The sequence below is a fragment of the Macaca mulatta genome, chromosome 15, assembly GCF_049350105.2.
Source record: "Macaca mulatta isolate MMU2019108-1 chromosome 15, T2T-MMU8v2.0, whole genome shotgun sequence".
Lineage (NCBI taxonomy): Eukaryota > Metazoa > Chordata > Mammalia > Primates > Cercopithecidae > Macaca > Macaca mulatta.
In genome coordinates this window covers 46,870,872-47,159,229 of record NC_133420.1, presented here as the reverse complement: position 1 = coordinate 47,159,229, position 288,358 = coordinate 46,870,872, and the positions used below count along the sequence as shown (strand labels likewise).

The following is a 288,358-nucleotide window of genomic DNA, read 5'->3' as shown; positions in this document are numbered from 1 at the left end:
ATTTTTTAAAAATAAAAGGACATATATGTGATTATTTGAGCATAGAGAAACAAAAGATTACACACTAGTTGGTTAATATAAATTATAGTTAGGAAGAGTTTGGTGGAAAATGAAAAAATTAAAATGCCGTTTGATAACATATCCATAATTAGACCAAATGGATAAGAATAGCATTCATATGGAAGAAGAGGTAGTCCTGTGCAGAAAGTCAGAAATTCATAGAAAAAGAAAGAAACATATCCCTTAAACATATGAAAATATGCTCGACATCACTCATAGTAAGAAAAAAGTGAGCAAAAATACAATCAGCCTTCCATATCCTCAGGTTCCACATGAGCAGATTCAACCAACCATGGATCAAAAACATTCAAGAAATAAAACAATACAAAATAGTGATATGACATTAAAAATAATACAAATTTACAACAATATAGTATAACAACTATTTACATAGATTTTACATTGCATTCGGTATTATAATTAATCTAGAGATTATTTAAAGTATACAGAGATGATTTAAAGCATTAGGTATTATAATTAATCTAGAGATGATTTAAAGTATACAGGGGGTTGTGCACAGGTTATATGCAAATACTATGCCATTTATATAAGATACTTGAGCAACTGAGGATTTTGGTATCCACAGGTGCCCTGGAGTCAATCCCCTGCATATACTGTGGGATGACTGTACGCTGAATTACAATTTCAGATTAGCAAAAAATCTAAAAGTTTGACAATACCTTTGGTGACAAGATATTGAAAAACAAGCACTCTTATTCATTTGATTATGAGAGTACAAAATGCAAATACTATTTTGAAGGGGACTTTGGCAATTTCTCACAAAACTACATATGCATTCACTAGCAATCCCTTATCTGGGAATTCATCCTAAAGAGATATCTTCATGCTTTGCTCAAGGTTATTCAGTGCGACACTATTTGTCTGGAATCAATGCATACACCCATCAAGAGGGGACTGATTAACCTCTAAGATAGCCACACACCACACACCGGATAACTATGCTGCCACAATGTTGAAAGATACACAAGAAACTATTAAAAATGGATACTTGGCCAGGTGTGGTGGCTCACGCCTATAATCCCAGCACTTTGGGAGGCTGAGGCGGGCAGATCACGAGGTCAGGAGATCGAGACCATCCTGGCTAATATGGTGAAACCCCGTCTCTACTAAAGAATACAAAAAATTAGCTGGGAGTGGTGGCGGGTGCCTGTGGTCCCTGCTACTCGGGAGGCTGAGGCAGGAGAATGGCATGAACCCAGGAGGTGGAGATTGCAGTGAGCGCAGATAGCGCCACTGCACTCCAGCCTGGGCAACAGAGCGAGACTCTGTCTCAAAAAAAAAGGATACCTGTGGGAGTAGGGATCAAGAAGATAGGGATGAAAGTAAGACTTCTCCAACTACACCTTTTTATATAGTTTCAAATTTTGAACCATGTAAATGATTTACACATGTTCAAAAATTAAATACAAAGAAAAAAATCACTGTGCTTGTGCTCAAAGAGGAACAGGTGAACCTGTCAAATTGGCTACATCATCACATAAATAATTATTTCCAAAACTTTTAAGCATAGTATGCTGACTGCATATTCTTAGAGAAGTTTATTGAAAGAACAAAAATATAGATTTGTTGTAGTAACAGTATTTCTATTTTAATTTTAAACCCATTTGATGTATATTGTAGTAGAAAACAAGTAAGTAAATATACTGCTATTAAGAACAAAGACATCAGCCGAGCATGGTGGCTCACACCTATAATCCCAGCACTTTGGAAGGCCAAGGCAGGCGGATCACTTGATGTCAGGAGTTCAAGACCAGCCTGGCCAACATGATGCAACCCTGACTCTACTAAAAGAAAATACAAAAATTAACCAGGCCTAGTGGCACGCACCTGTAGTCCCAGCTACTCAGGAGGCTGAGGCAGGAGAATCACTTGAAAACAGGAGGTGGAGGCTGCAATGAGCTGACACTGCACCACTGTACTCCAGCCTGGATGACAGAGCAAGACTCAAAAAAAGAAAAGATATATAGTATAAGAACAACAGAGACAAGTAAACAAAGACAATAGCCAATAATGAAAACTTGATTTGGAAATATCAACATGACCTCATGATTTTTAAAAAACATATATTTTCTAGATCTACACACTAAAATATCCTGGAAGCAGATGATACAGTAAAATCAAGGAGTATACTTAACACCCAAATATTTGTTTCTAAATATTATTCTATCTAAAAAGAGCTAGGGTTCCTTGGAATGACTAATACCAGGTGTGGAATAGGTAAAACACAGGGGCCAGAAAGCAAAGACATTCTCAAAGGCCAGTGGGGCATGTCAGTCACACATAGAGCTAGTTTGAAGGGGCTCACATTGGCCACTTTGGGACAGTATGGGTGACATAATACACAACAACAGTAACTGAACTAATACATAGAATAAAATCCATGTTTGGATAATGGTGTCAGAGAGAGAAGAAGGAAAAGAGAGAGAGAAGAGGGAAGTGAGAGAGACACAGTCTCTTTTTTTTAAGAGGAGTCCCAGCTAATAACTGTAAAAGGGGTGATAGAATTAGAAAATCACCGTTTTCAACTCTTAGTGTAATAACACTCGTGTTAGCATCAATGAATGCTAAAATCCATTAGATGAAAGATTATTGGAAAACAGGATATTGGCCTGGCACCAAATACCATCCCACACATTGTGTCTTAATTGCAATAGAAAACATGTACCTTTATAATGGAGATATCTAACATTCACAACCTTAACCAAGTAACAAAACTAAAGTTGGCATCACTAGCATTGTATTAATAACAACATGGTTTTTATACCTCCTGATGGGATGTAATATGAAGAACACAGAATTACCTTTGACGTATTCCTGACAAAAACATTTAATCAAGAGGAAATAGACAGCCCCAGAAGTAGACCGTTCTGCAGGACAACCGCCTAGAACTGAAAAGTCAGTGTCCCTGGGAAACAATATGTAGAACAAGAGACTAAAGAGAGCAAATAATCAATGTGGTGCTGAATCTTGATTGGATCCTAGTTTAAAAATACTTTGAGGGAAATTTTTGATATACTTGATTACAAACTGGATCATACAGAATACTGTATTATGAAATTACTACGAATTTTCCTAGGCATGACAATATTATTGTGGTAACTTAGGAGAACATCTCATGCTTAGGAGATGCATGCTGAAGTAATTAAGGGTGAAATGTCACATTATCTGAAACTTAGGTTCAAATGCCTGAGCAAAAAATAAATGTAGATCTATAGCTAAAGCAAGTAGCAAAAGATTAACAATGATTGAATCTAGGTGGAAAGTATCTGTTACATTGTGTTACTCTCTCAAATTTTCTGTATGATTTAACACTTTTTGTCACAAGAAGTATCAGATACACAAAAAAGAAATCGAAATAGCAATTACCAGTATTCCCCACAACCCCACCGGTTTTAGTTACGCGAGGTCAACCATGGTTCGAAAATATTAAATGAAAAATTCCAGAAATAAACACTTAGGAAGTCTTAAATTGCACACTGTTTGGAGTAGCATGATGAGATCTTGCACCATCCCACTCTGTCCCACCCAGGACTTGAATCATCCCTTTGTCGCGAGTATCCACACTGTCTACACTACACGCTCACTAGTCAGTTATTAGTTGTCTCTAGTTGTCTCAGTTATCCATTCTACTGTCATGGTATCCAGTGCTCATCTTCAAAGAATCCTTAATTTACTAAATAATGGCCGCAAAGCACAAGCATAGTGACAATGGCAATTCTGATACGCCAAAGAGAAGCTGTAAGCTGCTTCCCTTAAGCGAAAAGGTGAAAGTTCTCAAGTTAGTAAGGAAATAAAAACATTGCGTATTGAGGTTGCTAAAATCTACCATAAGAACAAGCTTTCTATCAGTGAAATTGTGAAGAAAAAAGAAATTCATGCTAGTTTTGCTGTTGCACCTCAAACTGCAAAAGTCCACAGTGCATGATAAGTGCTTTGTGAAGATGGAAAAGGCATTAAATCTGTGGGTGGAAGACCTAAACATGTTTCTATTAACAGCGATTGGGTTTAAGACTATCCATGGTTTCAGGCATCTGTTGGGGTCTTGGAACATATCCCCTGTGAATAAGGGAGGACTACTGTACTGATTTTTTTGGAAAATAATATGAGAGGAAGCCAAAGCTGTGCTCAGAAGCAAATTACTCTACTTTTATAATTGTCCTTATTAGAAAAGATAAATGAAAATATATTTCCTTTCTTAACGTATACTTTAACCAAAGTGTATTTGAAATAGACCTTTAGAAGAATTTATACAAAATCTTCTCAATGATTATGAAGAAATTTAAACCTTCACTCTGCTTCTATGATCCACTGGTGCATGATCTTCTCATGGTAGGATGCACAAAACAGCACTAGGCTTCCATATGCCTCCTGAAGGTTTCATGTTCTCTCTCTACTTAAGCTCATATAAATGCTTTAGGATTTCTCTTTGTAAGGTGAGTACACTGGAGAATATTGGAAAAATTCTCCATGAAAAGGATAAAAATGAGGCTGAAATCATAATTAATAAATTGATCTAGAAATCATTCAGAAATGATGGGAAGAGAAATTAAGAGTACAAAACAGAGAAACAGCTGTTGTGTGTACTCTTGTTGCTGTTTAATGTAAAGATTATGGATATTTAGAATAAAATTAACTTGAGAAACAAACCATACAGGACCTTCATCTGGATCATTTCTGTCTAATAACTGTTTGCTTCATACCATGTTTGGGAGAAATAAGTGATTCAAATGCGAAATAGAAATACAGTCATGTGCCACAACAATGTTTTGTTCAAAGATGGACCACATATATGGTGGTGCTCTCATAAGATTACAATGCTGATTTTGACTGTACTTTTTCTATATTTAGATATGTTTACAGACATAAATACTTACCATTGTGTTACTACTGTCTACCGTATTCAGTACAGTAACATGCTGTACCAGTTTGTAGCCTAGGAGTAACAGGCTATACCATTTAGTCTAGGTGTGTAGCAGGGCTATATCATCTAGGTTGGTGTAATGTTGACCTAAAGAAAGAAATGGAGGCAAAATTAATATAGAGAGTTTATTTGGCCTAAGGTCGAGGACCACAGCCTGAGACACACTTACAAGTTGCTTTGGGGAGTGCTCCCTTCAGCCTTTGCTACAAGCAGCGTTTTTTGTTTGTTTGTTTTTGTTTTTTGAGACAAAGTCTCGCTCTGTCACCCAGGCTGGAGTGCAATGGCACAATCTCAGCTCACTGCAACCTGTGTCTCCCGGGTTCAAGCAATTCTCCTGCCTCAGCCTCCTGAGTAGCTGTTGGGATTACAAGCGAATCCACCACACCTAGCTAATTTTCGTATTTTTAGTAGAGACAGGGTTTTGTCATGTTGGCAAGCAGGTATTTTAAAGGCAAAAGGGATAAGAAATTAGCTGACAGAAAGTTGTTTTACAGGAATTCTCCCTGGTTTACAGAAGTTACATGGGTTAGTGATTGGCTATGCATTGTTGAACCATTGTTGAACCACCGTAACCACAGTTACGGTGTTCAGCATATTGCATTTTACGGCTCCTTGGAGAAAGTTAGTCCAGAGCGCACCTAAGAGGTGGCTTCAGGAGGTTATAATTTCACTGAAGCGGGAGTAAGACGTGACTGCTGTTGCATTTCAGTGCCTCTCTGGGCCTGATCACTAAAGGGGTTTCACATTCCTAGATTAAAAGTTTTTTATTTCTCAGAAAGTACACTCAATGATGTTAGCACGACAACAAAAGCAGCTAATGACACATTTCTCAGAACGTAACCCCATCAAGCAACACATGACTGTAAATGAATAGAACATACAACATAAGAAGTTTTTCTAATGAGAAAAATTACGATAAAAATAACAGCAACAATTAATGGAGTCATTTGTCTAATCACCTAACAAATGAAGATACAGTGGTGAATAGGCATGTTTTCTGAACTAAAAGAGATTGTAATCTAACCAATCAAATTTAGAAGGCAGAGTTAGCATTAGATTGTGAATACTTAGGAATCAGATAAGGGCTTAACTAACTTCTACATGTCATTGAGTCACAGGAATGTTCAAGGTGAACTAATATTTTCTTTAAAAAATAATAATGAGGCCAGGTATGGTGGCCCACACCTGTAATCCCAGCACTTTGGGAGGCCAAGGTGATCAGATCACCTGAGGTCAGGAGTTTGAGACCAGCCTGGCCAATATGGTGAAACCCTGTCTCTACCAAAAATATGAAAAATTAGCCAGGTGGGGTGGTGGGCACCTCTAATCCCAGCTACTCAGGAGGCTGAGGCAGGAGAATTGCTTGAACCCAAGAGGTAGAGGTTGTAGTGAGCTGAGATCATGCCACTGAACTCCAGCCTGGGCGACAGAGTGAGACTCCGTCTCAAATAATAATAATAATAATAATAATAGTAATGTATACGAGCAAAGGATTGTCTACAAGGCTGTTTATTGCAGCAGTATTTATAATAATTTACATATATGATATGTATGTGTTTCTCATATATATATATGAAATAACTTAAATGTTGGAATCATCCATATAGTGGAATAGCATGCATCCACGTGAAAAGTGTACTTAGCTTTGCTGCATAAAAAAGGCCGAGGTTGCAGTGAGCCGAGATCACGCCATTGCACTAACATCAAAAATTAAAATTTAAAAAAATCAGTTCACAAAATAGTACGTACTTATATATAACACTTTGCAATTTGCAAACTACATCCTGCTATGTGATACTTCCAACAACTCTGTGAGGTACTCTACTATCATCATTCTGTGGATGATAAAACTGGAGTCAGGAATCAAGTGATTCATCTGAATTCATGTAGCCAGTAAATGTGAGATCCAGGGCTTGTACTTAGAGCGTCTAATCTTAAATCACCTGACCTTTTCACTTTATCACATTGCCTAAGGGGGAAAGCAAGAGCACATAATACTGTACTTACAGGGAACGATGTTTACATAAGTAGGTGGATAAAATGTCTTTTGAATTACAATTGTAGTAGTGTACATCCCCAAATTATTCATTTATCCTCATGTTCAAATTTCAACATAATTGTAACGTACACATTTTACTGCATATTTACTAGGCACAGTCCAAATCTCTCTAATATGTTACAGAAGAAGCACTCAGTAGGGTATGTCTGGTGACTCATATAATGATTCATCACTCACTCAAAAGGCCATTTTTAGAGTAAGGATATTATTTCTTGTGAAATGATATCTTTAATTGTATCTATCAATGACTAATCTAAAAGCCCTAACTTGAAACTGTTTCTACATTAAGTTAGAATTGCACTTTCTCCTTCTGTCAATTCAATTTTATTTTCAACAAAAAGTCAAGCAGGAACGCTTGCTGCTAAATGTCCCATTAGCATTCTCTGACCTTCTCCACAGTTGTGCTGCAGCTGTGAACCTGCTGTGGCCATTGAGACGCACAAAAGAAATGGAAAAAGCCACTTAATGTTCTGGAGTGGTCCAAAATGCCAAGGAGCAGTCAGAGCATAGAGGGTGGGGGAAAAAAAAAAAAAGAAAAGACATTGCTGGACTATTAGAAATAAGAAAAGCAAGGTACTAAAGATCTGGAGCCACAAAAACATCTTTATCTAAAAAACAAGGACATTTCTGAGTAATTCTGTGACTTAAATATATATATACAAATCACCCCTCCCTAAAATAGACTACAATTTTTTTTTAAAAGGCACAATTGGGGGGCGGAGCAAGATGGCCGAATAGGAACAGCTCCAGTCTCCAACTCCCAGCGCGAGCGACACAGAAGACCGGTGATTTCTGCATTTTCAACTGAGGTACTGGGTTCATCTCACTGGGGAGTGCCGGACGATCGGTGCTGGTCAGTTGCTGCAGCCCGACCAGCGAGAGCTGAAGCAGGGCGAGGCATTGCCTCACCTGGGAAGCACAAGGGGGAAGGGAATCCCTTTTCCTAGCCAGGGGAACTGAGACACACAACACCTGGAAAATCGGGTAACTCCCACCCCAATACTGCGCTTAAGCAAACAGGCACACCAGGAGATCATATCCCACGCCTGGCCGGGAGGGTCCCACACCCACGGAGCCTCCCTCATTGCTAGCACAGCAGTCTGTGATCTACCGGCAAGGCAGCAGCGAGGCTGGGGGAGGGGCGCCCGCCATTGCCGAGGCTTAAGTAGGTAAACATAGCTGCTGGGAAGCTCGAACTGGGTGGAGCTCACAGCAGCTCAAGGAAACCTGCCTGTCTCTGTAGACTCCACCTCTGGGGACAGGGCACAACTATACAACAACAAAAGCAGCAGAAAACTCTGCAGACGCAAACGACTCTGTCTGACAGCTTTGAAGAGAGCAGTGGATCTCCCAACACGGAGGTTGAGATCTGAGAAGGGACAGACTCCCTGCTCAAGTGGGTCCCTGACCCCTGAGCAGCCTAACTGGGAGACATCCCCCACTAGGGGCAGTCTGATACCCCACACCTCACAGGGTGGAGTACACCCCTGAGAGGAAGCTTCCAAAGCAAGAATCAGATAGGTACACTCGCTGTTCAGAAATATTTTATCTTCTGCAGCCTCTGCTGCTGATACCCAGGCAAACAGGGTCTGGAGTGGACCTCAAGCAATCTCCAACAGACCTACAGCTGAGGGTCCTGACTGTTAGAAGGAAAACTATCAAACAGGAAGGATACCTACACCAAAACCCCATCAGTACATCACCATCATCAAAGACCAGAGGCAGATAAAACCACAAAGATGGGGAAAAAGCAGGGCAGAAAAGCTGGAAATTCAAAAAATAAGAGCGCATCTCCCCCGGCAAAGGAGCGCAGCTCATCGCCAGCAACGGATCAAAGCTGGACGGAGAATGACTTTGACGAGATGAGAGAAGAAGGCTTCAGTCCATCAAATTTCTCAGAGCTAAAGGAGGAATTACGTACCCAGCGCAAAGAAACTAAAAATCTTGAAAAAAAAGTGGAAGAATTGATGGCTAGAGTAATTAATGCAGAGAAGGTCCTAAACGAAATGAAAGAGATGAAAACCATGACACGAGAAATACGTGACAAATGCACAAGCTTCAGTAACCGACTCGATCAACTGGAAGAAAGAGTATCAGCGATTGAGGATCAAATGAATGAAATGAAGCGAGAAGAGAAACCAAAAGAAAAAAGAAGAAAAAGAAATGAACAAAGCCTGCAAGAAGTATGGGATTATGTAAAAAGACCAAATCTACGTCTGATTGGGGTGCCTGAAAGTGAGGGGGAAAATGGAACCAAGTTGGAAAACACTCTTCAGGATATCATCCAGGAGAACTTCCCCAACCTAGTAGGGCAGGCCAACATTCAAATCCAGGAAATACAGAGAACGCCACAAAGATACTCCTCGAGAAGAGCAACTCCAAGACACATAATTGCCAGATTCACCAAAGTTGAAATGAAGGAAAAAATCTTAAGGGCAGCCAGAGAGAAAGGTCGGGTTACCCACAAAGGGAAGCCCATCAGACTAACAGCAGATCTCTCGGCAGAAACTCTCCAAGCCAGAAGAGAGTGGGGGCCAATATTCAACATTCTTAAAGAAAAGAATTTTAAACCCAGAATTTCATATCCAGCCAAACTAAGTTTCATAAGTGAAGGAGAAATAAAATCCTTTACAGATAAGCAAATGCTTAGAGATTTTGTCACCACTAGGCCTGCCTTACAAGAGATCCTGAAGGAAGCACTAAACATGGAAAGGAACAACCGGTACCAGCCATTGCAAAAACATGCCAAAATGTAAAGACCATCGAGGCTAGGAAGAAACTGCATCAACTAATGACCAAAATAACCAGTTAATATCATAATGGCAGGATCAAGTTCACACATAACAATCTTAACCTTAAATGTAAATGGACTAAATGCTCCAGTTAAAAGACACAGACTGGCAAACTGGATAAAGAGTCAAGACCCATCAGTCTGCTGTATTCAGGAGACCCATCTCACACGCAGAGACATACATAGGCTCAAAATAAAGGGATGGAGGAAGATTTACCAAGCAAATGGAGAACAAAAAAAAGCGGGGGTTGCTATACTAGTCTCTGATAAAACAGACTTTAAACCATCAAAGATCAAAAGAGACAAAGAAGGCCATTACATAATGGTAAAGGGATCAATTCAACAGGAAGAGCTAACTATCCTAAATATATATGCACCCAATACAGGAGCACCCAGATTCATAAAGCAAGTCCTTAGAGACTTACAAAGAGACTTAGACTCCCATACAATAATAATGGGAGACTTCAACACTCCACTGTCAACATTAGACAGATCAACGAGACAGAAAGTTAACAAGGATATCCAGGAATTGAACTCATCTCTGCAGCAAGCAGACCTAATAGACATCTACAGAACTCTCCACCCCAAATCAACAGAATATACATTCTTCTCAGCACCACATCGTACTTACTCCAAAATTGACCACGTAATTGGAAGTAAAGCACTCCTCAGCAAATGTACAAGAACAGAAATTATAACAAACTGTCTCTCAGACCACAGTGCAATCAAACTAGAACTCAGGACTAAGAAACTCAATCAAAACCGCTCAACTACATGGAAACTGAACAACCTGCTCCTGAATGACTACTGGGTACATAACGAAATGAAGGCAGAAATAAAGATGTTCTTTGAAACCAATGAGAACAAAGATACAACATACCAGAATCTCTGGGACACATTTAAAGCAGTGTGTAGAGGGAAATTTATAGCACTAAATGCCCACAAGAGAAAGCAGGAAAGATCTAAAATTGACACTCTAACATCACAATTAAAAGAGCTAGAGAAGCAAGAGCAAACACATTCGAAAGCTAGCAGAAGGCAAGAAATAACTAAGATCAGAGCAGAACTGAAGGAGATAGAGACACAAAAAACTCTCCAAAAAATCAATGAATCTAGGAGTTGGTTTTTTGAAAAGATCAACAAAATTGACAGACCACTAGCCAGACTAATAAAGAAGAAAAGAGAGAAGAATCAAATCGACGCAATTAAAAATGATAAAGGGGATATCACCACCGACCCCACAGAAATACAAACTACCATCAGAGAATACTATAAACACCTCTACGCAAATAAACTGGAAAATCTAGAAGAAATGGATAATTTCCTGGACACTTACACTCTTCTAAGACTAAACCAGGAAGAAGTTGAATCCCTGAATAGACCAATAGCAGGCTCTGAAATTGAGGCAATAATTAATAGCCTACCAACCAAAAAAAGTCCAGGACCAGATGGATTCACAGCTGAATTCTACCAGAGGTACAAGGAGGAGTTGGTACCATTCCTTCTGAAACTATTCCAATCAATAGAAAAAGAGGGAATCCTCCCTAACTCATTTTATGAGGCCAACATCATTCTGATACCAAAGCCTGGCAGAGACACAACAAAAAAAGAGAATTTTAGACCAATATCCCTGATGAACATCGATGCAAAAATCCTCAATAAAATACTGGCAAACCGGGTTCAGCAACACATCAAAAAGCTTATCCACCATGATCAAGTGGGCTTCATCCCTGGGATGCAAGGCTGGTTCAACATTCGCAAATCAATAAACATAATCCAGCATATAAACAGAACCAAAGACAAGAACCACATGATTATCTCAATAGATGCAGAAAAGGCTTTTGACAAAATCCAACAGCCCTTCATGCTAAAAACGCTCAATAAATTCGGTATTGATGGAACGTACCTCAAAATAATAAGAGCTATCTATGACAAACCCACAGCCAATATCATACTGAATGGGCAAAAACTGGAAAAATTCCCTTTGAAAACTGGCACAAGACAGGGATGCCCTCTCTCACCACTCCTATTCAACATAGTGTTGGAAGTTCTGGCTAGGGCAATTAGGCAAGAGAAAGAAATCAAGGGTATTCAGTTAGGAAAAGAAGAAGTCAAAGTGTCCCTCTTTGCAGATGACATGATTGTATATTTAGAAAACCCCATTGTCTCAGCCCAAAATCTCCTTAAGCTGATAAGCAATTTCAGCAAAGTCTCAGGATACAAAATTAATGTGCAAAAATCACAAGCATTCTTATACACCAGTAACAGACAAACAGAGAGCCAAATCAGGAATGAACTTCCATTCACAATTGCTTCAAAGAGAATAAAATACCTAGGAATCCAACTTACAAGGGATGTAAAGGACCTCTTCAAGGAGAACTACAAACCACTGCTCAGTGAAATCAAAGAGGACACAAACAAATGGAAGAACATACCATGCTCATGGATAGGAAGAATCAATATCGTGAAAATGGCCATACTGCCCAAGGTTATTTATAGATTCAATGCCATCCCCATCAAGCTACCAACGAGTTTCTTCACGGAATTGGAAAAAACTGCTTTAAAGTTCATATGGAACCAAAAAAGAGCCCGCATCTCCAAGACAATCCTAAGTCAAAAGAACAAAGCTGGAGGCATCACGCTACCTGACTTCAAACTATACTACAAGGCTACAGTAACCAAAACAGCATGGTACTGGTACCAAAACAGAGATATAGACCAATGGAACAGAACAGAGTCCTCAGAAATAATACCACACATCTACAGCCATCTGATCTTTGACAAACCTGAGAGAAACAAGAAATGGGGAAAGGATTCCCTATTTAATAAATGGTGCTGGGAAAATTGGCTAGCCATAAGTAGAAAGCTGAAACTGGATCCTTTCCTTACTCCTTATACGAAAATTAATTCAAGATGGATTAGAGACTTAAATGTTAGACCTAATACCATAAAAATCCTAGAGGAAAACCTAGGTAGTACCATTCAGGACATAGGCATGGGCAAAGACTTCATGTCTAAAACACCAAAAGCAACGGCAGCAAAAGCCAAAATTGACAAATGGGATCTCATTAAACTAAAGAGCTTCTGCACAGCAAAAGAAACTACCATCAGAGTGAACAGGCAACCTACAGAATGGGAGAAAATTTTTGCAATCTACTCATCTGACAAAGGGCTAATATCCAGAACCTACAAAGAACTCAAACAAATTTACAAGAAAAAAACAAACAACCCCATCAAAAAGTGGGCAAAGGATATGAACAGACATTTCTCAAAAGAAGACATTCATACAGCCAACAGACACATGAAAAAATGCTCATCATCACTGGCCATCAGAGAAATGCAAATCAAAACCACAATGAGATACCATCTCACACCAGTTAGAATGGCGATCATTAAAAAGTCAGGAAACAACAGGTGCTGGAGAGGATGTGGAGAAATAGGAACACTTTTACACTGTTGGTGGGATTGTAAACTAGTTCAACCATTATGGAAAACAGTATGGCGATTCCTCAAGGATCTAGAACTAGATGTACCATATGACCCAGCCATCCCATTACTGGGTATATACCCAAAGGATTATAAATTATGCTGCTATAAAGACACATGCACACGTATGTTTATTGCGGCACTATTCACAATAGCAAAGACTTGGAATCAACCCAAATGTCCATCAGTGACAGATTGGATTAAGAAAATGTGGCACATATACACCATGGAATACTATGCAGCCATCAAAAAGGATGAGTTTGTGTCCTTTGTAGGGACATGGATGCAGCTGGAAACCATCATTCTTAGCAAACTATCACAAGAACAGAAAACCAAACACCGCATGTTCTCACTCATAGGTGGGAACTGAACAATGAGATCACTTGGACTCAGGAAGGGGAACATCACACACCGGGGCCTATCATGGGGAGGGGGGAGGGGGGAGGGGGGAGGGATTGCATTGGGAGTTATACCTGATGTAAATGACGAGTTGATGGGTGCAGCACACCAACAAGGCACAAGTATACATATGTAACAAACCTGCACGTTATGCACATGTACCCTACAACTTAAAGTATAATAATAATAAATAAATTTAAAAAAAAAAAAAAAAAAAAGAAAATACTTATTAAGAAAAAAAAAAAAAAAAAAAAGGCACAATTATTCAACAAAAATAATCCATGTAAATTCCAGGGGAATGTTTCAACCTTAACAACTATTAAACCCACATATCACTGTTACTGAAATAATTGTGCAGTGTGATGGCATATAATGGAATAAATTTGGAAGGAAACATTATATCCCTTAATTTGAAGAGACAGAGATTTAGAGATGGGAGCTAAGGGAAAAAATGAGAAACATCCACTTGCAGCCATTCTCCTCCTCCTGTTATTTTCCCCCTGTCTAGAAACCATACCCTGGGACCTGAGTGTGAATATGATTTGACTGTGTTCCCACCCAAATCTCATCTTGAATTGCAGCTCCCACGATTCCCATGTGTCATGGGAGGGACATGGTGGGAGGTAATTGAATCATGGGGGCAGGTCTTTCCTGTGCTGTTCTTGTAATAGTGAATAAGTCTCACAAGATCTGATGGTTTTATAAAGGGGAGTTTCCCTGAACAAACTCTCTTATCTGCTGCCATGTGAGACGTGCCTTTTACATTCCACCATGATTGTGAGGCCTCCTCAGCCACGTGGAACTGTGAGTCCATTAAACCTCTTTTTCTTATAAATTACACAGTCTCAGGCATGTCTTTATCAGCAGTGTGAAAACAGACTAATAAAGTAGCCATATCCTATCATTGTTTTTTCCTCTTACAAACAGGTGTTGGGAACTAAGAAGGTGGTGAACAAGAGAGTTTAACTGACCCACTTCCTTTCCCAACCCATTCCTTTCTTGCTTGCCTCTGCCATGAAGTCTGTAAAAGACTCAATTTCCCTGCCTCCTGTCAGCTATCATGGCCATGAGGCATACTCCCAGACAAAGAAATGTAAGCAGAATCTCTTGGTGCTGCCTCTTTTCCTTAGCCTTCCTCTCACTATTACATACACAGCCTGGAAGTACAGCAGACATCACTGAAAATGGTAAGGCAGGAAGGCAGAAGGGCCCTGGATTTTATGGTATCATCGAGTCACTCCACTGGTCCTGGATTGACCACCCCTGTACTTACTAAAGCAACAGTAGAACCATTTTTAATTACTTGAAATTGAACACAATTCTAATACAATAAAATATCTCCTAGGATTCAAACCATTGTTCACTTGAACACCAACATTAGAGGAGCAATGACAAAAAAGAGGCAGGAAGAGCTGCAATAAGTTAGATATTTATTGCATATCTAACTCTTGCAATAAAGAGTTAGATATGCTCAGATATGAGATAAGGCAGTAACAATGGGGATGAAATAAAGGAGTCAGACTTAAGATATTTAGAAAAACTGGGCCTAACTTTCATCTATTCCTCCCAAACCCCATGGAAATGAAAAAAAGGAACATGGGAGAAAACCTGAATCCCTGCTAAAAATTGAGAAAGGATTCTTTTGTATGGGTTCTGAATGATTATGATGAAACCAGATGGAAAGATAATGCCTAGAGACAACATTGATGAGCCTCTAATGAAAAAAAAGTAAGTGGACAACATCCTGGCATACCCCTACTAACCTTCACAAATGTGAAGGAGCAAGGACTAGGATGGGGTAGCAGTGAATAAAAGAGAAGCACTCCTTAGAATTATACCAGTAGCTGTGGGTAGCGCTACAGACTGAATGTTTATGTGTCTCCAGAATTCAAATGTTGAACCTAATTCACAACATGATGGGATTTGGAGGCGGGGCCTTTGGGTAGCAACTAGGTTCTGAGGGTGGAGCCCTCATGAATGGGAGCAGTGCCCTTGTAAAAGAGGCCCCAGAGAGATCCCATGCCCCTTCCATTATGTAATAACACAGCAAGAAGGTGCTGTCTATGAACCAGGAAGTAGGTCCTCATCAGACACCGAATCCACAGCACCTTGATCTTGTACTTCACAGCCTCCAAAACTGTGAAAAATGAATTTCTGTTTTTTAGAAGCCACTCAATCTATGGTACTTTGTTATAGCCTCCCAAACTGACTAAGATAGCAACAATCAAAAGCAACTATCTAAGGAGATTTCAAGCACTGTGCTGTTGTTCTGCCAAGAAGGAAGCAGGCAGTGTAGTAAGACTTCTCTGAAATGACAGCACTTCTCCCCAGTGAGGCAAGGCTTTCAAGGCAGTGGGCAGCAGAACAAGACTGGATGACAGAGAGAGCCATGCCGCATGGATTGCTGGGCACAAATAATTAGCACCAAGTACAACAGCTTCAGGGAAAGAGGAAGATAAATAAACACCAAGTTCTTACCCATGTAACAGCCTAGGATCATGGTCCCTCTTCACTCACTTCAATGTGCTGGAAATAAACATATGCACCAGTTAGTCCTCCAGCTTAAAACCTGAAAAGAAAAATCTAATAGTAATTAGGTGTATAGGGAGTAGATCCAAGAATAATTCAGCCCCCTTGTTTGTGGATAAACAGGTAAACACTAAGGACAAATAGATCTATCTTTATTCAAGAAGATATAAGTAGAAGGAAAAAAAACAGCCTATGAAAATATTCTATGGAGGAAGCATACGCATTTGCAAAAGATTTGTTACAGGAAGAAAAACTTCCGGTGAATTTCTTTTGCTTTCCACACATTTGAAAAAATATAGACTCATTAAAATTATAGACTCAAAGACAGAGGCTACAAAATAGGCAGAAATTTAAAAATAAATCTGAATTTGATACAGAAGTAATGTTGGGAAATAAGTAGTGTAAGAGAAGGCAAAATTTCATTGGAAGTAGTCAAGACCAAGTATATAATGTAGAAAATCAAATCAGTAATATGGAGGACAAACTTTGGAAGGTTTCTCGACTACAGAGAAAAAAGATCAAGAAGATGAAATGTCAAGAAAGGTGATGATACGGTTTGGCTTTGTGTCCCCAACTCAAATCTCATCTTGAATTATAATCCCATAATGCCCACTTGTCGTGGGAGGGATCCAGTGGGAGGTAGCTGAATCATGGAGGTGGTTCCCCCCATGCTATTCTCATGATAGTAAGTTCTCACAAGATCTTCACTCGGTTCTCATTCTTCTTTCTCCTGCTGCCATGTGAAGGATGTGTTGCTTCCCCTTCTGCCATGATTGTAAGTTTCCTGAGGCCTCCTAAACCATGCAGAATTGTAAGTCAATTAAACCTCTTTTCTTCATAAATTACCCAGTCTTGGGTATTTCTTCATAGCAGGATGGGAACAAACTAAACAGGTGACAAATATAGATTACTGGTTTTAAGAAGTTCAACATTTGGGGAAAAGAACAAATAGAACAAAAGCAGTATTCAGAGAAATAATAGAAAAAAAACTTTAATGATTCTGATTTTACCAATTCAGGCAAATCTGCTGAGAAGATACCTCAACCGTACTCTGCAGATGTTTTAAGATTTCATGAGGAGAAGAATTCTGCAACTACTCAAAGGGGAAAAAGTGGATTTATTACTACTTGCTATGGTTTAAATGTTTGTGTCCCCCTAAAATTCATATATTGCAATTCTAACTCCCAGAGTCATGGTATTAGGAGACTGGGCCTTTGGGAGGTGATTAGGTCATGAGGGCAGAATCTTCATGGTGGGGATTAGTGCCTTTGTAAAGAGACCCCAGAAAACTAGCTCATCCCTTCCATCACATGTAGACACGGCAAGAAAGCACCATCTATGAATCAGAAGATGAGCCCTCACCAGACATCTCCTAATCTGCCGGCAGCTTGATCTCAGGCTTCCCAGCCATTAGAACTGTGAGAAATAAATTTCTGTTGTTTATAAGTCACCTGGTCTGTGGTATTTTATTATAGCAGCCCAAATAGACTAAGACACTACTGGTCAAAATCCTTCAGCGTGCCAGGCCTGGTAGCACATACCTGTAGTCCCAGCTACTCAGGAGGCTGGAGTGGGAGCAACAGCTTGAGCCCAGAAGTTCAAGACCAGCCTGGGCAACACAGCAAGACCCCAACTCTAAAAGAATTTTTTTTTTTTTGTACACCTTCTCACTCTGTCACCCAGGCTGGAATGCAGTGGCGTGATCACAGCTCACTGCAGTCTTGACCTCCCTGGGCTAAGGTGATCCTCATACCTCAACTTCTTGAGTAACTGGGACTACAGGCAGACGCCACCACACTCAACTAATTTTTGTATTTTTTTGTAGAGACGGGTTTTGCTATGTTGCCCCGACTGGTCTCGAACTCCTGAACTCAAGTGATCTGCCTACCTCAGCCTCCCAAAGTGTGGGGATTATAGGCGCGAGCCACTGAACCCAGTCTAAAATGATTTTTTTATTTTTAATTTAAAAAAAAACCCTTCCGCTGCAAGTGAAAGAAACCCAACTCAAATTAGCTTAAGAAATGTTTTGATTCATGTAATCTGGGAAGTCTAGGATGAATTTTGCTTCAGAGTCAGCTGACTCTAGGCTTCAAATGATACCTTCAGGGCTGTCTTTCTCTTTCCACTTCTCAGTTCTGTGTGCCGCTGCTTACCTTCATATTCATGTTCATATTCTCCCTCTCTCCCTTGATTTCACTCTTGCTCTCTCCCCATCCTCTCTCTCTCAACATAGCTATCAGTAATCCCAGACTCACATTCCCTCAATTATCAAACCCAACAGAAATAACTATTTCTCCCAACTCCTTGTATCAGCTGCAGGGAAGATCCTGGTTGGCCCCGGCTGAGTCAGGTTCCATCCAAGAAGCAGTCAGCATGTCTAGTGATTGCAGTGCTTTGATTGATCAACCTGCATTATGTACACACCCTGTGGGAGTGCAGGGTGGGGTGGGGGCCCGCATGGCATCATTATTGACAGGCTTAACGGGATCATGTAGATTTTCCCTAAGGAACCAGAAGAACTGGGTAGGGGAAAAAAAAAAAAAAAAACTATCACAGTCCACTAAAGTACAAAGAAAGCTCAGTCTGGCCCCAGATACTAGTCCACAATAACAAGTGCTGTACAGCAATGCTTTTCTGAGTTTTCTGGGGAAAAGGCAGTAAAAAGAAATCTGTGTACAGGCAACACAATACATGTGAAAGTAACAGAAAAGCATTCTCAGGTATGCAAAGGCCCCAAAATGACCTTTCCTGGAAAAAGTTACTCAAAGAAGAACTCCAAATAAATAAGAGATAGTAAAAATAGACAGCTAATGAACAATAATTGTGGGTACAAACCCAGCAAAATATAACAAAAACCTCACTTGTTTCTTACTCTTAAACATTTTCAGTTTAGAGAAAGTAGATCCAGAATGAGGCCAAAGAACAAGCATAGAACAAGGAAGACAGAGATCGGGATGAATAGTTCATGGTAAACAGTATGCTATTAGGATACAAGATTTAAGGACGTGATGGCTCATGCTTGTAGTCCCAGCTATCTGGAGGCTGCAGCAGGAAGATCACAAGAGCCCAGGTGTTCTTGGGCAACATAGCAAGAATGAATCTCTAAAAATGAAATAAAATAAATCAGATTTAAGAGATTGCTACTTTAGTGTATGATAATGAAGCTAAGGTATAACCCTGAAAGTGGGTGGTTGAGAGTCATTCAAGCTTAAAATGTCAAAGAACTGTGAGGATAGAGTCTTGGGAGATTGTTCCATGAATATGATATTTGCTCAGATGACACAAGGAGTCTGGATGGAGAGAAGACTGAGCCAAGTACCAGAGTAGTTCATGAATATGGTCATAGGGCTCACAGTCATGGATGACATGCATGAACTGAACTTAGAAAACGGTTTACCTAGATAGAATGAATTTCACAAGAAGGTCATTTTCCCATGCAACTGGAAGAGCAATGGGTTGTAAATGCAATGTAATCAGGGAGGATGTTGATCTGAGTAGTAGCTGAGACTGGGGTGAAGGAGCAGCCTCTTGAGAAGGCTACAGGGGAAGGGGTCGCTCCTCAAATGAGAGCATCATTTAAATTAAGGCAGGAAGTGGAAGGATCGTTCAGAAAAGACATAAAAGATAACAGAGTTCATTTAGCATGGAGTGAATGTGCCAAAGAGCACAGAGGAGTCCTCTGGAAAGGGGAGAGTCATGTGGATTTGCATAAAGGAAGAGCACTATAGCATGATACAAGAATGCAAGCAAGTATGGGAAAGATTAGGTGACAAGAAGGGCTTGCATTTGAGGGTAGCCAGGGTTGGAAAGGATGAAAAACTGGTAGGATTAGAACTCTGCTATCAGTATGTTGCAGGGCAGGCTGACAATAAACAGCTTGCCGAGGTCAGCATGTTTGTCTCCCATTCCTTCCCCCAACTGTTACCTGCAGTAAAAGATTACTAGCCTAGGACAGAGCATGCCCATTAGAGCCAGCAGTAGCAATACAGAGCTCTCTTGTTTTCATGTCCTAATCCAGAGGTCATTATTCGGTCTTAGAATAAGGAACCAGTCCCGTTCTCAATCTTGATGTTTTCCCTCACTCCTGCCAATCATATTTTTCATTTTCCAAAAGGAAGCCTTTGAGAGGTTGTGTTGATCCCTTGTATTCTCCCATAGTGACCAGGCAAACAACCACCAGGATCTGGCTCCAGCTTCACCACACAGCCCCAGTTCTCAAAACACTGAGAGTTTCCTGTGCCAGGTGTTTCATGTTCCTGTACAAAGTAATTTTCATTCATAGAGTTCATTCAGAGTTGATACGTCTCACACAGTCTACCTTATTTTGCTAAAAGGATTCTCATACTGCATTTTATTTTTTAAAACACTAAAACTTTACAGATAAAATATTTCATTGAAAAAGCATAACTTCAAAGTAGACAATTTTCTGTACTGTTATGTACTATTTAGAAAATCCAAAGGATTGTAAACACCATACACATATCATTAAACTTGGAAAATCAAGAATGTCAAAAAGATTGTTCAGCACAACACTCAACTGTTGGCAAGGATGTGGAGAAATTACAACCACCATACATTGCTGGTAGGAATGTAAAGAGATGCAGTCATTTTAGAAACAGTTTGGTAGTTTCTTAACATGGAATTACCATATGACCCAGCGATTCCACTCCTAGGCATATACTCAAGAGAAACTTATACACAAACATTCATAGCAACATTATTCATAATAGGCAAAAACAGAAACAATCCTAATGTCCGTCAACTGATGCTAGATAAATAAAATGTGGGAATTCCGGAGCAAGATGGCTGAATAGGAACAGCTCCAGCCTCCAGCTCCCAGCACGAGCAACAGAGAAGACGGGTGATTCCTGCATTTACAACTGAGGTACCGGGTTCGTCTCACTGGGGAGTGCCGGACAATCGGTGCTGGTCAGCTGGTGCAGCCCAACCAGCGAGAGCTGAAGCAGGGCAAGGCATCGCCTCACCTGGGAAGTGCAAGGGGGAAGGGAATCCCTTTTCCTAGCCAAGGGAAACTGAGACACACAACACCTAGAAAATCTGGTAACTCCCACCCCAATACTGCGCTATACGAAGGGTCTTAGCAAATGGCACACCAGGAGATTATATCCCACACCTGGCCAGGAGGATCCCACAACCATGAAGCCTCCCTCATTGCTAGCACAGCAGTCTGCAATCTAACTGCAAGGCAGCAGCAAGGCTGGGGGAGGGGGCCCTACCAATGCTGAGACTTAAGTAGGTAAACAAAGCCACTGGGAAGTTTGAACTGGTTGGAGCCCACAGCAGCTCAAGGAGGCCTGCCTGTCTCTGTAGACTCCACCTCTGGGGACAGGGCATAGCTAAACAAAAAGCAGCAGAAACCTCTGCAGATGTTAATGAACCTGTCTGACAGCTTTGAAGAGAGCAGTGGATCTCCCAGCACAGAGGCTGACATCTGAGAACAGACAGACTGCCTGCTCAAGTGGGTCCCTGACCCCTGAGTAGCCTAACTGGGGGACATCCCCCACTAGGTGCAGACCGACACCTCATACCTCACATGGTGGGGTACACCCCTGAGACAAAGCTTCCAGAGCAAGAATCAACAGCAGCACTCGCTGTTCAGCAATATTCTATCTTCTGCAGCCTCCATTGCTGATACCCAGGCAAACAGGGTCTGGAGTGGACCTCAGGCAATCTCCAACAGACCTACAGCTGAGGGTCCTGACTGTTTGAAGGAATGTAACAAATAGAAAGGACACCCACACCAAAACCCCATCAATACGTCACTAGCATCAAAGACCAAAGGCAGATAAAACCACAAAGATGGGGAAAAAGCAGGGCAGAAAAGCTGGAAATTCAAACAATCAGAGCACATCTGCCCCTCCAAAGGAACGCAGCTCATCACCAGCAACAGATCAAAGCGGGATGGAGAATGACTTTGACGAGTTGAGAGAAGAAGGCTTCAGTCGATCAAACTTCTCAGAGCTAAAGGAGGAACTACGTACCCAATGCAAAGAAACTAAAAATCTTAAAAAAAGAATGGAAGAATGGATAACTAGAATAATCAATGCAGAGAAGGCCATAAATGAACTGACAGAGATAAAAATCATGAAACAAGAAATATGTGACAAATGCACAAGCTTCAGTAACCGACTCAATCAACTGGAAGAAAGAGTATCAATGATTGAAGATCAGATGAATGAAATGAAGTGAGAAGAGAAGTCTAGAGAAAAAAAGGAAAAAGAAATGAACAAAGCCTCCAAGAAATATGGGATTATGTGAAAAGACCAAATCTACGTCTGATTGGGGTGCCTGAAAGTGAGGGGGAAAATGGAACCAAGTTGAAAAACACTCTTCAGGATATCATCCAGGAGAACTTCCCTGACCTAGTAAGGCAGGCCACATTCAAATTCAGGAAATACAGAGAACGCCACAAAGATACTCCTCGAGAAGAGCAACTCCAACACACAAAATTGTCAGATTCACCAAAGCTGAAATGAAGGAAAAAATGTTAAGGGCAGCCAGAGACAAAGGTCGGGTTACCCACAAAGGGAAGCCCATCAGACTGACAGCAGATCTCTCGGCAGAAACTCTACAAGCCAGAAGAGAGTGGGGGCCGATATTCAACATTCTTAAAGAAAAGAATTTTCAACCCAGAATTTCATATCCAGCCAAACTAAGCTTCATAAGTGAAGGAGAAATAAAATCCTTTACAGACAAGCAAATGCTTAGAGATTTTGTCACCACCAGGCCTGCCCTACAAGAGATCATGAAGGAAGCACTAAACATGGAAAGGAACAACCGGTACTAGCCATTGCAAAAACATGCCAAAATGTAAAGACCATCGAGGCTAGGAAGAAACTGCATCAACTAACAAGCAAAATAACCAGCTAATATCATAATGACAGGATCAAGTTCACACATAACAATATTAACCTTAAATGTAAATGGACTAAATGATCCAATTAAAAGACACAGACTGGCAAATTGGATAAAGAGTCAAGACCCATCAGTTTGCTGTATTCAGGAGACGCATCTCACATGCAGAGACACACATAGAATCAAAATAAAGGTATGGAGGAAGATCTACCAAGCAAATGGAAAACAAAGAAAGCAGGGGTTGCAATCCTAGTCTCTAATAAAACAGACTTTAAACCATCAAAGATCAAAAAAGACAAAGAAGGCCATTACATAATGGTAAAGGGATAAATTTAACAGGAAGAGCTAACTATCCTAAATATATATGCACCCAATACAGGAGCACCCAGATTCATAAAGCAAGTCCTTAGAGACTTACAAAGAGACTTAGACTCCCATAAAATAATAATGGGAGACTTTAACACCCCACTGTCAATATTAGACAGATCAACGAGACAGAAAGTTAACAAGGATATCCAGGAATTGAACTCAACTCTGCACCAAGTGGACCTAATAGACATCTACAGAACTCTCTACCCCAAATCAACAGAATATACATTCTTCTCAGCACCACATCACACTTATTCCAAAACTGACCACATAATTGGAAGTAAAGCACTCCTCAGCAATGTAAAAGAACAGAAATTATAACAAACTATCTCTCAGACCACAGTGCAATCAAACTAGAACTCAGGACTAAGAAAATCAATCAAAACTGCTCAACTACATGAAAACTGAACAACCTGCTCCTGAATGACTGCTGGGTACATAACAAAATGAAGGCAGAAATAAAGATGTTCTTTGAAACCAATGAGAACAAAGAAACAACATACCAGAATCTCTGGGACACATTTAAAGCAGTGTGTAGAGGGAAATTTATAATACTAAATACCCACAAGAGAAAGCTGGAAAGATCTAAAATTGACACCCTAACATCACAATGAAAAGAACTAGAGAAGCAAGAGCAAACACATTCAAAAGCTAGTAGAAGGCAAGAAATAACTAAGATCAGAGCAGAACTGAAGGAGATAGAGACACAAAAATCCCTCCAAAAAATCAATGAATCCAGGAGCTGGTTTTTTGAGAAGATCAACAAAATTGATAGACTGCTGGCAAGACTAATAAAGAAGAAAAGAGAGAAGAATCAAATAGACGCAATAAAAAATGATAAAGGGGATATCACTACTGACCCCACAGAAATACAAACTACCCTCTGAGAATACTATAAACACCTCTACACAAATAAACTAGAAAACCTAGAAGAAATGGATAATTTCCTGGACACTTACACTCTCCAATGACTAAACCAGGAAGAAGTTGAATCCCTGAATAGACCAATAGCAGACTCTGAAATTGAGGAAATAATTAATAGCCTACCAACCAAAAAAAGTACAGGACCAGACGGATTCACAGCCAAACTCTACGGAGGTACAAGGAGGAGCTGGTACCATTCCTTCTGAAACTATTCCAATCTATAGAAAAAGAGAGAATCCTCCCTAACTCATTTTATGAGGCCAACATCATCCTGATACCAAAGCCTGGCAGAGACACAACAAAAAAAGAGAATTTTAGACCAATATCCCTAATGAACATCAATGCAAAAATCCTCAATAAAATACTAGCAAACTGAATCCAGCAGCACATCAAAAAGCTTATCCACCATGATCAAGTGGGCTTCATCCCTGGAATGCAAGGGTGGTTCAACATACGCAAATGAATAAACGTAACCCAGCATATAAACAGAACCAAAGACAAAAACCACATGATTATCTCAATAGATGTAGAAAAGGCCTTTGACAAAATTCAACAGCCCTTCATGCTAAAAACGCTTGATAAATTCGGTTTTGATGGAACGTATCTCAAAATAATAAGAGTTATTTATGACAAACCCACAGCCAATATTATACTGAATGGGCAAAAACTGGAAGCATTCCGTTTGAAAACTGGCACAAGACAGGGATGCCCTCTCTCACGACTCCTATTCAACATTGTGGTGGAAGTTCTGGCTAGGGCAATCAGGCAAGAGAAAGAAATCAAGGGTATTCAGTTAGGAAAAGAAGAAGTCAAATTGTCCCTGTTTGCAGATGACATGATTGTATATTTAGAAAACCCCATCATCTCAGCCCAAAATCTCCTTAAGCCGATAAGCAACTTCACAAAGTCTCAGGTTACAAAATCAATGTGCAAAAATCACAAGCATTCTTATACACCAGTAACAGACAAACAGAGAGCCAAATCATGAGTGAACTTCCATTCACAATTGCTTCAAAGAGAATAAAATACCTAGGAATCCAACTTACAAGGGATGTAAAGGACCTCTTCAAGGAGAACTACAAACCACTGCTCAGTGAAACAAAAGAGGACACAAACAAATGGAAGAACATACCATGCTCATGGATAGGAAGAATCAATATCGTGAAAATGGCCATACTGCCCAAGGTAATTTATAGATTCAATGCCATTCCCATCAAGCTACCAATGACTTTATTCATAGAATTGGAAAAAACTGCTTTAAAGTTCATACGGAACCAAAAAAGAGCCAAGACAATCCTAAGTCAAAACAACAAAGCTGGAGGCATCACGGTACCTGACTTCAAACTATACTACAAGGCTACAGTAACCAAAACAGCATGGTACTGGTACCAAAACAGAGATATAGACCAATGGAACAGAACAGAGCCCTCAGAAATAATGCCACTCATCTACAGCCACCTGATCTTTGACAAACCTGACAGACACAAGAAATGGGGAAAGGATTCCCTATTTAATAAATGATTCTGGAAAAATTGACTAGCCATAAGTAGAAAGCTGAAACTGGATTCTTTCCTTACTCCTTATATGAAAATTAATTCAAGATGGATTAGAGACTAAAATGTTAGACCTAAAACCATAAAAACCCTAGAAGAAAACCTAGGTAATACCATTCAGGACATAGGCATGGGCAAGGACTTCATGTCTAAAACACCAAAAGCAACGGCATCAAAAGCCAAGATTGACAAATGGGATCTAATTAAACTAAAGAGCTTCTGCACAGCAAAAGGAACTACCATCAGAGTGAACAGGCGACCTACAGAATGGGAGAAAATTTTTGCAATCTACTCATCTGACAAAGGGCTAATATCCAGAACCTACAAAGAACTCAAACAAATTTACAAGAAAAAAACAAACAACCCTATCAAAAAGTGGGCAAAGGATATGAACAGACATTTCTCAAAAGAAGACATGCATACAGCCAACAGACACATGAAAAAATGCTCGTCATCACTGGCCATCAGAGAAATGCAAATCAAAACCACAATGAGACACCATCTCACACCAGTTAGAACAGCAATCATCAAAAAGTCAGGAAACAACAGGTGCTGGAGAGGATGTAGAGAAATAGGAACACTTTTACACTGTTGGTGGGATTGTAAACTGGTTCAACCATTGTGTAAAACAGTATGGCGATTCCTCAAAAATCTAGAACTAGAAATACCATATGACCCAGCCATCCCATTACTGGGTATATACCCAAAGGATTATAAATCATGCTGCTATAAAGACACATGCACATGTATGTTTATTACGGCACTATTCACAATAGCAAAGACTTGGAATCAACCCAAATGTCCATCTGTGACAGACTGGATTAAGAAAATGTGGCACGTATACACCATGGAATACTCTGCAGCCACAAAAAAGGATGAGTTTGTGTCCTTTGTAGGTACATGGATGCAGCTGGAAACCATCATTCTCAGCAAACTATCACAAGAACAGAAAACCAAACACCACATGTTCTCACTCATAGGTGGGAAATGAACAATGAGATCACTTGGACTCTGGAAGGGGAACATCACACACCAGGGCTTATTATGGGGAGGGGGCGGGGGGAGGGATGGCATTGGGAGTTACACCTGATGTAAATGACGAGTTGATGGGTGCTGACGAGTTGATGGGTGCAGCACACCAACATGGCACAAGTATACATATGTAACAAATCTGCACGTTGTACACATGTACCCTAGAACTTAAAGTATAATAAAAATAAAATAAAATAAAATGTGATCAATCCATATAGTGGAATATTATTTGGCAATAAAAAGTAATGAAGTACTGATACCTACTACAAGATGAATGAACTTTGAAAACATTATGAGGTGAAAGAAACCAGACACAAAAGACCACTTACCATGTGATTCTGTTTATATCAAATGTGCAGACATTTTAAAAGTCTATAGGCAAATTTCCAGAATAACAAATGTATCTATCGTACACCTTAAATGGGTGAATTTTATGAAATATTAATTACATCTCAAAAAATTTTTTAATATCAGAAATGAATTCTATAGGTATTGTATCATAGGTCTAGCAAATGGCAGACATCTGTTTTAGTTAGTTTGTGTTGCTATAAAAGGAACATCTGAGGCTGGGAAATTTATAAAGTACAGAAAAGAGGTTTATTTGGCTCATAGCTCCACAGGCCGTGCAAGAAGCACAGCGCTGATGTCTGCATCTGGTGAGGGCCTCAGGCTGCTTCCATTCACAGCAGAAGGGGAAGGGGAGCTGGTGTGCAGAGATCACCTGCTGAAAGAAGAGGCAAGAGCGAGAAGGAAGATGCCAAGCTCTTTCTAACAACCAGCTCCTAAGGGAACTTTCTCAGGACCTAATAGAGCAAGAACTCATTAATTACCTTGAGGAAGGCACTAAGTCATTCAGGAGAGATCCACCCCCACGAACCAAACACCTCCCACCAGGCCCTGCCTCCAACATTAGGAATCAAATTTCAACATAAGACTTCATGGGGCCAAGCAAACCATATCCAAATCATAACAGCAACCAATAAATGTTTTCCGAATGAAAAAAAGAAGGAATTAATGGATTTATATTGACAAGAGTTACAAACTATGCCTTAGTGAACTTCAGTGAAACATCATTACTTTTACTATGAATTTGAGATGGACGAGAACTAAGGCAGACACAAAATTGAGTTTTGCAAAAGTAATATCAATACCTCTGGGATGTACCAAACAATTCAGACAAAATAGCCCTGGGATTTTTTATTTTATGTTCAACCATCTCAGCCACCAGTAAATAATATTCTCCTATAGAGATACCTAGCATGACAACGTGAAAAATTAGTGAAAATCACTGACTTCTGTCTTCAGAATTCTTTAAGATGACTTCATATTTATTCTTCAGATCTATGCACCTCTCATTATTCCTAGTTCATCAACCTCCATTGATCTCAAAGTTGGGCTCAAATCCATGCTTAAAGCTTCTAAATCTAGCCTCATGCCTGCTTTTTGCTTTTATGACCAATCTTGGATGTGCATCTTGGTCTCAAATAAAACACTGTCCCTCAGAGTTTAGCCTCTGGCGTCATACACAACAGCTATGAAAAAGAGATATTACACCCCAAACTAGCCTCCCCTACAGGACAGTGTGATCAAGCATTATTCCAGAAAGCAACTCCCTCCCAATGCTTTAACCTCATCATTCCAGAAAGCAACTCTCTCCCATGGCTTTAACCTCATTATTCCAGAAAGCAACTTCCTCCCAAGGCCTTAACCTCATTATTCCAGAAAGCAAGTCACTCCCAAGGTTTCAACCTATCACTGTGCATGAAGACAGCAGGTGATGTAGCACCTTCAGATTCCTACATGCAAGGATTAGACAAATAGAAAACAGAGGAAGTGTAATATTTCAGAAACCCTGTAGATCTAAACTCATCATAGAAATTATACCCCAAGAACAAAAAGAAAATTTATCAGTCCTTCTCCAATTTAACATTGATGACACATAGTCATCTATCCCATCTACCTATTCCATGAATGTCAACGTACAAGCAACTAGAATCAGAAGCCCAATTCTTGAAGAAGGCTATCCTATACTTAATGCTAACTACCAGCCAACATAATATTGGACATGAAATGCTTTCATGAACTACTACTCCTAGGGAGATATTTAATAGAGTTATTCTGGAAGTATCACTGTGTTGTAGAATCAGATGATGAATTAACTTTTGGCATCCATAAAGGGGGTGAATTGCTACCAAAAGAAACAGCATAAAAATCTTCCCCCTTTTAACCCTAGAGTAAAATTTCTGAAACCAGTCTGCACATTAGAATCACTAGGGAGCTTTAAAAATGTATTGATGCTCAAGTTTCACTCCCAGAGATTCTGATTAGTCTTGGATGGGACCTGGGCATCTGTATGTTTTAAAACCTCCCCTGGCCGAGTGTGGTGGCTCATGCCTGTAATCCCAACATTTTAGAAGGCCAAGGTGGGTGGATCACCTGAGGTCAGGAGTTCAAGACCAGCCTGGGCAACATGGTGAAACCTCATCTCTATTAAAAATACAAAAATTAGCCAGGCGTGGTGGCACGTGCCTGCAATCCCAGCTCCTCGGGAGGCCAAGGCACGAGAATCGCTTGAACGCAGGAGACAGAGGCTGCAGTGAGCCGAGATCGCGCCATTGCACTCCAGCTTAGGTGACAGAGAAAGACTCCTCTTCAAAAAATTTAATAATAAGTAAATAAATAAAACCTCCCCCAAGTGATTCTGATGGTCAGCCAGTGTTCAGAAATGCTGCCATAGAGTATTGGAGAATAAAGACCCAGAAGAGAATTAAAAATAGGATGGTGAACTCTGGTAATGGAACATTAGACCCAACAAACCCCAATGTTAACATCAAGCATATGGTGAACATGTTACTGGACAAATTGTAGTGCATCAAAATTCTGTACTGAAAGTGAACTTAGAGCATTTGTAGATGCAAAGACTAAGAACTGTGTACAAATCCTGATAAGGCCACAATGTGAAATAAGCAAGGGACATTCTAATGCAAACATGGAGAAATGCAGGGAGAGCAACGCCAGACTGGATAAGAACCAAAACTATTTGACTTTTCAGAGTTATCATCACATATTGGGCAGGGCGTGATGGCTCACGCCTGTCATCCCAGCACTTTGAAAGGCCGAGGCAGGTGGATCACTTGAGGCTAGGAGTTCAAGACCAGGCTGGCCAACATAGTGAAACCCCGTCTCTTCTGAAAATACAAAAATTAGCCAGGCATGGTGGCACACACCTGTAATCCCAGCTACTCGGGAGACTGAGGAAGGAAAATCACTTGAACCCGGGAGGCAGAGATTGCAATGAGCTGAGATCACATCACTGCACTCCAGCCCGGGGGACAGAGAAATATTCCATCTCAAAAAAAAAAAAAAAAAAAAAAAAAGTTATCTTCACATACTGAGGAGGAACTTGAACTGGTATCAGAATCCCATGTAATAATATTTTATTCTGCAGGAGTTGGATTTTATGAAAAAATATAATATTTTACACATATTTATGTGTGGATGTGTTTGATTAGGAACATTAGTTCTTATTTCAAAGTATGGATTCTGAACTTTTGTCGTCATCCTCCAAAGTTCCATAAAATTTATTATATGTAAGTAGTTGGACTCTGCTTGACTCTTTGAACCAAGACTTGGTGCTCAAATGGACAAAACAAATAAGAACTCTATTTTAATAAAATAGAGTTCTATTTTACTCTGTCTATGGCACTCTGTTAAATTACACTCACTGAAGGCATCTTGAAAGATCCCTTCAAGTCTTGCTCTAGCAAATGCAGGCTGCAGACTTTAAGCCTTGAGATCATCAAGTCCTTGGTTTCTCTGCTTTTTAAAATGCTTTCAAAGTTCTTTGGTATGATTTCAGTAATATCAAGATAAAATACTAGTTTTATCTAAAATGTCTGGGAAAGCTCATCCTAAGTAAAGAGACTGCGTAAACTCTTTTTCCATAATTCCTAAAACATGGCTTGAGGTTGCTCAATGAAACAAGCCTTTTGTTTTAATATTTTCCAGCCAAGAGGTTTTAGAAAATTGAGAAGATTCTGAGTAAAGTCATTTTATTTTAAAATGCTTTGGGGTTCAGAGAGGGAACAGGACCAAGTTGGCACTCTTCGAGGCAAAAGAAACATTTTGGTTCCAAAAGAGGGGTGAGTCCAGTAAGAAAAGACAATGATTCTCTTGTACTAAAACCTGCCACAGAGGAAGCACACTTGGGAGGTCACTTCTCACACTGTCCTGCCCGATCAACTTTCAAAAGAGAGAGGGAAAACAGAGGGGTTGCAGAAATTGTACACCACAATGCGCTGGAAGGCCTCATCCATCAGATAACAGCTCGCACGTTCCTGACTCTGTGTCATAAAGACACTAGACTTTCTGCTATTTTTGCCATAGCTTCTCCCAATCTACTGTTTGCCCCACCTGTGTTTAGTTGTGACTTTTTAAAAATTAATTTTTAACATCTTGTAATATTTCCTTAGTAATAAACATGTTCCTTTGTTCCTTTCAGATCTCTTTATTTTTTTCTGAGCTTAGAAAGTCATCTATACTTTAGAGTTTTAATACATATTCAGCATGTTTTCTCCTGTGGTTGATTTATACTCAGTAGATGTATTTATTATTATTATAAATATTCTTCTTATTTTTGGTAGGCATGAATCTAATTTTTCAAGTTACCAACTATTAATAAATGCCATATTTTAAATATTTTTATTACAAAAGAAGTACTCATAAACATTGAAACCATACAGTTTATGAAGAAAATATTACTAATATCTCTCCATTGTTCTTCTGTTCCCATTATCTTGAGGCAAACACTATCACCCATAAAGAATGTATTTTTCCACATCTCTATGAGTTACAAATATATACACATGTGTGTATACACATATACAGGTTTTTCTAATAAAAATAGTGTTTTGTATGCTCAAATTTGCCCAAGAGAATGCCCCAAAATTCACTATAACAAGATCTAACTAGCTGTTTCCTCCTGTTGTCACTTGTTCAACCCTTAATCTCATTAAGATCAACAATTACTTCCCCACTGTCAAATCCAATGGCCACTTTTCAGTCTTTACCTCATTTTACCATCTCACATATAGCACCTTACAACCTAAGTCCAGCCTTCTTTTCCTAAGTCCTTTAAGTCTCTTGCCACACTACCTCGTCTCATTCTCATTATTTCCGCCACTTTCTCTTTGATTCTCCTTCTTCATCACTTTATACTCTCACTGACATACCTGATCATTGCCCATGATACTCAAGATGAGGAAAAAGTATAAAATATGATGTTTCTGACCTACTTTTTAGAAGGTGAGGAACATGAAAAGCATTTCGTTGTCTTGGACCCTAAGGTAGTTATGTAAGTGATACCACTAGCTGTTTTAGAATAGTACTGTGGACTAAAATGCCACGTCCAAATGAGAAACAGTTCAAATATCACGTGTGTGAAAGGAAGCTCCAAATGGCTCAAAACATCTGTGGATAATTTATGCTTTTTTTTTTTTTTACTTTTATTTTAAGTTCAGGGGTACATGTGCAGACTTGTTACATAGGTAAACCTGTGTCATGGGGATTTGTTGTACAAATTGTTTCATCACCAAGGTATTAAGCCTAGTACCCATCAGTTATTTTTCCTGGTCCTCTTCCTCCTCCTCCCAGCCAATACCCTCCAAAAGGCCCCAGTATGTGCTGTTCCCCTCTATGTGTCCATGTATTATCATCATTTAGCTCCCGCTTATAAGTGAGAACCCATGCAAGAACTAATGACAAGTTGCCTCACAGCTACTTTGTCTTTACTGAATTCAATAATCATTTGGTGAAGGTCTGCTATGTCCTGAATTCTGACCAGAGGACTAGAGAACAAGGGGGTAAAATGTGACTTGCACCTTGAGGGATAAGAAGGGCATTGCTGGATGTATTAGTCTGTTTTCACACTGCTGATAAAGACATATCTGTGTAATTTATAATGAAAAAGAGAAAAAGGCTCACAGTTCCACATGGCTGGAGAGGCCTCACAATCATGGCAGAAGGCTAAAGGCATGTCTTACATGGCAGCAGACAAGAGAGAATGAGAGAGAGGCGAAAGCAGAAACCCCTTATAAAATCATCAGATCTCATGAGACTTATTCACTCTCACAAGATCAGTATTGGGGAAGCTGCCCCCATGATTCAATATCTCCCACCAGGTCCCTACCACAACATGTGAGAATTATGAGAGCTATGATTAAAGATGGAATTTGGGTGGGAACACAGAGCCAGACCATATCATTCTGCCCCTGGTCCCTCCCAAATCTCACGTCCTCACATTTCAAAACCAATCATGCCTTCCCAACAGTCCCCCAAAGTCTTAAGTCATTTCAGCATTAACTCAAAAGACCACAGTCCAAAGTGTCATCAGAGACAAGGCAAGTCCCTTCTGCCTATGAGCCTGTAAAATCAAGAGCAAGTTAGTTACTTCCTAGATACAATGGAGGTACAGGCATTGGATAAATACATCCATTACAAAAGAAAGAAATTGGCCAAAATGAACTAAAGGCCCCACGCAAGTCTGAAATTCAGTAGAGAAGTCATATCTTAAAGCTCCAAAATGTGAAATTCAGCAGAACAGTCAAATCTTAAAGCTCCAAAATCACCTCCTTAGACTTCTTGTATCACATCCACAGCATGCTGATGCAAGAGGGGTTCCCATGATCTTGGGCAGCTCCGCCCCTGTGACTTTGTAGAGTACAGCCTCCTTCCTGGTTGCTTTCATGGGCTGGCATTGAGTGTCTGCAGCTTTTGCAGGTGCACGGTGCAAGCTGTCGCTGGAGCTACCATTCAAGGGTCTGGAGGATGATGGTCCTCTTCTCACAGCTCCACTAGACAGCACCCCAGTGGGGACTCTGTGTAGGGGCTTCAACCCCACATTTCCTTTCTGCACTTCTCTACTAGAGGTTCTCCATAAGGGCTCCACCCCTGCAGCAAACCTGTGCCTGGACAGCCAGGTGTTTCCATACATCCTCTGAGACCTAGGTGGAGGTTCCCAAACCTCAATTATTGACTTCTGTGCACCTGCTGGCTCAACACTTCATGAAAGCTGCCAAGGCTTGGGCTTGAACTCTCTGAAGCCATGGCCCAACCTGTACCTTGGACCCTTTTAACCAAGGCTGGAGTGGCAGGGATGCAGGGCACCAAATCCCTAGGCTGCACACAGCAGGGGGGCCCTGGGCCCAGCCCATGAAACCATTTATTCCTCCTAGGCCTCTAGGCCTGTGATGAGAGGGGCTGCCACAAAGGTCTCTGACATGCCCTGGAGACATTTTTCCCATTGTCTTAGGGATTAACATTTGGCTCCTCATTACATATGCAAATTTCTGCAGCTGGCTTGAATTTCTCTGCAGAAAATGGGTTTTTCTTTTCCATCTCATGTTCAGGCTGTGAATTTTCCAAACTTTTATGTGCTCTGTTTCCCTTTTAAAACTAAATGCTTTTAACAGCACCCAAGTCACATCTCGAATATTTTGCTGCTTAGAAATTTCTTCTGCCAGATACCCTAAATCATCTTCCTCAAATTCAAAGTCCCTATAGGGCAGGGGTAAAATGCTTCCAGTCTTTTTGGTGAAACATAGCAAGAGTCACCTTAACTCCAGTTCCCAACAAGTTCCTCATCTCCATCTGAGACCACCTCAGCATGGATTTCATTGTCCATATCATTATCAGCATTTTGGTCAAAGCCATTCAACAAGTCTCTAGGAAATTAACTTTCCCACATTTTCCTGTCTTCTTCTGAGCCCTCCAAACTGTTTCAACCTCTGCCTGTTACCCAGCTCCAAAATTGTATCCACATTTTTGGGTATCTTTACAGCAGCACCCCACTCTACCAGTACCAATTTGCTGTATTAGTCCATTTTCCTGCTGCTGATAAAGACATACCCAAGACTGAGTAATTTATAAAGAAAAAGAAGTTTAATGGATTCACAGTTCCACGTGGCCAGGGAAGCCTCACAATCATGAAATAAGGCAAAAGACACATCTTACATGGCATCAGACAAGAGAAAATGAGAGAGAAACAATAATGGAAACCTCTTATAAAACCATCAGATCTCATGAGACTTATTCACTACCATGAGAAAAGTATGGAGGTAGCTCTCCCCATGATTTAATTATCTCCCACCGGGTCCCTCCCACAACACATGAGAATTATGAGAGCTACAATTCAAGATGGGATTTGGGTGGGGACACAGAGCCAAACCATATCACCAGGTGAGTGCACTGGGAGAATGTCTCAGTTATCATACAAATGAAGGAGACCCCAGATTTGTATTTCAACTGTGATCTCTCTGTTACCAATGGCCAGCTGGGCATCTGCACTGGATGTCTCATGTTTTCAATTCTAGGTTTGCCCCACAAAGCTTCCTCTAATCTGTCATGCCTATCCCAGTTGGTAGTCCCTCCAAACAAGTTGCTGCAACAGCCAGAAACGTTCAAGTATCTTTGTCACTTAATCTTTCTAACCTTTTGTACCAAGTATCATTGACTTGGCCACTAATATTGGTCCTCTCTTAAGTATTCCACAGCCAGAGTCTTAGTTTGAGACCATTTCACGTATTATCTAAATGATTGCAGATCATCCTGTTTCCAGTCTCTTCTATCTCCAAACCATCCTCTATGATACTATGCAAATGAATTTTCTAAAATGGTAAATCTCCCCGTGTTAGCCCTCTCATCAGGCCATTCACTGAGTCCTCTTGCCTATAGGACATACATGAACTCCTCGTCAGATAATACAGTCTGGTTTCAATTAGCTCTTTAGACTAATCTCCAGTCACTTCTCTTGTGCAAACTATATTCTAACAACACAAGCTGCACCCAGCTTCTCAAACAAGTCATTATGTTCTCAATCCACTTTCTTTTTCTTTTTCTTCTCCCTCAAAAAAAAAAAAAAGAAAAGAAAAGAAAACAGGAAAACTTAAAATTTATTGAGTATGCGCTATGTGTCTTGCCTTTGTTACTCTTTTAATCTTCATAAAATCCCTGTAAGGTAAGCACTATCGTTATTTTTTACAGATAAGGAAACTTGTTTCTCAAAGACATTCTTCCAATTTACTCACCCAGTAATGCCCTTCTTATCCCTCAAGGTACAAATCACATTTTATCATCTAGTTCTATAGCCTTCCAGTTAGAATTCAAAGCATAATAGACATTCAACAAATGATTATTAAATTTAATAAAGACAAAGTAGCTGTAAAGCAACTTGACATTTGTTCTTGAAATGAAATTAAGAGTGAATTTATCCACTGAAATTTTGAGTAATGTAGAGCTTTCTCCCCCACACATGATATTTGAACAGTTTCTCATTTGGACTAGGCATTTGTGTCAACAGTACTATTCTAAAACAGCTAGTCATATGGCTTACATAACTACCTCAAGATCCAGAGACAATGGAAATATCTTTTATGTTCATCACCTTCTGAGAAGTAGGTCAGAAACACCATATTATTACACTTTTTCCTCATCTTGAGTATAAAGATAACCACTACTTCCCATTGCCCCAAAATGTCCCTTGTGAAGAAGAAGAGCATGGCTAAACTGGCTTATACTCCCAACATTACAGAAGAATGAGACTGGCTCTACCTTTTACCATTGCATACTTCAGCTCAGGCAAAGAAAACCCCTGGCCTTCTCTAGCCATCTTCCTTCTCACAGATGAAGACCTTTCTGGAGCCAAGGGTATAGGCTCACTCTCAACCTGCATCTCTGCCTCTAGACCAGGCTTCTCGTACCTGGACCCCAAAATTCTCTGCCAAAGTGTCCCTGAGGTCACGTCTAGAGCCAGAGAAGGCCTCTTCCCTAGGCCCTGTCTCTTGAGGGCAGACCACACCAATGAAAAGAACATCCTTAGGCCCAGGGAATGGCCAAAAGAGAGCCATTTGTGGAGATGCGAATGGAGCTTGTAAATATGGGCTGGAGTTTCCACACACATGTGCATGAGACCTCTCATTGTATAAGACAAACCTAGAGTGAGAAGAGAAGGCAGAGCCAGAATATGGACTAGGTGACAGGTTCTCCCTGCTGCTATGTTCAGAAGCAAAACCTATAGAAGTCCAAAACCCCTGACCTTCCAAGTTATTATGAAGACATATTAGTCAAGGTAGGTGGACAGAAGGTATGTTACTAGCTTGAAGTATCACTTGTAAATATTTAGATAGCATAGCATGTGGGCACTCACTTCTATCCTTGCACTGGGCTCCACCAATTTTAGAAGTGGGCCTGAACTTACACCTATAGAGAACTGTACGGGTAGTGCAGGTCTTTGGTGCATGCAACAGAGAAAGTGAGCAGAGGCAGTATCAAGAGTCAGGCAGGCAAAGAGGGAAGAGTAGTGAAAGTCTCTGCACACACATGGCATATCCAGGAATTAGCTCTTAGATAAAACAGATACGAAAAATAAATTCTGAGTGTAGAGTTAAGTTTTGAGCCTCAACTAGAGACAGCGTGAGGAAGCAGCCATGAAGAGTCCTAAGAAAGAAGTCTGGGCCAGCATCCAGGAGAACATGCCAAGCAGGAAGAAATAGGCAGGAAGCCAATTCCACACCAGGCATCTTCTTACTCTGGGAGTGCCACTCATGATGCTTACAATGTGAATGGTGCCCTGGGGTTTGTACAATGCTGCAGCAAGGCATAAAGGCTAGCAACAATAATTCCATGTTTCTACAAATATAGGATGACCCTCCAAGTGACAGCAATGCCAGCTATTCCTCTTGTGCTTGTGTCAATGAATATCAATGAATAGGGCCTGCAGTATAAGATTCTAGCAACGGAAGTCTCCAGAGGTTGTGGGAACTGTTGACTGGGCCCTTGTTGAAATAAGATTACATCAACCACTTGTAAATGCCAAATTCCACAATTGTAGGAAGGCCAACTGAGTAAAAGCTGATTGGGTATTCTGTCTAGCCTGTTCCATATCCCAAGAGAAATGAAGCAGGGGACACCCTTTCTAAGTCATGCTCAAAATCAAGAAACACAGATAAGTCAATGCCCAGTTCTGTCTAAAGACGGAAAATTTTCCAGTCAGAATATATATGCTAACAGAAAAATCCTTGGACAATCTCTCAGGAATTCCAATGTGTGACGGAACGTACGTTAGTGAAGCTAAGTGTAGTCAAAGTGTTGATTCTGGAATCACAAATCCAAGTTCCTGGATAGTAAGCAACAGAAACTAACTAAAGCTAGTGTAAGTGAAAATGATGATGATGATGATTGCTGATGATGGAATGATTTGGAGGAGCTCTCCGAATTGAAGGGGAGTCCAGCCAATCAGACTTGGAAAAGAGAAACCCTATAAACACACCAAGGGATCTCATTCAGAAAGAATCTTAGGGTACTAGAAGGGTGGATAAGTTTCAATGATTCTCTGTACTTTTTTCCTCTAGATACAAGAGTCGTATTTCAGGGGGGAAAAAAAGCATTCAATTGGCCTAGTCAAGACTACTCATGTACCTAGTGTATAGGTACTAGGGAAAACAGGACACCTTGACCAACAGTCCTACAAAACTGCATCAAATAGGGAAAGTAAAATTCCCCCCCAAAAGAAGGTGAAATGGACACAAGGCTGCCAAAAATTGGTAAAGGTCGTTGCAGCTACTTATTACATTTGTGAATTTAGGTACATCATTCACTTACTTGGACTTTCTGCTAAAATGTGACATCACAGGTCAGAGATCTTTGTCTCACTTTCTCGTTGATGTATCCCAATTGCCTCAAGTGGAATCTGACACATGGAGGATGCTTCATGAATATTTGATGAAAGAATGACTCTCTCCAAGACTCAGTTCCCACATTTGAAATGGAGATGCCTTGTAGAGTCCATAAAATGTCTAGTACATTGCTATAACAGAGTAACTGCTCAAAAAATTCTGATTATAGTTACTGTTTTTATTAGGATAAATATTACTAGAATAATTTGCTATAAACAACATAGAAAAATTCCACTGTTAATATATCCAGGTCACTCTATGGGATCCCAACACAAAACAAAAATTATTCATTATAAATTCAGTGAAGCCTGTTACCGAATCCTGGGACAAAGTAAATGATTTGACCGATGATGTAGTCGTATGAACAGAAATGAAAGAGTGAACTTAAGAAGATTCACATTGGCGCCACACTTAGACTGCCAGACTCCCTGAAACTGCATGTTCTCAGGGAGCCTGGCAGTCTAAGAGTAGCACTAAGTGTCATTAGTGCCAGACCCAAAATATAATGACCTGATTATCTCTGGGCCTTCAATAATGATGTCATTCTTTTCTTTCATTCTTAGTTGATTTACTCTTCCTTACTACATAGCAGATATTCCAATAATTTTCATCAGTCTCTGCAAGCCCCCATTTCTACCTGGACTCCAAATCATATTCCCCTTGCTTTTTCCTGGGCATTATTTCAGCAATCATCTCGTCTTTACTGGGTCTTCAATCCCCAACCCACCCCCACCTTTTCATGTTTCCCTTTTCTCAGACTACAAAACAGCTCGCTATTCCCTTTCCTAAAACTACTTTTATGACATTTATTCCCCTTCAATTAGTGTACCTTTTCTGCCTTTGCTTTCATTGACAATCTGCTTTGCAAGTTCTCCACACTCAATCTCCTCTTCCCACTCACTCTTCAGTTCATTAAAACTGTCTCCTGTCCCCTCCACCCTTTTGAAGCTTTGAGACAGAAGTGGACCCTGCTGAGTGCTAGATCCAGGTCTGCTACTTCCATGGCCCCCACCCCAGTCCCCTCTTCAGTATCTGACCATTCAATTCTTGTTGTATTTTCTGGCTTGTTCTTTCAGCAAACATACATTGAGTACCTACTAGTCACCATCCTGGGTACCAGAAATATAAAAGTGAATAAGATCTAAATGCAACAATGATCTAAATGGAATGTGGTATCCTGGCATGAATTCTAGAATAGTGAAAGGATATTTGTGGAAAACCTGGTGAAATCTGGATAAAGTCTGTAGTTTAATTAATAGCATTGTAGTAATGTAACTTCTTAGTTTTAACAAATGTACCATGGTTATGTAAAATGATAATGTTAGGGAAAGCTGGGTGAAGGATATATGGGAATTTTCTATAATATCTTTGCAACTTTTCCATAAACTTAAAATTATTCCAAATTTTAAAAGTCTTAAAAATTGAGTAAGGTATGTTCCCTGCCATCAGTGATCTCACAGTGACACAAAATCTTGGGATAAATGAGGTAAATAGCGGGGGAAAAAAAAAAAAAAACTATGAACTACCGATTCTTCCTTTGAAAGTGAATGCAGAAGCCAATCTGCCTTTTTCCCCATCAGGGGAATTGTGCAATTTTGTATGCGTCTATGTATCACACTGTAAGCATTTCAAGAGGACAGGACAGAAGGGTATCCAAAGGTGAATTTTTACACAGTTCTAAATAATACATTTTGAGGCTTTGGGAGGTCTCAGATTGATCGAAGCCAACCCTGGCTAAATCACTCCACTTTCTAAGAAGTTGAATTTAAACATATTACTTACATACTTTCTTTGTTCTTCTCAAGGCAAATAGTTTAATGTTCGAGGGAGTAGCAGGCCAAATAGAGGTGATTTTTTTTTTAAGCCTTCTTATTGTCTGGCTGCCAGGGTTCCTGGAAATGGGATTTTTAATGAGCTTTTTTTTTTTTTTCCTGGAGAAGACTTTGATGTGGTTGAAAATTTATTCTCTCTTGCGTGTAGGCAGGGCACCAATTAACCCACACAGAGTGCCCTTGCTGTCCTCCCAGCTTGGAGTTTATTACACTTACCATGTAGTGTATAAAACTATTATCCCATCTCCTTTGTGCTTCCCTCCTGTGGACTCAAAGCAATTTCTTAAGCAGCTTTCTGCTCTCTCTCAGTCTTTTAAATATCTCCATTTTGCTTTTTATACATAAATAATCTTCTGATTGCAATGGAGCTAGAAGAGAGAGGAAAGGTGAAATAGGAGAGCTGCTTCTTCCACCAGCTGATGGAGCCAGGAATAATGGTGGTTTTAATCACTTCAAAATCCGTTTATGCAGAACCTACAAGATGATAGACATAAAGGTACAAAGATGAATAAATAAGAAATGGGGATAAGGACTTGCAATTTTGTGGTGGAAAGTGTCACATACTGAACTACAGAACAAAGCAGAAAGAAATGAAGGCTACAATCATTTCCCTGGTTTTTTTTTTTTAAGTGACAGCTACATTAAAGAATTGTTTTTGTATACAATAGCATTGCTCTTGGTTAAATGGGTATAAAGCAATTCTGTGACTCTAAGACCTTCAGTTTGATGGTTGGAAAAAGAACTAAGAAAGTTAAAGAAAAGTAATTTAAATTTGAAAGTTGGAAGCATCAGGCCAAACTGTGCAGGGTCTCAAGTTGCCAGCATTCTCTTCCCCACTACTGCTCCAGTGTGCTGACTCAACATCTCTCTTCCTTCTCCATTTAGGGTTTCAGATTTTTCTTTTTAATAGAGATAGGATCTTGCTTTGTCGCCCAGACTGAAGTGTAGTGGTGTGATCATTGCTCACTGCTGCTTACACTCTGGAGCTCAACCTCCTGCCTCACCCTTCAGAGTAAATGGGACTACAGGTGCACACCAGCAAGCCCAGTTAATTTTTTAGTTTTTTATAGAGATGATGGTCTCACTACGTGGCCCAGGCTGGTATGGTTTCAAGTCATCCTCCTGCCTCAGCCTCCCAAAGCATTGGGATTACAGGAATAAGCCACTATGCTTGGAGAGGAAATTTTAAAAAAGAAAAAAAAAAAACAATTTTCATTAAAAAGTTCAGTTCTGGCTGGGCACAGTGGCTCATGCCTCTAATCCCAGCACTTTGGGAGGCCAAGGCAAGCAGTTCACCTGAGGTCAGAACTTTGAGACCAGCCTGGCCAACATGGTAAAGCCCTGTCTCTACTGAAAATACAAAACTTATCCAGGCATGGTGGCATGTGCCTGTAATCCCAGCTACTCGGGAGGCTGAGGCAGGAGAATCGTTTGAACCCAGCAGGCAGAGGTTTCAGTGAGCCGAGATCACCCCACTGCACTCCAGCCTGAGTGACAGAACAAGACTCCACCTCAAAAAAAAAAAAAGGTTCAGTTTTCACTTTGGGAGGCCAAGGAGGGAGTATTGCTTGAGTTCAGAAGTTTGAGACCAGCCTACATAGGGAATATAGTAAGCGAACATAGTAAGAATCCCATCTCTACAAATAATTAAAAATTAGCCAGGCATGGTGGCTGGCACACAACTGTTGTCCCAGCTATTCAGGAGGCTGAGATGGGAAGACGGTTTGAACCCAGGAGGTCAAGGCTGCAGTGAGCCGTGATCATGCCACTGCACTCCAGCCTGGGTGACAGAGTGAGACCCTGTCTCAAAAAAAAAAAAAAATAGTTAAAGAAGTTCAGACCTTCATGACATGGCAATACCTATCTGCAAGGGAGGCTGGTAGATAGAGTCTGTAGCTGAGCAGTCACCTGGCCTTCTGCAACTCCTATCACTAATAGGAAGGTGGAGAGAATGGATACTTGGGGAGAATTGGCAATCTCTGCTGGGGGGGAAGAACGAAGAGAGTTAATGTCCTGTATTGAAATTTTTTTTCTTCAGTTTAGACCTCTCTCCTGGTCTGTAAGCCTATATATTCAAAATACATACAGACATTTTTCACTTGGATATCCAACAGGCACTTGAAACAGCATACACGTGGCAAACATTGCTGAATGTCCTCTAGTATTTGATCTCCCCTGATTCCTTTAATAATGGAACACCAGAATTTTAAATGGTACATAGCTGCCCAAGTGAAAACATTTTCCAGCCTCTCTTACATCTAGCTATGGCCTTTTGATTAAGATTGGCCAACAAATGTGAGCAGAGTGGATGTAAGCAGAAATGATGAGCTCAGCCTCCGAATCATTCCCCTAAAGAGAAGGTGTGTGTGCAGTGTGTCCATGATGGCCAGGACTGGAGCAATTATCCCAGATCTTGATATAGAAACCACATGTTGTGAATGACAGGAAAAAAAGGTAGAAGGAGCCTAGGTCTCCAAAAGTTTTCAGCTGCCTGAGCCACCTATTCTGACACTTAGAGAACTGAAAGATAAACTTCATCTTTCTTTAAACAATTGTATTTGGAGGTATCTATCATAACTACTCAACCAGGAACCCGAACTACCTCTCTAGTGCCCCTAAGTATATGACCACAAAAGTTTCTCAGTTTCCCAACCCAGAACAAACAAGTCATCCCTGACTTCCTTTCTCTTCTTCATGTCCAATACTAAACATACCCATTTCTGTCCATTTTACCTCCGAAATATTTTAGTCCGTCTTTGTTCTAATCCTAACTAACAATGCCTGGGTCCTGCTTCTCATGTTTGGACATGTTTATAGTTGTTCTTCACACCTCTAGCCTTGTGTACTGTCAATCCATTCTTCCAAGGCACAAATGAAATCACACCTCCTTCTGTCTGAAATCCCTCGATGACTCCCCATTCTCTACAGAATCAAATCCAAGCTCTTTAGCAAGACACTCAAAGCTCTTCACGATGTGGCCCCTGTTCAGCCAGCTGATCTCTCATTATGGCCCCAACACACCACACTACTTTCTATATCAGCGCTTTTGCATATACTATTGCCTCTGCCTGGAATGTCTCTGCACTTGCCTGTCTTCATGAAAAAAAAAAAAAAAAAAGTTTTCTTCTTTAAAACCTAGCCAGATATTGGCTCCAACGTGCTGCTGCTTCATTTTGTGCATGATTGGATTGTTACATTTCTCACATTCAGCAATACATTGTTCCTTTATATCCTGTAAGTTCATTGAAAGCCCAGGCTGGAGTGCAGTGGCGTGATCTTGGCTCACTGCCACCTCCGCCACCTCCCAGGTTCAAGCAATTCTCCTGCCTCAGCCTCCCGAGTAGCTGGGATTACAGGCATGCGTCATCATGCCTGGCTAATTTTTGTATTTTTAGTAGAGTCGGGGTTTCGCCATGTTAGCCAGGCTGTTTTTAGTTTTGTTTTGTTTTGTTTGAGGCAGGGTATTACTCTGTCACCCACGCCAGAGTACAGTGGCGTGAAGTCAGCTCACTGCAACCTCTGCCTCCTGGGCTCCAGCGATCCTCCCACCTCAGCCTCCCGAGTAGCTGGGACCATAGGCACGTGCCACCATGTCCAGCTAATTTTTTGTGTTTTTAGTAAAGACAGGATCTCACTGTGTTGCCCAGGCTGGTCTCAAACTCCTGAGCTCAAGTGATCTGCCCACCTTGGCCTCCCAAAGTGCTGGGATTACAGGGATGAGCCACTACACCTGGTCATGAATCTTATTCATTTCTGAATAGCAAGTTGTGAGATTCAACATGAAATAGATTGATAGATGAATGGACAAATGGAAGAATGGATGAAAACAGCAAATGAAAGAAGATTAGAAAACAGATTGAAAATACAGTGTACCACCAGACCTGGCAGTAGCAGCTATCGCAGGCTGCCTTATGAGTAGCTTACTCTGAAACTCAGCTATCTAAAAGCAACCTTCAGCATCATCTAAAAGACATTTCCAGTTACCAACTGAACAGGGACCTTGGGACTATATTCATGCTTTCTCCTGAAAACAAAACAAAACAAAAAAAGGAACTCGGGAAACACAGATTATGAATACAACCATGATCATTTTTTAACTTTCTAGAATTATTGCCTTGCTTATGTTTTGTCTGTCTCCTTACAACAGGAAAACTCAAAGCTACAAGGACATATTTGCTTCCTTTCAGCACACACACACAAAAAAGACAATAAGATCTGAAAATACTAAAGCTCATGCTGATGAAAATCTGAAGGCTATTCAACCCCAAAAGAGAAAGTAGGCAGTGGCAAGTAAGAATACAGTCTGAGTCCCTGGGGATTTGAGAGGACAATCAAAGGTCCCCAGCTCATCTTGTCCTTAACCAAGAGTTCCCAGAGTTTTCTGATGAGTGCTTTAAACACGTGGAAGTCTACCTGCTCTTTTTGCAAATTCAGAATTGCAAATTAAACAGTTATGTAGTTATGTAAGTTTATATAACTATCCAGTAGCAGGTTATGTAAGTTTATACAACGATCCAGTAGCAGAACTAAGACTATATTGTCAAAACACATAGAAACAAATGGACTCAGTGAAAACCATCCTGGAAATTACCAAACTACTTCAGAAAAAAAAAGAAAAAAAGATGTGTAAGGATTTTACGTAATAATATAATCTCTTCAAAGCTCACAATACGCAACACAGATACTCTCCAAAAGCTTATGTGAAGGGTCGGGGGAGGACTGGTGGTTTCAGTGGAACAGCATTGGAACATGCTCAATCTAAATTCAGATGGGTTTGGGCATGACTGGATATTTGGTGGAATCGCCCAGGCAGGGCTATTTACTAGAAAAGTGAGAAGCTTCTTTGCTAAAAACCCATCCTAAGGAAAGGAAATCTGTGGCACGCACGCTTAGGCCAAGCACACTGGGTAAGGACCAGAAGGAAGGTGTCATTTTCAGTAGAATGTTGTATATGCAACTCAGATTTTTCTCCAGCACGATCCCTTTCTCCTAAGGGTCTGTGCTGGAGCCCTGTGGATACTAAATGATAAACAGAAAAGGGCTGGATTTAGACACCTATGAGGACACTAAAACACAAGGCAGAATTGCTCTTTAAAGAATTTAGTCTGTATAACGAAGTGTGGGTCAAAGGAACCGGAGAAAGGGCAAAAGGTATTTTCTGTAAGCAGCAAGCTGGCTTTAGGTGTAGGGAAGGAGGACTCACAGGAGAACATCTCTCACTAGACCTGGGAATGTCAAGGACTTGAGATATAAGCCAAACCAGCCTCTTCCCAGCATAGAGAAGAAAGACCACTTAAAAAACATACTGTGGTCATAGCCTATAATCAATTTTTATGTTTTTCCTTTCTCTTTAAAAGTTTGTCATTAGCAATTTTTCATATGCTTTACAGCCTTCATAATTTTTCACCCACTTCACAATAGCCCATTAAATGACTATGCTGAGATTTGCTTAACCACCCCCCAAATTTAAACATTTACACTGCTTTGAATGTTGTAAAGAACATATATCTTCAATAGCCTTTCCCTGAATCAATGCATTCTAAATTCCCAGGAGGAGCTGGATATTGAGTCAAAGTAAATAAACAATTTTCATTCTCAATAAATACATATAATCAAATCAGCTTTCTATGATGATTTTTTTCCTTCAAAATGTGTTCTTACCAAAAATAACCAAAAAAAAAATCATTTTCATTACTTTCTTTTCAAATTTGGGGTATTGTCATTTTAAGAATTTCAACTTCTATCTTACAATTTTTCTTCTTTTCTTTGTTATCTCATTAAGTGGGGAGTGGCATCTTATTGCTTCCTTTCCCCTGATTTCCAATGGAGATGTTTTTTCACATTTACTTAACTTCATTATCTTTTGAAATTATCTTATTTCCTTTGCTCCTTAAAATTCCGTTGAACTCTGCCCTCTAATAATTTTTCTTAGGTTTTAGATAACTCTAAATACAATATTTAGACTTTGTGCCCAAGTACAAAAGGAATCATAGATGCAGATTATAAATGAATGTAAAATAATATCTATATAAACAATGCATAAAATAAGTTGCAGTTTTTATAATTTTATACTGTCTTATTGGACAAGGGGGGTTGATTACAGATGTGATCAATTGTTGATGCTTACTAATATGATGTATACTATTTCTGAACAAGATGGTAAAAGATGTAAGAACCTAAAAAATATTATGTATAGATTTTATATGAATGTATACACATAAAAGCACAACTCATGAATGAAAAACACATGTCGTCATAATAATAGTTACCATTAAAGAGTAACTTCTAGGTGCCTGGAACTTTATTTAACCTTTTTTTTTTTTTTTTTTTTTTTTTTTGAGACAGAGTCTTGCTCAGTCACCCAGGCTGAAGTGCAGTGGCACTATCTCGGCTTACTGCAGCCTCAACCTCCGGGCTCAAGTAATTCTCCCACCGCAGTCTCCCAACTAGCCAGGACTACAGGGACACGCCACCATGCCCAGCTTTTTTTTTTTTTTTTTTTTTAAATCTTTTGTAGAGGAAGCATTTTGCCCTGTTGCCCAGGCTGGTCTCAAAGTCCCGGGCTCAAGCGATTCTTTTGCCTCAGCTTCCCAAAGTGTTGGGATTACAGGTGTGCATCATTGCACCTGGCCACAGATTTCTTATTCTTATAACAAGGTAGATTTTATGAATAAGGAAACTGAGGTTCAAGGTCACACCGGCTAGCAAATGCTAGCTACAGCAACAATTCAAACCCTGGTCAGTATGATTTCAAAGTCATAACCTTCCCATGACGCTCTTCTTCACCGCTGAGTTGCAAGGTAAGTCATACAAAAGAGTTAAAAGGCCATAACACTCCATTTCCTGCTCAAGTCTTACATTCAGAATTTACATTCTGCGATGTGTAATTTTATGGCTTTAAAAAAAAAAAAAAAGAACTGTGGCCGGGCGCGGTGACTCACGCCTGTAATCCAGCACTTTGGGAGGCCGAGGCGGGTGGATCACGAGGTCAGGAGATCAAGACCATCCTGGCTAACACGGTGAAACCCCGTCTCTACTAAAAATACAAAAAATTTGCCGGGCGCAGTGGCGGGCGCCTGTAGTCCTAACTACTCAGGAGGTTGAGTCAGGAGAATGGCCTGAACCCGGGAGGCGGAGCTTGCAGTGAGCCGAGATAGCGCCACTGCACTCCAAGCTGGGCGACAGAGCGAGACTCCGTCTCAAAAAAAAAAAAGAATTGTATGCTAGCTTGGGAATATGCGCAGTCAAATCAGATTCTAATTATCCAAATACCGCAGAAATACTAAGACCCCGAAACTTTACATTTTGTTTCTACCTATCAAAGTATGCCCTAGATATTTTTGTTTCATTCAAAACAAGTAGAAATTCCACTTTCATATAAAGAACACCAACCAGAGTGTGTTAGGATGCGCTCTTTCTCCCAAGTGAGGGAGAGAACATCTGCCTAAAGGCTTCTAGGATTCACCACGTTTGCATAATAGCTTGACCTCTGTTATCTAAATATTGACATTTTACCCTTTTATGGGATTTTTACATATTCTAGACGGAATGCAATAATTAAAAACATAAGCATCCTTTACAATTGGGAAGTGATTTCTCTGTTTTCCAGTTTTAAGGAAAATCTCATAGAATTAATATTATGCAACAGATAGTTCCTGCTTTAGTAGCTTAGGATATAAAACAAAGTTACTTATTTTTGAATCCTTCATCTCTCTTTAAAGCATGCCTTTTATTCTTCCTCCTTCAACACACCACTATCACATCCAAGATAAGTCCACCAACCTCAAGAATTTACTGTTCAATTCAAAGCTTCATTCTTGGTTACAAATGCCTTTTAGGGAGAAAAAAAATAACTTTTATTTTAGGTTCAGGGGTACATGTGCAAGTTTGTTAAATAGGTAAACTCATGTCACAGAGGCTTTTTTTACAGATTATTTTGTCACCCAGGTGCTAAGCCTAGTACCCAATGGTTATTCTTTCTGATCCGCTCCCTCCTCCCACCCTCCACCCTCAAGTTGGCCCCAGCATCTGTTATTCCCTTCTTTGTGTCCATGTGTTGCCATCATTTAGCTCTCACTTATAAGTAAGAACATGCAATATTTGATTTTCTGTTCCTGTGTTAGTTTGCTCAGGATAATGGCCAATGGAACAGAACAGAAAGCCCAGAAATAAGTCCACACACCTACAACCATCTGATCTTCGACAAAGCTGACAAAAACAAGCAATGAGGAAAAGACTCCCTATTCAATAAATGGTACTGGGATAACTGGCTAGTCATATGCAGAAGATTGGGCCTCTTCCTTACACCATATACAAAAATCAACTCAAAATGGATTAAAGACTTAAATGTATAACCCAAAACTATAAAAACCCTGGAAGACAATCTAGGCAATACCATTCTGTACATAGAAACTGGCAAAGAGTTCATGACAAAGATACCAAAAGTAATTGCAACAAAAGCAAAAAGTGACAAATGGGATTTAATCAAACAGAGCTTCTGCACAGCAAAAGAAACAGAGAAGACAGACAACCTACAAAATGGGAGAAAATATTTGCAAACTATGCATCTGACGAAGGTCTAATATCCAACATATATTAGGAATTTAAACAAATTTACAAGAAAAGAACAAGCAACCCCATTAAAAAGTGGACAAAGGACACAAAACAGGCACTTCAAAAGAAGATACAGATGTGTCCAACAAGCATATGAAAAAAAGCTCAATATCACTCATCATTAGAGAAATGCAAATCAAAACCACAATGAGAGACCATCTCACACCAGCCAGAATGGCTATTATTAACAAGTCAAAAAATAAATGCTGACAAGGTTGTGGAGAAAAGAGAACACTTATGCACTATTGGTGGGAGCATAAATCAGTTCAACTGTTATGGAACGCAGTGTGATGATTCCTCAAACAGCTAGAAACAGAACTACCATTTGATCCAGCAATCCCATTACTAGATGTATACCCAAAGGAATAGAAATTGTTATAAAGACGCATGTACGCATATGTTCATTGCATCACTATTCACAATAGCAAAGATATGGAATTAACCTAAATGTGCATCAATGGTAGACTGGATAAAGAAAATGTACATATACACCATGAAATACTAGGCAGCCATAAAAAAGAGCGAGATCATGTCCTTTGCAGGAACATGGATGCAGCCAGAGAGAAAATTTTGTCCACCAGATGGACCCATACTCTACTGCCTCTGGGGTTGACACTGCCACATGAGGTCACTAGTGAAGCCCAGGTGGTTCAGTAACTTGGGTATGATCCAGCTTTTTTTCTTGCTAGATTTATGGTAAAATTGGCCCACACATGTATCAAAATCTTGCAAGCCATCAGTTCTTTTTTGTTTTTTTTTTGTTTGTTTTTTAAGACAGAGTCACACTCTGTTGCCCAGGCTGGAGTACAGTGGCACAATCTCAGCTCACTGCAACCTCCGCCTCCCAGGTTCAAGTGATTCTATTGCCTCAGCTCCCCCAGTAGCTGGGATTACAGGCACACGCCACCATGCCCAGCTAATTTTTGTATTTTTAGTAGAGACGAAGTTTCGCTATGTTGGCCAGGCTGGTCTGGCCTCAGGTTATCCACATGCCTCAGCCCCCCAAAGTGCTGGGATTACAGACATGAGCCACCGTGCCCAGCCAACCCATCAGTTTTGTGATAACTGTGGTCCACTTCCAGGCATAGAGCCCTTAGTTCAGGCTTTTCTACCCATGGCAACAGATGTCATCTGAAGTTTATTCACCCAAGTAGTGGAGAACCCAAGGCTAAAAGATAAGCAATATGTGTAGGCAGATTGTGAGTACCTGGACATCATTAACCAATAATTTCCCACTTGTACAATTGTTGACTTTATTGGGCAAAAAGATAGAGGAAACACAGCCACATGCTTGGATGTGGTCCATATCATTTGGGTTCACAGATTCTTAGAGCTCTCAACCAATAGCCCAGACTCAAGCCTGTGCCTTACTTATTTTGACCTTATACACACCCACAAGCAGTCATTTTCCCCAGGAAACACTCAGCACAAGGATGACTGGATCCAAGGGGGTTTCAGATCTCAGCACCTGCTATCTAGGATTTATTCATTCTCTCTCTCTCTCTCTCTCTGTGTGTCCCTCTGTCTCTCTCTCTCTCTCACTCCCCTCTCCCCCACAGAGCCTGCGATCAGAATGTATAATTTCTTCTCACTCTCTAGATCTGCCCCCTCTTTCTAGCTTCTGTATGGCTTTTTTTTTCCATGAAATATCCAACCATGTTAAAATTGAAAAAGTTTCTTTCAGAATCTGTTTTATATCAAATGAAATTAATTGTGATGAATTGTAAATGTGGCAACGAGCAGATAAATTCTTATTGTCCTTAAGTCCATCCTGAGAATAGGTTCAAGAGTTTGAGATGTGATGAGACAAAACATGCTTTCAGACATGAGAATTTCAAAATTGTACAAGAAGATAATCAAAACTGTGAATGTATATTAAAGTTATGTACTTCAACCACAGCAATATACATATACTCTGGCCCACTGTTCATGGTAAGAACCTGAATGAGCATTATCGGAGCTCTTCAAGGCATTGTCCCTCACATTAAAAAAAAAAAAATGCTGTCTCCATAACAAGAAAGAAGCATTAGTACCTCCAAAAAGAGGACTTTTGGAACAGAAAGTTCAGAAAGTGACTACCAAGGGACCTTGATTTTTTATTTTTAAAAAATGCACAAGAGTCAGAAATGTTTGGCAACATATTAATGAAAGTCAGCCTGCATAACTTCAATTGGATACTGGAAATTGTTCCATGCATTGCCAACAAACACAGATGGAGAGTATCATTTCAAAGAAAGAGGTAATGAAACTTCCCTTGAAGGAATTGCTTAAGAAAAATGGTAACACTTGGTGACAGAGTAAGCTTTAAGGGCACACATCATGTGACATGTAAACGGAAGAAACACAAAAGCAAGGACACGGAGTAAACTAACTCACTTCATTCCTAATGCATATCACTCTGTTACCTGGGAACACCAGCTTCTCACCTAGCCACCATCAGGTTGTCAGGTCTCTCATGACATTGCCATTTAGAAGGAGAGAATGACCTGGCCATCTGCCTTATCTGAGGTCTATTCACCCAAGTGATGGAGAACCCCAAAATAAAAGGTAAGCAATACATGTAGGCAGATTATGAGAATCTGGACATCATGAACCTAATAATTTGCCAGTTGCTTAATCACTGCCTGGCCAGGTGCAGATTCCAGCACTTTGGGAGGCCAAGGTGGGCAGATCGCCTGAGGTCAATAGTTCAAGACCAGCCTGACCAACATGGTGAAACCTCGTCTCTACTAAAATCCAAAAAAAAAAAAAAATTAGCCGGGTGTGGTGGTGGGCACCTATAATCCCAGCTACTCAAGAGGCAAGGCTGGGAGAAGTGCTTGAACCCAGGAGATGGTGGTTGCAGTGAGCCAAGATCATCCAACTGTACTCCAGTCTAGGCGACAGAGTGAGACTCTATCTCAAAAAAAAAAAAAAAAAATCACTGGATCTATTAAAATAAAACTCCAATGGCAAGAAGATTCTTATGACTCATGGGTAAGGGGAATTTTCTCATTCCAGTAAATGAATTTCTGACACATATCCACAGCTGTTGTATAGCCATAATTAAGACTGGAAATTAGGGAATTCAATTTGAGATGATAACCTATCATTAATCATTCAAAATAAATAAATGCTCCAAACAAAACACATCTTTGTGTGGCGTTTTAGAATAGGTAGGATAACAAATGTTACTGACTCCCTATCATCCTTGACCAACAACTCCAAGAATTCAATCACTCTTTCCCACATCGATGCCCTGTTTCATATGGTTTTCCCTTGTTGTCCACTATCAGCAATATCACTGACTCTGTTCCTCCATTTTATCCTTAATCTGCTAGCATCACTTCCAACACCGAAAGCCATTTGATCAATTTGTGTTTGTTCCATTATGGAACCGTTGAAAAAGTCATTCTAACTCTAGGCCATCAAACTGGGAAAACTGGCTCTAACCTGGTTTTGCTTCCAGCTGCCTATATGGCCTTGAGTGAGTTACAACACTTTCTGGGTTGTCAATTTTCTCATTGTTAAAGTAAAGGATAGGACTAGATAACTCTAAGACCCCCAGCCAGTGATCACATTCTTATTCTAAAACTCATACCAGTATCAAAGTGTTTCCAGCTCTTAAAGCACTTCCACTGCATTCATCATTGAATTTAGCCCTTATACAGGGCCAACCTATCTGGTTGGTAAGGTGGAAATTACTAGCCTCATTGTAGAATGAGGAAGATGGGGCTCAGCATTCAATAAGCTTACTGGTACCACACTGCTTCTTGGTAGCAGGTCTTCTGAGTCCTCTGTGCATTTTCCATTTCACTGAGCTCTTCCATAACAGACTGGTAAGATGAATGGAAGCTCCCGATGGGCATGCTTGAGGGACGAGGACGGCCAGAGCTGTAGCTAACGACTGGGTTTTGTTGGCTGTCTGCCTTCAACTGGACTTTTTCTTGATGAATGCCTGAATAATGTGCACTGGCAGAATTCTGAGGAGGCACAAGGGAAGGGGTTGAGGAGTTTCAGGCAAATGGTGGGAAAGAGAAAGTGAAAAGGGGAGAAATAGAGGAGCTGCTATGTGGAGTGAAACTAACTTTACAGAAGAAAGATGCTTACAGAGGACTTTTAGGGAGTTTTGTTCTAAGGTGTGCACTGAAACCCTTCCCCCATCTTCACAAGAAAACAACAGTAAGGATCATCGTTTTTTAAACATTTTTGAGTTAGACTTTTGTATTTTGCATTGATTTTTAGATGTATGGATTTCTCCGATGAGTTCCAACATTTGAGTTATAATAAAAAGCAAAACACATTTACACTATTACCGTTACCAATGAGCCAAAATCAGGCAAAGCAAAAAGTACAGCCTCTCCCAGCTCCCTCACTCACCCCCCACCCCTGCCACACACACATACTGAAAGGATTTGTGAGTCATTATTGTGACCTAACAAATGTAATGCTTTTCTCATATTTTTACTGTAGAAACAGCAAATTGTAGGCCCATTGACTGGCCAGTACACCTGGGAGATGTTGTTCAGTATAGATTGTGACAGATCAAATAACAAGATATAAAAATGCCCTTCCATCTGACCCCAACTGAGTGCTGAACCTGCAGGTGCTGAAACTGGTCCCCATTATCTGAATGTTAAGGATTCATCTGGAATGTGAGAAACCTCCAATGACCTAAAAACGAATCTGCAGCATAAAACTAAGGAGAGGATTTGAATTTTCTGACCTAAATAAGTCTCCTTCAATCCCAAAATGTCTCCTAAAAGGCGGTATTTCCCAATCTGAGAAATTTGAGATTGTGGAGGGCTGCAAGCTGTCTGCAAATCAATATGGTATACACATTCTTTTCAACTAATAAGTACCTAAAATACAACCCCTTTCCTAACCAAACTTGAAAAGCTTGTAAATCCACTGGCATATGAAGAAACACAGTTAAGTCCAACTTAGTGTCAGATCAATGTAAAGAAATTTTTTGTATTTCATAGTTTTAATCTGTTTTCCAAATCCACTCATGAAATTTGCCATGCACAAGGAACAACACAGTATTCAGCTAATTTGTTTGGCAGATCAGTAAACTACTATTTCACCTTGGGCAATCGTTTTTTTAAAAAAGCACATTCAAAGGAATATGCTTTTAACTTCCGTAATACAATGGAAGCAAAGCAGAATATCACAAACTTCTTATTCAATATGGTAGAATTGTTACATAGAGAACATACAAATTCATTATAATATAGTTACAGTGAAACTCAGAAGGTCTATTTCTTTGGATCCACACATGAGGAGAGAGAAACTTAAACTTTCGCAGTTCCTATTACTTTTATTTTATTTTTTTTTAGAGACAGGGTATGGTTCTGTCACCCAGGCTGGAGTGCAATGGCTCGATCATAGCTCACTGCAGCCTCAAACTCCAGGGCTCAAGCAGTCCTCTCCTATCAGCCTCCAAAGTAGCTAAGACTACAGACATGCACCACCATACCAAGCTAATATTTTTATTTTTATGTAGAGATAGGATCTCACTAGGTTGCCCAGACTGGTCTGAAACTCCTGGCCTTAAGCGATTCTCCCACCTTGGCCTCCCACAGCACTGGAATTGCAGTGGTGAGCCACCATGCCTGGCCTATAATTCTTAAGAAAAGATAAATAGGCCGGGCGCGGTGGCTCATGCCTGTAATGCCAGCACTTTGGGAGGCCGAGGCGGGCAGATCGCGAGGTCAGGAGATCGAGACCATCCTGGCTAACACAGTGAAACCCCGTCTCTACCAAAAATACAAAAACAAAATGAGCCGGTCATGGTGGCAGGCACCTGTAGTCCCAGCTACTCGGGAGACTGAAGCAGGAGAATGGCTTGAACCCGGGAGGCAGAGCTTGCAGAGAGTTGAGATCGCGCCACTGTACTCCAGCCTGGGAGACAGAGCAAGGCTCCGTCTCAAAAAAGAGAAGAGATAAATAAACTGAAGCTCTGAAGATGAAGTTAAATGTGTAAGGTCATTCAACTATTACATAATTGAGTGTTATTTACACTTGAGGTTCTCTGGTGATTAGTCTCCCGTGCTTTTTCACTAGACTACAATGCCACCTTTTCCTCCATCATAATGACTGTTAGCAAGATGAGTTATATGTTCAACAAGGTACAAATATGGGCACAATTTGTCTTAGGTTTACCTCATTTTCTTTTGCCTTAGTAAAAGCTCTGATTTAGTAGGTCTGTGGTGAGGCCCACGAGTCTGTGTTTTTCACAGTTTCCCCAGGTGATTCTTAGAGGCAGCCACAGTTTAAGCACCTTGTTCTAGATGGTGCCATATCAAGGACGGTGATACTGTTTCGTCTATGCCAATGTGGCTTGCTGAAGGGTATAAAACCAGTTCTGCCGAGCAGGTCCCTCTGAACATCTGAGCCACCTTTCAAGATAGTAGCAGGGTTCTCACCTGAGATAGAGGATTTCTCCACATGGGATAGCCTCACTTTTACCCTAATGATACAGCCTGAGAAACAGAGGGTTTGACCTCTGGTCTGGCCTTCATAGCAATCCTAGCACACATTCAGTAGAGAAATCAACTCTCTCAAAGATGGATCTCCAGGCCTTTTGAGATCTTTCTCCCTCTGCCTCAAATGCTTCAGGCTGGAAGCATTGGAATGCATTGGAAGCATTGGAATGCATTCACACAGGGGCCAGCGTCTTTCTGGGAAAGGTTCTGCTGAGCTTCAAGGCAACCTTGAGTCACTCCTTTGAGGTGGCTCAATCACTTCCTGCCACTTAGCCATGACATATCTCAAAGTTCATCAACTATCTACAGATAAAGTGTCCATATAGATATATAGATATATACACACATATATATTTATATATGTACACACATACATACATATACATACATATACAAACACATATTCTAAGATTATTACGTGAGATAATTCTTTTAAAAAAAAAAATCAATTCTTTGGCCAGCCAGTGTGGCTCACTCCTGTAATCCCAGCACTTTGGGAGGCCAAAGTGGGAAGATTTCTTGAGGTCAGGAGTTTGAGACAAACCTGGGGAACATGGTGGGACCTCTGTCTCTACAAAAATTTTAAAAGTTAGCTGGATATAGAAGCACGTGCCTATAATCCCAGCTACTCAGGAGGCTGAGGCAGGAAGCTCTCTTGAGCCCGGGAGCTCAAGGTTATGGTGAGCTATGATTACACCACTGCACTCCACTCTATCCTGGGCAACAGACTGAGACCCTGTTTCCAAAAACAAATTAAATTAAATTAATTCGTTGCATAGAAAAGGAAAGCTTTTAAGCAAAAACGTACTTTTGTAAGATAACATGTGATTACCGGTAAGATAACAGATGAAGTAATGAGGAAGAAGAACACAGAGGAAAGGGAAGAGAAGCAGTGTGTGCTTTTTACTCCCAAATGTAAACTGATGCCAGCAGAAGCCAATGACAAGAGCCAAAGAGAAAATTATGCTCCCAGAACTACAACCCCATCTCCACCTTCTACCATGTATCCAAACCCTACACTAATGTTAATTCTAGTTCCTTACTCAAATTTTATCTTATAGTTTTGATCCACTCAATTCCTATCACATAAACACACTTACGAAAATATGTGTGAAGTGGGGCATGGTGGCTCACACCTGTAATCCCAGCAGTTTGGGAGGCCAAGGCAGGTGAATCACCTGAGGTCAGGAGTTCAAGGCCAGTCTGGAAAACATAGTGAAACCCTGTCTCTACTAAAAATACAAACATTAGCCGGGTATGGTGGCGCATGCCTATAATCTCAGGCTACTCAGGAGGCTGAGGCAGGAGAATCGCTTGAACCCAGGAGGCAGAGGTTGCAGTGAGCCAAGATCACACCACTGCACTCCAACCTGGGCGACAGAGGGAGACTCTCTCAAAAAAAAAAAAAAAAAAGCGTGATATGAAAAAATCCTTTCTTAGTGGAGCTGGATGTTCCTTAAGTTTTGTCTTTCACCTTGAGACGTCAGTCCCACTGCTGTCCACAATGTTTCCGCCATGGACATTCTCAAGTCCTGCGCCCCGCTTCCAGCCAATCAATCCCCTTGGATTCCCTTTGCAGAAACTATCAAATCCTGGAGCATTCATTGGAACAGTTGTATTTTAGATGCTGTCACAAGGGAGTAAGTAGAAACCAAAGGAGCTGAAACTTCATCAACCTCTAAGCTGACTCACTCTTTATTTCAGAGTTCAGATACAAGTCATACTTATTTCGCTTTAGCTAAGCACATCTTCATGGTAGCTGGCTGATTTTTGTTCAAGTAATTTACATCTATTTCCTCTTATTAAGTCATTTGCCCCTCCTTTAAGTCTTTTTAGGCAGTTAGTAGTCCATTGTTTTCTCTTGGGACCTATTTCCTTCAGCTTTTATACTTTTTGGTACTCTAATATCCTGAAACAGCAAAGTTTCCAAAGTAACTAACTTAACCTAAGATGTTACTCATACATCAGAGGAATCGTTTTCAGAAATGTCTTAAACAGCTTGCTCCTTTCTTCAAATAAATTTTAATGCAGACACTTGATATATAAAACAGGTAAGTGTGGAGTGCCTCAGTTTTCAGGATAAGAGAACTCAGACAGGTAGGCTTGTGCTCATTCTTGACCCCCGAGGCTGCCCAGAAGGATCTTTCTAGAAATCTAGGAACCTGTAGAGCACATTTTAAAAACACTTGTGCTAACAGAATCTGAATTATTTAAATACTATATGTGTGTATATGTGTGTAGATAGATAGAAGATAGACAGATAGACAGGTAGAGAGATAGATAGATAGATGGATAGATAGATAGATAGATAGATAGATAGATAAACTTCTACCCTGATTTGTAGACCATACCATGCCTGGAGAGATCTAAATATTCAAAATTAAGTGAATAACAAATAAATCAATATAGAATCAATGAAAAGACAGTGCAACAAAGAAGGAAGCCAAATATAAGGCATGAAAACTCAGGAGAAAAGTAGACTCTAAAAAAATAATAAAATGACTTCCAGAAGTATCAGAAGAAAATTATGATAACAGTTTCCTAGTATTCCCAGAGTTATAAGAAGACATGACCTTTGTAAAACAAAAACTCCAAGTTTGAATGGGGAGTATAGTTTAATGAAGAAAGAGATGCAGAAGGAACTAGCTGAAATGAGAAAAACAAGTACAAAAAATTCTAATATTTTATAAAAAAATTAAAATCTCCATTGAAGAAGGTAACGAGCAGATGTGACACCGAGTAAAACTGAAACAATGATATTGAAGACAAACTTGAGAATCTATCACTGCACAGAGAGAAAATAAGAACAAAAATTAAACAATGACAGGAAATATAATATTTTTAAAAAACAGAAAAGTCAGAAACATTAGGATCCAAAAACGAACTGAACAAAAAACATAAAAGAAAGAAAAAAAATCTCTGGAATTAAAAAAATAGAAATCCTGAGTCTATTCAAAAACAGTGTTCAGTATGTTCTGGGAAAAATTATTGAACTAGAAACCCAACACAAAAGGCAAATTATTTTAATTACATGAATAAAAAAAATACTATAGAGTACAAGAAGAAGAAAAGTTTATCTAGAAATGGAAAAAATTCAAGCTTCATCACATGTAAATTCCGGAAGAAAATGGAAGTATGTCTGCCAGATTTTGAGGGGAAAAACATAGTGAACTAAAATTCTAAACTTTGTCAACTTTCACAAACAAAAGCAACAGAAAAAACTTCTCATGCTAAAGATACAGCAAGAATTCCACAAATGCACCTTTGATAGAAATGTCTTAAACTACATTCTGAAGTTAAAGTAGTTGAAAGAGGATTCAAGAAGTCAAAAGTCAAAATATAAAAGCACTAGTGTCAGTATAGACAAGATAACATGACAATAGAACACATAAAATAACTACAAAACCTGTTGCAAATAAAATTTTAAAATTTCACTCAAAGCAAACATAAGACTGCCATTTATGGTATCATAATGGACTAAAGACCATGATTGACCCTGCTGGTGAAAATGACTAAAAATGCTAGATTAAACATATGTATTTTTTAATTAACTCTTTTTCTTGAGATGAGGTTTCACTCTGTTGCCCAGGCTGGAGTGCAGTGTGACTCAATCATGGCTCACTACAAGCCTGCCAGGCTCAAGTTATGTTCCCACCTCAGCCTCTGGGGTAGCTGGGACCAGGGATGCACCATCACACCCAGCTAATTTTTGTATTTTTTGTAAAGATGAGCTTTCACTTATGTTACCCAGGATGGTCTTGAACTCCTGGACTCAAGTGATCCATCTGCTTTGGCCTCCTAAAGTGCTAGGATCAGAGGCATGAGCCACCATACCTGGCCCTAAATAAATAAATATATACACATATAGTTTTTAAACTTCTTTTTAAATACTCAATAAGCTGATAAGAAAATAGACAACCTTTGGACAATAAAAACTGAAAAGAACAAAAAAATACCTAAAGGAATAAGTGGAGAACTAAACCTGGCTTTGTTTTGGGGCATTTTCTGAATCCAGGTGACCTTAGGCTTCTGTTTTCACAGGCTCATGGGTTGCAGAGGACAGAAGACAAAGCTCACCTATGATGCACAGTCTCATGGAAAACTGGCCAAATAACAAGTGGGTTCCCAAAGAACTACTTGTACATCAGTGTAAGATGAATAGAATCAAACACCTCACACACCAAGGGAATAAGAGAGAAAATTGCCTGTTTGAAACTTTGGATGGGGTAAAGAAGGTATGCAAATTCATTCCACAGGCTAACCGCCTCGGGAATCTGAAATTTTCTCTATCTAGATGATCTAACCAACCTGAGAACTTAATTTAAAGTTATCCCCCTGGGTTTTCAGTGTCCCTAGGCTCATGGAAGAAGCAAATGTTAATATTTTTTCAATGAACCAACCCTCAGCAAAAGCCTCAAAGAATTCCCACCAAAGGTATTCCAAGGACCATGAGCAGCTTACAGTCAAAAATTACAAAATACAAAAGGAAAGAAGCTACCATCTGAGAAAGCCTGCAATAATAATAGACAATAAAATCAGTCCTGCAAAGAGTTTGGAATTACTGGTAATAGAATATTTTTAAAATATGTTGATTTCAAATATATTCAAAGAAATGAATTGTTTTAAATATGATTAAAGAGCAAGGGATTGTAAGAGTAAGCAGATTTGAAAAAGAACCAAATTGTGCCCCTAGTATCAAATCATAAAATAAAATCATTGATATGAAACAAATTCCATGAAGGAGCTGAACCAGAAGATTAGACACAGATAAAAGTATTAGCAAAAGGTTAGACAGAATTAACTTAGTATGCTCCTTAGAGAGACAAAAAGACGGAAAACAATAAAAAGAAGGTTAAGATCTAGCAGTTAAAGTGTAATATACATGTAAATGGAGTTTCATAAAAAGGGAGAAATGGAATGGGGAAGAGGTAATACCTGAAGAGATAATGATGAATAATTTCCTAGAATTTATAGAAGAAATCAATAGTGAATCCAAGCAGGATACAAAATAATAAACATATAGCTAAATTCATCATAATAAAATATCAGGATATTACAAACCAGGAGAAGATTTTTCAAACAGGAACTAGAGTAGAAAGACAAACTAATGCCAAAAGAGTAACAACATTAACTGACATCTTAACAGCAAAAATGGAAGGCAGGCAGTAAAATAATATTCTCAATATGATAAGATGAAATAACTCAACCTAGCACAGCAGATCCAGTGGAAAAAAATTTCAAGAGCAAGTACAAAATAGACATCTTCAGACAAAACAGAACTTCATAATTTGCCATCATTAAAGAACATTCTAAAACAGAGTTGTCCAATAGAAATATAATGTGAGTAATCTGTAAATTAAAAGTTCTAGTAGCCACATTTTTAAAGCAAAAAAGTAAATTTAATTTTAATAAGAGTCTGCTTAATCCAATATACCCAAAATATTATCATTTCAAAATGTAATTGATATAAGAATCAGGGCAACAGCGTGAGACTCCGTCTCAAAAAAAAAAAAAAAAGAATCATTAGTGAGATATTTTGGGTTTGGTACTTCCTTTGAAACACAGTGTGTAATTTACACTTATGGCAAATCTCAGTCCAGACTAGTAATATCTCAAGTGCTCAGTATTCACATGACTAGTGATCACTATATCGGTCAGTACCGTGCTGAAAGATACACTTTAGATAGAAGGAAAGTGATTCCAGATGGAAGGGCTGATGTGCAAGAAGGGAGGTTGAGGAAAGCAAGGGGTAAATATGTGGGTAAATCCAATGTTCTAAACAACATTGACTATATAAAACAATAATATGTAGGCCAGGTGTGGTGGCTCACACCTGTAATCTCAGCACTTTGGAAGGCTGAGGCTGGCAGATCACTTGAGGTCAAGACCAGCCTGGCCAACATGGTGAAACCCCATTTCTACTAAAAATACAAAAATTAGCTGGGCATGTTGGTGCATGCCTGTAGTTTTGGCTACTTGGGAGGCTAAGGCATGAGAATCGCTTGAACCCAGGAGGTGGAGGTGGCAGTGAGCCGAGATCACGCCACTGCACTCCAGGACGGGCTACAGAGACAGACTCTGTCCAATAAAACAAAATAAAATAAAACAATAATATTTGTATTCTGAGCCAGAAGTTAGGGAAAGATCTCATCAGGTTCTATTTTGGGCAAGAACGCTTCATGAACATGTATATTTCATATTGCCTGACATTAAGAGGTATACAACATCTAGTCAATGACAGCAGAACTGGATCAAGGTGAAACAGATCAATCACAAAGTTATGTTTTTCCTGCTTTTTACCAAAAATCAATCTGTGGGGTGAAACCTTGGCAAAAGATACAAATAAGAAGTCCCTGAGACAGAGGCATGTGTGGTGTATTTGAGAAATAGTGAGAAGTAAGATTTTCTGTAGTGTAGTCCTTGACTAAATGGATATCTGATCAGAATCATTTATCTAACATTTTAAAAATATATTATGTATTATAATCACTAAATAAATTATTTTTAATTATTGAAAAGAATTTCTTCAGAATTATTACCCAAATACCTTTGCAGCAAACAACTATTGGTACTAGACCCAGATCCCCCTGAAGTCCTTCTGCCATTTGTTTGTATCCACTTCGACACACCCTGAGCTATTCTGTGCTTCTACTTCCATGGGCCTGCACCTATGACCATCTTCAAAAGACTGCCCTCAGCCACGGATGCCACTTGGCCTGCCTGTGCTGTGAGTTGGGAAGATCTGAGAGTTTAAGACTCCTAAGTATACTTCAACACTGTCTGACTTATGAAGGTCCAGCCCCCTTGCCTCAAACTGGAACAAATTCTGAGCTATAACTTAATCTCCACTGTTCATCTGTACAATATAACTGAGGCTACAACTTTGCCTGAAATTTTACCCTTGGCTGGATTCCTTCCGTTCCCTGATCTGCTTCTCTTACTTCTTTACAAGTTTTTCCCAGGGAGCAATTTCCTAATATAATTTGCACATAAATCCTCGATTCAGTGTCTGCCCCTGGAGTAACTCCTACAAGACTATCCCTGATGTTGAGTGCCACATTACATCCAGAATGTGTACGACAGTTATAATCAAATTCTATATGCTTATATGCAAAACTAAACATCCACAAGAATTTGTTCTACTCTCATTTGAAGTCACTGGGTGAATTACTAGTAATTCACTGTGAAAAGTCCAAGACTGATCCATGAGTGGCAGATATGTAACAGTCAGGATACAACACCGTACACATCACAGCATTAAATCACACTCCTACATGCAGTATTAGCATTATTGAAAACTCAGCTGTGAATCACTTTTCTAGATGTGTAAAACTTTTATGGTTCTTGAATACAAGCAAATTGGTCACCATTTCTAAAGACTGAATGTGGCACTTATTGTTTCAGAGACAATGGGTCCAGTGTTTGTTGCTCAGACTACATGTTTCAAAGGGAATCTTTGTCTGGTTAACATGAAAAAAATTAGAGTCTATATTTATTGGAAAAAGAGCAATTCAGCAGCCTTCACTCAAAGAAACAAGCCCTGACAGTCTTAAGTTACAGCTGTTGAGTAAAACCATGAGTAGCCATTTAGTAGGACAAACCAGAAACTTCTGAAAGGGGCCGAGGAGAACAAGTAAAGAGAACCAGCTTCTCACCTTTCTTTAACCATCTTTAATCACTGAGAAACTCTTCTCACAATTACACAAATGCTTTTTAAGCACATTTCTACAATAACTTTTCATAAGCCAAAATCTCTCCCAGTGACGCTGTTTAAATATTTACAAATATAATACACGATGACTTGAAGTGCTACAAGTATTGTAGAGAAATCTCATCAGATTGCACTCCACTGTTTTTTAAAAATATCTTGGAAATTATCTGCTGATGTTCAGCATTATCCTTTATAGGAAAATGTGTGTGTGTGTGTGTGTGTGTGTGTGTGTGTACACATACATATATATATCAAGAATGTAAACAAGGTCATTAATAAAACATTTCTCCAACCTTATGTTATGAGTGTAATGTTGTGCTGTTGGGCAGGGCAAAATGCACCTGTCATATACAACAGATATTCCCAGGAATGCTAAAAAGTAATTGGCCATACTAATGGGATATTTCTAAAGCCAGTGCCAGAATACCTCACAAATGTTCTTCTTAAACTAAAGTTGTCTTAAAAGAGCCAATCAAGAGAAGGACTAGTTTCAGGCTCATCAGAAGCATTCATTTACAGACATACAATCAACGTGCCAATTAAAATCACTTACCTCTATTCATCAAGCCTTACTCTACTCTTTGATATTGTGTGTTCTTTAATACAATCCATTTCTATAATTCAATTTGGTCTCTCCAAACCGTTTTAGAAAATTTTATTATATTTTTTAGAGTAAAAGATAGTAATTCCAGTAGAAAGGAAGAAAAAATTCACTTAAAATGCAATGTTGTAAACACTAAACACATCAAAATACACATAGGGATTCAGCATGTGGCAAATTCTATGTTTTTATAACCTTAGAATGGCTTTGTTACAAAACAATTGTATATGTCTGCATATTAAAACTTAAATAAATGGCCAAAAGATAAATAGAAAGCTCGAAAAATTGTAATCGAGATTACAAAGGTCTTATTTTCCTAATATATTTAAATATTAGTAAGAAAAAGATGAAGTCCAATTAAGAATGGGTAAAGGATATGAAAAGACAATTCACAGAAAAAAAGTGAAAATGACTCTTAAAAGGTGTTTACAAGGCCAGGCACAGTGGCTCATTCCTGTAATCCCAGCATTTTGGGAGGCTGAGGTGGAAGAATCGCTTGAGCCCAGGAGCACAAGACCAGCCTGGGCAACATGGCAAAATCCTGCCTCTACTGAAAATACAAAAACTAGCCAGGCATTGTGCCATGTGTCTGTAGTCCCAACCACTCAGGAGGCTGAGGTGAAAGGATCACCTGAGCCCAGGAGATTGAGGCTGCAGTGAGCCATGATTGCACCATCGCACTCCAGCCTGGGTGACAGAGTGAGACCCTGTTTAAAAATAAAAAATAAAAAAGAGTGCTTTCTGTCACAAAACTACACTAAAATATTTTAACCTATAAAATAACAAATGATCAAAAAAATCAATGCTGCTGAAGTATATAGGTATTGCTGATAAGAACATATTCATGTGCACATGTGTGTATGGAATTATAGAGAGAAAGATATATATTTATATTTATAATAGTTATAATAGCTACATTGCCCTCCTATCCTCTACAGAGGGCAATGTAGCCATATAACCATTAAAAATGCACAAAGACTTTGATCAGCAATTTCTTCTAGTAATTTATCCTAAAGATATATCCTAAATGTGTGAAAAGATTATATTAACATCTATATCTATATCCATATTCATATCCATTGGTCTCTCTCCATAGAAAGATACCCAAAAATCTATCAGAGGCTGCCTCTGGGAAGGACAATGGATAGTGGAATACAAAGAAGAAAGAAAAACTATTTTCTTTACATGCATTTACTACACTCGTTTGTACCCTTTGGACCTCAAGCCCTACTACCTTTTCAAAATTTATTTTTTATATTTTTTCATATTTTTTAAATTAAGAAAATGCATTTTTATTACAATGCCTTTCTTTAACTTTTCCTTCACACTAATTAATGTAATCAAAAATTTAAACTATCTTTTTTCCTGTCTTTATTGTATCTATTTATAGGGTATGATGTGATGTTTCAATACATGTATATATTGTTACACTTAACAGGCTATTTACCATGTCCATCACTTCAAATATTTACCATTTTTGTGGCCAGAACATTTAAAGTCCTAAAGTATGCAGTGCATTATTATTAACTATAGTTATCATGCTGTGCAACAGAACAAAGAACCAGAACTTATTCCTCCTGTCTAATCGAAACTTTGTATATTTTGACAGTATCTCCTCTTTCCCTATCTACCTCCCCAGTTCCCAGCCTCTGGTAACTCTCATTCTACTCATTTCTACAAGTTCAACTTTTTCAAAACTCCACATATAAGTGAGATCATGCAGTATTTGCCACCCTGGGCCTGGCTTATTTTACTTAGCATAATTCCCTCCAGGTTCATCCATGTTGTTGCAAATGACAGAATTTTCTGCTTTTTAAAGGCTAAATAGTATTCCATTGTATACACATACCACGGTTTTTTAATCCATTCATCCACTGGTGGGCACTTTGGTTGTTTCCATACCTTGGCCATTGTGAATGATGCTGCAATGAACACGGGAAAGTAGCTATGTCTACAACAGGCTGATTTCATTCCCTTTGGATATATACTCAGAAGTGGAATTGCTGGATCACATGGCAATTCTATTTTTAGTTTTTTGAGGAACCTCCCAATGTTTTCCAAAAGGGCTGTACTTCATGTAAGTATGAAGTACTTAAATGTTCTAAATACGAATATGAAGCATTAAAGAAATACAGGCTGTACTTCTGTTGATTATTTTATTCATTTCTTTGATCTAAAATTATTCATAAAACTTTGATTAAAATATTCTGGAGTATAAATAGCTCAAATTTATTCTAGGTTTTAAACAACATATATGTTTTTTCTTTGACATCATAATGCAAGAAATAAGCATTCCCCCTTTCTAATTTTTTTTTTTTTTTTTTTTTTTTTTTTTTTGCCTTTGTGATACTTTTCTAGGGTCATGTGGGAACACACAACAATGCAGCAGATTGGACTCATTGTTTCTGTATATTACATCATTGCTGCTCTTAAGTGAATGCAAAGAGGAGCACACTAGACCCCATTGAATACTTTGCCAACTTGGCTACTCCACATTAATGCATCATTTAATTCTTACAAAGCCACTATGATGAAGGTATTATTATCCTCATTAATGTGAGACTCAGAGAATCAAATACACCCGCTGGGCTGGGATGCAAACCCAAGTATATTTGGTGCTTTAGTGGAGAGTGGACATCGGGTCAACAGGAATCACAAAAAACGGGTTGTGCACAGCGACTACATAAACAGATGTGTGTTTTTAATAAACGGTTTTTAATGGAAGTCAATGAGGGCATATCATTTCTAAAATATTTGTAAAATGATAATAATTATATTAAGTGTAGATAATAAAACAGACAGATCTGACTCTATTAATACAAAAGGTCAAAAATTAATGTAAGAATCTTTTGAAGTACAGCTTAAATAATATTGCAAACAGTTTAGATGCTATGTCAGCTTTACTACTGAGAAAGCTCAATCATCCTGGCCAATTTTTGTAAATTTTTGCACTGGTATATCATGATAGTGGTCAAATATTTGTGGCTTATTTTATCCCAAATCTGCACATTTAATTCTGTGTTGAATGGATTTGGGATTTTAGGTTTACTTTTCAGTATCTGGTTTAAAGGAAAAAGAACTCTCCATCACAGCAGGCACCAAACTTGAGAGAAATAGCAGGAAGAACTTAGAACGTAAATTCTTTCTTAGTCCCAAAAGAGACACTGTTCCAGCAAGACTCAGGTCAGAGGGCTGGGCACTGCTGGGGCAAGTCACGTGGCTGATTTGAGATGAACTTGTTTTGTAAAGAAACAGATGATTTCTAGCTATGAGGCTGTTGTTCCTGTAACTTTTTAGCAACAGCTAAATCCATTCCAAAATGACAAGCAACAGAAAAGAACATTCTGAATAAACTACAGATGAATGGAGTTTTCTCCTGCCTCCTTGGGAATATTATGAGCATCTTACAAAAGGGGTCATATCCTGTTTCTTTCTCTGGTTGCTACAACTGTGGTTTGTATATTGGCTGTATCACTAATGTGAATTTATAATCCAAAAATGCCAAAAGAAAAAAAAATTAGCACTCCTTCACAAATATGCATTTTTTCTTTCCCCACCTTCCAACAAGCACTGTTTTAATTCATCATTATTTTTTTCTGTGCTGGAAGCAAATCCACACGTCTTTTTCATATCCTACTGTTAGCACAGAAGGTGAAATACTGACATAAATGAAAGGAGTTGCAAGTTCAACATTAATACAAAACAGGCAGTGTTGAAAGCGTTTATAACTCAACAGTGCCCCCTAGTGTGGATCCAAAAGATATCAGGCTGGAGAAAAGTACATTCGAAGACATTAACGAATTTCTCCTTTTAAACTATCAAGGAATTTGTCTGTTGGGGTAAACCTATTTACTTTATCAAGAAACATATATTATTTTCAACTAATAATAGGGCATTAAAATATTCACATTCTGAAGTCATAAAAAAGAATAAGTTCATGTCCTTTGCAGTGACACGGATGAAGCTGGAAGCCATCATTCTCAGCAAACTAACACAGGAACAGACAACCAAACACAGCATGTCCTCACTCATAAGGGGGAGTTGAACAATGAGAACACATGGACACAGGGAGGGGAACATCACACACTGGGGCCTGTCAGGGGGTGTGGGGCGAAGGGAGGGAGACCATTAGGACAAATACCTAAAGCATGTGGGGCTTAAAATCTAGATGACAGATTGATAGGTGCAGCAAACCACCATGGCACATGTATACCTATGTAACAAACCTGCATGTTCTGCACATGTATCCCAGAACTTAAAGTAAAATTTTTTAAAATGAAAATAAACAAAAAAATCACATTCAAGTGGGAGGCAATGGCATCAAGGTGTATGGAGACAATGAAAAGTACCGATGCATGTTTCGAAAGAAAGAAAGACAGAAGGAGGAAGAGAATGGATTGCCACCAGAGCATACCAGCTAGAAGGAATAGCAAGAGGTTGGGTAACAGTAATATGGTATTATTCTCTGAGCCAGTACCCAGGGCTGTTTGTTTCCTTGTAAGAGAGCTCATATCATCAAAGTTCTTCTTGACCACCTGCTAGCTCTGATGACCTCTGGCCACCAGTGCTTCTCGGTTTTCTATGCAATAATTTACGCTTTTGTTCCGCCAAGGCTTGGGAAGTTGGAAATTAGTCTTCTTTGCTTAAATAATCATAGCTCTTTCCAGAAGTTTCTGATCCCTGAGAATTACAATACTTTGGAATCATAAAAAGGAATGCTATGAAGCCAGACAAGAAGGTACTCAGCCAAGCCAAAGACTCCACCTAACAACCCTGGAGTGTGTCATGCTTTAAAGAATTTCTCCTTCCTGGACCCAATTGATGTCCCAAGATGGAACATCTATCGTGCACGTTGGCTCTCATAACTTCATTCTTCTCTTGTTTCACCAAGAATTTATGTAGACTACTTATCCCCTCATTGTTTGGATCCTCATGTTCTCAACATTCCCTTCACTATTTTAAAGAGGACTTTTTTCTCAGTACTCTGTTGCATTAAGTTTTATCATAACTCCTGTATGGAAGATCAGCAGAATTTACATTATGTGAAAAGAGAAATCTATGCCTGATAGAACAAGGCAAACTCTCATAGTTACACACTACTTGTAAATTAATATCAAAATCCCACTGGATATGATTTATAGTTTATTGCATATGATTCTGCTTATGTTGACTATTTAACAGATTGTGTGTAGACCTCTTCTCATTTTTGTATCTTCAAAAAGTTTAAAGACTCCTTCCATGTACTGCTTTGGAAATATATTTAGATGAAGTCAATCATGCTTGGGATATTGATTCAATATCCCATTTTCAAAACAGGAGGGGTGTACAGGTAGGCAGACTCATTCTGTCTTAATAGAATTAATTCTTACTTACGTGTGTGTATGTTCTATATCATAAAACCAGAAGACACAATAGTGAAAGATCTTCCGCAGTTTTTAAACCGTACAAAAGTCATATAAAAGACTGCATGTTTTCAGTAAATAAAGTGTATTAAAGCTGTTGAATTAAAGGCCTGTCTTTAGTAAAAGCAACATCACAGAGAATTAAGAATTTCTTTTTGTTCCAGCACAGTAAACAGATATGTGGCAATTCTAAACAGAAAAGACAAAGCTGATGAAGAACAGCAAATATCATCCAGACTGAATCCAGACAATGTGGAAATAATGAGTAAGAGAACACTGGGACAAAATTTGCTTCTTGACCATTGGGCAAATTGAAATTACTCAAGAAGAGAAACAATGAGTATTCAGAGAGAGACAAAGCAATATTAAAATTATGACCTACTCTCATAATACCTTGCAGTAATTAAAAATGATATGTATCTGTATTTATTCAACTGAGGAAAAGTCATGCGACATGAAAAGGCAAAAATATTTATATATGAAACATTTTTATGTTATTTTGAGATACCATGTCCTGAACCCTGTCAAGGCAAACAAACCGGAAAAAAAGCCAAATCCGAGAAATTAGAAATTATACAGAGTGCTTTCACTTATTTGTGGGAGCTAAAAATTAAAACAATTGAACTCATGGAAATAGAGTAGAATGATGGTTACCAGAGGTTGGGAAGGGTAGTGGGGGGTGGGAGAGTAGAGATAGTTAACGGGTACAAAAAAATAGTCAGAAAAAGTGAATAAGATCTAGTATTTGATAGCACAACAGAATGACAATAGTTAATAATAATTTAATTGTACATTTAAAAATAACTAAAAAGGTATGACTGAATTGTGTGTAACAAGAAGAAAGGATAAATGCTTGAGGTGATAGATACCCCATTTACCCCGATGTGGTCATTACACATTGTATGCCTGTAGCAAAATATCTCACATACGCCTCATAAATATATACACCTAATATGTACCCACAAAAATTTAAAATAATTTTTAAAATTATGCAGGGAAACAAGGTATTTTAAGAGAAGTAAAAGAAGATCTTGCATTCCTGAAACATGAAGTCCCATCTGGGACATTGTTAGAAATACATATTCCCACCTTCCACTCCAAACCTACTGAATAGAATTTCTAGGGTGGGCTGGGGTATCATGCTTTCCCAACATGATTATTAGTGTACTAGTTTGCTAGGGCTGCCATAACAAAATTCCATAAACTGGGTGGCTTAAACAACAGAAATTTGTTTTCTCACAGTTTTGAGACTAGAAGCCCAGGATCAAGGTGTCAGCAGGCTCGGTTTCTTTGTTTTTGTTTTGTTTTGTTTTGTTTTGTTTTGAGATGGAGTCTCATTCTGTTGCTTAGGCTGGAGTGCACTGGCATGGTCTCAGCTCACTACAACCTCCACCTGCTGGGTTCAAGCGATGCTCCTGCCTCAGACTCCCGAGTAACTGGGATTACAGGCACCTGCCAGGGCGCCCAGCTAATTTTTTTTGTATTTTTAGTAGAGATGGGGATTCACCATCTTGGCCAGGCTGCTCTTGAACTCCTGACCTCGTGATCCACCTGCCTCAGCTTCCCAAAGTGCTGGTATTACAGGCATGAGCCACCGCACCCTGCCAGGCTCGGTTTCTTATGAGGCCTCTTTCCCAGGCTTGCAGATATCCACCTTCTCGCTGTGTCCTCACATGGCATTTTCTCTCTGTGTTTGAGCATCTCTGGTGTTTCTTTGTATGCCTAAATTTCTCCTTCCTATAAGGATCCTCAGCCTCCCAAAGTGCTGGGATTACAGGCATGAGCCACTGCACCCAGCCCATTGCTTGTGTGAAATAATTTTTTTCAAGGATGATGTACTCTAGAAATACTTGCATAAAACATGGTATAGCCCCCATTTTTTGTCATCATGTCTTGTAAATTGGAATGCTAGTCTCTAGATGTAAATTTCATCCGTTGCTAACTTTGGATGCTAGCTTTTTTCCAGTTTGTTTGCCTTGACAGGTTTCAGGACCCCCTATCTCTAAGTAATATAAAAATGTTTCATATATAAATATTTTTGTCTTTTCATGTCACATGATTTTTCCCCAGTTGAATAAATACAGATATACATCATTTTTAACTATAGCATGGTATTCTATTATGAGAGTACATCATAATTTTAATATTGCTTTGTATGAATCAGAACCTCATATTAACTTAATCACCCCTTTAAAAGCCCTATTTCCAAACAGTTACATTCTGAGGTACTAGGGACAAGGGCTTCAACAGATAAATTCTGGGAAGACAAGATTTAGCCCATAACACCAGGTGATGCTCAAACACAGTAAAGTTTGAGAACTATTATAAGATGACTTAAGAAAGGTCCAGAGAGATACATGCCAAACTAATTAGAGAAATTAACTCTAGGAGTAGGGCTGGGATGGGGTGGCAATGGGGTCAAAGGAGAACTCTGGTAAAGCATATCGCTATAGTGTTTTTTACAAGAATATATTGGTTCATTGCTTATGCTAGCTATTTATTTACTTACTTACTTATTTATTTAGAGATAGGGTCTTACTGTGTCGCCCAGGCTAAAGCTTAGTGGTGGTATCACGACTCACTGCAGCCTTGAACTCCTGTGCTCAGGCAATCTTCCCACCTCAGCCTCCTGAGTAGCTGGGACCACAGGTGCATATCACTATGCCCAGCTAACTTTTTAATTATTTGTAGAGACAGGGTCTCCCTATGTCACCCAGGCTGGTCTCAAACTCCTGGGCTCAAGCGAACCTCCCACCTCAGCCTCCCAAAGTGCTGGGATTACAGGTATGAGCCACTGCACCCGGCCCATCACTTGTGCTATTTAAAAATATACCCAAAGGATTATAAATCATGCTGCTATAAAGACACATGCACACGTATGTTTATAGTGGCACTATTAACAATAGCAAAGACTTGGAACCAACCCAAATGTCCATCAATGATGATAGACTGGATTAAGAAAATGTGGCACATATACACCATGGAATACTATGCAGCCATAAAAAAGGATGAGTTTATGTCCTTTGTAGGGACATGGGTGAAGCTGGAAACCATTATTCTGAGCAAACTGTTGCAAGGACAGAAAACCAAACACCGCATGTTCTCACTCATAGGTGGGAACTGAACAATGAGAACACTTAGGCACAGGGTAGGGAACATCATACACCAGGGCCTGTCGTGGGGTGGGGGCGGGGGGGGATAGCATTAGGAGATATACCTAATGTAAATGACGAGTTAATGGGGGCAGCACACCAACATGGCACATGTATACATATGTAACAAAACTGCACGTTGTGCACATGTACCTTAGAACTTAAAGTATAATTTAGAAAATACAACAAAACCTGAAATAATTCTTTTCAAGGATAATGTACTCAGGAAATATTTGCATAAAATATGGCATAGCCCCCATTTTTTATTAATATGTCTCGTAAATAGGAATGCTAGTCTCTAGATAGAAATTTCATCCATTGCTAACTTTGGCCTACGGCTGAAAGACAACCAATACTAGAAGGGAAGTTAAAATGGATTTTGATGCCATGCCTAAATTCGTTTCCTCTAAGCACAGCTGGCAGGCAATCTGGTACTAGGAGTAGCCTCCTATGGACCAGGACTGCTCAGAATAATTACTAAAGTAGGTACCTTCCATTTCAACTTAGCAGACACAGTGGAAACAGTTCTGACCCATGCAGGGTAGAATGGAAGTAGCCCTTGACTTGTCCTGGGCACTGTGCTAATATTAATACAATGTTTAGGAATCATTCTTCCCTAACAATTGAACAATAGAGCATGAAGATAAAAGAAAATATTTTGGTTAATCTGCAGGTGCATTAGAGGCAGAGGAATGGAAGATGGGGAAAGGAGCTGGAGCCCTACTGGGAAGGACTTCTTTGCTCGGGGAGCAATAAAATGCACGCAGCCCACTCCACTTAGCCTGTCTCTCACACTCGGAAGACCTTCCTGTGGCCTTCTGGGAGAAGCAGCCACTTGGCTTCGCTCTGCAAATAGCCCAAGAGTATGCCTTTGTTGACAAAATATACCAAACCAACACAGTCATAATGCTTTTCTTTTTATTTGGCACCTCAGTTCATTATGACAGTATTCCCACTACACCAAGTACGAGTTACAGACTAATCCTCACTGTTCTGGAGGGAGCTGAGTTTCAAGAGACTTCATTATGGGTTAGAACCAAGAGGCACTGCTGCCCTGGAATTGTGCACAGGTTAAATAAGATACCATGAGACTCAGACCTGGGGTTTGGCAATAGCGTAGGAGTGTGTACAAATACAATTGGGACTTATTAGTAAGAGAACTTTTCTTCTCAGAAAGTTTCCTGAGGGGAATTTGAAGTGGATTCAAGGTGAAATTGATTTCTTCTTTTGAGTAACAGTGAAATATTGAGAAGTGAGAGTAGTTGAAAGTATTCATAAAAGGGCCCATAAAGAGTGGCATAAAAGTGTCACTCTCGGCTGGGCGTGGCGGCTCATGCCTGTAATCCCAGCACTTTGGGAAGCCAAGGCCGGCAGATCACTTGAGGTCAGGAGTTCGAGACCAGCCTGACCAACATGGAGGTTTCTCTACTAAACCTTTCTCTACTAAAAATACAAAATTAGCCAGGCATGGTGGCACATGCCTGTAATCCCAGCTAATTGGGAGGCTGAGGCAGGAGAATCACTTAAATCCGGGAGGTGGAGGTTGTGGTGAGCTGAGATCGCGCCATTGCACTCCAGCCTCAGTAACAAGAGTGAAACTCAGTCTCAAAAAAAAAAATGTCACTCTCAAGTTTAAGAAATTTATTTCACTCTCAAAATATCACTCTCAAGTTTATGAAATTGCAAATACTATGAAGTTTCATAGGGGGATGAGAGTGAGTACAATAATGTTTCTACTGGAAATGGTGGACTTTGCTCTAGAACTATGGTCCCCCGAAATGTGGCCTTTGGACTACATGCATGGTGTAATCACCTGGCTTGCTCATAAAGTGCAGTTGCCTAGGTTTCACCCCAGGTCTATTTAATCAGAATTACTGAGAATGAGGCCCAGAAGTCTTCATGTATAACAAGCTCCACAGGTGAATGTTATACACGCTGAAGCACAGAAAGACAAGAAATAAATGTCTGGGCTTCCACAATCCACAAAAACAATCTATGCAATCCCTTCTACTTAGTGCTGATTTCTGCCAATCTCAAAGCAGAACTCTTATGCATTTGGAAGAAATTCACCTCCTTCCCACAGGCAGGGCTATATTTTCCTCCATTACTGACCTAGTCCCTAAATCAGCCCACTGTGCTCTGCTCCGCAGCTCCCCACGCCTTTCCTGGGGCAGGAGCAATTAATATAGGATAATGTAATTCAGATTATTTGGGGCATATCCTTCAGGGTAAGCTCTGGCCGCTCCTCTTAGCAGAAGTGACCATTTTATTATCTCAGTTGGCGTAATATCCATGTCCTGGATTGGAGCCTTCTCTAGGTAAAAGAAACTACCTCTATTTCTTAGCACCCAACAAAATAGAATACTACAATTACAGTAAACTAAAGCAGCCAGAAAGCATTAGGCTGTAGCATTCAGTTTAGCTCATGTCAGAACAGAGAGGATCATTACTAGGTCAAGCCGTTTGAAAGACTACTCCATATGCATATTGAATGTATCATGTGTAGTCCAGTTTATGGCTCGGTTATTAGCTCACCATCAGATCTGCTTTCACACTGTCGTCTTCCCCAGAGTCATCCTTGTATCATCCCTATGCCCTTCCAGCTAACGCAAGTGTCTAGAGTAAAGAGATGTGAGGGTCTACAAAAGTTAATATCTCAATGGTGATTGACCGTTCTCATGTATTATGAATGACAGCTCATAGGCATGTCCCATATTTCTGCAAACTGATCCATGCTCTTCCTTCTAGGTTTTATATCCACTATCTGGCTGTATAGCGCAAAGTCTGTCCTCATATCCTTGGGTGAGTTAGAAATGCACATTAATTTTTTAATAAAATGCTAATAGCACTTGAACCAAGCATAAAATGGCTTCATTTCTCTAGGACTAGTGAGATTAAGCTGGCATTTTGGCTACATTTGTATCACCCATATCTGGAACAAAGATGCCATAAATATTTCAATAAACTGCAATAGAATTTATATTCATCCAGTGACAATTTCAACACATTCTGCTTAAGAAGATAAACTCTTTAATAAGTAGTTTCCTATGAACCTACAAAGCTCTTCCAGGCATAGCTATACTGCCCAAATACATTAGCAGTTCCCTATAATTAATTTCCCAGCACCATCTCCATGAACCACGCAAAGACATTATGGCTCCAGAGATGTCCATACCAAAATTAGAAAAACCTTAATGGGCAAACGAAAGCTATTTGCTTCTAGTTTTATTTCCCACAAGTGTCTGATAACACCCACACCACTCCTTAAATCAAGCACTAAGAAACACCAGCTCCCAGAAAGCCAAAGCAAAACATCCTCAATTTGTTTTGTTGATAAATCTCAGATTATTTGTTCAGTGTGCTTTAACCTTAGTAAGATTCTTGAACCTTCCGTCTCTGATAAAGTCATAGTTCTACAAGGATTTCTAAGAGGTAGTGGGGTTCTTAACTCTATCTGGGGCTGCCTCTCTTTCACACAGCCCTCATTATAGTCCTAGGTAATACCTTTCACCTTCTTTACATTTCTTGTGCATCAGAGAATCACCAAAGTCGAAATGTTTCTATTTAACCTTCCTACCATATTCCTGAGGCCAATCTTCTGACCTAGCTGTGCTGGAATTCTATCATCTAATGGTGCTACGGTTTCAACATTTTTCTCCCCATTCAAATGCGTTTGTTGGAAGCTTAATCCCCAGTGCAAGTGTTGGAAGGTAGAACCTAATAGGAAGTGTTTCGGGTAGGGTCCTCGAGAATGGATTAATGCTGCTATAAAAATAACTTGCAAGAGAGGATTCATTCTCTTCTGTTCTTCCACCATGTGAGGAACAGCATTCATCTCCTCCGGAGAATGCGGCATTGAAGGCACTATCTTGGAAGCAGACATCAGCACTTACTAGACACCAAACACGTGAATACCTTGATCTCAGACTTCCTAGTCTCCAGAATTGTGTGACATAAATTTCGGTGTTCACAAGTCTCAGGTATTGTGTTACAGCAGCACAACAAACTAAGATAGATAGTCTCCATCGGCACAGAGGGCACATATAGGAAATGTGGTAAGATATCGTTCTCTTATGTATCCTCATAACAGTGAGCTAATACCACAAGCACAGAAATGCAATCAAGACCACAATATCAATTTATATTTATTCATATTGGCAAATATTTAAAAGTCTGACATACCAAGTATACATAGCATGTGTATTAACAGAATCTATAGATAGCATGTGTGTTAACAGAATCTATAGATAGCATGTGTGTTAACAGAATCTATAGATAGCATGTGTGTTAACAGAATCTATAGATAGCATGTGTATTAACAGAAACATTAGTGGTTGGACTATAAACTGTTAATGGCCACTCTTGAAACTAGTTTGGGATTATCCTTTAAAAGTAAACATTCACATTTCATACAAGCTAATAATTCCATTCAGCAAAAACCAACAGGCACTCTTTCACATTTATACCAGGAGAAATGTTCAAGATTGTTTATAATGACACTGTTCGTGATAGCAAAAAACAAACAAACTGAAAAAATAGCCCCAATGCTCAAAACTGGAAAGTGTATAAATTTTGGTATGTTCACACAATGGAATATTATGCAGAAGTCAGAATGAATACCTACTCGCACAAAACATAATAGAGATGCCTCTTAGACAAAGAAGATCCTAAATACACCTCATTATATATGACAAACCATATAAAAATAAAGCAAAAGAATGATAAACACAAAATTCAGAACAGTGTTTACCTTAATAAGAAGGTCGAGGAACAGGCTGGGAATGAGCCTATAGGTAGACACAAGTTATTTTGTCAATATTCTAATTTATATGCAAATGAATGAGCTCATGACTCTTCATGCTATTATCCAAAATAAATGAGATTTGAATAATGAAATTATTTAATGAACCAAGGACTCCAATTACTACAATTCTATTCACCCATGATCCATAAAGAAAATGAAGAAAAAGAAAAACTCCAGTTAGTTCTACCAAATACTTAAGGAAATATAATTCCAATTTTTATACATACTTTTTCAGAGAATAGAGAAAAGGAAACACTTCTGAATTCATTTTATAGTACTAGCATTCTTTTATATCCAGACCCAATAAATCTAGCCTGAGAAAGAAAAATTACAGACAAATATTGCAAGTTCTCACCCATATGTAGTAGCTAAAAAAGTTAATCTCATGAGGGTAGAGAGTAGAATAATAGTTACCAGAAGCTTGGAAGTGGGGGGAGTCAGGGGATGAGACAGGTTGGTTAATGGGTACAAACATACAGGAACAGATAGGAGGAACAAGTTCTGCTGTTCGATAGCAGAGTAGGGTGACCATAGTTAACAATGTATTGTATATTTCAAAATAGCTAAAAGAGAGGCCTTGAAACGGCAGTGGTTCACACCTGTAATCCCAGCACTTTGGGAAGCCGAGGCAGGTGGATCACCTGAGGTCAGGAGTTCAAGACCAGCCTGACCAACATGGAGAAACCCCATCTCTACTAAAAATACAAAATTAGCCAGGCGTGGTGGCACTTGCCTGTAATCCGAGCTACTCAGGAGGCTGAGGCAAGAGAATCGCTTGAACCCAAGAGGCAAATGTTGTGGTGAGTCGAGATCGTGCCATTGCACTCCTGCCTGGGCAACAAGAGCGAAACTCCATCTCAAAAAAATATGCCCAACACATAGCAACGATAAATGCTCGAGGCAATGTGTATCCTAAATACCGTGACTTGATCATTACACAGTCTATGCACGGAACAAAATATCACATGTACCCCATAAAATATACAAATATTATCTCAATTAAACAATTAAATTATGAGCTAACAAATTGCACAAAACTAAAGAAAAAAATGCTTTCAAAATTCACAATAAGTATATGGGGTTTTGTCCAAGTTAAGGAAATTTGTGTCTATTTTAAGTTTGCTAGCAATTTTGTAAAATCATGAAAGGATGTTAATTTTATCAAATGGGATTTTTTTCATCTGTTGAGATGCCAATATAACTTTTATCCTTTAATCTACTAATGTGGTAGTTGATGTTTTTATTAAAACAACTTTGCAGGACTGGGTGTAGTGGCACACACCTGTAATCCCAGCATTTTGGGAGGCCGAGGCAGGTGGATTGCTTGAGCCCATGAGTTCAAGACCAGCCTGGGAAACAGGGTGAACCCTGTCTCTACAAGAAATACAAAAATCAACTGGGCATGGTGGCACCCACAGTAGTCCCAGCTACTCAGAAGGCAGAGGTGGGAGGATCTCTTGAGCCTAAGAGGTCAAGGCTGCAGTGAGCTGAGATTGCACCACTGCACTCCAGCCTGAGCACCAGCGTGAGACCCTGTCTCAAAAACAAAACAAAACAAACAAACAAACAAACAAATGCATATCTGGGATATGTTTTACATGTAATACAAGTTTTACATGCATTACCTTTTTTTATACGTGATTAGATTTCGTTACTTGTTTAATTCTGATTTTAAAACTTTTTTTGTTGAGGTAAAATATACATATATAAGTTTTCACTTTTACCATTTTCAAATGTACAGTTCTGTGGTAATAGTAAATAAATACACGTATATTCTTTTTGTTTCCCTTCATTCCTCCCTCCTCCGCCTCTCAGCCTCTGGTAACCACCAGTCTATTCTCTATCTTCCGGAAATACTGAGAACATGCGATGTTTGTCTTTCCATGCTTGGATTATATCACTTAATATTATGGCCTCCAATTCCATCCATATTGTTGCAAATCATAGGATTTCATTCATTTTTATGGCTGAATAATATTCTGTTGAATATAGATACCACATTTTCTTATCATTCATTCACTGATGGACACTTAGATTGATTCCATAGCTTGGCTATTGTGATTAGTGCTGCAATAAACATGGGAGTGCAGATATCTCTTTGATATACTGATTTCCTTTCTTTTGGATATATGCCCAGCAGTGGGAGTGCTGGATCATATGATAATTTTATTTGTGGTTTTTTGAGGAACTTCTATACTGTTCTCCATAGTGGCTGTACTCATTGACATTCCCACCAACAGTGTACAAGGGTTCTCCTCTCTCCACATTCTCACCAACATCTGTTATTGTCTGTCTTTTGTATATCAACCATTTTATCTGCCTGTTTATCACATTGTGGTTTTGATTTGCATTTCTCTGCTGATTAGTAATGTTGAACATCTTTTCATACACGTGTTGGACATTTCTACATCTTCTTTTGAGAAATGTCTGTTTAGTTCCTTGGGCCATTTGTTAATCAGATTACTTGTTTTTTTGTTATTGAGTTTTTTGAGCTCCTTATATATTCTGGTTATTGATCCCTTGTCAGATGGGTAGTCTGTAAATATTTTCTCCCATTCTGTGGGTTGTCTCTTCACTTTACTGATTGTTTCTTTTGCTGTGCAGAACTTTTAAACTTGATATAATCAAGCTAACTTGTCTATTTTTGCTTTGGTGCCTATGGTTTTGAGGTCTTACACACAAAAAATTTGCCCAGACCAATGTCCTGGAGCATTTCCCCAATATTTTCTTCTAGTAGTTTCACAGTTTTAGGTCTTAGATTTACATCTTTAATCCATTGTTATTTCATTTTTGTGTATGGTGAGAGATAGGAGTCTACTTTAATTTATCTGCATATGGATATCCCGTTTTCCCATCCCCATTTATTGAAGAGACTATCTTCAATGTTATTGAAGAGAACATTCCCCATCGTATGTTCTTGGCCCCTTTGTCAAAAATAAGTGAACTGTAAATGTGTATGTTTGTTTCTGGGTTCTCAGTTCTGTTCCATTGGTCTATATGTCTGTTTTCATGCTATTTTGGTTACTATAGCTTTGTAGTAAAATTTGAAATCAGGTAGTGTGATACCTCCAGCCATGTTCTTTTTGCTCAGGATTGCTTTGGCTACTCGAGGTCTTTTGTGGTTCCACATAAATTTTAGGATTTTTTTTTCAGTGAAGAATGTCATTGGTATTTTGATAGGGATTGCGTTGCATCTGTAAGTTGCTTTGGATAGTATTGTCATTTTAACAATATTCTTCCAATCCATGGACTTGGAATATCTTTCCTTTTTTGTGCATCCTCTTCAATTTATTTCACCAGAGTTTTATCATTTTCCTTACATTCCTTTCACTTCTTTGGTTAGATTGATTCCTAGATATTTTCCGGTTTTGTAGCTATTGTAAATGGGTTATCTCTGACACTTGCATTTATGTTCTTGAATAAAACCGGCCTATGATTTTCATTTTTTATATACTTTTCCTTATATTTTGGTATCAAGATTTTGATAGCTTCACAAAATGAGTTTGGAAGCATTCTCACTTCTTCTATATCCTGGAATTATTTTTTCTAAGATTAGAGTTACTTATTCCCAAAATTTCTGGTAAAATTTACAAATATTTTAGTGAGAAAAGTTTTTAATCACTACGTAAGAAACTCTCAAGTATTCTCTTTCATACTAAATTATGACAAGTTATATTTTTCTAACAATGTGGTCTATTTCATCTAATTTTTCAAAGCTTCTGACATTAGCGTTCATAGTATTTTCTTATTTTTTTATCGTAGTAAAATTCATATAGTCATTCTAAACACCTTAAAATGTACAATTTAGTGGCATTTACCACATACACAGTGTTGTACAACCATTACCACAATCTATTTCCGGAATATTTTTATCACCCTAAAAGAAAACCCTGTAAGCAGGTAATCCCCACTTCTCACTCTTCCCAGCCCATTGCAACCACTAACCCGCTTTCTGTCTCTATGAATGTGCCTAACCTGGGTATTTTGTAGAAATGGAATCACACAATATATGGCATTTTGTGTCTGGCTTATTTCATTTAACAGTGTTTTCAAGGTTCATACATGTTGTAGCATATCAGTACTTCATTCCTTTTATGGTTGAATAATATTTTCATTGTATGGTTATGCTACATTTGTTTATCCATTAATCCATTGATGGATGTTTGAGTTTTCTTCACATTTTTATGATTGTGAAGAGTGCTATGAGTTTTCAGGTACAAGTATTTTCGTAAACACATATTTTCAGTTCTATTAGGTATATACCTAGGTATGAAATTTCTGGGGCATATTATAATTCTAAGTTTAACTTTTTAAGTAGCCACTAAATTGTTTTCCACAGCAGCTGCCCCCTTTTATGTTCTCATCAGCAATGTGTGAAAGTTTCAATTTCTCCACATTCTCACTAGCACTCGTTATTTTCCATTTTTTAATTATAACCATTCCAGTGGGAATCTTATTATGGTTTGCAACTGCATTCCTCTCATGACTAATAACTTGAGTACCTTTTCATATGTTTATTGACCGTATGTATATCTTCTTTAAAAATAGCTATACAAGTCCTTTACCTGCTTTATTTATTATTATTATTTTTTTAATTTTTAATTTTTTCTTTGAGACAGCGTCTCACTCTGTTGCCTAGGCTGGAGTGCAGTGGCTCGATCTCGGCTCACTGCAACCTCCGCCTTCCAGGTTCAAGTGATTCTCTCACCTCAGCTTCATGAGTAGCTGGGATTACAGGTGCGCACCACCACACCCAGCTAATTTTTGTATTTTTAGTAGAGACCTGCCTGTTGGACAGCTGGTCTCGAACTCCCAACCTCCAGTGATCCGCCCACCTCAGCCTCCTAAAGTGCTGGGATTACAGGCATGAGCCACCATGCCCACCCTTTACCTGCTTTTTAATTGGATTGTTTCTCTTTTTGTTATAGGGATTTTATATATTTTATATACTAGAATCTAATTTATGATTAGCATAAATTCAAGACCTGGATATATGGTTAGCAAATATTTTCTCCCATTCTGTGAGTTTCCTTTTCACTTTCTTAATAGTGTCCTTTGATGCTACAAGTCTTTTATTTTGATCAAGTCCAATTTATCCATTTTCTCTTTTGTTGCTTGGGCTTTGACTGTTATATCTAAGAAACCATTATTATAGTCAAAGTCATAAATATCTGCCCCTCTGTTTCTTCAAAGAGTTTTAGCTTTTACATTTGGGTCCTTGATCTATTTTTAGTTAATTATATATATATTATATATGTAATTATATTTACATACATAATATATATTATTACATATGATAGTATATATTGTTATATATTATATATTATTATATAATACTGTATACTGTATGTTTTAATTTATTAATTTATATTTATTTTATTTTAAATATTATATTTTAATTTAAATATATATTTATAGGTTATATTATATAAATATATAATATATAATTCACTATATATAGTGAATTATAGCTATGTGAATTTTATATATAATGTGAATTTTACATATAATGTGAATTATATATATGTATATATAGTATGAGGTAAGGGTGCAACTTCATTCTTTTGCACATAGATATCCTGCATTTCCAACGTTATTTGTTAAACAGACTATTCTTTCCCCCATTGAATGTTCTGGGTGCCATTGTCAAAAAACAGTTGACAACAGATGTATGGATTTATTTTTAGACTCTCAATTCTATTTCATTGTCCTATATGTCTATCTTTATGCTAGTACCACACTGTTTTGATTACTGTAGCTCTATAGTACATATTGAAATCAAGAAGTGGGAGTCTTCTAACTTTCCAAGATTGTTTTGGCTATTTGGTGTCCTTTAGAATTTAACATGAAAAAATCCATTAGGATTTTGATATGGATTGCATAGAATCTGTAGATCACTTTGGGGGGTATCACTTTGGGGGAGTATCTTAAGTCTTCCAGTACACGAACATGGAATATCTTTCCATTTAGTAGGTCTTTAATTTCAAATTTTTTATAGTTTTAGTATACAAGTCTTGCAACTCCCAGGTCAAATTTATTCTTAAGTATTTTATTCTTTTTGATACTAAATAAAAGAAATAGTTTTCCTTTTTTCTATTCAGAATGTTCACTACTAATGTATAGGAACATCACTGGTTCTTATACATAGATCTTGGATCCTATAACTTTGCTGAATTCATTTATTACCTCTAATTGTTTTTCTTTTTTTTTTCTGGTCACTTGTTTAGAATTTTTTTACATAACATCATTTCATCTACCAAAAGAGATAATTTTTCTTCTTCCTTTTCAATTTGGGAAACTACACAAACTACCAAATCTGACTCAAGAAGAAACAGAAAATCGATACCAACCTGTAAGTAACAAAGTTATTGAACTGGAAATCAAAAACCTGTCAAAAAAGAAAATCCCAGGACCAAGTGGCTTCAATAGTGAATTCTACTAAATGTTTAAGAAAATTAACACCAACCCTCTTAAATTATTTGAAAAAACAGAAGAGGAAGCTCCAAAGAATTTGGAACGGCACTGACCTGTGATCACACCACTGCACTCCAGCCTGAGCCATGGAGCAAGATACATATATTGCAGTATCATTCTGGGTCTCTGGAAATTGGAGTAAGCTGTGAATCAATGTTCAGAAATCCAAAAGTTCTGCGTGTTTTTGTTTCTTACTGCAATTATTTTGAAACCAAGTTGTGGCAAAAAGAATGATGGCCCCAAAAGATGTCCATGTCTTAATCCATGGAATCTCTGAATATTTTAGTTACATGGCAAAGGAGAAGAAAGGTTGAAGATAGAATTAAGGTTGCTAATCAGCTGACCATAAGACAGAAAGATGATCAAGCTTGGCCCAGTGCAATCAAAAGAGGCCTTAAAAGTGGACAAACAGGCGCGTAAGAGGGAGTCAGAGAAAAAGAAGTGGTGACAGAAGCAGAGTCAGGGTGTTGCTACATGAGAAAGCTTAGAAGATGGAGGAAGGGGCCATGAGCCAAGAAATGTGGGTGGCCACCAGAAACTGGAAAAGGCAAGGAAATAATTACTACCCAGTACCTATTAAAAGGAATACATCTCTGCCCATACATTGGCTTTAGTTCACTGAGACTCATGTCAGATTTCTGACCTATATAAATGTAAGATAACAAACTTGTATTGTTTAAACCACTAAGTTTGGAGTAATTTGTTACAGCAGCAATAGAAAACTAACACAAATGGTATGCAGACCCCTGAAAGTCTTCAAGCCCTTTTCTGTGAGGTCAAAACAATATTTATAATTATACAAACAAGTTTATTTTACTTTTTCACCTTGATATTTTCAATGGTTGCAAATGTTGCAAAAGCAATGGTGAGTAAAACTGATGGCACCGTAGTAGAAATAAAAGCACTAGCACCTAACTCTACTAGTAATTATTGTATTCTTTATCATAATGCACTCATAGAAAAAAGTTCCAGTTTCACTGAAGCATATATGATGAAGCAGTAAAAAAAAAAAAAAATTATTAAATCTTGACCTTTGAGCACATGTGTTTTTAACAGTCACTGTGATAAAATGGGAAGGATGCAGCTCTGCTGCATCTGGAAGTTTCATGATTACCTTGAGGAAAAGCATTTGTTCAGTTGTTTTGTTTGAGTTGTGAGCTGAATCAATCACTTTGCCTCAGCCTCCCAAGTAGCTGGGATTACAGGCATGCACCACCACACCCAGCTAATTTATTCGTGTTTTTAGTAGAGATGGTGTTTCTCCATGTTGGTCATGCTGGTCTTGAACTCCCAACCTCAGGTGGTCCACCCACCTTGGCCTCCCAAAGTGCTGGGATTATAGGCATGAGCTACCATGCCTGGCCATAGATTACCACTTTTTTCTTCAAAAAACAACTGGAAAATAAATGTTAGTTTTATTTTTTCAATCTTTTCCCTCTGTTGTTTAGTTTGGATGATTTCTGTTGATCTGTTTTCAAGTTCACAGACTCTTTCTTCTGTAATCTACATTCTATATTGAGCCCATTAAGTACATTTTTTATTTCAGTTGTATTTTTTAATCCCAAGATTTCCACTTGTTTCTTTTCTTATCTTCCTTTTTTTTTTTTTTTTTTTTTTTTGCTGAGGTTCTCTTTCTTTTCATTCATTTTAAGAATGTTTGCCCTTACGACTTGGAGCATGGTTATAACAGCTGCTTTAAAGCCTTTATCTGATTACTTCCACATCTTTGTCATGTTGGGGTTGGCATTTGCTGCCTTTTTCCTTGCAAGATATTGAGATTTTCTTAATTCCTCATATGCTGAGTGATTCTGGATTACATCTTGGACATTTTGAATATTATGTCATGAGACTTTGACTCTTGTTTAAATCCAAAAGAAATTATGATTTGTGTGTGTGTGTTTCAACAAGCCATTGACCTGGTTGAGCTCAGGCTATGTGCTTCTACCCATCTTCTTTAAGGTATGGTTCACTCTTACCTAAATTTTCAGAGACTTTGCAGTGTTATTTAAATCTGCCCTGTATGCATGCCATCCAGTGGCATATTTGGGACTTAAAAGTGGCCTACATTACAGAGCTTAGTTCTCAAAGCCTTTGTTACACTATTTAGGGTCAGACCAATTCATGTTCCACTTGAAGATGGCCCAGATGTTTATATATAACTTTATGGGATTGCTTTATTGACTCCCTCATCTCCATGATCTTTCTGAAACTTTTCACTCCCTAAAAGTCCTCCTTCTCTAGCTAAAAAGCCAGGGCTTTTATTTCTCCAGTCTGCTATTCACATCTCACAACTGCATCTGTCTCAGGGGCCAAATGGTAAGAAGATAGAGGTGGGTAAGGGAACAATAGGGACTCCCCCATCTTCTTGGGGTCACAGTTCCTCTGGTCAAAAAGAAGAGTTCTTCTTCCCGAGAATTCTAGGTGCCTGTGCAGTCACCACTGTTGATGCTGCTACTGCCACCACAGGATTTCCTGGGGATTTGGGCATAATAGAAAAAAAATCAGGGCATTTACTTCACTCTGATGCATAGGGGCCCCATTTCCCTCTTTTTAGGGAGCTTTCTCTTAGAGCTTCTTTTAGAGCTTTCTGACTGTCCCCAGTGTGTAGGTTTGGGTTTCAGGTTGCACTGGAGTCACCCAGCCAAGATACATTGGGGGTGGGGGTGGAGGAGTCCTCAGCTGTCCCATGCATTCTGTCTAGGGTTTTAAATTGCTATCAGGGGGAGAGGCAAAGTGGAATGTGGTTACTTCATCTCGACCAAAGCTGGAAGTGGTCTCCTAGTTTTTATCCTCCCCCAACTTCAGGGGTTGTTTCTTCTCAATGCCCCTTGGTTAGCTTTTCCTAATTGGTTGGCTTTAAATATTAGCATTCCCCTAGGCTCATTTTAGGCAATGTTCTCACTCTACTTTCTCTCCCTGGTTAATGTTAACCATGTTCATTACTTAAATTATCATGTACATGCAAAATTTGTATCTCCAGACTGACCTTTCTCATTAATTCCAGACTAACATATCCAACTGACTCCTTGATATCTCCACCACATATCTCAAAATCATGGGAAAATTCAGCATGTCTAGAATACAAATCATGACCTACCTTTCAACCTCAAACTTAGTCCTCTTTCAGGATTCCTTATGTCAGTTAATGACACCATCGGTCTTCTGTTTTACAAACAAGAAACCGAGGCGTCATCTTTGATGTTTTTGCCTCTCTCTCTGCCTATGTCTAATCCTGCTGATGTTACCTCTCAAATTGTTGACAGGTTACTTTTTAAATAACTCTCAAATCTGTCTACTTTCTCCACTGCCCCATGCTAATCCAAGCTTCCAGTAACATTCACCTGAACCACTACAATTTTCTCCAACTTGATCTCCCTGTGACCACTTCTATTCTCTGTAATCAGTTCTCCACATGGCGGCCAGAATGACTTTTCTATGAAAATGCTTGCTAAACCCCTACTCAAGCCATTTCAATGGCTGTTCAATATGCTTATGAGATAGAGTCTTGCTCTGTTGCCCAGGCTGGAGTGCAGTGGTATGACCTCGGCTCACTGCAACCTCTGCCTCCTGGGTTCAAGCGATTCTCCTGAGTCAGCCCCCAGAGTAGCTGGGATTACAGGCATGTGCCACCATGCCCAGCTAATTTTTGTATCTTTAGTAGAGACGGGGTTTCACCATGTTGGCCAGGCTGATCTTAAACTCCAGGCCTCAAGTGATCCACCCACCTAGGCCTCCCAAAGTAATGAGATTACAGACCTAAGCCACCGCACCCAGCCCCACTCCTCCCTTTTCTTTACATGCCTCTACTCATTTGTCTTCTTTTGGTTCTTCATGCCATGTTTTCTTTTGCTCCCTTGCCAGAGATACTCTCTACTCCTCCTCACATCATCTCTTTTTCTTCACATATCAGCGCAATATTTACTTCCTATTTCTGTGCCTTATCAAAAAAAGAGAGTGTAAAACTTGTATAACCCAAGTCAGTCCAAGAGCTTCTGTTCGTGTCCAGGTCACTTTATCTACAAATGATACTTATCTTCTTTTCTTCTATCCAGGGAGACAAGTTCTAAGGTTAGATAGCTTAGATAGGTCTAAAAATTACAGCTATTTATATTGCTGAGAATGAAGGAATGCTAAAAGCCTATTATGTTATAATTACTAGTTTGCAAATGAGGAGTCAAGGCTGTAAGGGACATATGGCCCAATCATTCAGGTGATACTTGAATCCCTTCTATGAACAGACCAAGTACTGATTCTATTGTGAGCACTCTTCCTGTGTTCATCAGATCCAACACTCTTTCAGTGTTCATCTTATTCCTCATAAAGAGAGAAAGAAGAACTAATCCTACTTTTCTGTTGGAATGATAGATTTTTTTTCTGCAAATAATGTCTCCCAATGTATGGTCATCTCACAATCTATATCAGAATTTCTTGATGCTCCACCTATAACGATAGATTATTGAGGACCCGCCCTAGAGTCACTCAAATTATGAGTCATTCATAAATGTACATAGAATGCTCCATCTTGATCATTAGAATTTGCATCAAATACAGTACCAGAGGCCAAAGACCTGAAACAATAATTTCTAGCATATTTACCTTTTTTAACAATGTGCCATTTCTATTGGAAAAGTAAAGATAGTTAATCAAATGCTTTAGTCTTAAAGATTCCATGCTAAGAACTAATGACATTTTTGTTCTTTAAATCTAGGTAGATATTCTCACCACCACCACCACCTAACCACCACTAGCAATCAAAGAGAGGCATTCAACACAGAAATGGTCAAGTACCTAATTGAATAGCTATTAAAAGCTTATTACATGTATATTTTTATTCAATCAATGTTCAGTAAGCACTTAATTTTTTATAAAAACTATGCACTGAATGTCTGTCTTCTCTATGCCAGACTTGTGCTAGGTCCTGGGTATACAGTGGTAAATAAATTGAAATTATTATTGAATTACAAAGTATGATAAATGCTATTAATTAAAAAAAGAAACAAGAGGCTGGGTGCAGTGGCTCACACCTGTAATCTCAGTACTTTGGGAAGCCAAGGTGGGTGGATCACCTGAGGTCAGGAGTTCAACACCAGCCTGACCAATATGGTGAAACCCTGTCTCTACTAAAAATAACAAAAATTAGCCAGGTGTGGTGGTGTGCAACCCATAGTCTCAGCTACTCTAGAAGCTGAGGCAGGAGAATCACTTGAACCAGGGAGGCAGAGGTTGCAGTTGGCTGAGATCACGCCACTGCACTCCAGCCTGGGCGATAGAATGAGACTCTGTCTCAAAAAAAAAAAAAAAAAGAAAGAAAGAAAGAAACAAGAGAGAGCATAACACATTCATGAAACAAAAGAATTTTGGTGTGCTTAAAGCAAAAGATGTGAATGGTGAGTAATCAGATTATGAAAGTTTTTGCATGTCATCTTAAGGACTTCAAATGTTAGGGCAGTGAAACAGTGCTAAGGGATTTAAGCAGAGAAGTGGCATAAATGGATTTTTCTAAAGCATAAATCTAGTCACATAATCCTTCATGCAAGAATTGGTCCTCCATCAGAGGTAGTTCTACCTTCTCTGTCAAATATATTCCTCTTTAACAGTACCTCAAAAGGATCCCTTACCTGAGGCTCTATAAAAGTAACAATTGAAATTAGTGTTGATTGCGATCCAAAGAAAAGAATGCACTGTTTTACCAAGAATTAACTTTAGTATTGCATATTGTATATAAAGCACATTTATTATGCATATATAATATATATAGTTGTGCACAACAATGTTATGGAACATATGGCTTTAACTACTATTCTCTTAGCCAAGATCTGCTGCAAGGAGATACCCACCCAGGTTCTGTTCTGGGTCGTCTTCTGACATCTGGGTTATTTCTCATCTGTTTTGTTGTCCCATTCTGGTCTATATCCCATTCTAAAACACTTGGTTCCATGCCAATCTGCTCAGTTCCTTATGTCAAAGCTGATAGACTGACTACACAGGGTGTTCAGTCTCTGTCTCCAAAGTCTCTCATAGTTCCCTCTTTGAAGTAAATCTTCCAACTATTTCTATAGCTCTAGCTATTTCTGTTTATATTTAGAACCACACATAACAAATTCCAGAAAGCAGACAATTCAGTTCTATTATAACAAAATTTAGCTCTACTCAAATAAAAGCCTACTACAAAATTACAATGCAACATAACACTAAAATTGCCAGGCAATGATTGTGCCCATTGCATTGGGAAGATTGAGGTATCTAGGAAGAAACATAGTTACTTTTAGGATAAATGATTCCCTGTCGGCTTTCCCTTACCATTCCAAAACCATTACTGGGGACATAATTCCATTCTCTACTATCAAATGTCTCTTGGCAGCAATATCTGGCATCAAATTTGTCCCGTTGTTGGTCAGGCACATTGGCTTACACCTGTAATCCCAGCATTTTGGGAAGCCGAGATGGGCAGATCACTTGAGGTCAGGAGTTCGAGACCAGCCTGGTCAACATGGGGAAACCCCGCCTCTACAAAAAATACAAAAAATTAGCCAGGCATAGCGGCATATGTCTGTAATCCCAGCTACTTGGGAGGCTGAGGCAGGAGAATCGCTTGAACCTGGGAGGCAGAGGTTCCAATGAACTGAGATTGTGCCACTGCACTCCAGCCTGGGTGACAGAGTGAGACCCCGTCTCAAAAAAAAAAAAGAAATTGTTTCATTGCTTCCTCTCCAGAATTTTGCTATGTGGTTATTTCGAGTTTCTTTACATCTAGGGACGTGTAACAGAAGTCCTAAATGTTTTTTTTTTTTTTTTTTTGAGACGGAGTCTCACGCTGTTGCCCAGGCTGGAGTGCAGTGGCGCGATCTCGGCTCACTGCAAGCTCCGCCTCCCGGGTTCCCGCCATTCTCCTGCCTCAGCCTCCTGAGTAACTGGGACTACAGGCGCCCGCCACCGCGCCCGGCTAATTTTTTGTATTTTTAGTAGAGACGGGGTTTCACTGTGGTCTCGATCTCCTGACCTTGTGATCCGCCCGCCTCGGCCTCCCAAAGTGCTGGGATTACAGGCTTGAGCCACCGCGCCCGGCCTTTTATTTTTTTTATTATACTTTAAGTTCTGGGATACATGTGCAGAACATGCTGGTTTGTTACATAGGTATACACATGCCATGGTAGTTTGCTGCACCCATCAACCTGTCATCTACATTAGGTATTTCTCCTAATGCTAGAGTTAAGTAATCCAAAAGTCAACATCTAATGCTAAAACTTTTAAAGTATTTTATATTTTTAATTTGGCCAGTGAGTTTACGTTCCTCCAGTCAAAACCCTCTTCCCTTCTCTACTCTAGAAGTAGAGATAGACAAGTAAGAAGGTACACATGGAGGCAGAAAGAATGAAGGAAAAAATCAAATAAAAAAGGAAAAAGAGAGAAACAAGAACTAACCCTACTTTTCTTTTTGAAAGATAAAGTTTTGCTGGAAATAACGTCTCCCAATGTATGGTCACCACACAATCTATATCAGAATTTCTTGGGGCTCCACCTATAACTACAGATTATTGAGGAACCACCCTAGAGTCACTGACTCAGAATATCTGGGAGTGAAGGCATTTTTAACAAGCAATATTTGTATGCAAATAAAAGATTTAAAACAACTAATATAAATATTGTCTCTATAATGTTTAAGTATTTATAAAGCAATATACCTCATTGCCCTTGTTTCTTCTTTGTAATTTCCCAAGTGGTACTTTCTTCTCAAAGTGACTGGTGTAAAGCTGATAAATGTGTTAATTTACTGAATGACTGCTGTAAACAGAAAAGGTACAAAATAACAGGAATACTTGTCCCTGTGAAGTCAATCATCCAATGAAGAAAAAAGAAAAGCATGAATGAAAAAGACTTAATTAGTATATGAGTAGTATACTGGCATAAAAGCAGATACAATTTGCATCTTTATGTGCTTAGAAAAGCAAGGCTGGCAAGTGGAAAAATCAAGTAGGCATCATTGAATGCCTTACTCAGGGAGATACGGAGTTTTAATGAGGAGTCTGGAATAATGAAGGGTAATTAGAGAGCCACCCCCATGTGGTAAAACAAGGTCTGGCCAAGAAATCGGAAGGATGTCGTAGTCCCAGTTCTACAGTTGTGTGATGTTGAGCTAGTCTTTTATATTTTTAAATTCTGTTTTCTCACTTGCACAATCAAGGCCAGTCTTTATTTGTTTCTTTATGCTCCCACCTCATTTGAGAAAGGGTTAAAGCACAGAAGATACACAAGATTTCTTCTGGAGCAAACATTTGATGACTCTATAACTCAAAACCTCACAACCGCAAAACACAAAAAGGAAATATTAACAAATGCAAATTGAAACCTACTATTGTTAATAGGCAATCACTCTGTGTACGCATCTCATAATTATGAAATTATATAGAGGTAAGATCCGATCAGAGTTCTAAGAGGTTGTATGTTGTCTAGAATTTCTCTGGTGAGCTCTGCCAGGGGCACATCTCTGGTAAAACCATAGGGACCCAATCAGAGATGTTCGTGTGTTTGATGCAATGGTATTTTGCCCAGCAGTTTCTTCATAGCATCTTTGACTTCCTTGTTTCTTAAACTGTAAATTACGGGGTTCAACATAGGGGTAAGCACTCCATAAAGCAACGAGATGATTTTGTCTATTTTTTGTGCCTTTGATGAAGAAGGCTTTAGGTACATAGAGAGGGCAGCCCCATAATACAAGATCACCACAGTCAAATGGGCGCCACAGGTAGAAAAAGCCTTGTTTCTTCCTTCTGCTGAGCTGATTCTCAGAATAGTGGAAAGGATGAAGATGTAAGAGATGCAAATTAAGAGCATTGGAATTGGCAAGAGGAGAATGCTGACCACCAGCATGATCGTGTTCACAAGCAATGAACTTGTGCAAGCTAACTTTAGCACCGCCAGAATTTCGCACGTGAAGTGATCGATGAGATTCCCACAGAGGGGTATCTGCAGAGCTAAACTGGTTTCCAGCAGGGCAGTTAGGCAACCCGTCACCCAGGAGACCGTGGCCATCCGTGCACAGACGCACCTGTTCATGATGATGGAGTATCTCAGCGGGTTGCAAATGGCCACATAACGGTCATATGCCATCACGGCCAGGAGTACACACTCTGTGGAGCCCATGGCAAGGGACAGATACATCTGTACAGCACACCCAGAAAGGATAATGGTTTTCTGAGATGACAGCAAGTTCACCAGCAAAGTAGGAATAGAGGCAGATGTGTAACAAATATCCATGAAAGAGAGATTTCCAAGGAATAAGTACATAGGGGTTTTAAGGCGTGAATCTAGGATGGTGATTAAAATAAGAGTGCTGTTGCCCAAGAGGGTTGCCAGATACATTACAAGGCTGAAGACGAAGAGAACCACCTCTAACCTTGGGTACTGGGAAAATCCCTCCAAGAAAAAAATGCTCCAAATGGTGAAGTTTTCTCTTTCCATTTTCTTTCTTTCATCTATATTTATTCCAGTATTACTCCCTTCATTTAACCTGAGGACATAAAGAAATGAATAAAGTGTGAATAAAGTTAGGAAATACTCTCAAACATTTTCACTATTATTATAAATGCAATTTTACTACAAGAAATGACAGGACAGTGTGTTTATTGATGTAAGGGGGGAAGCAGGTTTGATCTATATAAGTTGATTCTTCCACAACAAAATTTAGAAAACAGCAAATTTGAAAAAAACAATATACATATTTAATACTTGAATCTGAGCTCCTAAACCTATCCTTAGCACGCAGTAGGTCTTTAATAAAGATTTGAAAGTGACTGAATGAGGAAAAATATGAATGTACATTGAAGAAGTTATTGAGCTCAAATCAGAAAAGTAATGCAGATAAGTGAGAAAAGAAATGTACAATATGTACATTGTACATTTAATGTACAATAAAATGTACAATAAAAAGCAATATTGATCTTCACTAAAAGAAGAGGAGGAACCTTGAAAGAAACAAATAAATTTTAGGCCGGGCACAGTGGCTCATGCCTGTAATCCCAGCACTTTGGGAGGCGGAGGCGGGTGGATTGCTTGAGCTCAGGAGTTAGACCAGCCTGGGCAATATGATGGTGAAATCCTACGAAAAATACAAAAATTAGCCAGATGTGGTGGCACACGTCTGTGGTCTCAGCTACTCAGGAGGCTGAGGCTGAGACAGGGAGGCAGAGGTTGCAGTAAGCCGAGATTGCGCCACTGCACTCCAGCCTGGGTGACAGTGAGACTCTGTCTCAAAAAAAAAAAAACAAAAATTAAACCAACTTCATATGCGGAGGCACTGGGTCTAAATGAACTCTACCCTTTCCAGCTAACAGTTTGGGGGGCTGTACACTGGTTTCAAAAAGGACTACAATGTAGTCAATGCTCGAAGCATTGTAGATACTAATTTGTGATTATATTTAAGAGCCAGCTTATGTCACACAATTTAATACTAACACATTTAATACTAATACATCCACTGTACAATTTCATTCATTGTTGAGACCCATATCTTTGTGAGTGTGTGAAGAGTTCTAAAAATTATAGCCAGGCAATACATGAAAACCCATATATACAGGAAATGCAGAAACTAAATTCCCTTGGAAGATTACCATAAGATCTCTTTGAAAATAAGATTACAGGCTGGGCGCGGTTGCTCACGCCTGTAATGCCAGCGCTTTGGGAGGCCGAGGCGGGCAGATCACAAGGTCAGGAGATCAAGACCATCCTGGCTAACACGGTGAAACCCCGTCTCTACTAAAAATACAAAAAATTAGCGGGGCATGGTGGTGGGCGCCTGTAGTCCCAGCTACTTGGGAGGCTGAGGCAGGAGAATGGCGTCAACCCGGGAGGCAGAGCTTGCAGTGAGTGGAGATCGTGCCACTGCACTCCAGCCTGGGCAACAGAGCGAGACTCCATCTCAAAAAAAAAAAAAAAAAAAAAAAAAAAGATTACAGAGCACATAGTTATAAATAAGAACACTGGAATTGGCAAGAGAAGAATGTTGACCACCGTCATGATCATATCCATGAGCAGCGAACTTGTGCAAACTAACTTTAGCACCGCCAGAATTTCACTTGTGATCAATGAGATTCCCACAGAGGGATCGCTGCAGGGCAAAACTAGTTTCTAGCAGGGCAGCCAGAAACAAAGCATTATTTTTTTTCTTACATTTGACATTATTAACAAAAAATTACTACAGAAAACTTACCTTGCTTCTTCACTCATATTGCCTTTTAATAAACCTTCAACCGTTTTCTTTCTCCACTGAGTCTTTCGTATTTTCAAATACAAATGTCCTTAAACATTGCTTTCATCTTACAAATTTCTCTGCCAAGTTTTAGATTTAATAGATTTCTCTAATAATAAAAAATTATTAGATTATTATAAAGCATTACTTCGAAGAAGCTTAATTTTTGTGCCACTGTTAAGACTAACAAGCATAAAAGTTTTTAAATGAAAAAAATCAGCCCAGTTACCTGAGATCTGATCTTTTCTGTTATTTAAAAAGTATTTAGTAGTAGCCAAGAAGAATTGGCCCTCCCATCTGAATTCCCTGTCACCGACTTCAAATAAAATGTTGTTTTATGATGCACTTCATAAAGTTAACTATGTCCAAGAAATAATAAATTAATTCACTTTTTAAAATGTTAAATGTTATGTAGAAAACAATAGTGCAATTCATTTCTTTCAAAATTGTTAACTCTTACTGCCATAACTAAAAATATCAAAAGATAGCAACTGAAATATTAGGCAAATTTAAATCATTTGTTGTTTTGGGGGAATACCTGTTGTCCCTGAACAATTTAGAGTTCAGCAGTTAAAATATACAGAGGTTTGAAACTTCAGATCCTTCAGGGATATTGTCCCAAAGATCCAATTATATCAAACTTTTAAAAAGTCAAATAGAGAGTGAACCACACAGTTCCTCCAAAATACTTTGGAAAACTCAGAAAACAAAGTTTTCTATTTGCTTTCTTCTTGTCAATCCTTAGCTATGTCAAGATTTTTTTATGAATGATTTCAGTGTAGAATACTTAACAGAATACAGAGAAAAGATGTCCCTAAAATACATTTTGTGCAATTGTGAATTTAATTCCTGGTTTTCAGAAATTAGGGAAAGAACATTTACTTTTTAAAGCCGCAGAGAAATCACTGACTGCCCCAACAAGTGATCAGAAATGTTATTCAGTATACCCATACTGAGAGGATTGCAAAGCAATGAAACCTCGGTAGTAATGGGCACGTCCTAGATCTTTGTTTTGTTTTTGAGACAGGGTCTGGCTGTGTCACCCAGGCTGGAGTGCAGTAGCATGATCTTGGCTGAGTGCAGTAGCATGATCTTGGCTCACTGCAACCACCGCCTCCCAGGTTCAAGGGATTCTCCTGCCTCAACCTCCTGAGTAGCTGGGACTACAGGCATGTGCCACCACGCTGGGCTAATTTTTGTATTTTTGGTAGAAACGGGTCTCTACCACGTTGGCCAGACTGGTCTCAACGTCCTGAGCTTAAGCAATCCAGCCACCTCAGCCTCCCAAAGTGCTGGGATTACAGGCGTGAGCCACCATCCCCGGCCCCAGATATTAGTTTCTAAACACCATTCTCAACTAGCAGGAAACATGGCTCCTTGGAAAAATGACTAATACCAGAGCTAGGATATGGAAAGAACAAGATTAACTTAGTGTATCTTATCGAACAAGAAAATAAGAAATATGCAAAGAATGGTAGAGATATAGCAAAGGGTCATAGACACCCACTTGGTGAAGCTCCCATTGCTAAATTTAGGACAGATTATTTGAAGCATCAAAATAAAAATGATAATTGATCATAATTCATAGAATAATATAAAAATGTACGTATTCATTATGATGTAAATAAATAGAAATAGGAAGCTCTTCCTCACAGTAGGATGCCAAAAATTATAAATATAGAGGAATGATGTTAGAAAATAATCAATCACAGTTAAGGGTTTTGTAGGCAATAGATTACCATAGGTAAAATGATGTATTAGGTTAATGTAGGCAGTGTCGTTGTTGAAGGTAAAAGTTGGATGAACAGAGTATTTACATGGTGTCAAAATATCTCACCACAAATTACTTAGTAAGTTTAAAGATAAAATAATAACTTTACGGTGGGGAGGCCTGAAGGGTAATCATGTTAACATCACCAATATTGGGACAAATAGATTCCATGTACATTCTGATACGAGGTACTGAGAACACATTATCACTTCTGTGGTATTCCCATCAAAATTAAATCACCAGAATCTAACCATGAGTGTAAACCAGACAAACCTAAATGTAGGGATATCATGCAACATAATCAGTCTATACTTTCCAAAAGTACAGACAATTCTCAAAAAATGATATACAAATGGCCACAATAAATATGAAAAAATGCTCAACATCATTAATTATCAGGGAAATGCAAATCAAACCCACAGTGCAGTACCACCTTACTCTTGCAAGAAGGGCCTTAATCAAAAACTAATAGATGTTGGCACGGATGGGATGAAAGGGAAACACTTTTACACTGCAGGTTGGAATGTAAACTAGTACAACCACTATGGAAAACAGTGTGAAGATTCCTTAAAGAACTAAAAGTAGATCTACCATTTGATCTAGCAATCCCACTTCTGGGTATCTACCCAGAGGAAAAGTCATCATACAAAAAAGATACTTGCACACATATGTTTATAGCAGCACAATTCACAATTGCAAAAATATGGAACCAGCCCAAATGCTCAACAATCAATGAGTGGATAAAGAAAATGTGATATATATATATATATATATACACACACACACACACATACCATGGAATACTACTCAGCCACAAAAAGGAACGAAATAATGGCATTTGCAGCAACTCGGATGGAATTGGAGATCAGTATTCTAAGTGAAGTAACTCAGGAATGGAAAATCAAACATCCTATGTTCTCACTCATAAGGGGGAGCTAGGCTATGAGGATGCAAAGGCATAAGAATGACACAGTGGACTCTGGGGATTCAGGGGAAAGGATGGGGGACTAGGGGACAAAAGACAACATATTGGGGATAGTGTACACTGATTGTATACCAAAATCTCAGAAATCACCAATAAAGAACTTATCCATGTAGCCAAACACTACCTGTTCCCCCAAGACCTACTGAAATAAAAAAGAAGGAATAATAAAATTTAAAAACTCCTAATTTTTTAAAAAAAGTGTCACAATCAGGAAACAAAAAGAAAAACCAAGAAAATGTTCCATACCTGAAAGAGACAGGACAACTAAATACGATGCATGCCCCAGCATTGAATCTTTTTTTTTTTTTTTTTTTTTTTTTGAGACAGAGTCTTGCTCAGTCACCCAGGCTGGAGTTCAGTGGCGCAATCTCAGCTCACTGCAAGCTCCGCCTCCTGGGTTCACGCCATTCTCCTGCCTCAGCCTCTCGAGTAGCTGGGACTACAGGCACCCGCCACCACACCTGGCTAATTTTTTGTATTTTTAGTAGAGATAGGTTTTCACCGTGTTAACCAGGACGGTCTTGATCTCCTGACCTCATGATCCACCCGTCTCGGCCTCCCAAAGTGCTGGGATTACAGGCGTGAGCCACCGCGCCCGGCCAGCATTGAATCTTAAATCAGGAAAAAATGGGCTATAAAGGACATTATTAGGACAATCGACAACATTTGAATATGGCCTGGGGATTAGATATTCATATTCTATGAATATCAAATTTCCTGGTCTTGATGACTGTACTGTGGTTATGTAAGATAATGCTCTTGTTCTTAGGAAATACAGACTGAAGCATTTAGTGTTAAAAGGGCAAAATGTCTCCAATTTACCCTCAAATCATTGGTAAAAATTTGGTTTTTAAAAATTATGTGTGGAGAGAAGATGCACTTATTGCCACATTTTTTTGCAAGTCATGCAGCCTCCATATTTTCTGTGTTCTTATGACAGCTCATTTACTCTGGATCGCTGATGGCAAATTTCCAGAAAGAAGACCCTCAGAAGAACTTGGTCCTACCATATGAATAAGCAAATTGTTTCCTTCTTAGGAAAAGAAGGAACAACAACTATATTGAATAATATAAACATATAAAACAGAGCTAATTAAGTGGTAGGATTATATTTTGGGGATAATGGGCTACAGTAGCCCATAATAGCATGAGCTTGGAATAGTGAAACTGGCTAAATCCAATAGGCTTGTTTGATTGTAAAACATACGAAACATGATAGCTAATGACTTGAAGTTTTAATAATATTAATCTTGAAACTTTATTTTTCTAAAAGTCAGCACTCACAACAAATCCCTCCCACCACCATACAGCAAGACAACAAGAATTTTAGAAGAAAATTGACAACGAGATGACCGTCTATGGAGAAAATCTGAAAGAATCAACAAAAAACTGCTGGAACTAACAATAAGCAATTCCAGTAAGGTTTCAGGAAACAGGGTTAATGAACAAAAGTCAATTGCTGTCCTGTATACAAGCAAAAAAGAAATGGAATTTGCATTAAAAACACAACATTGTTTACACTAGCGTCCCTCCCCCACAGTGATATACTTGGGCATAGATCTAACAAAATATGTGCATGATCTATATAAGGAAAACTATAAAACTCTGATAAATGAAATCAAAGAAGATCAAAAAATCAGCTCTTTCCAAACGGGCCTGGCAAGATGGCCAGATAGGAACAGCTCTGGTCTGCAGCAATCAGCGACATCAACCCAGAAGGCAGGTGATTTCTGTATTTCCAACTGAGGTACCCGGTTCATCTCACTGGGACTGGTTAGACAGTGGGTACAGCCCAGGGAGGGGAGCTGGAACAGGGTGGGGCGTTGCCTCACCTGTGAAGCACAAGGGCTTGGGAAACTCCCTCTGCTAGCCAAGGGAAGCTGTGAGGGATCATATTGTGAGGAATGGTGCACTCCAGCCCGGATATTGCACTATTCCCAGTCTTTGCAACCTGCAGACCAGGAGATTCCCTCGGGTGCCTACGCCACCAGGGCCCTGGGTTTCAAGTACAAAACTGGGCAGCTGTTTGGGCAGACACCAACCTAGCTGCAGGAGTTTTTTTTCAGACCCCAGGAACCCGGAACCTGGCACCTGGAACACCAGTGAGGCAGAACTGTTCACTCCCCTGGAAAAGGGGCTGAAGCCAGGGAGCCAAGTGATCTAGCTCAGCAGATCTCACCCCCATGGAGCCCAGCAAGCTAAGATCCACTGGCTTGAAATTCTCACTGCCAGCACAGTAGTCTTAAGCCAACCTGAGACGCTCAAGCTTGATGGGGGGAGGGGCGTCCACCATTACTGAGGCTTGAGTAGGTGGTTTTCCCCTCACAGTGTAAACAAAGCCACCAGGAAGTTCAGACTGGGTGGAGCCCACCACAGCTCATAAAGCTGCTGTAGCCAGACTGCCTCTCTAGATTCCTCCTCTCTCGGCAGGGCATCTCTGAAAGAAAGGCAGCAGCCCCAGTCAGGGTCTTATAGATAAAACTCCCATCTCCCTTGGATGGAGCACCTGGGGGAAGGGGTGACTGTGGGTGCAGCTTCAGCTGACTTAAACATTCCTGCCTGCCAGCTCTGAATGAACAGCATATCTCCCAGCACAGCAATGGAGCTTTGCTAAGGGACAGACTTCCTCCTCAAGTGGGTCCCTGATCCCCATGCCTCCTGATTGGGAGACACCTCCCAGCAGGGATCAACAGACACCTCATACAGGAGAGCTCTGGACATCTGGTGGGTGCCCCTCTGGGACAAAGCTTCCAGAGGAAGGAACAGGCAGCAACCTTTGCTGTTCTGCAGCCTCTGCTGGTGATACCCAGGCAAACGGGGTCTGGAGTGGACCTCCAGCAAACTCCAGCAGACTTGCAGCAGAGGGGCCTGACTGTTAGAAGGAAAACTAACAAACAGAAAGGAACAGCATCAACAACAACAAAAAGGATGTCCTCACAGAAACCCCATCAGTAGGTCACCAACATCAAAGACCAAAGGAAGATAAATCCATAAAGATGAGGAAAAACCAGCACAAAAAAGCTGAAAATTCCAAAAACCAGAATGCCTCTTCTCCTCCAAAGGATCACAACTCCTTGCCAGCAATGGAACAAAGCTGGATGGAGAATGACTTTGATGAGCTGACAGAAGTAGGCTTCAGAAGGTCGGTAATAACAAACTTCTCTGAGCTAAAGGAGGATGTTCTAAACCAATGCAAGGAAGCTAAGAACCTTGAAAAAAAAGTTAGAGGAATTGCTAACTAGAATAACCAATTTAGAGAAGAACATAAATGACCTGATGAAGCTAAAAAATATAGCATGAGAACTTCATGAATCGTACATAAGTATCAATAGCCAAATCGATCAAGCAGAAGAAAGGATATCAGAGATTAAAGATCAACTTAATGAAATAAAGCATGAAGACAAGATTAGAGAAAAAATAATGAAAAGGAACAAACAGAGCTTCCAAGAAATATGGGACTATGTGAAAAGATCAAACCTATGTTTGATTGGTGTACCTGAAAGTGACAGGGAGAATGGAACCAAATTGGAAAACACTCTTCAGGATATTATCCAGGAACTTCCTCAACTTAGCAAGATAGGCCAACATTCAAATTCAGGAAATACAGAGAACACCACAAAGAAACTCCTCAAGAAGAGCAAACCCAAGACACATAATCATCAGATTCACCAAGGTAGAAATGAAGGAAAAACTGTTCAGCGCAGCCAGAGACAAAGGTCAGGTTACCCACAAAGGGAAGCCCATCAGACTAACAGCAGATCTCTCTGCAGAAACTCTACAAGCCAGAAGAGAGTGGGGGCCGATATTCAACATTCTTAAAGAAAAGAATTTTCAACCCAGAATCTCATATCCAGCCAAACTAAGCTTCATAAGTGAAGGAGAAATAAAATCCTTTACAGACAAACAAATGCTTAGAGATTTTGTCACCACCAGGCCTACCTTACAAGAGCTCCTGAAGGAAGCACTAAACATGGAAAGGAACAACCAGTAGCAGTCACTGCAAAAACATACCAAATTGTAAAGACCTTCGACACTACAAAGAAACTGCATCAACTAATAGGCAAAACAACCAGCTAGCATCATAATGACAGAATCGAATTCACACATAACAATATTAACTTTAAATGTAAATGGGCTAAATGGCCCAATTAAAAGACACAGCCTAGCAAATTGGATAAAGAGTCAAGACCCATCAGTGTGCTGTATTCAGGAGACCCATCTCATGTCCAAAGACATACATAGGCTCAAAATAAAGGGATGGAGTAAGATTTACCAAGCAAATGGAAAGCAAAAAAAAAGGAAGGGTTGCAATCCTAGACTCTGATAAAACACACTTTAAACCAACAAACATCAAAAAAGATAAACAAAGGCATTACATAATGGTAACAGGATCAACGCAACAAGAAGAACTAACTATCCTAAATATATATGCACCCAATGCAGGTGCACCCAGATTCATAAAGCAAGTTCTTAAAGACCTACAAAGAGACTTAGACTCCCACACAATAATAATAAAGTGGGAGACTTTAACACCCCACTGTCGATGTTAGACAGATTAACGAGACAGAAAATTAACAAGGATATTCAGGACTTGAACTCAACTCTGGACCAAGCGGACCTAATAGACATCTACAGAACTCTCCACCCCAAATCAACAGAACATATATTTTTCTCAGCACCACATCGCACTTATTCTAAAATTGACCACATAATTGGAAGTAAAACACTCCTCAGCAAATGAAAAAGAACAGAAATCATAACAAACAGTCTCTCAGGCCACAGTGCAATCAAATTAGAACTCAGGATAAAGAAACTCACTCAGAGCTGCACAACTACACGGGAACTGAACAACCTGCTTCTGATTGGCTACTGGGTAAAAAACAAAATTAAGGCAAAAATAAATAAGTTCTAGGAAACCAATGAGAACAAAGACACAACATACCAGAATCTCTAAGACACAAAGTAGTGTGTAGAGGGAAATTTATAGCACTAAATGCCCACAAAAGAAAGCAGAAAAGATCTAAAATTGACACCCTAACATCACAATTAAAAGAACTAGAGAAGCAAGAGCAAATAAATTCAAAAGCTAGTAGAAGACAAGAAATAACTAAGATCAGAGCAGAACTGAAGGAGATAGAGACACAAAAAACCCTTCAAAAAATCAATAAATCCAGGAGCAGGTTTTTTGAAAAGATCAACAAAATAGATAGACCACTAGCCAGACTAATAAACAAGAAAGAGAGAAGAATCAAATAGACACAATAAAAAATGATAAAGGGGATATCACCACCAATCCCACAGAAATACAAACTACCATCAGAGAATACGATAAACACCTCTACACAAATAAACTAGAAAATCTAGAAGAAATGGATAATTTCCTGGATACATAACCCTCCCAAGACTAAACCAGGAAGAAGTCAAATATCTGAATAGACCAATAACAAGTTCTGAAAATGAGGCAGTAATTAATAGCCTACCAACCAAAAAAAGCCTGGGACCAGACATATTCACAGCAGAATTCTACCAGAGGTACAAGAAGGAGCTGGTACTATTCCTTCTGAAACTATTCCAAACAATAGAAAAAGAGGGACTCCCCCGTAACTCACTTTATGAGGCCAGCAGCATCCTGATACCAAAGCCTGGCAGAGACACAACACAAAAGAAAATTTCAGGCCAATATCCCTAATGAACATCGATGTGAAAATCCTCAATAAAATCCTGGCAAACCAAATCCAGCAGCACATCAAAAAGCTTATCCACCACGATCAAGTGGGCTTCATCCCTGGGATGCAAGGCTGGTTTAACATACGCAAATCAATAAACGTAATCCATCACATAAACAGAACCGATGACAAAAACCACATGATTATCTCAATAGATGCAGAAAAGGCCTTTGATAAAATTCAACAGCCCTTCATGCTAAAAACTCTCAATAAATTCGGTATTGATGGAACGTATTTCAAAATAATAAGAGCTAGTTATGACAAACCCACAGCCAATATCATACTGAATGGGCAAAAACTGGAAGCATTCCCTTTGAAAATTGGCACAAGACAGGGATGCCCTCTCTCACCACTCCTATTCAACATAGTGTTGGAAGTTCTGGCGAGGGCAATCAGGCAAGAGAAAGAAATCAAGGGTATTCAAACAGGAAGGCAGGAATTCAAATTGTCTCTGTTTGCAGACGACATGATCGTATATTAAGAAAACCCCACCATCTCAGCCCAAAATCTCCTTCAGCTGATAAGCAACTTCAGCAAAGTCTCAGGATACACAATTAATGTGCAAAAATCACAAGCATTCTTATACACCAGTAACAGACAAACAGAGAGCCAAATCATGAATGAACTTCCATTCACAATTGCTTCAAAGAGAATAAAATACCTAGGAATACAACTTACATGGAATGTGAAGGACCTCTTCAAGGAGAATTACAAACCACTGCTCAAGAAAATAAGAGAGGACACAAACAAATGTAAAAACATTCCATGCTCGTGGATAGGAAGAATCAATAACATGAAAATGGCCATATGGCCCAAAGTAATTTATAGATTCAATGCTATCTCCATCAAGCTACCATTGACTTTTTTCAGAGAATTAGAAAAAACTACTTTAAATTTCATATGGAACCAAAAAAAAGCCTGCATAGCCAAGACAATCCTAAGCAAAAATAACAAAGCTGGAGGTTTCACACTACCTGACTTCAAACTATACTACAAGGCTACAGTAACCAAAACAGCATGGTACTGATACCAAAATAGATATATAGACCAATGAAACAGAAGAGAGGCCTCAGAAATAACATCACACATCTACAACCATCTGATCTTTGACAAACCTGACATACACAACAATGGGGAAAGAATTCCCTATCTAATAAATGGTGTTGGGAAAACTGGCTAGCCATATGCAGAAAACTGAAACTGGACCCCTTCCTTACACCTTATACAAAAATTAACTTAAGATGCATTAATGACTTTAACATAAGACCTAAAACCATAAAAACCCTAGACAAAAACCTAGGCAATACCATTCAGGACATAGGCATGGGCAAAGACTTCATGACTAAAACACCAAAAGCAATGGCAACAAAAGCCAAAATTGACAAATGAGGTCTAATTAAACTAAAGAGCTTCTGCACAGCAAAATAAACTATCCAGAGTAAACAGGTAACCTATAGAATGGGAGAAAATTTTTGCAATCTATCCATCTGACAAAGGCTAATATCCAGAATCTATAAAGAACTTAAACAAATTTACAAGAAAAATAAACAAACAACCCCATCAAAAAGTGGGCAAAGGACATGAACAGACACTTCTCAAAAGAAGAAATTTATGCACTCAACAGACATATGAAAAACTGCTCATCATCACTGGTCATCAGAGAAATGCAAATGCAAATCAAAACCACAATGAGATACCATCTCACACCAGTTAGAATGGCAATCATTAAAAAGTCAGGAAACAACAGGTGCTGGAGAGGATGTGGAGAAATAGAAACGTGTTTCCTCTGTTGATGCAAGTGTAAATTAGCTCAACCATTGCGGAAGACAGGGTGGCGATTCCTCAAGGATCTAGAACCAGAAATACCACTTGACTCAGCAATCCCATTACTGGGTATATACCCAAAGGATTATAAATCATTCTACTATAAAGACACATGCACCCATATGTTTATTGCAGCACTGTTCACAATAGCAAAAAACTTGGAACCAACTCAAATGCCCACCAATGATAGACTGGATAAAGAAAATGTGGCCCATATACACCATGGAATACTAAGCAGCCATAAATAAGGATGAGTTCATGTCCTTTGCAGGGACATGGATGAAGCTGGAAATCATCATTCTCAGCAAACTAACACAGGAACAGAAAACCAAACACTGCATGTTCTCACTCATAAGTGAGAGTTGAACAATGAGAACACATGGACACAGGGAGGGGAACATCACACACCGGTGCCTGTTCTGGAGGGATAGCATTAACAGAAATACCTAAAGTAGATAACAAGTTGATGGGTGCAGCAAACCACCATGGCACATGTATACCTATGGAACAAACCTGCACGTTCTCCACATGTATTCCAAAAAATTACAGTATAATTAAAAAAAAAAAAAGAAACAAATCAGCTCTTTCCAACATGAGCTATAGATTCGATACAATCCCAATCAAAATCATGGGAAGTTCTTTTGTAGATAACAATAAACTGACTCTAAAACTTTTATCCAAATGGGACAGCCACTTTAGAAGACAGTTTGGCAGTTTCTTTTTTACAAAGTCAAACATACTTTTACCACATGATCCAGCAATTGTGCCCATTGGTGTTTACCCAAAGGAATTGAATACATGTCCATACAAAAAAACATGCACAAGGATGTTAATAGCAGCTTTTTTCTTAATTCCCAAAACTTTGAAACAACCAAGATGTCCTTTAGTAGGTGAATGGATAAACAATGGTATGTGCAGCCAGTAGAACATTATTCAGCACTCAAAAGAAATTAGCTATTAAGTCCTGAGAAAAGGCATGGGGGATGACTTTCAAGTCAAGGTTAAACAAACAAACAAAAAAAAAAAAGACATGAGGGAAACTTAAATGCATATTACTCAGTGAAAGAAGCCAATCTGAAAAGGTTACATACTGTATGATTTCAACTATATGATATTCTAGAAGAGGCAAAATATGGCGACAGTAAAAAGATCAGTGGATGACAGGAGTTGGGGGTAAGAAGAGGGATGAATAGGAGGAGCACAGAAGAATTTTAAGACAGTGAAAATACTCCATATCATACTATAATAATGGGTATAAGTCATTATAAATTTTCTAAAATCCATAGACTGTACACCACCAAGAGTGAACCCTACGGCAAACTATAGACTTTGGGCGATTATGGTCTGACAATATTGGTTCATCTATTGTAACAAATGTGCCACTCTGGAGGGGGATGTTGATAACTCGGGAGGCTATGGATGTGTAGGGGCACGGGGTATATGAGAACTCTCAATTTTGTTGTGAACCTAAAACTGCCTTAAAAATAAAATCTTTAAAAAATAATAATACAAGAATATGTTGGTGAACATTAAGCTAACTTTAAGATAATAGAAGTAATAATTTTCATATCAACAACTATCATTTATTGAATGCTCACCACATGCCAAAGTAATATGCAAAGCATTTTACAGATTCTCTCTGTAAAAGTATACGATGAAGGAAAAATCAACATCTCAATATTATGAAAAGTGAACAAGCTCTGCAAAGGATGCATTGTATCAAGGCCACAGAGCTAGCAAGTTTAAGTTAGAATTTGAAACCAAGTCTGTATACCTCTAAACCTGGCCTTGTCACCACCTAAGGTTCCTTTGGTTGGTTGCTTGGTTGGTTGGTTTGGTTTTCTCTTTAAAGACAGGGTCAGGCTGGAGTGCAGTGGCGCAATCACTGCTCACTGTAACCTCAAACTCCTGGACTCAAGTGATCCCCCTGCCATGGCCTCCCGAGTAGCTGGGACCACAGGTGAGTGCCATCGTGCCCAGATAATTTGTTTTTTTTGTTTTGTTTTGTTTTTGTTTCTTCTGGTAAGTCACTTATTATTCTACATGTTATGTCCAGTTATAAGATTTTGCTCCTTACTTGAATTTAGAGATAAAATTGGAAATCAGAGAACCGTTGGAGTTGCTGAACCCAGCTCTCAGTTGTAAAGGAAGGTGTATTGATTATTCCCTTATATACACACAGAAAATTATTCAGAGTACATCTTTTTTTTTCTAGTATCATAAATTTATTTTATTATTATTATTATTATAATACTTTAAGTTCTAGGGTACATGTGCATAACGTGCAGGTTTGTTACATATGTATACTTGTGCCATGTTGGTGTGCTGCACCCATCAACTCATCAGCACCCATCAACTCGTCATTTACATCAGGTAAAACTCAGAATGTAATCCCTCCCCCCGCCCCCCTCCCCATAATAGGCCCCAGGGTGTGATGTGCCCCTTCCTGAGTCCAAGTGATCTCATTGTTCAGTTCCCACCTATGAGTGAGAATATGTGGTGTTTGGTTTTCTGTTCTTGCAATTGTTTGCTGAGAATGATGGTTTCCAGCTGCATCCATGTCCCTACAAAGGACACAAACTCATCCTTTTTTATGGCTGCATAGTATTCTATGGTGTATATGTGCCACATTTTCTTAATCCAGTCTGTCACTGATAGACATTTGGGTTGATTCCAAGTCTTTGCTATTGTGAATAGTGTCGCAATGAACATACATGTGCATGTGTCTTTATAGCAGCATGATTTATAATCCTTTGGGTATATACCCAGTAATGGGATGGCTGGGTCATATGGTACATCTAGTTCTAGATCCTGGACGAATTGCCATACTGTTTTCCATAATGGTTGAACTAGTTTACAATCCCACCAACAGTGTAAAAGTGTTCCTATTTCTCCACATCCTCTCCAGCACCTGTTGTTTCCTGACTTTTTAATGATTGCCATTCTAACTGGTGTGAGATGGTATCTCATTGTGGTTTTGATTTGCATTTCTCTGATGGCCAGAGATGACAAGCATTGTTTCATGTGTCTGTTGGCTGTATGAATGTCTTCTTTTGAGAAATGTCTGTTCATATCCCTTGCCCACTTTTTGATGGGGTTGTTTGTTTTTTTCTTGTAAATTTGTTTGAGTTCTTTGTAGGTTCTGGATATTAGCCCTTTGTCAGATGAGTAGATTGCAAACATTTTCTCCCATTCTGTAAGTTGCCTGTTCACTCTGATGGTAGTTTCTTTTGCTGTGCAGAAGCTCTTTAGTTCAATTAAATTCCATTTGTCAATTTTGGCTTTTGTTGCCGTTGCTTTTGGTGTTTTAGACATGAAGTCCTTGCCCATGCCTATGTCCTGAATGGTATTACCTAGGTTTTCTTCTAGGGTTTTTATGGTATTAGGTCTAACATTTAAGTCTCTAATCCATCTTGAATTAATTTTCGTATAAGGAGTAAGGAAAGGATCCAGTTTCAGCTTTCTACTTATGGCTAACCAATTTTCCCAGCACCATTTATTAAATAGGGAATCCTTTCCCCCATTTCTTGTTTTTCCCAGGTTTTTCAAAGATCAGATGGCTGTAGATGTGTGGTATTATTTCCGAGGACCCTGTTCTGTTCCATGGGTCTATATCTCTGTTTTGCTACCAGGACCATGCTGTTTTGGTTACTGTAGCCTTGTAGTATAGTCTGAAGTCAGGTAGCGTGATGCCTTCAGCTTTGTTGTTTTTACTTAGTATTGTCTTGGCAATGCGGGCTCTTTTTTGGTTCCATATGAACTTGAAAGCAGTTTTTTCAAATTCTGTGAAGAAAGTCATTGGTAGCTTGATGGGGATGGCATTTAATCTATTAATTACCTTGGGCAGTATGGCCATTTTCACGATATTGATTCTTCCTATCCATGAGCATGGTATGTTCTTCCATTTGTTTGTGTCCTCTTTTATTTCACTGAGCAGTGGTTTGTAGTTCTCCTTGAAGAGGTCCTTTACATCCCTTGTAAGTTGGATTCCTAGGTATTTTATTCTCTTTGAAGCAATTTTGAATGGAAGTTCATTCATGATTTAGCTCTCTGTTTGTCTGTTACTGGTATATAAGAATGCTTGTGATTTCTGCACATTGGTTTTCTATCCTGAGACTTTGCTGAAGTTGCTTATCAGCTGAAGGAGATTTGGGGCTGAGATGATGGGGTTTTCTAAATATACAATCATGTCATCTGCAAACAGGGACAATTTGACTTCTTCTTTTCCTAACTGAATATCCTTGATTTCTTTCTCTTGCCTGATTGCCCTCGCCAGAACTTCCAACATTATGTTGAATAGGAGTGGTGAGAGAGGGCATCCCTGTCTTGTGCCAGTTTTCTTTCTTTTTTTTTTTTTTTTTGAGACAGAGTCTCGCTCTGTAGCCCAGGCTGGAGTGCAGTGGCCGGATCTCGGCTCACTGCAAGCTCTGCCTCCCGGGTTCCCGCCATTCTCCTGCCTCAGCCTCCCGAGTAGCTGGGACTACAGGCGCCCGCCACCTCGCCCCGCTAGTTTTTTTTTTTTTTTGTATTTTTTAGTAGAGACAGGGTTTCACCATGTTAGCCAGGATGGTCTTGATCTCCTGACCTCGTGATCCACCCGTCTTGGCCTCCCAAAGTGCTGGGATTACATTGTGCCAGTTTTCAAAGGGAAGGCTTCTAGTTTTTGCCCATTCAATATGATATTGGCTGTGGGTCTGTCATAACTAGCTCTTATTATTTTGAGATATGTTCCATCAATACCAAATTGATTGAGAGTTTTTAGCATGAAGGGCTGCTGAATTTTGTCAAAGGCCTTTTCTGCATCTATTGAGATAATTATGTGGTTTTTGTCTTTGGTTCTGTTTATATGCTGGATTACATTTATTGATTTATGTATGTTGAACCAGCCTTGCATCCCAGGGATGAAGCCCATTTGATCATGGTGGATAAGCTTTTTGATGTGCTGCTGAATCCGGTTTGCCAGTATTTTATTGAGGATTTTCACATAGATGTTCATCAGGGATATTGGTCTAAAATTCTCTTTTTTGGTTGTGTCTCTGCCAGGCTTTGGTATCAGGATGATGTTGGCCTCATAAAATGAGCTAGGGAGGATTGCCTCTTTTTCTATTGATTGGAATAGTTTCAGAAGGAATGGTACCAGCTCCTCCTTGTACCTCTGGTAGAATTCAGCTGTGAATCCATCTGATCCTGGACTTTTCTTGGTTGGTAGGCTATCAATTATTGCATCAATTTCAGAGCCTGCTATTGGTCTATTCAGGGATTCAACTTCTTCCTGGTTTAGTCCTGGGAGAGTGTAAGTGTCCAGGAAATTATCCATTTCTTCTAGATTTTCTAGTTTATTTGCATAGAGGTGTTTATAGTATTCTCTGATTGTAGTTTGTATTTCTGTGGGGTCAATGGTGATATCCCCTTTATCATTTTTAATTGTGTCGATTTGATTCTTCTCTCTTTTCTTCTTTATTAGTCTTGCTAGCCGTCTAACAATTTTGTTGATCTTCTTATAAAACCAGCTCCTGGATTCATTGATTTTTTGGAGGGTTTTTTGTGTCTCCATCTCCTTCAGTTCTGCTCTGATCTTAGTTATTTCTTGCCTTCTGCTAGCTTTTGAATGTGTTTGCTCTTGCTTCTCTAGTTCTTTTAATTGTGATGTTAGGGTGTCAATTTTAGATCTTTCCAGCTTTCTCTTGTGGGCATTTAGTGCTATAAATTTCCCTCTGCACACTGCTTTAAATGTTTCCCAGAGATTCTGGTGTGTTGTATCTTTATTCTCATTGGTTTCAAAGAACATCTTTATTTCTGCCTCCATTTCGTTATGTACCCAGTAGTCATTCAGGAGCAGGTTGTTCAGTTTCCCTGTGGTTGAGTGGTTTTGATTGAGTTTCTTAGTCCTGAGTTCTAGTTTGATTGCACTGTGGTCTGAGAGACAGTTTGTTATAATTTCTGTTCTTGTACATTTGCTGAGGAGTGCTTTACTTCCAATTATGTGGTCAATTTTGGAATAAGTGCGATGTGGTGCTGAGAAGAATGTATATTCTGTTGATTTGGGGTGGAGAGTTCTATAGATGTCTATTAGGTCTGCTTGCTGCAGAGTTGAGTTCAATTCCTGGATATCCTTGTTAACTTTCTGTCTCGTTGATCTGTCTAATGTTGACAGTGGGGTGTTGAAGTCTCCCATTATTATTGTATGGGAGTCTAAGTCTCTTTGTAAGTCTCTAAGGACTTGCTTTATGAATCTATGTGCACCTGTATTGGGTGCATATATATTTAGGATAGTTAGCTCTTCCTGCTGAATTGATCCCTTTACCATTATGTAATGGCCTTCTTTGTCTCTTTTGATCTTTGATGGTTTAAAGTCTGTTTTATCAGAGGCTAGGATTGCAACCCCTGCTTTTTTTTGTTCTCCATTTGCTTGGTAGGTCTTCCTCCATCCCTTTATTTTGAGCCTATGTGGGTCTCTGCATGTGAGAGGGGTCTCCTGAATACAGCAAACTGATGGGTCTTGACTCTTTATCCAGTTTGCCAGTCTGTGTCTTTTAATTGGACCATTTAGTCCATTTACATTTAAGGTTAATATTGTTTTGTGTGAACTTGATCCTGTTGTTATGATATTAACTGGTTATTTTGCTCGTTAGTTGATGCAGTTTCTTCCTAGCATCGATGGTCTTTACATTTTGGCATGTTTTTGCATTGGCTGGTACCGGTTGTTCCTTTCCATGTTTAGTGCTTCCTTCAGGGTCTCTTGTAAGGCAGGCCTGGTGGTGACAAAATCTCTAAGCATTTGCTTGTCTGTAAAGGATTTTATTTCTCCTTCACTTATGAAGCTTAGTTTGGCTGGATATGAAATTCTGGGTTGAAAATTCTTTTCTTTAAGAATGTTGAATATCGGCCCCCACTCTCTTCTGGCTTGTAGAGTTTCTGCCGAGAGATCTGCTGTTAGTCTGATGGGCTTCCCTTTGTGGGTAACCCGACCTTTCTCTCTGGCTGCCCTTAAGATTTTTTCCTTCATTTCAACTTTGGTGAATCTGGCAATTATGTGTCTTGGAGTTGCTCTTCTCGAGGAGTATCTTTGTGGCATTCTCTGTATTTCCTGAATTTGAATGTTGGTCTGCCTTACTAGGTTGAGGAAGTTCTCCTGGATGATATCCTGAAGAGTGTTTTCCAACTTGGTTCCATTTTCCCCCTCACTTTCAGGCACCCCAATCAGATGTAGATTTGGTCTTTTCACATAATCCCATACTTCTTGCAGGCTTTGTTCATTTCTTTTTCTTCTTTTTTCTTAAGACTTTTCTTCTCGCTTCATTTCATTCATTTGATCCTCAATTGCTGATACTCTCTTCCAGTTGATCGAGTCAGTTACTGAAGCTTGTGCATTTGTCATGTATTTCTCATGTCATGGTTTTTCTCTCTGTCAGTTCGTTTATGGCCTTCTCTGCATTGATTATTCTCGTTATCCATTCTTCCATTCTTTTTTCAAGATTTTTAGTTTCTTTGCGCTGGGTACGTAATTCCTCCTTTAGCTCTGAGAAGTTTGATGGACTGAGCCTTCTTCTCTCAACTCATCATTCTCCATCCCACTTTGATCTGTTGCTGGCAATGAGTTGCGTTCCTTTGGAGGGGGAGATGCGCTCTTATTTTTTGAATTTCCAGCTTTTATGCCCTGCTTTTTCCCCATCTTTGTGGTTTTCTCTGCCTTTGGTCTTTGATGATGGTGACGTACTGATGGGGTTTTGGTGTGGGTGTCCTTCCTGTTTGTTAGTTTTCCTTCTAACAGTCAGGACCCTTGGCTGTAGGTCTCTTGGAGATTGCTTGAGGTCCACTCCAAACCCTGTTTGCCTGGGTATCAGCAGCAGAGGCTGCAGAAGATAGAATATTGCCGAAGAGCGAGTGTACCTGTCTGATTCTTGCTTTGGAAGCTTCGTCTCAGGGGTGTACCCCGCCGTGTGAGGTGTGGGGTGTCGGTGTGCCCCTAGTGGGAGATGTCTCCCAGTTAGGCTACTCAGGGGTCAGGGACCCACTTGAACAGGCAGTCTGTCCATTCTCAGATCTCAACCTCCATGTTGGGAGATCCACTGCTCTCTTCAAAGCTGTCAGACAGGGTCGTTTGCATCTGCAGAGGTTTCTGCTGCTTTTTTGTTTGTTTGTTTAGCTGTGCACTGTCCCCAGAGGTGGAGTCTACAGAGACAGGCAGGCCTCCTTGAGCTGCGGTGGGCTCCAACCAGTTCGAGCTTCCCAGGGGCTTTGTTTACCTACATAAGCCTCAGCAATGGCAGGCGCCCCTCCCCCAGCCTCGCTGCTGCCTTGCCATTAGATCGCAGACTGCTGTCCTAGCAATGAGGGAGGCTCCACGGGTGGGGGACCCTCCCAGCCAGGTGTGGGATATAATCTCCTGGTGTGCGTTTTGCTAAGACACTTGGTAAAGCGCAGTATTCGGGTGGAGTTACCCGATTTTCGAGGTGTTGTGTGTCTCAGTTCCCCTTGCTACGAAAAGGGATTCCCTTCCCCCTTGTGCTTCCCAGGTGAGGCAATGCCTCGCCCTGCTTCAGCTCTCGCTGGTCGGGCTGCAGCAGCTGACCAGCACTGACTGTCTGGCACTCCCTAGTGAGATGAACCCAGTACCTCAGTTGAAAACGCAGAAATCACCCGTCTTCTGTGTCACTGGCGCTGGGAGCTGGAGACTGGAGCTGTTCCTAATCGGCCATCTTGCTCTGCCCCCCGTGCCCAGATAATTTGTTAAAAATGTTTTAGAGATGAGCTCTTGCTATGTTGCCTGGGGTGGTCTTAAATTCTTGGTCTCAAGCAGGGTTGGTTGTATTTAATGGAAATAAAAGAGTTGTTGTGTATAAAGTTATTAGAGCAGTGTCTGGCCCTGTATGACCATGAGCAGTTATTTATTCAGCTCTTGGCTAAGAACATGGACTCTTTACTCTATGCCCCACTGCTTGGTTACTTAGCGTTTTCTTGAAAGCTCTGTGCCTTAGTTTACTCATCTATGAATGAGTATAATAATTAGAGGACTAAAATAACTAATAGAGAGACAAGCACTTAAAATGGTATCGTGAACAGGGGAAGGGTTGTGTCAATAAGCGCTACTACTAATTGTTGTGTCTATTTCCCATCATCAAAGAGTGAAAATGGGAAGCAACATAAATGTCCAACAAAGGAGAATGATGGATTTAAAAATTATAACCAAATATTGTGATACTATTTGATCATTAAAAAAGCCTGGTTTGCAAGAGTATGTAAAGACAAAAGATAATTCTCACAATACAATGTAAAATAAAAAGATTTGAAGGGGGGCGGAGCAAGATGGCTGAATAGGAACAGCGCCAGTCCCCAACTCCCAGTGCGAACGACACAGAAGACCGGTGATTTCTGCATTTTCAACTGAGCCTCTGCTGCTGATACCAAGGCAAACAGGGTCTGAAGCAGACCTCAAGCAATCTCCAACAGACCTACAGCTGAGGGTCCTGACTGTTAGAAGGAAAACTATCAAACAGGAAGGACACCTACACCAAAACCCCATCAGTACGTTACCATCATCAAAGAACAGAGGCAGAAAAACCACAAAGATGGGGAAAAAGCAGGGCAGAAAAGCTGGAAATTCAAAAAATAAGAGCACATCTCCCCCTGCAAAGGAACGCAGCTCATCGCCAGCAACAGATGAAAGCTGGATGGAGAATGACTTTGACGAGATGAGAGAAGAAGGCTTCAGTCCATCAAACTTCTCAGAGCTAAAGGAGGAATTACGTACCCAGCGCAAAGAAACTAAAAATCTTGAAAAAAGAATGGAAGAATGGATAACGAGAATAATCAATGCAGAGAAGGCCATAAACGAACTGACAGAGAGAAAAACCATGACACGAGAAATACATGACAAATGCACAAGCTTCAGTAACTGACTCGATCAACTGGAAGAAAGAGTATCAGCAATTGAGGATCAAATGAATGAAATGAAGCGAGAAGAAAAGTCTTAAGAAAAAAGAAGAAAAAGAAATGAACAAAGCCTGCAAGAAGTATGGGATTATGTGAAAAGACCAAATCTACATCTGATTGGGGTGCCTGAAAGTGAGGGGGAAAATGGAACCAAGTTGGAAAACACTCTTCAGGATATCATCCAGGAGAACTTCCTCAACCTAGTAAGGCAGACCAACATTCAAATTCAGGAAATACAGAGAATGCCACAAAGATACTCCTCGAGAAGAGCAACTCCAAGACACATAATTGCCAGATTCACCAAAGTTGAAATGAAGGAAAAAATCTTAAGGGCAGCCAGAGAGAAAGGTCGGGTTACCCACAAAGGGAAGCCCATCAGACTAACAGCAGATCTCTCTGCAGAAACTCTACAAGCCAGAAGAGAGTGGGGGCCGATATTCAACATTCTTAAAGAAAAGAATTTTCAACCCAGAATCTCATATCCAGCCAAACTAAGCTTCATAAGTGAAGGAGAAATAAAATCCTTTACAGACAAGCAAATGCTTAGAGATTTTGTCACCACCAGGCCTGCCTTACAAGAGACCCTGAAGGAAGCACTAAACATGGAAAGGAACAACCGGTACCAGCCAATGCAAAAACATGCCAAAATGTAAAGACCATCGATGCTAGGAAGAAACTGCATCAACTAATGAGCAAAATAACCAGTTAATATCATAACAGCAGGATCAAGTTCACACAAAACAATATTAACCTTAAATGTAAATGGACTAAATGGTCCAATTAAAAGACACAGACTGGCAAACTGGATAAAGAGTCAAGACCCATCAGTTTGCTGTATTCAGGAGACCCCTCTCACATGCAGAGACCCACATAGGCTCAAAATAAAGGGATGGAGGAAGACCTACCAAGCAAATGGAGAACAAAAAAAAGCAGGGGTTGCAATCCTAGCCTCTGATAAAACAGACTTTAAACCATCAAAGATCAAAAGAGACAAAGAAGGCCATTTCATAATGGTAAAAGCATCAATTCAGCAGGAAGAGCTAACTGTCCTAAATATATATGCACCCAATACAGGAGCACCCAGATTCATAAAGCAAGTCCTTAGAGACTTACAAAGAGACTTAGACTCCCATACAATAATAATGGGAGACTTCAACACTCCACTGTCAACATTAGACAGATCAACGAGACAGAAAGTTAACAAGGATATCCAGGAATTGAACTCAACTCTGCAGCAAGCAGACCTAATAGACATCTATAGAACTCTCCACCCCAAATCAACAGAATATACATTCTTCTCAGCACCACATTGCACTTATTCCAAAATTGACCACATAATTGGAAGTAAAGCACTCCTCAGCAAATGTACAAGAACAGAAATTATAACAAACTGTCTCTCAGACCACAGTGCAATCAAACTAGAACTCAAAACTAAGAAACTCAATCAAAACCGCTCAACTACATGGAAACTAAACAACCTGCTCCTGAATGACTACTGGGTCCATAGCGAAATGGAGGCAGAAATAAAGATGTTCTTTGAAACCAATGAGAACAAAGATACAACATACCAGAATCTCTGGGACACATTTAAAGCAGTGTGTAGAGGGAAATTTATAGCACTAAATGCCCACAAGAGAAAGCTGGAAAGATCTAAAATTGACACCCTAACATCACAATTAAAAGAACTAGAGAAGCAAGAGCAAACACATTCAAAAGCTAGCAGAAGGCAAGAAATAACTAAGATCAGAGCAGAACTGAAGGAGATAGAGACACAAAAAACCCTCCAAAAAATCAATGAATCCAGGAGTTGGTTTTTTGAAAAGATCAACAAAATTGACACACCGCTAGCAAGACTAATAAAGAAGAAAAGAGAGAAGAATCAAATAGATGCAATAAAAAATGATAAAGGGGATATCACCATTGACCCCACAGAAATACAAACTACCATCAGAGAATACTATAAACACCTCTACGCAAAAAAACTAGAAAATCTAGAAGAAATGGATAATTTCCTGGACACTTACACTCTCCCAAGACTAAACCAGGAAGAAGTTGATTCCCTGAATAGACCAATAGCAGGCTCTGAAATTGAGGCAATAATTAATAGCCTACCAATGAAAAAAAGTCCAGGACCAGATGGATTCACAGCTGAATTCTACCAGAGGTACAAGGAGGAGCTGGTACCATTCCTTCTGAAACTATTCCAATCAATAGAAAAAGAGGGAATCCTCCCTAGCTCATTTTATGAAGCCAACATCATCCTGATATCAAAGCCTGGCAGAGACACAACAAAAAAAGAGAATTTTAGACAAATATCCCTGAAGAACATCGATGCAAAAATCCTCAATAAAATACTGGCAAACCGGATTCAGCAGCACATCAAAAAGCTTATCCAGCCAGGCGTGGTGGCTCAAGCCTGTAATCCCAGCACTTTGGGAGGCTGAGACGGGCGGATCACGAGGTCAGAAGATTGAGACCATCCTGGCTATACGGTGAAACCCCGTCTCTACTAAAAAATACAAAAAACTAGCTGGGCGAGGTGGCGGGCGCCTGTAGTCCCAGCTACTCGGGAGGCTGAGGCAGGAGAATGGCGTAAACCCAGGAGGCGGAGCCTGCAGTGAGCTGAGATCGCGCCACTGCCCTCCAGCCTGGGCGACAGAGCGAGACTGCATCTCAAAAAAAAAAAAAAAGCTTATCCACTATGATCAAGTGGGCTTCATCCCTGGGATGCAAGGCTGGTTCAACATTTGCAAATCAATAAACGTAATCCAACATATAAACAGAACCAAAGGCAAGAACCACATGATTATCTCAATAGATGCAGAAAAGTCTTTTGACAAAATTCAACAGCCCTTCATGCTAAAAACTCTCAATAAATTCGGTATTGATGGAATGTACCTCAAAATAATAAGAGCTATTTATGACAAACCCACAGCCAATATCATACTGAATGGGCAAAAACTGGAAAAATTCCCTTTGAAAAGTGGCACAAGACAGGGATGCCCTCTCTCACCACTCCTATTCAACATAGTGTTGGAAGTTCTGGCGAGGGCAATCAGGCAAGAGAAAGAAATCAAGGATATTCAGTTAGGAAAAGAAGAAGTCAAATTGTCCCTGTTTGCAGATGACATGATTGTATATTTAGAAAACCCCATCATCTCAGCCCAAAATCTCCTTCAGCTGATAAGCAACTTCAGCAAAGTCTCAGGATACAAAATTAATGAGCAAAAATCACAAGCATTCTTATACACCAGTAACAGACAAACAGAGAGCCAAATCATGAATGAACTTGCATTCAAAATTGCTTCAAAGAGAATAAAATACCTAGGAATCCAACTTATAAGGGATGTAAAGGACCTCTTCAAGGAGAACTACAAACCACTGCTCAGTGAAATAAAAGAGGACACAAACAAATGGAAGAACATACCATGCTCATGGATAGGAAGAATCAATATCGTGAAAATGGCCATACTGCCCAAGGTTATTTATAGATTCAATGCCATCCCCATCAAGCTACCAATGACTTTCTTCACAGTATTGGAAAAAACTGCTTTAAAGTTCATATGGAACCAAAAAAGAGCCCGCATTGTCAAGACAATACTAAGTCAAAACAACAAAGCTGGAGGCATCACGCTACCTGACTTCAGACTATACTACAAGGCTACAGTAACCAAAACAGCATGGTCCTGGTACCAAAACTGAGATATAGACCCATGGAACAGAACAGAGTCCTCAGAAATAATACCACACATCTACAGCCATCTGATCTTTGACAAACCTGAGAGAAACAAGAAATGGAGAAAGGATTCCCTATTTAATAAATGGTGCTGGGAAAATTGGCTAGCCATAAGTAGAAAGCTGAAACTGGATCCTTTCCTTACTCCTTATACGAAAATTAATTCAAGATGGATTAGAGACTTAAATGTTAGACCTAATACCATAAAAACCCTAGAAGAAAACCTAGGTAATACCATTCAGGACATAGGCATGGGCAAGGACTTCATGTCTAAAACACCAAAAGCAACGGCAGCAAAAGCCAAAATTGACAAATGGGATCTAATTAAACTAAAGAGCTTCTGCACAACAAAAGAAACTACCATCAGAGTGAACAGGCAACCTACAGAATGGGAGAAAATGTTTGCAATCTACTCATCTGACAAAGGGCTAATATCCAGAACCTACAAAGAACTCAAACAAATTTACAAGAAAAAAACAAACAACCCTATCAAAAAGTGGGCAAAGGATATGAACAGACATTTCTCAAAAGAAGACATTCATACAGCCAACAGACACATGAAAAAATGCTCATCATCACTGGCCATCAGAGAAATGCAAATCAAAACCACAATGAGATAACATCTCACACCAGTTAGAATGGCGATCATTAAAAAGTCAGGAAACAACAGGTGCTGGAGAGGATGTGGAGAAATAGGAACACTTTTACACTGTTGGTGGGATTGTAAACTAGTTCAACCATTATGGAAAACAGTATGGCAATTCGTCCTGGATCTAGAACTAGATGTACCATATGACCCAGCCATCCCATTACTGGGTATATACCCAAAGGATTATAAATCATGCTGCTATAAAGATACATGTACACGTATGTTTATTGCGGCACTATTCACAATAGCAAAGACTTGGAATCAACCCAAATGTCTATCAGTGACAGACTGGATTAAGAAAATGTGGCACATATACACCATGGAATACTATGCAGCCATAAAAAAGGATGAGTTTGTGTCCTTTGTAGGGACATGGATGCAGCTGGAAACCATCATTCTTAGCAAACTATCACAAGAACAGAAAACCAAACACTGCATGTTCTCACTCATAGGTGGGAACTGAACAGTGAGATCACTTGGACTTGGGAAAGGGAACATCACACACCAGGGCCTATCATGGGGAGGGGGGAGGGGGGAGGGATGACATTGGGAGTTATACCTCATGTAAATGACGAGTTGATGGGTGCTGACAAGTTGATGGGTGCAGCACACCAACATGGCACAAGTATACATATGTAACAAACCTGCACGTTATGCACATGTACCCTAGAACGTAAAGTATAATAATAAAAAATAAATTAAAAAAAAAAAGATTTGAAAATGTCAGGGGTTTTTTTTGGGTTTTTTTTGTTGTTGTTGTTCTGTTTTATTTTTAAACCAAAGATGGTCACTTTCAGTAGAATGTTTTTAATATTGTTTTTTAATATATAGTAGTTGTGTGGTTGTACATACAAACATATACACATATAATGATAATGTGCAGAAAACAGATAATGAAATAAACACTTATAATGGTAAAAAAAAAATGACAATCAGATGTTAAATAGGAATAATAGTCACAAATATTGAAGAAAAGCATGTAAAATTATCACTAGCAAACTATATGATTTTATATCTAAAAAAGAACAAGAGAATCAACTAGAATGTTCCCCAGAAGTGAAGAGTTTAGTAAAATAGCCTAATAAAAGAAATAAATAAAAACCAATCATTTTCTTGCAGCCAGTTGGAAGATATGGTAACCGGAAAAAGATTCCATTATCAGTTGCATTAAAAATGTGAGCTATCTTAGAATGACTCAAATGAGAACAGTGCAGAACTTACAAAAAAGAAACAATAAAATTTTAATGACAGGAGTGCCCTAGCCAATAAACTGGATGGATACCAATGCAAAATCTAGAGTCTACCTCTCTAAACATGCATTATTTTAACAATAAATAAAAATAATTCTTTTCTGATGAAACAAAAAATGTTATATTAAAATGAAACCTTCAAGTGAGCAATCACTAAGCAGGTGTTTCCCTAAAAGATTATAGAGATAAATGAGTCTTTTGAGGGTTTCTCACAAAACCAAATAACTTAAAGGAAAAAAATGCTATGGAATAACAAAACGTATACTTCAGCCACTTCACCTTTCAGAAGAGTAGCATGAGGATCTCCCCTCTGGGTTACGTGGCTCTTTTATTTAGGAAAACACCTCAAGGGATCTGTTTTCTTATGAAAGCAGGCCCCTGGGCTAGTTCAAATGGGGAAATGTGTTGATAAAGATAACTAAATTATTCTATTTAATAATGATCTTATAGGATTTTAGCATTCATTCCTGGCTTCTTGAGGAGAAGCTTGGGGCACTGGGAGAGAAAGCAGAGAGGGAATTAGAGAAGCAGCAGCCCAGAAACCTTGCAGGAATAGGGAATCCAAAGACACTAACAAAAGGAAGGGAAAGCTAAGGTCTGTAAAAACTGTGAGGACTCAGATTGAAGTTTAGGTTGCTGACTGCTTTCAACTATTCTCGATTCCCCTGTCTGTCACTCCCAAACCTTCAGGTAAAGTCATGCAAATACAATGGTCTTGGATAATGGAGCTTTGATTATGGAAGAACAGGACTAGCTACCAGAATGGAGGACTTCTAGGTGCAAGGCACTTAAGGACATCTCTGTCCAGTCATTAGCTGACCACCCAGCTAACTGAGCAGAGACTTCCATGGTCACATATAAAAAAGAATTGAAGACTTTGCAGAATTAGTTTAGGAAGTCACTTAAAAAAACATAGCAACAACAACAAACCCTAGAATGGGAGGGAAACCTGGTTTTCATTTAATATTTAAATATTTAATATGTTTTATTTCCCTTTAAAATAATATGTAATTATATAATCACATATTATTTTAAATATCTGATTTTCAACAAAAGATTATAAGACATGTGAAGAGACAGGAAAGTATGGCCCATATTTTTATAATGATAAAAGTGTCCCTGCCTGCCCAACATGGTGAAACCCCATGTCTACATTTAAATATACAAAAAAAAAAAAAAATTAGCCAGGCACGGTGGCGTACACCTGTAATCCCAGTTACTCAGGAGGCTGAGGCAGGAGAATCACTTGAACCCAGGAGGCAGAGGTTGCAGTGAGCCAAGATTGCAGTACTGCACTCTAGCCTGGGCGACAGAGCAAGACTCGGTCTCAAAAAAAAAGAAGTATTGATCCATCAAGAAGACATAATTATAAATGTATATACACCTAAAACAGAGCTCCAAAATATTTGAAACAAAAACTGACAGATTTGGAGGGAAAAATAGACAATTAAGCTACCACAGTTGGAGATTTTAATGCTGCACTTTCAATAACTGGTAGAACTGGACAGAAGATGTAAGGCTGAAACTACACTACAAACCTACAGACCTAGCAGCTTCTAGAGAATACCCCATGCCACCGCACACACCCACGCACCGCAGTCTTCTCCACCATGCCACCACACACTCCTCTTCACCATGTCACTGCACACACCCACACACTGCACATTCTTCTCCAGTGATCACGGAATATTACCAGCTGATTTTGTGCCCATGCCCGTCAGTATGCCCTTTCTCCACAAAGGTGACTGCACTCCTGAATTATTCTACTTCCTATGTTAGTTTGCCTGTTATTGCAGCTTTTAAAAAATGTAATCAGGGCAGGGGTAGTAGCTCAGGCCTATCATCAAGGACTTTGGGACGCCGAGGCAGGAGGATTGCCTGAGTCCAGGGAGTTTGAGACCAGCCCGGGCAACACAGTGAGATCCTGTCTCTACTAAAAATTAAAAAAATTCATTAGTACATGACTGAAGTCCCAGCTACTCAGGATGCTGAGGTGGGAGGATTGCCTGAGCCTGGGAGTTGAGGTTGCAGTGAGCTATGATCACACTACTGCAGTCCAGCCTGGGCAGCAGAGTGAGACTTTGCTTCAAAAAAAAAAGGAAGCATATGATACGCATTATGGCGTGTTTGGTGTCCTTCCCTCCACAGTATGCCTGCAAGATTCATCCATGTTGACATTTGTGGTTGCAGCTTGTCCATATTTATTGCTGTTATTGTCTATTTTATAAGCAACACACTTTATCTGTTGTCCTATTGTTAGACATTTGAACTGTCTTCACTTTTTGCCTATTTCAACAATGTCATTAAAAACCTGCATGCATATGCCTTTTGGTTCACAGGCGTACACATTCCTCTTGGGTATATACTTAGGAGTGGAAATGATAGGTGATAGGACATGCTGAAGTCAACTTTAGTAGATAGTACTAAATTATTTTTCAGTATGTTATGAAAATGTGCACCCTCAAGTAAACCTCAAGGTTTCCTACTGATGCATAACAAGCTAAACCAAAATTTAGTGACTTAAACAATAGGCATTTTCCTATATATCATGCATGTCTGAGTCAGAAACTCAGACTACTTAATGGAAGTATTTGTGAGAGATTGAATAGTATAAGTTTGGCAAAGATTTTGGATTAGAAACTTTTCTTTTTTTCACTCAAAATTTTTTTTTTATTTTTAATTTTTGTAGTTAGATTTTTTTTCTTTTAGGAGTTGGTTCAGCTATGGTCAGAGCTGATGAGCTAATCCTCAGAATTAAAAGGACTGGTAAAACTAATGAAAGGAGAGGATTCATTCTGTAAATAAATATTCTCTAGGAGAATTATCTAAGAGAAAGTTATTTCACTAAAGAATTTATGGTCTAGCTGGATGCGGTGACTCACGCCTGTAATTCCATCACCTTGGGAGGTTGAGGCCGGTGGATCACTTGAGGTCAGGAGTTTGAGACCAGCCTGGCCAACATAGTGAAACCCCCTCTCTACTAAAATACAAAAATTAGCTGGTCGTAGTGGTGCACATCTGTAATCCCAGCTACTCAGGAGGCTGAGGCAAGAGAATCACTTGAACCCGGGAGGTGGAGGTTGCAGTGAGCCAAGATTGTGCCACTGCACTCCAGCCTGGGTGACAGAGCGAGACTCTGTCTCAAAAAAAATAAATAAATTATTGTCTAATATTAGGAGTTGACATGTAAAAATAATACCTAAAAGAACACCTCCAATTTTATATATTTTATGATGGAATTATGTGAGCATAAACATATAGAGGGGTCGTAGAAGTGATAATCTGCAGGTCACATCTGGCAGACTCTCAAATTATCTGCCTGGGGAAAGTCTTATAATTCATGGCCTACATCCTGTTCCCTGAGTAACGGATCTTATTGTGAGTTCCTCCAACTGTTGACGTACTGATTAATACATAACTTATTGACATTGAAAAGAACACTGATTTGTTTCTGAATCATACAATTTTACTGCTTGTCTTACACATAGAACATTTTAGCCTGTATGCTGTAATCTGCAGCCAATGATTGCAAACTCTTTATTGTAATCACCAATGAAAAAGGGTAACTCCCATATGAGGAGTCCCCCTCCCTACTCCCAAACTTTCCCAGAAAAGTCTTTCAGGCGGTAGCTGACTCCAGACCATGGCCAATATGGAACTTCTAGCTTAGCACATTTTTGCATTTGAAAGTTGTTTTGATTGTCAAAAGAGTCAGATGAAAGCATAAACTTACTTATAAGACTTCAAGAGTAGGAGGTACTGACATCATAAATGGGTTTAATGCCATATTAAGTTGAAATTAATTCTGGGACAATGGAGAATTGTTTTAAATAAGATAGAGACATCATTTGGTTTATGACCAAATCAAGATGTAGAATATTCTTGAACCAAGAAGTTCCCTCATGCCCATTTACAGTCAATTATCTCCCCTGACCCCATGCCCCCAACTACAGACCTGACTTCCTTCACTATAGTTTTTCCTTATCTAGAATTTCACATAAATAGAACTATGTATAGTATGTAGTCATTTTACTTAGCAAAATGTCTTATGTTTATGTAGTCATTTATTTTATTGCTGAGTATTCCACTGTGTAGATTTACAACTGTTGATGCACTCACTAATCGATAGACATTTGGATGGTTTTCGGCTTTGACCTATAATGAATATTTACTTACAAGTCGTTGTGCAAACATAGATTTCCCCTTGTCTTAGGTAAATACACTTGTGTAAAATGTATGGGTCATAGTAGAAGTGTATGCTTAACTTCGTATGAGATGTCAAACTGTTTCTCAAAGATGCTGTTCCTATTTTGCTATCCCATTAGCGACATGAGAATTCCTGTTGCTCCACATCTGTGTGACCACTTGATTTTGTCACTCTTTGATTCGTCATTTCAATATGTGATGACCCATGTTGGTTTTTTTTTCAAGGAAATATGATGTACTAACATATTTTAACAAGTAGTGTGTACAGAAAATAACCAACAGATGTTTTTGTATCTATAAATTATATTCAAAAATGTTCCAACATGTTCCAAATGTTTAAAAAGTTTTATTGAGATATAATTCATATACTATATGATTTACCCATTTAAAATGTACAATCCAAAAATTTTAAGTGGATTCAGACTTGTACAACTATCAGCACACAATTTGAGAACATCACCCTTAAAAGAAACTCACACTCATTAGCAGAAATTCTCTATTTTCCCCCAACCCCTAACCCTAGGAAACTACTAATCTACTCTGTTTCTATGGATTTGTCTATTCTGGACATTTCACATAAATGGAGTCACACAATGTGTGGTCTTTAAAGCTGACTTCTTTCCCTTATATGTTTTCAAGATTCATCCAAGTCATAGCATGAATCATTATTTCATTCCTTTACTTGCCAAATATCTCAATTGTATATGGATATCCATACAATGAGATATTATTTGGCAAGTAAAGGAATGAAATAATGATACATGCCAAACATCTCATTGTATAGATACGCCACATTTAATTTTTATCCAGTCATCAGTTGAGCATTTGGGTTGTTCCCAGATTTTGGTTTTTATAAATAATGTTCCTATGAACATGAATCTATAATTTTTTGTGGGAAGTATGTTTTCATTTCTCTTGAGTATGTTACACTTTGTTTAAACATGTGAGAAACTGCAAAACTGTTACCCAAAGCAGCTCTATCATTTTACATTCCCACCAGCAATGCTTGAGGGTTCCAATTTCTCCACTTCCTTATCAATACTTCTGTGTCTTTTTTTTAAATAGCCATCCTAGACAGTTTGTAGTGGCATCTCATTGTGGTTTGCATTTGCAATCCCCTAAGGGTTATTGATTTTTAGCAATTTTTATGTATATATCTTTTGTATATCTTCTTTGGATAAATGTCTATACAGATCCTTCGTCCATTTTAGAAATTAGGTTGTCTTTTTGAGTTGTAAGAGTTTTTTTCTGATACAAGTTCCTTATCAGGTATAGAATTTGCAAATATTTTATCCCAATCTATAGGCTGTCTTTTTACTTTCTTGATAGTGTCCTGTGAAAACACAAAAAGATGTTAATTTCAATGGAGTTCAATTTATATATTTTTTCGTCACTTGAGCCTCTGGTATCATGTCTAAGAAGTCTTTACCTAACCCAAGGTTATGAAGATTTACTTCTAGATTTACTTTGAAGATTTTAGTTTTAGCTCTTACATTTAAGTCTGATCCATTTTGAGTTCATTTTGCATGCAACGTGAGGAAGAAGTCCAACTTCATTCATTTGCATGTAGATATCCAGTTGTACCAGCACCATTTGTTGAAAAGACTATTCTTTCCTCATTGAGTGAATTTGACACTGTGTTGAAAGTCAATTTGCCATAAATGTAAAGGTTTATTTCTGGACTGTCAGTTCTACTCCTTTGAACTGCATGTCCAGTCTTGTGCCAGTACCACAGAGTCTTGATTACCATAGTTTTTTAGTTAAGTTTTGAAGTCAGGAAAGAGAAGTAATCCACTTTTGTTTTTTTGGTGTGTGTGTGTGTGTGTGTGTGTGTGTGTGTGTGTGTGTGTGATGGAGTCTTGATCTGTCGCCCAGGATGGAATGCAGTGGTGCAATCTCGGCTCACTGCCACCTCCAGCTCCCGGGTTCCAGAGATTCTCCTGCCTCCGCCTCCCAAGTAGCTGGAACTACAGGTGCATGCCACCATGCCCAGCTAATTTTTTGTATTTTTAGTAGAGACGGGGTTTCACTGTGTTAGCCAGGATGGTCTTGATCTCCTGACCTCGTGATCCGCCTGCCTCGGCCTCCCAAGGTGCTGGGATTACAGGCGTGAGCCACTGCGCTCAGCCCACTTTTGTTCTTTTTCAAAATATTTTAAGTATTCTGGGTCCTTTGCACTCCACATAAATTTTAGAATTAGTTTGTCTACTGAATCTGTAAATCAACTTGGTCACTATTGTCATCTTAACAGTATTAACTATTCTGATAAGAATGGATGTCTATTTACTTAGCTCTTCCTTAATTTCTTTCAGCAATATTTTGTAATTTCCCAGAGTGTAATTTTTGTATGTTTCATTAAATTCATCCCTAAAAATGCATTTTGAACAAAGAATTTACTATTGCAAATGAAACCGTTTTCTGAATTTCATTTAGACTGTCCATTGGTACAACATAGAAATAAGTGATATTTTTAATTAACGTATAAAAATCAATCAATTATCAATTGATTCTCAACTTTGCTAAACTCATTTAGAGTTCCAATACGTTTTTAGTGAATTCCTTAGGATTTTCTATATGCAACATATTATCTGAAAATATTGTTATTTTACTTCTTTTCTTTCCAATCTCGATGCCTTCTGTTCACTTGACTAATTTCCCTAGATGGAACTTCCAGCATAATGTTTAAAGGAAGGACCAAGAGTAAACATCCTTATCTCATTCCTGAGCTTAGAAGGAAAACATTCAGTCTTTCATTAGGTATCTTGTAACCCTATTATGTACTATCATGTAGCCTTATGGTGTAAGCTATATGTTTTTTGTAGATCCCCCTTATTAGCTGATGAAGTTCCCTTTTATTCCAAATTGTTGAGTGGGGTGTGTGTGTGTGTGTGTAAAATTAAGGCGCACTGGATTTTATCAAATGCTTTTTCTGCATCTATTGAGATTATAATATGGCTTTTCTCCTTTATTATACTGGTGTGAGGCATTACACAATTTGATTTTCATGTTAAACCAACTTTGTATTCCTGAGATAAATCCCTCATGGTCATGATGTATAATCCTTTTTCCATATTGCTTCACTCAGTTTCTAGTACTTTGTTTGCAAGTTTTGTGTCTATAAGAGAAATTTTTCTGTAGCTTTAGTTTTTCATCTATGTCTTTGTCCAATTTTGGTACTAGGGTAATACTGGCTTCACAGAACAAATTAGGAAGTACTCCCTCTTCTATTTTTCGGAAGAGTGTGTAAATAATTGATATTCTTTTGATATAGGCATAACTATTATGTACCCATAATTCAAAATAAAAAAATTTAAAAATTTAAAAAGAACTGGCATTCTTTTAAAATGTTTGGGCCGGGCGCGGTGGCTCAAGCCTGTAATCCCAGCACTTTGGGAGGCCGAGACGGGCGGATCACGAGGTCAGGAGATCGAGACCATCCTGGCTAACACGGTGAAATCCCGTCTCTACTAAAAAATACAAAAAACTAGCCGGGCGCAGTGGTGGGCGCCTGTAGTCACAGCTACTCGGGAGGCTGAGGCAGGAGAATGGCGTAAACCCGGGAGGCGGAGCTTGCAGTGAGCCGAGATCGCGCCACTGCACTCCAGCCTGGGTGACAGAGCCAGACTCCGTCTCAAAAATAAATAAATAAATAAAATAAAATAAAATAAAATAAAATGTTTGGTAGAATTCACCATCTGCGCCTGGACTTTTTGTTGCAGGTAGCTTTTTGAGTACTAGCTCAACTTCTTTACTTGCTGCAGGTCTATCCATATTTTCTATTTCTTCTGAGTCAGATTTAATTTTTTGATTTGTAGCTTCCCAAGAATGTGTTGATTTCATCTAAGTTATCTAATTTGTTGCCATATAGTTGCTCATAGTATTCCTTTATATTTTGGTTTATCTTTTAAGATTAGCAAGTAGCAATATCTCTTTCATTCCTGTTTTAGTAATTCAGTGGGTTTTGTTTGGTTTTGGGTCTACCTACGGATTTGCTGATCAACAATTTTGTTGATCTTTTCAAAGAACCAACTTGCAGTTTTTTTTTTTTCTTTCCTATTCTCAATTTCATAATTTCTGCTCTGATCTGTTTCCTCCCTTCAGGTTTAATTTGCCTTTTCTTTTATAGTGCTTCAAGAGAAAGGTTTGGGATAGGTTTTTTTGTTTTGTTTTTTGAGTCAGGGTCTCACTCTGTCACCAAGACTGGAGTGCAGTGGTGTAATCATGCCTCACTGCAGCCTCGAAATCCTGGGCTCAAGCAATCTTCCTATCTCTGCCTCCCAGGTAGCCGGGACTACAAGTGCATGCTACCATGCCTGGCTAATTTTTAAAATTTTTCAGAGAGACATGGTCTGGCTACATTGCACAGGCTGGTCTTGAACTGCTGGCTTCCAACAATCCTCCCACCTCGGCCTCCTAAACTTCTGGGATTACAGGCATGAGCCACTGCACCTGGTCTTTTATTATTATTATTCATACTCTAATAAGATGGCCTTTTTTTCAGTTATAAATTCTCCTCTAAGCACTGCTTTAGCTGCACTTCATAAGTTTTGGAATTTTGTGTCATTTTAATTCATCTCAAAGTATTTTCTAATTTCCTTGGTGATTTCTTCTTTGTTCCCCTGCTTATTTAGAAGTATGTACTTAATTGCCATGTTTATAAATTTCCCAGTTTCATTCACTTATTAATTTCTATTTTCAATTCATTGTGATTATAGAGTACATTTTCTACAGTTTCAATACTTTCACATTTTGATAGGAATTGCATTGAATCTGTAGATCAACTCAGGAGTTGTGGCTTGTTTTATGGCCTACGGACTGTTAATCCCTGCCCCAAGACAGGTGATAACTATATGTCAATGTAAATTCATCAATTGCAACAAATGCACCACTGTGGTACAAGATGTTGATAGTGGGTGAGGTTGTCCATGTGTGAGGAAAGGGGGTATATGGAAACAAACCTCCCTTTTTGAAAGAAATATTCTAAAGGTGTTTTTCATACTTTTCTTCTTCCCTTACATTTTTGATTTCTGGAGAATAGTTCTCAACAATGTAAACCTTCATTTCAAAACCCTATTTCTAAAATTCCTGAAATGGCCAGAATAATTCAATGTCAAATTAGAAAGATCATATCAGCATAGAAAAGAGCAAGCTAGAATCCAATACCTAGGAATCCAAATGAGAGCAAGCAGATGTTACCAGTGCAAATAAATATACCATATTCCACACTCCGTATTTGAATAACTTTTAAAAACCTGAACTAATTTTTTGACCAGAGGCAAAATTACCTACCCATATTCTCCTTTTCACTTAAAACTCATGTGTAGTCCAGGTGCAGTGGCTCATGCCTGTAATCCAACACTTTGGGAAGCCAAGGCAGGTGGATCACTTGAGCTCAGGAGTTCGAGACCAGCCTGGGCAATGAACATGGTGAAACCCCATCTCTACAAAAAATACAAGAATTAGCTGGGCACAGTGGCATGCACCTGTAGTCCTAGCTACTTGGGAGGCTGAAGCAGGAGAATCAACTGAGCCCAGGAGTCTGAGACTGCAGTGAGCCATGATCATGCCACTTTACTCCAACCTGGGCAACAGAGTGCGACCCTGTCTCAAAAAAAAAAAAAAAAAAAAAAAAAAGCGGGGGGGTGGTTCATGCCTGTAATCCCGACACTTAGGGAGGCTGAGGTGGGTGGCTCACCTGAGGTCAGGAGTTGAGATCAGCCTGGCCAACATGGTGAAAGCCCATTTCTACTAAAAATACAAAAAAATTAGCCAGGTGTGGTGATGGGCACCTGTAATCCCAGCTACTCGGGAGGCTGAGGCAGGAGAATTGCTTGAATCCGGGAGGCGTAGGCTGCAATGAGCTGAGATCGCACCACTGCACTCCAGCCTGGGTGCGAGACTCCACCTCAAAAAAAAAAAGTTTTTTTAGATTTATCTAAAACATAATTTAAACAGGCATTACTTTTAAGAGAAGTTTCAGGTTCAAAGCAAGATTTGAGAGGAAGATACAGAGTTCCCATATATCCTCTACCCTCACACATGTACAACCTTGCCCATTATCAACATCTTGTACCATAGGGGTACACTGGTTGCAACTGATGAACTTACACTGACATACAGTTATCACCTGAAGTTCATAGTTTGCCTTCGGGTTCACTCCTGGTGGTGTACGTTCTATAGGTTTGGGCAAATGTACAATGACATATATTCACAACTGTAGTATTAGACAGAGTATTTTCACTGCCTTAGAAATCCTCTCTGCTCTATTTATTCACCCTTCCCTTCTCTCAACACCTGGCAATCACTGATCTTTTTACCGTCTCCACAGCTTTGCCTTTTCCAGAATGTCATATAGTTGGAATCATACAGGATGTAACCTTTTCAGATTGACTCCTTTCACTGAATAATATAAACTTATGTTTTCTCCATGTTTTTAATGGCTTGATAGCTCTTTTTAGCACTGAATAATATTCCATTTTCTGGATGTATCAGTTTATTTTATATTTTACCATTCACCTACTGAAGGACATCTTGGTCGCTTCCAATTCTTGGCAATTATGGATAAAGCTGCTATAAATATCCATGTGCAGATTTTGCATGGACTCAAGTTTTCAATTCACCTGCATAAACACCAATGAGCACAATCGAATGGTAAAGGTATGTTTAGCTTTGTATAGCTTTTTAAAAACAACAAATATTCTCCAATTCTATGTCCAGTATGGTGGAGTAACTTCCCAGAAGACTGCCTTGCATATAGAAACTATAAACACTGTATTCAAAATAAAACAAAACAAAACAAAAACAATTTTCTTAAGGCTCTAAAGTCAGAGTGGGGTAGATTTTGGCAGAGAGCCAAAACATGGAAGGGGCCGGCAGGGGGTGAGTTTCGGGGCTTTGTCCTTAGGGTAAAGCACAGTCAGAGCGTGGCACAGAACAGTGGAAGCTCCCACTGAAAATCACCCTCTCTCCAGCCTGAGGGAGGCAGAGCCCACTACAAAGTAAGGGGAAAATCTTGGATATAAAACAGCAGAGAAGAACCCAAGTTTCTATGTGTAACTATGCCCAAGTCTGTGATTAACCTCTGAACCACTTTTGTTCACGGCAGACTGCAAACAGCTCAGCCAAAAATAAGCTGAACTGAGATCTGAGCCAAAGGGGAGACAGTTGGCAGTTTGAGTCTAACCATGTTCATTGTCTGCTCAAATTGAACAGCAGCTCTTTGAAGGAACAATCCAGAGTCTCCATGACATAACATGCACAATGTCCAGGAATGTTGGGACATAGTCCCAAAATACCGGATATACGAAGAACCAGGAAATGATGTTGGGGACCTGGGGGAAGCAATAAAAAAAGACCAAAGCCAAGATGATCCAGATGTGTAAGTATCAAATAAGAACTTAAAAGCAATTATAATTATGCTTCATGAAGTTTTTAAAAATGTTAATGAAAGATTAGAAATTGAAAATTTTTAAAAATTGAAACTTTAGAATGGAAAATTAAAATATCTGAAATAAAAACTCACTAGATGGGCTTTAATATCAGAATGCACATGGTAGAGTCAGTAAACTTAAAGAGAATTTTTAAAACATGACTAAGACCTGTAGAACAACATCAAAAGAGCTAACATATGTTTAACTAGAGTTCTAGAAAGAGAGGAGAGAAGATGGCACAGGGAAAAAAAAACATGGGTAAATGGCCAAAAAAAAAAAAAAAAATCTCAAATTCAGTAAAATGCATACATTTAGAAATTCAAAAATCGAAGCATAACTTGAGGATAAATATGAAGAAAAGCACAGCTAGGTACATCATAGTCAAAGTGCTTTAATCCAAAAATAGGAAAAATCATGAAAGCAGACAGAAAAAAAACTACACACCACATCCAGAGAGCAACAATTTGAACAGCCTCAGAAATCACACTGGAAACGATGAAGGCCAAGAAACAGTGGGGCATCTTTACAGTGCTAAAATAAAACAAATACTAAAAAATACTGATGTTCAGAAAAGATCCTGTATTTGAAGACTGTTCTGGAATCAAAAGTAGCATAACAGAATTATACATCTAACTACTAATACCCAACATTGGTTTTAAAGTACTCTTTTCAAGAATACCCAAACAAATACAGATGTTCCTATTAGCTGTTTTCTCACTGTCCTTTATCTTTTTCATAAAGGCTTTTTCACTACTACTTGAATGTAAAAGAAATGTATCATTTTTAAAGGTAAACAAACACTTAAAACTTTCAGAAAGCATCATTTGAAAGGCTGTTTCCAACTTTTATAACATTATAATGTTTCACTTTAAAAACATGTTACTCTAGCTCCCTGGTTCCCTCCCATAATCCCAGCACTCTGGGAGGCTGAGGCACGTAGATCACCTGTGGCCAGGAGTTTGAGACTAGCCTGGCCAAAGAGGTGAAACCCCATGTCTACTAAAATGTAAAAATTAGCTGGGTGTGTTGGCAGGTGCCTGTAATCCCAGCTACTCGGGAGGCTGAGGCAGAAGAATCCCTTGAACCTGGGAGGCAGAGGTTGCAGTGAGCTAAGATCGCACCATTGCACTCCAGCCTGGGTGACAAAGACTCCATATCAACAACAACAACAACAACAACAACAAAAAAGAGTTACTCTAGTAAGCTAATTTGGAACCTGCTTGAAAGGAAAAAACATACCAGGAGGGAACGGCATGGGCTTGTTGGCTGCTCGAGATAATAAGCAAGGTAACTCACTTTCATGGCCACCTTCTATAGTCTAAATATTTGCTTGGCAGTTTACAGTATAGGATGTGATTGTACCTCTGACATTTTACATTCATAGCCACGTATCTTAATCTTGGTCAAAAGGAGAACTGTCTGTTGTTTCTGTATGTTCCTAAGGGATTACTTTTATGAGAAAATAAAATGTTTCCATACCTCTTCTCCAAGCATCTGACAGCAGTTGTTCAGGGAGTCTTCCTTTTGTTTCCGCTTTGCCTCGGAACTCCTAAACACTTAAGCCCAGCAATTTCTACTTACCAGAGTTAGCTCAGAATATGGCAGGCAGTAGGGCTTTTTTTTTTTTTTTTTTAAAGTGTAACTAGTCAACACCTTGGCAGTTGAATTATTTTCCTGAAGAATTAATAAAAATTAATGCACTACTTCAAAAGAACAGATCATGCAGTTTTATTTGCCATTTAATATCTTCTTGGGCATGGATGGGATTTTCCTTTAAAATAAGACTATCAGACACTTAGCTAGCTGGGACACACTGCAGAGGATTTTGTGAAAGTCGCATATAAAATACAAAATTCTGTTAAGTATAACACCCATTTAACAATAGTTTGTACATTACAATGAGGCCAATGTCAAAATAACTCCCTGGCCTAGACAGCAGCATGAATCTATTGTGGCAGCAGCAGGTAGAAATGCCCCATGGAGGGCAGCCAGTGTGTGCACAGTGCAGTTGCTGCAAGAGCGCAGACCAACAAGAGCACATCTTTTTTCTTTTGTCTTATTAGTAAGTGCACAGTGAAAGATGGAAGAGGGAAGCAATGGGGATGCAGAGGCACTTTTGCTGTGCAGGTAGACTGTATTACAGGGAGACAGGGAGATACATGGAATTATAAATTCAATGCAAACATTAAGAAACAGCTGCTCTTTATCACCAGAAAGACAATTATACACTATTTTCACGATTCTGATTTCCAACTTGCCACACTTTGGGTATCTCCTTTTCACATATCAGTACATTTGAGACAATACATCCTGTGCACTAATTCCAGGAATAAGGAATTCAGTAATAGACCCTACCACCAATCAGTTTCTTGTATGACAGGTAACACAGACTATTTCCAGGGAGAAAGAACCAAAATCTGTTTGGGGGAGCTCTGGAAAACAAAGGCTGATGATAATAAACATGTATGAGTCCTTCTGCCATTTGTTGGCCAGTGAACATTTCACAATTACAAGCTCTGTTATTAACCCTTTTAATAAATATATGCACACATGCACATCAAACACAAGGGGCACTGTGAGACAATTATTGAGCATTACTAGCTGTGTGAATGATTAGGCTGGTCAAGATGAAGGCATTAAGTATACAAATTAGAAACGTGCTCAGAAGGCTAATGTACAGGAATTCAATAGCACTAAGCACAAAGGTTCGAGTGCCTCAGCACCACTGTTAGCACCAAGGGAAATTCCCAATATTAAAAAACAAAAAGCTTAAAAAGCGTAACATTTGACAAGGTGTTAACATTTGATATAGACTAAGAGCATAATTCTTGTCTTTATAATCCTACTTTCTGAAAATATCCAACCTGCATTGCATTCTTGCCAAGGAATAATATCCCGAGTACTATAAATGAAAGTCAGAGAGTACTTGGTGGAGGGGGAAATACTGATATGAAAAACAGTAAGTCCTAAAAGATGCCATAAACTTTCTAAAAAACATCCGAAGTTGATTTTACCCCAAGCAAAAGCCATTCTCAAATGAAAATCCATGATAGATTCCTTAAAATTCATGATGCTACTAAAACTCACAAGTCAGTATCAGCAGAGGATGTTTTTGTAATTAACACTTAAATTTTTATTTGTAAACTCCCTTTTCAATCAGAAACAATCCCTAAACACAGCATATTCAGCCAAGTCTAGGTGCTATCTATGGCAGTGTTTTTTAAACTGTGAGTAGTGACCCAAGTTGTGAGTCAGGAAATGAATTGAGACAGTCTGAAGAGTATTATATCAGGAGCCCAGGGGGAGATATTAAAGGGTATCACACAGTTATGTATTATTTCATGAAATGTTTTAAATATTTTATATTTAGGCATGCACATATATACACACACAAACACACATGTTCTGGGTCGTGATGTAAAAAGTTATTTTTATTATGACTTGCAGTCAAAAAAGTTTGAAATACATCGGTCAATAGAGACCCTCAAAAATAATAAACATGGAGTTTCCACGAAAAATAATAAACATGGAGATTCCTGGTGTTAATGTCAATAAGGATCAGCATTGAATGTAAACCAATCTTCTGCTCTGGAATCCAAGGTAAGCTACAGAGTTCTCAGTTTACCATAAACACTAAGGCTTTACTTGTTTTTCCTCTTACCCTACACTTTCAGGCAGGGGCATGGGCAACAGAAGGAAGGAGGAAAACCCCTAGTGGCAATGATTTACTTGGAGTGGTATCATGTTATTTTGAGAAAAGGCATTTTTTAAAAGAGTAATTCCCAGGTGGCTAATTAAAAGGCTTTCCTTCTCCCCTATAAAGTCATACTGGTAGCATAAAAGTGAACAGAAATTTTATGTTGTCATTACAGTTTTGAGGCAGTCTGTGATTTTGTTTCTGGTTTTGCAAAATATGCAGCCACAGACACCGATAGAATGTGTGATCTTGTCCTAATCTACTTTACCCACCTGTAAAAGGAAGACGATTGGAATTATCCTAATGAGACTGAATCTGTCCTCTCCATCTGTAAAGATGCTAAACAATCATTTTCTCCAAATCAACCATCTAAACACACAAGACAATGTTCAGCTTCTGACTTTCGGAAACCCAACGATAAGGGTCACTTTAGTTCTGGCACAAGGGCTGTTGTGTGCCGCCCTAAACATACCTCAACTTGGAAGTTTCTTGGGTGGGCCAGGGTTAGCACTGATTTGGCAGATGGCTGTAAAAGAAAGTATCCAGGGCAGAATATTAAACACCTGGGTTCTGACTTTGGCACAGGCCTCAGAAAGCCTCTGAGATGACACAGCTTCCTATTTCTTCAGGTTTAAGAGGAAGGTTAAAACAAGTTATTTACAGGCCCCTTCCTGAAATAACTAATTTGAATGCAGTTCTAAGATTTTTATCCAGCTTGCTCTACAACTTTGTCTATTAATTCCTTTAATAATAGCTTGTACTCTTTTAACAACTATTTCTGCCAGTTTCCTTTACAATCACCCCTCAAACATCCAAGGTTCCATTAAGCTCACTCAGCCCAGATACTTTAAAAACATAAAGTAAAATAAAGCTAATAAGGAACAAAATTTAAGGCTTTTTCTTTTTATTTCAGCCAAGGAATGATGCATGCTACAGATTAATCTTTACTCTTCCCCACTTGGTTTTTCAAAGAACACCACCATTTCAACCCCCAATGAACATGGCACTTGTTTGTTTCTTCCCCTTCTAATTTATTCCAGATTTTCAAGTGTTTTCTTCAGTAACGCTGCTTTCTCCTGCAGTTCAGGTCTGCTGTCTGGCTCCATAGTAGCTAAAGACTCAATTAGGAGCACTCTGCATTCAGATGTCAAACATTCCCACTGTTTAGATTCTGCATGAAAAAAAAAAAAAGAAAAAGAAAAAAGAAAAAACCCCAAAGATTCCTTATAGGACAAGAAAAAAATTTAAAAATATCCATCCCCCAAATAAATGCAAAGCAACCTCTTGATAACAGATCAGTATATAATGATTTAATGTTCAATAGGTGTCTCAAAACCTAATTCTTGACAATAGCCTAGAGGCACATCAGGGAGTTTCCTCTCCTTCCTCCAGTATCAGTGGGAGAAAGCGAAATAACTACAATGAAGCATAGTAGGAAGAAGGAATTATCGGGGCAAGGCACACTATAGCAAAAAAGTCATTTCAACAACACCATCGCAAGGCCATTTCATAAGATATGGTCAGTCAAAAAAAAAAAAAAAAGAAAAACTTGTAAGAAATTTCATAATTGCAAGGTCAGATTAAGTAGATGACACTCCCTTTTCTTTGAGTAAGGCATCTGAGAACTATTACATGCACACTGAAAATTTTAGAAAATAAGAAAGTATGTCAAATCTTAAATCTTGTTTACAAGGTTTTGCCACTTTCTAGCCATGTGGCTTCAAGCAAGTTTAGCTTGCCTTCAGCCTCATGTTCCTCATCTGGACTATATTAGTACGTATCTGGCAAACTGAGAATTTGGTAATATGACTTAAGTGCCTAGCTCTTTTATCTCAACAAGGAAAAAAGGGATCGGGAGATGTTTAGTGTTACTGAGTCTAAAAGTTCTGTCTGATGGAGCCCTAAGAGAGGTGTTTTAATTGCTAAGCAAAGATAGAGAAGTAGAAAGAGCAAACACACAAGGTTGCAGGAAAAACGTTTCCATCTCCTACATTCTTAATCCATGAAGTTAAAACAATTTGAGAGACAGGAAAAAAAAGAAGACAGTCCTCCTTCTGAAATCAGTAACAGATACACCACTGGAGAAAATGCTAAGTTCCCCCTACCCTGCCCACTGATAGACCATTAGAAGAAAAACAGGTTAGGGGAGAAGAAGTAGGATTAAGAAAATTGCTACTACCAGATTTGATGACTCAGGTAGATAACTGTTAAAAATGTTTTTCCAACTCCACTTTTCAGTGTGCTGTTCTGCTTATTTACATGCACACATGCCACTGTCAACCACTTCCTCTAATTAACCAAGATTAAGTCAGGATTCCCGATGAAAACAAAAACTTTATTACTTTAAGACAACTATAGCTTAATAATATATTAAAAATATATAAAAGAATATCAAATTTAAATATTTAGTAAAATTTAATAGTTTTGGCTTTGTCCTTTCTTATTGCATGTGCATACATACTGATTTGTATTTCAGAGTATATGCTTAGAGTATAAGAAAAATGAAACAAAAAATTTCTAAAACATATGCCACATGGCTTTGTGGTCCTCCAGTCAGAACTAACAACAACTTACCTTCAAGTTTTTTAAGCAGCAATTCTATCACAGATAAAGCTTCTGTTCTCACAGATGAGTAGGTCTTATTTTCTAAAAAGAAAAATCATACAGTTTATACGGCCTGCCTGAAAAACACAACCTCCAAGATTAAATTTGTGTTACTGAAAGAAAGATGTCCAGAAATTACAACTCTAGGGAAGGGTACATCTGGTTTTTTGTTTTGTTATGTTTTAAAGGAAGCTTCCCTTTGCTAAGTATCAAATACTTGAAATGTGCTAATGTACATAGTCTCCTACTTTGGGAAAACAAAAACCTGTCAGCCAAGTATACCAATCACCACAACAAATGGTAATATTTAAATGATCCATTTTAGAAGTGGAAGATGAAAAAACTATCTCAAACACAAAATCATCTTCACATCACACATAAGAACGATCCTTAGGTCTGCATGACCCTCCTCATTTTACCAAAGAACATTATACGACCCAGTGTTTAAGCCGATCAGGGAAACCTGGAACCCAGCAAAGACAAGTCTGTTGGCCGCCAGTTCTTTATCCATAAAAGCATGTTACTGCCAGCAACTGCAACTGAAGCATGCTTCCTTGGCATCCACTCTTTGACATGGCATCTGATTCACGGTGAAATTGTCTACCAAAAAAATCAACATACAACCAAGCCCAAAGCAGGGTAGGCATGAGATGGGCCTTAATCTTGTTATGCTATGAAGTACAGAAGTGCTACAGTGACAGTGACCTGTCAAAATGACACAGGAGTCAGCTTGAAAGGGCTTCCACTGGCCAAATCTGGGACAATTTGAGTAACAAATTAAGATTTAAAAACTTAAATTATAAACCCTTTGAAGGGGGAAAGAAATCCATGAATCAATGCCAGTAACAGATAAATAAAAAGATGGGCAGAAGAGAAGAATCTTGCTTACAATAGAATTCCAACTATCAAATGGTGAATGTGGACAAAATGCTAGAGTTGCAAAATCATCTTAGTAAAAACTGGTTCAGGGAAGAATCATCAATGCATGCTAAATATAGAGAAGAGATTGTAAAGAAGATAAACATTATTTGAACGATCTTAAGGTCTGTTCCCACAGGCTACTTATTAGACACAAAAGGAAAATATAGTAACTAGCCATTAGAGAAAAACTGATAGTACCTTGACCAGGTAATCAAAATTAACATCACAAATGATAACAGATGGACACTGTGTGTGCCTCTTAATGTGAGGACATATCACTTATGTAAGTATCCCAACTGGGAATTCATAACCTGGATCTGATCATGAGAAAACATCAAACACCAAATGAGAAACACTGTTTTTTTCAAAAAGGGACTTTATTCTTCAAAATTGTCAATGTCCTAAGACAAAGAAAGATTGACAAAGTATTCCAGATTGAAGGAGACTAAAAATATATGACAACAAAATTCAATAAATAATTATGAATTGGAGGCCAAGGCGGGCAGATCACGTGAGGTCAGGAGTTTGAGACCAAGACTAGCCAACATGGTGAAACCCCGTCTCTATGAAAAGTACAAAAATTAGCCAGGCTTGATGGCACACACCTGTAAGCCCAGCTACTTGGGAAACTGAGGCAGGAGAATCACTTAAACCCAGGAGGCAGAGCTGCAGTGAGCCAAGATCGCACCATTGCACTCCAGCCTGGGTGACAGAGCAGACCCTGTCTCAAAAATAATATTAATCATCATCATCATCATCATCATCCTGGACTGGATTCCCTAATGAAGGGGAGGGAAAAAAAAACAATCCTATAAAGAACATTACTGGCTGGGTGTGGTGGCTCATGTCTATAACTCCAGTATTTTGGGAGGCCAAGACAGGTGGATTGCTCGAGCTCAGGAGTCCGAGAACACCCTGGGCCAACACAGTGAAGCCCTGTCTCTACAATTAATATAAAAATTAGCCAGGTGTGATAGTAACTGTAATCCAAGCTACTTGGGAGACTGAGGCAGGAGGATTGCTTGAACCTGGAAGGTGGAGGTTGCAGTGAGCTGAGATCACACCTCTGCACTTCAGCCTGAGTGACAGAGCGAGACTCTGTCTCAAAAAGTAAAAATAAAAATAAAGAACATTACCGAATCAACTGAACAAACTACAGTATGAACAATAAACATTTGATTTAAAAAACTGCATCCATGTTTACTACCTAAAGTTGACAATGGTACTGTGGCACACTAAATAACTGAGGAAAAAGGGGGCCTGATGTAAGCAACATACTTTCAAATGGTTCAGGAGAAAAACATGTATACAGAAGTCCAAATGACAAAGCAAATGGCACAAAATGTTAACAGATGATTCTGGGTAAAGTGTATACATATTGCAGAGTATTAAATGTACTGTCGTTGCAACCATTGTGTAAGTTTGAATTTACTTTCAAGTAACAATTTTGTAAAAATACTTGTCACGAAGGTTTTTCTAAACTAGATGCTAAAATCCTGTTATAGTTCCAGATTTAAATATTCCAGTTAAGGGGTACACACGGAGTATATTAAGTAGCAGAGTCCAGTAGCTGTTTCAGAAATTTAGTTCCTAAGACAAGGTAGGAAATATTTGAAGCTCGGCTCCTTAGCTTTAAAATTAGGACTCCCTCGTCAGTTTTAGTTTACTACACTCACCTAAAGAATATGTGATTGATTTACAAGTTTCAAGCAGAATTTCAGCCAAAGCCTCAGGATCTGCATATTCTTCTTCCAAAAGCATTAACCTATACAAATCAGAAAGCAAGGTACAAATGCTAATTATTAAGAAACAGTCTAAAACTTTCCTGTCACAATTTCTGTCTGTATGTATCATTGTCACTTTAGCTACTAGTTTTTAAATGTATAAAAATTCCACTGATTATATATAAAATGCTGCAGGGGTGGGGGGAACAAAATAAAAAACTGAACCATGAAGCAGTTTACCCCTGAAAAAAGGCATTCATTGATTGTAAGACTCCTAGCTGCACTTTCCACGTGCTGAGTTTTAGCCGTTCACACATCAGTTTGCACAGCTCCTGACGATAACAACCTGGACAAGGTGGGACACAGCAGGAGAGAGTATAAAAGAGCAAGAGATGGAATAAATGAGGGACAGACAGAGCAAGAGAAAGGCAGAGGGACAGAGAAAGAGAGAAGGCAGGGAGGATAAGGGAGAGAAAAGCAGGAAAAAGAGAAATAAAACAATAAATATTTTTAATTAAAGCCATTGAAATTTCTCCAAAACCTTCAGCATGACTTTGTACTCAATCCCCAAACAAATTTCCTTGATCAGAAACTGCCCCCACAAAGGTACAATATAATTGTTTACAAATATTCACTTTCAAGGCATATGGTTCTCCATGGAACTGAGAAAGCACTTTAACCACACCCCCTTTGCCCCTCAAAACTCCCTGAATGACAGCCAAAGAAACGAGAACTCTGGAGGCCAGGAGCTCCTCTCTAGATGCTCACAAGCCTCTGCAAATTGCAGGTTTGCCAAGAGTCAACAGTGCCTTCTTATAAACCTGTTATGCCAAGCGCAACTGTAATTATAATTATATAATTAATATTATGCCAACTGATGAACCAGCAGAAAACTTAAGAACGAAATTGTTTTTAATTACTGTAGGATTTTGTAGGGCTCAAACAAATGTAAAAATGGGGGAAAAAATCTAGAATTCTGCACTAGAATTGTCTCATAAGAGCTTGAAATTTCTCTATTTTAAAGAAACAAAACCCAGAAATTGTAGATATACGTAAGAAGCCAATGCGTAACAGTTAAGTTCCTAAAGAAAAGGCCTTGGTTCGCAATAAATGCACTTTTCTATTAACAACCTTCTACATCTTATATTAAAATAAACTGCTTTATGTTTGTATCAACTTTCTCATACAATTCCCTACCTTAGCTGTCTCCACCTATCAAGGAAAAGTGTAACAGTCTTTATAGCGTCATATTAGTGGACTTCCACTGCAGTGTATAATATTAAGAAATAAAACCACTTGCAAATTTGTATCTTCTGGGAAACTCTTCCTATAAACACAGCAAATACGTAAGTTCACTCAAAGGCTGACAGGGCTCAAAGAGAACCTTAACTCTGATTCTAGACATATCCAATTACAAATACTCAACAATACCTTTTTTAATAACATTCAGTAATATTGTTGCTTGGCATGGAGGCTCATACCTATAAATCCCAGCACTTCAGGAGGGAGGCCAAAGTGGGAGGATCACTTGAGCCCAGGAGTTTGAGACCAACCTGGGCAACATAGCAAGACCTCACCTCTTCAAAAACAAAAAAAACAAAAAACTAGCTAGGTGTCATGGCATGCACCTGTATACCCAAATACTTGGGAGGCTGAGGCAGGAAGATCACTTGAGCCCTGGACGTAAAGGCTGCAGGGACTGCACCATTGCACTCCAGCCTGGGTAACAGAGCAAGACCCTGTCTCCAAAAAAAAAAAAAAAAAAAATATATATATATATATATATATGTAGACACACACACTAAGATCTTCAGCGGGACGCACTGTAGGACCCAACCCAAGGCAAGCTTAAAGGGTAGCATCATCACTTCTTGGCCTTTTGGCTAAGATCCAGTGTAAAGGGTAGTATCATCCCAAGGTTAAGGCCCTATCAGGGGACTCGAAACTAACTGCAACCTCATCCAATAATAAAGGTTTACTATTGATTTAATCTTTGGGAAATACATGTCCAGTTCTGAAAATCGTCCAGTAGTGAGTTTTTCACTGAAACAAGGATTTCAAGTGCTTACTGAACACTTGGTAACACGGCCATTCATTTTAGGATAAAGAGACCCCACTAATAAACTTTGTGGATTCCTCCAAATGATCATCAAGAAGATCAGCAGAACTCTTCTATCAAACTCTCTGCATAAAATGTATCATGGTTATTATAGGTGGAACTATGCCCCCAAAGTTCATATGTTGAAATACTATCCCCCAGTACCTCAGAATGTTACTGTATTATTATTAGATAGAAGACAGACCCTTTAAAGAGGTCCTGTGAGTGGGCCCTAATACAGTGTGTCTGGTGTCATTACAGGAAGAGGTGATTAAGACACAGAGACAACAAAGATCATGTGAAGACACACGGAGAAGACAGCCATTCCCAAGCCAAGGTCTCAGAAGAAACTAACCCTGCTGACGATGCCTTGATCTCAAAAGCTCAGACTTCCATCCTCCAGAATTGTGAGAAAATAAATTTCTGCTAAGCCACCCAGTCCGTGATACTTTCTTACAGCAGCCCTCGCTGCAATGGTACACTGATCAGTGAGGTGATATGCTCACGTACACAAAAAATTTCCACTGAGTAATTCTCATTACTAATCAATCAGGCTCGATAAGAAACAATAACTATACTTTGTCATACAGAAAACCTTTGCTCTCATTAAGTAACCTCTGGTTACAGCACTTCTTCAAATGCGGTTTCTGGTGCTTACGTTGGGTCTCTGCGTTTCGGGGCCAGGCTTTGCCCAGGCTTTCAAAGGCACCCAGCAGATATTCCAGCTGGAGCTCCTTTTCCTTCTCATTCTCATCTTCATTTTTGGTTGTCTGGACCCCACTACTTTCAAGTGAATTCTAGGATATATCAAAGAAAATAAAATTTAATATTTTCTTCTTCAAAGTTACAGGTATGCTATTAAACCAATCAGAGTACTAGGGCAAGAGCTATTAACCAAGAGTTAAACAGTAAATTCTCTACCATAAGCTTCCCCATTTACGACAAGGATTTATAACCAGAATACTGTGTCTCTAATAAATTTAGGAAATACTTTACAGGAATCTGTAAACAAAAGCTAAAAAATACTGCATATGTAGTCTTTTGAGCATAACGTGAGATCTGCATGAGAATCAGGTATTAAAGATGGAAGAAACTCAGTAACGATCTGAATAAATCCAAACTTTTTCTTGATAGATAGGAAAACAGAGGCTAAGAGAAGCAACTGGTCCAGCTCGCTAGTGATGTCGTCAACTTAAAATACAAGTCTCCTAAATCCATATGCTATCACTATGTTTGTAATAGAAATTATTTAAATAGCCTTATTACTGAAAGAAAACAACTGCAAATTAGCAGCAATAAGAAATAAGAATGTTACTTAAAATATTTCATGTTTCACAAATAGGGAAACCACACTCTTTTTTTCTTTTTTTTGGACCAGTGCCCAACTTTTAAAACTGAGTATTCCATTTTCCACATGAAACCTGAGTGGTTATTTTTTTGACCCAAATCCTCCACTATATGGCAGAGGCAATTCACATGACACACTGAGCTTCTTGCCTTTATTCTAGGATGGCTGGGGTGGCTTAGCTTATTAGCTAAGCCAAAGCTTATTATGACATAAACTGTTCATTTACTACCAAATCCACTCTCTGCTTCTCCCATGGAGGGAAAATGGACACCCAGAATGAAGACTCAGTCTGCTGCCAGGTGTGCTAAGTACTGAGCAACGGGATGGATATAAGTCAAAGTGCCATCTAGCGGTGCCCAGGAACTCTCCTCAAGAGAGAACTGGCATGCCCACTGTGATCCTTCATCCTTGCTTCACCTCCTCTGCATTCCTGCCTGGAACACACATACACTGTGGACCTTGAGGATGATGACTCCACCCTAGAAATGGCAGAGTTGGGAGATGTAAAGAGCCGGAATACCTGAACGCTTTGTGATGCTCCCAATGCTACATGAGAAACATAGCACTGTCTATCTTGTTTAAGGCCATATTTTGGAATTTCTCTGCTACTTGCAGCTAAACTAATCCTAATCATCAGGACATAGGGGAAAACAATGTTTTAACTCTTTCTTTTTAAAGTATAAACCAGAACTGAGGATACAGGTGGTATTACCTTCTTGATGAGAGGTATGACAATGTCAGAAAACTCCTGGAATCTGTCTTCTTTGGTGGCCTTCAAGACATCAGCTGCACAGCTGATTGCTACAATCTTGTATTTGAGATTCTCTTTGCTACATTCCTTCAGAACAGCTTGAAGAATTTCATTTGTGCTGGGTTGATTGGGCACAGACTTTTCCAGCTCTGCACTACAGGATCCATAAAAAAGCATCAGAAGTTAATAAAGGCTGCAGCTTTCAGGTTCAGTTTAAGAAATGGCATCCTCATTGAAAGAACATTTACCTGCAAGCTGTCACCACACAGGCAATGGCTTTCAACAGCTCTTCCTAAGGGGGTGAAAGATGAGGACATACTATTAATCCCAAACATGTCATTTACACTCTCTACACTATGATTATAATTACCTTAGGAATTTCTGATAACTGTGACAGCAAAAATTAACAATTGTCACCTCATCTTTAATGCATAATTTTAAGCACATCCACCAAGTTTTACTCCAAACCATGGACGCAGGATAATCATCTTCACCTCCATTTCGTAGAAGCCTAAAGAACTGATTTGACCCAGGTCTCACAGACAACAGTGTCAACCACAGAATTAGAATGATGTCTGACTCCCAGTCCAGTACTACTTCAGTACCGCATGGGCCACTGTTGACCTTTACAACATAAAGATCATTATGTTGCCACAATCTCATGTTCCCCACTGAGTGTTCACTGTAAGAATCCTACTAAAGCCCCTGTGTAAAAAAATAACTGTTACTAATTCATAGGTCCCAGAGATGGGCATCTTCAGCCCCAGGTTTAGAAGCAGCCTACCTTGCTACTCTATGTCACACGGGCCCAATCCTGATCTTTTTATGCTCAATCCTGATCTGTTCATAAGGTCAACAGGTACAAAATGCTGACAAGTTGGTTTAAGACATAACTTGGAAGGCTGAATATGAAAAATGTATCTATCTCCAGCATTACTGTCCATTATGCAAGGCCACGTGGGTTCCAGTTTCAGAGGAAATACCACAGTTAATTGGGCAAGGTTTACCCAAAGCTCCACCGTCTAGGAAATCTGGTTCACAAAAATAATCCATCAGAAGTTACACAAAACCAGACCCTTATTATTATATGAAATGAAAGATGAAGTCAGAATCCCTTTAACTGGGCATGAATGGTTCCTTTACCTTTCCTGCCCACGTTCTTCCAGCCAGGCCTTGCAGCAATGCGGTCAGTATCATTCCGAGATATGGAGGTACTAGAGAGCTAGTTTGCTTTGCAATTGATGCCATGGCAATTGCACCCTGGGCTTTCATTTTCCAAGACTGAGACTGCAAAGCCTTCTGGGTAATACTAATTAACTCCTGCAGGTATAATCGAATGCCACCAAAAGAACCTAGGAAAGCAAAATTAAAACAACTTTTAAGTGACAAGAAAAATTAACTGATTTTTCTAAGTCTGAAAAAGAGTCAGTGACCAACAGTCTAAAAGCAGTGATTCTCAACTGTTAAAACACACCACTCTCTCAAAGGGAGAGAAAGTGTGATGGTGTTGTGACTTACTCTCACAATAGTAGAACTTTACGAACTTAGGTACCCACAGGAACGTATCACACAAATGGGCATCACCCATTAATATGTAACAAGGTGAAAAACACATTTGGAAAACCACTCTAAAATAGTCTAAGGCCACATAAAATCACACTCTCAATTAAAAATGTAAAGCTCTCCTTGCTCACAGAGTTTGTATTCTCTCATGTGGACAGTGAGGAATGAGTAAAGACAAAAATCCTAAGTGCCAACCTTGAGAACTCAGCAATTGGGATGGGTGCATATTAAGGTCCTGGGAAAGTAACTTTAGAGGAGTTTATGAAAAATGAATGCAAGTAAAAAATTCTAGCTGTGATTCCTAAGAAGCAGGTTTAACTCAGGTCACACTACTAACCAGGTACATTTTCCTGCCACACTTCAGTCCATAAATTACATTCTTCTTTTTCGGATTTTTCCTCATCAGCAATTTCATGCATGCCTAAAAATGCCAGAGGCAGGACTTCTTTTGCATGATTCTTTAACACATCAGGGCTGTATCGTCCAATAGCATGAATAGTCAAAGCACAAGAGGTCTTGTAGATAGGTTCTGAAAAGGAGAAACCAAAATCTTTATGATATTTATTGTTTTTAAGGGTAACTGATCTAAATAGGCTATTGTTCAACTCATACAATAGCAAAACAAATAGGTAAAATCAATTAGAAATGTTTCTAGCAGGCTGGGTTGTGGTGGCTCACACCTGTAATCCCAGCACTTTGAGAGGCCAAGGTGGGCAGATAGCTTGAGCTCGGGAGTTTAAGACCAGCCTGGGCAACATGGCGAAACCCCATCTGTACAAAAAATACAAAAATTAACCAGGTGTGGTGGCACGTGCCTGTAGTCCCCGCTACTCAGAAGGTTGAGGCACAAGAATCGCTTGAGCCCAGGAGGCTGAGGTTGCAGTGAGCCGAGATAGCACCACTGCACTCCAGCCTCAGCGACAAAGCCAGACACCATCTCAAAAAAAAAAAGAAAAGGAAAGAAACAAATGTTTCTAGCAAATCACATAAAATCATGGAGGGTAAGACCTAATTTGTACTGTTTTACTGGGCTGTTAACATCTAAATTTAAAATGACATAAAATAGAAAAAGAAAGGTACCTTCTTTCTCCATATACCACCCACTGAGCTTCTGCAGGAGTTTTTCAGTGCTGCTATCCCGTGAAGTCTGAAAAAGAAACAATCCTAAGTATTTCTTTGTAACTGTCAGAGTTTTATTTAACTAAGCAAGAAATTTAACTCACCCGAACTAAATGGCCCATGGCAAATGCACAAGATTTCTGAATCACACTGTTCCGATCTGTCAGGCCACTAAGCAAAGCACTCATAAGTTTACCTACCAGAAATAAAGAGAAAAAATCTGATACTTGGTTGACCAAATGTTCCACTCTGTTCCCAGAACCCAAACAAACCTAACCCTATAATTAACATCTGATTTCCTCCACAGTATAGATTTCTGAATGTTATATTTATATATCCATTTGCTTCCTTTCACCTCATATAAAGTTAAAATTAAACCAGAATATCGTGGAAAACTTTGCAAAAATGAGAGCCAGGTATATAAAGAACATTAGCTCAGTCTAGAAACCAATCTAAGAAGAGAAAAATGCTGACATAAAATCAGCTATCAATGGTAAGTCCTCTGGAATAGAGGATACTTTTACCTCCATATACCACTAAGGAACAATCAAACGTTTATGAACAGTGAAAAGTTGCTAAACTTGATAAACCCTGCACTTCCTGCAGACAAGGAAATGAAGGGGCCAGGGGACTGAAGGGAGAAAAGGCACACAGCATCACAAGCAGGTCTGAATGATAATTATTTTTCCTTTTTAAAACTCTGTCACACAAGACAGGGCCGTGCAAAAATATCACCACACATCACTTGACAAACTCACCTGAGTAAGGTGTTAGGTCCTGAGGACACTGAGTAGTTAATGACACAATGACACTGGCACAGCCACCCTACAGGATTACAAAAGCAAAGGTCTAAATCTGATGGTCACAATGTTCTACCTACCAAACCACTGGCTTAGGTGCCAAAAATTTAAACATATAAAATACATGAAACCTAATACCCCCTCCAGGATTCAATACAGAAAAAGGAAAACTCTTAAACTAGTAATGCAGAGATTTTATTTTTTAAACTCCCAAGAGAAACATGGGTGATCTTAGACATTGTGAAAAAGAAAGAAAACTGGTACAATCTTCTGGAAAAGCAAAATATGTCATCTTGTCCATCACTGGGCTAACATTTCCATTTCTAGAAATTTAACCAAATATCTTCAGGTATGCCTCATCAACATTAAGCATCACGGTGCTTTACTAATTTTTCAAAAACTGAAAACAAGTCAGATGTTCCCTGATGGAATAAAATAAATGATGTTACATCCATACAGTGGAGTATCACAGGGCCATTAGAAGAGGACATTGCAGAAGATACATGTGCAGAAAAGACCGGAAGGAAACACTCCAAAATACTAACAGCAGTTATCTCTGTATAGCAAAATTCTGGACAATTTTTAACTTTTTCCTAATCTATAAATGCTAAAATTTTAAAATACCAGCAAGTGTTAATTTTATCATAAGAAAAAATGTGAGTTATTAATTTGTTGTTAAAAGGGTGGTGGGCAGGGGGGCGTCTGATCCTTCAAAGATCTTGAAAACGAAGACATTTTTCTGTTCAAACACTGCTGACCCCTCTGTGAAAAATCCAATTGCCACCTAAAACAATCCATGCCCTAATAACTGGATGCGCATTTCCATGAACTGCTAATGAATGACAACCTAGAGGGTACGTACATGGCACCCAGAGAACAGAAATGATTCCACTAAGTAAGTTAAGACAATACTTACTGGAACAGTTACATGTTTTCAGTTATCGGTGCAACCACAGAAATAAAATGGTTAGTGTATAATAATATTAGATTTTGTGGTAAAACATGAATTTCAAACATGATGGCTGTTATATCCTTATGGCCAAAACTAACGAAGATGCACATTTCTTCTTGTGAAAAGTACACTTACCTTAGTTCCAAGACCTACACCACTTCTGATCAGTTCACACAACCTAGGAACTAGCTCGCCCAGCACCGACACATCAAGATATTGCAGGCACTTTTGAAAAAGGACAAATATAAAGGTAAGCCTTGGCAAATAAGTCAGGACCACATCTTCAATTAAAAACTGCCCTTGTCAAACATGTACCCACTGGATTTGACACGAAGTTGAAAAATCACTGTTTGATTCTGCTCTAATTTCAATATTAAAACCACCACTGTACTACAAACAGAAAAATTATTCATCAGTGATTCAACACTAAAAACAAACCAAAAAATGAAAAACATCAATTTGCTAAAAAAGAAAATAATGGTTACTCAAGAATAAAGAATCTTTCCGAGCCTACTTCCTCTTTATCAATCCATGTTTAGTATAAAAAACCTAAACTAAAAATTGACCTTCTACAGTGGGCCTACCCTACCAAATCCCCTCTAATGAGTCAATTTCTTAGATGAATTTTCCTATAAATTGCTGGCTTTTATTTTTGAAAATGCAATTAACATGTTTTCTATTAATAATGAATATAACTAAATGGTATTCACTATTTCTATTTCTTTAAATTTTTATTTCCCCCCAATAATCCAACAAAGATACAACATTCTTAGACCAAATTTTGGTAACAGTCCCCCAACAGGTACTAAAACATAACTACTTCTCTTGTCCAGTTTAACGTAGTTTTTTGTACATTTCAATTTTTTTAGGGGTTGGATCTGTATCTTCAGAGTCCTGCTAAAGGTATAGATCTGCTTAGCAAACTAATTTCCAGTAAACACAATCATAGCTAACTAACCACTACCGGGAGTACACAACAGAGTAACTTTACCAAGACTCCAGGAACTTTAGAAATCAGAACCTGAGAGTGCCAAGCAGCTCTTTACTGCAAATGCCTTCCTATGACTAAAACAACATATCGACATTGCCCAATCTCTTCACCTACCTTTATGTTACCTACTTCATTAAATACCTCCAGCTTATAACTTTCCTAGTTCCTCCCAAAGATAACTATTAGGCACAGGCACAACTCTGAACCTTTCTAAATACACAGATCAAAAGACTACAGATGTAAATTTATACAGAGCTCTTAATATGTTGTTGTCCCTTGTAACACAAATTTGGACCGACTGTTTCTGGTATTTGGGGAACTATTTATTCCACTTAGTGACAGAGAAGAAAAGAGAAATATACTAAGAAAAAACTGGAGTCACAACAGCTGCTCGACTCATCCCAAAAGTCTCTACTTCATTTAACATAGCCTGAAGACTTTGAAGAATTACACTTTCTTTTTTTTTTTTTTTTTTTGGAGACAGAGTCTCGCTCTGTAGCCCAGGCTGGAGTGCAGTGGCCGGATCTCAGCTCACTGCATCAGGTAAGCAAACCCTCTCATTATTTAAGACACTCACCATGTTGATTGTTTCCATCATCGGAGAGGATTTGGCAGCACTAAGCCGAGCACTATCCATCGCAGCCTAAAGAACAGAAATTCAAGTCACTCGGCACATTCAATTAATTAGGAATAATCCACACACACACCATAAAAGACTTTCACTTCCAAATTACAGAACTTTAAAAAAAAAATAATCCATAGCTATAACAAAGGCACACATTAAGTCTAACTCTAATTTCTTTTGACCTATACTCAACAATTTACCAGGAGAAGCAGCACCTCACTACAGGCGAAAAATTCAGATAATAGTTAAGAAATTAGCATAGTATGGCTGTGGGCAAGTCATCCAGCCTTCTTGAGCCTGAGGTTCTCCATCCACTAAATAAAGGAACTGACTAAATAAATTTCTAAGGTTTTTAAAATTGTGTCTAAGCAGTAAAAAATTTTATACGGGTAGTTCTTTAACTTTGTAATCAACCTTCATATCTACAAAGGTATTTTAATCTAACAACTATGCTGAAGGAGAGGTTAATACTATCCAGATATGACAAAGGAGAAAAGTAAGTCATACACAAGTGACTTGCCTAGGGCTGCAAAGTTTAGACTAGAATTTATGTTTCCAAATTCTCAATGCTTAGTAAACATTCTATGGACACCCAGGAAGGGGCAAGTCTACTGCTGAAAGAGGGAAAAATAATGAATAAATAAGCAGCAGCAATATTAGAGGCAAAGGGTAAAGAGAGTAAGTTATTAGAGAAGTTTAGGCAAGTTAAAAAGCAAATGGTGAACAGAGGAAATATGTTGTATATAACAGTGTTTAATAGTTCTAATAAAAAAAGTAAATTAAAAAGTCAAATAGAAAAATAGGCATGGAATATAAACACAATCACAGAAGAAATATAAATGACTAATACGATATGAAAAGGCAATGGACAATGCTAGGAAAAGAGTGCAAATTAGAAAAATGAGATTCTTGTTATCAGATAAACATTATTCAACAGTGGCAAAGGTACGGAGAAAAAAGAACAATTAAAACCTTTGATGTTGCAAAACCTCTCCACCAAAAATTCAAAATCACCTCATGTAGAGCACTATGTATACATTAAAAAGAATGTGTATATATAGACATGATATTCTATTAATTTAAAAAACAAATCACATAACGACATTCACAGTCTGATACTATTTTTAAATTAGTATGTTTGCTTGGTTCGGTAGCCTATGATTAAAAAGGAATTTGAGAGAAGGCACAGGAAACTTCTGATAGCAGGTGCTTCTCAGGGAATGATACTGTGGTGATGGGGAGACCTCCTGTGGGATTACTTTCTATCCTTCTGTATTAACTTTTCACAATAAACATGTCTCATCTGCAGTTTTTAAAAATGACTGATCAGGCCGGGCGCGGTGGCTCACGCCTGTAATCCCAGCACTTTGGGAGGCCGAGGCGGGCAGATCACGAGGTCAGGAGATCGAGACCATCCTGGCTAACACGGTGAAACCCCGTCTCTACCAAAAATACAAAAACATCAGCTGGGCGTGGTGGTGCATGCCTGTAATCCTAGCTACTCGGGAGGCTGAGGCAGGAGAACTGCTTGAACCCGGGAGGCAGAGGTTGTAGTGAGCTGAGATGGCACCACTGCACTCCAGCCTGGGTGACAGGGCAAGACTCCGTCTCCAAAAAAAAAAAAAAAAGACTTTGATCAGAGACTAGGTGACTCCATTACACCTACAAAGCAGAATGATTTTGAGATATGCCAAAGTCTAGGTGCAAATACTCTTTGCTTACAGGGCGAGGGAGTCCATGGAAGGACTCTGAAGGTATAGATCCAAGCCCCCCCAAAATTGAAATGTACAAAAAACTATGTTAAACAAATGTTAATTCATTTTTTAGATAGAAGTGTCAGTTTTCATCCAATTCACAAAACAGTGTATGAGCTGACAACCTCTCTCCAAAAAATAGTAAAACACTGCATGTGGTGAGACAGGGTGAGTTCTGGTAAGAGTAGTGACAATGTCATTCAAATGAACCTTGGTATCTTAACAGGGCTCTCCACTCACCTTTTCTTGCTCTGTTGCCCGGAGGCTCAAATAATTGAGAACTTGGGGCTCCAATACACTCAAGGACTCTAGCAGAGCTGGAATGAGTTTTGGTGCATGTGGTTTCAACATGGCTCCCGCACTTTTGCTGATCTTCACAAGGGTGTTAATGCTACAAACATATGGAACACAACTCCTGAGTCCTTTTAACAAAAGTGAGAAGACCTACAAATCTCACCATGAGGCTGTTCTGCAGTTCACTGCATTAAAGCATATTGTCACATGGTTACAGAGCCTGGTCTTGGCATTTTGTTTAACTTTTATTAAAGAAACTTTCAAGCATATATAGAGGTAGAAAGAATGACAAAGTAGGAAAAGCCTACCTTCATTAATAGTAGGAATGAAATTCCATGTATTATTTATAGTAGGAATTTATATTTATGGTGAAATTTTATGGTAGGAATTTATAGTAGACATGAAATTCTATGTATTCTCCACCCAGTTCAACAATTAGCAACATTTGACCAATTTTGTTTCATTTATGCCTCCTCCAAACATACAGCCGCCATTCCCCCGCCACTGTATTACAGTTATGTGCTGCATGAGACATTTCAGTCAACAACAGCAGACCACAATGTCCAGCAGTGGTTCCATAAGATCATACAGGAATACCCTGGGGATATTGCAGGTTCTGTTTCAGACCACCACAATAAAGAAAGCCACATGAATTTGCTAGCTTACCAGTGCATATAAAAGTTTTGTTTACACTATATTGCAGTCTATTAAGTGTGCAATAGCATTATATCTAAAAGTACATTAGTTAACTTTAAAATATCTTAGTTACTGATCATCTCAGCTTTCAGCAAGTCATTATCTTTTTGCTGGTGGAGGGTCTTACCTCAATGGTGATGGCTACTGACTGGTGGTGATTGCTGAATGCTGGGGTGGCTGTCATAATTTCTTAAAGTAAGTCAACAATGAAGTTTGCTGTATCAATCAACTCCTCCTTTCACAAAATATTTCTTTGTAGCATGAGACGCAGTTTGATAGCATTTTACCCACATTAGAACGTCTTTCAAAGTTGGAGTCAATCCTCTCCAACCCTGTTGCTGCTTTATCAACTAAGTTTATGAAATATTCTAAATCCTTTGTGGTCATTTTAACGATGTTCACAGAATAGTCACCAGGAGTAGCTTGCATCTCAAGAAACCACTTTCTTTGCTCATCGAGATAAGAAGCAACTCCTCTTCTGTTCAAGTTTCATCAGGAGATTGCAACAATTTAGTCACATCTTCAGGCCCCACTTCTAATTCTAGTTTTCTTACTATTTCCACCATGTATGCAGTGACTTCCTCCACTGACATCTTGAACTCCTCAAAGTTACCCATGAAAGTTGGAATCAACTTTTTCCGAACTCCTATTAATGACATTTTGACCTCCTCCCATGAATCATGAATGTTCTTAACCTACAATGATAAACCCTTTCCAGAAGGTTTTCAATTTACTTTGCCCAGATCCATCAGAGGAATCACTAACAATGGCAGCTCTAGCCTTACAAAATATACTTCTTGAATAGTAAGACTTGAAAGTTGAAATTACACCTTGATCCATGGGCTTCGGAATGGATGTTACGTTAACAGCCATGAAAACATTCATTTCCTTGTACCTCTCTATCAGAGCTCTTGGGTGAGCAGGCACATTGTCAATGAGCAGTAATATTTTGAAAGGAATATTTGTTTTTTGTTTTTTTTGTTTGGTTGGTTTTTTCTTTTTTCTTTTTTTTTTTTTTTTGAGCAGTAGACTTCAACAGTGGACTAAAAATACTCAGTAAACCATGCTGTAACAGATAAGCTGTAATCCAGACTGTGTTGTTCCATTTCTAGATCACAGAGCAGATTTAGCAGAATTCTTACGGCTTTAGGATTTTTCAGAATGGTAAATGAGCTCTGGCTTCAACTTAGTCACCAGCTCCATTAGCCCCTAACAAGACAGTTGGCCTGGCCTTTGAAGCGTTGCAGCCAGGCACTGACTTCTCTCTAGCTATGAAACTCCTACAAGGTATCTTTTGCCAACAGAAGGCTGTTTCATCTCCATTGAAAATCTGTTGTTGAGTGTAGACATCTTTATCAGTGATCGTAGCTAGATCTTCTGGGTAATCTGCCGCAGCTTCTATATCAGCAATTGCTGCTTCACCTTGCATCTTTATGTTACGAAGACAGCTTCTTTCCTTAAACCTCATGAACCAACCTGTGCTAGCTTCCAACTTTTCTTCTGCACCTTCCTTACTTCTCTTAGACTTCACAGAATTGAAGAGTTAGGGCCTTGCTCTGGATTAGGCTTTGGCTGAAGGGAATTTTGTGGCTGATTTGATCTTCTATCCAGAATATTCAAACTTTCTCCCTGTTAGCAAAAGGCTGTTTTGCTTTCTTATCATTTGTGTGTTGGCTGACATAGCACTTTAAACTTCCTTTAAGAACATTTCCTTTACATTCCCAACTTGGCTGTTTGGCACAAGAGGCCTAGCTTTCAGTCTATCTCAGCTTTCAACATTCCTTCCTCACTAAGCTTAATCATTTCTAGCTTTCTATTTAAAGTGAGAGACAGGCAACTCTTCCCTTCATTTAGACAGAGGGCATTGTGGGGTTATTAATTAGCCAATTCCAATATTGTTGTGTCTCAGGGAGTAAGACACTTGAGAAGTGGGAGAGAGATGGGGAACAGCTGTTCAGTGGAGCAATCAGGACACACACAACATTGATCAATTAAGTTCACCATCTTAAATGTGTGTAGTTCATACAACTCCAAAACAATTACAAAAGTAACATCAAACATCACTGATCACAGACCACCAAAACAGATATAACAATAATGCAAAGTATGAAATACTGTTAAGAATTACCAAAATGTGACATAGACATGAAGTGAACAGATTTGTGGCAACCCTGCATCAAGCAATCTAACTGTACCATTTTTCCAACTTCATGTTAATGTTTGCACACCCATGAAATCACCTAATGACACATCTCAGAAGTATCCTATTCACTAAGTGACGCGTGACTGCATTGGAAAGCATATCCCTTAACTAAACTTCACTATGAATATCTAAAAGACAAAGGTTCTTTATTATAATCATAATACCATTTTCACACTTTAAAAATATTAATGATTTTTCCATATCAAGTATCCAAATTTCTCTGTTTCATTAGCTTCTTAAACAGTTGGCATGCTAGAATCAGGATCCAAGCCCACTTATACATTGCAATCTACTGCATTTCCTAATTTTTTTAACAGTCTCCACTCTCCTCTTTTTTTCTTATTTGTCCTCGACTGTATTCCAGTCAGGTCATTTAACATGTTCCTCTCTCCCCTGTACAGATCTACAGGCTAAACTGAGTCCACATTCAATTTTGTAAACACACACACACACACACACACACACACAGAATCCTTCCTAGGCAATGCTGTGTGTGTCCTATTCCATCACATCACGATGCACTGGTTGTCTTTTTGTGCTGTGAGGAGTGATTGGTAAGTTCAGGTCTGGTTGCCCTGAATCATTATAAAGTTCTCGTCAGCCATTCACCCAGTGGATTTAGGGGCATCTAATGATCACTACTTAGATTTTACTGAGCAGAGCAAAAAGTGATACTTTTTTGTGTGTGTATGAGATGGAGTTTCACTCTTGTTGCCCAGGCTGGAGTGCAATGGTGCGATCTGAGCTTACCACAACCTCCGCCTCCCAGGTTCAAGCTATTCTCCTGCCTCAGCCTCCCAAGTAGCTGGGATTACATGCATGCGCCACCACACCTGGCTAATTTTTTTTGTATTTTTAGCAGAGACAGGGTTTCTCCATGTTGGCCAGGTTGGTCTCGAACTCCTGACCTCAGGTGATCTGCCCACCTCGGCCTCCCAAAGTGCTGGGATTACAGGCATGAGCCACCGTGCCCAGCCAAAGTGATACTCTTAGTTGCATCTGCCTTTGCAGTTGTTAGGTGAGTCCTTCTAAAAAAAACTTTCTCTCATCAACTATCTACTTGCCATGAAATACTGCTGGCACTATTATTAGTAATTTGTTCTACTTTTAAGAGTGAAATAAAAATGGAACAGATAAAGTTCCTAGACAGCACTGTAGTTTAAAAACAAACAAAACATACAAACTAGAATCCTACACTATTGGTTTTAACTTAAAGTAGCCATATATTATATCTAAAAGTGTAAGTACATTTTTTTGAATATTTTATCATTGCAGGGGGTAAACAGCTTGTCTTAAATCTAATAATGTGTGAAATATTACTAAATATTATCATGAACCAGCACGCTCCTGAGGACCTGCAGTGTAACAGGAAGATGTGCTTGTTGGGAGCAGAGGCTGATGACAACAGAAAAACATGCTTGACTCAGAATGCTGGGCAAAAGCAAGGTCTCACGAGAATGTTTCTGTGAAAATATTCTGTCTCACAAGTTTTCACAAATGACCCAAGGGTCATTCTCCTAAACCTCTTTCTCCATTATTTTCCAGAATCTAACCTTGAAAGAAACACGATTTCTAGGAACTGAGCAAATCCAATACATTCATTTCATCAACGGATGCACACCTGAGGGCTCGAACTTCCGTCACGGGGCTCATCATTCCTTTGTCCAGAAGGCAAGGCAGAAGGGCAGCGATGGTTCTCTGGCCAGCTGCTCCTTTGGCAGGGTCACACATTTTCACACAGACCTCACATACAAAGAGCATGGACGTTAGTGAAAGTGACCGCTCATCCAATAAAGCATTCATCTGACAAAAGACTTTCTACTTCACATATCTACAGAGAAGAATAAGTGAATCTACTTTCTCTGACACTACAGAGACACAGAGGAATGAGATCTGAGATTGAGTCTTAGGTCTGCCGAGAACTAAACAGAAAATCTAGTAATACATTTCACTGTCTAAGCACTGGTCCTCCAATTTGTGAAATACAGAACAAAATAGATGATGATCAAATGAGAAAATATGTAAGAAAGCACTCTAAAGAAGGTTTAGGGCTGGGTGCAGTAGCTCACACCTATAAACTCAACACTTCGGGAGGCCAAGGCAGGCGCATTGCTTGAGCCCAGAAGTTTGAGACCAGCCTGGGCAACATGAAGAGACCCTGTCTCTACAAAAAATATGAAAAATTAGCCAGTCATGGTGGCATACACCTGTGGTCCCAGCTCTCCAGGACGCTGAGGTGGGAGGATCACCTGAGCCCGAGAGGTCGAGACTGCAGTGAGTTGTGATCACAGCACTGCATACCAGCCTGGGTAACAGAGTGAGACCTTGTCTCCAAAAAACAAAAAAAAATTAAAAAAAAAAATTAAAGAAGTTTCGAAGTGTTATCATCATCATCATCATCATCATCATCATCATCAGTAACGTCAGGTCACACACAATATAGTGGTCAAGATCACACCTGAAACAAGAAAACACCTATATTTAAAACCTGGTTTTACTATTTCTGTGACCTATGGCAAGGTTTGTGCAACTAGAATGTAAAGTTCCTGATATATCACAAAATCAAGTTCAAGTGGGAGATAATTTAGTTTCAAAAAGCTTTCCAACCTCACAGATATGAAAGGTAGCTTTATATGTAAACATAGCAAAAGCAAGAGAAAAGACAGGTGTTGCTTGATCTGAGTGACGTGCTCTTCAGGGTTAAGTCAAAGTTTTATCTTAATTTCACCATTTAAAGAGACCACAAGTATACTCTGTTCAACATACCAGCATTACAGTGTTTACAGCACTCACTTTCTCATTCATTCTAAGAGTAGTGAACTACAACAGGAAGCCAATTATACTGCAACTACATGTCACTTCCTATGACAGTAAGTAAATCATTGTCATGGTCACCCAGAACTCTGCCCCACTCCATTCCCAATTTAAGATAGGAGTTTTCACCTTGCTCAGAGTTTTCAGAGCTAGTTCTGCTGCTTTTCGTACAGATTCCTAAAAATGACAAAAGTGTGAGATCATACAAGTTAGAGAGTTTCACTATAATCTACTCTACAATTTGCAATTTAATTGCCTCAGAGCCTATAGAGATTGGTGGAAAATCTTACATTTCATATTAGGTTAAAAAAAATTGGTATCTCATTAGACTCCCTGCCCATCAAGGAACACATTACCATGCCATACTACTAATTTTTCAACATTAACTGTAACCTATTTTGACCTTAATAAATTTAGCCATTAACAGTTGAGAAACTAAATGTATTATAAAAGTAAATACGTAAAGATCTATGTGAGAATTCTGAAACACTTAAAATCCTCCAATAAATAAAAAAGAAAGGTAAAACTGAAGTGCCTAATTTTAATAGTAAAATATCAAAAATACCTAAAATTAAGATTGCCCAAGAAAAATTCAGAGGAATTGGTCACATTATTTGAGAATAATTAAACCCATTTACAGAACTGATCAAAATACTGTTACTATATTCAAAACTGTTATTTGTCCCTAATCCAACAGAATCATGTGATCTCTACTGAAAGAAGGTATACAGCCACCTTTTTTTCAAGTCTATTTAATTTAGATCTAAGGATACCCAACCTTGCAACTTCACAGACACATTAAGACCGAAACTTTGGGGGAAAACATTGGTCTCTACCTGGAAATGGAATTTTGACATATACAACGTAAATATTTTAATAATTCCAATTTAACTTTTTGTATGTATAAATGCTGATTTATTTCTATAATACCTTGATATCATCTTGTACTCTAAAAAGCGTTTCCCAAATTTCTGGAAGTTTATCAATGATGTCATCTAAGGGTCTTCCTCTCAATAAATCATTCAAAGCTAAACAGCTGAAAATTAAAATTTCATTTCAACATATGAAGAAGAAGGTCAGTATTTTACTATGAAACGTTTACACTAAAAAAGAAAACAGATTCTGCCTCTAATTCGAGTTCTCATCCCCTCACCCCAAAACAGCAATGACTTCTCTCCAGGTCCCTCAAATATACCATATATATATAGAATTTACAAGTATAAAATGTTTGTTTCCCACAACTACAATACAATCCCTTTGAGATGACACATCGTTTTTTATTCACCAGTGTGCCCCCAGGGCCTAGCACACTGCCACGTACATAATGGGCACTGAATGAATGTAATTTGTATACAGAAATTCTAACCTATAAAGTCATGACAGTACAAAAATATATCTCGGTATCTAACAATTTAACAGGTAATCTTCAACTTCTTTGATTTCATACTTATATAAACTATGACAATTTAGGAAAATCTTTAACCAAAGCTTAAATAGTTAAAGAAAAATAACTACCTAATGTAGCCAACAAGAAATATGCTTTTTAGTAGTTTTTTGTTTTGTTTTGTTTCGAGACAGAGTCTCACTCTGTCGCCCAGGCTAGAGTGCAGTGGCGCGATCTCGGCTCACTGCAACCTCTGCCTCCTGGGGTCAAACGATTCTCCTGCCTCAGTCTCCCGAGTAGCTGGGATTACAGGCACGCCACTGGGCCCAGCTGATGTTTGTATTTTTAGTAGAGACGGGGTTTCACCATGTTGCCCATGCTGGTCTTGAACTCCTCATCTCAGGTGATCCACCCACCTCGGCCTCCCCAAATGCCAGGATCACAGGTGTGAGCCACCACACCCGGCCAGCTTTTTAGTAGTTTTAATTTATTCCTTTTGCACAAAGTATAAAACCTGGAAATTCTGAAGGGAAAAAAATTCGGTTTTATTTGACTAAACTTATATTCCTAAAAATAGTACCTGGATTCTCGAACTCGCCACATATTGCTTGTAAGGTTCTTAACCAAATCTTGAAGAATTTCTTTCAAATATTTATCCACCTAAGGAAAGCAAAAGGATAAAATTTAAAATGCAAAATCCATCAATAATCAAATTATTCAACTCTTAACCACACTGGTTAACCACATGTAACCCACACTGCCCATGTTTCTGTATTTTACAGCCTCCATGTCTCTCTAGGCCACTCAGCCCACAAACCTCTTCCCACTTTTGGTCGCTATAAAGCTGCCAGGTGATCATTCTAAAATGTACATTTGATGCTCTTATTTTCCTCAGTGCATAAGAATGAAGTCCAATCACGCGGGCTTCACACAAAGTGCACACAAAGCCTTCCATGACTCATCCAGACCCAAAAGTACCATATTCTGTCTCACCTCCATTCCTTGGCACATGCCACCTCTACCTACAATCCCCTTCCCAGGTCCTAATTGCTTGGCTAACTCCTACTTGTCCCTCAAGGTTCATATTAGCCGTTCTTTCTCAGAGAAGACTGGCTTGGGTACTCTCCTCTCTGCTCCCGTAGCACCTTCTGAAGGAGCATCACACAAAACCATTCAATAACTGCACTGTTCCACTATACTGGAGACCCTCAAGGGGGTCAGGTGCAGTTACTGCACAGGACAGTGGAGTTACTGAGGGACAGAGTCTCACATCATCAGTGCAGTTACCGAGGGACAGAGTCTCACTCATCATCAGTGCAGTTACTGAGGGAAAGAGTCTCACTCATCATCAGTGCAGTTACTGAGGGACACAGTCTCATCATCAGTGCAGTTACTGAGGGACAGAGTCTCACTCATCATCAGTGCAGTTACTGAGGGACAGAGTCTCATCATCAGTGCAGTTACTGAGGGACAGAGTCTCATCATCAGTGCAGTTACTGAGGGACACAGTCTCATCATCATCAGTGCAGTTACTGAGGGACACAGTCTCATCATCAGTGCAGTTACTGAGGGACACAGTCTCATCATCAGTGCAGTTACGGAGGGACACAGTCTCATCATCAGTGCAGTTACGGAGGGACAGAGTCTCACTCATCATCAGTGCAGTTATTGAGGGACACAGTCTCATCATCATCAGTGCAGTTACTGAGGGACAGAGTCTCACTCATCATCAGTGCAGTTACTGAGGGACACAGTCTCATCATCAGTGCAGTTACGGAGGGACACAGTCTCATCATCAGTGCAGTTACTGAGGGACAGGGTCTCATCATCATCAGTGCAGTTATTGAGGGACACAGTCTCATCATCAGTGCAGTTACTGAGGTACACAGTCTCACTCATCATCAGTGCAGTTACTGAGGGACAGAGTCTCACTCATCATCAGTGCAGTTACTGAGGGACAGAGTCTCACTCATCATCAGTGCAGTTACTGAGGGACAGAGTCTCATCATCAGTGCAGTTACTGAGGGACACAGTCTCATCATCATCAGTGGAGTTACTGAGGGACACAGTCTCATCATCAGTGCAGTTACTGAGGGACACAGTCTCATCATCAGTGCAGTTACGGAGGGACACAGTCTCATCATCAGTGCAGTTACTGAGGGACAGAGTCTCATCATCATCAGTGCAGTTATTGAGGGACACAGTCTCATCATCAGTGCAGTTACTGAGGTACACAGTCTCACTCATCATCAGTGCAGTTACTGAGGGACAGAGTCTCACTCATCATCAGTGCAGTTACTGAGGGACAGAGTCTCACTCATCATCAGTGCAGTTACTGAGGGACACAGTCTCATCATCAGTGCAGTTACTGAGGGACAGAGTCTCACTCATCATCAGTGCAGTTACTGAGGGACAGAGTCTCATCATCATCAGTGCAGTTATTGAGGGACACAGTCTCATCATCAGTGCAGTTACGGAGGGACAGAGTCTCACTCATCATCAGTGCAGTTACTGAGGGAAAGAGTCTCACTCATCATCAGTGCAGTTACTGAGGGAAAGAGTCTCACTCATCATCAGTGCAGTTACTGAGGGACAGTGTCTCACTCATCATCAGTGCAGTTACTGAGGGACAGAGTCTCATCATCATCAGTGCAGTTACTGAGGGACACAGTCTCATCATCATCAGTGCAGTTACTGAGGGACACAGTCTCATCATCAGTGCAGTTACTGAGGGACAGAGTCTCACTCATCATCAGTGCAGTTATTGAGGGACACAGTGTCATCATCAGTGCAGTTACTGAGGGACAGAGTCTCACTCATCATCAGTGCAGTTACTGAGGGACAGAGTCTCACTCATCATCAGTGCAGTTACTGAGGGAAAGAGTCTCACTCATCAGTGCAGTTACTGAGGGACAGAGTCTCACTCATCATCAGTGCAGTTACTGAGGGACAGAGTCTCACTCATCATCAGTGCAGTTACTGAGGGACAGAGTCTCACTCATCATCAGTGCAGTTACTGAGGGACAGAGTCTCACTCATCATCAGTGCAGTTAGTTGAGGGACAGAATCTCACTCATCATCAGTGCAGTTACTGAGGGGCACAGTCTCATCATCAGTGCAGTTAGTTGAGGGACAGTGTCTCACTCATTATCAGTGCAGTTATTGAGGGACAGTGTCTTACTCATCTTTTTATCCCCAGTACCTTACCCAGTGCCTGGTTCATGACTGTTCAGAATGAAAGATGAGTTTTACTTTTTAAGCCTCTGTGCTGTTTTGATATACACTTAGCAACTTGGTAATAATGAGAAAATAATGGTAGAATCACTTTTATACCAATGCTGACATTCTCAAAAATTTATGGCTTTTCCACTTTTATAGGTAGGAAAGGTTTTGTTATCCTTACTTACATGTAAGAAAACCAAGACAAAGAGGTAAATAACAAACTGATGTCCTCCTATGTCTGCTTCTCTCAACATTCTCCATGGATGATCTCATCCACACTTGTGGCTTAATCCTTTCACTCACAGAGATGACACTCATGTCTCAAGGGTCTAGGCCTGTATCCTGAGCTCAGACCTACAAAGCCCATTGGCCTATTAGATCTTGGCTGACCCAGAAGTGCCACATGTTCTCCTGGAGCAAGCAAAACTCACTGAGTCTTCAAAGCTGAACCCTCAAGTACCTACCACCATGAATAGAAACATATTCAGCCTAGTACCAGACAGGTGAGACAGGAAGGGGCCACATTACGGGCAGGGACTTGTAAGATATAGTAAGGATCATGGAATTTATTTAAAGTGAGGCTGTAAAGCTACTAAAGGATCTTAATCCAAAATGGCACAATCTAATTTTCATTTTTAAAAATCACTTTTGCTACTATGTAGATAATTAAATGAAGAAAGGCAAAGAGGAAAAAAAAAGACGATGATGACCTGTTCATCGGGAAAGAATTAGGGAAAGAAGAGAGTGGATTCAAGGAATACTTTGGAAGCAGAATCAACAGAATTTGCTACTAGATTCAATTGGGGGTAGTGGTGAGACACAGCCCAAAATAAAGTATGACACCAAGTTTTCTGGCTTGGGCAAATAGGTGAACAGTGAGAATAGAGGGGGAAGGTTATTTTTTAAGTCCTATTCTGGGCACGTTGGGTTTATGGTATTCTGAAACAACACTGAAGTGAAAATGTCAAGTAAACAGTTACATATACAAGTCTAAAGTGCAAGTGACATCTGGACCAAAACTATAAGATTGGGAACTTTCACAATAAAGATGACATTTATATGCCTTGGAACTGATTGATACAGAGAAAGCTCAGAGAACAAAAAGATACTCAGAGACAAGCCCTGAGAAATCTTAGTATCTAAAAGTGGGATGGAACATGATTAACAGCCAGATGAGAGGACACCAACAGAGAAAACAAAATGGCAACTGCCTGCTTCCATGTATGTCTCCCCACCTAACTGAATTCGCTGGAGGTGGGGCCACAACCCACTCTCCACTGCGTCAATCATCCCTCTCCACGTTTACTATTCCATTCGTGTGAATATATGATCATTTCCTTAACCATCTTCCCAGCGGACATTTAGATGGTTTCCATTTTGGAGATTTTAATAAATGTTGCCATACACATCTTTGATACCTTGAAAGTAGGAAGAAAGCATGGAATGAAAGACAATTTGCTTGTTTAAACAAGTAAGTATAAAAAGTAGAAAGGAAGATGGGCACTGGGTTTAAATCCCATGCATGACCTTGGACAATCTACAGTGTTTTCCTAACACACGGTTCACAGACACTTACCATGGATTTGTCAGTGACCAACGCATTCCAAATACTTGTCATGGCCTGTCGAATGCCAAGGTTGGGATCAAACTGGTAACGATAAAGTCGAGGAACTAGCTGAGGCAGAAAAGGAGCCAGCTGCTCTCCAGCTCTGGTAGCAATTACATTAAAACCAAAAGCAGCACCCTAAAAATAATAATAGGCTGAAGTGACTCAGATGCACCCATTATAGTAAAATATTAACACAGCAAAAAATTCTCCCTCCCAAACTTATGCCTAAATACAGCCTGATTTATTGGGCTTTCCAATCAATAGTAGCTATGCGGGGTTCAGCTTTCTCATCAGGCACATACTTTCACAAAATGCACTGTATATCATTTGCCACTGTCTGCCAATGTAGCATGTTTGGTTTGCAGGAAAAAATAATAATAATTGTCCAGTGATAGCAACTTACCTTCCTAGAGTTCCACATTGCATGATGGTTGGCTAAATTCATAAATTTATACACCAGATCTGGCTGGCTAAGATCACTTGCCAGAGAACAAAGTTCCTTGTAGGTAGAAAGGCCCTGACTTGGAAACAAAGAAAAAGAGGTAGGCAATAATATACTTCTCTCTCTCCAGCCTAAAAAATTACATCATCAATATTACTAGGACATATTAAAATCAAATTTTCACTCAGTTTCTAATATTGAGTTATCTTATCACCATGGAGACAGAAAACAGGTTGGGAAGAATATAAAAAGTCACCTAATTCAACTATCAGCAATTCCTAAGCTCCTCTACATTGCTGCTGATAAATGACCTAAATGCACCTCTAAGTCCATAGAAGTGGTCCCCTCACCACCTGGGGATGCAACTCATTAATTCTCCATTATGTTATGCATAATCTCACATGATCATAAGAGAGTCATGTGAAGACGACATCTGTCTTCCCTAAGTCTTTTCTAAGCTAGACCACTCTAACCCTGATTAACTTGAGTCTTGTTAACTTTCCTCTGAACAAATATATCTAATCGTTTTATGTTATTTTGTAAAATGTAAGCACTTTTTTAAAAACTTAGAAGGAGTCTACAAGGAGAATAAGTAGAATGAAAACAACTTTTGATGTGATAACAGTGTACTGTAGGGGAACGTCAACGACAGAACAAACTGCAGCTTTCTCCAGTTGCAGACAACAATGAAGCAGGCTCGTGTGGGACACCACAGCAAGGCCCTGCAACCAGCAAAGATTTGCCTAACGATCCACAGAAATAAAGCATGATAAAATAAAGGAGGTCAAGCTCAAGAAATTTATTTTAAATGCTAAAGTAGTGACCTCTAAGATAAAGAATTACACCCACCCAAAAACAAGTGGCAGTGGGTGCGCCTAGCTACGCTTCCAGTGTTCCGCAGGACTCAGCTGCCTGAGAGCTGACCTCTTGGCCTAGTCAGTCTTCCCCAACTGCCCTGAGAGCCCAACATCATGGGCTCCCATGCAGCAGCCCACCACCAATGGCTGGTCACTGAGGGGACATAAAGGGCCAGGCTTCATGCCTCAAAGCAGAACAACTCCGAAAGGCCACCCACGCCAGCTCAGAGCTCCTCAAGAGGCTGGTATCCACTGAAACGATGGCAGCAGTTCAGCCTTCCCTCAGTCATAGGTCCTATCCTGCTTCCTCATGTCCCCACAGTGATCCCTAGAGCACTCCCCAGTAAATTTTCCACACAGAAATTTCTATCTCAGAGTTTGTTTCCCAGGACACTCATTAAGACATCAGCCTGCAAGGCGCGGTGGCTCACACCTGTAATCCCAGAACTTTGGGAGGCCAAGGTGGGTGAATCACTTGAGGTCAGGAGTTCGACAGCAGCCTGACCATCATGGTGAAACCCCCATCTCTAATAAAACACAAAAATTAGGCGTGGTGGCAGGCACCTGTAATCTCAGTTACTTAGGAGGCTGAGGTAGGAGAATCGCTTGAACGCAGGAAGGGGAGGTTGTAGTGAGCCAAGATTAAGCCACTGCACTCCAGCCTGGGCAACAAGAGTGAGGCTCCATCTCAAAAAAAAAAAAAAAAAAAAAAGACATCAGTCTTTTTTCCATATAAGTTTTCTTCTTCCACCAATAGATAACATTTCCTAAGCGGGTGAAAATCAACTTCATCACTGCTGTATTTACCAGACTAATAAACACACATATATATATATATTTAAAGATGTTTACCATTCAATGGATTTAGCGTACTTACCCATCTGGCGTTTTGCCAAGAGCTCCCCCTTGAAATACCACTGTCTCTCCAGAAACTTCATGTTTAACTCTAAACCAAAATAAGAATTTCAATAAGCTTCAAGCTTTTCACACCAACATTCAACTAGCCAATGCAATTCATTTACAAAGTGATAAAACTTCCTATCAAGCATTTACTGTGCATAAGATATAAAAGTCTTTTCCGGTCGAGTGCGGTGGCTCATGCCTGTAATCTCAGCACTTTGGGGGGCCAAGGTGGGCAGATCACTAGGTCAGGAGTTCGAGGCCATCCTGGCTAATACAGTGAAACCCCATCTCTACTAAAAATACAAAAAATTAGCCGGGCATGGTGGCACACGCCTGTAGTCCCAGCTACTCAGGAGGCTGAGGCAGGAGAATCGCTTGAACCAGGGAGGCAGAGGCTGCAGTGAGCCGAGATCAGGCCACTGCACTCCAGCCTAGGCAACAGAGCAAGACTCCGTCACAGAAAGACCAAAAAAAAAAAAAAAGTCCTTTCCATGAGGCTGCAAATTTTGTAAAATGAATCCAGAATGAACAAATTAACAGATGAAAAAGACATTTCACATAATTTCCCCTGGATTAAATGTGGTAGCACATGAAAAACTATCCTTCCTACAAGGGAGGAAACATAAAGCAGCAATCCCTTAACACAGATGATTTCCCCTCACACTCTTCACAGATTAGACTATGAATGATATGCAAGCTTCTTCTCCGTATCTTAACTTCCATTTAGCCAACAGTAATTAAGGCATTTTTCTAATCCAATACATTAATTGTCTGAGATCATTAAACTTTCAAAGCTTGACCTAGTGGCATGCTCCTAAAGTTAACAGTATACACTGGAATAATTGTGCTATCCACAGCACAACAATTACGGACTTGCAATTTAGAAAAAGCTTCATAAACGAAAAAATGGAAAGCTGAATCTTCCTTCTCCAGCATATTCTCACTATGTGTATAGACTTCCTCTATGGGCTTGAATCTAAAATTTTCAAGTTCACCATACCTTTTGCCAGTCATAAGTGTTTCTACAAGTGTAGAAACCAATTCCTGTTGATCTTGTTCATTGCCTAGTTCATAAACCAACCCAAGGCCCTTTGATGCAACATCTTGGCTAAGTTCTACAAGAAAGTCAGACAAGATTGTATTACTTTAAAAAAATTTTGTCTGCTTGCTATGAAATCAAAAGCTTTAAAAAGTTAACACTGACCCAAAATGATATCAAAGTAAAGATATAAAAACAGAATCAACATGCCTATTTTATTAAAAATAATAATAAATCATTTCAGTGGACATGGCACCATACATAAGTTACTGTAAATGAGAACCACATTCACAGAAGATCCAGTTCACAAACCTAGACAATACTGATGGACCTATACAGTGTCACTGGACAGTGCAGTGACAGATCATCCACGGGCTATAAGTCATACACATCAGAGATAAAACAGCCTCACAAGATCTCAATACACTCAGACCTAACTTTTAAAAGTCAATACAAGTCCATATGTTTAAAACAAGTTATAAAACAAAGCTACTACTGAAAGATTTAACACATATACGTTCACTCTCTCCTAGCTTAAATCAGAGAGGAAAAGTAACCAGAGGTAGAAAAAAGCTATTATGAGAGATACTAAAGAAGGCCTCGGCTCCATTTTAAAATGCAGAGTTGAGGAATATGTTCTAACGTATAAACCAATAAATAAAAAAGAATCTAAGTTTCCTATATCCTAACTAGAAATTTTGGTTTCCAAGCCATTAACATAACGCTTATCCTTACTGCTAACAAATAAGGTTTAATAATTGTTTTGATTACACAGCTCAAGAAAGTTTTCTTTTATGTTCATTAATCCAGGTTTTTCAACATTTAAAACACAAGTTCAATAAAGTTTAGAAATCAAATATTAACCAACAACCTACCATCATTTTCTGATAGAACTGAAACAAACGCACTTTGAATTTCTTTAAGATGAGACTGAAAGAAGAAAAAAGGCATTAGAACACTGAAACTCTACCTCTTTGAGAGAGTAAGAGTCTTGCTCTCACCGTGCACAAAATTTGTAGTCTTATTATCCAAGCCAGTTACAATCGCTGTTTTGCTCTCATCTTTATAGGTGGCCCAAATCACCTGGAGCTGCACCACTTACAGGTAGTCTAACACACGCAAGCTGACCATTGCCCTAACTGAGCTTCCCCATCTCAAGCACTTCTGACTTTATACCTTCAAGTCTAGAATCATCTTCTAGCCTATATCAGGCCACCATTCTTCATTCCTTCATGTACAATGTATTTCAAAATACCTACTATTGGTTAATGACCTTCACCCTCATATGCTTTCCTTGCTACTTATAAAACTGGTTTCCAACAGGGCTGACCACAGACAGCATGGCTCACCTTCACTTCTTTGTGGGTACTTAGCTTCCTCACAAGGGAAAGGAGCCAGATGCAGGCTGCTTGCCTCACATGTGGGTTGGGGCTGATGATATGTTTATTTAAAATCACATCCAACACCCATGGAACCACATCATTCACTTTGGCTCCTGGGGAAAAGCAAAAAAAAATAACAAAGAATTAAAATAATTCAACATAGTTTCCTGAAAAAATTGAATTGAAATCAACATTTGCATAACAATCCTATATTAAAATCTAAATGACTAAGGTGTTTAAAGTTGCTGAAGGAATCAATAATTATTCACTCTAGAACCTAGTGTAAACAAAATTACATTTCAAAGATACTCGAGTAACTTTTTAGTTCCTGAGAATGAAAACTTATCCCTACTCTTTAGCAATTTTTCTTTGTCTACTAGACGTTTCTCATCTTCCATCTAAAAACAAACTTCTTTTGCACTTACTTTCCTCCTCCAGCTACCATACTGTTTTTCTCCTTTCCTTTATTACTGCAGGGTTTCTCAAGCTCAACACTACTGACATTGTAGCTGGATAATTTTTTATTATACAGAGCTGTGCTATATACTGCAGGATGTCTAGCAGCATCCTGTGCCTTCACCCACTAGAGACCAGTGGCACCCACCCTCCCCAGTGTCTAGACATCACCAAATGTCCCCTGTGGGGCAAAAATCTCACTCCTCCAGTGACAAACCACTGATTTACATTAAGACCCTTCAAAACAGTTGTTCAAACTCATGTTCAAACTTTGCTCTTCTCTTTCCTTGAGCCCACTCCAAATCAGCCTTTTACCTTCTCTTCTCCATAGAAATTAGTCATAGAAATCACGAATGACTTTCCTGTTGCTACGTTCTCATTTCTCACCTTAGTTGATATATTGGCAGTACATGACATGGTTAATTCCCCTCCACCCCTCATCCCTTCACAGTTCCTCGCTGATCACATTACTCCAGTTCTCAGAGTCAGAATCCCTTCTTTTAATTCCCATAACCACAACTCTAGCTGCCAGCAGTTCTGCTATCTGGGTAACTACAATTACAAAACCAACAAGTCCTTACTAGATTCCCATAACATGCCTGGGATAATATGTACAGATGTTAAGATGGCTAAGACCTGGGCCCTAACTGGCTTCTCAAATGCTGTTCATTCTACTCACAGCAAGATTGGTACACTGTAACCAACAACAACATCCAAAGGCCGAGTAGCACTCAGATGAGAATGACATAGAACACGCATGATCAAAATTCACATCAAAGATTCATCAACCCTCCCTTCTCCACAATATTTTATGTTCTCCTTTCCCAAAACAGACAAAAATAGAACTTCAACATTGAATGGACAATCTGAGATTCCTGTGGATGAGTAAAAAGCCAAGCAGGATGCAATCTTCCAAGAAGAGTTTGAGGCAATACAAGAGTTCAGAGAATGAAGACTGGCATAGATACCTCTCTATTAACCTTTACTTGTTAAGTCACTATGTAAAAACCCATGGAGTCAGAAACATGCCTCTCACAGCAAACCCACTCCTCAGTGTGAGCCCTCCCTGCTGTCAAGCCTCTGTTACCACCTCTCACATGCAACCTGAAAATTCCCACTTCAGGTTTGGTTGTTTTCTTGCTAACAATGTCGCTTTCCTTCCTTACCGTCTTCCTTCTATACAAAGTGCTCCTTGCCTTGCTCCACGTGTGTTCAAAGAAAAACCTCAAAGAACTGACTCGGATTCAGCTTCTGTCAATCCACAGTTCTCATTACAGTGCAAGCAAAAGTGTGTTTTTCTATTTCCTTTAAATCTCTTTATGGTGGCTAATGAAATAATAAGTGAACGCATTAACGTGGAGTGAAGTGTTAACTGTAACACTAAGTGCAATAACTAAATTAATGCATTATTCATGATGGAACACAATATACAATAAAATGTTACCACGAGAATACTATCTTTTAATTTCCTCAATTGAGAGAATAAAATATAAAAACTTGGTGACTTTTCCTTCTGTTTAAATTTTTTTTTATTCTAGCTCAAATACTAAAATATATTTTCAATTCCAAATTCAAATCAAACCACAATAAATTTGAAATCATAATATATAAAACATAAAGTCAGAAACCACATGTTCCCTCAACTATATGCTGCCACTATATGGAACGCTAGCAGAAGGCACTTATGTAATAAGGGATTAAAGGACACATCATCTGGAAACAACTATACCTTGAATTCTGAAACTGGCTAAATACATAAATCCTCATGAAAAGAGCACAAGCTTCAAGGTGATCCAGAGCTGACTCCCCTGCTTGCTTGCCAAAGGGTCAGAAAAATAAGTTACTAATTTCATGCTGCCTTTTTTTTTTCTTTTTTTGAGACGGAGTCTTACTCTGTTGGCCAGGATCGAGTGTAGTAGCATGATCTCAGCTCACTTGCAACCTCTACCTGCCAGGTTCAAGAAATTCTCATGCCTCAGCCTCCCAAGTAGCTGGGATTACAGGCTTGTGCCACCACGCCCAGGTAAGTTTTCTATTTTTAGTAGAGACGGGGTTTCACCATGTTGGCTGGGCTGGTCTCTAACTCCTGACCTCAGGTGATTCGCTCACCTCGGCCTCTCAAATTGCTGAGATTACAGGCATGAGCCACTGTGCCCAGCCTCATGCTGTCTTCTTCACCCAACTATTTTTCTTGACTGAATGAAACTGGTAAAACAGATATAAATATTTGAAAAAAGTAATATGGAATGTATAATGGTTTTGCCTCAAATGTAATAACAAGAACAAAAAAGGGTTACTTGACAATTATAAATTGATTAGCTGAATATTTAGTACCAGCAGGAGGAGTATATTCCTCTTCAGTCACTAGCCAGGCATCTCGGGCAGCCACAGAACTAGTTCCTATTGCAGCGCTGGTAATGGCTTCGCCAATAGTGAACTGAAGTTCTATCTGCTTGGCCTGTAACGAAGGAAGTAAAAGCCATGAATGAGAAAACACATTTCCCAAAACCATCCATTTCTACAGAAAGCCTGCTTAAAAGTGTGTTTCTCAGCATGTTTTGTTTTCACTCTTTGCCCTAGCTTGCTTTCGGTTAATTCAATGGCTCAAAGGCCAGGGAGGGTGAGGGAGTGGAGGATATAAGAATCCTTTGAAGATATTTTTCAAAGTCTTTGCTGCCCTCCTCACCCTCAGTAGAGAACCACTAAGCAGTGATTTATGATTTCTGGAAGCATAATATGGTTCACCTAAGGAAGACTTAGAAAATCCCATCAACTTTGAAGCCATGTAAGTCTCAATATAAATTCTAGCCATCTTTCACCAGCTATATACCCTTATTTAAACTTTTTAAATTATTATTATAAGTTCTAGGGTACATGTGCACAACATGCAGGTTTGTTACATATGTATACATGTGCCATGTTGATGTGCTGTACCCATTAACTCATCATTTACATTAGGTGTATCTCCTAATGCTATCCCTCCCCGTTCCCCTCACCCCAAGAGAGGCCCAGGTGTGTGATGTTCCCCTTCCTGTGTCCAAGCATTCTCATTGTTCAATTCCCATCTATGAGTGAGCACATGCAGTATTTGATTTTTTGTCCTTATGATAGTTTGCTGAGAATGATGGTTTCCCCCTTCATCCATGTCCCTACAAAGGACATGAACTCATCCTTTTTTATGGCTGCATAGTATTCCATGGTATATATGTGCCACATTTTCTTAATTTTTTTTTTTTTTTTTTTTTTTAGACGGAGTCTCGCTCTGTCGCCCAGGCTGGAGTGCAGTGGCCAGATCTCAGCTCACTGCAAGCTCCGCCTCCCGGGTTCCCGCCATTCTCCTGCCTCAGCCTCCCGAGTAGCTGGGACCACAGGCGCCGCCACCTCGCCCGGCTAATTTTTTGTGTTTTTAGTAGAGACGGGGTTTCGCCGTGTTAGCCAGGATGGTCTGGATCTCCTGACCTTGTGATCCGCCCGTCTCGGCCTCCCAAAGTGCTGGGACTACAGGCTTGAGCCACCACGCTGAGACCACAGTGCAATCAAACTAGAACTCAGGACTAAGAAACTCACTCAAAACCGCTCAACTACATGGAAACTGAACAACCTGCTCCTGAATGACTACTGGGTACATAACAAAATGAAGGCAGAAATAAAGATGTTCTTTGAAACCAATGAGAACAACGACACAACATACCAGAATCTCTGGGACACATTTAAAGCAGTGTGTAGAGTGAAATTTATAGCACTAAATGCCCACAAAAGAAAGCAGGAAAGATCTAAAATTGATACCCTAACATCACAATTAAAAGAACTAGAGGGCTGGGCGCGGTGGCTCAAGCCTGTAATCCCAGCAGCACTTTGGGAGGCCGAGACGGGTGGATCACAAGGTCAGCAGATCAAGACCATCCTGGCTAACACAGTGAAACCCCGTCTCTACTTAAAAATACAAAAAACTAGCCGGGCGAGGTGGCGGGCGCCTGTAGTCCCAGCTACTTGGGAGGCTGAGGCAGGAGAATGGCGTGAACCCGGGAGGCGGAGCTTGTAGTGAGCTGAGATCCGGCCACTGCACTACAGCCTGGGCGACAAAGCAAGACTCCGTCTCAAAAAAAAAAAAAAAAAAGAACTAGAGAAGCAAGAGCAAACACATTCAAAGGCCAGCAGCTAAGATCAGAGCAGAACTGAAGGAAATAGAGACACAAAAAACCCTTCAAAAAAATCAAGGAATCCAGGAGCTGGTTTTTTGAAAAGATCAACAAAATTGATAGACTGCTAGCAGGACTAATAAAGAAGAAAAGAGAGAAGAATCAAATAGACGCAACAAAAAATGATAAAGGGGATATCACCACCAATCCCACAGAAATACTATAAACACCTCTATGCAAATGAACTAGAAAATCTAGAAGAAATGGATAAATTCCTGGACACATACACCCTCCCAAGACTAAACCAGGAAGAAGTTGAATCCCTGAATAGACCGGTAACAGGCTCTGAAATTAAGGCAATAATTAATAGCCTACCAACCAAAAAAAGTCCAGGACCAGACGGATCCACAGCCGAATTCTACCAGAGGTACAAAGAGGAGCTGGTACCACTCCTTCTAAAACTATTCCAAACAATAGAAAAAGAGGGAATCCTGCTAACTCATTTTATGAGGCCAACATCATCCTGATACCAAAGCCTGGCAGAGACACAACAAAAAAAGAGAATTTTAGACCAATATCCCTAATGAACATTGATGCAAAAATCCTTAATAAAATACTGGCAAAGCGAATCCAGCAGCACATCAAAAAGCTTATCCACCATGATCAAGTGGGCTTCATCACTGGGATGCAAGGCTGGTTCAACAGATGCAAATCAATAAATGTAATCCAGCACACAAACAGAACCAAAGACAAAAACCACATGATTATCTCAACACACGCAGAAAAGGCCTTTGACAAAATTCAACAGCCCTTCATGCTAAAAACTCTCAATAAATTACATATTGATGGGATGTATCTCAAAATAATGAGAGCTATTTATGACAAACCCACAACCAATATCATACTGAACGGGCAAAAACTAGAAGCATTCCCTTTGAAAACCGGCACAAGACAGGGATGCCCTCTCTCACCACTCCTATTCAACAGAGTGCTGGAAGTTCTGGCCAGGGCAATCACGCAGGAGAAAGAAATAAGGGGTATTCAATTAGGAAAAGGGGAAGTCAAATTGTCCCTGTTTGCAGATGACATGATTGTATAGTTAGAAAACCCCATTGTCTCACCCCAGAATCTCCTTAAGCTGATAAGCAACTTCAGCAAAGTCTCAGAATACCCTCATTTAAACTTCTATGAGCCTCAAAAACTTCATTTGTAAAAGGAGCATAATATCATCATCCACAGCATTAGGCTTTAAGAATTAAATGAGGAAAAAAAAAAAAAAGAATTAAATGGGGTTAACATACATAAAACGACTGTATAGTATGCTTGATTGTGGTTATTCCACAATAAATAGTAGCCATTATATTTTATTAACATTTAACAATTATTTAACTTTTTGCACTCTTAAATTTTATATCTTGATGTTACTTTTAAATGGCTCAGAAAAAATAATAATAAAGCATACATGAAATGTTAAAATTTGGTAAATGTGGATAAAGGGCACACAGGAGTTCTTTACACTATTCTTACAGCTTCACTGTAAGTTTGAAAGCATTTCAAAAGTCAAACATTTGAAAATTCTATATAGTACCCACTCAAATGTTTTAAAATTTTATTCAGAAATGTTGACATGATTCACTAGTAGGAATCACTGACCCAACATGTAACTACCTAGACCTGCATTTTCCACTTTTTACTGTGAACCAGAAGAAATTTAGGAGGAATAGGAGAAATAAGGGAATGAACAGAGAGCATGTGAGGGCTATGAACACGCTACTCTTCAAAGCCTAAAGACAACAGCTGAGACTTTCCTACACCAATCAACAAATGCTCTAGTGATGAGGCTTCAAGTACTAATGCCACATGCTTCCTAGTCTGAGGAAAAAAGATTTAAAGGCTTTAGCCCTACAGCTTCCCTGGTTAAAAGCTTTTCTTGGCAATTTCAAGCTGAAAAAAGGTATTTCAACATAATCCTTATTAGAGGTTCATTTTACCTGTTTTTGCATGTTTCCTGTAATTAATAACATCACAGCTGGCATTAAAAACAAAAAACAAAACTCCATAGCTACATTTATGAATAATATACTATCTGGACATTGCTGTAAATATTCCATAAAGGGGGGGTTCAATAGAGAAAATAAGAACAGATACATGGGGATTCATTATATTATTATTCTATTTTTGCATATGTTTGAAATTTCCTATAATAAAAAGTTACAAGAGGGAGCAGGCGGAAGGACAAAGTGGCTGAACAGGGGGAGGTGGAAATGGTTAACAGGTACAAAAAATTAGAAAGAATGAATTCAGGCCGGGTGCACTGGCTCATACCTGTAATTCCAGCACTGTGGGAGGCCAACGTGGGTGGATTACCTGAGGTCAGGAGTTCAAGATCAGCCTGGCCAACATGGTGAAACCCTGCCTCTATTAAAAATACAAAAATTAGCTGGGCATGGTGGTGTGCGCCTGTAATGCCAGCTACTTGGCTGAGGCAGGAGAATCGCTTGAACCCAGGAAGTGGAAGTTGTAGTGAGCTGAGATTGCACCATTGCACTCCCGCCTGGGCAATAGAGTGAGACTCTGTTTCAAAAAAAAAAAAGAATGAACGAGAACTACTACTCTTTGACAGCAAACTAGTGTGGCTATAGTCAACAATAATTTCATTGTACATTTAAAAATAACTAAAAGAATATAATAGGATTGTTTGCAACTCAAAAGATAAATGCTTAAGGGGATGGATATCCTATTCTCCATGGTGTGATTATTAAGCATTGCATGTCTGTATCAAAACATCTCGTGTACCCCATAAACATATACACTCACCATGTACCTACAAAAACTTAAAACTGAAAAAAAAAAAAAAAAAAAAAAAGCCCAACAGAACCTCATCCCCTCCCCATCTAATGCAGGAACATCAAACTGAACTGTCCACCAAAAAAGCACCTTCATAAAAACTAAATCAGGTGACAGATCACAGTACCCAGCTTCAGCAGACTAACAAGAGGAGACGCGCTGAACAGTGTGGGAAGAACACATTGCCTACACCTCCAGCTTGGAAAGAGAACCTGTATGCTTGGGTGAATGACAGCAAAGGGAGTGTGATACTTTGCATTGCAACTCAGTGCCACCCTGTCACAGCATCAGGCAGAATTCTGCCAGTGCCCAAGGAGGCAGCACTTAGACCAAACCTGGGCCAGAGGGAAATCAGTTTCTTCAGTGAGAGGAACCCAAGTCAGTTGACTAAAATGGCCTCAGGTCCCCAAATAAATTTCACCAGCAGCTAGGCCACACTTGGAGGGAGGAAAAGCAAGAATACAGGCGACTTTTTCTCGTAACCAGGCACCAGCCCACCAATAGTAAAACAAAGCACCAGGCAGAGTCTGAAGGCCCCATTTCCAGGATGTTCCTGTGGAAGAGCACTTCTAGACTCACCCCAGGCAAGAAAGGAATCTGCTTGTGTGCCACGAACAACCTAAGTCCCAAGTCCTGGTTGGCTCCAACACCTGCTGACTAGAACGGCCTCATCTTTGAAAAAGCATCAGCGGCAGTCAGGTGGTCACAGGTCTTCGGTGAGCCCTGGTACTGTGCTGGTCTGGGAGGCCATGGGCTTTGGGAGCAACTCAGCATGGTGCTAGCTGCTGTGGCCACAGGAGTGCCCACATTACCCCTCCCCTAACTTCAGGCAGCTCATCGTGGAGAGACACTCCCTCTATCTGGGGGAAAGAGAGGAAAGAGGGCAAGAAACTTTGCCTGGGAACCCAGAGAATGCTCCCTTATCTTCCCCAAGTCCATCAATGCTGCGTATCTAGGTGTCTGTAAGAGCTGCAGCACACCTGGGCTGAGGGTGCCCTCTAGTGCTGAAATGACTGCAGTGACCACAGGCTTAGGGAACTCAACACTCAGTCATATTTGAATTCTTGGAAGGCCCTCTGAAGGACAGGTACAAACAAGGCCAGACTGTGAAGACTGGAATAAATATTTACTCTTCAATGCCCAAACACTGATGAATGTTCACAAGCATCAAGGACATTTGAGAAAACATGTTTTAAAAAACATTCACGCTAAACAAACAGACTAAATAAGCAGGCACCAGTGACCAATTCTGGAGTGGTGTAGATATGTGACCTCTCAGACAGGGAATTCAAGATAGCTGTTTTAAGAATGCTCAACAACTTCAAGAAAACATGGAGAAGGAATTCAGAAACTTTTAAGAGAAATTTAGCAAAGAGATTAAAATGGAGGAAAAAATCAAATCTTAGAGCTGAAAAAATGTAATGGATGACTGAAAAATACTTCGGTGTGTCTCAACAGTAGAAACGATCAAGTAGAAGAAAGAATTAATGAGCTCTAACACAGGCTATTTGAAAACTCACAGTCAGAGGAGAAAAATGCAGAAGAATGAGATACACTTACAAGATCTGGAAAACAGCTTCAAAGAGGCTAAGAGTTATTTGCCTTAAAGAGGAAATAGAGAAAGAAACAGGTGTAGAAAGTTTATTCAAAGAAATAATCAACAGAGAACTTTCAGAACATAGAAAAAGACGAACACCCAGGGAAAAGAAGGTCAAAGACCAAGAAGATTCAACCCAAATAAGATACCCCAAGGCATACAATAAACTTGCAAAGGTTATGGACGAAGAGAGGATCCTAAAAGTAGCAAGAGAAAAGACGCAAGTAAGATATAAAGGAGCTCTGATATGTCTGGTGGCAGAAGCCTTACAGACCAGGAGGGAGTAGAATAACATATTCAAAGTGCTGAAAGAAAGGAAAGAAAGGTAGAATAAGAGGGAGGGAGGGAGGAAGGGAGGAAGGAAGGAAGGAAAAAATCTTGCAACTGAGAATACTGTACTCAGCAAAGCTATCCTTCAAATATCAGGGGAACCAGCCCCCAATATTTCAACGTAGGTTCTTTTCTATTTTCCCTAAGTGTCGGCCAGTCTGAGAAAGAGAAAGAGTACAAAGAGAGAAATTTTACAGCTGGGCCTCCAGGGGTGCCACCACATACTGGTAGGAGTGTGATGGCGACCTTGAGCCACAAAACCAGCAAGTTTTTATTCGGGATTTTGAAAGGGGAAGGGGTGTATAAACAGGGAGTAAATGACAAAGATCACATGCTTCAAAGAGCAATAAAAGATCACAAGGCAAAGGCAAAATTAGAATTACTGATGAGGGTCCGTGTCCTGCTGTGCACACATTGTCTTGATAAACATCTTAACAGGAAACAGGGTTCGAGAGCAGACAACCCGTCTGACTAGAATTCACCAGGCTGGAATTTCCTAATCCTAGCAAGCCTGAGGGTACTGCAGGAGACCAGGGCATATTTCAGTTCTTATCTCAACCATGTAAGACAGACACTCCCAAAGCGGCCATTCATAGACCTCCCCCTAGGAATGCACTCCTTCCCCAGGGTATCAATTATTAATATTCCTTGCTGGGAAAAGAATTCAGCAATATTTCTCCTACTCACACATCCGTCTAAAGGCTTTAAGCAAGAAGAAAAATATGGCTCTATTCTGCCCAACCCCGCAGGCAGTCAGACCTTATGGTTATCTTTCCTTGTTCCCTGAAAATCGCTGTTATTCTGTTCTTTTTCAGGGTGCACTGATTTTATATTGCTCAAACACATATTTTACAAACAATTTGTACAGTTAATGCAATCATTACAGGGTCCTGAGGTGACATACATCCTCGGCTTACAAAGATGATGGGATTAAGAGATTAAAGACAGGCATAAGAAATTATAAGAGTAGTGATTGGGGAAGTGATAAATGTCCAAGAAATCTTCACAATTCATGTCCAGAGACTGCAGTAAAGACAGGTGTAAAAAATTATAAAAATATTAATTTTGGGAACTGATAAGTGTTCATGAAATCTTCACAATTTATGTTCTGCCACGGCTTCAACCGGTCCCTCCATTCGGGGTCCCTGACTTCCCACAATATTGAAATATAAAGGAGAAATGAAGACTTTCCTGGGTAAACAAAAGACAAGGGAATTCACCACCAGATGTGTCTTACAAAAAATGCTACAGTTCTTCAATCTGAAAGAAAAGAACTCTAGCATGCAACAAAAAATGTAAATACACAAATTCAAAATACTCTAATACTGTATAGAGTATTCTAAAGATACTAAAGGCACTCTAATACTGCATTCTAAAAATACTCTAATACTGTATAGAGTATTAAGAGTACCTTTGTATTAGAGTATCTTTAGTATCCTTATCTAACACTCTATAGAATCTTTAGTATGAAGACTAAAACATAAACTTCTCAAAAATAATGACTACAACAATTTGTTAAAAGATAGGCAATATAAGATGTTAAGTTGAGACAACAAAGAGCCAAAAAATGGGGGTATTGGAATTAAAACAGAGTTTTTTTAAAGTTTTTTCTTTGCTTGTTTTTGTTCTTTTCTTGTGATCAGTGAAGTTGTCATCAAACTTGTTATATTTTCTGAAACCCATAGGGAAACCATAACTCAAAAAACAGTCTAAACAGATACACTAAAAATAAAAAGTAAAAAATACTATGAGAAAAAAGTCACTTATCCACAAAGGAAGACAGAAAGAAAAAAAGAGAGGACTTCCAAAACAACCAGAAAACAAAAAAAAAAACTGTCAGTAGTTAAGTCCTTATTTAAAAATAATAAACTGACTATCGATGGACTAACTTATCTGATTAAAAGATACAGAATGGCTGAATGAATAAGAAAACAAGACCAACTATATGCTGCCTACAAGAAATTCACTTCGGCTAGGCCCAGTGGCTCACACCTATAATCCTAACACTTTGGGAGGCCAAAGTGGGCAAATCACCTGATGTCAGGAGTTCAAGACCAGCCTGGCCAATGTGGCAAAACCCCGTCTCTACTAAAAAAAAATAAAATAAAATAAATTGGCCAGGCATGGTGGCTTGTGCCTGTACGCCCAGCTACTTGGGAGGCTGAGGCAGGAGAATCACTTGAACCCAGGAGGTGGAGGCTGCAGTGAGCTGAGATTGCTGCACTCCAGCCTGGGCAATGGAGCGAGACTCCATCTCGGAAAAAAAAAAAAGACATTCACCTCACCTATAAAGATACAAACAGATTGAAGGTAAAGGTATGAAAAAGTTACTTCATGCAAATGAAAACCAAAAAAGAATAGAAGGAACTATACTTGCATCAGATTAAGACTTCAAGTCAAAAACTAGAAAAAGACCAAGGTCATTATGTAATGATAAAGGGCTCAATTCAGCAAGAGGATATAAAGGTTATAAATATATATGCACACAGTATTGGAGCACTCAAACGTATAAAGCATAATAGATTTAAAGGGAGAGATAGACTGCAACACAATAATAGTTGAAGACTGACTTCAACACCCCACTTCCAGTAATGGACAGGTCATTCAGACAGAAAATCAAGCAACCCAAATCAAAATTGAACTACACTTTAGACAAAATGGACCTGACATTTACAGAACATTTCATCCAACTGCTGTAGAATACACATCTTTACTCATCAGCACATGGAACATTTTCCAGGATAGACCATATGTTAGACCACAAAGCAAGTCTCAAGCAATTAAAAAAATCTAAATCATATCAAGCATCTTTTCTGACTATAATGGAATAAAACTAGAAATCAATAACAAGTGGAACTTTGGAAACTATAGAAATACATGGAAATTAAATAACACGTTCCTGAACAATCAATGGATCTACGAAAAAATTAAGAAAGAAAAATTTAAAATGTCTTGATACAAATGAAAATAAAAACACAACATACCAACATCTATGGGAAACAGCAAAAGCAGTGCTAAGTGGGAAGTTTATAGCAATAAATGTTTACATCAGAAAAGTATAAAGACTTCAAATAAACAACATAATGATGCATTTTAAAGAACTAGAAAAGCAAAAGCAAAGCAAACCCAAAATACAGGAAAGAAATAATAAAATTCAGAACAGAAGTAAATGAAATTGAGACTAAAAAAACTACAGAAGATTAATGAAATGAAAAATTGGGTTCTTTAAAAGATAAATAAAAAATTATTAGAACTGATAAAGTCAGTAAGTTACAGGATACAAAATCAACATATAAACAGTTGCATTATATGTAACATGTTTTGGATTTGTGTCCCTGCCCAAATCTCATGACTGAATAGTAATCCCCGATGTTGGAGGAGGGACCTGGTGGGGGGTGACTGGATCATGGGAGTGGACTTCTTCCTTACTGTTCTGATAGTGAGTGAGTTCTCACAAGGTCTGGTTGTTTAAAAGTGTGTAGCACCTCCCGCTTTGTTCTTTTTCTCCTGCTCCTGCCATCTAAGACATGCCTGCTTCCTCTTTGCCTTCTGCCAAGACTGTAAGTTTCCTGAGGCCTTCCCAGCCATGCTTACTGTACAGCCTGAAGAACTGTAAGTCAATTAAATCTCTTTTCTTTATAAGTCACCCAGTTACAGCAGTGTGAGAACAGACTAATATGCCAGCAGCAAACAATTTTAAAAAGAAATCAAGAAAGCAATCCCACTTATAACAGCTACCAAAAAAACCCAAAAAACAAAAACCTAGGGATAAATTATAACCAAAGAAGTAAAAGCTCTCTGTAATGAAAACTATAAAACATTGATGAAAGAAATTATAATGAACACACAAAAGAGAAGACAGATCCCAAGTTCATGGATTGAAACAGTATTATTAAAATTTCCAAACTACCAAAAATGATCAACAGATTCAACATAATCCCTATCAAAATACCAATGACGTTCATCAAAGCAGAACTAGAAAAACAATCCTAAAATTTGTATGAAACCACCAAAGACCCTGAATAATGAGCAAAAAATACTGAGCAAAAAGAATAAAGCCAGAAGCATTGCATTACCTGGCTTCAAAATGTATTACAAAGCTATGGTAAGCAAAACGGCATGGAACTGGCATAAAAACAGACACATACACCAATGGAACAGAATAGAGAACCCAAAGATAAATCTATCCATTTACAGTCAACTCAATTTTCAACAAAGGCATCAAGAACATATATTGAGGAAGGAACAGTCTCTTCAGTAAGCTGTGCTAGAAAAACTAGATATCGACATGTAGAAAAATGAAACTGGGCCCCTTTGTCTCACCATATCAAACCAAAATAGACTTAAATCTAAGATCTGAATGTTGAGACTACTACAAAAAAACATTGGAGAAACATTTCAGAATATTGGTCTGGGCACAGATTTCTTAAGTAAGATCATAAAAGCACAGACCAACTAAAGCAAAAATTGACAAATGGGATTATATCAAGCTAAAAAGCTTCTGCACAGCAAAGGAAACATCCAACAGAGTGAAGAGACAACCTATTGCATAGAAGAAAATATCTGCAAATTATCCATCTGACAAGGGATTAAAATACACAATAAGTAAGGAATTCAACTCAATAGCAAATAAACAATCTGATTTGAAAATGGACAAAAGATCTGAATAGTTATTTCTCAAAAAAAGGCATATAAATGGCCAACAGGTATATGACAAAAAGTTCAGCATCACTAATCATGATAGAAATGCAGAGAAAAACCACAATGAGATCTCATCTCACCCTAGTTAGAATAGCCATTATCAAGAAGACAGAAAACAATAGATGATAGTCAGAATGTGAAGAAAGGAGAACATTAATACACTGTTGGTGGGAAAACAGTATGAAGATTCCTCCAAAAACTAAAAAACTATCATATAACCCAGCAATCCCAGTATGTATCCTAAGTATATATCCAGAAGAAAGAAAATCTGTATTCTGAAGAGGTATTTGTACTCCAATATTTACTGCAGCACTACTAACAATAGCCAAAACAAGATATCAATCTAAGTGTCCAGCAACAGGTGAATGGATTTTTAAAAAGTGGTATATATACACAATGGAATATTATTCAGCCATAAAAAAGAATGAAATCCTGTTGCTGACAGCAACATAGATGGAACTGGAGGACATTGTATTTAGTGAAATAAGCCAGGCACAGAGCAAATATCCTATGTTCTCACTTATACATGAGAAAATTGATCTTATGGAAGTAGTGAACAAATGGTGGTTACCAAAGGCCAGGAAAGGTAATGGAGAGGCAGGGAAGAGAGCTTGGCTAATGGGAACAAAAATACAGTTAGAAAAATTAAGTTTTAGTGTTTGGCAGCACAACAGGGCAAATATAGTTAATAAGAATTTATTGTATATTTCAAAACAGCGAGAAGAGAAAATCTGACATGCTCCAAACACAAAGAAATGAAAAATGCTTACAGTGATGGATATCCCAATTACCCTAATTTGATCATTATACATTGTATGCTTGTATCAAAATATCATATGTATCCCATAAATACGTACAACTATTATGTATCAATTTAAAAAATTAAAAATGGGAGAGGCACAGTGGCTTATGCCTGTAATCCCAGCATTTCGGGAGATCTAGGTGGGAGGATCACTTGAGCCCAGGAGTTCAAGACCACCCTAAGCAACATAGGGATACCCTGTCTCTACAAAAAATTAAAATATTAGCCAGGCATGGTGGCGCATGCCTGTGGTCCCAGCTGCTTAGAAGGTGAGGTGGGAGGATGGTTTGAGCCTGGGAGATGTAGTGTACTCCAGCCTTGGTGACAGAATGAGATCCTGTTGTAAAAATAAAATAAATAAATAAAACAATTAAAAAAAAAAAAAAAAAAAAACCTTCAGCACTATGTCCTATTCGACTGTGAAGATATTCTGCTTCTGTTTCATGGTTTTCATTATTCTCATCATTTAATCTCTGTACCTTATTTCCATACTTCTAGCTTTTCATGTATTTCTAAACTCTTAAAATAATGACATTAAAAGTAAGTTAAGAATCCAGAGAAGACTTCATTAAAAAAAAAACAAAACAGGCCGGGTGCAGTGGTTCACATCTGTAATCCCAGCACTTTAGGAGGCTGAGGTGGGCAGATCACCTGAGGTCAGAAGTTCAAGACCAGCCTGGTCAATATGGTGAAACCCCGTCTCTATTAAAAATACAAATATTGGCCAGGTGTGGTGGCGTGCACCTGTAATTCCAGCTACTTGGGAGGCTGATACAGAAGAATTGCTTGAACCCGGGAGGTGGAGGTTGCAGTGAGCCAATATTGCGCCACTTTACTCCAGCCTGGGAGACAGAGTGAAACTCCATCTCAAAAAAAAAAAAAAAAAAAAAAAAACACCTAGAAGAAACCCACCACACTCAGGGATTTAAATCTACTAGGGTAGATTCTTTAGCAAGGCAACAATCTGAGAAGGAAGTAGGAAGCTTTCAAAAGCTCAGTACAAGGCGGCCAAAAAGGCTGGTATACAGAAAGTGAGTGAACGTCAAGGATCAAGGCTAGGGAAAGCAGGGCCAGATCAGGCCATGCTGAGACAGTACACTATCCTGGCATTTGCCTACTCGTAGGTCTTCTCTACTACACACTAGGCATCTAGAGGACAGAAGCTAAATCATCAGACTTGAAAACAACTGAAATACCAACTGAAACTCTCAAGAACAACTGATTTTTAAAGGCTCACTCCACACATCTGGCTGACAGGGTATGTGGGTATATTTCCCCTTCTACCTACACTGCACCGTGCTGTGCTCAAAAATTTTAAGGTCTTTCCTTCATAGGTGATTTAGTCAATGCTATACCTAGCACAGTGATGAGCACAAAACTAGTATTCAAGTATCTGGTGAATAAACAAGTAAATGCTTAATTAGAAATCTCACAGCATGCAAAACTGCACCTAAAAAAAAAAACAAAAACCAATGCCTTTTCTTTGAATAACTAACAATCAGGTAGCAATATAAATACCTCCACAGAATCCATCAGACCTTGCAAGAGGAGTTTCTGGTGAGGAAAATCTCCATCCCCAACTGGAAAATATCCCAGTGTTTGGATTGCTCGTTCTTTCATCTGGAAGAACATCAAATTTTTTTCTTTTAAACAGAGTATATACTAGCTTTACCCCAGCACAGTATTTCCAAAATGAGATGACAGGGAAGGGCAGTCTATCTAACACCTCAATGCGTAAGTTTTTACAAAAGCATCAAATTTTACAGTTGTATGTCTGTAAGTCATTGAAGGTAGAAACACACAAATTTGAGTCCACTAAGGATCCACAGCTGCAAAAGAAGAAAGAAGAAAGCCTTTAGGCTTATTACCTTTCAAACTATAATGATTTAAAATGTGGGTTCTGGGCCCAGTGGACCTAGGACCAAATCACATCTCAACCATTTCAGCCTATACTGGTGTGTGACCTTAAGCAAGTTACTTCCCCTCTCTGTGACGCTGTTTCCTCATGTTAGCTCATATAGAGATGACAACTGTGCCTATTTCACTAGACCTTTTAGAAAATTCAACTAATGCACGCAAAGCACTTAACATACTCTCTGGCACATTAGAAGTGCTTAACAATATTTGGCAATGATTAGTTAATAGCTAATAAAAACTATACTGTGTATCTTCTCAGAAAGTTTTAAACAGTAGCTAGACCAAGATTAAGATTATATCAATTAGGCCAGGCTTGGTGGCTCAAGCCTGTAATCCCAGCACTTTGGGAGGCTGAGGCAGGTGGGAGTGCCCGAGGTCAGGAGTTTGAGACCAGCCTGGCCAACATGGTGAAACCCCACCTCTACTAGAAATACAAAAATTAGCTGGACATGGTGGCATGCGCCTATAATCTCAGCTACTCAGGAGGCTGAGGCAGGAGAATCACCCGCCTGAACCTGGGAGACAGAGGTTGCAGTGAGCCACGATCGCACCACTGCACTTCAGCTTGAGCGACAAGAGCAAAACTCCATCTCAAAAAAAAAGATTGTATCAATTAAACTTGTAGTAGTAAACTGGTATTTCTGCTCATTAAATCATCTTATACCTCAAAATTGAGGTGTTCTGATCACAAAACTGGCTTTAGGCGGTTAGGATTTATATTTGGCGTAAAATTTAAAAAAAATCATAAAACTACTTAACATTTTATTGTACACCTTTTGCATGACAAAAGATATTTCCTGATAAATTTAATACTTCACTCAAATCTTAACAGTTATAAAGATCTAAATTGGAATGACTGGGTCAAAAGATGTACACACTAAGATTGTACACAGATCACCTCTAGTTCAAAAGTAAACACTTAGATTTGCTTCTTTATCACCCATTTTTACATTAAATCCTTCCTCCAGCTGTAATGCCATCTATTCTCATTATAATTTGTTTTTGCTCATTTATTCACAGAAAGACAGAATTCCAGAAAGGGAAGAAATAAGAAAAAGACTTACCTTATTTGTTTCTTTACTGGAAGGTATTCTACTTAGTAAGCTTTCTACAAGATGCAATTTGGTAAAGCCAGATCCCTCACTGGGGATTGGAAGTGGACCATTTCTGCCTATTTCACCCAGGGCTGTGCAGGCAGCAATTGCCAGGAGGGGTGATGTACTGTCCAAAAATGAGCCTGTAAGCACATTTAGCCAAAAAGAGAATTATATACCATTATTCTTACGACCCAAAGCAACCAGTGATGTACTCAAGATTTTTTTAAGATGGCAAAATAAAATCAAAGTGTACAATATCTTTGAGTTGACAATTTGTCAGTGGAAAGACAACATGGCAACAGGGGATAGAGTAGTATTTTTTTTAATGTATACATTTTTTTTACCATAATAGGATCATCCCTGTTTATAAAAAAATGTAGAAAAAAAACGTAGAGAAAAGAAAAAATGGAGTGCTTTCATTGCTTTGTTTTTTGTTTTGTTTTGTTTTTTTGAGACAAGGTCTAGCTCTGTCACCCAGGCGGGAGTGCAGTGGCATGATCACGGCTCACTGCAGCCTCGACCTCCCAGGCTCCAGTGATTCTCCCACCTTAGCCTCCTCAGAAGTTGAGGCTACAGGTACACGCCACTATACCAAGCTAAGTTTGTTTATTTTTTTATAGAGGCTAGGTCTCACTATGCTGACTAGACTGGTCTCAAACTCCTGGACTCAAGTGATCCTCCCAAAGTACTGAGATTATAGGCATGAGTTACCACACCCAGCCTTTGTTGTTATTAAAAATACAGAATTTATCAAGTAAGTTTTTTGTGAAAAAACTTGTGTCTTTAAAGTACAATGCCATAAAAAGAAACTGAAACTCCATATTAAAATTTAACATAATTCAAAAGCTGCAACACCCAAGTCAGCATAAAGACATTAATTACCTATTGTTTCTGTAGCACTCTGAATGAGTTCCTCTTGATCAGGGAGGGTGTCAGCATTTCTCTCCAGGTCTTGTTGCTCTGCCATTCTCATTTTCTTTTTAGCCAAATACCTTCCCACCGTGAATCCCAGTGCAAGCAAGGATCCATGCTGTATCTCCGGGCTCTGAATTTAGCAAAACAATAGCTTATCTCTGGCTCTCTCTCATGTATGCAAAACTACATGGCAGTAACTGTGTGTCTATTAGGATCATCTCTCCAACAAAACATAAGGCTAAAGAATAAAGTAAACACTTGAGGTTTCACTGGATGCTAATGCATTGAGCTTAGGGAATAAGAGAAACCTTGAGTTTCTAACGGAATTTTGAGAAGCTGAATCTTGATTCACTTTAAGATTTACATTATCTAATTCCACGCCCACTCCAATTCCAGGTGAGATGACTACATGCTCCTACATGCTCCCACGCCACTTTCTAGCTTACAGCACTTACATAACTAGAGTATCATAACTTTCACACATAATGTCTTTCTATTGCCAACAAAAGACAATGAACAGATCCTATTTCTAATTGCCAAAACCTCCAAACACAAGGTAACCAACAGACTATTTGAAGTAAAACTTGTTTTTTCACTGGCAGCAGTAGATGAGGAAGAAAAATGGAGCTAACATTTCTCGCTCTCAGTACTAATCAGGCCTAACCCTGCTTAGTTTTAGTTTCCAAGATCAGATGAGATTAGGTGTGCTCACGGTGGTATCGCTGCAGGCTCTGAGCATCCTGTTGTACCAGGGATTCTCATGTATTTATGAATCACTGTACTCCTGGCACCTAAAATAGTGCTTATCAGACACAGCACCATACTTGTTAAGTGAGCTGACTGAACCAATGTATTACCTATCTCATTTACTCTTTACAGTAATAAAAGCAAGGAATTTATAAGTTCATTTTACAAATGAGAAGATAAAAACCAAAAATAAATTAGATCCTTTTATGAAACCCTATCTCCCACAAAAAGGAATGAAAACAAAATAACATACGTGATTGTCTTTTGTAGTCTTTATAAGCTGTTCTATCATTGATTTCAACTCATTCCCCGACACTGTTGATACCACCACAGAATAAAACAATGCTGCCAGTTCGCGCATTTCTTCTTTACTGCTATTCATCAGACTCTGAGTAGTATAAAAAAAATACATACATGACACAGAACCACGAGCCTGATGACAACATCTTTTAAAATTAAAAGAATGTTCAATCCATCTGTTGATGGATATTGAGGGAAAAAAGCTATTATTTGAAAACAAAATAAAAGCTGAATGAATTATATAACAAAATCTTAGGTCCATTTTCATCAAATATACACAAGCACAAAACAGGTGAAATTTATTCACAGATGATCTAAAACAAGGGTCAGCAAACTTCTGTAAAAAAACTGAAAGGCTTTATGGGCCATTTGGTCTCTGCTGCAACTACTCCATTCTGCCACTGCAGTACAAAAGCAGCAACAGACAATACGCAACGAATGAGCGTGGCTAGGTTCCAGTAAAACGTGGACACGACAAGGTTTGTGTCATGAAACTTATTCGTTTCTTCATTTTTTTTCCCACATTTAAAAATGTAAAAACCATTCTTAGCTTGCAAACCATACAAAAACAGGAGGCAGGCCCTATTTGGACTTTTGACTACAGTATGACAACCTCTCATCTAAAACATCAAAGCTCAAAAACTTTAAAATAATTTTAAAATCAGTAAATATTCATAAGAAATAAAAAAAAATTTTTTTAAATAGAAGCAATTTCATAAGACCAGATTATCCAGAAATGTGCAAAACTCACACCTCTTGGTAAATTTCTTTCATGTTTTCACCCTTAAAGACGTAATTTGTACATTTTTACCATCATTCAAGCTGTATTTTCCAAAAAAAGAACCACAATATGTAGCACATGGAGACACAGAAAACTGTATGGGCCAATACTTACACTAAAAAAAAAAATTATTCATTATTTATCTGAAATTCAAATTTAACTGAGTATCTTGTATTTTTACTTGCTAAACCTGGCATCCCTTTTGGTGTGGCCATGGGACAGGAACACCCTCATACATGACTGGCAGAAGTGTACACTGGTACCACACACATGGAGGGTGTGGCATTATCTATGAAAATTACAAAAGTACATGTCCTCTGATCCAGCTATTGCACTTCTGGGGAATCCATCTAAAACATATACTTCCTCAATATGCAAGATGACAGATTACTCATTATAGCAGAATGGAAGTACTCTACATGACCATCTATAAAGATCTAGAATACATGATAGTACACTCATACAATAAAAACTGAGGCTGTTAAAGAAGATGCTCTCTCCATAGTTGTAGTGCAATATCTCTCTACTATTAAGTGAAGGAATGTATAAAACAGTATGAATAGTATGCTGCTTTTTATAAAAAGATGGGACAAAAATTTTAAATGCATGTTTTTATGTGTATGTACATAAGTAAACTCTAGAAAGCATGCTATACATAAATGGTGACTTACATATGTTTGTCAGAGGGGAGAGGAAAGGGCAAAAATTAGGGTAGGTTGGAGATGGTTATGGAAAAGAGACATTTTACATAGTTTTTATTTAAACTACACAAACCCATTGCTTATTTTTTCTATTAAAAAAAAAAAAAATTTCGAAACAGAAAAAGAATTTTTCTTTATACTCCTATGCTTCTCAATTCATCTCCCACTCTCCTCCAGATGTGTCAATGAGACATAGTGACCTACATGCTTCCCAGTAAGTGTCTGATGATGAGAGAGTTTTCAAAATGACCTTAAGGCAGAAAAGGTCATAGGGATGCTGGCAGGAAAAAGAAATTATGAGGTTAAAGTCTGAAATACAATTTTTTTAAAAAATAAAAAAAGGTACATGCAGAACATACCTTTATCCATTCTGTTTTGTCTACAAATTTGGTAGCCAGCTTTTCTGGATACACTGACACAGCTTCCAATAGACAGTACATAACCGGCAAACCTAAGTAAGAATTTAGAACCACTTTAAATTTCAAGAAAAGTAATGAACATACAGGGATCACTAAATTCCTTTTAAGTATAAGGCCACTGCTTTAGCACACATTCTTTCAGTTCTATTAAAAAACAAAACAAAACAAAAAAAAAACCTACACAACCTAAATATAGTATGTGATTCACTACAGCAAATTTACAGATGAGCTATCTATAAAAAGGATATCCTGTTCTTCACATCCACTTCCAAAGTAAAAATGTATTATCTATTGTTAGTATTTCTTTCTGAAAAAATAAGTAGTGTATCCAGAATGAATCAGATAAGTTTAAAAAAAAACAAAGGCTAATGTTCGGTTACAGAAGTGAAGAGAAAGAATAATTTTGCTATAATTTGTTAGCTAAGTTTAAAATTAGATTTTTGTTTAAGTGCTTCAACATCTTCCCTTCGCGTCGCAAATTCTTACCTCCAACACCTGCTAACAGTTGCTGAAGCAGGCCAATGTAGATCTGGACAGGGTTAGTTTCCCCACTCTTGTTAGAAGATGATGAGGGTGCCGTCTGCCCGCCTGACATTAAAGTCCGTATGTAGCGTCCAATGGCTGGAGCATGATCCTGCATATCAGCCAAACTCTGAGAGGTGGGCACCACCCCCGCACTGTGCGCGAGGCACATGCGCAAGTACAGAACGATCTACAAACAGAACGGAGAGGAAGACTGTATAAGCTTCTCGAAAAGTCAGTGTGGGAAGGTACTCTTCAAAGTAACAATTTCTAGTTTTGATTCACCTACCCTTCTTTATAAAGCTATTCCAATCCTCATGGAAGGCAGAAAATATGCCATAATGGAGCAAAATTTGTATAACAAGGTTTGCAAATCCAAAGAATTTTTTTAAGATTGTTAAAATACAAACTGAACTTTTGTCAGAAATTGGAGCTGGAGGCTGTTATCAGCAAACTAAGCAGGAACAGAAAATCAAATACCACATGTTCTCACTTGTAAGTGGGAGTCAGATGATAAGAACTTCTGAATGCAAAAAAGCAAACAACAGACACTGGGGTCTACTTGAAGAGAGAGGGTGGGAGGAGGGAGAGGAGCAGAAAAGATAACTATGGGGTATTGGGCTTAATATCTGGGTAATGAAATAGTATATATAACAAACCCCCATGACACATATTTACCTACATATCAAACCTTTACATGTAACCTCAAACCTAAAATAAAAGTTAAAAATTATAATAAAAATCATTATTTTTTAAAAGCCGTGTGTGTGTGTGTGTGTGTGTGTGTGTGTGAGAGAGAGAGAGAGAGAGAGAGAGAGAGAGAGAGAGAGGACAGACATCTGAAGCAAATGGCCTATTATTCCTGCAGAATTCCAGTTGTATTTACTCCACTGACACAAGAATTTGAGAAAATGGGTTCAATTCATCTACAGAAAAATAGATATACCACCATAAAAACCTCTAATATAGACCAGACACTGGCTCACGCCTGTAATCCCAACACTTTGGGAGGCTGAGGCAGGAGGACTGCTTTAGCCCAGGAGTTCAAGACCAGCCTGGGAAACATGGTGAAACCTATCTCTACCAAAAAGATAACAAAATTAGCCAGGAGTGGTGGTGCACGCCTGTAGTCTCGGCTACTCAGGAGACTGAGTCAGGACGTTCACTTGAGCACAGGAGGCGAGGGTGCAATGAGCCGAGATCACGCCATTCACTGTACTCCAGCCTGGGCAACAGAGTGAGACTCCTTCTCAAAAATAAACAAACAAACAAACAAAAACAACCCTTATATAAACAGGCTACCAAGGAGTCCATCCTCTGGAAGCTTTTTCACTGATCGTTAGGATAGGCAGTAAATTCACTGTAAATATTCTTACTCTGAACAAGATTACTTCTTATAATTTACCTAGTGCAAGTCAATGATCTAAAAAACAGAATTTCCCTTAATAAGTGTGATCAATTAATCCTCTCCAACCTTCAAAACTAAATAACCCTAACAACCTCAACAACATGTTGGCTTTAAAACCCAAATCTAACTTGCTGCAAAATCCCAACAGTAATCACTACAGAACATCCAGTTTTTTCACAAAAAGAATCTCACTGAAATAAATATATTTACGTACTTCACTATGAATTAAAATAATACCAATTTCCCAATACTGTTTTTTTAAATAAACAACCAGATGAAGAACAATGACACAATATGGGTTTACCTAAAACACAACAAGATGACAGATACCTCTTTGGGTGTGGTGTGATCTTTTTAGAACACTTACAAAAAGTAAATAGAAATATATGAAAATTCTACCTCTCCAAAGGCTGCTGGGTTAAATGGAAGGACAGTGGTCCCGGTCATGTACTTGACTGGAGTTTTCATTCGATGAGAAGCCTAAGTTTAAAAAGTCCAAAACAGACACAATTACTGAAAAATGGAGCATACCTGCCCTTCCTCAACTCAAAAACAACTGTATTTCTAGCTACATGTCCAAAGTTTACTTCTTTTTCTGATTAAAACATTTTCCACTTTCCTATTAACTGTGTTGATCATGCATGTCCGTCACACACTAAATGACAAGTGTGTTGCCCTTTTTCCATGTTTGTACTGGCTTGTTTAAAAATAATAAACCTATTCCACACATCTACTAATATGGTCATCTCAGGTCACTGCATGCCAGTTATTTTCATTAATAATGAAAGTAAGAGGAAACTACAAGCACAGAGAATCCTCTGACTACAAATAGACTGTGTTGCTATATGGAAAATAGAATCATGGCTGCTGCATACTGACCTTCAACTCCCTTAAGGTGCCTACCTAGCAAAGAGTTAGGATCACCAGTGGAGGTAAAAGGTAGGAAGGTGTCCTCTGGCAAAGTGGGACAGAGTCAAGGCCTGGAAGGGGTGGATGGTCATTACTGCCAATATCCTGGATCTACCAGCAGAAAACACTTACAAAAACAGATGGGATGCTCTCTTACGAACATGGTGGGAAGAACATGAACTACTCCCTGAAGCATCCTTATACTACCCTAAAGAGTGCCCTTAAAAATAAAAAGGAGAACCAGCGTGGGCAATATAGCTAAACCCTGTCTCTACAAAAAATACAAAAATTAGCCAGGCACAGTGGTGCACGCCTATAGTCCCAGCTATCAGAAGGCAGAGGAGGGTGGATGACTTGAGTCTGGGAGGTGGAGGTTTCAGTGAACTGAGACCACACCACTGCACTCCAGCCTGGGTGACAGCAAGACCCTGTCTCAAAAAAAATTAAAAAAATTAAAAAAAAAAAAAAGGAGATGTATTTTTAAGCATGTCATATTAAGAGAAAAAGTATTTAACACAGCCTAAATGTTGCCAAGCATGAAAGGAATTATAAGTAATTCAAGTTTAGGCAAAACAGATCAATTACAGGTGAGAATTATAATTTTTTTTCCCTCACTTTGTATCTCCTTATTGTAAGTATTAATGCTAGAAACTTTATGAGTCAGCTGGGCATGGTGGCTCACGCCTGTAAACCCAGCACTTTGGGAGGCCAAGGTGGGTGGATCACCTGAGGTCAGGAGTTCGAGACCAGCCTGGCCAACATGGTGAAACACTGTCTCTACTAAAAATACAAAAAATTAACCGGGTTTGGTGGCGGGCGCCTATAATCCCAGCTATTCGGGAGCTGGGGCAGGAAAATCACTTGAACCCAGGAGGTGGAGGTTGCAGTGAGCCGAGATCGTGCCATTTGCACTCTAGCCTGGGCAACAAGAGCGAAGCTCCACCTCAAAAAAAAAAAAGAAATTTTATGAGTCAACATTTAGTGATTACATTTTTCACTTTAAAGATGAATGTTTTCATTTTCATCATCCATTATGATTTAGACTAATTACCTTAAGTTGCATGCCATACCTTTTCTTGGATGTAATATACCATTTCTGGGAAGGAAGGCATCTGCTCAGAAGTACTTTCTTTTCTGTTTCTACCTGGAAGACACCTTAACACGCGTTGTGCTTCTCCATGAACTTCTTCACGTCTTTCAGAAAAAGACAAATAAGAATAAAAAATAAATGTCACCAATTGGAAATGATCATTTGAAAAGTAAGAACAGCAATTTTATTTGCTAGCTAGAGTTCTCAGAAAATGTCTTAAATACATTCTTGGCTATCTAAGCAGAGTCAACACATTATAAGAAATCACTTCTTTTTAGAAATTGCATGAGGTCTGGGGAGTCACACGGCTTCCATCTTTCAATTTGACTTAGAAAAAAACAAGATAGGATACTGTAAGTAATGATGTAAATTTCTATGTGTATGCTTTACCTCATAGAGTTAAATCGTAAACTATAAAATATATTTTAAAAATCAGTGACTATCCAGTGGTCTACACACTCCACCCAAACTCTTACAATTCTGTACAATTAATAACTGATAAGTGACATTAAAGTGTAAAAACATAAACCCCAACCAATTTCAGACCACCTAGAGATTGATCTCAGCAACAGTCTTATCCAGATACCATATAAAGGCCTTTTAATTCCTCAATTGCCTTTGTTCATGTCTCATTTTCCAAACAACAGATAAAGGGTCGAAAAGAATAAATAAATAATTCCTTAAGTTGTCAGAGGATTTTCAATTGACCTGAATGGTTTTAACCCAAGAAGGAAAACTGTTGAATTAGTTATGCTTTGATTCTGGTTTCTTAAATAAAAATAATTTTCAGCACTTACGGAAATAAGATACAGCAGTTAAGAGCTCTATCTGGAAGTCCAACTCCCTAGATTTAAATCCTTGCTCTAACATGAACTGCCATCTTGGCTGCCAGGCCCCAGTACATCTGGCCTGTGGTTGGGAAACTAATGTAAAAAAATTAAGAAGCAACAGAGCACCAGAATCAACATTAACAATCCAAAGTCACTTTAACCAAATTGAAATGTGCTCTATGAGAAGCAGCAGCCAAGATCAGAAGTCAAAAATCAGGGCCTGGTAATAACTTGTGATATCCAATTAAAATACCAACCAAATAAATAACAGCAAAATATATACAACTTATAGGAAAGAAAACAAATGCCATGAGGGGCACACAGTTGGCCAACTAGAATACTGACACAGTTATCAAGGAATTACCCATTTTTTTAAAATGAAGCATAACAGTTTATGGGCAAGGGTGTTCATATCATCATAGAATGCGTTATTTTATTTAAACTATTCCTCAGTATAAATGAGGCTTTTCACCTCCCCAAATAAGGCTATCCCTGATAACAACAACAAAAAAACATATACAAGAATCTCACTTAAAGGATGCAAAAATTCTAAATGTTAAACGTAGTACTGGTTTAATATTATGAAATAGATTAGAGTGCTGCATGGATTTTAAGATAGCAATGACCATAAGATATGTAACAGATTTGAAAAGAATTGTTTTAATATGTGCATATATATTTCATTGTATGTACATGACTTTTAAAGGCATGTCCCAATTTCAAAACAATTTAAACATTCTTTTAAAATGCATTATACACGCTAGAAGATACAGTAATATAATTAATATAAAATGCAACTTATACCTCATTTAAAAATATAAGTATATTAGATATAAAATGATACTCCAATATTTAATAAAATATTAATACATATGTCAAACCATCAACATCAGCCTTTTTTCTCCTTACACAGGGCTTGATTTTAGAGATATAATTATATTACACATGCAATCATATAATCTGCTTTATTTACACTTGACCATTTCATAAGCATTTTCTGTATTAGCTATATATCATATATTGCACATATATATCTACATAATATATATTATATAGACAAATACATGTAATATTTATATTATTATATAAATATATAGGTATATGAGTACAGGTCTATATCACATCAAGAGCCATACCTTAATAAATAGCTTCGCTTCTAAATTTCATAGACCAACATTGTAAACAACACAACTTTTAGTAATTTTCAAATAAATTCAAAATAAACCAAAATTCAAATTAACATCTTTTGAAACTTACGGATCTCCTGCAGCCAGTAGCAGCAAATATCTGGAAGGGATATGATCTGAGGGAAACACCGTGCTGGCAAATTTCACAGCCACTTGTCGAACTTGAACCTCAGGCTATTTGATGTGTAAACATGCACAGACCACCCCAATCCAAAAAAGAAAAAGGAAAAAAAAAAATCAATTACCAGTCATTAGTCCCAATCGAGTCTTCCTAATTGTAAACAATTCAAAATTCTAAGGTGACATTTTAATAAATGTGTATCTAAATAAATTAATCATTTGTTCAAGATCTTTAATCATGTTGTTTAAGTCTTTTGGACACTGGCATTACTTAGAGTACTCTTACAATTTTAGACGATCCTCCAGGTAAAGCCGGAAGACCTCCAAAGACCGTAAGTAGAGAATCTCTGCACATCCTCAGCCCAAACCTCGGGGCCAGGGTCACTGTGACAGTTTCTGGCCACCACCTCTGCCACTCCAACTCTCAAATTGTCAGTCACATGAGTGAAACTCAGGTATTTTGCAGAAATTACAAACAGAGCCTACTTGGAATCCCCACCAATTTGAAGCAAAATACTTCCAATGTTCTCAGATTAGCTCTAAAGTTAAAACTGACTCCAAAGCAGTTCAACTACAGAAATATATTCAATTAACCGAGATTAATAATCTATGACTACAAAGTTCAACCAGAAAAGTTTTAGAATCTACTGATCCTGAAGCTTTACTCTTATGTAACTTCCCCAGGTCACTCCTCTAGCCACAAACATAAGTGAAATAAGACAGACATTAAAAATATATATATTGTCCCACTCATTCTGGCATTCTTGCTATTTAGCATTCCTTGAAGTACATTAAAGAGTGAGGATATTAAAGACTAGCCTAAATTACATAACTAACCTAGAGTTTGGTTGCTTTAAATGTTGTCTGTGAAAAGAAAAGAAATTAGCTTTGTCTTGGTAATAGTGTTACACGATTTGATTTGCATGCATAGAACCAGTATCTATAAGTGTTTATACAAGCATCACCTTTCCTTGTAAAGTTACCTGGAGCAAGTTTATTCTATTCTAATGAGCTTCCAAATACGCCTACACACCTTTGTCCATAATGTATGACCATGAACCACATGCACTGCACACTAAGAGCACTTAACAATAGGACTCCATCATAGTAAGCTTTCTGAGTGTATGTAATAGCACATTTAACCCTGCCATATTTTAATAGGAAGCAGATACCTTTCTGAATATTTAAAATTCCCTCAAAATATCAAATCATGTCAGTCTAATTCCATTAGGACACAATTTATATTAATCTCACTGACACTTTTTAGTATCATTCTGTCTTCCAATCTCCCTCTCTACTCCTAAAAATGTGGGACAAAGAACTAAAGCAAATATATAATATTTTACATATTACATATATATGTGTGTGTATATATCTATAGATATTCAAAATCCTCCTATAAATTCCCATGAAAACCAAATAAAGAGGACCAGAGGAAGAAGAGCATGTATGATAGTACTGGCTCACTTCCTAAAAACTCACTTTGACATACGGAATTTGTCTTTCATCCCTTCTGCTTTTCTCTGAAAATGTTACCTATCGAACTCTACCCCAGCGGACAGTAGTGCTCAGCTACCAGTTACAAAGACAAAACAATTCTAACTCAGAGGGCAAGGCATTAAGAAGAGTTTTCCCACATGGAAAGCTCTAAACATAAGCATCGCTATGAATACTACCACTCCTTCTCCCCTAAAGTCAAATTTTCATCATGAAGAATTAAAAATAGATCCTAAATCACAGCCCAAGTGAAAGCAAATATTCCTCTTAATTACCAAAACAGTTAAGTAGCAATTCAAATTTTGTTCTTAAAAATGTAAACCATATACTACCCAGGCTTTGTAGTTCACACAGACCTACCTTTATTAAGTACGAAGCCACAAGTGCCTCCATGAGAGTTCGCTGTGCCCCTTCCAAAGTACTGTATGCTCCAACCATCATAGATAAAGCTTCTTGAATAGCAAGTCGAGTCTCAGGCTCTTCCTATAAAGATAATAAAAATGTTTCCCTCCCTGTTGGGTTCCCAGGGGAACATCCAAACAGAAAGCATAAACTTAGCAGCTGTTTCCCTACCTTACATAGGGCTTCAAAAAGCTGCTGCACAAGCGCTATATCCTTAGTGAATAAATGCGGCATTCGACTGCAAAAGAATGTAAAAATATTGTTACTATCATAAATTTCCAAGAGATGAAAAAGGGAAAAAATGAAACTAAACACAAATTTTCCTGAACTCTCTGAAGACAAAGTCAGCATCATTATAATACTTCCTCCAAGAGCCGAAAATTTTTCTAAGTAATTATTTAATTCTTTAATCTAAATAACCCTTGATTAATACACACATCTTCCAAATATCCCCTCTATAATATTCCATGCATTCAGTTAACATTTCTGATTTTAACAGGAAGAAATTAGATAAGACCAAATTGTGATCTAAACTAATGACTGTCGCGGAAAGGGGCTTTGTTATTTCATGCAAACAGACAAGGGACAAGGTTGGCTGACAACCCGGCACGATATCCACTGATCTGGGGTGGCTTTCTTCCAAAGCCCAAAGCTCCTTTTGCTGTAGAGAAGAGCAAGACCTGGTCTACACAGGCCAACACAAAACCTGCACTGGGGGTGGAAGCAGCACATGGTGCCACTGAGGATGCTTCATGTCTATCTCCCTGCTTTGAAATACAGTGAAGGAAGATGAAGCCAGGAGGAACTGGAATGAGGAAATCACATTGAGAAGAAAAAAAAAATCTGTCAGGGCCACTCAGAATCATAAACACCATTCTCAGAAAAGAGAATCACTAGAAAAACCTTGATCACTGGGTTTATAAAAATTAGTGCCAAGTAGCAACAAAAACACTTAAGGTCAATCGAAAGTCTCTAGGGTACAAAAAAAGTAACCCATTATGACACAATTCAGTTCAAACTCTCATTTCAAGACCACCATTTAATACAGTAACATACCTTCAAATGTAAATTAAAATATCTCACATCTTTTTCCTTCTACACAGAAGACATTTCTAAACAACCTATGGCCATTAAATACATTGCCTTTCAGAGTCACAACAAATTTATTCTCCACCATTATTAAATGCCACATAATTTTTCTCAGTTTACCAACACCATATCTCTCACTAAAAAAGAGTTTACTCACCTGGAGAGTTTTCCAACAGCTGAATATGCCATTGACAGTAGTTTAGGGTCCTTGAAATTAAAAAAAGAAAAGAAAGAACAAAAAATAGACAAAACAAAAAATACAGTAAACAGTAAAACCTTTTCGCTGCAATTACATGCATTATTTTACTCCTTATTAAACCTAGGTCTCACTCTGTCTAACTACATGGTGTTAGCACCTGAACAACAACAAAAATGTCCAAACCCAGAATCCATCACACTACTAAAAGGAAAAACAAGACAAAACCTTGCATCCCCAATCATTCCAAAAAGAAAATGCGGTGGTCATAGATATGAAAGGTTTCTCTTAGCTGGTGCTGAGTTCAAGATATTTCAACACTATGTAACCTCCAAACACCAAAGTTCATCTTCAACACACTAAAAAACATTAACTCATTAGAAAATACATCACTGGTCCAACAGACTAGGATCCTCCATCTCTCACCAAAATTGCAGTAAAATCTAGTGTGATTTTCTAAAAATCTACACTGTAATGAACAGCTTCCTATCATATTTTCTACCATAAAAAATTAAAGAGGGTTATAGTCACCAGGTGAATTAGTGAGGTTCTCTCCTCAAGATACAGATAGAGTTTTACATGGTTTTTCGAAAACTAATAATCTGATTACTCAGAACACAATAAACTTCTACTAGTTTATGTGTTTATCCTAGGATTTGCCCTTCCACATCTAAATGGCTACTCTTACGGATTCATCTGTTGGGAAGACATGCAGATGTCACCTGCAGGTAAGGGGACTCACACCCTGTGGTTTGTCTGGCCTCTCTAACTTATATTTAAATACACAGTTTCTCCCCAAAAGCCCCAGCACATTTTTATTTCTACCAATGACGCTAAAGCATCTCACTGTCTATGCCATAAAATAATCTGAGAAGTCCCCTAGATCTTAACCACGCAAGCATTACTTAATAGGAGAAAGAAGCTATGAGAACCAAGCCTACTTACCCCCAAAGCACAGCTGCACAGTAAATAAAGTGCCTTTCACTAATAATACCTAGTAATAGTAACGTGCCTTGACTATGGTGAACAATTTAGGTAGATTAATCTTCACAGTAATCTAATGAAGTGGTATTATTATTTTCATTTTTCTGATAAGAACGTGCAAAGAATTTAAGTAACTCACCAAAGAACAAAACTAGGATTCAAACTCAGTTCTAATTTCAGATGGTAAGATCTTGATCTCACTATACTATTTGCAAACATGCATTCATGTTTAGCTTATACTGGGGAAAATAATACTAATGAATTCTTGAAATATTACCTTTATAAGCAAATTCCTTTTAAATACTGGAGATATTATAGTAACAGAAATACAGCAGGGAAAAATGGGATTCAAAAATCCACAATCGAAGGAATCCTCATCCCATTTAGCTTAAGGAATCAAAAATTTACTGAATGCATGTTTTGACAGAATTTTGAATCATCAAAATCTCAGCCCCATTATTTACCACAAAAAAATATAAGAGAAAAAAAGTATCTTAGCCCCTGAGAATTAACAGTTTCCCAACACAAGCCAAATCCAAATAGCCCCATATGGAAATGAACATAAATTTCAATTCCTTTAATTCCATTTTTGCATAATAGCTAGAAGTAGCACAAAAGGCGCTGGCTGAAAAAATGCTATTTAAAGATACAGCAGACCGGCGCAGTGGCTCATGCCTGTAATCCCAGCACTTTGGGAGGCTGAGGCAGGCAGATCACCTGAGGTCAAGAATTCAAGACCAGCCTGGCCAACATGGTAAAACCCCATCTCTACTAAAAATACAAAAAATTAGCTGGGTGTGGTGGTGGCAGGTGCCTGTAATCCCAACTACTCAGGAGGCTGAGGCAGGAGAATCACTTGAACCAGGAGCTGGAGGTTGCAGTGAGCAAAGATCGTGCCATTGCACTCCAGCCTGGGCAACAAGAGCGAAACTCCATCTCAAAGCAAACAAACAAACAAAAAGATACAGTAACACCTCATATCAGTTTTTAATAGTTATTTTCCCCCAAAAAAGCAAAAAAGGGCAGTAATTTCTGAAATTTGTAGTACTTCAAGTAAAAATGTTAAGAAACAATGAAACTTTAACAAACTTCAACTACATTGACAGACCAGAAAGATTACAGAAAATATTTTAAGATATAAAATGTTGATAAAAATTTAAAAGACAAGTCACTTACCTCTTTGTATTCATTGATTAGCTTGGTGAGGCCATTCAAAAGCATTGGACCTAATGGCTTAATCTTGATTTCTGGACAGCTTTAAATAAAACACACATACACAAAGCAAGATAAGAATCACATAACTACATATCTTTACTGATGATTACATAAAATAATGAGAGACATAACCGAAATAAGTTAACCTATTAAAATACAAAAATATTTAAAGATGAGCAAACGTGATTTCTTTCTAGGTAAGATGAATAAAAAGATATACTTGAAGCATACTTGAAGCATTCAATCATTCCAGCAGCTTGAAAACTTTATAAAGTAGTTAAAACTTACGTTATACAAATATGATGCACAAATTGCAGGGATAACGTTCTTAACTTTGAATTTGTATTTGTACCAAAGAGTCCATCATACACCACCTATGTGAAAGGAAGAGTTGAGAACATCAATTAACAAAAATAAGAATTTAATATTTTTGAATAGTAATCAGAATTCAACAGCAGACCTTTCATACTACATCTCGTTCTTCAACGTTAATGCAGATAAACATTGTTAGCTGACCGACTTAGAAAGTCAATCAGAAGCTCCTATAAATAGTCTGTGGAGTAACAAACACAGCGGTTGATCTCACAAGTCTGCAAAGCTTATGGGTCTACCACGGTGAGGAAACGAAAAGTACACGCTGCAGTGGGTCACCACTCAGCTATTCCCTATGTTTCTTAATTATATGATTCAGGACAAATTCTAATAAAAGCTTCAGGGAAAACATACACATGGAAATATTCTATAAGTGTCCCATTGGAGTAAAGGTGCTTCAAGTATTAGGAAACCACATCTAGAAGGCAAAAACATCATGTAGATGAGTCCTGTGCAGCATGCAGCAAGTTCAATATTAACCATCAACATCAAAAATATCTAAATCCCTGAAGTTCCTTTTTATGACAAAGCTTACTTACACTAAAAAAAAAAAAAAAAAAAAAAACCCTCTACTCTTGTTCCTAAAACTGCCAGCAGTATTCTGATCTTATTTAACAATAACATGTGAGTTACAGACTAGTATTATCTGCTTTTTAATTGCCACTGTGTTAGGTACTAAGAGATATAAAAAAGAACAAGCACTCAATCTTGTTCAAGAGTTAAGAGATACATACATTAAAATGATACAGAGCCAGGCATGGTGGCTCACACCTATAGTCCCAGCTACTAGGGAGGCTGGGACGGGCGGATCACTTGAGCCCAAGCGTTCAAGGCCAGTCTGGGCAACATAGCAAGATCCTGTCTCACTTCAAAAAAAAAAAAATCCCAGCACTTTGGGAGGCCAAGGCAGGAAGATCACTGAGCCCAGGAGTTCTAGACCAGCCTGGGCAACACAGTGAAACTCCATCTCTACAAAAAAAAATTCAAAACTTAGCCAGGTGTGGTGGCACATGCCTGTAGTCCTAGCTACTTGGGAGGCCCTGAGAGGGGAGAATCACTTGAGCCTGGGAGGCAGAGGCTGCAGTAAGCCGAGATCATGCCACTGCACTCCAGTCTGGGTGGCACAGCAAGACTCCAAAAAAACCACAAAAAGTCTCCACAGTAAGTCTCCAAGAAAAAAAGACAAAAAGATATAGGACAAAATATAATCAAGTGCTACATTATTTGAAACAGACTTTTTTTTTTTTTTTTTTTTTTTTAGCTACTCAGGAGGCTGAGGTGTAAGGATCACTTGAGCCTGGGAGGCAGAGGCTGAGTGAGACAAGATTGTGCCACTGCACTCCAGCCTCAGCAACACAGTGAGACCCTGTCTCAAAAAAAAAAAAAACCAAGCAAAGAAAAAGAAAACAGACTGGATGTGAGCCAAGACTAGAGGCAGGAAAATAAGTTAAAAGAATACTGCAGTAACCAAAACAGGAAGTAATAGTTTGAACTAATATCACCGTTATAGGTGTAGAGAAGTGAAGACATTAAGAAGATGAAATCAAGAGCATTTGGCCACTGCCTTCAAGTGAGCTTTCAGTTAAGGATGACTCAGCTTTTTCACTTAAGTGACTAAGTTGCTAATGATACCATTTTTGGAGAGAAGCCACACATTAAAAAAAATCTTGTTTGAAAGGGATTATTACCATATATTTAAGATAAATGGAAGCCATATATAGTATAGACTAAGTGTTCCTTACTGGAAATGCTTAGGATCAGAAGTGTTTTGAGATTTCAGATTTTTTCAGATTTTGGAATATGTGTACATACATAATGAGATATCCTGGGGATGAGACCCAAATTTAAAGATGAAAGTCACTGACATTTTCTATACACCTCATGCACATAGCCTGAAGGTAATTTATATAATATTTTAAATAATTTTGTGCATGAAGTAAAGTTTTGACTGTTTTAATGCAATCCATCACACAAGACCAGGTATGGAATTTTGCACTCGGAGCATCACATCAGTACTCAAAAAGTTTTGGACTTTGGAGCATTTAGGATTTCAGATTTTCTAATTAGAGATGCTCAAACCTATATATATTTTCTGATAATTTTTAAAAATCATACTGCAGCAAATTTAAGACAGAAAAAAAAAGAATCTCATTAATCTTGTTATATACATCAACCTACCCACTGAATATCCATTAACACAGTTCTTTCTCTAATTAAACAGACATAAAAGTTGCAGACAGGCCAATATTCTCTGGAAAAAATAAATTACCTGAATGTTGGCTGGGAACGTTTCAGCAGCTTGTCTAGAGCGGAGGAGATGGGGGACAATCTTTAACTTGACTCTCGTACTCACAGGGTCCCTTTTCAACTCTGGCTTCAGAACTGCACCCTGTTGAAAATATGCTTGGTTTTAACTTAGAAATTCAAAATTATTTTGAACTGAAAATGTCATGAGAATTCATCTAAATCAGTGGTCTCTCAAACTTTGCTTCAAGATCCCTTTAAAAATTACTGAACTCTCCAAAGAGCTTCTGTTTATATCTGTGTAACCTATCAATATTTATTAATTGGAAATTAAAACTGAGAAATTAACATATATGTTAACTGAGAATTATTAATAAACTCATTATTTCAAAACTAATATTTGTTATAAAAAATAACTACTTTCCAAAGCAAAAATAATTGTACTGAGGGAGAAGCACTATTTTACATTGTCTACAAATCACTTCTATGTTCACCTTACTACAAGAGAAATGAATTTTTATATATTCTTCTGTATTCAATCTGCTATAATACACTGTTTTGGTTGAAGTAAGTAACAAAAACCTAACCTGCACAGATATGTGTGGTTGGAAAAGTGAAGATGATTTTAGCCTTCTTAGGTAATTGTGGATATTCTTTTTTGATACTACACCAAAACTTGACAAATAATAATTTCTTAACAGTTAATTGCTTATTTTTTAAAAATGAAAAGAAAAAAGATTAGTTGCAATTTGGAGTTGAAATCATATCAATGAACTTATATACTCTTATACTATATTCCACTGATTATCTTACTCTGAATGGCTCCCTTGCCCTTATATGCTTTTGTAACATCATTCCTCATTTGCAAAATACTGGCTCACTGAGTTAAGCAAATGTTTCTTCATACAACATTTTTTTACAAAGCCTGTGCTCATATCACCTGTGTTCTAATCACATCAGAAAAATCCACTAAGTACTGATAAGCTATCAAATCACTGTGGTGAACACAAGTTTCTCAAAATTCTAATTTTTGCTTGAAAGCTAACTTTTATTATTGCCAATAAATCATGTTGTTTTTCTTGAAGTAACAACCTCATTTTTTTCCTTTTAGAGAAAATATGTGCCAAACACCCATCTCAGTAGCTGTAATTTGCCTGTCTACTCTTCAAGTAAAGTCATTTTTACTGCTTCATCAAGAATGTTCTTAAGTAAAGCTGAGTTTTATTCTCTCTTTTTTTTTTAAATGAGTACATAACACTGAAGAAAAGAATGACTGTTAGTCATCTGGTGACATGGTTTTGATGTGTGGTAGGAACCGAGCAAGTACGCTCACCATGGCTTTTGTACCATGAGTGCAAATACTGACACGGTACAAAAAGAAAAGGCCTTCACAGATCACCTAAAAGGTTTTTTGTGACCCTTAAAAGGTCCATGGAACACACTCCGAGAACCACTAATCTAATCCAACCCCTTCATTTTCTACATGAAGAACATGAGGCCAGGAAAGGTTATGTGATCAGCCAAACCTTTCCTCCCCAACACATTCATGTGTACAGCCATTTGGGGCTAGAATTCAGAGGTCCTGATTCTCATTCATTCAGCTACTCAAGAGACTGAGGCAGGAACACAGCTTAAGCCCAGAAGTTCAAGTCCAGCCTAGGCAACATAGCAAGACCCCATTTCAAACAAAAAAGGGCAAGAATGCAAGCATGCAAACAAATAATCCTTGTATGTCTGGGTTTGGACTTGGAATACTTTTAAACACAGTGAACTAAAAAGAACTCATCTTATTAAGGCAAAGGTCTTACTTTGAGGCTTTAGGAGAACCCATCTTTTGTTCTAGATTCTAGACCAGAAGTCTGCAAACTACAGCCCATAGTCCGAATCTGGCTCACCATTTATTTTGATAAGGTCTATGAGTTAAACATCAATTTTACATGTTTTAATGGTTAAAAAATATCAAAGGAATAATATTTTGTAATACATGAAAACTACATGAAATTCAAACATCAGTATCCACAAAATTTTACTGGCACACAACCATGCTCATTTGGTTATGTATTGCCTATGGCTGCTTTCACGTTACAAGAGTTGAGCAGCTGCAACCTGAGAGACCATAAGGCCTGCAAAGCCTACAAATTTTACAGAAAAAATCTGTCAATCCCTACTCTAGACAGTTTGTCATTGTTATTTAGGAATCTGAATTTATAACGCCACATCCAGTAAACTAAGTTACCAGGTTTTAATTCATCTAAACTAGCATGACTTAAAACTATCGTTTTGTTATGGTACAGATTCAGCTTAAATGAAACTAGAAGAAAATATATAAATACACAGTTCATGTCAACAAACTACTTTTTAAGCTGATGTAAGAATAAATCAAAACAGCCTACCTCTTTTGTCTTCAGTGGTATATCTCCAAGGTACACCTTGTACATCTTATTAATGATGGCAGGATTATTCCAGTCAATTAAGCTATGGAAGGTTTCAACACAGGTTGTTAAAATTATTTTTTCCTCCTCCTTCAGTGATTTCAAAAAAATTATAGCCCCATCATTTCTTAACAAAAGAAAACGTTAGAAATACACAAATGAAATGGGCAATTGACATTGTAGAAGAGAAGGAAAAGAAAGGTACTAATTTCTATTAAAGTTTGTTTTTAAACCAAAACAAACACAAATCACTTAACCCACCCTGACTCAACGGATTATTGTATCCAATGGCACAATTTGGTACCACAAGAAAAACGGACACTGTTCCTACACAGATGGGTTCACAGGGCCAATGGCATGGAGCAACTCCAACAGAGCAGAGCTTTACTACACTCGTTCAAAGAGGCCTGGGGCAGGGTAGGATTTGTCTGTTTAACCATTTGGCAATTCAAAAGTGATAAGGAAACTGACAAAAAAATTTGTACCCATGAAATTAAAGCCACACCTAGGAAGCTTGCAAGCCACTTTATTTCTCTAATGTTATGTCACTGTGATTCCCAGCATCCCCCTCCTTATCTACCAGTACACACTTGCAGTTTTAATTCTGCAGAGTAGTTATGCTGCTATTAGTCACTAAGACTTAATTCTGTTTGGGCCCCACAATAAGATGAACTCAGATATAAGATGATCGGTGAAGGCTGGGCACGGTGGCTCACACCTGTAATCCCAGCACTTTGGGAGGCCGAGGCGGGTGGATCAACTGAGGTCAGGCGTTCAAGACCAGCCTGGCCAACATGGTGAAACCCCGTCTCTACTAAAAATACAAAAATTAGCCAGGCATGGTGGTGCGGTCTATTTTTTATATATATAAAATATAGAAATAAAAATAGCAGTTTCAATAGAAACATAAATGAGTTTATCCACTGCTACTGTAACCCCAGCTACTTGGGAGGCTGAGGCAGGAGAATCACTTGAATCTGAGAGGTGTAGACTGCAGTGAGCCGAGACTGCACCACTACACTCCATCCTGCATGACAGAGCAAGACTCCATCTCAAAAAAAAAAAAAAAAAATGATTGGTGATTCGCTCCCACCCTCTGCAGCAGATCCCACCCAATCATTTCATAAACCTAGCAATAATGCAACCCTTCCTTCCATCTGACTGGTTTACCATACTATATTCTCTCTGCCCTTTGACACTGGTTCTGCTTTCAAGCTATCCTGTGTTTGTGCAAACATATGAACCTGTTTTGACTGCTTTTCAGATTTATCTTTCTTTCATAGTTTATCAATATGCTTCTTAGAATAGCCACAATCCCGCTATCCTCAGAGGCATTCTACAATTCTGTTTTGGATATGAATCACCTACATCTTTCCTAAGCAGATTCCTACTAACTAATCCTCAAGCTCTGCCATTGCTTTTCTTTCATAACACTTGTGGTTTAGAGATTTCAGACAAAACAAACACTTTAGTAAAAGAAACTAAAAACTTAGTAGTAATTAATTTCATTCATATTTTGGCAAATATATAATATTCCATAAAGATACATACAGTAATTTACTTAACTATATGCCCATTATGGAAAACTGAATTTGTTTTCATATTTTAACAATGATAGAAAATGATATAATGAACAAATCTATAAAATTTTTCTAAATCTCTTCCTTTCGAATAATTTCCTTAGGACAAATTCCCAAAAGACTGAGATAAAAGGATAGAAATATCTTTATGATTCATTACTTATTGCAAACTGCTTTCCAAAACTTCATTTCAATTTATAATGCCAATCAACAGGGTATAAAATAAGCAGTTTTGGCCGGGAGTGGTGGCTCACGCCTGTAATCCCAGCACTTTGAGAGGCCGAGCCACATGGATCACCTGAGCTTAGGAGTTCAAGAGCAGCCTGGGCAACATGGTGATACACCGTTTCTACTAAAAATACAAAAATTAGGTAAGTGTGGTGGCCAACACCTGTAGTCCCAGCTACCTGGGAGGCTGAGGCATGAGAATCACTTGAACCTGGGAGGCGGAGGCTGCAGTGAGCTGAGATCGTGCCACTGTACTCCTGCCTGGAAACAGAGAAAGACTCTGTCTCAAAAAATAAATATATAAATAAAAATAAAAATAGCAGTTTCAATAGAAGAAACGTACATGGGTTTATCCAGTGCTACTGGTATCCCATTCATTTATTTTTCATTGACTTTATTTCTTATACAGAATATTTTCTGTAAGTCTACTTGCTATCTGTATCTCCTCATGTGTGAATTAGAATCTATTCAGCAACTCTTTTCATGAATGTAATTTTCACTGTATTAACCATAATACATACAAAGGCTTTATTAAAAGTAATCTCAAATGGTTTGAGACAGAGAAAAAAACAAAAATTAGTAACTTCTTGAACTGACACTTTTCTTAACATCAATTCTTTAAGTTCATCTACCTAGCCAAAAGTCTCACTGATTGTGATGACACTTCTAACCTAGTCCAGCTATAAACAGCATCTCCACACAGATTTTCTTCTCTGTCTTACACAGAATTCAACTCTTTAGCAAACTTTATTACAAACTGGGTATATTTAATCATCTCCTCTAAGTTGAATGCCTCATTACATAAAATCCTAAAATATATATATATATATATATATATATATATATATATATATATACACACACACACATACATGTGGCAAGTAAGCTTTGAGAAACCTAGCCCTTTCAATCTTGAAAGCTTACAGAGAAGTAGTTACCTCTGTTTGCTTTTCAACTCCAGGTCTGCTGCCGTTGCCACACTGTGGCGTGTGTCGCTAGAAGCAATCACCAAATGGAGAACAGCCTCGAGTTCAGGCACCTGTTCAGCTTCTATGAATTTCACGATTCCCAATTTGCACTGTAGACAAATGAAGGCAAGGAGAAAGAACGGTCAGGGGAGCAAAGGACACCCACTCAAAGTACTGCTTAACATATCAGTGTGGTCACAAACCAAAGATGAGCAGTAACAACAGTAGCAGCTCTTACTTGGGCTTACAATGTGCCAGGGACTATACTAAAGCACATATATTCATAATTTCACTTAATCCTCACAATCTAATAAATCAATCATTATACCCATTTTTTAGCTAAAAATACTGAGGCAAGGCTTTAAGACACTGGTAAACAATGAAGGCAGGATTCAAACCCAAGTCTCTCTGACTCCAAAATTATTATGATACACAGCCACCCTAGTGAAGTTACACAGCCTCTCTAGAGTGATGAAGTCTTGAAGTCCAAATTTGGGGCCTCCAGATAAGACAGTGGTACACCAGGAATAAAGTGCCCCATGGATTTTCCTGACAGTTCAAAAAGAACTAAACAACTCACATTCCATGGAGTTTCACTCTATTGCTAACATACAAAGGATATGATTTCAAATGTTAGCTACTCAATACAAGTGAAATTCTAATCAAACAGTTTTCAATTTAATTGACTGGCTGAAATGAAACAGACTAAAGAGAGATTCTGCTTAGAACTTCATGCAATGTAAAGATGCTATGAATTTCACTACAAATGACTGTATTCAGGATAATATACCTGAAAAAATAAAATTTCATTTTCATCTTAAAAAATCGTCACATAACAGTTTTCACATATACTAGGATTAATGAAGTTTTACAATTATTAAATGAGAAAAAAACGCAATTTAAAAAAGTATAACAGATCAAAAAAGGACCTGCCTTCCCTCCTCCGCTCAACACAACTTACTTTTAACAACAGCTACAACAGAAAAGATTCAAACATTTGTACAGCCATAAAAAAGACACTTATGGAAGTCAAGTACACAAAGATATAAACTAAACAAAAAATACGTAAAGAAAACGGAAAATTATACAGATGTCCATCAATAGGAGACTGGTTAAATAATATCACATATAATTGTATGCAAACATTCAAAAGAATTACTTTTTTAAAAATCCAAAATACTGTTCAATATAAAAAGCAAACTACAAACAATGTATTACATGACAAGTAGAAATATATTGTTTAAAACTGTGAACACATACACACATGCACAGAGCAAACTGTAGACAGATGACAAACTAGTGTGACAGGATTCCAGGTAACTTTTTTTTTTTTGAGACAAAGTCTTGCTCTGTCGCCCACGCTGGAGTGCAGTGGCGCAATCTTGGCTCACTGCAACCTCTGCCTCTGGGTTCAAGCAATTCTCGTGCCTCAACCTCCCCAGCAGCTGGGACTACAGGCACACACCACCATGCCTGGCTAACTTTTGTTTTTGTTTTGTTTTCTTAGTAGAGATGGGGTTTTGCCATGTTGGCCAGGCTGGCCTCGAACTCCTGACCTCAAGCGATCTGCCCAACATGGCCTCCCAAAGTGCTGGGTTTACAGGCATGAGCCACCGCACCTGGCCTTTTTTATTTATTTATTTTTACTCAGAGACTTGCTCTATTGCCCAGCCTGGAATGCAGTGGCACGATCTCAGCTCACAGCAACCCCCACCTCCTGGGTTCAAGTGATTTTCATGCCTCAGCTTCCCACGTAGCTAGGGTTACAGGCGGGTACCACCATGCCCAGCTAATTTTTGTATTTTTAATAGAGACAGGGTCTCACTCTGTTGCTCAGGCTGGTCTCGAACTCCTGGCCTCAAGCAATTCACTCGCCTCAGCCTCCCAAAGGGCTGGCATTACAGGCATGAGCCAATGCATCCAGCCCCTTAATTTTTAATTTCTCTACTATTCTTAATTACTTGAATATTTACATTAGGTTTATAATTAGCAAAAACATGTTTTACTTGGAAGAAAAAGTATAAAACAAAGAGATATTTTAAAATTAGAGGAAACAGCTTTCACCCCTGAAACTAAACTGTTCGTTTCAGCATGAAACTGACAAAATACATACAGACGCGTATTGGCAAAAAATGACCAATTTAAGATTATAATTGAACTATAACAATTTTTCTCCAGCATTTGTAGCTTTAACCCTCAGATAATCCCAGATTCAAAGCCTGGTACTAAAAGTGAGACCCTGGTAAATCTCAAAACCTCCACGCCTTTCAGAAAATGGAACTAACAATTTCTATACTTCACTGGGTTGCTATGACAGTGGAATGAGATATTGTATTCAAAGTACCCAGTACAGTGCCTGTCACATAGATTGCACTCAATAAAGAGTAGCTTCTGTTAATTCTTTACCTTTCTTACTTACATAATAGTTTAAGGAGGAAAAAAAAAATCCATAAAGCATGAAGGAGATCAAATCAATTATACCCCTTACTGAATACAACATTCTATAAATTTGTGAATGCCAAGAATGCCCCAATTGCCTCTTTTTCCCTCTCCTAGGAACACTGTTTTAATCAATGGTCACTTACATTCCCCCCAAAAAAAGGATCAAATCATTTAGACTGCCATGGAGAAATAAAGGAAGGATCAGAAGACTAACCCATGTTGCTTGAATTCCAAAATAATTACATACTGATCTCATCTGTTCTTCCCTGAAGTGCCTGATGACACAGACACAGTGAGGCACCTTCTCTGTAGAGCACCAGTCATTTTTAAAAGCTGCTCAGAGAACATCTGTGTCCTGTTTAAATCCAGAATAAAATTCTTAATGCCAATTTTTAAATTCCCAAGAAGTAATATAACAGGGAGTCATGCTTTTCCCCACATTGTCACCTGTGAAGTGCTGGGGCTCCTCACTTTACATAAAATGTACAGCCCTTAAAAGTTGAATAATGTAAGAAAAATTGTATTTTAACTGCACCATAAAAGCTAGATAATTTAACCTACAATTTAAGAATTAAAATGACAAAAGTTAAAAAAAATTTTTAAATGACAAAAGTTAAACATATTCAATTTATAAGTGAGTTGTGTTTTATACTTGAAATATGTAAGCAATATTAGAAAAACTAAACAGCATGTCCCACTCCTCCCTGTCCCTAGGGCTTAATAAATAACTAGCATGAACAGAACACATTACATCAACTGCTCCTTTCAAACATATTTCATTGGAGAGCCTGAATATACTAGAACTATGTTTTATATGGTTCATGAACTTCATAGGGGCAAATGTCCACAATCCAGTACTATTATGAGCAAACAGTGTGTGATACCTGTTCCAATTGTTCAGGTGTCCATGGGTTATCACCAATAACTCGTTTAGCTGCATAAAAGCTCATTCCCGGAGGAGGCTGTGGAATTCCAGAACCTCCTCCACTGTTTGAAGAAGAACCCTGTGCTGAAGATGAATTTTGGCGACTCTGGGATTCATTTAACACGTAACTGGAAAGGAAATAACACTTTAACCCTCTATAAAAACACAAGCATTTACATCTATATATGTATACAAAACATTCAATCATATACTGTCCTCCTACTGTATTTTACTAGAAGAATGAACACTTGAAATTAAAATTTCATCATAAAAATATTTTAAGGTATCTAGAAAAGGTGTATCTTCAGCCAACTAACCAGAAGAGCATGTCATTTAACTTGGTTACAAATGAACTACAACTGTTACCAACAATGAATATAAATATTTTGATCATTCTCCATCTATAAATGATTGCTCCAATAGCTACTCCAGAATCACCACATTCTGAGTTTTGAGCTGCCAAATATGGAGAAAAGTTTGTTGACAAAGGGGACTGGGAGGAGCTATTGTACTATACCCAGAGTATTTTTACAGTCATTCTCATTTCTATGAAGCTGTAATTCACCTTCAATCCTCCCTGAACTGAGGTCTTTATCCCTACATTAGAAAACCCACTGAAACCTCCAAATGGCGTACCACCTAAGACACAAAGTCCCCAAAATGAAAAAACTCAAAAGGGCCCAAAGAAGAAAAGTTACACAAGAACTGACTTTTCCCATTACATGTTCAAAGCCCTTTGCACCACCTGGTTAATTTATCATCCCTATTTCATTTAAGCTTCTAGGGTAGAGAAATAAGATCTCCAAGAAATTCATTTTGATCCAATTAAACTGATATTACTCATCTACAAAATGAAGTTTTTGATATAAATATTAATTCAAATCTCTTAAAACTAAAGATCTATGCTATTAAATTCCATTATCATATTGGATATTATAATAAAATATCCACTATAATAAAAGTTCAAGAAAACACTTAGAACCTGATAGGACAGTAAATTATTCCACATTACTTACATGTCATATTCATTCAATTCCTAAATTTATCTATTTTTTAAAAATCTCCTAAGGAATCGCTTTAATGTTATTATATAAATGACCCAAGTTCTCATTAATAAGAAAAATGTGAGGAATCACTGGCTTGGTTACATCATGTTCCTAAGGTAAATCTGAATTTCAAGGTTTATCTACCAAAGCCATCATCACCTGTCATTCTGGCTGCCTCCTGATTTAACAAATATAAAAGGAAGTTTTTTTATTTCTAAGTTGTAGCAAGACTGGTGGCATTAAGTAAATCAATCAATAAGTTAATACATCTTAATACTGCATAAAACATCCTAAGGCTGGGTGTGGTGGCTCAGGCCTATAATCCCCTGGCCCAATATAGGTCCAGGCCTATAATTCGGGAAGCCAAGGTGGGAGGATCGCTTGAGCCCAGGAGTTTGAAACCAGCCTGGGCAACATGGTGACCCCCTATCTCTACAAAAAATACAAAAAAATTAGCTGGGCATGGTGGCGCGCACCTGTAGTCCCAGCTACCCAGAAGGCTGAGGTGAGAGGATTGCTTGAACCCAGGAGGTCAAGGCTGCATTGAGTTACCACTGCACACCAGCCTGGGTGACAGAGTGAGACCCTGTCTCAAACAAACATACAAACAAACAAACATCATCCTAAACACAAGACAGAGGAATATAAGGAGATGTAACATCGAGTCTCTGCCATCTGGAGTAAGCTGAGACAGTAACAACCTAACACATGTAATAGCATCTGCCATTTTATCAGAAGCAAAGAAACTGCTGAGAAATAAGAAATGATATAACAGGTGGTGAGAGTGAACATGGAGTGACTGAAGGCCCAGAAAATTGGGCTTCCAAACAAGAGGGGCAGGAGGAGAACAAATTTGTTCATCACACCGCATGAACTCTCGTTCCTGGATTGAGAAACAAATGATACAGAGCTCCACATGCCTAGCTTATCATGTACACGTAATTTTGTGATCAGGAAAGAAACAAGATGCAACCAGCATTTTAGAAAAATTTATCTGGCAGAGGGACAAAGTAAGTAGACTAGAAGTAGATCACAATCCGGGCTCTATGCCAGAGACCAAAGCTACATGACTACAAGGGGCTCACCATCTACTAGGGGAGATGGAAATGTCTACAATGTGGCAAAAACACACAGTGGCCATATAGGCAGGTATTTCGTGTTTTAATGACACAGAAAATAGTGCAATTATATCTGCCTAGGAGAAGAAATTTGTCAGAGAGAAACGGAGTTGACATTTAGGCCAATTTAGGATGTTTTTTTCTTTTTTTTGTTTTTGAGACAGGGTATTGTTCTGTCACCAGGTTGGAGTGCAGTGGCATGATCACAGCTCACTACAGCCTCAACCTCCCAGGCTCAATCAAAACTCCAGCCTCAGCCTCCCAACTGGGACTACAGGTGCATGCCATGGGGCCTGACTAATTTTTGTATTTTTTTGTAGAAATAGGGTTTTGCCATTTTGCCTAGGCTGGTCTCAAACTTCTGGGCTCAAGGGATCTGTTCTGCCTCGGCCTCCCAAAGTGCTGAGATTACAGGTGTGAGCCACTGCACCTGGCCAGGATGCTGTTTTTCGAAGTGTCTTTCTGTTGTTTTCTTTCTTTCTTTTTTTGAAGAAGCATTCTAGGTGGACAGAAAGGCATTCTCTTAAAAATAAACAGCAAGGACACATAAGAGTGCATGAAATGCATAATGACAGGATATGAGAAACCAAGGATTTTAAGGTGTTGCCTGATGAGATCTGTGTTTTGAAAATCCGGTAAAGCACAGAGAGGTGGTATAGAGAGATTTGAAGAAGTGGAGCCGCTGGGAAAGAAATTATGACAAGAGTTGAAAAGAGGTAAAACTAGACAATAGCAGTGGGAAGGGTTCCAGACACAGCAAGGAGAAGGAAGGAGGCAGTATGCAACTGATATTGCAGCAACAAAGAAGAGAAAAGCTGGAGACAATTTATCATTGTATGGCTAGGTGGCAAAGAGAACCATCATAGCACTGATAGCAAATTTAAAAGAGAAACTTTTTTTTTTTTTTGAGAGAGTCTTGCTCTGTTACCCAGGCTAGTCTGAAACTCCTAGCTCCCAGTGATCCTCCCACCTTGGCCTAAGAGGAACTATTTTTATGGGGAAAGACTGATTTCACCTTAGGCAAGTAGAGTCTAAAAATCGTAACAGCAACTCAGCATTTGTAAGGCCAATAAGCAGTGGAGCTGAAGTTTAGAAGAGGTTTAGAAGAAAAAAATCTCTATAAACATAAATGATGTTGAGATGCATTCATTTACTAGTGAGAGTTGAATCATTTAAAATAGTATTTAATTCCACATAGTAAAAGCAGTCAAGAACAAGACTGCTTTGTTTTTATTTTTTAACTCACCCATAAGGCATCAGAAGGACATCTAGCATGAAGTCCAAAAGCAGCTGCACAGTCTTTGGTTTCTCAGCAAGATTAAACGGAGAAGCTGATTTTGATGATTCAACAGGGTATTTCATGTGAAAAAGGGTTGGTATTAAAAGATGCATTAAGCTGAAAAAACAATTACATTTATTGCAACCACTTAAAAAATGAGATTTTTATACATGCAAAACACAGACAAAACAAAAATCACATAACAAAAACTAGCAGTTTTAAGCAAGAGACGTTCCTTTTCAACACCACTAATTTACAAAGTCCTGATGTAGGGACTGGCCTAGAATTCTTTTTTATTGAAAGTTCAGTATATTGAGTGATGATTAGCATTTAGCCAATCTGGCTCATCACTAAAATTATCCGAAAAAAATACATAAAATGGGCTCAATGTTAATATCTGAAGTTTCCACAAGAGATTTTATATGAAATCTTAAGTAAAGTTCAACTTACAATTTGTCTTTTCAAAAAGAATTATTTTCCAGGCCAGGCACAGTGGCTCTTGCCTGTAATCTCAGCACTTTGGGAAGCCGAGGCGGGCAGATCACAAGGTTAGGAGATAGAGACCACGGTGAAACCCTGCCTCTACTAAAAATACAAAAAAATCAGCCGGGCCCAGTGGCGGGCGCCTGTAGTCCCAGCTACTCAGGAGGCTGAGGCAGGAGAACGGTGTGAACCCAGGAGGCGGAGCTTGCAGTGAGTCAAGATCACGACACTGCCTGGGCGACAGCGCAAGACTCCATCTCAATAAATAAATAAATAAATAAAAATAAAGAATTATTTTCAGTCAGGCACAGTGGCTCATGCCTGTAACCGCAGCACTCTGGGAAGCCAAGGTGGGCAGATCATCTAAGGTCAGGAGTTCGTGACCAGCCTGGCCAACATGGTAAAACCCCATCTCTTCTAAAAATACAAAAAGTTTGCTGGCCATGGTGGCAGGCAGCTGTAATCCCAGTTACTCAGGAGATTGAGGCAGGAGAATCACTTCAACTCGGGAGGCAGAGGTTGCAGTGAGCCAAGATTGCATCATTGCACTCCAGCCTGGGCGACACAGTGAGATTTCATCTCAAAATATATATATATATTTTCCACAACTAAAGTTATTCTAAAAATTAAAAATCAATCGTATTAATATTTTGAATACAATATTAAAATTTCCACTGCATGAATTTAAGTAACAGGCCTCAGTAATTCCTTTCACTAACATCTTTTGATATTCTTAAAACATCCGAAAACAATTTCACAGCGCTTATAATGTCTATTAATTTTACTTGTAAACTTCTTCTGTATTACAGCATTTCTTTAAAAATGAATATGCTCTAAAAGGTGAACTGAAAATATGATTTCACTCCATCTTTCCTCTATACTTCTGCACTCTTCATCATGATTCTCACTATGACAGGGCTACAACAAAGAACTTTTGCCTAAGCCTAGAAACAAATGATGTTATCCAAAACCCTTTTCACCTCTCCAGTTCCCAAAACAATACAAACGAGTGCTCTGTTCCTTAAGAAAACCACTGTGAAACTTTACATCTTCCAATATAGAAATGTTTTGATGCAAAGGATTTTTAATTCTAATTTTTGCAATCACATAAAATTAACTGCTTCAAGATAACTAGCCAAAAAAATGCACAGACTTAGATAAATGTTGTTAGTTCTGCACATTTTTCAATGTTCACATCAAGAAATTTTATGATAGTATTAACGAAACAGTAACTTTGAGGTACCATGGAAAATTCTATTATTTGTCAGCTAAAACAGCTCAAGACCTCCCATTTGCTCAAGTAAAACCAAACATGTGAACTAATATTTGAAAGGCAGTTGTTGACTCCTGTAGGAGGGAAATTAGATAATTGAGGAAACCGTACCTATCCTGCTGTGGCTGAGGCTTCCCTTCCATGGCAGTAAGAAGCGTAGGGGCCAGTTCACATTGTTTTTCCACTGGTAGGCGAGGATAGCCCATTTTAACATAAATTATAGTAAAATTCTAATGCAATAAGAGAAAAGCAAGTGAGTGTGAAGGAAATACTCTATGATTTCAATGAAAATATATGATTGATAACTTAGAGAGTTATGGTTACAACAAAGACATTGTAAACGTGACTCATCCTCCCTCCACATGTTTACTGCACCTTTACCAACTACTGTATCTCAGAGGAAGAATTCCAGTCCAACTTATTCAAAATGCTTGCTTTAAAGTAGGTCAAATGTGAGGTAGCATGGACTAATCTAAAGCATTAATATATGCAGTTTATCGTGGAGAAGAAAAAAATAATCATTCAACCTATTTACACCTACACACTACACATTAGCATCAGATCTCCCAGCCTGTTGCATTAATCCTTACAAGCTAGGAGGAGATGAGGTGTTGACAAATCCTAGACTGCCATTTCTCACTGGTCAAATGACTAAAACAAACTTAGTATACTGCAGCACTCTGTGGTTCCTCATTCCAGTAACTCACCAATGCAGGATGAACCAAAGGAAACTGAGTGCTGTGTGTCTGTGCAAGGCTGAGCATCCCAAATTTGAAAATCTGAAATTCAAAATGCTACAAAATCTGAAATTTTACGAGTGCTAACAAGACACAGAAAGGAAATGCTCCTTGCGGCATTTCAGATTTTGGATTTGGGATGCTAAATCAGGTAAGTATAATGCAACTATTCCAAAATCCAAAACACTTTTGGTCCCAAGCATTTCAGATAAGGGATACTCAACCGGTATCACTATAATCTGTGTGAATACTGCATTTTAAGCAAACCCATAAACAGATATCTGGATTTACAGATAAGATTAAGAATTGCTTTTCTGAAGCTTTTTTATTTTTTTTCCCCCCAAGATGGAGTCTCGCTCTGTCACCCAGGCTGGAGTGCAGTGGTGCAATCCTGGCTCACTGCAACCTCCACCTCTGAGGTTCAAGTGATTCCCCTGCCTCAGCCTCCCAAGTGGCTGGGACTACAAGCATGCGCCACCACGCCCGGCTAATTTTTGTATTTTTAGTAGAGATGGGGTTTCACTATGTTGGCCAGGCTGGTCTTGAACTCCTGACCTCATGATCAGCCCGCCTCAACCTCCTAAAGTGCTGGGATTATAGGCATGAGCCAACGTGCCTGGCCTCTGAAGAATTATTTACTAAAGTAAATGGGCTTCATAAGATTATTTCTTTAAATAAATTATATTTGGCATTTTTATTGGCACACAGTGTTCCTATTTGCTTAAAGAAAGGAAATGTGTAATTGAGCCAAATATCCAGAACAGGCACAGACAAAATGACGTCTGGACCAATAACAGGCTCCAAAAGGTTTGTGACTCCAGAGGTTAGATAAGATTCAATCGATTCTGCCTCAATGCTAGGAACTACAAGGACCAGGAAAAAAACATCACCTGCCATCACACAGCACCAACATTTTTTACATTTAATTTTTATGAAGACAACACTTTAAAAGGAATGTTTCTTACCAGTCAGATTTACTCCACTTTATAAAAAAGTTATCTTTCTGAATACACATCAAAAACACAAAAGATTTTTTAAAATTCACTTTATTTTTTGCCATTTTACTCATTTTTTTCCTCCATTATGCTTTATTTGTGCCCAAGCCGTATAACATTTCCCTCCATTCAGACCCATCTCATATAGTCTCTTACCAAAAATCAAATCATTATTTTATATAACAACATACCTGACAAGTCATTTCACCGACATTCCTTTGCCCAATGTAAACAGCCACTCATTACCCTGCTACTGTAAAGTAGCATTTCCTCTGGATTGGTACTCAGTGGAAAAACAGTATGTCATTTAAAAAAAAAAAAAATCTCATGTTTCATTTAGAAGTGGTCTAAGGTGAAATTTTAAGCTTGCCAATATGTTGATGACATCTGATAAATGTTAGGGAAGAAAATTTGCTATGAGTCAGAAAATATTCCAATACAACACTCACTGTGACAAAGGAAACTGCAGCAGGGTCCTGGTACTGAACCAACAGTGTCTCTACTGGAAGTTGTATTTTGGGGCGGCTTTTTATACGTTTATTCAGATGCACCAGCAGTTCCATTACCTAAAATACAGAGAGATGGGAACTGAAGTTATTGAGCATATCTTAAAAACCACTCATCTTAAAATTCATTTCTCAGATGTTATCTATGTTAGTGAATAGTAGCTACTTTGTTCTTTTAAAGGGTGTAAATTTTACATCCCAGAAAGGGAGTATACACTACATGAGTCTTGTTCAAAAATACTGTCTCCCAAAAATCTATGCACTAGTGAATTTCTTTTTTTCTTTTTTCAGAGTCTTGCTCTGTCGTGCAGGCTGGAGTGCAGTGGCACAATCTTGGCTCACTGCAACCTCCACCTCCCCAATTCAAGCAATTCTTCTGCCTCAGCCTCCCGAATAGCTGGGATTACAGGCGTGCGCCAGCATGCCCAGTTAATTTTTCTATTTTTTCACCATGTTGGCCTGCTGGTCTCGAACTCCTGACTTCACGATCTGCCCACCTCTGCCTCCCAAAGTGCTGGTATTACAGGCATAAGCCACTGCACCTGGCTTTTTTATTTTTATTTTGACACGGAATCTCGCTCTGTTGCCCAGGTTAGCATGTACTGGTGTGATCTCAGCTCACTGCAACCTCCGCCTTCTGAGTTCAAGCATTTCCCCTGCCTCAGCCTCCCGAGTAGCTGGGATTACAGGTACCAGCCATCACACCTGGCTAATTTTTGTATTCTAGTAAAGACGCAGTTTCATCATGTTGTCCAGGCTGGTCTCAAACTCCTGATCTCAAGCAATCCACCCACTTAGGCCTCCCAAAGTGCTGGGATTACAGGTGTGAGCCACCACGCCCAGCCAAGTGAATTTATTTTTACGATGGCCTTTAGTTAAAGTTGAGATCCAAGTTGGGCCTAGACTGAAGCATGTCCCCCAAGAAGAACAGATTATTGCAACATACCATGAATACTATGAAAAGAGAGACATACAAGATACAGTGGATTTCCAGAAGAGAAAAGTATCTGCTCTATCAAGAAGGACTTCAAGGAGGAAGTGACAGGAACACTGAATTCTGAATAATTAATGAGTTCCAAGCAGAGTATCAGTTATAAGAAGGTTTGGGGCACACTGCGTCTGACTGAAGCCCAGAATGGTTAAGAGTTCATAAAAGCAGAAAGGATTCTGGCAAAATGCTGAGGCATTTATATTTTTGTCTGGGAGTTGCTTTTTGTTTGTTTTTATTATACTTTAAGTTCTAGGGTACATGTGTACAATGTACAGATTTGTTACATAGGTATACACGTGCCATGTTGGTTTGCTGCACCCAACAACTCGTGATTTACATTAGGTATTTCTCCTAATGGTATCCCTCCCCCAGGTCCCCACCCCCCAACAGGCCCCAGGGTGTGATGTTCCCCACCCTGTGTCCACGTGTTCTTGTTGTTCAACTCCTACCTATGAGTGAGAAGATGTGATGTTTGGTTTTCTGTCCTTGTGATAGTTTGCTTAGAATGATGGTTTCCAGACTCATCCATGTCCCTGCAAAGGACATGAACTCATCCTTTTTTATGGCTGCATAGTATTCCATGGTGTATATCTGCCACATTTTCTTAATGCAGTTTATCATTGATGGACAATTGGGTTGGTTTCAAGTCGCTATTGTGAATAGTGTGAGGCATTTTTATTGTATTCTGAATATCATCTGATACTATCAAATAATTTGTAAGAAATAATAACCTTCCTCTCCTTTAAGTGGGAAAAGAGGGCAAAACAGAAATTGACAAGTCAACAGTTTGCATGGACAGAAAGGGATGTACAGAGGCTCATGTCAAATCCTCACTTATACTACAATAAAAAGATTATCTGCCAAGAGAAAAGAAATCGAGCATTGAGAAGTAAGATTTGTAGAAAGTCTTGCCTAAGAAAGACTCAAGAGTTTAAGATAATTATTCTGCAGGGCCAGGTTTACACTATTCTCCCTCATTTCTGAAATTTGTGCTCTAGCCTCAAAGCATGCACAAGGAAAGATGTAGAGATGTTTGACAGTGACAGCAAAAAATTCCAAGAGATCTAGAGCAATAACGAAATAGGTGAATTATGTTCAGGAATAAAAACAACTCTGTAATCAATGTTGAATGAATGATAAAATAGTAATATAAAATAGCTATCATTTATCACACAGTTTCTATGCACTCTTCCCCCAGGCATTCCTTATCTAATATGATTCTCATGACAACCAGTGAGGTGGTGTCATTCCCATTTCACAGACGAGGAAGCAGAAGCCTCAAGTAAAGTAACTTGTCCAAGGATACTGGGCCAGCAAATAGCAGTCAAAATATCACTCCAGAGCCCATTTTTTTTAACTTTTTCAAACACTGATATTTGAACGCACATCAGTGACAGTGTTTGTCAGTGAGACATGATACCTTCCAGGAAGCTAGAAACTTGCATTGTCATCCATACTTCATCCAAACTTCCTATCTGTCCTGGATCTGTGATACTGCTAGGGGACAAGGGAAAACAATCAGGAGGAAGTAGTCTAAAGGAAAGAGCCCTCTTCTGACATTCTAATCTAGGCTGATTCCTAGAGGGACTCTATAGAAAATTATACTGATGGAGATAGAGAATCTTGCCCACAATTCCATGCTTTTTTAAATAATAAATTTATTTTGATTTTTTTTTCCAAGACAGGGTCTCACTCTGTCACTCGCAGTGGAGTTCAGTGGCATTATCATAGCCAACTGCAGCCTCGAACTCCTAGTCTCAAGGAATCTTCCTATCTCAGCCACTGCAGTAACTGGGACTACAAGCACATGCTACCATGCATGGCTTTTTTCTTTCTTTTTGGTAGAAATGAGATCTTGCTATGTTTCCTAGGCTGGTCTCAAAACTATCTTCCAACCTCAGCCTCCCAGAGTGCTGGGATTACAGGCATGAGCTACTGCACTTGGCCTATTTTTAATTTTAAATGGATTAATTACTTAATTTCCTACTAGCATTATTGTCACGTTAAATATCGGCGAATTTCCTAAATATGGTTATATCTTGTCTGGAATCCTCTATAAACCAAGAAAGATTTAAAAATCACTTGTGGAATTCAAATAACATTTCAAAGGCTACTGTAAATATTTAATAAAAAGATAAGTCAGAGAGTTTAGCACAATGCTTACTATATAACAGGCTATTTTAGCTGTTTGATTCCATTTCCCCTATTCCAAAAGTTTTCCAACTTCACCAATTTGACAAGGACAAATAAAAATGCTATTTTATTAGTATAAATTAAATATATTAAGTTCAAAATGATTACATTTATCCTTATTACTTTATTCTGTTTTATTGCTTTTTAAAGTTATAATAAAAAGATATATTTATTATAACAAATCAAGTGGAAAATCTCAAGCATCCCTTTTCCCTTGTCCTTTCACAGCCCCTTGAAGACACCAGTGTTGACAGTTTGATAACGAGAAAGTGAAAGAAGGGAAGAGAAGGAAAGAAAGGGAGAGAGGGAAAGGACAAATAGACCAAGTGATAAAACAGGTTAATAATCATGTATATTTCAAAATAGCTAGAAGATCTAAAATGTTCCCAACCCAAAAGAACAATAAATAAGGTGATGAGTATCCTAAATACTAAATTATTTGATTACATATTACATGCAGGTATCAAAATATCACATGTACTCCATAAATATGTATAATTATGTATCAATAAAATTTTTTCTTAAAAATTTAGGTTAATAATCACAATAACTGATGTAAATGCCCTCAATTCAAACCTCAAAAATATGTGACATTTCCATTGTACTAAGAGATACAGCCAAAGTAAATAAGGTTAAAATTGCAGGCTGGGGCAAATATTTATCAGACAGAAGGAAAGCGATGGTTAACAATACTAATTTTGGATAAAACAGGTTTTGGAGAAAAAACCTTAAATGGAATTCAAAAGATAAAAAATATACATAAAATACTATAATTATTAATAAAAACAAGGTGTTAAACTTGTACATCAAAATGCAGCAAGCCAAGATTATCAAAACTGAAAGAAAAATCAGAAAAACTGTAACAGTAGTATGACATTATACTTCAGGACTACCAACTTATAATAGGACTGGAAGACAGGTTCAAGACATAAATGCACAATGTTACTAATGAATGGCCATAACTCATGCTGAGCTCCATATTCCACAAACAGGAAGTATCCCTTTTATCTTCTGAAAGGCTTTTCTTACAAACATTAGAATACACTTTGAAGGACTGTAACATTTGCACGCTATGATCTCTGACCAGAATGCAATAAAACCAGGCAAATTTTATATCAAATATTTTGAAACTAAAAACAACAATCTTATAAATAAGTCAAAGATAAAATGACCAAACTGCACATCAATATAACTATTAAATGTAACTAAAATAGTCATCAAGGAGAAATTCATAAGCTGAGGGCATTTTTGGTTCTTTTTTTTAAACATATTATAATTAAAGAAAAAAGCATTTAACTTGATGGCCAAGCTTACATTGTGAAGTTCAAAAGCCCTAGGTTCAAATCCTGGCCTGACCATTTGTTATCTGACCTTAAACAAGTGTATTAATCATTCCAAGCCTCAGTTTCATCTATAAAATGGGGATAATGCCTACCTCACATAACCTCGTGAGGATGTAAGTCCTTAGCACTTTTCTTGACACATAAGAAGCATTGACAGATTATTATATAAATTAAAACTTTACACAAGAAAAACATATCCAAAAAAGGAAATAATTTGAATAAAAATAGAAAAAATACAGTTAAAAAGGGAACATTAATCTAAAAGCTGGGTTTCCTTTCAAAATGGCCGATTAAAAGGTTAAAACTTTGGTAGTAATAAAATCAGAAACAAGAATAGAATTTCCCATTTGAAATAATGATAATAGAATATTAAGAGTAATAGTATAAAATTATGTGAGAAAGATATGCTCAACTGCTTCAGTAAACATTTAAAATCTATATGTATTCTATAACATCACATTGTAAACCTCAAATATACATAAAATTTATTTTTAAAAAAATAATAATAGTATCATAGAAGTGAATGATACAAACTGAACATTTAAAGTAGATGGACAGAGATGAATGACTTTCTATAAAAAAATAAAATACAAAGAAACAAAAAAAAAAATCTAAGATAAGTAAATGAGTTGAAACTACTGACAATACTAAACCTGGACTAATGCAAAAGTTCCCTGTTTGCTCTTCAGGTCTCCACTCTTGGCCTCTACTCCAAATCTTTCTCCAGCCAACAGCTAGAGTTATGGTGGCACTACCATCAATACCCTTTCAAATTAGTGCCCCTGGAATACCTCTTTCCTCCTATCAGGCTTCCTCTCATGCACTGGAGACATCACTGTGGCCTTCTCCAATTTCCTGAAAGCATCACACTTTGTGTGTTGCTCCGAACACCTGCACAGGGCCTATTAATGGTCTCCCCCATCTCTTAGCCTGGCTACTTCCTGCACACACCAGAGGCCTCCCCTTATACCCCCTACTTAGTCTAAATTATGTCCCAAATATATTCTTTCATAAAATCCTTTCCTTTTCCATCTTGGTATGTATCACAAATTATAATTATGTACTATTTGCCTGACTGTTTTATACTGATTTCCCCAACCAGGTGTTGTCATCATTCATCACCATATCCCCAAGATTTGGCATATAGAAGGCACTCAGTAAATAAGGAAACTGATAAAGCTAAGTAAGTAAAGAGAAATCAACTCCTGAAGGGCCTTTTAGACCTTGGTATCCTAAGGGTAAGAGAAGGTCGCAGAAGGGTTTTAAATAGAAGAGTGATATAATCAAATGCACGTCTATCTCAGCAAAGAAGGATTAACAGCAGACATGCCAAATACATGACAAGAATGCCATTCCCTCCTGTAAAGAAACATAAACATAAAAGACATTCTTCAAGATACTCTTTCTGCACTGAACCCAAATCAGACTTTGGAATCCTCTCAGGGCAGACCTCCAGGAAGTCACTGCCAATTAGAGTGGCCCAAGGAATAAAACCTGACTATAGCTCAAAGACTGGATGACCTATTATAAATATACTGGAAGACTAATGAACAATTCTACAAATCAAGGGGAAAATGTTCCATGTAGAACAGTTCCATTAAAAAATAAAAATACTGGCCAGGCACAGTGGCTCATGCCTGTAATCCCAGCACTTTGGGAGGCCAAGGCAGGTGGATCGCTTGAGCTCAGGAATTTGAGACCAGCCTGGGCAACAAAGTGAAACCCTGTCTCTACAAAAAATTTAAACATCAGCCAGGCATGGTGGTCTGCACCTGTAGTCCCAGCTACTTGGGAGGCTGAGGTAGGATGGCGTGAGCGCAGATGATGGAGGCTCTTGTGAGCTGTGATTGTGCCACTGCACTCCAGCCTGGGTGACAGAGTGAGACCCTATCTCAAAAAAAAAGAAAGAAAATGAAAATGAAAATACTGATGTGACAGTTATCCAACCTTTTGTAAGAGTACTTTGCAGAATCCTAAAACAGGAGCTATACAATACTTCGCTTAAATTTTTTTTATTTTGCTTACTTTTAGTTAAAATTATAGTCTTTGTCAACAACCAACTAAAGAATATTTTTGCCCCATTACCACACGACTTTCATATTGGAATCAAGGGCATGGATTTCAGATCATGTCTCCATCCATTCCAGGATAATTATCTCAATTATATTATCTGGCACTGATGCCAAGTAGACAGTTGGTGCTAAAGACAGCTGTGCTAAGGATACAAAAGCTACTTTTAAATCATAAAAGCTGGTTCTACACTTACTCTCCATTTTGAAAGGCCATAATTAAGATCACAAACCTAGAATTCAATAATGGGAACAGAGAACTCACTTGATAATGTGTATTCATTTATTCATTATTTAATTCCCCCAGCTGTCCCAACATGCTTACCTTTTTACGTACTCCTTCTTGGGTGCTAGACAGTTTGAGCAAAACAGGAGGAAGGAATTTAGATATAATATTCTGTAACTGTTCATCTGTTTCAGCATGGCCAAGTCGTAAAAAGACTCGTTCAAGCTGATCTATAATATAAAAAGAAAAAAAGAGAGAGAATTTAGCAAACCAAAACAACCAAGACCAATTTTTTCATAGCTTATTCCTTTCTTCTGTACTGCAATCCTTTAGTCAGAACTTTAACCATAGCTAGCCCTGTACAGATATTTTGACAGAGCTACAAAACACCACCAAAAAGGTGAATTGTTCTATCCTGGTCTACCTTTTAGAATGGAAGAAAACAAAACCAAGAACAAAAAAATTCTCTCCCACATGCAAGGTTATTCAGTTTTAACTGGATACTGGAAAGGATACAAGATTACTGAAGGCATTTATGGAACTAGTTAGTAGAACAAGGCAGCAAAACTTTAATCAGATACCATTAGTTATTAGGGACAATATATCTATCCCTGGTGAAATTATCTTACTGATGAAGTTTCTCCAAAGGCAGGATCACTGCCCATTACTGTGTTAGGGTTACCTAGTTAGAAAGAAACAGCCAAGTTTCCCCAAGAAAGTCACTATGAGAGACATGTTAAATGACACCATGGGGCTACTCTCAGCAAAACCCAGACTGTGATAAACTACAGACAAGGCAACTTCTTCAACCAGTACACTGCTGGGGCAAGCGGGAAGATGGGGATGAAAGGGGAGCCTACGCAAACAACTAGATATTTGATTTTAGGGAATTACTGTTAAAATTGTTTTAGGTACTATAATGGTATTGTGATTATGCTTGTTTTTTAAAGGTCCCTACAAAAATTGTCAATGGGAATTAGAGAGTTTTCTAATGAACTAAAAATGTTCCATATTTCAATCTGCATGATTACAGAGATAAATACGTTTATAAAAATTCATCAAACTCTATACTTTCATACCTTCTACTGTATCTACTATACTTCAATTTAAATATATATATTTAAAGGAGTCATTTTTTAGAGATAAAGATGGAAATATCTGCAGGTGAAATAATAGCCAGTAGAATTTTCTTTAAATAATGAGGAGACGGCCAGGCGTGGTGGCTCACGCCTGTAATCCCAGCACTTTGGGAGGCCGAGGCAGGCCGATCACAAGGTCAGGACATCGGGGCCATCCTATATTTAACACGGTGAAACCCGTCTCTACTAAAAATACAAAAAATTAGCCGGGCATGGTGGCGGGCATCTGTAGTCCCAGCTACCCGGGAGGCTGAGGCAGGAGAATGGTGTGAACCCAGGAGGCGGAGCTTGCAGTGAGCCGAGATTGCGCCACTGCACTCCAGTCTGGACAACAGAGCCAGACTCCATCTCAAAAAGAATAAAAAATAAAAAATAAAAAAAATGAGACACTGGGGAGGTGTTACATAAGTAAAACCAAGATTGCCACTAATTGATAATTATTCAAGCTTCATAACAGATACTGAGAATTACTATTGTGTTTGCCAGAAATTTCCCACAATAATTTTCTAAAGGAAGATAGATTACATAGATACAGATTGCTCAATAGATGGATCAATGACAGAGATGTAGACAGATACATGGATAGACAGACAGATAGATCAACAGATTGATCGGTCAATTCTGAGAGGGGCAGAAGCAATGACATCCTAGTAGCAACAAACATACCCAACACCCAGAATTGATCTTGTTTTTCAATACCATTCTCCAGCAAAAGGAACCAAGCTGCTTGGAAAAAGGTCTGAGTCTAGGGACTGGGGCAGGGCAAAAACAAGATGAGTATGAAGCATCTTGCAGTGCCTTAAAGGAAATGGAACATGGGGTCGGGCACAGTGGCTCATGCCTATAATCCAAACACTTTGAGAGGCCAAGGAGGGAGGATTGCTTAAGGCCAGGAGTTCAAGACCAGCCTAATCAACACAGAGACACCCCCATCTCTACAAGAAAAAGAAAAAATTAGCCAGGCATGTTGGCAAGTGCCTATGGTCCCAGCTACTCCAGAGGCTGAGGTAGGAGAATTGCTTGGGCCTGGGAGGTTGAGGCTACAGCGAGCCATGATGGTGCCACTGCACTCCAGCCTGGGTGACACAGTAAGACCCTGTCTCAAAAATAAAGAAATGGAACATGGAACAAGTCAAAGGGATACAGGAACCAACCTGAAAGAACTCCTAATGGCCCAAGCCATGACAGTAGAAGGAATAAAATAAATAACAGCGTTGGATTATAAGCCAAAATGTAAATCTACATGAGTTCATACTGATGGAAATAATTATTGAATGATTAAAGAAACTGGGGGGGGAGAGGCAAATTTTTCTTATAGGAAAGATTCAAAATAATATATGTGGCTATTTCCCCCTATAGGAGGTGGAGCTTAATTCCTACAGACCCTCCCCCTTGAGGGTAGACTAGATTCAGTGACTGCTTCCTTAGAATACGAAAAGGGAGAAATGTTAACTTCACAGTAGAGAAAACTGCCAAATACTATCTTAGTCCAGTAAGAAGGTTAACCTCATGATGCCATGTAGATATCGTGTGTCCCTGAAATGATGTGACAAGAAAGGCATTTTACCTCTCTGGCATTCATAACAAAAACCCATAACCCAAATATAATCATGAGTAAAACAACAGAAAAACCCAAACTGGGGAACACTCTATAAGATACCTGGCCAGTACTCCTCAGGACTTTCAAGATCATGAAAAACAAGAAATGACTAAAAAAACTGTCTCAGACCAAAGAAAGCTGGAAAACATCACAACTAAATGGTGCCTTGCACAGGATCCTGGAGTGGGGAAAAAGGACATTAATGGAAAAACTGGTAAAATCCAAATAAAGTCACAAGTTTAGTTTAAAAAATTATAACAAAAAGAAAGAAGGGAGGGAAGAAAGAAAGACAGGCTCATTCTGAGACTACCAGTGATTCCATTTGATAAACGCTGAATGCTGCAGTAAAAGAAGTTCTCAGGAATGCTGAGTTCAACCCACAGTGCTTGCGGAAGTTACAAGTAAGCGAGCAGCTTCTTAGTGCCTTACAGCTCTTAGGCCGTAGAAACGACAAATCTGAGCTACAGAAATTGGAAAAGAATTGTTCTGTGGACAAAGGTAGAAAATTAAACTCTTCATAATAAACTGACCTAGAGAATCTCTGTCAAAGTTAAAGAAAACGGTGGGGGACGGGGGGCAGGCAGGGAGGCGGCAGCAGCAGGAGGGTGTGGAATATCTGGTCCTTGTTACTTTTCACGCAATCATTTGGATGCTTCTATGTATGCCCAGCATAGTACCTAATATCTTCTCTCCCTCACAAGACAGGCACATGTGACATCCTAAACACAATACAATTATGAGAACATGGGAATGGGAAGAAAGAGCACCAACCGCCATGTGAGAGGGTCCTGCTAAAACAGGCTAGGTATACCAGAGGAAAAAGTAAAGCCTTCTACCTGCTTTGAGGTGAATCAGTCTAACACTGTTAGGTCATCTTCACAGACCCGTCTATACTTAAATAAAAGATAAGCTTGTTCAAATCTCACAAAAAGGAAGAAAGGTCAACATCTACAGATACAACCAAATGCTACATGTTTCTTTCCCTTTTTTTTTTTTTTAAATAAGACAGGGTCTTGCCGTCACCCAGGCTAGAGTGCAGTGGCGCTATCACGGCTCACTGCAGCCTCAACCTCCTGGCCTCAAGCTGTTCTTCTACTTAAGTATCCCAAGGAGCCTGGCTGATTTTTTATTTTTTGTAGAGACAGAGGTCTCTGGTCTTGAATTCCTGGCCTCAAGCGATCCTCACACTTTGGCCTCCCAAAGTGCTGGGATTACAAGTATGAGCCACTGCACCCGGCCTAAGTCTTTTGAGTACAGTTGTACTTACCATTCCTTCCCTATATGACTTCTGAGTTTCTAGGCATGCTTAGAAAAGTCATTTTCACTGCAAAATATTTTTAAATATTATATTGTGTAGAGAAGAGTTAACACAGACCTAGGACTGCTACCTATAGAAAGACTTGCTTTCGGCTGGGCGTGGTGGCTCACACCTGTAATCCCAGCACTTTGGGAGGCCCAGGCGGGCAGATCATGAGGTCAGGAGATCGAGACCATCCTGGCAAACATGGTGAAACCCCGTTTCTACTAAAAATACAAAAAAATAGCCTGGTGTGGTGGTGGGCACCTATAGTCCCAGCTACTGGGGAGGCTGAGGCAGGAGAATGGCATGAACCCAGGGGGCGGAGTCGGCAAGTTTGCAGTGAGCAGACATCACGCCACTGCACTCCAGCCTGGGCGACAGAGCGAGACTGCATCTCAAAAAAAACAAAGAAAGACATGCTTTCTAGCTGAGGCTGGCCTGTGGCTGACATCTGGAAACCTGGATTTCAGCAGGGTTCCCACTATTTCCAGAACTGCTAAGAGTGGTTCACTATGCCTGTCTGTACAAATAAAGTTGTTTATACACCAGCTTCCCTTCAGGGAGGAATTTTGGTTCATTTTAGGAAGAAGGTACAAACATGACCAGCCCCAAATAAAAACCTGAGGCACCGAGTCTCTGATGACCGTCTCTGGTGGATACCATTTCACACGTGCTGTCACAATCACTTCTGGAGGAATCAAGCATGTCCTGTGTGACTCCACCAGAAGATTCTTGGAAGCTTGCACCTGGTCTCCTCCAGACTTCACTCACATGACTTTTCCCTTTGGTGGCCTTGCCATACTAAATCTTAGCTGGGAGTACAAATATATGCTGAATCCTGTGAGTCCTACTAGACAATCACTGAAGCTAGGGGTAAACTGGGAGTCTCCGGGCAGGTATATTCATCTACGTTTTCTTCCAAGTACACTTATGATTTTGCTTTCTACATTCAACTCTCTGATCCATCTGGAATTTTCTTTTGCTATATGGAGGGATGTAGGAAAAAAGTCTTTTGTGGGTTTTAAAAATCTTCTTAACTGTGTAATAATACATACAGAAAATCATTCAAAACAAATGCACAGTTTAATGATTATAAACAATCTTGTGACTAGCCCCAAGTCAAGAAGAAAATTTATTTGGAAGGCTGCATAAAGAAAGATTTGTACTGGATTCAAAACAGAACTGAAGAAGACTGAAAGATTATATAACATAAAAAAGCACAGTGAGTTTTAAGGACTTGCCCAAGGTCACAGATGTAATTAGCAACAGAGTAAGAATAAGAATGGAATCTTCTGAACTTTAGTCTAAAAATCCTTGCCTATACCATACAACTGTCTCCAAGAATGACCCTTTTTCTATCGGGTACACATACTATACATACTATACCTTATACAGGAAGTTTTATTTGAAAGAATATCCAAAGGTTCACTAGAACGTATCTCATTCAGGCAATATTTTTTACAAAAATGGAAAAACATACAAATTCAAAGGTCAGAAAACAACATTAGAGAGAACTCACTACTATGAATAAGAAGCTAACTCCATATGTGACCAGCTGCAATTCAACCTTTCTCCTCCTCCTCCCCGCTCATCAAAATTCTCTCCTCCTTCAAGGCCCAGCACCCTCCCAGTTTCACAGTCAAGCACTCATTCTCCTATCTAGGTCACTCATTCAAATATCTACTGAAACTCTACCATGAGCCAGAGCTTGGTTGGTCATGGGTATAAAGAGTGAAGAGGGAAGAGGCACGGATGTTGTCCAAGCTTACCTCACAGGTACATAACTGCATGCAGAAAGAAAATAACAGAAGGCCTGGGACAGACTGTTTGCGAATAACAGCATTTAAATGCAGAAGAAGGAAAGTCTGAAAAAGGGAATGGTAGGCAACACACAAAAACAGAAAGAAAACATGGGGTCAGAATAGTTAGGAAAGATTTTCCTAGGAGACAGCAGTCAACCATTTCAAATGATGCAAAAAGATCATGCAAGGTAAGAACTGAAAAGAATCCAGTTCATTTAGCAATAGACTTCACACCGGACCTTGGCTCAAGTAGTTTCAGTGAAGCGGTAGAGACAAAAGCAGACTGTGCAGGCTAGAGGAATCAGTGGAAGATTAAAAAGGATGTGAGGAATACAGTAAATGACAACTCTTTAGAAACTTTTAGTTATGAAAAGGGGAGGGGAACAGTTATTTTTCATTATTTCAATCAAGTAAGAGCTCTGAGCACATTTAAATAGCAACAGGAAAAAGCCACTAGAGAAAGAGAAATTGAAGAGGGAAAAAATTATTAGACTGTGACCCTGAGAATATGGGAGAGATTAGGATTCAGCACAAGGTCTGAGAAATTACCTTAGATAGGACAGGAAGGCCATCTCTGCCATTATAATAGGAGGGAAACAGGAAGACTGGTGTTGATAAAATCAATGTTACAAATTTTATGGAAGGGCCTAAAAGAATTCCCTTCTGATGGTTTCTATTATTTCTGTAAAAAAGAAGGCAAAGTGTTCTTCTGAGATTTGGAGAGCAGAGGGCAAGTCAGCAGTGTGACAATGGTAGGAAAAGGCTTGCCACAGAGTGAGAGGAAAAATTTGTTTGGTAAAATGAACTACAAATGTGAAGAAAGTGTAAAGGACCCAATTGAGGTTAGTGAATATAAATTTACAGCAGCATTAATCCACACAATCAAACAAATCAAAAATAAATCTCCTATCCTTTCTTCCCCCTACCCCGATAGCATTTACATCAGTGTCTAATCACTGAAAAAATACAAACATATACAGATAGTTTTCCAAATCTTCAGTTACTAATATGATTTACGAAAATATCCTTTATTTCATATCAACCAACTAAGGAGAATTTCTGCTAAAAGTAGTATCTAGATTTTGTGTGTGTATATATACACACATATGAGAAACACACATTAAAAAAAGTATAAAATTCCTCCTTTGCATATATTATGGGGACAATTCCAAATGGGCAATTATTTATAAACTATACAATTATTATTAACATAGACTTGTGAAAGCCCAATTAATGATTCTCTCCAAGAGTCTATGATATAAAGGAGCCAATGGACCTATATTTTCATGTCAGATACATTACTGGTTTTAGTTAGTAAACTAAACCTCTCTAAGGTTATTAACGAACTTGTCTATTAGGAACAGCGTAAGATTGCTTCACAAGAATGTTGTGAAACATTATATAATGTTATAATGGCTATCATATTATATGTGCAGCTTTTATATTCTTGTGTAATAAAGAATTTCGGTGGCCTCCGTCCATGTTCCTGAGAGGTAAGCACTATAGCCTTGGGATTTCCCCAGTAACTGAAGTGCCTTTGTTATTCATAGCAGGACCCTCTAATCACATCTGATAACTTATGCTGAGGAAGTAACTCATAGTGGGCCCCTAGACTGTTCATGCTAAGAGAGAACTTAGGATGGGGGTTGATTACACTAGAAAGACTAACCATCTTGCAGGTTTCAGCCAGGTGATTAGGGGAGTTGGGCAAGGAGAAGGGTTGGAGGGGGAGGGGTGTTAGAAATTGAGTCACATGGGCAATGATTCAATCAATCAATCATGCCTGGTCAATAAAACCCTGGACACCAAAGTTCAGGCCAGCTGGTGAGCTTCTGTGATCAGCAGTGCATTGTGTGTATTATCACACATCGCTGTGCCAGGAAAGTACCCTGACACAATAGAAACTTTGCATCTGGAACCCTCTCAGGCCTTGCCCTACATGTCTCTCCCTTTGGCTGGTTTTAACTTGTATCCTTTTCTATAAAACTATAACCATAAATACAGGGCTTTCCTGAGTTCTGACTCATTCTAGCTAATGATTAAACCTGAGGGGGGTCCATGGAGACCCCCAAATCGGTATCCAACAGGTCAAAAGTGAGGGTGGCTCTGGGATCACAGGAACTTGTAGGTGGTGTATGAAGTCGATTTAGTCTAGTGGAGGGCTATGCCCTTAACCGGTTAGGTTTGGCAGAGTAATTATATATGATATAAAATATTTTGTATATGTTATATAAACATTATATATAATTATTATCTCTCAGAATACATTATTCCTTTAATTTTACCTTTTTCTTTTTTTTCCCCCCTTAAGCTCAGTGGCAAGAAGAAATTTTCTTTTTCTTTTTTGTATTTCTTGTAGAAATGAGGTCTATGTTGCCCAGGCTGCTTGTGAACTCCTGGCCTCAAGCAATCCTCCTGCCTCAAACTCCCAAAGTGCTGGAATTATAGGTATGAGCCATCATATCTGGCTAACTTTACCTCCTTTTTAAATAAAGCTGACTACTACTATAAAAATAAGTATTTTAATAAATCAGGAGTCTACAAAATATTTGAGAACACATATTCCATCAGTTGGGAGCAAAACATGAATTATTAGTAGAATCCCACCTACAGTAGGAATCCTATGCTAGGTATGTTAATAACCCCATGTACTACCACCAAAGGAAAACTGAGCCAGGCCAGAAAGCTAAAAATCCCATGTGACAATACCTCAGAGACACAAGAGCTCATCATATGGAGGCATAACTTAGTACAAAGTCATAATTACATGATTTTAAGGGTTTTTTAAATTACTTCTAAAGACAGACCACAATGACACAACTTGCAATTATAAATTCTGCTTTAAAAAACTGGTTCATTTTAAATTACCACAAATATGGACTGTTTTATTTAAAACCTCCCTACACAAAAAAAGTGCCAGGACCTTATGAATTCACTGGCAAATTCTCCTTCATAACTTCTTCCAGAGAAGAGAAAAAGGTGGGGTAAGGGGATGGCAGGAGAACACATCCCTGATGTTAAGAGGCCAGAATAACCTTGATACCAAACAAGGGTATCCCCAGAAAGAAAGATAAAAGCAAATAAAAGATATTTCTCATGAATATAGAGGCAAATGAGATAATAAAATAGTATTTAAATCATAATACATAAGTAAAAAATATGTAAGTCAAATCCAGTGACACATAAAAAGGATAATACATCATACCAAAATTGGATTTATTCCAAAGATGCAAAGTTGGTTTAACATTTAAAATCCATGTAATCTGCCACATTAACACAATAGAGAATAACAATCATATGATCAATATATACAGAAAAGGCATTTGATCAAATTCAACATCTGTTCATGCTAAACAGATGGGAACAAACTATTCATGTTGAATAGACAAGGAAGAACAGAGAACTTCCTTAATCTGATAAGAGATTTTTATTTACAGCAAACATTATATCTAAAGGTAAAATATCGAACACTTTTCCTCTGAGTTCAGGAACAAGGCAAAGATGTTCACTATTACCAATTCTATTCAAATTTGTACTGCAAGTTTTATTCAGAGCAATAAGACAAAGAAAAATAAAATGCATTAAGATTAGAAAGGAAAAAATAACGTTTTCATTATTTAAAGATAATGACTGCTACACAAAAAATCCAAAGCAATCTATGGAAAAATTAATAGAATAACAAAACACACAAATAAATTGGTTTCCCATATAATAGTAATAAACCATTAGAAAACAAAATTTGAAAACACCTATTACAATGACATCAAAACACATCAAATAGCTGGGAATTAATCTAGGGAAAAATATGTAAGACGTCTACACAGAAAACTAAAATACACCACTATGAGAAATTAAGGAAAACTTAAAGGATACACCATATTCACAGATTAGAAAATATTAATAAGATGTCAATTCTCCCCAAATTCATCTATAGAAAATACAATCCAAGCACAATCCATCAGGTATCTTGGGTAACACTAAAGCTGATCCTAGAGCCAGGCACAGTGGCTCAAGCCTATAGTGGTTCCAGGCCAGCCTGGGCAACATAAGAAGATACTAACTATCTCAATCAATCAATGAATGAGTGGATGAATAATTTTTAAAAGTGTGGACACCACTAGAAGAAAAAAAAAAGAGTTGATTCTTTCTATAATTTAAAGAAATGCAAAGGACCAAGATTTGCCAAAACTATCTTGAAGAGAAAAAACAGCTAGAGGTCTTTGGTCAGATTTCAAGGCTAACTACAGTAGGCTGGGCACAGTGGCTCAGCCCTGTAATTCCAGCACTTTGGGAGGGCAAGGCAGGCTGATCGCTTGAGCTCAGGAGTTTGAGACCAGTGTGGGCAACATGGTGAAACCTCATCCCTACAAAAAAAAATTTTAGCTGGGCGTGGTGGCATGCACCTGTAGTCCCTGCTACTTGAAAGGCTTAGGTGGGAGAACTGCTTGAGCCCAGGAGGTAGAGGTTGTAGTGAGCCACGATGATGCCACTGCACTCCAGCCTGGGCAACACAGCAAGACCTTGTCTCAAAAAAATAAACACATAAAATAAAAACTACAGTAATTAAAAGTGTACTATGCTAACAAAAAATAAGTAGACCACTTGAACAAAATAGAAAATGCATAAAAGACAAATATGTATATACTCACCTGGTTTACAACAGAGGTGTCACTGCAATGCAGTAAGTAAATGATGATCTTTTCAAAAAATGGTGTTAGATCAACCATATTACACTATGGGAGAACAATATTTAATCCCTACCTCACACCATATCTATTAGTCCATTTTCATGATGCTGATAAAGACATATCCAAGACTAGGGAATTTACAAAGGAAAGAGGTTTAATGGAGAACTACAGTTCCATGTAGCTAGGGAAGCCTTTGAATCATGGCAGAAGGCAAGGAGGAGCAAGTCACATCTTATCATGGATGGCAGCAGGCAAAGAGACAACTTGTACAGACAAACTCCTGTTTTTAAAACCATCAGACCTCCTAAGACCCATTCACTATCACCGGAACAACACGGGAGAGACTCACCCCCATGATTCAATCATCTCCCACTGCATTCCTCCCACAGCACATGGGAATTATGGGAGCTACAAGATGAGATTTGGATGGGGACACAGAGCCAAGCCATAGCATTACACATAAAAGAAAATCAATTCCAGATGGATCATAAATCTAAATGTCAAAGGTAAAACAATAAAGTTTCTGGAGAAATGAAGAATATTCTCATTACCTCGAGATAGGAAAAGATATCTTAAAACAAGAAGCTAGATGGTAAGGGAGTCTGAAAAATATGATTAGCAGAATCTGTCCCAAAGAGTAGCTTATAAATGTGGAGCTGGAAATACCCATCACTGAAAAAACTTTCATAATCTGACAAAAAGCATCTATGTAAAATCTACAGCAAATATATCTCATACAAAATCAGAAACAAGATGTGCACTATCATCACTTCTAAGCAAATAGAATTGAAACCACTAGAAAATGCAATATGGAAGTAGGAGATACTAAAAACTGTCATTATTCACAGATTACATGATATTTATGGGATAGGGTATGTAAACTAAGAAAGTTAATCATGTTGCATACAAGATTAGAGTACAGAAGTCAACTGAGATAAATGAGAACAAAGTATCAGACAATGTAGCTTTTAAAAACGTATAATTAAAAATGGCAATAAAAACTACAAGTTATTTGGAAATAAATCTAATGAAACATGTCATAGTCCTTTACAGAGAAAATTATAATCCTAACTATAATTCATAAGATCTAAATTAATGCAAAAGCATAACATTCATGGACTTTTTTGTTGTTGTTTGTTTTGTTTTGTTTTTTCCTTCTTTTGAGACGGAGTTTCACTCTGTCACCCAGGCTGGAGTGCAGTGGTGCGATCTCGGCTCACTGCAACCTCTGCCTCCTAGGTTCAAGCGATTCTCCTGCCTCAGCCTCCCAAATAGCTGGGATTACAGGCATGCGCCACCACACCTGGCTAATTTTGTATTTTTTGTAGAGATGCAGTTTCACCATGTTGGTCAGACTGGTCTCTAACTCCCAACCTCAGGTGATCCACCCACCTCAGCCTCCAAAAGTGCTGGGATTACAGGCATGAGCCACCACGCCCAACTATATTCATGGATTTCCATGTCAGGATAGGTTAGTGATAATAACCCCCAAGTCTCCATGGCTTAAAAACAACCAACATTAGTTTCTCACCTGGACTATGCCTCAATCATAGATCAGGAGGAGGGCTTTGCTCACTGGAGTCAGTTGATAGAGGCAACACTATCTCAAACACTGCCAGTTAGTGCCATATCCTCAATCCTTCTGGCTCAATTCAACCCTTCTGTGGTGAAACTAATCGCATGTCCCTCACTCTGTCCCAGCACTAAATTATATTTTGTGCCCAAAAGAGAGAACTAGAAATATCTGGTAAACAGCACTAATGCTCACAAATAAACTCAATATTGCAAAGATGGAAGCCCCCCACAGTCAAACATTCTCTACAGAAAACAGTGCTTTGTGAAAGCTGAAAAAAATTATAAAATTCCTATGGAATATGAATGGAACAGAATATGTAATAGCAAAAAGCCAAGAATAACTGTCAATCTTCCATAAAAGTGAGGTAGGAGTGGCTCAATCAGATTTCAAGACTTATAAAGCTATGACAATTAAGATTCAGTGTGGCAAATGCAACTGTCAGCACATAGACAAATCAATAGATTAAAACAGAGAACACAGAAAGAGAACTGGGAATACATGGAAACTTGAGATTGACAAAAATGCCATTAAGAATCAGAGAAGAAAAAAATGGACTACACATCAGAAAAAAAAGATCCAAATCTAACAGTACCAAATGTTGGCAAAGATGGTAAACAAACCAAGAACTCTGGTTCACTACTGATGGGGTACATATCAATACAACCTCTGAAGAGCAATTCTACAGTAAAGACATCCCTAGCAAAGTTGAAGAGGAACATACCCTTCCACCTAGTAATTCTGCCATTCAAGAAGCCCATCTACAAACTCTTTATCACCAGTCAGCAAAGAGATAAGGAACACCTTTTATTGAAAAAGTGCTGCTAGAATAAGAAGTGTTAAATAAATTAACAGTGATAGTTGATTTACATTTTGAGGCAAGTTCCTTATTTGCCAGAATTCCCCAGTGCTCAGACAACACTTTATGTAACACTGCCTTAGAAAAAAACTCTCCCAGGGGCTGAGTGTGGTGGCTCATGCCTTTAATCCCAGCACTTTAGGAGGCTGAGGTAATCAGATGGCTTGAGCTCAGGAGTTCAAGACCAGCCTGGGCAAGATGGCAAAACTCCATCTCTACAAAAATAAAAAATAAAAAAATAAAAAATTAGCCAGGCATGGTGGTATGCACCTGTAGTCCCAGCTACTCAGCACTCGGGAGGCTGAGGTGGGAGAATCCCTCAAGCCTGCAATGAGTCGTGATCATGTCCCTGCACTCCAGCCTGGGCAACTGAGAACTGAGCAAGATCCTGTCTCAAAAGGAAAAAAAAAAAAAGGAACTCTCCCAGGAAGAGACAAGCACAAGGACACATGTGTGAAAGTGTTCACAGCCCAGGATTAGTAAAAGCAAAAACATATAAACAATCTAAATATCGGTCAACAGGAGAAGGAATAAATTATGCAGAGTCACACAACAATTGAAATAAATAAATAAGAATTATATGTCACATGAGCCAACAAGACCATATCTGAAAAATCTAATATCAAACAAAAGAAGTTGCAGAAGGATATGTACAGTTTAGTCCCATTTATGGAAAGTTTTTAAATGCAATACATATAGAGTATGATATATACATCACAGCAATGACAATCTCTGAATGAGAACGGAGAGGGAAGGAGGGGAAGAGGAAAGAGAGGAAAAAGGGAAGAAAAGAAAAATGATATGATAAGGAGTAACACAGGGTGTTTGAATTACATCTGCAATGTTTATTTATTTAAAAAAATAAGGCCGGGCACAGTGGCTCATGCTTGTATTCCCAAAACTTTGGAAAGCCAAGGCGAGTGGATCACCTGAGGTCAGGAGTTTGAGACCAGCCTCACCAAAATGGAGAAACCCCATCTCTACTAAAAATACAAGGAGGCTGAGGCAGGAGAATAGCTTAAACCCGGGAGATGGAGGTTGCAGTGAGCCAAAATCGCCCCATTGCACTCCAGCCTGGGCAACAAGAGCAAAACTCCATCTCAAAATAAATAAATTAATTAATTAATTAAAATAAAATACAAGACCTGAAGCTAATAGCAAAAAATGTAAAAATTTGACAAAGAATGAGTCAGACATACATAAATGTTAATAAGGTTACTCTCCAAGGCTGGGCACGGTGGCTCACACCTGTAATCCCAGCACTTTGGGAGGCTGAGGTGGGTGGATCACCTGAGGTCAGGAGTTTGAGACCAGGTTGGCCAACATGGTGAAACCCCATCTCTACTTAAAATACAAAAATTAGCCAGGCATGGTGGCGGGCACCTGTAATCCCAGCTACTCGGGAGGTTGAGGCAGGAGAATCGCTTGAACCCGGGAGAAGGAGGTTGCAGTGAGTCAAGATCGCGCCATTGCACTCCAGCCTGGGCGACAAGAGCAAAAAAACTCCATCTCAACATTACTCTCCATACTTTCCTTCATGGTTGAAATAATTCATTATTTTTAAAAGGATATATATATTCCATGATAATTTTATTTTATAATTATATAAAAAGGGAAATAAAATACATCAGTAATTGTTCTTCTTAATACTTTTCAAATATTTTTCAGTGAAAATACATTTTTTGATTAGAAAAAAAACAGCATACAGGCCGGCATATGCAGTGGCTCACTCCTGTAATCCCAGCACTCTGGGAAGCTAAGGCAGAAGAATCACTGGAGCCCAGGAGTTTGAGACCAGCCTAGGCAACACAGCAAGACCCTGTCTCTACAAAAAATTGAAAAATGAGCCAGGCGTGGTGGTGCATGCCCGTAGTCCCAGCTACGCAGGGCACTGAGGTGGGAAAATCACTTCAGCTCAGGAGGTTGAGGCTGCAGTGAGCTAGATCATGCCTCTGCGCTCCAGCCCAGGTAACAGAGCAAGATCCTGTACCAAAAAGAAAAAGAAAAAAAAAAGTATACAGAGCAAATATTTTTCAAAAATCCATGTTTTAAAGACAAGAAAAAAAATTTCTTAATCACAGAACTTTAAAGCTTGAAAGGAACCTTAAAGCATATGAAAGAACAAAAAGAGGCAGGGCACGGTGGCTCACACCTGTAATCCCAGCATTTTGGGAGGCCGAGGTAAGTGATCACGAGGTCAGGAGTTCGAGACCAGCCTGGCCAACATGATGAAACCCCGTCTCTACCAAAAATACAAAAATTAGCTGGGTGTGATGGTGTGCATCTGTAATCCCAGCTATTCAGGAGGCTGAGGCAGGAGAATCGCTTGAATCCGGGAGGTAGAGGTTGCAGTGAGCCAAGATTGCACCATTGCACTCCAGCCTGGGTGACAGAGCGAGACTCCGTCTCAAAAAATAAAAAAAAAAAGAAAGAAAGAACAAAAAGAACATTTGATCTCAAAGGAAAAGTATCAAAACCCTGAGAATCTCAAAATTCCAAAACAAAACAAAAATCCAGTTTAGCTCATGTTAAGTGTGACATTCATGTAGGAGGAAAAAAATCTACTAAAAATATAAATTATGTATAAATACACACATGTGTTTTTGTTTTGGAGACAAGGTTCTGCTGTTGCCCATTCTGGGGTGCAGTGGTGCAGTTACAGCTCACTGCGGTCTCAAGCCATTCTCCCACCTCAGCCTCTGGAAGTAGCTAGAATCATAAACATATGCCACTGCACTCATCTAATTGTTTTATTTTTTGTAGAGATGAGGTCATCCTATGTTGCCCAAGCAATCCTCCCACTTCAGCCTCCCAAAGTGCTGGGATTACAGGCATGAGCCACCACACCCAGCTCATTTATTTTCCTTTAAATAATTCAAATTTATATTATTCACCTGTCTTTAGTTTCTCTCTCTAAAGACGAAGAAGGAACTCTCCCTCCTCTTACCCGCATAAAAAGAAAACGACCAGTAAAGTTTTAAGGACTTCAGTGTTGCCTACTTTTAGCTACTGACATTTCTGAAAACATTAAATCATTCCTGAGAAATAAAACTGTCCACACAAATCGCACATTTTTCAGATCTCTCTCAAAAATACAACTTTAACTTCTAAATTAGGGAGGAAAAGCTATTTTCTCACAGGACCAGAAAAGGCAATAAACCTACAATTACTTATTTTTCCCTCACATCATTATTAATGGAAAAAGCATGTTAAAAAAGAAAAAAAAAAGAAGAGAAAAAAGAAGAGAAGAGAAGAGAGAAAAGAGAAGAGAGAAGAGGGGGAAAAAAAAGAAAAGGCAATAAATCAGTTTCCTTTCAGGACAACCTGAACATCAAAACATTCCTTAAAAATCATGCAAGAAAAGTATACCATCAAAAGGAATAGGGAAAGGATTCTATTTAAGGTAATGTTATCCCTGGTTTGGTTGAATTTCAGAGGATTCTTTCTGGTTTGTTTAATTATGTGTCATTACTAACTTTATGAGCATGAATTACTTGTGTGAATCAGAATGAGTAGTTATTTCTGAGTGACAGGTTTCAGGTTTTTTAATGTTGCTTAAATTTTCTACAAAGAATATTATCTTTTTCTGAATATGAAAGTAAATTTTAAAATACAAATCAGGTTAGAAGTCTTAAGTAGAAGCTGAGATTGAAGAGAAAGCTAAAAATATCTAGACCACTGCTAACACTACACGGTATTTTTTAAAAGATCTATCAAGTTACTATAGAAATATACTACACTATAATATTCTTTCTAATGGTATTTACTTTCTTCTGATTCACATATATAAGTACATAAAATATATCATAGTCACAAAGCAGTTTCACATGGCCTTCTGAGCCTCAGAAAATTGTGAGGCTCACTTATAGATGCATTTATAGACTCACAACCTAACTGACCTGCCAGAGGTCACCGTGTGAATGATACACAGATTCAGAAGCTGAATCCAGGTCAGGTGCAGTGGCTCATGCCTGTAATCCCAGCACTTTGGGAGGCCGAGCACCTGAGGTCAGGAGTTCGAGATGAGCCTGACCAATATGGTGAAATTCCATCTCATCTCTACTAAAAATATAAAAATTACCCAGGCGTGGCGGCATGTGACTGTAGTCCCAGCTACTAGGGAGGATAAGACAGGAGAATTGCTTGAACCCAGGAGGCAGAGGTTGCAGTGATGCGAGATCGCGCCACTGCTCTCCAGCCTGGGCATCAGAATGAGACTCAGTCTCAAAAAACAAAAAACAAAACAAATAAGCTGAACCCAGAGGCCTCTACCCTCCAAGCACACACTGGAACACAGTACCTGCCTGTAAAGAACTTCTAGTAAAGCAAGTAGTAATAGCTCCAATTTACAGTTGAGAAAACAGAGCCTTGAAAACATTCTGTTGACCAAGATTACACGGTGGCAGGGCTGATTCAAATCCTAGACAGTCCAATGCTCCTTCTAGCATGCTAAATTATGACACGGTTTAAGCGAGAAAGCAGGTGAAGATACTAAATCTTACTAGACAACTATATACAACATGCCTCCAAACCAGCAGAGGTGCAGCAGTTACTGCAGAGAGAAGGAAAAGAAGAGAACAGAAAAAGATGAAAAAGAAGGGGAGAACCAGTAAAAGAGCAGAAAATCAAGCGCTCTTAAGACAAGGCCTTTTCCTAGGACATACCAATTCTGGGAAAAGAAAGTGAGTGTGAGATAAAGAGAAAGACAGAGAGAGAGAGAGAGAGTGTGTGTCTGTGTGTTTCATGTCCAAGCTGAAACATTTTCAGAAATGGGAGCCCAGAAACTAAGAAAAGAGTAAGAAACTAAACTATAAGGAATTCACAAAAATTGGATACATCAGGCTGGAAGGCAGGGAAGAGAATGGACTCTAACAGTCAGTACAATTAGGAGTTTGAGGCTAAAACTATGGGAAAAGAAGCCCTAGCTGGCATCTAGATTTTGTGTATAATACTAATATTTTCTGGAAGATCAATCCTGTGAATTATAAATCTAACCAGATACTAAATGGAAGTTAAAGTCGACTTCCTCTATTTGAAATACCATCTCAATTCCCCAAAAGCCACTCTCATACTTGGCAAAACCCAAATGAGGCCAGCAGGATGCTTCTTTAAGAATTAATTAGCTGGGCATGGCAGCAGGCCCCTGTAATCCTAGCTATTTGAGAGCCTGAGGCAGGAGAATCACTTGAACCCAGGAGGCGGAGGTTACAGTAAGCCAAGACTGTGCCACTGCATTCCAGCCTGGGCAACAGAGCAAGACTCTGTCTCTAAAAAAACAAAGCAGCCGGGTGCAGTGGCTCACGCCTGTAATCCCTGCACTTTGGAGGCCAAGGCAGGTGAATCACGAAGTCAGGAGTTTGAGTTCAGCCTGGCCAACATGGTGAAACCCCATCTCTACTAAAAATACAAAAAATTAGCTGGGCGTGGTGGCGGGCACCTGTAATCCCAGCTACTCAGGAGGCTGAGGCAGGAGAATCATTTGAACCTGGGAGGCGGAGCAGTGAGCCGAAATCGAGCCACTGCACTCTAACCCAGGCGACAGTACAAGACTCTGTCCCACCAGGCGTGGTGGCTCACACCTGTAATCCCAGCACTTTGGGAGGCCGAGGTGGGAGGATCACGAGGTCAGGAGATAGAGACCATCTTGGTTAACACAGAGAAACCCCATCTCTACTAAAAATACAAAAATTAGCCAGGCATGGTGGTAGGTGCCTGTAGTCCCAGCTACTCGAGAGGCTGAGGCAGGAGAATGGCGTGAACCTGGGAGGTAGAGCTTGCAGTGAGCCGAGATCACGCCACTGCACTCCAGCCTGAGCAACAGAGCGAGACTCTGCCTAAAAAAAATAAAAAATAAAAAAGACTCCATCTCAAAAAAAAAGAATGTCCAGAAATTTGATCTCTACTCCTGTTTTTAAAGAGTTACCCCTACCCCCAGCCTTTTTTACAGAACTCAACAGATGCAAATGTACTTAAAAGGAGAATGTCAGGCAGTCTAACAGTAAACATAAATATAAGCTGGGAATGGGGAGAAGATCCATTATCAGAAAGAGACAATCCATCATGGTTCCTGCAGGAGCTGCCTCTCTCCAGCCAAGGCCCAAGGGGTGGCAATGAGTACCTTCACAGGCAACCAAGTCCTGAGCAGGAGGTCCCTGCTGATGGAGTCCTTCGCTAGTAACCCTGCCCCACAGAATTAAGGCAATCAGACAGATTATCTTTCTGTTCCCTAGTCCACCAGTCTGTCCCCACAGGGCCCAGGCAGATACCCTAATCTGGAAACCCCTGCATCTGGATCCACTACAGGTCAGGCTAGAGTCTTTCTTTCTTTCCCTGGCCTTCTTTTTTTTTTTTTTGAGATGAAGTCTCGCTCTGTCACCCAGGCTGGAGTACAGTGGCGCAATCTCTGCTCACCACAACCTCCGCGTCCCAGGTTCAAGCGATTCTCCTGCCTCAGCCTCCTGAGTAGAGGGTACTATAGGCAGGTGCCACCACATTCAGCTAATTTTGGTATCTTTAGCAGAGATGGGGTTTCACTGTGTTACCCAGAATGGTCTCAAACTCCTGACCCCGTGATCCGCCCATCTCGGCCTCCCAAAGTGCTGGGATTTCAGGCGTGAGCCACTGTGCCCGGCCTTTTGCATATGATTCCAGTCTACTTCAAACTCCCTGCCAATCCAGCATAGCCCATAACAAGGCTATCCCTCCCTGCTCATACTGCTTACCACCCCACACTCCCTTCCCCACAACCCCATCATGTCCTCTCCTCCCACCGCACCCACACACACAGAGGAAGGGGAGGAAATCATAGGAGTAGCTTGGCAAGATTGGGCCAGGTGACAAGACAGAAGCCCTAGATTTAATGAGTAAGTGGCAGACTCCTGACACTGAGGTCCACAAACACTCCTACCTTCCAAGGCCCTTTCCCCCAGAGACAGCGGCTGGCAGAGATACTCAGTGAGAAATCGGTTTTAGGAGGTGACGAGCAGGAAAGATTACTTCAGCTTGTGAAAGCTAGCTTAGAAGAAATAATATATACTATGCAAGAGTTCAGACTGCATAAAAGTCAAATGTACGATAGTTAAGATCCACTCAAAGCAGCTACTTATACGAACAATGCTCATCTGGGTGTGTAAACCCTAGAATGTTCTTTTTTTAAAACCCTATTTAAATCCTAGTAGTTGTAGTTTCACTTTTGCCTTCAGTATATCATAATGATATTAACATATCAATCACAAGCTCAAAAGTTCTAGGAGCTAAAGAATCTAGGAGGGAATAAACAATGTCCTCACTGCTCTTCTAAACAATTCTTCCAATCTCCCAATCTGTCATTTCTCTAAACGCCCAAGAAATAAAGATACGCGAAAATAGCAAAAACAGGCCAAAATTTATTTTAAAGTTGAATTCTGGTTTCAAAATTATCCCATCCCTCAAAATTTCACCTAAAGAAGACATTTCATAGCAGCAGCAGCAATATATATACCAAAATACAGTAGAATGCATAGGAAGGTAGGGAGAAGGGGTCCAACAGTTAAATTAGAAGATAGCAACAAAAAGCACTTTTGAATTGAAGCTACAAAATCCCAGGAACTCACTGGATATTGAGTCCATGATATCAGAGAATTACAATCTGAATTTACAGAGTTTCAATCAAAAGACCATCCAATATCATCTAAGAGTGAAAAGGACACCATACTCTCTGCCTTAGAATGAAGTAGAATTAAATGGCTTTTCTCAAAATCACAATGCATGACAAAATGGCAGAATTAGGAACATCCAATTACCATGATGCCTCCTTCATACCTCTTTTCACAAACAGAACAACTGGCTGGGCACGGTGGCTCATGCCTAAAATCACATTTTGGGAGGCCCAGGTAGGAGTACAGCGTGAGCTCATGAGTTCCACACCAGCCTAGGTAACACATAGAGACTCTGTCTCTACCAAAAAAAAAAAAAAAGTAGCCAGTCATGGTGGCACACAACTATGATCCCAGTTACTTGGGAGGCTGAGGTGGGAGGATCCACTCGAGCCCAGAAGGTCAAGCTGCAGTGAGCCATGATTGTGCCACTGCACTCTAGCCTGGGCAACAAAGGGAGACCTGTGTCAAAAACAAAATGTAGTCCCAGCTATTAGAGAGGCTGAGGTGGGAGGACTGCCTGAGCCCAGGAGATCAAGGTGGCAGTTAGCCATGATTGTGCCACTGTACTCCAGCCTGGTGACACAGCGAGACCCTGTCTCAAAAAAAAAATTAAAAATTAAAAAAAAAAAAAAAAACTCCATGATGGCATTCCTGGAGCATGTAAAATGATTTTTTGTGATTGTGGCACACAAAGTTATTTGTAAACGATCATCCATCGTCTTTTCCTTGTGCACAGTGCTAAATAACATCTCCAAGGGAGGCCGAGGTAGGTGGATCGCTTGAGCCCAGGAGTTCGAGACCAGCCTTCATGGTAAAACCCCATCTCTACTAAAAATATAAAAATTAGCCAGGCGTGATGGCATGCGCCTGTAGTCCCAGCTACTCGATGGGGCTGAGGCAGGAGGATCACTTGAGCCTTGGGAGATCAAGGCTACAGTGAGCCATGATTGCCCCACTGCACTCCTGCCTGGACAAGAGAGTGAGACAGTTTCAAAAAAAAAAAAAAAAGACTTCAAGTTTTATCTTTTTCTTCTTTTTGCAAATTTTTTTTTTATGTTTAGCATCACAGAATAGAGATTTCAGGCATTTGTAAATTAACATGAACTTAACCAATTATCTCAGGATAGCTAGAAAAGGAAAAAACCAAAAACAAAAACATGATGATCTTGGGGGCAAATTGCTACCTCATAACCTATGCATTTTTAAATGCTCCTACAAAAAAAAAAAAAAGCACACATCCTAAGGAACTAAATCTACTAACCTCTACAATCAATGTGATACATGGTTTATCCAATCTTGACAAAAATCCTCAGGATCACCAATGGTATGTTCATCCACTCGTACAAATGCAATTGTATAAAGAATCTATTATTTAGAACCAAAAAAATACAATTAACAGACGTATATGCATAGCTACCATGTTAAGAAAAAAATAAAGCACTTTTCATTTCTTGCTAGATATTTGATGCCCTGCTTTGCAAATTCAGTATGAGGAAAAAAAATTGTAATGACTACCAAATTTGAAAAAGAATAAGGCATATGTCCACAAACCAAATTTACTGAGAACATGCTAATACTTCAAAAAATACACAGCTAATGATTCGCTGAAGACTTAAAATCTCTAATACCAATGCAACATATTTTATCATATATTTATATGTGTGTATATATATCATAAATATATAAACTGTTACATTAAAGTTAGATGTGTTTCAATTATACAATAGTTTTATAAGAAGTGTTACTAAACATGTATACATGTTTTTAGCACATTACATATGAGAACGTAAACGGCTGACAGACATAACCCTGGCCACCGCTGTCCTCTCTTAGCATTCTTCATCTCCTTTCTCTGATTATCTTCCTCTCACTCTTAAATATGTATATGCATGGCCCCCAGTCAGCTGCCTGTGAAGAATATGCCCATTCCCACAGCTCTACCATGGGAATCATTCCCACACTATCTCCCTACCTTCAGAACCAAGGTTCCCACACACCTGCAATCCATGTGCCAAGATGTGCTATCTCTTCCCATTCTTAAAACAATCCTGGCCAGGCACGGTGGCTCACGTCTGTAATCCCAGCACTCTGGGAGGCCGAGGAGGGCAGATTGCTTGGGTACAGGAGTTCGAGACCAGCCTGGGCAACATGGCCAAACCCTGTCTCTACAAAAAATACAAAAATTAGCCAGGCGTGGTGGCGCCCACCTGCAGTCCCAGCTACTCAGGAGGCTGAGGTGGGAAGATGGATTGAGACCGGGAAATTGTGGCTGCAGTGAGCCAAAATCACACCACTGCACTTCAGTCTGGGTGACAGAGAGAGATCCTGTCTCAATAAAAAAGAAAGAAAAGAAAAAAAAATCTTGTAAGTTTTATTATCTCATTTTACAGATGAGAAAACCAAGGCCCACAAGTTAGGTCCCTTGTTGAAGAACACAAGAAGTATCAGAATCAGGATTCAAAACTGTCTTTGATTCCAATTCCAGAGGTTTTAGCCACTACTCAAAACAGTCTCCCTAAACAACATGGGGCCTCAATAACTCAACCCATTCATTCAACAAATAATCTTTCTGCTGAACAGACTACGTATCTGTGGAATCTGTTCTCTCTTTTCTTCACTTTCCTAAATCTGTCTAGAGGCTGCACTCTCCCTTACTCCTCCACTTTCTAGTCTCAGGTCAGATTTAGATTCATCTCTAACTCCTTCCTTCTTTAATAACCCTCATCTCGTTAGCCAACAATTTCTCCCTATTTTAGGGATTTTAGATTATATTAACTCCTTGCCAAATCCACTTCCACTGTCCCAACTCAGAGCCTAAGTTTCTTTTTACTTCGCCACTGTGATACCCTCCTAATTAGTCTTGCGGCTCTTGGTCTCAGGATCCTTGCAATCAGTGTTACACCACTGCCATCTGCTACCCTTATAAAACAGACCTACTCATGTTATGCTCCTGCTTAAAAGCTTTGATGGCTCTCTACTGTCTATAGAACAAAGTCCAAACTAGTTCTGTTGGCATTCCTACAACACACTGGTCCCAACCTATCTCCACATCATCATCTGCTATTATACTCCACACCAAAAATAACAATAATTTATAAGAGCTTAAGTGTTTATACAGTACATTTTCACATACATTAATTCTAATAATACTATGAGTGATTCTTGTCATTCCAATTTTAATAGGAAGAAACTGAGACTTGCAAAAGTAAGGTAATTTGTCCAAGATCTCAAATCATAAAGGCAGCATGGGCCAAGTCTCAAACCACACAGCTGATCCCCTTTCCCAGTACTTCACACAGCACCCCCATTCCCATCACAACAGACTTACTCAGCGGTTTTTGTTTTGCATATTTTCTTATCTCCATATCTCAGCTCAAGCTATTTTTCCTTTAGCCTCAAATACCATTCTCATTTCTCGAGGTTTCCAAAGAACTGTGTTAGGCAGTTCACTTACCATGCTTTGTATAAGTTATTTATATTTGCATATAAATCTGTCTCTGCACTGAATTATAAGCCCTCTGAGGACAGCACCATACATTATTTACTCAATTTTAAAAGTCTGCTTATTGAATTGAAAAAATATGTGGGCAAAACAAGCCATATAAGATGGGAAGCATCAAGGCCAGGCCTGAAACGAGATCTCAGCAACAGGGATCAAACCATCTGAGAACACTGGCAGTGACGTGACTTCAATTTTAACATCTATCTTCTGAACAAGGTCAATGCTCCTGTGCCAACTATTCTCACTGACACTGGCCTTTATTACGTATTATAGTTTACTGAAAGCATAATTCAAAACAGAATGTGGTGGGCCGGGTGCAGTGGCTCAAGCCAATACGGGAGGCCGAGGCAGGCGGATCACTTGAGGTCAGGAGTTCAAGACCAGGCTGGCCAACATTGTGAAACCCCATCTGTACTAAAAAATACAAAAAGTAGCCAGGTGTGACAGCACACGCCTTGTAGTCCCAGCTACTCAGAAGGCCGAGACGGGAGAATCACTTGAACCTGGGAAGCAGAGGCTGCAATGAGCCAAGATCGTGCCACTGTACTCCAGCCTGGGCGACAGTGAGACTCTTGTTTAAAAAAAAAAAAAAAAAATCAGAATGCAGTGAAAGTAAAAAAATCAGAATGGAAATTAATTTTAAAAAAATAGAACTTTGGGAGGCCGAGACGTGCGGATTACGAGGTCAGGAGATCGAGACCATCCTGGCTAACACTGTGAAACCCCGTCCCCGTCTCTACTAAAAAATACAAAAAAACTAGCCGGGCAAGTGGCGGGCACCTGTAGTCCCAACTACTCAGGAGGCTGAGGCAGGAGAATGGCGTAAACCCGGGAGGCAGAGCTTGCAGTGAGCCGAGATCCGGCCACTGCACTCCAGCCTGGGCGACAGAGTGAGACTCTGTCTCAAAAAAAAAAAAAAAAAAAAAAAAAAAAAAAAAAAACAGAAATATCCGTGGCCATTTTCCATCTTAAATTTCCGATTTGGTTAAGTAACCAAAATGTAAATGATACAGGCTTGCCTTGGCCTTTCTACAAAGATCAGCTCAGAAGCCTGTATTCTGGTCATTTAAGCAATTAGCTCTTAGGGGCTATTTCACCATGGCCACAGAATCATGTTCAACACACAGCTTCCCATGTCTCATCCTCTAAAAGAGTCACCAGGAGTCCCAGCACTAGCAGAGGCTCTCTCAGAAGACACTTGACATGCTGATTATCTGGCCAACTTTTGCAGCTGAAGTTTCCCATAGCTATGTCAAATGGTCAAATTGAATAGTGCATCCTTTAAGATTACACGTTGTTGCTCCTTCATGAGTCGCCTTTATCCCAACGAAGACCAGATTCTAAGGATGCCTTACTTATAATTATAAAGCCCAGAATAAGAAACCACTAAACAGCTGACCAGGTGAAAAGTCTCAAATGCTTCCTTCCCTGTCGGAAATCTCTCAACCCACTGCTGAAATATTAACTATAATGTCAACTTTTCCATAAAGTGGCAGAAGATAATATTAGCAGAAAAACTAGCCACATGTCTTACACTGAATTTCATTTCATTTGCAATAGTCATAATCACTCTAAGCATAAGAAAAGAAAGCTACAGGCTCTGACCTTAACTAATTTACAAACTAGATTTCAGAACTGCCTTTAACAGTCAAAACTAATGGTTTTCTTTTTTGGCAACTTACTCAAAAATCTACTATGTTCTGTTCAACAACATCGGAATATTTTTTTCTTTTTTCTGAGATGGAGTTTCACTCGTTTCCCAGGCTGGAGTGCAATGATGTGATCTCAGCTCACCACAACTTCTGCCTCCCGGGTTCAAGCAGGAGTCTTACTCTGTCGCCCAGGCTGGAGTGCAGTGGCACAATCTTGGCTCACTGCAACCTCTGCCTCCCAGGTTCAAGTGATCCGAGTAGCTGGGACTACAGGCATGTGCCACCACAACCAGCTAATTTTTGTATTTTTAGTAGAACCAGGGTTTCACAATGTTGGCCAGGATAGTCTTGAACTTCCGACCTCAAACCTCAGGAACTCCAAACCTCAGCCTCCCAAGTAGCTGGGATTACAGGCATGCGCCACCACGTCTGCCTAATTTTGTATTTTTAGTAGAGATGGGATTTCTCCATGTTGGTCAGGCTGGTCTCGAACTCCCAACGTCAGGTGATTCACCTGCCTCAGCCTCTCAAAGTGTTGGGATTAAGCGTGAGCCACTGCACCTGGCCTTTTTTTTTTTCCCTTGAGACAAAGTCTAGCTCTGTTACCCAGGCTAGAGTGCAGTGATGCATTCTCAGCTCATTGCATCCTCCAGTTCCCGGGTTCAAGCAATTATCCTGCCTCAGCCTCCCAGGAGTCTGGGACTACAGGCGCATGTCAAAACACCCGGCTAATTTTTTTGTATTGTTAGTAGAGATACGGGTTTCACCATGTTGGCCAGGCTGGTCTTGAACTCCTGCTCTCAAGTTATCCACCAGCCTCGGCCTCCCAAACTGCTGGGATTACACGTGTGAGGCACCGCCCAGCCCCGACTGCCACATTTATACACTAAAGAAGGTTCTTTCTGGATACTGTGCCTGGCCCCGATTGCCACATGTTATACACTACAGAAGGTTCTTTCTGGATACTAGTTAGACACCGAAAAAAAAAAAAAGCCATCTTGATCTTGTTATGAACTATATATTCTCCCATGCAGGAATAATACAGTAGTAGTAGGGCAGAATTAATACAAATTTTGGAATCAGAGAATCTAAGTTCAAGTTCTAACTCTCTAAGGAGGGTAGCTCTACCCCGAGACAGTAACAGTACCAAACTCACAGGGTTGTTTTGAGAATTCAATTAGTTGATACATGCAAAACAATGAGAACACACAGTAAACACACAATACATAAACAGCTTTACCATTATTCTATTATAATCACTGACTCAAACATGAAGTTTGTGAAAGGATAACAAATGCTAACAAGTCTCAGCCCAAAATTAACCTGCCTATTTTTGGCAACCCTTTTTTTTTTTTTTTGGAAACAAGGTCTCGCTTTGTCATCCAGGCTAGAGCGCAGTGGTATGATCTAGGCTCACTGCAGTCTTGACTTCCTAGACACAAGCCATCCTCCTCACTCAGCCTCCCAAGTAGCTGGGACTACAGGCGCATGCCACCACACACAGCTAAATTTTATATTTTTTGTAGAAACAGGGTTTCACCATGTTGCCCAGGCTGGTCTTGAACTCCTGGACTCAAGTGATCTGCCCGCCTCGACCTCCCAAAGTGCTGGGATTACAAACTTGAGTCACCACATCCAGCCTTCTGGAAACTTTCATGCTCAATGATATTACTCAAAAAAATAAATAAATAAATAAATAGGCCGGGCACAGTGGCTCACGCCTGTAATCTCAGCACTTTGGGTCAGTTTGAGACCAGCCTGGCCAACATGGTGAAACCCCATCTCTACTAAAAATACAAAAATAAGTCGGGCACGGTGATGCGCGCCTGTAATCCCAGCCACTCAGGAGGCTGAGGCAGGAGAATCGCTTGAACCCAGGAGGCAGAGGTTGTAGCAAGCTGAGATTGCACCATGGCACTCCAGCCTGGGCAACAGTGCAAGACTCTGTCTCAAAAACAAAATAATAAACAAATAAATAAATAAAAGAGAACTCTAACAGTCAGTTTTGCTTCTCCTACAAACTGTGGTAGCAGACATAACTGAAAGTTGAAGATTTCATTTAAATTGATGTGACGTAAATTACTTCAAGTGCAAGAGGGAAGATGTTCACTTGAAATCTATAGAAATGCAGTTTTACCAGCTACACATCTCAAAATAACAGACTTGGGAATCACAGACGATATTACTTTAGTATTATCCGTATCATACAGTCACATATTTTGGTCCTTCCTTATCTGTTTAAACATATTCTTCCTCTTCCTCAATAGTACTGTAATTCCTTTGGCGGGCTTTGGTGTCTCTTTTGTACCCAACAGCAATGATAAACAACAGTCAAACGGTTGGATTAAGGTAACATCTAGCTGAGAATCTGGCAATGCATCTGATTTGAACTGTTCATCACGCACACTCTGACCATGGTGCAAAGAGGTAAGATGGCCTCAAGTATGGCTGTGACTGCATACTAGAAGCTGAGGACACGGGGACTACTTTCCAGCTTCAGGACCCAGGGGACCTAAGAAGCCTGTTTCTCTCTCCAAAAAGCAGCAATTACCTACCTTTCAGGATTATTCTGAGGAAAAATACATACAAAGCATTTAAAACAATGCTGGTGCTGAAATATTTAGGGGGAAGGTGTGTTGATGTCACCAGTTTACTTTGAAATGCATGAAAAAAGATGGAGTAATAAGTACTTAACACCGCTGTACACTTAAAAACTGTTAAGGTAGGCAGGGCGCGGTAGCTCACACCTGTAATCCCAGCACTTTGGGAGGTCATGATCAGGCAGATCATGAGGTCAGGAGGTCGAGACTAGCCTGGCCAACGTGGTGAAACTGTCTCTACCAAAAAAAAAATTAGCCGGGCGTGGTAGCAAACACTTGTAATCCCAGCTACTCAGGAGACTGAGGCAGGAGAATCGCTTGAACCCAGGAGGTGCAGGCTGCAGTGAGCCAAGATCACGCCATTCCACTCCAGCCTGGGCGACAGAGCAAGACTCCGTCTCCAGAAAAAAACAACAAAAGAAAAATTGTTAAGGTGGTAAATTTTATGTTATGTGTATTTTATTACAATTTTTTTTAAAAAGTTAACAATTAACAATTGGCCAGGTACGGTGGCTCACGCCTGTAATCCCAGCACTGTGGGAGGCCGAGGCAGGTGGATCACGAGGTCAGGAGTTCAAGACCAGTCTGGCCAAGATGGTGAAACCTCGTCTCTACTAAAAATGCAAAAATTAGCTGGGCACAGTGACAGGCGCCTGTAATCCCAGCTACTCAGGAGGCTAAGGCAGGAGAATTGCTTGAACCCAGGCGGCAGAGGTTGCAGTGAGCCAAGATCGCGCACCACTGCACTCCAGCCTGGGTGACAGACTGAGACTCCGTCTCAAAAAAAAAAAAAAAAGTTTAACAATTTTTAAAAATCTACTGAGATGGACAAATGACGAAGTTTGCTGTAATAGTAAATATGATAAAGTTATTCGACTATCAATTGCAGAATCTAGGTGGTGGGTACATGAATGTTCACTTTCAACTTTTCTGTGAGTTTGAAGATTTTTTTTACAATAAAATGTCAGTGGAAGAGAACAATGCTGGCATCTAGTAGTTTGCTTTTACTATCATCTACTAGTCATAAATAATAGAAAATATTTGGATAATTCTCTCCTTTTTTTTAGTAAAATTCTTAAAAGCACTTTTTTTTTTTTTTCTGAGACAGTCTAGCTCTGTTGTCCAGGCTGGAGTGCAGTGGCACGATCTCGGCTCACTGGAACCTCCACCTCACAGGTTCAAGTGATTCTCCTGCTTCAGCCTCCTGAGTAGCTGGAACTTCAGGCACGTGCCACCACACCCGGCTAAATTTTGTATTTTTAGTAGAGACAGGGTTTCACCATGTTGGCCAGCCTCGTCTTGAACTCCTGACCTCAGATGATCCACCCATCTCAGCCTCCCAAAGTGCTAGGATTACAGGTGTGAGCCACCACACCTGGCCAAAAGCACATTTTATCAGCATCTCCTATTTCACTATAGCCATTCTAAAACTAAAAGTGGTTTATATGAAACTTCTTTTTTTTTTTTTTTTTTTGAGACGGAGTCTTGCTCTGTCACCCAGGCTGGAGTGCAGCGGCCGCATCTCAGCTCACTGCAAGCTCCGCCTCCCGGGTTTACGCCATTCTCCTGCCTCAGCCTCCCGAGTAGCTGGGACTACAGGCGCCCGCCACCGCGCCCGGCTAGTTTTTTGTATTTTTAGTAGAGACGGGGTTTCACCGTGTTAGCCAGGATGGTCTCGATCTCCTGACCTCGTGATCCGCCCGCCTCGGCCTCCCAAAGTGCTGGGATTACAGGCTTGAGCCACCGCGCCCGGCCAATATGAAACTTCTTAACCAGTGCACACGTATATGCTTTCAAGTTAAATTATTCTAAGGTATCAACTGCCACGTATTCAGTCTCTCCTGAAGAAATACAGAAACCAAGTCCACAGGTATCTGTGGCTGATGACTGACAACTTAACTGAACAAAACAAGAAGGCAAGGATTGGAATTATCTGTTCCTAACTTTCTTAGCTACTAGAGCCAGGAAATCCCTTAACTAACAGCATCTTAACCAGTACCTGAATGTACAGAAGCACACTGCATAGACACAAACACTTCAGCCACTTCAGAATATCCAATTCTTCCTCTAGTTTTGTTCCCCATTCCTGCTAGCAATTCAGACTTTAATGTGTTTGGTGCTACAACAGGAACTCAGATGTCATACAGCATAGCAACTGAAAAAAAATCAGACCACCTCACACCCATCAGGATGGTTACTAGTGACAATAAAGGTAAGCGTTGGCCACGATGTAGAGAAATTAGAACCCTGTGTATTGTTGGTGGGAATGTAAAATGGTACAACAACCACTGTCAAAAACAGTACAGTGGTTCCTTAAAAATTTTAAACTAGAATTATCACATGATCCAGCAATTACATTTCTGGGTATGTACCCAAAAGAACTGAAAGCAAGGTCTCAAAGAGATATCTGTACACCCATGTTCACAACAGCATTATTCCCAATAGCTAAAACGTGGAAGGAACCCAAGTGTCCACAGACAAATAGATGGACAAGGAAATGCGGTATATACATACAAGGGAATATCATTCAACCTTTAAAAGGAAGAATTCTGACACACGCAACAACATGGATGAACCTTGAGGACATTATGCTAAATGAAAATAAAACCAGTCACAAATTCTGTATGATTCCATTTACACGAGGTACGAAGAATACTCAAAATCACAGAGACACAAAGTACAATGATGGTCGCCAGGGGCTGAAGGGAGGAGGGAATGGAGATTTGTTGTTTAACGGGTATCAAGTTTCAGTTTTGCAAGATGAAGAGTTCTGGAGATGGATGGTGGTGATGATTGCACAACAGTGTGAATGCACTCAATCCCACTGAACTATACACTTAAAAATGGCTAGGACGGGAAATTTTATGGTATGTGTATTTTTATCACAATTAAAACAAAACATGGAACTGATCTCAGAAGGCCTGGTGGTGCTTCCACGTGGAACCGACAGAAGAGCAATCTATTTAGCCGGCTTCTATCTCTAATCGCACCATGAGACCTTGTCTCCTCCGACTCTCCAATCTGCTGAGGATCACACCAAGTGTTTACTTCAGCTTCAAAAAGAGCAAACAGTACTCCTGCTCCACCAGTTCTGTGTCAAAGCAGCAAGGAACTTAATCTCTCCAAACCTGCCTCCTCTTTAAAACAAGGATAATTCCTACCTATCTGCCTCACAAGGTTGCTATGAGGGCAAAAGTGAGATCATGTATATAAAAGTGGCTTTAAACTGACAAACACTAGAGAAACATACATTACGTGTATAACTACTTTCATATGGAAATTCAGAAGCGGCTTTAACAACGTAAGCTTCATAAAGCTTGCAACACCTCACCCATGCTTTATTCCTTTATTCCATTTAAAACCCACATCATCTCCAAATAACACCTTTCTTGTTTTTGCCATAAACTGAAGGACAGCACTGGGGCGGGGGGGCGGGGGGGCAGGAAAGAAAACCCTTGGGTGGAAAAAAAAAAAAAAAAACTCAAAAGGCAATCAGAAATTATCTCACATGTCCTATGTCCTATGAAAATTCGGTATTTATGATCCCAGCATGGGCCCGCGGCGCCCCGGAACTACACTTCCCACAAAGCATCGAGGCGAACCCCGGCGGCGGGCGGGGCGGCCTGGGATTCAGGGTGACCACCGCTCTCCCCAGACAGGGACCGCCGTCCCCGGGAAGGCTGCACCGCGTACGCTCGAGGGGGCACTAACTCTCCTTTCTGAAAGCGCTGTCACCCCGTGGTTTCTCCTGCGGTTCGACCGGCGACCCTCTCCGCCCTCCCTGCTCCACCTGAGGGTCACCGCCTATTCGTGACCTTTCGGCTGATTACTAGAGTGTCACAAAAAGGCACCTTCTCCCCTTTCCCGAAAGCTCCATTTCTAGAACTCGCCCAACCGTCGGGGACCCGGGGCTAGGAGGGGTCAGATGGGACGGGTGGACACTGCCCGTCACCCCGGGGCTCCGGCCCTCCCGCCAGCCGAGGCTCGGTGGGCAGGGGGCCGGGCTCCCCCCACCCCGGGCCAGGGCGGATCGCGGGCAGAGGTGGCTCCGCCCGGGGCTCCAGTTTCAATTTCGCAACGTGACGGTGCAAACCTGAGGCCTACAAACGCCAGCGGCGACGGTCCGCGCCCCGCCCGCCAGCCAGGCCAGGGCGCCCCAGCTCCCCGCACGCCGCGGCCGCCGCCCGCCCACCGGGCCTGGCGCCCCAGCCCTCCAGCCCAGATGCGGCCGCCGCCCCCCGGCACCGCGCGGCGCCCGTTCCGGCTCGCGGCCCCAGGTTCGGCCGCGGCACTTACTCAGCTCATCCTGGGAGGCGGAGGCGGCGGCCGCAGCCATGTTGCGCCGGGGAGGGAACGAAGGAGGGGCTGGGGGGGCAGGGCGCGGCCGGGGGGCTCGCGGCTCGCGGTGCGGCAGGGGCCGCGAGCCGCCTCCGGTCACTCGGCGCGGACCGCGCTGTGCCTCGAGGCCCGCCCGCCCGCCGCCGCCGCCGCTGCCGCCGCCGCCTGCGTCCTCCGCGTCGCGAGCGTCGCTCTTCGCTGCCCCCGCGAGCTCGCGACTCGGGCGCTCCCGCAGCCTCGCGCCTCTGCGGAGCCGCTGCCGCCGCCGCCGCCGTCTGTGCGGCCGAATCCCCGTGCGCCAGGCCCGCGCGGCGGCTCTGCGACTCCGCGCCGCGCTCGCCCAACTCACGCCGGTTTTATATTTAGAAAGAGCTGAGCCATCCTCCCAGCGGCCCCCCCGCCGGGCCCCTCGCGCGCCCGCCCGCCCTCGCTCGCTCGCGGCTCGTCCTGCCCACCTGTCGCCGCCCGCCCCGCGTGCGCTCCCCGCGCGGACTCGGCACGCGGCGGCCTGTGCGGGCGGCCCGGCCTAACTGCCCCAGCGCGCGCGCAGAGCCAGCCCACCGCGGCCCCGGCGCGGGCCTCTGACCTGAGTCGGAGCCGGTCTCCATGCCGCGACGCTACACTCGGCGCCGCGAGGTGAGGGCTGTGGAGTGAGGCGTTCGGCGGGCCGGGCCCCGGGGAGCCGCGCGCCGCAGTCCGTGAGGGGCTGGGCCGAGCGGGCCCAGGCTGCCCTAGCGGCCGGGGGAAATCCTCGAGGCGGGGCCGGAGCGCCCTTTTCCGAGGTCTGCGGCTGTCACGTTGGCTGGGCCCGACCTGGGGAAACACGCCTGTCCAAAGGAAGAGACGTGGACTCAGAAAAGTAGAGCCGGGCTCGGAGTCGGCGGGAGGAAGCCCCGCCCTGCGCCTCCCGCCGAACTTCTCGGCCTCGGCGCTGACTCAGTCCCGGACGAGTCCCTGCGCCGCAGCGGCCCCTGACAGCCCGGTCCTGGTGTGGAGGTTACTGGTGCTCCCAAAACGGCTAGCGAGAGTAGGGGATCCACTCAGCCCTGCAAAAGTTAGATGAGCCAAGATTCCTAAAGTTCACATGGAAGTATCTATGCCTATGCGAGCTTTGACATTTTGTTCAGGTACTCTACGTTCTTTTCGGTCACGAGAGTGATTCATTTTCGATATGCTCATTTTAACTTTCTGCCTTCGCTCTGTCCGTGAGGTCATGTACACTTGCAAAATGAAATTCAAATTCAGGGGTTGCATAATTGCTGTACTTTAAGTGATAGTACTGTCATAACAAATTAGATACAAGATCAGATACTTTTTTAATATAAGAAGAAGAAATCAAGTCTTAAATGGATTGAAATTGCATTTATTCCTTAAAGCAGAAATCTATAAAGCCGTAAGTAATGTCTTGAAAATGGAGTATGTGTCATTCCTGTGGTAACAGGCCAAGTACAAGGTACAACACTGAAGACATTTTTATTTCCTTTATTGTTTTTGTTGTAGAAATTTACATGATCTTGGGCCGGGCGCAGTGGCTCACGCCTGTAATCCCAGCACTTTGAGAGGCTGAGGCGGGTGGATCACGAGGTCAGGAGTTAGAGGCTGGCCAACATGGTGAAACCCTGCCTCTACTGAAAATACAAAAATGAGCTGGGCGTGGAGGCGCACGCCTGTAATCCCAAGTACTCGGGAGGCTGAGGCAGGAGAATCGCTTGAACCCAGGAGGCAGAGCTTGCAGTGAGCCGAGATCGCACCACTGCACTCCAGTCTGGGGGACAGAGCGAGACTCCGTCTTGAAAAAAAAAAAAAAAAATTATACGTGATCTTTGTTAAAAACATGCAAATGATTTGGAGTATCATAAAATGAAAAGTGAACGTCCTTCCTCCTTGCCCCACCATCCCACTCTGCAGAGAAATTACGACTAACAGTTAACAGTTAAGTGTGCAGAAGACCTTTTCTCTGGACACATATATACAGCCCCATGTATGGCTTTGATGGGGACAGGTTTCATACAATAAAGTTCTGGATCAATTATTCCTTCAAACACATTGTTCCATGTTAATTCAAAACACTACACTACCATCACCCTTTTTTGTTTGTAACTTCATAGTACACTAAGTTAACCAACCCCTTTTTTCATGTACGCCTCTCTTTTATTTGATGTTGCCTCCAAAATAAATACACAATGAACTACTTACAAACAATACACAGGTGTATACAGGTCTTCCCCCAACTCCATACCCACCATCCCCCTCATCCCACTCATGCCTATAAATAATGTCTGTTAACAGTTTGGTGCATTCAACCTTTCCTGACTATTTCCATGACTACAGAAAGTAGCTGCACCAAAGACTGGTTTGGGGAAATTTGACTTCCCATAATCTCAAATGGATCCTTCTAAAGCCACCCCAGATAAATACGGAATCTAAGTAAAAAAACAATGGGTTTGTTTTTTATTTTATTTTATTTTTATTTATTTATTTATTTTTTTTTTTTTTTTTGAGACAGTTTCGCTCTTGTTGCCCAGGCTGTAGTGCAATGGTGCGATCTCAGCTCACCACAACCTCCGCCTCCCGGATTCAAGCGATTTTCCTGCCTCAGCTTCCCGAGTAGCTGGAATTACAAGCATGCACCACCACGCCCGGCTAATTTTGTGTTTTTAGTAAAGACGGGGTTTCTCCATGTTGACCAAGCTAGTCTCCAACTCCTGACCTCAGGTGATCCACGCACCTGGGCCTCCCCAAGTGTTGGGATTACAGGCGTGAGCCACCGTGCCTGGCCATTAGGCAATTTTAACCTCCAGGCAAGACTAGTTAACAAATCTTTAGTTCCTCCTATGTAGAAATTCCAGGTTCTCTGTGTGTACAAATCACATGAATGTGTGTACACAGATTTCTGTTAGTTTTGACAAAAATGGAACTCTACTTCCCATATTATGTAACATTTTTTGCCAAATAATATATTACAGGTATCCTTTCATATCAGTAATGATAATAATGGCTAATGTAATACTAATTATGCCAGGCACCATTCTAGTGTTTTACTTGGATGAATTCATCTCCTCCCCACAAAAATCTTATGAAATAGGGATTTTTATGGCACTGGATGGTTGAGGAACACATCTAATGTGCCACAAACGAAAGGAAGTGGTGGAGCTGGGATTTGAACCTGGGCAGTGCGGATCCAGAGTCAGCTTGCTTAATCACTAGGATCAGTATGTACAGAACTACCTCTTTTTGTTTTTGTTTTTGTTTTTGTTTTGAGATGGAGTCTTGCTCTGTCGCCCAGTCTGGAGTGCAGTGGCATGATCTCAGTTCACTACAACCTCCTCCTCCCGGGCTCAAGCAATTCTGCCTCAGCCTCCTGAGTAACTGGGGTTACAGGCGTGTACCACCACACCCAGCTAATTTTTGTATTTTTAGTAGAGATGGAGTTTCACCATGTTGGCCAAGCTGGTCTCAAACTCCTGACCTCAAATGATCCACCCGCCTCGGCCTCCCAAAGTACTGGGATTACAGGCATGAGCCACTGCGCCTGGCCTCATTTTTTTTTTTTTAATGGCTTCATGATAAGAACCAACAAAATGTATTTAACCATTTCCTTATTGATGAGCAGTTAGGTTGTTTACAATTTTTTACTAAACAATACTACCATAAAACATTCTTATACATATCTTTATGTAATCATACATTTCTATACGTAGACGTGGAATTGTTAGGCAAAAAAAGTCTTAAAGTCTCATTACATACAGTAGTTTATAGCAACTTACAGTGCTACTTCTGATCATTACTGTGTAGAGCTCTGAGCTTTTTTATACTTGCTTCTTCCATCAAACTACTTATAGTTTATTTTTCCCACTAAATAGCTTCATGTTCATATGAAACACTTTGGTTTTGAATAGCAGCAGCCTTGAGAGAGTTACTGTCTAGAATTCACTTCAGTTTTCAAAAACAGAGGCAAGAAGGAATTGGGGTGAGGAGGCAAACAGGAGCCAGAGAAGAGGCTACTGAGAAACCAAAATAGGATATCATAGAATCCAAGAACTAAAAACCTGTCCCCTCTCCTCTCATGTAGGCTGTCTTCACATCAAATGCATATAAAGTTCTAACAAGATTTTTAAAAATCTTGTTTCCCGAGTTAAAGCAGAATATTTGAAAACATTCCTCTTCTGGGCAGATACATAGATGACAAGTGCTAACAGACACCTAAAAACAAAGCAGCATACAAATTATTAGGCTGGGCCAGGCACAATGGATAATATCTGTAATCCCAGCACTTTGGAAGGCTGTGAGGCAGGAGGATCCTTGGAAGCCAGGAATTCAAGACCAACCTGGGCCATCTAGCAAGACATGGTTCCTACAAAAAATCAAAAAGTTATCCAGGTGTGGTGGTGCACACCTGTGGTCCCAGTACTGGAGAGGCTGAGATGGGAGAAGTGCATGAACCTGGGAGGCAGAGTTTGCCATGAGCAGAGATTGCACCACTGTACTCCAACCTGAGCAACAGAGTGAGACCCTGTCAAAAAAAAAAAAAAAAAGAGAAGAAAGGAAGGGAGGGAGGGAGGGAGGGAGGGAGGAAGGAAGGAAGGAAGGAAGGAAGGAAGGAAGGAAGGAAGGAAAAAGAAACAGCAGCTACTCAGGAGGGTGAGGTGGAAGGATAACTTGAGGCCAGAAGTTCAAGACCAGCCTAGGCAGCATAGCAAGACCCCATCTGTACAATAAAATGATAAATAAATGAACATATAAGAACTCAAAATGTAAATTCTGGGTTGGGTGTGGTGGCTCACGCTTGTAACCCTAGCACTTTGGGAGGCCGAAGCAGGTGGATCATCTGAGGTCAAGAGTTTGGGACCAGCCTGGCTAACATGGTGAAACTCCATCTCTACTAAAAATACAAAAAATTAGCCAAGCGTGGTGGCACGCAGCTGTAATCCCATCTACTCAAGAGGCTGAGGCAGGAGAATTGCTTCAACCCAGGAGACGGAGGTTGCAGTGAGCTGAGATTGCGCCATTGCACTCCAGCCTGGGCGACAAGAGTGAAACTCAGTCTCAAAAATAAAAAAAATGTAAATTCTGGGGGTATTTATAAAGTATGAAATGCACTGAGTCATTTCTCTTGAATAGATGGTATTCATGGTGCTAATCCTAACCTTAAAAAACAGTAAAATTATGGCCAGGCATGATGGCTCACACCTATAATACCAGTACTTTAAGAGGCTGAAGCAGGAGAATGGCTTGAGGCCAGGAGTTCAAGACCAGCCTAAGGAAACATAACAAGCCCCTGTCTCTACAAGAAAGAAAAAAAAATGTAGTAAAATTATGTCAGGTATATTAGCATCAAAAAACCAAGTATGGAGTATATTTTAGTAAGCTTTTCATCTAAAATGGTTGTAATAAGAAATTTTGGGTGCCTAAAAGGATTTATTCTAAACTATCTAGAAAATTAAATTATCCCAAGTGATTCAATTTAGAATTGAATTCAATTTGGACCTCCAGAGTTCCAGACAAGCCAAAATTCTACATAAATAAATTTCATATGCCATTTGTTTTGGTTGCTGAAAAAGTCAGGGACTGGGTCCAACCAGGCAATGTAGTTCAAACCTAAGATCTTCATCTCTGCTCTTTTCAGTCATTTATTAAAGACATATTTCACGCACATAAAGCCATGTCATGACTTAAAACATTCCTCTTTCTAAAAAATCACACTCAGAAACATCTGTCTCCAACCATGATTAGAATCCTTCCACTATTTTACTCTCTAATTCCTGTGAACTCAGAGTACATTTTAAAGTCTCATCGTCTGAAATGTTTCAACCACTTTCTGGTCCATGTGTCGTCTCCTGAGCGTCACTAGCTCCAGTCTTAGGCTAAAGCCCAGGGATGTCAATGAGTTATTTTTCTTTTTCTTTTTCTTTTTTTTTTTTGAGACGGAGTTTCACTCTTATCACCCAAGCTGCAGTGCAATGGCACAATCTCGGCTCACTGCAACCTCTGCCTCCTGTGTTCAAGCGATTCTCCTGCCTCAGCCTCCCAAGTAGCTGGGATTACAAATGCATGCCACCACGCCTGGCTAATTTTTTGTAATTTTAGTAGAGACAGGGTTTCATCACATTGGCCAGGCTGGTCTCAAACTCCTGACCTCAGCTGATCCACCCGCCTTGGCCTCTCCAAGTGCTGGGGATTATGGGCGCGAGTCACTGCGCCCGGCCTGGCAATGAATTCTTACTAGAACACCTTCAAGTTCTTTTCCCTGGGTTTTTATCTTACAGACTGTGCCAGTCAGTTCCCAATGTTGGACAAACTCCACCATCCACTTTATTTTCCCTCTCAACTACCATTGCAAAGAAGGCAAAAAGCTGACCTGGTCTAGTATAAGACTAAACCATGGCTATAGGAGGCAGTCTTCCTGCTTTTAAAAATGTAGCCCTATACCAGAATATCCTATCTCTTCTGGTTTCCTTTAGACAATGACTTCAAAGTTCGTGTTCCCCTAAAAGAATTTTGAAAAACACTGTAATCCAATAATGCATTTTTATGTTGGCGTCTAAAATTTTTTCTCATAAATAATTGAAAAGAGGAAATTTTGACAACAAATTCTATTGTAAATATCAGCATTTTAAAATAAAGGCCCTTTATCACTTTTTTAAACGTATCTATAGACTAAGAGTTTTTCTAAATAAATTTTAATTTATTTAGAATTTATTTATTTATTTATTTGATACTGCAAGGTTAAAAACACAAACTATTTTTTTCTCTGTGCTCACATCACAATCAAAACACAAGACTTCAGGCTAGGCATTGTGGTTCACGCCTGTAATCCCAGCACTTTGGGAGGTTGAGGCGGGCAGATGACTTGAGGTTAGAAGTTCGAGACCAGCCCAGCCAACAGGGTGAAACCCTGTCTCTACTAAAAAATACAAAAATTAGCTGGGCGTGGTGGCACGCAGCTGTAATCCCAGCTACTCAGGAGGCTGAGGCAGGAAATCGCTTGAACCCTGGAGGAGGAGGTTGCAGTGAGCTGAGATTGCGCCACTGCCCTCTAGCCTGGCGACAGAGTGAGACTCTTTCTCAAAAAACAAACAAACAAAACAGAACAAAAAAAACAGAAGACTTCTAAGACCAAATGGAGGCAGTGGGTAGGTTCTTCCCATACAATAAGCAAGCAAGCAATTCTGCAGCAGACACCTACTAGATAGCCTCTAATTCAATTCCAACACCATCTACTTTGAGATAATGTCAGATCACACAGGTGGAGGGTTCAGTCCCACAAGACTGCCCCACAACTTACAATGCCAATTGCAAGCTCCAGGTTATTTAACCTGTGCTTCTGACTAACTGGCTGTAAACTGGGGATCCACGACCCCCTCCTTGGTTCGACTAATTTGCTAGAGCAACTCACAGAACTCAAGGAAACAGTTTACTGGTATATTATAAAGTATATTATAAAAGATACAGATGAAAAGCTGCATGGAGCAAAGAATGAAAAGGGGTGTGGAGCTTCCATGCCCTCCCCAAAGATGACACCCTCCTGGAACCTCTATTTGTTCAGCTACCTAGAAGCTGTCTGTACCCTCATCCTCTTAGGCATTTTATGAAGATTTCATTGCAGAAGCACGATTGAAAGATGGACAACCTTGTAGAAATGTGACTGAACAAAAAGGATATGACCTAATACTAATAGACTGAGTTGAAACCCTGCCAGGCCTGTCTGTTCAGATTCTTCTTTGCCTCTCTGTGTAGCATTATTTCATCCAGATATGGGGCAGGACCCCTTCTGAAATGAGAGTCTTTTTTTTTTTTTTTATTTCTAGTAGAGACAGGGTTTCTCCACATTGGTCAGGCTGATCTCGAACTCCCGACCTCAGGAGAACCACCCACCTCGGCCTCCCAAAGTGCTGGGATTACAGGCATGAGCCACCGTGCCTGGCCTGAAATGAGAGTCTTATGATCTACAATTGGACAAGGTAGGTGAGAGAATTTTTTACTGCCAGCCTCCAAGACGGAAGGGTAGGGGAAGAAGATTCTTGCTTTGAGAAGAAAAAGGAGAGCAAGAGAAGGTCAGAGAGAGAGAGAGATTCTGTTTTCTTTTTTCTTTTTTTTTTTTTTTTTTTTTTTTTGCGACAGAGTCTTACTCTGCCACCCAGGCTGGAGTGCAGTGGCAAGATCTCGGCTCACTGCATCCTCTACCTCCAGGGTTCAAGTGATTCTCCTGCCTCAGCCTCCTGAGTAGCTGGGATTACAGGTGCCCGCACTGCACCTGGCTAATTTTTGTATTTTTAGTAGAGACAGGGTTTCATCATGTTGGCCAGGCTGGTCTCGAACTCCTGACCTCAGATGATCTGCCCGCCTCAGCCTCCCAAAGTGCTGGGGTTACGGGCCTGAGCCATCACACCTGGCCAAGATTCTGTTTTCCAAGGCCTGCTTCTGAGGTCTAAAGCACCCAACATTATAACAAGGGCTACTGGAGTCATAAGCCAGGAACCATAGAAGCAAACATATATATGTTTTCACAGATATCTACCATCATCATTATTTTAAAAATACATGAACAAGACATTTTACATGATTGCCCTTTCTCCTTGAACTTGTAGTTTGATTAGACTTCCCTCACGATAATTTAAATGAATGTAATACAGTTTTAATCTTTAAAGTTTTATTTACTTCATTATTCTTTTCTTCAACAAAAATACATATATAAATTTTTTTTTTTTTTTTTTTTTTTTTTGAGATGGAGTCTCGCTCTGTCACCAGGCTGGAGTGTAGTGGTGCAATCTTGGCTCACTGCAACCTCCACCTCCCGGGTTCAAGCGATTCTCCTGCCTCAGCCTCCCAAGTAGCTGGGACTACAGGTGCACACCACCTCGCCCAGCTAATTTTTGTATTTTTAATAGAGATGGGGTTTCACCATGTTGGCCAGGATGGTCTCGATCTCCTGACCTCGTGATCCGCCTACCTCGGCCTCCCTAAGTGCTGGGATTATAGGCGAGAGCTACCGCAACCGGCCAAATTACATTTTTTTAAAAATTTTTCTATGACCATGTAAAAACTTATTTTAGATTGAGTAATCATAATTAGTCACAGTACACAATTTATCAAAACAACGTATATATTACAACCTTCTTAGGCATTGAACTATTAGTGAATAATATTTTTTTTCTTAGAGATGGGATTTTGCTATGTTGCCTAGGCTGGCCTTGAACTCCTGGCCTCAAGCAATCCTCCCACTTCCACCTCCTGAGTAGCTGGGGCTACGGGCACGCACCACCATGCCCCATGCAATTTTTTATGTTACAGCTTTTGAGAGTCATGATACATAAAAAGATTTTATTGGAAATGTCTCTTTTAACAAAAAGGATAGACCAGCCTAAGCAACATAGAGAGACCCCATCTCTGCAAAAAATTTTTTAAAAATTAGGTGGGCATGGCCCGGGTGCGGTGGCTCACGCCTGTAATCCCAGCACTTTGGAAGGCCGAGGTTAGCAGATCACGAGGTCAAGAATCCGAGACCAACCTGGTTAACATGGTGAAACCCCGTCTCTACTAAAAATACAAAAATTAGCCAGGCATGGTGGCACACACCTGTAATCCCAGCTACTCGGGAGGCTGAGGCAGGAGAATTGCTTGAACCCAGGAGGCAGAGGTTACAGTGAGCCAAGATCGTGCCACTGCATCTCAGCCTGGGTAACAGAGCAAGACTCCATCTCAAAAAAAAAAAAAAAAAAAAAAATTAGACGGGCACGCTGGCACACACCTGTGGTAATATAGAAAGAGGGTTCCTCACAAGACAGAGGGGGGCAACAGAAGCCAGGAAAAAGAGGCAGTGTCCCTAAGTCAGGGCTGGAGAGGCATTCTGCCAAATGCACAGGGGCTTGAAAGAAAACAAACCCGGAAGAGACCACGGAAAGCTACAACCCTGTCATTGTGAAACTCCCAAAGATGGGACACCATATGCCTGAGATTCTCGAGTTTGTACATGTTGTCTTTTCATATGTTACATATTTTATATGTATATATATGCAGCATCCCTTTTTCTGTGGCGAGCGGCCCTTCTCCTTACCACATGGTTCTTATGGGGCCAGCATTCCCAGTACTCCAAAACCCCACTGACCCAGGGCCCAGGGATCATGGATTGCCATTCCCCAGTCAGAAGATGGCTCAAAAAGAGCAATATGTTTAACTGTAGGAGATTGGAGGCTTTTTGTTCTTGTTTATTTGGTTTTTTTTTTTGAGATGGAGTCTTGCTCTGTCACCCAGACTGGAGTACAGTGGCACAATCTTGGCTCACCACAACCTCTGCCTCTCGGGGTCAAGAGATTCTCCTGCCTCAGCCTCCTGAGTAGCTGGGATTACAGGCCCCCGCCACCACGCCCAGCTAATTTTTGTATTTTTAGTAGAGACGGAGTTTCACCATGTTGGCCACGCTGGCCTCGAACTCCTGACCTCAGGTCATCTGCCAATCTCAGCCCCACCAAAGTGCTGGGATTACAGGTGTGAGCCACTGCACCTGGCTTTCTCTGCCTCCCCTTGAAAGTCAATATTTTCTGGGTTTCAGCTGCAAATCACTCTACCTGCTCTTTCTTTGCAATCTCCACTCACTCGTCTTCAAGTACTTAAATGACTCTTTAATTTCTCTCTCCAGTTAGGTCTCCTGGACATCACCCACATGTCCCATTTGTGCTTCAAACTTAATGTGTTTCCAACTGAATTTGACTTCCTTCTCAAACCTGCTTCCTGTATCTGTCAGAGTGTGTGGAACCAGCATCCAGTCGACCAAGCCATAGAACTGGGAGCAGTATATAATTCCATCCTCTCTCACCTTTACTCACTACATGCCGATGGTCACTGAGTAGTATCAGTTAGGGTTTCTGTGTTTCCTAGCACAGAAACCAACTCATGTAAACACAACAAGATTTGTAGAAGAGTACTGGAGAAGTTCACAGAAACATAGGAAAATTAAAGAACTAGGCTTCATGAAGGATAGAAAGCAGGCAACTGCGGTGTTCTCCCCAAGAGGAGCTTGAAGACCATCCCCCAGAGAGCTATACCCAGATAATTCGGCAACAATATGGCCTTTCATTTATGGATGGGGTGGAATAAGAATTATAAACTCCAAACTTTTTATTCAACCTTGGTTAAAATGAAAAGAAACCATTGGTTGCAATGCTATTGGATGAGAGGTAACTAATCTTGTTGATGTAAATCTTCGAGAATCCAAACTGCTGATCCCCACATTTCTCAACAACAAAAGAAGGAGATGATTAGAGGAAATTTACATTCTGATGACTACAGGAACACAATGAACAAGATATCAACTCTAAGAGACGAAGGTCATATTTAAGTTTCAAATCTTTGCATGCTCTATTTCTTATTATTATGACCATAGCTTCTTTAATAAAGAGCAACAGACTCCCGTTTTAAGTAAATTTTCTCATTCATGCTATAAATGAGTTCACCAGTCTTGTGTTCACATATATACTGTGTAGATTCTTTTGTCAGACCAAGAGTATTTTGAGTGACCCTCTCCCATAGCTGTAGATATTAAAGTCACCTCTGATACAGCTAATTTCAATGCAATACAAAGCTGATGTATACAGTAGTATCTAGATCAAACTCCTGGGAGGGTTGGAATTGATTGATTTAGTTTGGATCACATATCCACCCTGTCAGGGAGAGTTGGGAGTATTAATATAGGAATGGGGATAGGAAAGTTGAACAATAAAGTAAACAATAATAACCGCATCTGATATGGTTTGGCTCTGTGTCTTCACCCAATCTCATCTTAAATTGTAATCCCCAGGTGTAGAGAAAGGGACCTGGAGGAAGTGATTGGATCATGGGGGTGGTTCCCCCCATGCTATTCTCAATAGTGAGGGAGTGCTCACAAGATCTGGTTGTTTGATAAGTGCCTGGCATTTCCCCTGCCCTCACTCAGTCTCTCTCCTGCTGCCATGTAAGGCGTGCCCTGTTTTCCCTTCACTTTCCAAGATTGTAAGTTTCCTGAGGCCTCCTCAGGCATACAGAACTGTGAGTCAATTAAACCTCTCTCCTTTTTAAATTACCCAGTCTCAAGTAGTACCTTTACAGCAGTGTGAAAACGGACTAATACAATATCTCACTATACAGCAAATATTCAGTCTGCTTAAAGTGGCCTTAAACTGTCACTTTATCTCAATACCGTGCCTTAGTCCACTTTCTCTAAAGCATATTTCAGTAAAAATAAGATCTGTCTTTAATCCCTTGCATTTTGGCTTCTGACTTCTTTTTTATTACTATTATTATTATTATTATTATCATTATTATTATTATTATTATTTTGAGACAGAGTCTTACTCCGTCACCCAGGCTGGAGTGCAGTGGCGCGATCTCGGCTCACTGCAGCCTCCGCCTCTTGGGTTCAAGGGATTCTCCTACCTCAGCCTCCAGAGTAGGGATTACAGATGTGTACCACCACACTAGGTTAATTTTTGTATTTTTAGTAGAGATGGGGTTTTTGCCATCTTGGCAAGGCTAGTCTCAAACTCCTGACCTCAGGTGATCCACCCTCCTTGACCTCCCAAAGTGCTAGGAATATAGGTGTGAGCCACCATGCCCAGTCGGCTTCTGGCTTCTTTACCCCGATGAAGATCACCACTGTTACTCTTGTGGAAAAAAAAGAAAAGAAATTCTTATCTGAGGAATATGAGCTCCTTTAAATTATCAGGCCCAAGCCAGGTTCAGTGGCTCATACCTGTAATCCCAGCACTTTGGGAGACTGAGGCGGGCAGATCACATGAGGTCAGGAGTTTGAGACCAGCTTGGCCAACATGGCAAAACAATGTCTGTACTAAAAATACAAAAATTAGCCAGGTGTGGTGGCCCATGCCTGTAATCCCAGCTATTTGAGAGGCTGAGGCAGGAGAACTGCTTGAACCCAGGAGGCGGAGGTTGCAGTGAGCTGAGATGACGCCACTGCATTCCAGCCTGGGCCATAGAGCGAGACTCCATCTCAAAATAAACAAACAAACAAACAGGCTCAGAGAAGCACTGGAATAAAAGCGCAGTCATATCACCCTCCCTTAAGCTAAATAATTACCTCTTGAAGCCACTTGCTATGTGGGTTGTAGATTAATTGATGCCAAAAGCCATTGAATGGCATATACCCTATAGCTGATACGTAGCCAAACACTAACCAATGTTATTTCTGTAAACAAATAGGAATTCCTAACAACTTTTGTAATCACCCCCTTCTCCTGATTTGTTCTTCTTTCTTTAAAAACTTGAGCCTCCTCTTTATTCCCCAGAGCGTTCTCCAAGGCAACTTGGAAGTATGTTCCAGACTGCAGTCCTCAACCTTGGCCCAGATAAACTCTTTATATCAATTATGCCTCGGCTTCTTCCTTTGAAGTCAACACTCAGAGTTTACCAGTGACTTCTCATATGATGTTTAGTGATTTTTCAGGACAGCTTAGTCTTGCTGACATCTATCAAACATCAGACACTTCATGCAGCTCTATCTTCTTGTCAGCCTTGACTCATTTTTCTTCTTTCTGAAGTCTACCTGTTTGGCTGCATGCGGTGGCTCACGCCTGTAATCCCAGCACATTGGGAAGCCAAAGCAGGTGGATCACTTGAGGTCAGGAGTTAGAGACCAGCCTGGCCAACATGGTGAAACCCTGTCTCTACTAAAAATACAAATTTTTGTATTTTTTGGACAGAAAATACAGTAACACATGGTGGCATGTGTCTGTAATTCCTGTTACTTGAGAGGCTGAGGCAGGAGAATTGCTTGAACCTGGCAGGCGGAGGTTGCAGTGAGCCAAGATAGCACCACTGCACTCCAGCCTGGGTGACAGAACAAGACTCTGTCTAAATAAATAAATAAATAAAGTCTATCTGTTTCCATTCTTCTCTTCCCTTCCTGATAGCTATGTACCTCATTTAAGTTTTTGCTTAACCTTAGAGCAATGGGGTGCTGAAATGATCAAATGTGCATTTCAAAAAGATTACATTGGCTGCAGAGTTCAAAAAAATTATTAAAGGCGAGCAAAAGTGAATGAATATAATAACATGTTGAGAGTCTATTTCAGTAATTCCAGAGAGAAATAGAAATTTGAATTATGGTGGTGGTGATAAAGATGGAGGGATTTGGATGAACACAAAACAGATTTAAAAGTCAAAACCAATGATGGACTAGATAAGGGAGATGAAGGATGACTGCCATGCTCCTGACTTAGAAAATTATGTGGCACATAGGAAAACCAGATGTGTAGGGGAGGATGCTGGAATTCAGTTTGGGGCATGTTGAGTTGGAGGTGACTTTGAGATATTCAAGGAGAGATGTCCAGTAAACAGATAAATGAATCTGGAGGTCATATTGTACTGTCATGGAGGTGAATATAAACTTGTGAATTATCCTGGTACATGTGGTATTTGAAGCTAAGATTATGAATGAAGTCAGTTAAGGAGATAGTATGGAATCAAGGGAAGATTTGACTCAGCAGAGAAGAATGAACTGGCAAAGAAGACAGGTGGACTAGCCACAGAAGTGAGAGGAGAGCCTCAAGCCATGGAGAGCTTCAAGAATGGAATTAAGCCAGGTGTGGTGGCTCATGCCTGTAATCCCAACACTTTGGCAGGCCAAGGTAGGAGGATCACTTGAGCCCAGGAGTTTGAGACCAGTCGATACCAGTCTGAGCATTTGAGTGAGACTCCTGTCTCTACAAAAAGAAAACACAAAAACAAAAAACAAATGGAATAGAATCATCACTCCCATCAAAATGTTCTGAGAAGACAAATGATAGAACTTTAAAACCTGTTAGTTAAACTTGGGTGCAGTGGCTCACACCTTTAATCCTAGTGCTTTGGGAGTCAAAGGCAGGCAGATCACTTGAGCTCAGGAGTTTGAGACCAGCGTGGGTAACATGGCAAAATCCTGTTTCTACAAAAAATACAAAAATTAGCTGGGAGTGGTGGTGCACACCTGTAGTCCCAGCTACTTGGGAGACTGAGGTGGGAAGACTGCTTGAGCCCAGCAGGCGGAGGTTGTAGTGAGCTGAGATCGTACCACTGCACTCCAGCCTGGGCAACAGAGCGAGACTCCATTTCAAAAAATAAAAATAAAAAAAGTCACTGTCATGAAAGATTTTAAAAAACAAAGTAAGCCGGCAGTGGTGGCTCACACCTGCAATTCCAGCACTTTGGGAGGCCAAGGTGTGAGGATCGCTTGAGCACAGGAACTCAAGACCAGCCTGGGCAACATGGCAAGACCCCATCTCTATTTAAAAATATATACATAAATAAAACAAAATGTGTGTTTTGGAGGGGTCTGTGTTAAGTTGACTAAAGATGCAACCAAATCCTTGACTGGACATTAGAAAGCATCTCTAAAGACCTTTCTGTGAAAATTAAGGAAATTTGAATGAGACTATGTATTAGGTAATAATATTGTACTCATTCTGAATGCCTTATATGTGATAGTGATACTTTGGTTATGTCAGAGAATATGCTTGTTCTTACATAATAGAAACAAATGTTTAGGGAGTAAATGTAATAATGTCCACAACTTAATTTAAAACATATATGTGTGCAAAAACCAAAAAAATGCAAACTGTGTGCAAAAAATGTGTGCAAAACCAAAAAACTGTATCTATGCAAAAACAAATGTGGATGTGTGAAAAACCAAAATGTATATGTGTGAATGTGTGTGTGTGTGTGTGTGGCTGTGTGGGTGTGACAGAGAGAACAAATGTCACAAAATGTCGTCATCCGGCAAAACCAGATGAAGGGTATTAGAGTATTCCTTTGTGCTATTCTTCCTACTTTGCTGCAGGATTGAAATTTTCAAAATAATGAATATTTTACTACAAAAACAAAACAAAAGGCTTATTTACAATCATATCCAATGCTTGCAATTATGAGATTATACTCCCAAAGAATTCTCACAAAACAATTGCATTAATAGGCTATATTTGTTTCACTTCTTACCTATTGATTTGATCAAGTGACCACTGTAAATTGATAGGTCACGGTTGAAAACATGCCATGAGGCAGAGTCCTGGATATAATTAAGCCATAGTAAGGCGAGCCAATATGGAAGTATATATGGCATTGGTTTCCTCTATCACCCCCTTCTTTCCTTCCTGAAGGCAGAAGTTATTGGCAAGACAAAGTAATAGATAAGTAGACTTCAGTAGCATAACAATGCATCAAAGTTAGTAAGGCAAAAGTCTGTTTTGTAGATGCTCTTTTCTGAGGAATCTGAAAAACCTAAGCCTTCTGCTATGGAAAGAAGAATCTAGGGTATCAGCCGGGCACAGTGGCACACACCTGTAATCCCAGCACTTTTGGAGGCCGAGCAGGTGGATCACCTGAGGTCAGGAGTTTGAGACCAGCCTGACCAACAAGGTGAAACCCCGTTTCTACTAAAATACAAAAATTAGCTGGGTGTGGTGGCATGCACCTATAGTCCCAGCTACTCCGGAGGCTGAGACAGGAGAATCACTTGAACCCAGGAGGTGGAGATTGCAGTGAGCCCAGATAGCACCACTGCACTTCAGCCTGGGCAATGGAGCGAGATTCTGTCTCCAAAAAAAAAAAAAAAAATCTAGGCTATCTTTCCACGTAAGAACCAGAAACAAAGTTCAACTTGACCTACAGAAACTTTGTGGCATACCTGCAGAGTGGAAACTGTGCCCTGTGGGAATCTCCATTCCCTTTTACCCGGTTCTGTACTTCCTCTCCTCCTCAAGAGATCATTTATTAGCAACAAAATGCATCAAGTAGTGAGGCGTGGCCTGGCGGTGGCTCACGCCTGTAATCCCAGCACTTTGGCGGGCGGAGGCGGGCAGATCACGAGGTCAGGAGATCGAGACTATCCTGGCTAACACGGTGAAACCCCGTCTCTACTAAAAATACAAAAAACTAGCTGGGCGAATAAAAAAGGTTGAGTTTGTGTCCTTTGTAGGGACATGGATGCAGCTGGAAACCATCATTCTTAGCAAACTATCACAAGAACAGAAAACCAAACACCGCACGTTCTCACTCATAGGTGGGAACTGAACAATGAGATCACTTGGACTCGGGAAGGGGGACATCACACACCGGGGCCTATCATGGGGAGGGGGGAGGGGGGAGGGAGTGCATTGGGAGTTATACCTGATGTAAATGACAAGTTGTTGGGTGCTGACGAGTTGATGGGTGCAGCACAGCAACATGGCACAAGTATACATATGTAAGAAACCTGCACGTTATGCACATGTACCCTAGAACTTAAAGTATTATAATAATAAAAAAAATAAATAAAAATAAAAAAACTAGCTGGGCGAGGTGGCAGGCGCCTGTAGTCCCAGCTACTCGGGAGGCTGAGGCAGGAGAATGGCGTGAACCTGGGAGGCAGAGCTTGCAGTGAACCGAGATCACGCCACTGTACTCCAGCCTGGACGACAGAGCAAGACTCCGTCTCAAAAAAAAGAAAAAAGAAAAAGTAGCCAGGCGTGATGGCTCACACCTGTAATCTCAACACTTTCGGAGGCTGAGGCAGATGGATTGCGTGAGTTCAGGAGTTCAAGACCAGCCTGGCCTCATGGCAAAACCCCATCTCTACAAAAAATACAAAAATTAACCAGGCGTGGTCGTGCGTGCCTGCGGTCCCAGCTACTTGGGAGGTTGAGGCTGGAGGATCACGTGAGCACAGGAGGTGGAGGTTGCAGTCAGCTGTGACTGTGCCACTGCACTGCAGCCCGGGTGACAGAGTGAGACCTTGTCTCAAAAAAATAATAAAACAAGTGCATAAATTATAATGGACAAACCTTGCTATCCACAAGACAAAAGTGAGTTTGTCTCATTGTGAAAGACCTAAGCCTTCCGCCTGAGGAGAGGAAATATCCTAGGTTGCCCTTCCAGGAAGACAGGTCATCTTAATCTCATGAACCTTGTGGCTACTCTGCGGAAAGGCCTGAGGAGTAAAAATCCCAGAGGAGACTGCAGTATTAAGAAATAGAGAAAGGGCCGGGCGCGGTGGCTCAAGCCTGTAATCCCAGCACTTTGGGAGGCCGAGACGGGCGGATCACGAGGTCAGGAGATCGAGACCATCCTGGCTAACACAGTGAAACCCCGTCTCTACTAAAAAATACAAAAAACTAGCCGGGCGCGGTGGCGGGCGCCTGTAGTCCCAACTACTCGGGAGGCTGAGGCAGGAGAATGGCGTAAACCCGGGAGGCGGAGCTTGCAGTGAGCTGAGATCCGGCCACTGCACTCCAGCCTGGGCGGCAGAGCGAGACTCCGTCTCAAAAAAAAAAAAAAAAAAAAAAAAAAAAAAAAAAAAGAAATAGAGAAAGAGCATAGACTAGAGAGAAATAGGGTTCCCTATTTCTAACTGAATATTCAGTGAAGAGAAACTGAATGTTAACTGAATGTTTAGTGAAGAGAAAACTTTAAAAAAAGAAAGAAAGAAAAACAGGTTGGGTGCGGTGGCTCACATCTGTAATTCCAGCAGTTTGGGAGGCTGGGGTGGGCAGATTGCTTCATCTCAGGAGTTTGAAAGCAGCCTGACCAACAAGGCAAAACCCCATTGCTATGAAAATACAAAAATTAGCCAGGTGTGGTGGTGCATGCCTATAATCCCAGCTACTTGGGAGGCTGAGGTGGGAGGTGGAGGCTTCAGTGAGCCGTGATCACGCCACTGCACTCCAGCCTGGGCAACTGAGCCAGACCCTGGCTTAAAAAAAAAAAAAAAAAAAAAAACCAAAATCATTGGATTACTCTGTGGTATATAGTGGAACACAGGTTCAGGAGCTGTGCTGCCTGGTTTGGAATCTGTCTCTTTACTAGTTGTCCAATGCTTATTAGCTGAACTGTTACCAGAAACACTGTAACACATGCAGTAAACACTATACTCAGCTATTTGTCCTATAGACTCCATGTATGTTTTTTGACTTTTTTCTGATCATAGTATCTGCACATCTTCCTGGCATAAGGAAGGTGTTATATATGAGGAAGTGGAATTTCTGAATGAGAGAAACACAGGGGAAGGAAAAGAATATGTCATTTGGTGGTTAAGAAAGGATTAAAGAAACCGGGGGTATTAAAAGACTTGTATGAGGCTGGGCGCGTTGTCTCGTGCTTATAATCCCAGCATGTTGCTGGAAGTCAGGGACCCCGAACAGAGGGACCAGCTGGAGCCAAGGCAGAAGAACATAAATTGTGATGATTTCATGGACATTTATCAGTTCCCAAAATTAATACTTTTATAATATCTTATGCCTGTCTTTACTGCAATCTCTGAACATAAATTGTGAAGATTTCATGGACATTTATTACTTCCCCAATCAATAATCTTTTTTATGCCTATCTTTAATCTCTTAATCCTGTTATCTTTGTAAGCTGAGAATGTACGTCACCTCAGGACCACTATTGTACAAATTGATTGTAAAATATGTGTATTTGAACAATATGAAATGAGTGTACCCTGAAAAAGAACAGAATAACAGCAATTTTCAGGGAACAAGGGAAGATAACCATAAGGTCTGATTGCCGGCAGGGTCGGGCAGAATAGAGCTATATTTTCCTTCTTGCAGAGAACCTACAGATGGACGTGTGAGTAGGAGAAATATGGCTGAATTCTTTTCCCAGCAAGGAATATTAATAATTGAGATCCTGGAGAAGGATTGCATTTCTGGGGGTAGGTCTATAGATGGCTGCTCTGGGAGTGTCTGTCTTTTGTGGTTGAGATAAGGACTGAAATACGCCCTGGTCTCCTGCAGTACCCTCAGGCTTACTAGGATTGGGAGATTCCAGCCTGGTACATTCTAGTCAGACTGGTTGTCTGCTCTCGAACCCTGTTTCCTGTTTGTTTTTTGTTTTTTTTTTCGGGGGGGGGGGACGGAGTCTCACTCTGTCGCCCAGGCTGGAGTGCAGTGCCTCGATCTCGGCTCACTGCAAGCTCCACCTCCCAGGTTCACGCCATTCTCCTGCCTCAGCCTCTGGAGTAGCTGGGACTACAGGCGCCCGCCACCACGCCTGGCTAATTTTTTTTATTTTTAGTAGAGACGGGGTTTCACCGTGTTAGCCATTGCACTCCAGCCTGGGCAACAGGTGGGAGACTCTGTCTCAAAACAAAAACAAAAACAAACAAACAAAAAAACAAACTCTTACATATAAGCCATCCAGGGAGTTAGGTCTTAAGCATGAGCTGCTTGATTCTCCTTGCTTGGTGCCCTGGAGATAAAAACCCTCCTTTGTCCTGCTACAAAACTCAGTGTGGATGTTTGGCCTTACTTGCTGGGCAAGCAGACCCAGTTTGATTTGGTAACAGATATATGCAACGATGTGGCTGAATCTCAGAAGCAGTATGCTAGGTGAGAGATGTGAGATGCAAGAAGGTAGACCCTGTATAATTCAATTTATGACATTCTAAAAAAACAGAATTATAGGGACAGAAATCAGATAAGTGGTTGCCAGGGGATGGGAATGTAGAGAAATGCCCAAGGGAATTTGGGGGATAATGAAAATGGTGATTACATGATTGTATTTACCTGTCCAGTTGAATATTGCTTTGTATAGATTTGTCAAATGGAATTGTGTACCTTAAAAAGGTGAATTTTACGTCAATAGAAATGAAAGCATATTTCCATACAAAGACTTAGATATGACTGTTCACAGCAGCTTTATTTATAATAGTCAAAACCTGGAACTATCTGTAATGTCCAGCAACTGGTGAGTGGATAAACAATAGTGGTCCATCCACACGATGGAAAACTGCACTATCCACTGATGGAAAGGAATGCACTGCTGATACATGCCACAACATGGGTGAAATCTCAAAGTGAAATGAATGAAAAACGTATAGTATAACATTCCATTTTTAGAAAATTCGAGAAAATATTAACTAATCTATAGTGACAGATAGCAGATCAGTTGTTGCCTGTAAAGGGAGGAGGCGGAGAGAGGAAGAAATTACAAAGGGACATCAGAAAAGTTTTGGAGGTGACAGATATGTTCATTATACTATTGCAATGATGGTTTCATGGGTGTACAAGTATGTCAAAATTCATCAGCCAGGTGCAGTGGCAACTCATCAAATTGTACTCTTTTTTTTTTATTTTAAATTTTTTTTTTTTTTTTTTTTGAGACAGTGTCTCACTCTGTCATCCAGGCTGGAGTGCAGTGGCATGATCTTGGCTCACTGCAACCTCCCCCTCCCAGGTTCAACTAATTCTCCCACCTCAGCCTTCCGAGTAGCTGGGATTATAGGTGCATGCCAGAGGCCCAGCTAATTTTTGTATTTTTAGTAGAAATGGGGTTTCACCATATTGGCCAGGCTGGTCTCGAACTCCTGACCTCAGGTAGTCCACCCACCTCAGCCTCCCAAAGTGCTGGGATTACAGGAATGAGTCACCGCACCTGGTCTGTACTCTTTAAATATATGCAGTTTATTGTTCATCAATTAAGCCTAGATAAAGCTTTAAAAAATTGTATGTCAATAAACTTGACTTTGGGAAAAGAAGGGGAGCAGAGAAAAAACGTTCAAGGAAATGAAAGGCCAAAGTGCAGGATGGCTCTGTGGATGGATGTCAACATCCAAAATACTCCAGGACTTGGGATGTAGAGGAAGATGTAAGCTAAGTGAGCACTGATGTTGGAGCAGCCAGAGGAGCAAGGCTGCTGAGCCTACCACCTGTTCCAGTGGCGTGCCAGGTGTGAGATCGAGCAGTTTATACTAGTGAGGGCTGCACAGGAAAAACATTATCAGATAAGGTAGGAAGTGAGAATAGCGTTAAAAAGAAAAACTTTAGACAAATTAAATTTGTCAGCATTTATTTGAGCAAAGAATCATGCATGAACTGGGCAGCCCTCAGAACCAGAAAAGGTTTAGAGAACACAGTGTGGGCAGGCGGTATTTATAGACAGAAATGGAAGTGAGGTACAGAAACCGCTGGATTGGTTACTACTCTGCTTTGCCTTATGTGGGCATGGTCTGATCAGTTGGCAGCCTGTGATTGGCTGAAGCTTAGCTGCTGTGATTGGCTGCAATTCAGCTATTTGTTACAAAAGTACACTCTTAAGTTAGGCTTTGGGTTTGTTTATGTGCCAAGCTAGGTTGCAGTTCCTTATGTAGGGACTGAGGTACGGAGGCAGCCTCAGGCCAAATTTAGTTTAACAGTTCTGTGAAGCTGTTGAGGATGCAGAGGAATTTGTGACAACTAAATCGGTTCCAGACGCCTCAGTGGAGGGTTTGAGGGTGGTTGTGAGGGGTTGGGTGAGCCTGGGAAGAATGCATGGAAGCATGGGGTTTTTGGCACAGGAATAGAAATATCACACCTTCTCTTGGAGCAGGAAGGCAGGGGCAGAAAGGGACTGGGATTATCAGAGACACAAAGCATTTCTTAGTCTAGGGTAAATTCAAACTGGATTCCAGCAGTTATTTTCCCTCTGCCTGATAGTATTTGTCGACCTAGAGGAAAGCATCTTAGGCAAAATTAATAAAAACAGAGAGTTTGTTTGAGCCAAGTTTGAGGAAGCACAGATTCATGTTGCCTTCTATACACTCTGATTAGCAGCACTTACAAGTGGTTTTTGTTTTTGTGTTGTTTTGTTTTGTTTTGGGGACAGGGTGTTGCAGTCTCTGTTGCCCAGGCTGGAGTGCAGTGGTGTGACCACAGCTCACTGCAGCCTCAACCTCCTGGGCTCAGGTGATCCTCCCACTTCAGCCTCCCAGGTATCTGGAACCGCAGGCATGCACCACCACTTGCACAGCTAATTTTTTTTTTTTTTTTTTTTTTGAGACCGAGGCTCGCTCTGTCACCCAGGCTGGAGTGCAGTGGCCGGATCTCAGCTCACTGCAAGCTCCGCCTCCCGGGTTTATGCCATTCTCCTGCCTCAGCCTCCCAAGTAGCTGGGACTGTAGGCGCCCGCCACCTCGCCCGGCTAGTTTTTTTGTATTTTTTAGTAGAGACGGGGTTTCACGGGGTTAGCCAGGATGGTCTCGATCTCCTGACTTCATGATCCGCCCGTCTTGGCCTCCCAAAGTCCTGGGATTACAGGCTTGAACCACCGTGCCCAGCCTTGCACAGCTAATTTTTAAATTCAGTGGGATCTCCCTATGTTGCCCAGGCTGGTCTCAAACTCCTGGCCTCAAGCAGTCTTCCTGCCTCAGACTCCCAAAGTGCTGGGATTACAGATGTGAGCCACCTTGCCCAGATGGATTTTTTTTTTTTTTTTTTTGAGACAGAGTCTTGCTCTGTTGCCCAGGCTGGAGTGCAGTGGCACAATCTCGACTCACTGCAAGCTCCGCCTCCCAGGTTCACACCATTCTCCTGCCTCAGCCTCCCGAGTAGCTAGGACTACAGGTGCCCGCCACCACGCTCGGCTAATTTTTTTGTATTTTTAGTAGAAACGGCGTTTCACCATGTAAGCCAGGATGATCTTGATCTACTGACCTCGTGATCCGCCCGCCTCGGCCTCCCAAAGTGCTGGGATTACAGGCGTGAGCCACCACGCCCGGCCCCAGATGGATTTTCACAGGAAAAGAAGAGGTAGTTCCTAAGTTATTTACCAAAAATTCACATTAAAATAACATATTGATTGTCTATACATAATTTTTTGTGTCACAAATTTCAGGAGCATGAAAATAATGGGTGAGACAGCTAGTCAGTCTTTAAACAGTTGCCACTGGGTATGGGTGTGGGGGCTGACTCATGTTTCTCTTGCAAACCTCACAGTGCTCAGGCTGCTCTGAGCCATCTTTCTTTTCTCATATTGATAGTATTGTTTGCCTACAGATCTTCCTTATCTTGTAGATATTGGCCCAGCCCAATTGCAAAGCTAATCTAGGCAGAAGCATAGTGGATGGCTATGGGTAGGCCTTGGAATTCTTTGAGGCCCCTTCCTCCCAATGAAACACACTGGGCACTTATGTTGCTCCCACATTATCTCAGTCTCCTTTGAGGCCACATGACCTGGGAGTCATTTTCCATGCTCAACATTGGATGCCAGCCCTTCCCAAAAGTCCTCATTTGTTGGGCCCTGATCTGCCTGGGGATAAGAGACAAGGCAGGTTGCAATTTAGCCAAATGATTTTCTAAGTGTGTCAATCTTACCAAGTCACAGTTGATGTCCTTGCTGGCTTAGAAATGTTCATCTTTGCTTTGGTCCTAACTGGGCATGTTCTGATTTGCTTTACAACTTGGCTTTTGTCTTTATGAGTAATCTTTTTTCTTCTGTATCACTCCTCTTATTATAAGACACATCCACTAGTTTTTGAAAATAAGGGGCTGGGAGAGGGGAGATAATAAATAATTAATGTTTGTTTAGATAGCCCAACATTGCCAAAACCCATCTTAGCCTTCCCCTGGTTTCCTCTCCCATGGTTAGTGGCATTATCTACTCTATTTGTTCTCTAAACTGGAAACCTTGGGAATCATTTCCCTGCTCCTGAATTCTTAGATTTATCTGTCTTTGAATTGTCTCTTGAGACCGAGTGCGGTGGCTCATGCCTGTAATCCTAGCACTCTGGGAGACAGAGGCGGGTGAATTGCCTGAGCTCAGGAGTTTGAGACCAGCTTGACCAACAAGGTGAAACTCTGTCTCTACTAAAAATACAAAAAATTAGCCGGGTGTGGTGGCAGGCACCTGTAATCCCAGCTACTCCGGAGGCTAAGGCACGAGAATCACGTGAACCAGGGAGGCAGACGTTGCAGGCTGCACTCCAGCCTTGGCGACAGAGCAAGACTCTGCCTCAAAAAAAAAAAAAAAAAAAAAAAAAGGAAATGAATTGTCTCTTGAATTTGAAATCCAATTTTCTCTCTCTGTTACTTTCATCTAGAATATTGCATAGTTGCTTTCCCATTGTCCTTTCCTCCATTCACATTTATTAAACAGTTGAGTATACAGATGAATTAAATATGGTATGACAGTTTAATGCAATTGGACACTAACAGTTAAGACAGAAAACAGATCACAGTGGATTATGTAATTCTTATTATCTCATGAAAGGAATTATCGAAGTTTTCCTGAGATTCACACTTTTTCCTGGCACTTGATTCTAGAAAAAGCTATTCCTTGGTTAAATTGACCAGTAGAAAACATGTTGATCATTTTTTTCAAAGGAATTTTCCTTCTTTTTTCTTTTTTTTGAGATAGGGTATTGCTCTGTCTCCCAGGTTGGAGTCCAGTGGCGCAATCTGGGCTCACTGCAACCTCTGCCTCCCGGGTTCAAGCGATTCTCCTGCCTCAGCTGCCCTAGTCACTGGGATTACAGGTGTGCATCACCATGCCCAGCTCCTTTTTGTATTTTTGGTGAAGATGGGGTTTCGCCATGTTGCTCAGGCTGGTGTCGAACTCCTGGGCTCAAGTGATCCACCCGCCTTGGCCTCCCAAAGTGCTGGGATTACAGGGATGAGCCAACGCACCCAGCCGGGAATTTCCTGTTTTAGAAATTTTAAAACATTGCTAGCTGTGATGGCTCATCACAGCTCATTGCTTGAGGACAGGAGTTCCAGACCAGCCTGGGCAACATCTTGAGACCCATCTTTAAATAGAAGGAGGCTAGGTGAGGTGGCTGACACCTGTAATCCTAGAACTTCAAGAGGCCAAAGTGGGAGGATCATTTGAGCCCAGGAGTTGGAGACCAGCCTGTGAAACAGAGAGAGACCCATGTCTCTACGAAAAAAGAAAAAATAGCCAGGTATGTTGGCATTCACCTCTAGTCTTAGCTACTCAGGAAGCTGAGGTGGAAGGATTGCTTGAGCCCAGGAGTATGATGAGGCTGCAGTGAGCCGTGATCATGCCATTGCTCTCCAGCGTGGGTGACAGAGTAAGACCCTGTCTCTTGAAAAAGAAAAGAAAAACAGTACTGAAGCAAAACAGCTCTGTGAGCCTAAGTAAAACTTAAGGCAAAGCCCTACCTCTGAGAGCTAGTGGAGCTAGCTGAAGGAAAGGCATTGAAATCTACCCTGTAAACTTCCCAAAAATGATATACCCAGAGCCGAATTTAATGGAACTTAGTGAACAGTTAGCCCATGTATTCCATTCTGTGTATTTTACTAGAAGGTGTTTCAAATACGCATTTCATGGGTGTAATCTGTTCAAGACTGAGTTCTTAGACAAATGCCTTAAGGGAGGATCTTATGTGCTTTTGATTGAAGAAATCCATAGTGTACCAAATGATTAGGTGGTAATGTTAGCCACTGCGCCCGGCCATATGTAAGAGTTTTTAAAGGCAGGGAGCAGAAGTTACAGGTACAATCATAAATCAATATATGGAGGCAATACATTGAGTTGACTTTAAAAGGCGGGACCTCTCAAAGCAGAAGCCTAGAAGTCATAGGTGGATTCAAAGATTTTCTGATTTCTGATTGGTTAAGGAGGTAAAGCTTTAAAAATTTTTTAAAGTGGCTGGGCACGGTGGCTCACGCCTGAAATTCCAGCATGTTGGGAGGCCAAGGCAGGTGGATCACCTGAGGTTGGGAGTTCGAGACCAGCCTGACCAACATGGAGAAACCCCATCTCTACTAAAAATAGAAAATTAGCTGGGTGTGGTGGCACATGCCTGTAATCCCAGCTACTTGGGAGGCTGAGGCAGGAGAATCGCTTGAACCCAGGAGGCGGAGGTTGTGGTGAGCCGAGATCACGCCATTGCACTCCAGCCTGGGCAACAAGAGCAAAACTCTGTCTCAAAAAAAAAAAAAAAATTGAA

At 39.6% G+C, this 288,358-nt stretch overlaps 2 protein-coding genes across 8 annotated transcripts; both read right to left on the bottom strand.

The window, feature by feature from the left end:
- Positions 1 to 92,059: 92,059 nt before the first annotated feature.
- Positions 92,060 to 95,409, bottom strand: OR2K2 (olfactory receptor family 2 subfamily K member 2). Its single transcript, XM_015117112.3, has 2 exons — positions 95,280 to 95,409; positions 92,060 to 93,313 (listed from the first exon to the last, which is right to left on the bottom strand). Exon 2 carries the CDS (start codon positions 93,262 to 93,264, stop codon positions 92,314 to 92,316), a length of 951 nt encoding a protein of 316 aa, XP_014972598.3. The 5' UTR covers positions 93,265 to 93,313; positions 95,280 to 95,409; the 3' UTR covers positions 92,060 to 92,313.
- Positions 95,410 to 137,144: 41,735 nt separating this feature from the next.
- On the bottom strand, positions 137,145 to 262,551 carry ECPAS (Ecm29 proteasome adaptor and scaffold). 7 transcript variants are annotated; one of them, XM_077968343.1, is made up of 51 exons: positions 262,277 to 262,551; positions 251,596 to 251,763; positions 250,860 to 250,963; positions 229,100 to 229,230; positions 222,122 to 222,238; positions 220,052 to 220,170; positions 218,152 to 218,301; positions 214,701 to 214,869; positions 211,345 to 211,484; positions 208,560 to 208,641; positions 206,192 to 206,311; positions 203,839 to 203,924; positions 203,512 to 203,590; positions 201,313 to 201,362; positions 200,238 to 200,304; positions 200,025 to 200,147; positions 198,118 to 198,221; positions 196,011 to 196,134; positions 194,431 to 194,511; positions 192,588 to 192,813; positions 192,042 to 192,133; positions 190,154 to 190,288; positions 189,121 to 189,283; positions 188,206 to 188,378; positions 186,743 to 186,844; positions 173,143 to 173,266; positions 170,320 to 170,465; positions 169,846 to 169,900; positions 168,932 to 169,046; positions 167,906 to 167,974; positions 166,133 to 166,250; positions 165,697 to 165,864; positions 161,479 to 161,558; positions 160,445 to 160,550; positions 159,644 to 159,691; positions 158,322 to 158,443; positions 153,748 to 153,898; positions 151,706 to 151,771; positions 150,273 to 150,362; positions 149,144 to 149,210; positions 148,490 to 148,581; positions 148,347 to 148,413; positions 147,604 to 147,795; positions 146,847 to 147,055; positions 145,952 to 145,995; positions 145,665 to 145,857; positions 144,263 to 144,401; positions 141,747 to 141,852; positions 141,459 to 141,547; positions 138,832 to 138,903; positions 137,145 to 137,428 (listed from the first exon to the last, which is right to left on the bottom strand). In XM_077968343.1, the coding sequence occupies exons 3-51, from the start codon at positions 250,879 to 250,881 to the stop codon at positions 137,289 to 137,291; spliced, it is 5,523 nt and encodes a 1,840-aa protein (XP_077824469.1). In that variant the 5' UTR covers positions 250,882 to 250,963; positions 251,596 to 251,763; positions 262,277 to 262,551; the 3' UTR covers positions 137,145 to 137,288. The 7 variants fall into 7 exon arrangements, with proteins under 7 accessions (XP_077824469.1, XP_077824468.1, XP_028690822.2 ...); XM_077968342.1 differs by lacking the exon at positions 262,277 to 262,551 and adding an exon at positions 261,649 to 261,707; XM_028834989.2 differs by lacking the exon at positions 251,596 to 251,763.
- Between the last annotated feature and the right edge of the window lie 25,807 nt (positions 262,552 to 288,358).

What these genes read in the sequence shown, in the direction of transcription:
- OR2K2 (XM_015117112.3), bottom strand. Translation starts at nt 93,264, where the DNA reads ATGGAAAGAGAAAACTTCACCATTTGGAGCATTTTTTTCTTGGAGGGA.
- ECPAS (XM_028834988.2), bottom strand. Translation starts at nt 261,688, where the DNA reads ATGGCTGCGGCCGCCGCCTCCGCCTCCCAGGATGAGCTGA. An exon ending in CACCTGAACAATTGGAACAG is followed by an intron (nt 211,485 to 214,700) that starts GTATCACACACT and finishes ATTTGTCTACAG; the next exon opens with TGCAAATTGGGAATCGTGAA. An exon ending in GGGCAACAGAGCAAGAAAAG is followed by an intron (nt 151,772 to 153,747) that starts GTGAGTGGAGAG and finishes TCTGTTCTTTAG; the next exon opens with GCTGCGATGGATAGTGCTCG.